Genomic DNA, 240007 nt, shown 5'->3' on the forward strand with positions numbered 1-240007 from the left:
CAGAATAAAAGATGAGGTTAGAGATGTGCACTCCTGCAGGTCTGTGATCTCACTGCCCTCACGCAGATGTGGTGGGATGGCTCCTGTGACTGGAGTGCTGGAATGAAAATATAAGGCTTTTGAGGAAGGACAGAGGAGAGGAGAAGGGGGTGTCACTCTCTATCAATTATCAGGTGTAGTAGTGCATGGAGCTCCACCTGGAGATGGATGAGGAGCTGACTGAGACCTTACAGGTCAGGATTAAAGGGAGGGACAAGGCACCAAATGAAGCTTGTTAAAATTCAAATATCACTTCCTCCAAGATCAGGAGTCATGCATCCCAGCAAAGAGGAAGTGAGGAAAAAATGCCAGGACACCCAATGGATGAGTAAGGAGCAAACAAAAAAGAAGTCTACAGAAGGTGGAAGCAAGGCTAGGTAGCCTGGGAGGAATACAGAGAAATTGTCTAAGCAGTCAGGGATCAGGTTGGGAAAGCTAAAGCAAGTCCTGATAGAAATAAATCTGGTCAGGAATGTCAAGGGTAACAAAAAAAAGCTTCTACTAGTATCACTGTGGGTGATAAGAGGAAGACCAGGGAAATGTGGGCCCTCTCTAGAAGGAAACAGAAGCTTTGGTTACCCAGAACATGAAGAAGACTGAGGTACTCCATGCCTTCTGCCTCAGTCTTCACTGCTAAATGCTCACCCACACCACCTAAGCTGCAGAGGCAGAGACTGGGAAGAAGAATTTATACAAAATCATGGATAAGAAAGGGAAAAGCTTGATTTAGGCTGGGCTTATTTTTTTCAAAAATGAAGCACACAAAATCTTTCTAATCATGTAAGGAATACAAACAAGCTTTTGACAGATGACTTCAGATGGAATACACTTCCTGCTCATTCTGGTAGGTGGGAAGTTTTAGGCAAGGCCCATCCAGCTTTTTGTCAACTGTGTATGTAAGCTACACGGAAAATCAGCCTCCAGCACACTATTTCTAGGGGGGGAAAAATTGTGCATAATGTGTAGAAACTAAGGTAAATACAGCATGTTGCTTTTGAAATAAATAACAGTCACTCCATCAGCAATTCATATAATCAGTGTGTCTGTAACAGGGCATTCTGTTTAGCATGCCAGAAATGCTCCATGGAAAAAGGAACAATTCCAAGACTTCCCCAATTGGTACTTCACCACTCTTGCCTATACAGATCTGTTTAAAAAAAATTACATGAAAGAGGAAGAGACAGTCTTTGAGGAACAAGATCCAGTAATTTGATCAGTGTTCAGGCAGCATGTGGGAAGAAGGCAGCAAAAGATGCTTGCTGGAGAGAAACTCAGGGACCTCGCCAGGCATCAGTGAGCAGATGGCTCCATCCTTGCAGTGAAGCTGAGCAGTCAGTCTCTTCCTCCTGCTGCTGCAACACCTCTCTGTGCACATCAAGAGAGATGCTGTACCTAAGGAACCCTTAAGCAGACTATGTCAAGCAGGCAGAAGGTCAAGACTTGCAAAGAACCAAAGGTGTGTCTTTATTTATATAGTGTCACGAGAGTTTTTGTTATATACAAAAATTTTAAAGAAAAAATATAAGAATAAATGAATTTTTTAGAGGGTCTTGGGACTGTACCAATCTCTTCTCACAGTTCTGTTGTTGTGGTTTAACCCCAGCCAGCAGCTCAGCCTCTCAGAGGTGCTCATTCACATCCCCATAGTGGGATGAGGGAGAGAATTTTAAGAATGAGAAAACTCATGGATTGAGATAAAGACAGTTTAATAGGTAAAGCAAAAGCCACACACCAAAAAAGGAATTAATTCACCATTTCCTATGTGCAGGCAGGTGTTCCACCACCCCAGGAAGCAGAGCTCCATCAGGCATAACAGCGATTTGGGAAGGCAAACGCCATCACTTTGAATGTCACCCCCCTTCCTTCTTCTTCCCCTAGTTTTATGTGCTGAGCACGGTGCCATAAGGTGTGGAATGCCCCTGTGCTCAGTAGGGGTCAGCTGGCCCAGCTGTGCCCCATTCCACCTTCTTGTGCAACACTGTGTGGCAGGTGAGGGCTTTGCAGGAGTGCAGGGCAGAGGGAATGTGAGGAGTGGAAGCTGCGGTTGTTTTGGCTGGGAAGATGCATGTGCAGTCACACAGCTTGAACAGATCCGTGGGGCTGCTGCAGATGGCAACCAGACAAGCTCCTTCCTGAGGGGGCGAGGCACTCAGGACATGACCTGCTCCAGTGTCACAGGAGCCTGCTGGGTCTGATGATCCTGGATCTCACTCCTCTGCCACCAGCTCTAGTGCACACATGCTCTTAATGTCCTTGATTCAAGCTAGACAGGGGTGGTGCCAAGTGGAATGTTTGGAAAGGCCTCCCCATGAAGCAGATGTGGTACCAACACCTTCTAATTACCTTTAAATTTTCCTTGATTCAAGCTAGACAGGGGCGGTGCCAGCTGCAATGTTTGGAAAGGAAAGGCCTCCCCATGAAGCAGATGTGGTACCAACACCTTCTAATTACCTTTAAATTTCCTTCAGTCCTCCTGCTTGCTTTAAATTCGTATCTTCTCTGTCTCCACCTTTCCAACAGCAGCTCAGCAGCCAGAAAAATAGCTGTCACCTCATTTCTTTGGTCTTAGCTGCTGGAACTTTACTGGTTCATTCTTCTTCTGTCATGTCGATGGAATGTGCCAAGTGCAAATTGTTAATCTAAGTGTATTTAAAATCACTTCAAAGCATGGAGGAGGTGCAACATCTCTAGCTTTACAGACACAGGTAGAGATCAAGCATTGTACAGGGGCCTCAGCTTTGATTGCTAGTGGAGTTCACGAAAAAATCCAATGCACTGCATCCCAGGTCTTCTGCTGTAACTGTGGTGCCTTTGGGGCTTTCTCTAGGGACTCACAAGTTCATGAGAAGGATGTGTCATACAATGAATTGAAATTAAAATCTACTGTAAATTGTGGAAACTGAGCATGAGGAAAGCATTCTCACAGATAGGTGAAAAGAAGTGGGATGAAGAAAAGCAAATGAAATTGGGATGCTTCTTTGTAGATACTCTTCACAGCAATTTGAAAATACCCAAAAAAGACTGTGGAGCCCATTTTAAAAAGTGACTGGAGGCTGTCCCACAGGAGAGCAGCAAGGAAGCACCTACTGACCATCAGTGGGACTTAGGCTCCTGTCTGTCCTTGGAGTTTTGAAAAATAATTATACCCAGTGACTCACTAACAAAGGCTTCAGGATGTACATTCCCTTTTAGCGAGATTCCAGCATGATGTAGACTCCATTTTTTGGTCCAAGTGTGGCTTTTGATTTGAGCTGCAAAGGAATCTGAAAGAGAAAAGAGCATCTTATGTGCAGCTGTATGTGTTTATCTATGTGTGTATGACACCCCCACATACAGACAGACATTTTTGCTGGAGGACCAGTTCATAGCAGGATCACTGTGGAAGCTGTAAAGTACTTGTTTTACAGTCAGCTGTGGTGGTAAAATATTAAATAGAATTTACAGCCAGAGGCTGAGGCAGTGGTTACCCAGGAATGCTGTAGATCTGAACAGAAAGAAATTAACTCTATAAGCTCTAGAGCTGTAGCAATAGGCATATACTAAAGTGCTGACTCTAGAGATGGGTGCACTGTCTGTAGCAATAGGCATATACTAAAGTGCTGAGATCCTGTGAAATATGTACACACATTCTCACCCTCTATGAATTATGACATTTTGCCTGTGGTCTTGCCATACTGCTCTCCACTAAGGCAGGGCTGTGTAACAGTCCTTTTGTTGGAAAAATTATATATCTGAAATCACATTTTGCTTAAAACATGCAGTCCATGCCTGGTCTCTCCTTATTATGGAAGTGTCTCTAACAGTTTTCTCAAATGAAGAGAAGTCACAAAGGCAAACCTGTTGTCCTGTCTAAGACACACTGTCAACTCCCTTAAGTTAACAAGTGATCTTTAAGCCTCTGCATGTACAAACCTCAGTCTCCGGGCAGGTCTTGAATTGAAACTTCTGCAAAATCCTCAGCAGAGTAATTTTTGTCTCCAACAAACCCATTTTCATGCCAATGCAGCCACGGGGTCCTGCCCCAAAGGGCAGGTATGCAAAGGGATGTCGTTCCTTCTTGGCCTCCTCTGTAAACCTAGAAGGTGCAGAGATGGAAACCAGTTCAATAAATGTTTTTAACTTAAATCTCAAAAGCTGGTTATTTCAATTGATCTTAATGGACAGGTCATGGGGACTATTGATAGATTATGTCCTGACATTCCAGTAAAAAGATAATTGACTTATGGCCATCAGGCTTTGTCAGCTGGTGACTTCAGGAGAGGACATGGAGACATGAGTTTTACTTCCAATCTATCTTTAATGAAAATCTCTCATCACTTTGGATTCAGTTTCCAAGAACTTTAGACTGCTAAGGTCCAGAGAACCCATGCAGGGTAGAAAGAGATGAGAGGTAATACAGGATAATTGGAACTTTGGAAAAAAAATAATATTGTGTATTTCCACTAATTCCATCCCCATGCTTCGAAAACCTAAATAAGATTGAGCCACTACTCCAAAAAGTACTGTAGAGGCCCCTAATTTGAGATTGAAGGAGGATTAATTAATGTACTAAGCACTGTTGCATAATCTGATAACTCTTGCCTTGCTCACCCCCATATATTGTCCTGGTAAGTTTGAAGTCTCCCTTGTTTTATTCCTACTGCCAATTTGAAACTGAAATATTGGCGGGGGGAGGCTGTAGCTGAATTATTTAATTTCATTTTATTTTTTTGTTATGCTCTTATTTTATAATTTTATAATTTTTGCTAACATTACCAGCTATACAATCTGAGCAGAGTGTTACTAATTATGGGTCATTCCTCAGGGAAGGTTCAAAAGGGAATTAATCTCAGATTCATACCAAACATCACTGTGTGAATCAAGGGGACTGCAGCCCCTACTAACCATTTTACCCTTTCATACTACTGTTAAAGTGGTGAATAAACAATTAAGAAAGCACTTCTAGATAAGCATTGCTAAAAATACCCACCCCAGACTTCCAGCTGCTGCTAAGATTTCTCTCCAGCAAAATCTCTGGTCTTCTCTAACCTGGTATTGCTCTTCTTTGTAGCCAAAAGATTCTAATGGAGCATATGCCTGGATTTGTTCCAGAAGGAGCATTAGGCAAACCAATCTACACCACACAAGTGTGTCTTACTGGTAAAGATGGTTCTGGGCTGCCAGTCTCACTCCCAGTTGTTTATGAAGCAGGCACTTCTTTTCTAAGTAAGCTTCTGAATGTAGTGGTAGCTTTAAATGCATCTGCCCACTAAACAGTTTAAAAATATAGCTGCCCACAAAACTAAATTGTGCTTCCACACAGCACCACATCATCTGAAACTCTCCCTGTAAGCTCAGACCAACACCTGTAACACAGGACAGGTACAAAATTACAGCTTGACAGGGTTCCCCCTACCCACTGAGGATATAAATGCTCCATGTGAAACTGTCTTGCCAAGCAAGAATCAAGGATCCTAAAATACAGACAGCAAATTCCCAGTGGGAGATGGGGTAGGTTCCCCAAGTTATAACATAACACTGTTATGTTTCAAGTGAAAAGAGTGCTCTAAGCCAGCAAGGAGCTGGATGAGTTTCCCAGGTACAGCCAAGGCAGTGAATATACTGTCCCACTTCAGAATTTTGGCACCCAGAAACAACCTTATTCACAGTATCTGATTTGGAAACAGGTCTGAAAACCTCTGCCACAGTTCAACCTTGACCAAACTTTGCACCTTCTGTGGAATACACCACTATCATAACCTGTCTGATGTAGTAGAAATAACATGTTTTTATGGTCTAAATAAAACTGTGCTCCTCTTGGTGGAAATGCTGCTTTGGATGAATAGTGGGTGACTGTGGCTGTGAAAGAGCAGCAGAATCTGGTGCCTGCACTGGACAGGTTGGAGTTCTGTGCCCAAGTAAGGACCTCAGCCTAAGGGTGAAAAGCACTACTCCACATACCTCTCAGGAATGAATTTTTCAGGTTCTGGCCAGAACTCAGGGTTGTGGTGAAGGTGTCCAACTGCAGTTTCAATGACAGCTCCAGCTGGAATATGCTGCCCCAGCACTACACAGTCTTTAGCTGCTTCCCTAGTGAATCTGCAACAACATCATGCACCCCAGATGATTAATAAAGGTTAAAAACACAGCAGGAGAGATCTATAAAAGTATCTGTGTTCATCTGACCAAACAATTTCTGGGGTAACACTTTCTCATAGATAAATACAACAACTGTTGCTGATGCCAGTGTCTTCTCAGGTTACAATTGTCTCCACTTAGAAGTCCATAGCTCCAGCTCAGGTGGTTGACTTCTGCCCTTTTCACAGGAAACCATTTCTGGTTGTTTACCGTTTTCAAAAGCATTAACTGCTAAACTGCAATTTTATTGTTGATGTTGGGTTTAGACTCATTTTTTTAATGAAAATTGCTGATGAAATGTGTCAGTCACCTCTAATAACAGGTAGAAAGAGTATGCTGGTTTGCCTCCAGGAAAAAAAAAAGATAGTAAATATAGCTTTGAGTTTGTTTATTTGAGAAGCTTCCCCCTGTTGGTGCAGCACCTGAAACTTAGCAAGGGATGGCTGTAATATTAGTGTTGGGTGTTCTGCTGCTGCTGCTACTCTGGAAATACAACTAATTCACAAGCTTTGGAAAACCACATTTCACATATATTCAGCAAAGACAGGCATGATGTTAACAGCAAAACTCTGCTGTTTTCTCCCACCCTGTGGTGACAGGTGACAGAGGTGTCCTTAGGAACCTCATCATGACAATACTGAGAAAAGTCACCAGCCAAAGCCCAGCTTGTGTCTTACAAAAGATTGTGTGTGGGTGTGCATGTGTGGTGGTGGGTTCTGATCCTGATCTTTTGGTGCTTGGGTGGTCACTACAGACCCCAAATCAGCCCAGACTCAGGTGAGTGCCCTGCTGTCTCAGTCTGGGACCATCTGCAAGCACAGGGCCGAGGCAATGTGCAGGAACTTCCTTTGCTGTTTCCCACACTCTGCCAAAAAGTTGAACAAAGATTTCAGCTTCAGGGCTGTCAGTCTGGTATCATTACAGAAACACATTCTTCCCTTGCTGTCACCGATCTCCCTTTCTCATAGACAAATAAATAAAAGAGGCTACAAACCTGCAACAAAACATTGGAATTAAAAAAAAAAAAAAAAAGCATTGACAAGCTATCCTTCTCATTCTTACATGAATTTGGTGATAATGGAAACATGAGTTCTGGGTGAGAAAGTTCTCTGGATAGTAAGTTCATTCAAAAAAAAATGAAACCAACTAATTTCATAACAAACTTGGCTGCTACTGTTTTTTCACTTAACTCAGCATTATCCTTGTCACAGGCAATTAACATCTTTCAGCAGCCCTGGGCTGTCCTATCCATTCCACATCCATCAGAGTAAAAGCCAGATCAATAAACAGCCCTGACAACACCAAACAAAACTTCAGAAGAACTTTGTTCTATTCTTGTTCTGTCTCCATCTGACAAACATGGATTGTTTCCCAGTGATAGAGCCCAAACTCAAAGACCCCTGTCACTTTAACCAGCAAAACAGTTTCCACTTGTACCCCAAGTATAACACAGCAAAACCCCATCATCTCATCCAGGAGCAGATATCTGATATTAACTCTCTAAAAAATCCTGCAGATGCCCATGAAAAAAATGTTGATTTCGAATCTTGGTGAACATAAAGAAGAGAATATGATCTTAAGCTTTTTCTGTTTTTGTTTTTAAGGTGCTTGCAGTCATGGGTTAAATTTTTCAAAAGCTCTCACAGCAAGCTCAGCTTTGGCTTCTTTCCAGTCATCTGAATTTTTCCCTGAGCTTCATGAGAAGCATTACAACTGGCTGATCCCTTTGAAAAAACTGTATTTCTTAATATTTGTATTTATGCTTGTGATAACTTGGACCTTTAACAATCAAACAGTTTTCTAATTTCTTTTTCCCTCGTTTTCAATTCATCAATATAGTAGAATAAGTCATGTGTGACTTGGGACAGAATTTTCAAGAGTTAATGGATGTTACCATTAGTTTAGCTCTATTAGTACAGGGCAGTGCTAAGGGTGAATGGGCCAAAGTTAAACACACAGGTAAAATACATGTTTGAAATACATCTGTAAAATACAGCTTCCAGACTGTGCAACCCTTCCACAGATCAGGGCTGTAATAACCAACAGGGCCCTGATGGGGATGGGTTTTGGTGCACATCCCCAAAGCCTGAGGCACATGGAAGCAGCAGCCTCTGGCTTTCTCTGACCAGACTTGCTCCAAAATGGCTCCATCCTCTAACCTTGGGGGCTGTGAGGAATGGTGAGGAAGCAACCTTGGCCAATTCACTGTAAAAATGTGCTTTAGAAATACCAGAATTATCCAGCTTTCCTTCAACAGGCCACATGATATCTTTCAAATGCACAAAGCAGTATTGATGTTGGCACAGAGACTGAGAGATCATTGGTCTTCCAACAGCAGATTTCCATTTTATAGAGCCAGGGAGCTATCCTGTCTAATCAGCAGGGGAAAAAAAAGATACCTGAATGCAGGTGGGTACATGCGCAACGTCTCTGCAATCACCATGTCCAGGTAAGGGAGTTCTTGTACATTTTGGTAATCAGGCACCATCTGAAAGGGCAGGACAAAAGGAACAATTACATTTTCTCACATGTAAGTGCCAAACTCATCCCAGATTAGCTTTTAAATCATCTATTTTTTACTGGGCATCTTTCCTGTAGAAGAACTCGATGTCTCATCTAAAACAGTAAACGATAAAATTATACAAAAATGTGGGCAGTAATTAAATGTGTGTGTAACATTCCTTTCATCATCAAAATGCTTTGGTGCACAGCCCAGCTGAAGGTATAATAATAAATCAACTTGCTAGGAAATATTAAAAGCAGGTTATTAGAGAGTGCATCAATAGCTGTAACGGAGCTCTTGTTTTACACATGTACCAAAATCTGCACAGGACCCTTGTTTCTTCCCAAGGGCAGGAGGCTCACACTTTGTTCACAAGAACAGCAAGTCCTTCAGTTACTCGTGTTAGTGTTGGAACAACCCCTCTGCACTTCCCCAGCTCTAGAAATAGAGCAGAGTGCTGCTGCTGTGATGCCTGTGGAGGGGTGGAGATGGCACAGGAAGATGCTGGAGCCCCCGACTGAGGAGTAACACAATTCACACAGTGGTAAATTGCTCTGCCAAGGAGCGAGGTGCTGAGGCACAGCTCAAATCCCACCTGGCAGGGCTGCAGTAGTGCCTGAGCAGAGAAGCCTGGTTCCTCCAGCCCTTGCTTAATGCTGCTTAATTTTTCACAATGCTCAATGCCTGAGCCCACATCTTCACAACCCCACAAAGCCATTCAGCCCTTGACAAGGAGTGGTGGGCACTAAAACCCCAACAGGGCTGTAGCTCAGAAGACTTTACCCTCTGACTGGCAACAAACAGACAGCGAGAGACACCAAACAGCAGCAGTGACAAGACTCAGCACACGGACAAACAGGGAATTTCCTCCTTGGAAAAAGGGCATCTTCCCTGTTTTATTCAGTGCTCTCAGCAGAGGGCAGCCAAAGTATATCAAATAACCTCATCGGGAAAGTAGAGTTTTGTTTTAAATTAGAGCATCTCCTAAAGACTGACACAGAGTAAATTGGAGAAAAGCACAGACGTCAGACTAGACTAAACCTTTTATGAAGATTTGGGGCCCCTGCCGTTCACAAAGGGGACTGGATTCCATCCTTCCTTTATTTACTACAGCACTTTTCATGTATAATGCATATTTTATTGAATTTTCATGCAAAAACATATGGTACATACTGAAAATACTAAGCAGAGAACAACTCCAGATGGTAGGCAGAAAAGGCATACAATAGAACAAGGATACCTTGCTGGATTAGGGTATCCCACTTATTCAGCACTAAGCCACCATGCACCATTTCACATTAACTGATCTTTTCTAGGGAGGAAATAGATACATTCTATTATCCCCATTTTCTGGCTCGGGAAAGAAAAGCAGAAGGAGAGAAAGTAATTTGCACAGGCTGAGTAGAACCAGTGTGTGTGTGCTCCTGTCTCAGGGGAAAAGAGGCAACTCAGCTTGTCAATAGATGAAGTATTCTGTCAGTATATGACAAATATTATCAATACAGGAAATATGGACTGCACTGACAGCCTTTCACTGTGGCTTTTATCTCGTGGTGGTGCCTGCTAACTCAAACCTTTGGCTTAGGTCAGTGGTTATCAGACAAAGGACTCAGAGCCTAAAAGCCACGTGAGAGTCGTGGCTGACATCTGCCTGAGGAGCAGTGCTCCAATAATTCCAATAGCCAAAAACAAAGCTGGGAGAATGATCTTAATCACCCTTGTTTTGCAGAAAGGGATCTGAGGGCTGCCTAATTTTGTGGGGGAAATCAGAAGCAGAGGCTGGAAATGCAGTCTCAAATTTCAGGTCTTCATGGCACAATTCCCCTTCTCCATGCCCACTGGAGATGCTCCACTCTTCAATGCAAATACATGCTGTGGTGTGCATTTTTTATTTTTCTGCCAGTTTTACAATTATCATTCAGAACTTTCCCCTGGCCTTTTTATACTGCTCTCCTACATCTCTTTGAATCCTGAGTCAGCATCTGAGTCCTATTCCTGTAATCCCTCATGATTTCATGGACAGGCTGGCTGAGAGAAGAATTCAGGCTCAGAGAAAATGAGTGGTGGAGCCAAGAGCAAACTGAGATGTGTTTGATTCTCTGAACCATGCTCTTTCCACTGGGCCTTCCTGTCTCTCTCATAATCCCCCTACTTACTTCTGGAGTCAATAATTAAGATAATTATATGGTAACCTGATATAATAAGTAGCCACTAAATCAAACCATACATCAACGAATAATGTAACACTAAATTATTGGAGCTTTGATTTGCTCTTTCAAATAGCTTCTATACCTTCAGGGGATTAGCAGTTCAGAAAACAAAATAAAAGGTGTAAAACCAGCTGATTTTCCTTAGAAGAAAATTCCTTTTGCTTACATAAAGAAGGAGGGGTCAGTCAAATGGCAGCAGAGTGAACTCTGCTATCATGAGAATGACAGACACATCAGTCATTTCCTACATCTGATGCAATTTAATTATTGGCACTTCCATGCTTTTAGCATCAAAGTAGCTGGACCTAATTTAGTGGTTGTTTGCAAGGTCTGACCTGCAGCTGCGTAAAGTACACACAAGCCAAGCATCTCTATTTAGGAAGGACAGTTTGTTGCTTTTTTTTCCCCTTTCAAAGAAAATATTTTCCATTTGTTTTTCCACTCCCTCTCTTAAAAATATGCCTTTAGCCAAGCACATTTCAAAGGAACATAAATATGCTTTTCTTCCTAAATGTCCCTATTTATATCTATCAACTGCTGGCAGGTTTGCTGGGGTGAGGGTGGTGTTGTGCAAACATGCCACTTTAACCCCCTGAAAAAAAATTGCTTAAATTGCCTTTTACTCAAGATGAGGCAGGCTTTTTTCACTAAGAAAGATTTCTGCCTTTAACAAGAAGAGATGGGGGGGTGTGAGGGAGGATTGCATATAATAAAACATCCTGTATTTTAATTTTGCAGCCACTGCTTTGCACAGCAGTTTTTCTTATGCTTTGCACAGCCTTGTAGTGTCTTTTCCTGTTGATGTGGAAGTGAAATGGCCATGTAACATCTTGTGGCATTTCTCTGCATGCATGTTTCCCCAGTTTGATTTCTGGAGGTGAGGTGGTACACCCTTACCAATCCCAGACTATTCAATCACTTCTGGCACTTAGTTTGGCCACAGAATCTCCTTTATGATTGACAGAAAATCACAAGCCTCCATTACCTAGAAAAAGATGGGAAATTAATTCTTCCTCCCACAGAGTACCCTGAGGTGAAATACCAGCAGTGATTATAAAATTGCCTATGTGCTACAAGGATGACGCTTGTTTTAATCCCCATATAAACTCCAAGAGAGATAACTACCTTCAGATCCACCTCTGCTTTTCAGTATTGGTTTTAGCATTTTCTAGGCAGGCAAAGCTATTTTTTACCACCGCCCTCAGTTAACTTTTAATTCCTCAATGAACAGCAAGGGAATCCAAGTGCTGACAGGAGCGGTCTGGCCAATCTCTGCTGCAGTTTGAGATGTTACTGCTCCCAGTTGCTGGCTCTTCTTTGCTGGCTGGGGTTGGTGTCACCACAGCCAAGTCAGCAGAAGGGAACATATGCCTGCACCTCAGTTGCTTCCATAGAACGTCCAGCATGAACCCATCTTCAGTGACAGCTCAAGACGAGACACTAACTTTTCCCCAAAGCAGCTGATGATCATCATCCTCCTCTACTGCCTCTGTTTTGAGCATGGTAATTCAAAGTAGACACCAGTGAATAAGAGATTCCCACTTATCCTGTTGGCCATGATATAGTGGTGGTCAGCATTCAGAAATGAAAAAAAAATCAGAGAAAATTTTGTGCAGCTGACAGTGTGATGTGCATCTGAAATCAATTTAGAAGCAGAAAAGCCTGTCGAGACCACATTCCTCACAAGGAGCACTGCTGAGTCATGGCCTGATACTGAACCAGCTGAGGTTTCTGAGAAATTGCAATCCAAATCCAATGTCTCATGGGCAGGTGGGCTGTGTCAAAGTCCAGGTCAGGGAGATGACATGCAGATCTGCTTAAGCACAGATGCAGATCTATGAGTTACCTGTGTATGCATAGCTGCACAGCCCACATGGGCTCTCCCCCAAAATGCAGACTTTGGATAGCAATAGGATAGGAGTAAAACAAAATAAGCCAGCATCACCCCCAGGTGCTCTCACCCAACTCCCTTTCAAATTGACAAAAGGGCTACTCAGACCACAGCCATTGACAAACAGCTCAATAATGTTTCTTGATCCAAGGTCTACAAAGCTGCTGATAGATCAAAGAATCTGCCTGTGGTTTTGACCTCTCTTGGTCACCTCTAGGAGCTCCTCATTGTCTAACAGAACTAGAGCCTGTGTGCCTCAGTGGGCCTCAGAGAGGGGGAAGAAATACAAGAATGTGAAGTACAACAAAGTCAAATTAGGGTGGCCCCACAGCACCTTTGGCATCAACCCTATCAGGAAAGGAAAGGTTAGAGACTGGACTGCACTCAAAATGCAGATCAATGATAAAAAGGGGTGGGATGGTTTAACAGATGTCTGTCTTTAACTTGCTTAAAGAAAGCTTGTCTGGTGTTTGACCACTTCCAGGACAACATGCTGGAATCCCTGTAAAGCACCAAACTAAAGCCCCCCTGAAATCTCAGGCAGCAGGACAGGGACAAAGTTGATGAAGTAAAATTTCTCAACTTCATCCCCAGAGCTTGTACCAAACACTTCAAAAATGCTTGAGGCATTCCTCATGCAATACTTACTGCAAATTCCCCCTCCCTGTTGTCTGCACCTGCCAGGTGACATGTGTCTCTGAGGCAGAACCAGCCCATGCTGCTCGGGAAACAGGACCCTGAACTCCAGAGTCCCACTCACTCTGAGAGACAGATCATGGCCTTAAGATAGAGAAAAGCCTGCCTAAAATCACCAAATGTCTGTTGGCCGCTTCCAGTGACAAAGGCCTAAAGAACCTTCTAGCAAAATATTAAGTTCTTGACTGCAGAATTAAAGGACAAGATTCAGGAATAAAAAATAGGACAGCAAGCCTGATTTCCAGATTTTCCAGACAAAGGGGCTTTCTGAGTTGCCTAGCACCTCTCAAATCCTTAGAGCACACCTTGGTAGCACTAGAGCCTCTGCCATTGGCATTGTGCTTTCTCACACACTCTCAGAAATCAACATTAAAGTTCTCAGCTCCATCCCTTCTTGCATCTTTCCCCAGAAGCAAGAAAAAGCTATCCAAACCTCGTGCTCCCAAGATTTCAATTTATTTCTTTGTTCCATGAGGATTACCTGCCACCTCTTTCATTTGCTTGGGTTGTTATTCAAATGGAATTTTGTCAGGCTCTGACCCCCACCCTTGGTGGCTGCTCACCGGGTTTGACAAAGTTACTTTGTTCACTGAGGCACATCTCAAGATGTGTCAACATTCAGTGCTTCAGACACCTCAAAACAAATTCCTCCCAGCTCCTCCTAAAGACTGTGAGTGCCAGTCTTTAGGAGGAGCTGGGAGGAATTTAGTAAATTTAGTCTTGCAGCTTTTTTGTTCAAAATACCTGCCAGTCACCCTCACCTCTTTAGACTCCACCTCTCTCTGGTTCTCTGCCATGCAAGTCAACTGGCCGGTGAGTGCCAGATAAATTTAGTCTTACAGCTTTTTTGTTCAAACTACCTGCCAGTCACCCTCACCTCTTAGACTCCACCTCTCTCTGGTTCTCTGCCATGCAAGTCAACTGGCCATTCACAGAGGAAGGTGCCAATTTGCAGGCTGAGCTCAGAGCTGGTGGGAAAGGCTGGCACACCAGTTTTGCACTGAAAACCACATTACACGCAGACCTTGCAGCCAAATTCTCTCCATTGCTTTGGTGCAAATCCACACAGCTCCCTAGGGCTGTATCGGTGTAAGGGAGAGGGAAATGTGGTTCTAAGGATGCACCAAATAGTGCTGGGGAAAGAGCCAGAAGGTATAAGGTTACACCAATGTCAACTCACTTTCATGTTAACTTTGCTTTTTGAATCAAAGAATTCAGCACCTGACAGAAGACAGACCTACACTACCTCCAGAAGCTTCCACGGTGCTGAAAGAAGGTCTTTGTAGCATCACTGCTCACAGGGAGACTTCTGCGAGATAAAAATACTTCCTGAAACTGAACAGTGTCCCAAAGCCAAACAGATAAACATAAAAGCTGAAACCAAAACAGTCAGAAATTCTCTTCCACCTACATTACTACTGACACATGGTGATCAGCAAGAACAGAATGCGTGCCATCAGGTAGAAGATCCAGAAAAAGGAAAGTCAGGAAAAAAGAAGAAAATCTCTAAGGAAATACATTATGAGGCAAACTACAAATGAAAAGAAAGGAGAAAACAATCTGTTTCTATTTAGATTTTGTAAATTTGTTAACTTCATCTAGTCCCAGATTGCCAAGAGAAGTGTGTGCCCTCAAATGAAAATTGATTAAATAAGTGAGACTGGGTGCCTGGAGTGCTCTGCTGTCACAAAGGAAGGTGCAATTTCCCAGTGTGCTGATACCAGGCCAGGCAGTGTTTTGTACTCTCACTATGCTAATTTTTATTATTTTACTTAGGCTATGTGGGGAAGAGTACCACCCCTCTAGAAGTGACTCCCTACCTGTATGCAATGTGTGCCTTGCTCCAGCTCTTTGTGATGTGGCATAATCCCTGCCCATGCATTGCAGCAGGCTAAGATCATCAGAGTCACAGAGACTGCCTCTTTCTTGCCTCCTTAAAAAACACTCAGCCCCAGGAAATCTGCCCCGGGTTCTCTGCACAGCCCACCGAGGCTCGAAAGTCTCTCTTTCTACACTTGTCTAACACAATCAAAATTTCTACTTGGGAGGCAGAAATGCTGAATGGTGAAGGATCCCAGTGGGAGGGAAGCAAGGAGGAAATTAAACAGGAGAAAGGACTGCCAGAGGCCCAAAAGGCTGAGAAAGAGAATTATAAAACTGGGGTAGGTCTGTCCGAAGGGCATGTCACCAGTCCAAAGCACATTAACCACTGAAGTTCGTGCAAGACTTAATCCTTCCTGCTACAGAAGTGTCCCTTGATGGTTGCTGCAGATCTACAGGAATAAAGAGGAGGGATTTTTTTTCCCCTCTCAGTAGACATTCATGGTATCACATAAGAGCCAGATGATTTAATTTAATCATTCTTGCTCCAGCTGGTATTTTTTGTATGGAGGTGACAGTGCTTTAAATTAGGGCCTTGCATAACAAAGGCCCGTGTATTTAGTTTAATCAAATGTTTATTTCCTCATGTTATGTTTATATTAAAAGACATCAGCATGAATTTTCGTGCTGCATAGAGTCTATCTTAAGGTCTACACACTGAGGTTGTCTTTGGTTGTTCTTCATCTCTATGGCAGCCGTATGGACTGAGAGGTGACTCAGCCCCAGGCATGCAGTTTGGGGAAATACGCTCTGGAGAGCACAGTCCAGCCTATGAAAAGATCAGAGCTTTACACAAAATAAATTATTTCTGTAATTCGCCCTTCTTGAGCCAGTGGCTGCTTAAGTCACTGGCTTCAGCAATTGCTGGATGAGACCTTTTCTGAATTAGTAAACAGGAAAACATTTGTAGCAGAGAAACGGCAAGATTCTCTCATCACTCAGCGTAATTATCATTTGTCCCGACAAGGGCAGGTCAGTTTTAATACCATACAACATTTATGTAGTGCCTGATGCCTTGGAAACACCTAACGTACATTAGGTGCAGTAGGACAATAATAAGACTTTGCTTTTCCATAGTTGTTTTTCCCCTGAGGCTTGCGAAGCGTTTAGCAAACATTAATTAGTTGGTCATCTTCCAAACGCGTGTGTGAGGTGCTCCTGGTAAATAATCCCTCCCCTACACACAAGGGGCCAGCAGAGGTGCTGAAAACTGAGACCATCAATTTACAACCTTAGGAGTTGAGCACCCACCAGCTTGAGTCTTCATAACTAGCCTGATTTTTATTTTTCGGCCACAGTGTGACTCCTGTTCATAAATTAGCAAATACTGCTCTGAATTCATAGACTTAAAGTGACCAAAAAAGAAAGAAATTCATTGCACAGCATTTAAATAGGACTTAAACAAAAAGAAGCCTTGTTTGCTTTCAGCTGCCAAAATCGTAACTCAAGGTTCAGCCTGTCCTTGAGAAACTGATGGTACTAAAAGCACAGAATGTAAAGAAGTGCTTCTGGTGCCAAAGCCCCAATTCCTTGCCACAGACTTCTGCACCTCCTGTCCTAATACAGGTAAAATTTGCTTGTAAAAGCCATGTCCAGTCCTAGCTCCAAATTTTAGCATGTGACCTTTCTACAAGGCACAAGGGCAAAGTTTGTTCCTGTTGAAACTTCTTGCAGTTTAACTGAAAATAGAAAAATGCACAAAGAAGTGCAAAAGAAGTATTTTCTAACCAAAGCTATTCAATGCCTTTTCCTCTTATTTCCCCTCTGGAAACCACTGACTGCCTTGGGTACAACAAAGCAATTTACAATTGGTACATGAAAAAAATTTGATAGCACTTGAAATGGCTTTCGTGTTTTCTTCCTCCAGTGCATGAAGATGATCTCTGAAAAAAACAACATGACTTGTCAGCCCAAAATGCACTACCCCAAGCTCAATGGGTCTGTGAGCAGGTGGATCTGCTACCCTGACACTAACATATGACAAACTTCTCTAGAAGTTCAGATAAAGCTGTCTGCAAAGAATCCTGGCAGAGACCTATTCAAGGATCTCTCTCCTTTTATATTCCCTGACTCTCCATCTGGGAACACAAAAATTTCCTTAAGCCTATTCATGCTTAGATTTAGTGAAGCCATCGTAATGTTGTGTTCTGGTGCTGTTTTGTGTCTTTGCTCTCTTCTATCCTTTGTAGATCAGCATGGAATCTGTCCATCTGTTTATGATTCACTTCTTGCAATGACTTGGTCCTGATTACACTGATAAGCACAGTAGGTTATTTGAGGGCCAACTGGACCTCTGCAATGACACTCAAACTGTACCCAAGTTGTGGGAATGTTTCCAATCAAAAAAAGGCCAGTGGAAAAACTCCACTGGATCCTCCCCAAGGACAGCCTTCCTGTCCTTACGCCCAGGAAATAAAATGCAAAAGTTAATTTTTTATCTGGAACTCTTTTGCAGTTATCAGTGTCCAAGTGATCCACAAAAACTGAAGAGAAGACGAGAAAAGAAACTGAAACTTGGGCTTTTCTGACATTTGAAGATGCATATTTGAGAAGAGATTATAAAGAACAGTATTCAGCTCAGGAGGCCACCTGTTTCATGGTCTCCCTTAGCACAGAGGTGAATCCCTGAGTTAGAGGACCTGCCCCCACGTGCCAGAGCTGGGGACAGAGCCTGGAGAGTGCAGCTGTTTTGGGGGGCACCAGGTGCTGCCAGGGGCAGTAGAGCCCTTCCTCGTGTGCTGACTCACCGGCCCTCGTGAGCGCATGGAAACGAGGGGCAGCAAAAGCACAACGCAAAGAGCTGCAGGATGAAGTCACAGGGTCAGCAGTGAGAAAATACAGAATGCATTTGTAGTCTGAACAGGGTCATTTCCAGCATGTTTTAGGATGATATAAGGCTTTACAGGGAAGGCAAATGGAAAGTATTGCTCACGATTCCTTCTGCTTTATGAGTAAGCTGCTTTGGCCTTTATTTATTTATTACCTCACAGTTCCACAATGGTCCTGGTGTGAAGACCAATTTGCTGGTTTTTCTCTCTTGCTTCTCAAATATACTTTTGCTTCTTAAACCTGACCCCTTCCTGTCTCAGTGCCTGGCCACATCGCTCATTTACCTCTGTATCTCCAAGAATACCCTTATTTTTAAAATTTGCAACACCTCACTTCTGTGCTGTCATTTCACTTGTGTCTATGTTACTTTAATGCCCAGTATTTTATCCTTTATTGTTATTTTCCAAAGCTCAAAAGCATCAAGTCTCAGAAGTTCTGGGGTACAGGGGAACCTGGCCAGCACAGTGTCACCCAGCTGGGTTTGAGCCAGCCCTGACAGGAAGGCCACTTGATCTGGACACCACTGAGCCACAAAGGTGGCACCCACAAATTGACACATTTGACAGAAACATTCAACACAAAAGAGTGCTTTTAAGCCAGAAAAGTGCATAAAACATTGTTCTGCAGGGGGTTCACCAGCAATTTTACCCATACAAAATACCTCATAAAGGATGGTATACTCTGCCTTTTTATAATGAATTGAGGCACAAAGAATTGTAGATATCTATAGATGGGCTAACTTGTGGGGAGGGATTTTCTGAGTACCAAGACAAAACACAGCTGTAGGCTTTTTCTGTAAAGGGCCTGTCACACACATGAGAGCAGCTAGCATATTACCAATCCTGATCGCTCAAACATTATGAGAAAGGCCCCAACATACTTTGAAATTGGCTGGAAAACACAGGAGATTTATGACAAATAACAGTATTTTGAAGTTCATTTGCCTTCTGGCTTCTTAACTGGGATTCATGTTTTCAGTCTTACCTCTTCAACTAGAAACCTTTTCTCCTTTTTTTTTTTTTTTTACTGGTTGTCTCTTTTTTTAATAATGAAATATGAGATTCTGGTTATACACCTGACTTCAGTGTTGAGTGATTTGAGAGAATACAAAACAAATAACAGAGACTCGCAGCCTGATGGCAGGATGCTGGTAATATTCCATTTACTGAGCACCATGAGCCATCCCTGCCTGCCCCTTGGCCATCTGCTGCTAGCACTCAGCTAGAATCATGCAGACTTTTTAAAAAGAAATAAAAAAATCTACAAGACCAGGAACTTCATGTGAATAAACATCAGACAAGCATGAGCTGCCCCTCAGAGTATCCACAATACAGTAGCAAACATTTTGGGGGTGTGTGAGGGGTGTTACTACAAGAGGAGCCTCAAGGATTAATCATCTAATTCTCTTTTGAAAATGCCAAACTTGGTACCTTGGCAAAGCTTGACACAGAAAGAAATTGAAACATGCAGACAAAGTAATTGGGGGGAAACTGTGCTGAGTTTATATATAGCATTTTGTTTCTGCTGAGTACTGGGGAGGGAGGTGGGGAAGGGAGGAAGTGAGGGGGAGAGAGGGAAAAGAAAGATAAATTTTGGTTGTTGCTGTCAGATGAAGATCCACTTATCTGTGGCAGAAGCCCAGACAGCTGCATGACTCTAAATGAAGAAATTTAATTAAACAGTAAAAAAAAAAATTAAAATTAGCAGGGAAAAAAAAAAGAAAAAAGAAAAAACCCAGGACTTCTTCCTTCTCACACCTACCCTGATGTATAAATAGAGACTATGTGATGGATGAAGGGTGCTTATTATTTCTTTGACTTCTGTGTGCATAAATAAATCTACAATTCTCTCTAGTGAACCAGTAGCATGATCAAAAAGCCAACGGCATGTTGCTGCTATTCCAACTTTGCTGCTGTGGTTTAAACCACATCGTGCAATATTTTGGCAGCCCAAGTCATAGTCCCAGTCATATAATACTTATTTCACACAAAAACAAACAAACAAACAAAAAAAATCCCCACCAAAAAATCATGGGGGAAAGTTGGCTCAATTATGAAAGAAAAGATTTTGGAAAGCAGATTATTTGGAATCATACTCTGCCAGAGCTACACCTCTCATAAGAAACGTGCTGATAAAAACTGTGAGTGGATGTGATCCCCTTTTGCTCCCCTTGCATCTTTTGACCTCACTTCTGCCAGCACAACTCAGAGCAACCTCACAGCTTTTCCTGCCTCAGCTCCCAAGGTATTTGCAACACAGCTCAGAAGAGCCAGAGCATCTTGCACTTCTGTCCATACCCACTGCTTTTGCTAACACATTCACTTCCTACTTCATATTAGGGCAGAATAAGAGAGATTGGTATTAATACTTTTGGCCTTTCTTCATGTGCACAGACATGTGTGCATGTGTACTTTCTGTAACATATCCACTTATTTGAAGCAGTATAAAAATGACTATATATATATATATATTCTTCAAGTCTCAGAAGATTCAAAGTGTCACTGCTGTGAAGTCAGAAAATTCATTCCAAGTCCTATTTATCTAGGTCAGGATGTGGGAAGACTTTTTTTGTGTTCTGCATATGCACGTCACTGCTTTTGCTCCTTGGTACGACACAGGCTGGGAGCTGCAGAGCCAGGGAAGATGACAGCTTGCTCCCTGCTTCCAGTGGACTTGATAGAAAATTCCTTTTTGTGTTCCTTGTAATGGAGTCTTGTCTCATTTTTGCCACTAGAGATGCTTTGGCCAGTGTCTTACAAACACCATGCTGACAGTGCCTATATGCAGCTCTGCCTCAGTGCCACATCACCCCTGGCTCTTCTTTAAAGCAAAGAGAAGAGCACCCCGCAAAGCAAGGAACAAGTTAACAAAAGGCTTCATTTATCTCCAGCTGATACCAACATGACAGTGGGAAATACGGGGTCAGATTCCAGGCACATTATTGCGACAGCAGGAGGAGTGTGGGGAGTAGCCCTTGTGTGGAAAACCACAGGGCCTGCTAGCAGAAGGTCAAGTCCTGACGCAGCTTTCCAAGCAAATTTGGGGAAGTCTTTTCCTCTTCTCCACCACTCTTAATAAATAAGACTGATAAACCCTAATTATGTGGCTACTTCTGGCATGCTCAGAGGACAGCAGCATATGATGCTCATGTTTAAAGCCTGATCATTACATGGTACTAACAACAAATCCTCTATTCTTTAAAAAAAACAGGTCATTAGTAAGGTAAGTCCCGGAAGGTAATACTGATATTATACAAAATAAAGGTAAATCCTGAATGGAAAACAAAATTGTGGACAGACTACTAGAACAGAAATTTTACACATTCTTTCTGTGTAAATAAAGAAGTGAACTTAACCTGCCATTAAAGTGTTGCTTTACGATGTGCAATTGCTGGGAAGAAATGGTTGTAATGTGTGTTGTACACTTACCCTCACACCAGCAGCAAACCAGCAAAGGAACACACTCTTTGCCTACCTTTCCATGGAAAAGATAGCTGCAATTTAAAGTTTAAGGGATCTGCACTGAAGATTTATCTAGCTATGATGTTCTTAGGGTCCAAATAGAGGCTGGGATCTATAGGAATTCTCCCTGCTCCCTGCACCTCTGCCCTCTCAAATGATGAATTGGGAACCATGCAGGGAAACTACTGCTGCTATTAGACTTGTGGAAGAGGAACTGCACCAAAACTGCTCCCAGAGCAGACACCAGGATGGGTTCCTGCAGCCAGTGTCAGGATGTAGAAGGCAGGCTCGTGCTGCTCTCATGCCCCCTGCTCCCCAAAACCCAGAGGGTCAGCTGCTGGGACTGCTGAGGCAGTGCCACTCCACCGTGTGTGGTGCTACCAGCACGTCTCTGCTCTGTCCTGGATGGTGCTTTCCTATTTTAATATTTTTTCCATCATGCATTTCTTACTTCATTTCAGGGAGTTATTAATCATGTGTCCTAGGAGTGGTGGGGCTTCCCTTTAGCCCAACATTACCATGGTGAGGGATAGAGCCAGTGTTTTGCTTGGGGTTGGAGCACTCCCTGCTCTCTCAAGCTGAAAGATGGCTTGTGTTCAGAGTGCTGTGCACAACCAGGCTCCACACAGGATGCAACAGGCTCATCTTGGTGGGGAATGAAAAGGACACAGACTCTTCTGTCAGCTTGACTTGGTCTTAATAATGTTTAAATATCTGAAGGTCACTAAATTAGAGTTCAGAAACTTGACACAAAGGCCACTCTCTAAGATTATCTAGGTTTGCTGAAGTAAGACAACAAAAGAGAATAAACCAAACTGAGCAAAACCAACAGCTGCTGCTGCTGAAATGTTATTCTTCTCATTAAGCCTATATGCTGAGCCTATAGAGGAGGCAGCACTTCCTGTCTCTCTTGCTGACAGTTCAGTATGAGGGCACAAAGGAGGTCACTGTCCTTGGCGATACGGTAAACAAAGATAAGAGCTGAAAGCAACAGAATATTTTTTTAACCCTGATAATTCACTCGGTATGAATTCCATTGTGGAGAGATTTATTGTTTACTTAGAACTCCTCAAAAGAGCTCCTTGAGAATGTGCTGGACACAAAACACACATTTCAGCTGAAAGCACTGGCCAGGCCTGCTCAGGGCATCTGCTACTTGTCCCCGGATTCATGTGTGTGAGACATTAGTGAACCTGCCAGGAAAATGCAGCCCCAAACCTCTGCCCAGATCTGCTGGCTACCCTGGGCTGGGAACGTAAACAGTTCTTCAATGGGCAGTCATTCTCATGAAAAGGCTTTGTCAAGATGCCAACAAAAAATGCATTGCTTTCCTTCTTCACTTGCAAAATATCTGCAGCAGAGCAGCACAAGAGTAAAAACCATTGGTGTATTATCTGACACTCTTAGAAGAAGAAGGATCAGTCCTCCCTCTGCCTGGCCCAGGTATAACTCCCCCTGCCTTCCCCTCCCAGCTGATTTCCCCAAATGCAGACACACCACACAGCTACAGGGGGAGGCAGGAGCAGACATCATCACTGCCAACAGCAGAGACTGCCTTATCTCCTCTGTGTAATGGCTCAGCAGCTTAAAGCAAAGGAAGAGTTTAAACATTTGCTGATTAGGAGAGTAGGGCATCAGATGAGAATTTGGGAGCTGTGAGTGCTGCCACAGATTAGGCCATTTAATCCTGCCATGGCTCCCCTTCCCACTTGGGAAGCAGAAGTAAAACCTCTCCTGCTACTTGCCTGGGACCTCTGAAAAACTGCATTTGGTAGTCTTATCCCAGGAATACCAGGCATAATTGTAAACTTAACCAGATTAGATTTAGGCAAACTGCCCTCCAGAAGAGTACAGTCAGGACTGGAGGAGCAACCAGGGATTTCTCATGTTGGTGCCATACATTTGACCTTCCCTACCTTTTCATAGGATCTCTGGGTTTCAACAGAAACAGCAATCTCTTTTCAAGGAGAGCACAAGAAGGTTTGTTGAAATGCTATTTTTCAACATGTGTTTACTGAGGACATCCTAGGATTGCTAGAGATGGATTACCTATAGCCTTGGGCTGAGCTATAAAGTGGATTGCGAGTTTAAAATGTTTCTTTTCCCTTTTTTGAAAGAGCTGTAAGCTTAGTTGTTGTTAAAGTTTCCAACAGTGTTCTTGGGCTTAGCTTTTGTAGCCTGATCTCACCTCCAAAGCCTACACTAGGTCTTGTCCATTCTGACTAGCCCCTCTATATTCCTCAGCAATTAATTACTCTCTTTGGCTCTTGCAGCACTGCAACACCCACAGGAGGTACCTGTCCATGCTCCTCTCATGTGTTTTCAGATCCCCACTACTCTTGCTCAGTGAGTACCAGTTGCTCTATTTCTTGCAGCAGGCATGTACTTGCTCTTTTTCAGCTGTTCTCAGAACCTCTTTTTAGCAGCTCTCTTGCCAGATAATCTGGCAACTCAAAGTACAGAAGCAAGTTCTGTTATCTGTTCCAAGGGAAGTTTTTCCAGGAGCACTAAAAGATGCCAAAATCATGGACAAGTTGTTTACAAAGGTCAGTACACACTGCACCAGCATGCCAACCAGCTTCTGATACTCAGGTCAGCCAGGGTTTTTCAATGTTTAGTGGATCTTGTTGGTTGCAGGAAACTCATTTCATTGAGCCCAGTCAGCCCACAGACAGAAGCGGAGTGGCTGTGGAGTCCTGAAGAAAAAAGCAGTAAAATTAAGCCATTCCAATGTGTCGTTGTGGTCTCATGGAAAAGGAGAGATATGCCATATGCCAACCTATGGTCATCACAGCCAAAACACAGTGGGGATCTTATCTGCTGTCTCCTACTCCTCATTCCATGTGCTTGAGATGAGACAGGGGCCCTGCACCCACACACCTCTACCCTGTGCTATCTGTACTGCCATTGATATTGATATGCCATCTGATATCTCTTAGAGCAATATGGATTGATTGTACCACAGGGCTGGGGCTACACCTCACTTTCAGAGTTGGAGGAAAATTCAAGCACAGTTCACTAAAAACCACTGGATAGCATAATAAATTAGGAAATTTCCATGTCAGCACAAGCACACTTTTATTGACCCCTTTCCCTGGACCCACTTATTCCAGTACAGTGAGGAGAATAAACAATATTACCTGGACACTTTGCTCTGGAACATCTCAATGCAGAAATACAATAACTAAAGCTGGTTCTGAGTGGAAGAACCAACCACACAGCAGATCTGTCCTTTGTTAATGTGAGGCTGCTGAAAGCAGCAAACAACTTCACATCCAGCTATGAATATGGAACACACACTACACAAATAAGTAGGAGCCCTCGTTATTACCGAGGGGGATTGCTCCACCAGTGTCTGCCTGTGCTCCTGGATCAGCATTGGAACATGTGCCCGTGCCTTGTCTGCCATTCCTCAAAAAGGGATTGTTTCTTTTTAAAAAATAAACAAAACTAAAAACTTCAGGGCAACACCTGAAAAAAAACATGGTAAATGGATTGATATAATTTCTTCAACTTAGGTAAGTTCTAAGTTTATCTCTGCATAGAAGAGAAATTAAATCAGCCCCCTTTGAAGCAGTGGTGACAGAAAAGAGCCACAAAGCACATTTCCTGATGGTAGACTTGGCTAATTTGGATAACACACTGTTTTTGAATTTGTGTAGCAGAGAAAAAAAAATTAAAATACAATTTAAAGGCATCAAACTAAAGACACTTGTACTGAAAAAAAAGAAACTATGTTGAAAGAAGCAGTTATATATTTGTATACTTCCACGTATGCTAAAACATTGCACAGCATTAACTGCATTGGTTTCTATGTTAATAAAGCTATCAGCTCTAGCTATATGATGTGTATAGATAAGTATAGCTATATACACATGTGTACACCCACCCACATCCTGTTCTCCCTTCAACACCATACACAGAAATTCACTGTTCTTTTCTGAAAGACCAGCCATTTCTGGAATATGGAATATGGAAAGGGCAATTTATACACAGTATTTTCCAACAAAGATCTAATTTAAAAACAAGACCAAAAAGAGCACAGATTATAATAAAGCACCCATCCACACAGTATTGACTAAAGTTTTCTATCACAAGGCACTTCAGAAATAAGCATCAGAGTCCCACACCATGACATACACTCACACAAACACATATGCGTGCACACATGCACACACAAAGGCAAGACTAACAGTTATTTGTATTTCCTACTTTGAGAGACAGGAAACCTCCCTTTGCATCTGCTTTTTTCTCACTAAGAAGAATAATTTTAATTACAGACGCTTGGCAGGAAGCCAAGTTTGATTTTTTTTTTTTAATGACATCTGTCTAAGCATTTTTAAACTTCCTGCTCAATGTAACTTCCTTCATTTTATAGACCAACACCCAGTTACAGCAAAAAAGAGAAGGGAGTAGCAAATGATTTATTCATTTTTCATGTTAACTCTTATCAGGTATATCAAGCAGTTCATTGTTCTGAGAACTGATGGTACAAAAAGCAGATTTACAGGGGGAATTTAGGACTCAAGCAGTCTGGGAAAGGAAAAAAAAAAAAAATCACGCATGGAAAAAACCAACACAGTTGTAACTTAACCCTAAAACAACTCAACGGTTCCTGTTTCACAGACTGATTTTCCTCAGTTTGGCTAGGCTCTTTTTTCAGGGGAAAAAAAGGGAGGGTTGAGAATGGGGTAAGAGTTAGGGCAACATTAAGCACTTAAAGTATGAGGCATCAGGCTATGTTTGCCAGCTAGGCTGGCTGGGCATCAGGCAAATTTCTACTTCATCAGTGAAGCTCCTCTGGGCTTGGGCAGTGCCACAGAGGTAGAGTCTGGACTCAAAGCTCACATCCCAAGCTGGCACAGCCTCCTGCCTCAGTCAGGCACTGGGACAGGAACAAGGAATCCTGAGCACCTCTAACAAAACTGACTGCAGAAGAAGCAGACATTTCATTTTCAGATGGAGAGCATTAAGGCTGCCTTCCCTCCTTTCCTTTCATTCTGTCATTACTCATGGCTCACAGGGCTGGATTGCATGGCTTGCTGTTTTTCTCCTGCTCACAGAGCATGGGGAGCTGAGAGGTGAAAAAGAGGGGGCAAAAACACTGCCAGAGAAGGAAAGCTGAATAATGCAGGAGCAAGGAAAGGAGAGAATGCAGCAGCAGAAAACAGGAGAGATGAATTCAAAGTGAGTGCTGTGGCATGGAGGGAAGGAAGCAAGGACAGAAGCAAAGGTGGACGAGGTGGCAGGGAAGCCACCCTGCCAGTATTCACAGCTTTTCAGGTACCTCAGCCTTCCCCTGAGATTTATCAGGGAACCACAGCTCCTGGGCTAGGAGAAGGCTGGAGTCCAGGCTGCACTGGAGCAGAGAGCAGGAGAGCTGGTGAGGAACGTGGAGGTCCTTCTGGACACTCACTGCCTGCTGTGCTGGTGCTCAAGCCACAGGCAGGTAGCCACAGCTGGCTAACAGAGGTCCCAGAGGGATGGGATTTATAACACACATCAGAAATGCAGCTGGTGTCAGCTGTAAGAGTATCTGTCTCATGCTGCCCCACTGCTGGGACACAGGTGAGCCTAATGAATTGTTAATGCCTTGACACCAAAGCTGCATTTCCATTCTTTGCTCCAGAAAACCTAGATTTTATTCTTTTGACTTGCATATTTTCTCGAGCAAGGTAAATCATCTTTCAGGATACATGAACAACATAAAACAAATGGCCTGGGAAAATTAAGTCTCCCTCCTTCACTTTTTGCTCTGTGGAGATGTAACCTACAGCCACCCTGAAAACACTGCAAAAGTTTCCATGTGATTTTTAATTTCCTGATCCTGGCTGGAACCAGAACAGTGAATGCTGCAAGCCTCTAGAGGAAAAATTGGTATTGTCAGATTCTGCCCTAATTTTCCAAGATCCAGGGATTTCAAAGAATATCTCAGCTCTTTAAGTGTTTGGAGACCTCAGTCTCACAAGTGGCTGACTGCCTTCTGACTTGAGTCAACACAGCTGGAAAATGGAGCAAAAAAAAAAAACCAACCCTGAAACCTCACTGAAAACCAGATGTTGCCATTGAGCAGAGCTACTGTGTTAATAAAACACTAGCACCCCTGCGCTCCCTGAAACAAAATTAATAACCCTAATAGATTTCCCAAACTGTGCTTTACGCCAGAAAGAAAGCAGAAAAAAAAATTTTTATGGTATGAAGGGAGTGTGGAGAGGTATGGTTTGGTGCTGGCACCAGGATTACAGTGCAGTGGGAAAGGTCTCTATTTTTAGGGAGGATGGGCTGTGCTTGCCATTTGGCAGGAAGAGATCAGGACCAGTGATTGCAACATTATTGCTGGACATGAATGATGTGTCACAACACAGGGCTTGGTACAGCACACAAACGTTGCTGATGTGTGCCCAGTGTTGTGTGCCACGCAGTTTAAGCAGGGTCAGGAGTTTATGCGTACTCCTGGGGCATACACTATTCTCCAAGTGGTACTCATATTGTAGCTGTAAAAAAAAAAATCTCCATGCTGTGGGCAGTAAAACAAAGTTTTTTGTGCTGTTTTGCTTAAAAAGTAGTGGAGTTGCTTTGCATACTCCCATCAAAGTTATTTTTCTATCAACTACGAACGCCTCACAGGATGTAGATGCGTGATGTGATATGGTGCATACATAGCTAAGCAGGAACGCAAGCAACAACTGAAAAGCAACAGTGGTTTGTTTAAATGCCCTGCTCCATCTCATCCAGCCACCATCCCCTTATGAGCCACAGGGGACCAGCTTTCTGAGGCCACCAAGATGTCAACAGTTGGAGAAAAGATTTGCTCAAATGCCCCTGGGTTTGCTCTGAAAGCAGTCACTGACATGACCTCCCAGCCCTCTGCAGCAGAAGCAGAAGTGCCGATTTGTTAGCATGAGACCTGGAGTTGCCACAAAGTAGAGAAAGCTCATGTCTTTGGAGGAAAAAGCTGACCTCTCTCCTTTCTGTTGTGCACAGCATCCCCATCTTTTCTTCTCCCTTGGCACAGCAGATAAAGGGTCGTTGGAGCTGATGAGGAGCAAAGACAAGACCCACACTCCAAATGGGCACAGCTCAAGAGCCTCAGGCCCTGCACGAGCAGACTCATGTTGGTTTGGTGTGGACCAGAAACCAAGACAAAAATGGATTTCACCCTCCACACTGCTCTGTTGTGATGGAGCCCCAAGACCACTGCAGTACTGACTGTTTTTAGCACTAATTTTAGTTTGAATGACTGATATGACTTAGACTGCAATGAACACCAGTGTCCTTAGTCTGTGTGGGTGGTTTGTTTAGCAACGATAGCAAAAGTAAAGCCAAATTAAGAATGTAAATATGATGAGGTGTTTCAAATGCAGGGATGTACATTATAAATAATGTGTTGAATGGATCCTGTGCTCTGGTGCTTAACAAAACAAAAATATGGCATCTTTCACCTATTAATCTCCAGCCATTAAAAAAAAAAACAGATGGGGAAGCTGACTCATGAAAAAGGTAAAATGTTTTGCCTAAGGTCACAGATCACAAATTCAGTGCTAGAAAAAACAGTTCCTTAAGCTAATTCCTTTGCTTTGTCACCAGATTATATTGGCTACAGTACACTTGGGCAATAAATTTGACTTAAAAAAACTCAAGGGCATTAGCAAATTATAATTAAGCACACGTTCTGCAATGAGATGAATGGTTTTTTTAATAAGAAGCAGCAAAAACTAGTGCTTATAAATTACACATTGCAGGAGAGCATTACTCCTTCTTAGAGACAACAACAAATACTTTTGGCAGATTTTGAAGATACAGATGTGTGTGTATGCCTGTGCGTGTTTAGAATACAGCAAAAGCAATAACAGCCTGGCTGCCCTCTCTGCTGTGCACCTTGATGGGGAAGATAAGTGATACTAGAATCAGAAAACACTTGAGGGCCTGGCTTAATTCAAAAATATGCAGGATTTTTTACATTAAGACTTCTAAACATGTGAATTGTATTTCTTGGAGTGGATGATATATGCAGAAGCCCCAAAGAGGCACCAACTGTCTTTGATAACTGCATAAACTGCATTGACACTCAGCTATTGTTTCTTTGCAGTTGGGTGCTGAATGCAAAATCAGCTATGACATACCATATTCAAACTTTGAATGAGATGCCAGACTGGGACAGCCATCATAATTTTTGTATGTGTGTGTGTGTGTGTTAAAGGCACTGAGCATGCAAAGCTCTCTTTCACATTGGTGGAGATTAGTGGTGGTTGGTCCCTTTAACAAACTTAAGCACCTATTTAGGTGCGTAAATATAAAGTTAGGGGACTAATTTTAGGCACCCATGACTGAAAATACCACTGATAAATACTATTTGTGTAGGCTGATGCTGAAACACTACCACGAACTTTCCATATTGTCACAAAAAAGTAGGTGATATACTAAAATTATAATATTATGTTTTCTTCCCTAATGCCCTTTACCTGAGAATCTCAAACACCCATTAAGATAAATATAAGCATGCTCCATTTACCACATGAATAGCCTGTGGTCTTAGAGCAAGTCAGAAGTTAAGAAAGAAACAAGGAGGTTAAGTAACATTAGCCAACTACCACTTCCCTTTTCCTCTCTGTTCAGAGGCAGAGGAACACCAAGACTCTCAGCATGCTTCCTATGGTCCTTCTGAGGAAACCAAGCATTGGAACAGGCTGCCCATGGAAGAGGTCAAGTCACCATCCACGGACATATTTAACAGACATGGCACTTAGGGACGTGGCTTAGTGGTACTTGGCAGTGTTAGGGTTATGGTTGGACTCAATAATCTTTAAAGGTCTTTTCCAAACTTAATTCTGTGATTCTATAATCATGGATACCATGGTCAGGCCTGAGGGCATGACAAAGTTGAATCAAAAGGTAACAGTATTTTCAGATTAGATTTTAGGAAAAAATAACACCCTCCTACAGACAAAGGAAATTACTCTGCTGCTCACTGTGCTCTTTCCTGATTCGTTCCCCTTAAACCAGCCCAAGGTACCACCTTCCCCTGGCAGGAGGGCTGGTCAAACATATGCTTCTGCAGTTGATCTGAGTGCCAGCTGGCACAGGGTAAGAGCGGCAGTCATGCACAAAAAGCCTGGCCCACATCTTCTCCTGACTATGAAGATGCTGCTATCTCTGTCACCTGCTCCAGCTCCTGCTTCCTCCAACTAAGCCGTGAAATGGTGGGTCTGTGTCCTGACTTGCCACTCTGCTGGGCAGCCATCTCTCTTTTTCAGGATTAATCACTTAGATGCCACCTGGGTGCAGCTACTGGGAAAAGCTTATTGCAGCTTCTGTTGATTAAGCAGTTAAAATACCCACTGCTATATCAATCTACCAAACAAAGCCCATGCTGTTCTTTGATACACTGACAACACCAAAGTGACATGCATCAGGGAGAGAAGAGAGCTAAGGGACGTCTCAGCAATCGTTAACTTTGCAGCTACATCACTTCTAACACACTCTAGAAACTCAAGACACAGGGGTTTACCCCTCCTGAAATCTTACTATCCTCCCACTGGAGCTGTACAGTCAGAGTTTGACTGCCAGGAGCTCACAGCAGAGCTGCGTGCAGGCTCCCACTCAAGGTCATTGCTAGCACCTTCCTCCTGCCAGGAGGAAGGGCTGGGTGTGATGGGCCTCCTGCCAGAGGTCTCTGGGACTCTCCCTAGGTCAGTGGAGGGACATTTGCTGTCCTGCCAGGCAGTCTTTTCCATCGCAAACCACCTGGGCTCTTTCTGTGGGAGCTTTGGCTCTGACTAGTTTCAGGGAGTGAGAAAGCAGATTTGTGCATTTAATTCAATAGTCTGAGTGGATACACATCCAGTGCTGGATGCAGAGGCACCCTCTGCACCTGGGGCAGGACAAACCCCTGCCACTACAGCAGCATGGCCCAGAGAATGCACTAAGTCCTCATTAACAGTGTGATAAGTCTCATCTGGAAAACAGCGTGATGGACACAAGAAGCTACTTCCTCCCAGCCCTGTCTTTTGCCAGTGCTTACACTGCTGCTGAGCCAGTTTGCTCTGATAGTTCAAACCCAAATTGTGAGTTTGAACTCCCCAAGTCCTGCAGGGGCTCTCAAACAGAGTGAAGAGTGTGCTGCACACCAGTCCTGCATGGCTTTTGGAAAGCACAGTGCTGCTCCACATGGCATCTGGCTATTTGTGCTTGAAGCAGGGCATTTTGGGGTAATGGGGATTGTGGATGGAAAAGGGTCAGCCCTCCCTTTCCTGCAAGCCTCTCTTCTGCTCTCTCAACCTTCTCCATGAGCAACACACACAGATCCTGCTCAGTGACCAAAACTGCTGCAGCAGAAAGACTGAATGAGACAGGGAAAAACTGCTTTTGTCAATTCAAAAACCTAATTTTAATAACATAAACAGCTTGCCTTGCTGAAGCAGCAAAGCCAGGCATTGATGGGTATGTCTACTTCCATTTCACAGAGGAATTGAAAGATAATTCACACCAGCCTTTGAACAGATGACGTTTGAGGCCTCTTTGTCTGTGCTGCTGGGGCTGCCACTGCAGGCACAGAACAGCTGGAATGGAGCTCTGGGGGTTCAGACCTGCCTGACCTGCAAGTTCCTCTCACCTGAATGAACCCCTGAGCCTGCAAATTATTAAATGCTGATAATCTTGCATGAATTCATCCTTTTTCTTACTCCCACCATGGAGTGGGCTCTTATCTCTAGCAAGGTGACGTCCAACCCCATCAGAACTTTGCAATCTTCTGTAAAATCTTTGTAAGCTGCATTTGTAAGCCCCATTTTCCCTATGAGGGGATACAGTGCCTCTGGCAGCACCCAACCTGGCCCCACAGCAGTGGCAAGGAGGTAGGACCAGCAGAGCAGCCCACAGCAAGGTTTTCTCTGGCCACTTCCAAACTCATAAAGACAACATATGGCACCATGGCCTGAGCATGAACAGGGCCCACTGCAAAACCTTACAAGGTCCTTTACAAAGTTTTCTTGTTGTTTTTTTTTCCTGTTTGCCATGATATCACAACAAATTCTCATCTTGTTTACAATATTTGAGTAATGAATAAGCAGCATGTTTTTGTTTTGCACAATAATTCTTTCTCAAACCTCCATTGCTTTATTTGTACTTGCATGCAAGCAGAAGACCTTGCCACAAAATTGCTGGTGAAATCTCCACCAGTTCCAAGTATTAGACCCATCTCTTGTACCACATGGAAATGTCATATGGGGTTGGCTCTCACAGCTAAGCTTTATTCCAGTGGTAAATAAAGTTATTAATACTTCAGACAGCATAAATAGCTGAGTATCTATTTTTAAACCTCTGTAATTATCAGTCTGCTAACTAATAGTTCACTCCTTTAGACTTTTCCAAACAGGCTTAACTAGGACACAGACAGTATTTATTTCTCTTTTAATCCCAGCAATTTCAATTGGAAAAAGGTGTCTGCAAAAGGTGACTTGTTTGCAATGCCACAGTATCTGTCAATATGACATTCTGATTTAATATAGAGCAGGTATGCTTTATTATGCTGTGGTCATTTCATGACACTTGCAATTATAAAAGTAATAGTGTTGATCTTATGAATTAGAAATAAATAATTGTTCATTTAATGATTGATATTCACTGAAAAGATTATATTTAATGTAATTGAATAATTAGTTACTGATGAATGGCTCATGATTAGTTACAATTTACCTGCCTTAGCAGGATTTTAAAGATCAAGTATTCATTGTTTTCAATGACAATGAAGAAAGAAAGACTATGACTGTTAAACTTCATGATTTCAACTATGATTTTAAAAAGTAGTTAAAAGATCTCAAAAACCTTCCTCATACATTAAAATCAAAGCCTGCTTCACCAAAGATGGTAGACCTCTGCCACATGTCCCCCTCCATTGTGAACTCCCAGCGCCTGAAACCCTCTGGAGCAGGGTTTCAACTGGTGCAAATCAGCATAGCTCCTTCAAAACCAGTGACACATACAGAAAAAATCAATTTAATTGGGCATTTGGAGATAATTTATACTTTGTAAGGAACTTGGATGCCGAAATCATGGCATCAATGGGAAAATACTAGCTAAATAGTTAACAGTTGTCATCTAATCAATCAACAATGGATGCACAAGGATTGATTTATTTGACATTTACCTCACAGTATCACATCTACGCTAATAGTATTCAGGAAGGCAAAAGGAAGTGACCATGTTTACACAGGTCAACATCTTATGAAGACAGATGTTGCTAAAAGTGTGGCTAGGTTTTACCCCTGTGCTAATAGTATCCAGGAAGGGAAAAAGGAAGTGATCGTGTTTACACATGTCAACATCTTATGAAGACAGATGTTGCTAAAAGTGTGGCTAGGTTTTACCCCTGTTGCTTTCATTTCTGCTTGCAAAAGGAAGTATGAAGGAGCTCTGATACTGGCTAAAGAAGCTGTTCAGAAATGTTTTCAGGCTTACAAATGCTACATGCATTATTTTTCTTAAGACATCCATTCCTTCATTTTGGCTTGCTAATCAGTGCCCTCATTCTTAGTAGTCCTTAAGCAGCGCAACAACCTCAGTGTGTTTTTGTAAGAGGGAAGAGGAATGTTAGGTTCATCACCACAGATCTCAACACTGGCAAAAAGCAGTTCATTCATTTAGCACGAAGCATCGCTGGCTTTTTGTCTATAGCTAAGAATGAAAAAAGTGATGGGATCCCTCCCAAGAATATAAGAAAGGATCAACTTCATGGAAAATAAACGTGTGAACACAACAGGTTTCCAAAATAGCACTTAATCTGGCTGAAAAAATAACCCTGATGCAGTTGACTCAAAGCCTCTCTTAAAATTCTTTTGTTCTGCAGGACAATTTCTCCTTATCAAACCTTCTCTATTCCCTATGTTTGGATTGAAAATATTTCACTATGCTCCTTTCTTCCCCACACCCCCTAAACAGCAATTCAGATGCACACCTTGTCCCTTCCCTCCCCTTCCCTCCCCAGAGCATAATTAAAGAAAAAAAAACGAGAAAAAAAAAAAAAGCAATTTACAAGGTGGAAGTAATATAACAAATGATGCCTTATGGGGAAACCCCACTGCTCTAATAAAGAACCAGTAGGATCTTGGGATCATTCCTTGTTGGGGAGGGTTAATGGAGGCCCTGCTCCTTTGCATCACTGTATTAAACTTGACATTTTTTAAAGGAGAAAACACTCCCCACCACAACATAAAAGGTTTTGCCCACAGCACTGCCTATATGTGCCACTGCTCTTACAGCACAAAGCTGAAGCATAGGAAGTTATAAACCACTCTGCAGTCACGGCCAGCAGACAAAGGACTTTCTTCAGAGAAAGCCAGAGATTGTGGTAAGAGTTAAAACAAACTGTTAAGATTGCACAGTTCACTTCATTTTCCCTTAGGAAACGGAAACTTCCCTTTCATTCTACTCCTGTTCTCCCTAAATTAAGTTCAACCCACTCATATAAAAGAGCCACAATATAATATCCTTAAGGAAAACATATTCCAACCGTGAGGTGCACTGCTCCTATCTGAAGACCTTGGAGGTCAAGGCTGTGTAAAAGAGCAACCAAAACACACATGAGCCTGGAGAGTTAAGCAAGAATCCTTTGCAGCAGCTGTCGATGGGAATCCAAAGGAAACCTTGCATAAACTGATGGCTTTGGGGAAGCCACTTTGGACTGTGTGATGGCAGATTCAACCACTGCCTAATGGGAGCATCCTGGAAAATAAATTTTCAGAAAAATTAGCACTCAGAAAAGGCCCTCTTTTTTATGACTTGCACTGATTTGGTAAGCTGTGAATATATAATTTCCCACTCTAGTTTAGAAAGATTTCACTCACTTTTTAAAGGTTAATGTGAAAATGAAAACCATTAAAAAGATATCTGCACTCACCAATGTACTAATAACAGCTTTGATCATTAAAGATGAGTTTTATTTAACAAATGCCCTGTTACTGCCAGGACTTGAGATCTTGATCTCTTTTTCTTTCTTCCTGTGATACATTATAATTGCAGCTAGTGATGTTTTAATAGAGGTTTAGTTGTTTACGAAGGCTTGGGACATCTTCTATGATCCACAATATGTTGGCACTGTGTGGAGAAGGAGCTCTGTGGATCTTTTCAAATGAGGTTCTGAATGTCTGCTTCCTCATGAAGGCACATGCTATGATGACCCATCTGCTCTTCCTGGGCTCTTAAGAAAGGGGTCTAAAAACCTAAGACTGCATTTTCCCTTCTTGCTACTTAAACTTTCTGAATCTGCTCAAGGCACACTGGAAATCCAAGTATTTGTTGAGGATCCTAATCAGTTCAGTGTTGTTTTACTGAAGAGCAATGGCCCACCCATCTTCTTTTCCTGTGTTAGGAAAAGAGTCAACATCCCTTACATCAATACACAATCTTAAATCCACATTGCTTTGTCAGTTTAAGTACACACTGTAAGCTTTTATGAATCTATGTCCTACCAGGTTTTTTGAACATCATACACTACAATAAAATCCAGATCTAGGGTGGAAATTCTCAGTGGTACTGTAGCAATAATCACAGGAATAAGGATTGCAGTGACATTCCCTCAGGAAGTCTGCTTTGCTCCCTGGTTCCCATGCAGCAGGGATGTGTAAATTATTAAAATGTACCATGCAGGAAAAGAAGGCTTGTGTGAAAATAAGTACAATTGTTATTTAAGAAGAGAAGGAAATAATGAAGAAGGGGCTTTTTAAAACACATCCGTAATTTTTCCACAAAGCAACAAGTGGAATTTTTACCCAGAACTATTTACTGGGAAAGTCTGTTTTGTTTGTTCTATAAAAATAGATATTTTTTAAAATCAGGAACACCAGAAACAGAAGTACAAAGCAAGTATGAGGGAATTACAAACGAAAGAGTAGATTTAAAATATGACAGTAGCTACAAACCTGTTCATTTATTTTACCAGCACAGAACTCTTTAAATTATCGAAGTTCATTTTACTTGAGCTTGCACCCATGATATACATTTCTTTGCTTGTTCTGGCACACAAGAGAAAAACAGGGAATTACAACTGACCTGGCACAAACCTCCAAACCAAGTCCATGACAGCATTTACAAAGCTAATGCTGTGTGACATGGTTAGCAGGTCAAATGAAAGCAAACCAGCAAGTGGAAGTAAATGATGTAAGAGAATTATTTAATTTGGGGAGGTAGAACAAGACTTCAATTGCTGTGTTGTTGCCTTAAAAAGAATGCTGAATGGATTCAGAACTCTAAATGGAAGAAACAAAACCTGCCAGCAGCAGCTGCACTTTACACTTGAGTAGCCACTGGGGAAACCAGGGGCAGGTCCTCAGCCAGGGTAAATTGCCCTGAGTCTGAATGGGACCTGAATTCAGTGGGAGTCTATCTGTTCACCGACTCCAATGAGCTGTGAATTGGACCCAGGAGTGCCAGGTTTCCACCATTTCAGAATGCTCTCTTCCTCATTAAAATGTACTTACTAGTGACAGCAGCCAATGTTAACCTAATGAACAAGGAAGTTCATTACTGACAAAAAGTGCTAATGCATTTTTATGTACCACTCATGGCAAAATCATCTTTGAAGAAAGCAGAGCAAGTTCCTCACCCCTGGCTGGCTTGGACAAATTCCTCATCCAAACATTATGGAAGATCTCCAACAACTGTCTTGCAAGCCTAAATGCAAGTACCACCTTGCTGGGGAAATTTGTAAATTATCAATGCTGTGAAGACTTTATCTGGCCTTTTCCTGAAGATCGTGTTTTCAGTCAGATTTCCAAAATCTCTGAATATTAAAGTAGGTGTAGCCCTTGCTCTGGGGAAGCTGAAATAAGGAACGGTGCTAAAAGGATGTTTTGGGGATTTTCTAGCATACAATTTTTAAAGTCTATTTGGTCCTACACCCTTTGTTCTGAAAACCACATCAAGTTTCTTAAAGTCTATACTGCAGTTAAGGCCACTACTGTTGTGGATGCACCAGATAAGGCAGCTGTGAGCCAGCTCAGAGTAATCAAACCACACCAGAAGCAGAAAGGTCAGTGAAAGTAAAAATTCACCTGAGTAACTAGAGTAGTGCTCAGGTAATTAACTCATCCTGTTGTCTGGACCATGGTTACTTAGCTAACCAAAAGCTAAACAAACCCTTTCTCTTGGTTATGCTACAGCCACTTCACCACACAGGGTGTGTAACTAGTGAGAGCTAGACCAGGACATTGTAGGGGGTTTTTCAGGGCAGGAATGCCTGTTTGTCTCCCCAGCTACCACTTCAGCTTTTAAGAAGTAGCTGGTAAAATGCCTGTCCTGAATCTTCTCTGTCCAGCACCCTGTCAAAATAGTCATACTTTTACAAGCTGAGCATAAAATGCACCCAGATGTGCTTACCTCGGAGCTGCATAAGAAGGAATTACACAAAAGACATACTCCAGGGCAGCAGGCTCACCAGCTCCTGAATGGAAGATGAGTGATAGCAGAAGTCTGTAAGTGAATCTTAAAAAGAACTTGAGTCACCTCAGGACAACTCAATTCAAACAGCCCCTGACAGACTGCAGAGTAAGAAAGGATTTCTGCATCCAGACACATCCTTCAGCTCTCCAGCATGCTTTCAGTATGGAGCACACTGCAGGCAAAAGGAACAATATTACTGTACCACACAGATCACACCCAGAAGATGGAGACACCTTGAAAGACCCCTGGTCTTATTTTTGGCTTGTGTACTAATAATAAGGAATGAAAGAGAGGACTCTTTTAAATACAAATCCAAACCTTAGCTCCACCCTCCAAACACCAAATCCTTAACCAGCATTGGAAGTATTAAGAGTGTTAATTGCTTTGCATCTGCAAGAGCTCAACCTCCTGAGAGCATTACATGAAATGATAATTCTGGCTACCATCTCACAGCACTGTGCTGAGCAAGAAACCTTCACAACCTGCCATAAATGGAGAGGAAATTCAGCATTGCTGTAAATACCATCATGTCTCTGAGCAAAATCATAATGACAGGCACTCTGGTCTGCTGCAGTTTACAATTGAATGAAATGGGGGTGTGGGTAGGGTTCTGTAAAAAATAACAGGTATACATTTCAAAACAGAGAAACCCATTATTTGCAAGAAAAATGCAGGCAAAAGAACTGAAAGGCAAAGTGTATTGATAGAATCTTAAGTCTCTGGGTGTTGATCTTATTATGCTAGATAATTACTTTATCCCCTTATCCACAATGCCATGTTTACTTAGCAGGCATTAAAAAAGGAGGAGAGGAAAAAGGGTAAAAGAACAAAACCTACAATAACAGAAGCTAAATTTATACACACAACAGAGACAGATAAAGCATCCCAGGGGACCTTATCAGTTTTACACAATAACCAACAGGCTGTTTCCTGTATATAGCAGCTTAAGGTCGGCGGATGTTTATTAGAGGCAGAGGGGAAAGGAAATGCAGTATCTTTGACTGACACAGCATGGATATATGAGAAGTGCTATTTATGCTTTTGACTTGAATGAGAACCACAGTGACTCATAGATGTCTTATACTTAATACTCCCATTAGTGCTCCAGGAACACTGAGCAACTCTGTACCAAAAATGGGGGACTTGTTTACTGTTCCTGACAAGACATACTAAAGGGTAGGAAGAATTTAGGCTTCTTCAATCCATTACCATTGTTCAGTTAATCGCTGGGATAGATCAACCTCTTTGATTTTTAAAAAGAGACATTAATTATTAAACATTTGTACGGTGTCCAGTGGGAATCCAGTCTAGGTTAAGGCCACACTAAATACAGCTCTGTGGTGTGCTAGGGAAATCAGCTGTCTGTGTGCTAATTCCTTTCATTCCTGGAAGCCTTGGGGAAACATGAGAAAAGAGGTAGGCAATTGGACCACTGTTTTTCTATGAATCAAGCTAATACATTATTGAAGTGGGAGTTTTGGAAACACAATGGGCATGGGGGCAGGGATATCTTGCCCAAAGCTCTCTCTCTGCTGTGTGGTTATGTTGAGAAGCTCAAACCAGAGGTGGGACAACAAGGTGGAGCAATGAGGAACATACTGAGGATTTAACCGAGACCCTTTCCCAGAGAAGCCAATAGACATTCCCTTGCTATCACTACACTGTGGTGAGCTCCAAGAGGAGGTCTGAGGAGCTCCACTGGCACCAGTTACCTCTGCACAAAGCCTGGAGGACAGCCAGGGGTGTCATACTTCAGACTCAGAGAGGTAACAGAGCACATGATGCTTCATATTTCATGAAGAAACAAAGCATATGGAAAACCACCCCAGCAAAATGCTGCAATTGGCTTCTTGGTTGGAAGAGGGGAGATAAGAAGCCAGTGTCTGCTGTAAATTTGAAACTAAAGGAACAATATTTCACTTTAGAGAACATGAACTACCCTGTTGTACCTAAAACAAAATGTTTCTTTTGCTTTCCCCTCCTCTCTAAGACAGTAGAGAACAATGGCACTTCTCTTACTTGTTTCTTAAACACCAACTGCTTCTCACAGTGCTGTACAGAAAAACAAACAGGGGTTACACTGCTCTTAGGGCTTTACCTGCCTTGGCAAAGGACATTACTCTTTTTTGTGATTCCAGACAGAACTGACATAGTCCCCGAGGCCAATGGCACAGGATTTTCCAATTCCCAAAAGCCTCCAGAAGGACACAATGGTGAAGGCAGGAACAAGGCTGAAATGGAACAACCAGTGTTTTCCCCCCACCTCCAGGACAACACAGGCTTGCAAATAAGAAAGGGTGTATGCCACAGTTCTAGAGGGGGTGTGTAACTGGACACATTGTACAACATCTGAAAAAAAATAGCTGATTATTATTATTATTCTCTGCAGAAAACAAAAAAAACCCCAAAACATTTCCTCCATTACACTGGACAAAAAGACAAATATTCACCCTTTGTCCCAATTACTTTCCACAAAAAGTTTATGTGTAGAACTGCACATAGTTTAACCTTATTCTAATATACATCAGTGCCAACCTAACTTCTGGATATGAATCATGCTTCCTCCATGGTGGAGGTGTATGGAGGGGAGGAAAGCTGCAGCTGAATATTTTTTAAAATATTTCAAGTAATATTCACAATAAATTGGATGAAAACTTACTCGCCTCACAGGAAGGACCTCTGCTGTAATTAGAAACACTGACTTCTAAACCTAGTTCCTCACTTTGGAGTTGCATGTTTGTACTACAATCCATGTTTGCCCTGGGTGCTCAGAGGGTTTGGTTTCTGCAGAAGGTTTCCAAAGAGAGCTCACCTCCCACCTAGAGGTCCTGCAAGGGGCAGCCAAAGGTGTGAGACTCAAAGGGCATACTGGTATCACACTGGTGTCACTGTGCTCGATGCACACAGCTCTCCTGAAAGCCTGAGTCTCATTCGAGTGCCTAAATAGGGAAAACTTTCAGAGAAATCAAGTACAGTTAGGCTCATACCTTTCTTGCTCTGCCCCACAAGCTGGACATCACCTGGGTAAAATGGCAGCAGAATGGAGCTTCAGGCCAGCTTGGAATTAGCAGCATGGTCCATAAATACTTGATCCAGAGACCAAGTACTCTGAGAGCCCCTGCCACCACCTATGCCTTGACAACCCCTTTAGATTCAAGACCCTTGTGGCTTAAGCCCATCTGGATGCCAGGTGTCAACCCAAGGTTTCTTAATCACTCCATTCTTCCACTAGATGGGGAGGGAAATATAAAGAAAGGCTTTTGGGTCAAGATAAGGACAGGGGAATCACTCAGCAATTACCATCACAGGCGAAACTGACTCAACTTGGGAAAATTAATTTAATTTAATACTAATCAAATCCAAGTAGGATAATGAGAAGTAAAACCAAATTTTAAAAACACTTTCCCCCATCCCTCCCTTCTTCCTGGGCTCAATACCCTAGAGCTCCCTACCTCCACCTCCTTCCCAGCTGTGCAGGGGGACGAGGAGGGAGGGTTACAGCTGATTCATCACGCGTTGTTCCTGCTGCTCCTTTCTCCTCAGGAGGAGGACTCTCACACTCTTCTCCTCCACCAGCATGGGGTCCCTCCCACGGGAGACAATTCTGTATGAAATTCTCCAATGTGAGTCCTTCCCACGGGCTCTGGTTCTTGCCAAAGTGCTCCAATGTAGGTTCCTTCCATGGGGTGCAGTCCTTCAGGAACAGATTGTTCCAGTGTGGGTCCCTTGCAGGGTCACAAATCCTGCCAGCAGACCTGCTCCAGCGTGAGGTCCTCTCTCCATGGATCCTGCCCAGGAGCCTGCTCCAGCTCAGACTCTCCACAGGGTCACAGCCTCCTTTGGGCACATCCACCCGCTCTGGCACAGGGTCTTCCACAGGCTGCATGTGGGCCTCTGCTCCCCCATGGACTTCCACAGGCTGCAGGGGCACAGCTGCCTCACCATCATCTTCACCACAGCCTGCAGGGGAGTCTCTGCTCTGCTGCCTGGACACCTCCTCTCTCTGATTCTTCATCGACCTGGCTGTCTGCAGAGCTGTTTCTCTCCATGTTCTCACTCCTTTTGTCTGACTACTGCTTCTATTGCACAGGCTTTTTTTGCCCCCCTTCTTAACTCTGTTATTCCAGAGGCACTACCATCATTGCTAATGGATTCAGAACTGGCCAGCACTGGATCCATCTTGGAGCCAGCTGACATTGGTTCTGTTGTACATGGGGGGAGCTTCCAGAACTTCTTCCAGAAGCCACCCCTGTAGTCCTCCCCACTACCAAAACCTTGTCACACAAACCCAATAAAAAGCCTCACCTCTGTTCTAGCATCCCGCAGGGACACTTCCCTAAAATTTATGCCAATATTTGTACCATGGAAACCCACCAAGCAAATGTTTGGAAAAAAATCTCTTGTCAGTTGCAGATGCCAAGCACTGAGTGGAAGCCAGCTCCTCTGACTGTTTTGGAAAGGGAAGGCAGGTGGACACCTTGACCAATGGAGCAGTTAGCTTTGGCTGCCCAACTCCAGCTTTTCCAACAAGGAGGAGCAATGTATGTCACTAGCAACGTGCAAGGGCTCAGCCTTGAGGAACACAAGCCAACCAGAAGCAACAGCACTTCTTGACCCTCACAGGTCTGCTTTGAATAAAAACAGGGATACACTGAATTGAAAGGATTGAGGTTGGAGATGGGAATGAGTTTGCTGTGAATCACATGGCTGCAAAAAGGGTATGATGTGCACAGCCTCCTGTATGGTACGAGGGAGGGAAGACAGGTATCTCATGAATTATGAGTAAAGTGGGATAATTTAGGGAAAGTTTTAACTTTAAAAAAAAAAAAAAAAAAAGAGGAGACCAAAAGCCATTAGATACATAACCTTGTAGTCTAATATGGCCATAAATTAACAGCTGCACTATATTATGTAAATTTATGTTAAATTATTCACTACCTGTCACCATATCTCCATAAAAAATCTACATACTGACATTTACGAAAAATGACATCTTCTGATAATAGTTTTGCTACGTATTTCAGTGGCTGCAATTGCCTTTTAACCATCTTGACTGCTGCTGAGGCAAACACTATTGAAACAGAGATGCTTTAGGAGGTCTAATGAATTCATTAGTATTCACAGATTCACCCTCCAGGAGGGCACTGTCCATGTAAGTCAGTGTCCTTAGGCATCACACTGCTTCCTTTAGCTTCAGAACTTGCTGGAGAGGAGCCAGGAAGGATCACACAGGTCCCTCCATCACTCCAGCTATGAGCTGGAATTGGATACCCTGTAAAGACCCTGGCTGCACCCACTCAGTGTGGAACGTGCTGGTCACTAAGCACAGCAGGGCCATGTTGGAGGGGCCTTCCTCACTCGCAGGAATCAAAGTGATCATCTAGTTGTGAAAACCTGAATCAGAGCTCTTCTTGAGAGAAGCTGCTTTATGAATCACACCTGGTTTGAGACAGACTTTCAACTGCCCAGCTGTGTGCTTCTGCTGACCGGAACTGCCACACACAAGTGGGGTGCCCCAGCAACCCTGACTGCAGTGGGGCACAGCACACAGGGACACATTATCCACGCTTATTCTAAATAGGAAATACAGAGAGTTTGGGAAGGTGTGTGTCTCATCCTCCACAGCTTCTGAAGCAGTGGTGTCCTTCCCCACCACTTTGTAATTCACCAATTAAAAGGCAGCTCATGATGTGGCTTCACATGAGCCTCACACAGATTTACTCACCCTACACCGCAGAGATGGTGAAGCCTGAACAGCAGGCTCTGGATGTTGCCCTCCTCCTGAAGGGTCTAGGCAAGGAGTTCTGGCTCAGCCCTCCAGTACAGGAGGGAATCTGACTGGTTTCACCATTCATTTGCTGGCTGACATCTAACATCCAGCTAAAGCACAAACAGACCTGCACCCACAGAGCACCTATTTGCTACAGGTGTCTCTGCTGTGGCTTAAGGTAACAGCAGCAACTGCAGTTCACTGAAAGACTTCCAGTGATTCACTTTGGAGCAAGCCAAGCATAAGGAAAAAAACTCTGTAGTTCACTACGAATGGGAAAGAAGGTCAACTTCTTCTGCTTCTTCCTGATAAATATTGAGTATAAGCTAAGAAAAGAAGCAGAGGGCAAAAGATAAAAGAAAATTCAAGCGCCCTCCTATTAAGCCAAAAATCATGCTATAAACTACTAATGTACTTCCAGGGCCACTGTCCCTAACTTGACCTTGTAGTTCTGCTCAGGAACATTAAGCCAACATTTCAGATGGGAGAAAGGAAAAGGGGATAGATGTCAAAGAAAGAAAGAAGGGAGGGAGGGAAGGGAGGGAAGGCAGAAGAATAAACAAGCTTTTGCAACAGCAGGAAGCTCTCTCTTAATTCTGAGATAATGAAACGCTTCTAACCAGGCCCAACTGCTGAATATTACAAGAGCCATCATCTCATGTGGATTGCATGCAGCTTTATTTTCTACTCCCCTGCATGGACTGAGTATGATTCACAGCACAGTCACAGGAAACAGTCATTACTATTTATTTGGAGTGAGATGAGTGACTGCTCTAAACAGCATCAACTGCACCTGCGATAGTGCAGAGAATCTTTTTTTATTAAGCACACCCATGCCCTCTTTTTTCCTTTCTGCTCTTCAATATTCTCTTCACAAAGAACATTTTATTTCAGTGCTGGCTGCATAGTTGAAAAAGGGAAGAGGCAAATTTACAGCAATCATTAGAGAAGATGCAGAAGCATGGCAGCAAACCCTGGCTTCACCTCTTCATATGCACAGAAACATCCCTGCACTGTGCACATGCCACAAAAACAGTCTGTACACAAAGAGAAAGAGACAATTCATGAAGTATAGCCACTCATAATAAAATTATAATAATAATTGCCTGGCTATGGATGAGCCTGCTCCTGCTTGCCCCCATTTTGTACATTTGCTGCAGCTGGAACATGTCAGAACACCCTGAACTCACTCTGCTCCAGACAGCCCTAAAAAACAGCTCATCTTCCTCAACCTCTGAGCAGCTCCTCTGTTTTCTTTACAAGACACTGCTCACAATTTTGCTGCAGCAATTTATCTCTGGCTACACAGCGAGGTGGGCAGCCGGCTCCCCGGCTTGCTGCTGCTCTTTCTCCTGCTGTACTTCAGCAGCTGATGCTGAAGCCTCCCCGGCCCCCACATACTGCAGCTAGGAGGTGACAGAGCCTCAGTCAATTCCCACAACACTTTATTCTCCCCTTTAGCAGTCTCTGCTGATGAAGGTACTCTTTAGACTGCTATTTTGAATTTAACACACAGTTATAGAGAATCCAGAGCACTCCAAGCACAGACCTCTCTCTCTTCTATAGCCTTTATTGCCCAAGTGCATGCACCTGATGTGCTTACAAAAAAATGTCCTTGCTGGCAAAATCCTCTTAAAATGGCTCAGCTCTGTTTTTGCTGGTTTCAGGCCAGCAGTAAGAAGAAGCTAAGGCCATTTCATCCCTCTGCTGTAGGTATCAGTATCTCAAGTACCTGCGTCCTGTGATGCCATTAAAAGCTTCAGGAAATTAAAAGTGTGGTTTTTCTTGTTTGTCTAACAAAGTAAGGCACTTCACGGTATAATGGATTGCTCTTGAAAACTAATACTCCTAATAGCAGCAAACAGATGCACATACTGGACAGTTTTATCCATATGGAAGTTCGGTACTTATTTTTTGTAAATTATGTGTGGTCTCTGGAGCAAGTGTGATTTCAGATCACAGCAATTAGAGGAACATTCTATTTTTTTTCTTATTCTCCTGTGTAATCATTCTGATGCCACGTGTGACTGACACAAAGCTTCCTCACCAAACTGGGAGAAGATCAGAGCCCAGAACCTTCATGGATGAAGGGTCGTGGTGAGATCAGAAATACCAAGGGGAGCATAAATGAGGTACAGAGCTTGGAAGTGAGGACAGATAACAGAGGGAAGAAGGGGCAGCAATGCTCCTGCTCTGTTTACAGTACAACAGTGTGGTAATCACCTGTATATCCACACCCAGATGCTAAAGCAATTGGTATAGATAAAAAAGATGGTGCAAAAAAAGCAGGTTGGGAGAGTTAATACCTAAACCACTAAAAATGCCTTTGACTCACTACTGTTCCTAGCCATTAGATCATATGCTGCATAATTTCCCCTAGCTGGTATTAAAAAATCTCTTGGTACTGCTTCTCTCACCACCACCTACCAAAGGATTACTAAAAGATAACTTACTTTCCACCTCAGGTCTCAGCAACTGCAGTCCCTGTCCTGTGAGGAGAGCAGCACAACATTCTTCTCTTCTACCAGGATGAGAGATCTGCTCCACCGTGCACATCAACATCCAAGCAGCAGGCATGGACAACCAAAAAGTAAGGACACTCATTTCATCGTTGCAAGAGTATATAGAGAGTGGAAGAAGTATTATATCAGACAGGTGAGAAATACACCCTGGGGCATTAGGTCTTTCCCTGATTCCAAAGAGAACATTTTGAATCTTAAGGCAGAAGGATCACCAAAGGCAGTCCAAGTTATGCCACAGTTCGTTTTGCAATATAGATATTAGCTCACTAGGCACTGATCCCAAACTCTTATCACTTCACTTTTGCCTTCAACAGCCATTAGTCAAGCATTACCTGGGGACAGATTCACCTCCTGGTTACAGCACAGTAAACCCCTGAGCTGACAAGGTTATTCCATATTTATACCCCCAGAACTGAGAAGTAGGTCTCATATTTTATTTCATTTTGGCAGCTGGAGGGAGCTGAGGTACAACATGGGAATAGCCTCGTAGACCTGAGCAGCACAAGGCTGTGCTCACACGCCTGCATGGAGGGGAACCAGCTCTGACCCAGCTGGGAAAGGAGCTGCTCCACATCCTCAGCCTGGGGAGCTTCCCAGGGGCCAGGTCACTGTCACACCAGCATGGTGAGGGCTCGAGCACCCATCCATTGCACTTGCCATTGCTCTCAGAGCTTCCATCCTCAACACTGTCAGGGTGCAGCCTTCCTTGTCAAATTATTTTAAGTAAAAGCCAGGATTTGAGACAGAAAGTGCTTCTTGACATGTGAACTCTCATCCCACAAGCAGAGTGAGAGCTACAAAAGATTCACAGGCTCTTCCCTCCCCCACAATGCTTAAATGATTAATTAATAATTTTTAGAAAGCAATTCATAAAAGGAAAAAGGGCAGATTTTCAAAACTATCAGCTTGTAAATTAAGTAGAGCCAATTCTCTGGCAAACCTTCTAACAAGGTTTCACATTATTTGTTTTATGCTTCCTAAAGATCTGTCCCCAGCCTAAATCCCAGCAGGAGGAGATGCCACTGGGGTTTAATTACATTCCACCTATGGGAAACATTCAAGACACAGGGATCTGAATAAAACCCCTACAATTTGGTTTCTTTTCTAAAAAGAAAAAGAAAAAAAAAAAAAAAACAACAAAAAAAAAAACCAAAACAAAACCAAAACCCAAAAACCAATAATCTGATTAAAGCAATGATATGAACATACTGTACCTCCCAAACACAAGTTTAAAACATTATCTTCTTACAAGTCTCAAGGCAAACAGCCAAATTGTCTTGTGAAGCAAATTGAATAGTTATACGATCAATTTACAACACACATTCAGCATTCAGGCCTATGGTTTAAGTAAATAGTTATGAGACATGGTATTTTAAAGGGTTTTGGTGCTTTGTTTTGATTTTTTTTTCTTTTATATGAACTAGACATGCCATGTGCTGTGCTGAAAATCCTTGATTCAGGACAGGTTTTATCTTAGAAATAAGCTATGGTTAGTGTTTCAAAGGATTAGCACACGGCCTGTGCTCTCCTGGCTGTGGTGTGTGTGTGTGCACATCCACCTCACAAACATCTCAGCAGAAGCTGAGGCACATCTCACCCTGGCCAGGAGGGTGGGCATGAGTCGAGGATGTGCACAGCAAAAAAGCAAAAGGGGCACGCACTAATCCACAGCCACAGCACAAGAACCTGCTGCCATCAGCACAAGTGTGAAGGAGATGGAAAGAAAACTGCAGGCAGCCTCCTCCAGGTATAATTCTTTAAACCTGGGAAACCCATCTAGCTGAAATATCTTTCTCTGCAGGAATAGGGCAAATGACTCCTGTGCGCTCAGCTGGGACAGCTGAATGGTGGACTAGGCAGTGGAGGAAAAATAACACATTCTGAGCTGAGAGGAAAAACTAGGCATTGCCACTGTTCCCCTTCTGGTGCCCCCAAATCACCCACCTCAGGGTTCTGTAACTGGCCACGATGAGACCCAACCTCAGCACACAGAGAGGAGCTGCCACAAGGGGCTGCAAAAGGAACAGTGAGCACCACTGAGTGTCTGGAGTCGGCACCATGTCCTGCCGTACACAACGGAGAGACTTGCCACTAAAGAAGCACTGAAATATTTAATCATTCGAAACATTCAAGTGCGACAAAATTATCAATGAAACTAATTAAGAATCTTGAGATAATAAGCACTGATGACAAAATGTTCCACTCTAGTGCCTGCCATCAGGCAGTCAGGATTTATAATATCAGTCATTTATAAAGTTTATACCCTGAAGGATCTCAGTGAACTTTCAAAACATGTGCCTCCACATCCCCATCGCTCTGCTCCCCAAGGTGACTCGAACTACTCATGCATACCCAGCAAAGGTTCCCAATTAGGGGTGAGGACTTCAGATGATGACAACAGAAATGTGACTATAAACGGCATGGCGAGCAGGGAAGCTGGGAAGGGCCAGCTGTGGTGTCTGCAGGGCCAGGTCCTGAGGTCGCAGCCAACCCAGCTCTATCACAGGCACCCAGAAGGGCAGGCCACAGGAAGGTAAGACAACTGTGCACAGAGCAGACTTGGGGAGGAAGAAGGTCACAGATTTGATAAAAAAACCAGGGCACCAGTGTTTTATGCACTGGGATTTTTCAGCAATTTAGGACAGGAAGTGAACCGGTGTCAGGCGCTCAACACTGCAGATGGGTCTTTAAGCAGCCAACATGTAAATGGGTTTTGGCAAAGATACCGCAACTAACAGTCTTTTTTTTTTTTTCTTTTTTGTGAGAAATGCCATTTTTAGGTACTCAGAGAAATGTTGCCTTCTGCCTGCTACGAGCAGGTGTACAGATGTCGACAGCGAGTTCAGGCGAGTGCCAGGTACTCAAGAATTGTCACTGGGTATGTGAGCTGCCTCACCCCATCCCCAAGTGTTTGCAGGAGGTTTTATTTTCCGCTGAGGTTTCCAAAGAGCCAGTTCTCCAGCAGCCCCTGTCTCTGGGCTGAACTGCCCAGCACAGCCCCATTTTTGTTTTGTCTTTGTTTCTAAGTGAAGCCATCTCCGGCAGGCCAGCTCCGGAGCGAGGGGAGCGGTGGGTCGCTGTGAGTCACCCGCGGAGCTGCCCACGAGACAGGCACAGCTAATCTGGAATGACACCTGGTAACTGCAACAGCTAATTTCAGACTCAAGGCACCAATTTCCCAGTCACTTTGTAGCTACATTCTGTTAACGTAACGGGTTCTTTGCACAATTATCGCAACACTTAGTAAGTTATTCATTTCCAAGAGAGCTAAGAAGCCTTGTAAATTATTTTCACTTTAAAGAAAGCAGACATAATCCCCTCAGGAGGAAGTAAACAGCAAAGTTTCTCACCCATATTTTGTTTATTATTAATACTTGAGAAATAATATTATCTCATCATTAGTTCAAAAAATACCTTTCCTTCAAAAGAAAAATGTAGTAAACAGGCAAGAATTTAAAACCCAGGTGCACGTGCCATTGTGGCAATGGCATGCATCAGGCACAGGCAGTTTGAATATTTTATGCTTCATAATTTTTTTCTTAAATAATTAACTACCTTTAACTAGTGATTGTCCAGTTCTACCACTGCTGTGGGTTTAACTGTGTATTAACAGCTCTGAGTGTTCCTTTGGTGGTTCTGCTCCTCCTTGCTCCGAATCCAGGTTATCTACAAGCCCTGCTTGACTTTTAGGTTAGAGATCTATTTCCTGCCTCACCTTGTAATGGATGTAAATCCATTTTCTACAGCTTTTCCCCCTGCAGTAGACTCAAAGAGCTCCAGTTAAGATCTCTAGTGCTCACTGGCTGGACCAGCATTCAGTCTAGTATCTCTTAGCACAGTGGAGAAACCTGCTCGCTCCAGCTGCTGATGTGGGCTTATTTGATTCTCTGTTTCCCTCATGCAGGGCAGAAATGAAGAGTTAAAATCCCATACCTTGGCTTGATTACTGCACTGCTGACAGACATGCAGATTTGGATGAGGAGACAAGATGTACTGAGCCACTAAAGAGTTGTACCTTTGGACAACTAATTGAAATTAAGCCTGTTCTCCCAAAAGCTTAAAAAAAATGTACTAGCAAAAATGACCTGGTCTATAATTATCATCTCATAGCGTAGACCAGTGTTGAAGGATTTACAAGTGTACATATATTTAGATGCATAAAGATGCACACAAGGGCTTGATATCATTTGCCAGTGCAAAGAATTGCTTAGAATGCTTAGAATTTGCATATCTGCATGTGCCCAGTAAGGGTCTCAAGGCTACCACATTTCTCTGCAAAGTCTAAGTGGGATTAAAATTATTACTTCCTTAACCTGAAATGCTAAAAATGCAAAGGACAGTATTCATATTTCTATTCAGATTCAAGCAACCACTATGGCAATTAGCTTTGACTTGATAAAAGATCTGGTAACAATGTTTTCCTACAAAACAAAATTTTAACCCCCAACTTGAGCGACACTTCCCATCCATTTTCTCTTTGAGTATTTATAGAACTATAGAAATAGAGGATAAATACATCGGCAAAAAGATCTAACAATGCTTAGAAACACTTAACTGCAATAACTACAACACTTGAAATCTGAAGGGCACACTGAGCAAAACCAGGTCTGTAAGATAAGCTCAGTAAGATTTCACACTGGTGGAAAATTGCTTTTAGAATGCTCTATGTAATACCCACATTTTTACAAAGGATGTTAAAAACCCACAGGAGAACTACTGAAAGCAGGCACACATCCTGTCCAACGTCTAAAAGAAATATATAAATAAATTTTTAAAAAATAAATAATTTTAGGAACACACAGTTTTAATACAAGAAAACACTAACAGGTGATCACTGTGGTTTACAGGTGACATTCTAATATTTATTTAGGAGAAGGATAATTAATTTAGGAGAAGAGATTAAACAAAACTGTGGCAAATTCACAATAAATTTTTGCCAGAAAGATATGAGTAAGAGGGCACGACATATTCCCAGCTATTTTTATGCAGGGTGTCAGGACTGGTGGTGAGATGAACCCATACAGCAGCAATGGGGATCAAAACAGAGCCTGATTCCAAAGGTCACCAAGCATTAAAAAAAGTTCACATCTGAATGTTTTGGCCTGGATCTATCTATGTTTTTTCTTGTAAAATCAGAGCTAGGAAAGAAAGCAGGACGCTCGCTTAGCACCAAGTCTCTGTGTCCTTGCATTGTTCTCTCATTTAAGTGCACTGCTAAGGCTCCACTGATAATAAAAGATTGATTTAAAAGTCCATTCCACAACCTAAGCAAACAGTGAGCCTGGCTAATGTTACATATCATATCCTCTTGTCATTTACTGCTACTCTGTGTGTTTACTGTGCCTCTCACTCCCCCTCAGTACCAGCCCGAATTTGCAGCAGAGCAGCTGGTCCTCCGGGGTTGATGGCACAGCTGCAACTCTGAGCCAGCAACAGCAGCCTCCCGATTGATTGTAAAAGCACAACCCTGCTCTCAGTTAGGCTCTGAACTAAAATAACCCCCTCCCAAGGCTTTGGGTCAAGTCTTTGCAGATTTCCTAAATGCCAGGCACCTCTATGTCACAAGCTGAACCTTACCTCTGGTAAGATCCAAAATTTAATCATATTATCTGCATTCTTCTGTCAAGGTTGCTACTTCGATCCAAAAGAGATTATGAAAGTAGGTGGTGTGAACAAAAAAAGAATAAAAAAATTGTATCCACTCCATCTTTAACTTCTATCAGAAAAGCTATTATTTTGCATGGATTACTTTTCTTATGGTAAATTCAGTACACAGCATGACAAAAACATCCATGCTCTTCCCATTAGTACAGGAGGAAAACTTAATGGAGTGTGCTATGTTTTGCTTTGTCTTTCTCTTACCATTTTTTGAATTACTGGTCTTGCTTCGTGCTCCGAGCCAACATGATGAGTATTGCTCCTTTCCTTCAAAATAACTGGACTGTGAGAACAAAGAAGTGTGTTTTTGGAGCCTGATTCTCAGTTTCACTAAGGTCCTACCAAGGCAGCAGAAACAGGCCTTAGCACAGTTGCAAGCCCTCTTTTGTAAAACGTAACAACAAATGAAGTGATATTAACCCTGCTGCAGGTGAAGGATGAGGCTGATGTTCACACACCTTGATGGTCCATTCCCATTACAAGAAACAGGAAAGAGAACATAAATGTAAACTGAGAATCTGGTTTTGTAGTTACCCTGGATACAGTTTGTAGGATTTATATGTTTAATTAGAGCAAAAGGTAGAAACCTCCAGAGTCATATGAAAACTCTATGTTAAACAAGGTTTTGCCCAACATTCTAGAACACCAGAACTTGCAACAATGGAACAAGAACAATTAAAAAGATTACTAAAGCATTTTGTTTTGCTTGTTCTTCTTGGGATCCTTCATTTTCAAGTTAGGAAAGACATTTTATGCCACCTAATTAAAACAACTGGCAGGGTTTTTTTTTTTGTTGTTTTTTTGTTTGTTTGTTTGTTTTTTAACAGATACACTAATTACCTTTAACAAATAAGTCCCATGTCTTTGGTTTAACACAAGATTAGACTGCACAATAACAAATTCCTAAACTTAATATGTATCATTTAATGAATTTATAGACAATGCCTCTTTTTCCCCCATTGCAGAGTGAAGAAGAATTTGCTTAGTAGGGAGTACTCAAAGCACTCTAAAACATTCTGTGTTTCTGTCCTTGCAGAGGGTAGTGCATGTACATCCTTCAATTTGTCCACATCAGTAGATCTGATGACTTTTGTGTTTTGGATCTCGGATGAAAATCACTGTATTTTCACTTATATCCATGGGGGAAACATCAGATGTTCTTGCAAAGGATTTCTTGTGGGATGTAAGTTAACCAGAAAATGTAAATACTATTCTAGAGTTCTCTATGTCCCATGCCAAAACTGTCAAATTGTCCATGCCTCCTGAAGAAACAGGACCATCAATATTACGGGACTTGTAGGTACTTTTAGAGGTTAATACCATTTGGATGTTAACAAATGAAAAGTGCTAAAACATCCTAGACTATTTAGAAAAGATTCGGTATCTTTGCTCCTGCTGTCACAAGTCTGCTCTACTAAAGTGGCACCAGCTTACCAAACCTAATGAAAAAAAATATCAGTGTGACAGTTACTTCTCAGGTTAAACATTGTTGAAACCTGTAGGTAAAGCAACCACTTGATTCTGTAATGGAGCTTATGTGCTTGTTATATTTATTCAGAGGGACTGGTCAGGAGGATTACAGCCCCTGTGCAAAATGACCGGCGAGGTTTTGTGCACAGCACCTGTGGGCAGAGTGGTTTGTCAAGGTAGCGCTCTGCACAGAGCTGTGTGTTCAGGGAAGAAGTAAAACAACCAGAAAAGGACAACAAAAGAGAAAAGAAGCACCAGGCATCATTCTCAGTGCAGCAAACACAGTTTGGTGAGGGACTGCTACAGTCTACGCTGCTCCACGGAGCTGTGAGCGCTGGAGCCACGTCCTGCTGCTCAGTTCCTGCTGGGATGGGCAAAAGGAGACTATGAACAGTCCTTGTAAATAAGTAGGGTCACTTCAAAGATATTTGGCTTTAATCCAAACACCCCAAAGGCCCTGAAATTTTAGCCAGCAGCTCAGCTCACCCCAGGTGAGCAATGTAAACAGGCAGCAAATTACGACATGGCACAAAATCTGAGAAATGTTGGCATCTTTCTCAGCTGACAACTTGGCCACATACACAGAGGTGCACCTTTCAGCAGGGGAGTTCAAACACTTCTTTGGCAAGGGAAAAAACACACCCAGTTTGCACCCAGATTGTGCATTTTATTTTGTCTCACATTGAGCTTGCTCAGGCAACAGGCAGTATTTTAGGTAACTATTACTTGTTTCTCCTCAAGTTTCCATAGAAAATTGTTGGTAGTCATGACTTTCTTATTGCAGAAGGCATCGAACACATACAAAAGTTTTAAATTAACGAGCTGTTGGGGAAAATACGCACAACACAACCTGTGACACTATCTGAAGACACCCATGCAACTGGTGTCAAGCTGTGCCACTTAAAGCATGTTTTCAACACCCACCTAAGACAGCCTGGCAGCATATATTTGCGAATTTATCACAGGCAGGGAGTAAAATGCTTTTAAACATCATCTTATTTCCCCAGTGAATGCTCCTCCCAGCAGGGAGCTCTGCTGGCTGGTTTCTACCAAGCACATTGAGCAAGATCACTTCTAAATAACAACTCCTTCCACAACTTGATTTCCTTGCCCTAAAGCCCGGTGACATGTCTGAACGCTGGGATGCCAGCACCACAAAGCACCCACAGCTTAAAGCAAGACATGCTGGAGCAGGATGTGACACCCTGGACTATCCCAGGGGTCTGGTAGAGAGCCAGCCTTGGGGTCAACACATTCAGAGACTTTGGTGGTGAAATCCAAGTAGTTTGAACATTTCTGGAACATACATCACAAGAAAAGCTGGTTGTGAAGATGTACTTTTCTAGAGTGGAAGGGAATAGCACAAAGCTGGGAGAGTGCTGTAATTCAACAAACTGCAAAAGAGTAGCTGTGCCCTCCTCCTCAGAAAAACAGTGGAAAAAATTCACCTTTGGGTGAAGGGGCATTCATACAGCCTGAAAATTGTGCAGTGAAATTCAAGTGACCCCTTGTGACTACTCCCCCGTCTTCTCTGATGCTGAAACAACATCAGAGCTATCTGCTGGTGGTGCTTAAATGCTCGTGTTTTTCACATTAGAGAGGCAGGAGTTTTGTACCCCCCGATTCCTATACTTACATACCTTTGGAAATTAGCATAAACATCTCAGCTGGCTACCGATGTGATTAAGATGTGCCTCCACTTTGCAATTTTTTCTTTGAAACAAAGCAAAGGCTTTCATTTGTTAAGTGAAAATTCCCCTGTGGAAACCCCTCTCTCTTTCCCTCCCATTTCTGACCCCATACTGGGCACTTTAATCTAATTTTGGTTTGAGGTTTTAGAAGCTGAAGGCTGCTTCTGAAGATCACTGAGGGAAAAGAAATCACTGGGAGGAACACCACACTTTGAACTGAACGTCCCTGGCACAATGCATATTGGAAAAAGAAAGTACTAAGAACATTTCCCAATCAATGTAACTGTATTTTTCACAACCAGTTAGAAGAAATGGAAACCTATGGTAAATAATGCTGCTTTGTACAAGTCCAATTACCCTGAATGATAAATTGCCTAATTATTTCAGCTCTAGAATCTTTCCCAAGTTCTTTATCCCTTTCTTTGTAGTCAGTGTCTGCAGAACAAGAGCGTTTGACTGTTACTAATTAACAAGAGAGAAAGATGCAGGACATTTAGTAAATTCACTTCTGTTTAAATCCATGTTACATTATTTTTCCCCACCAAAGGGGGAAAAAAAGTAATAATTTATTTAAAAGCTGCTCTGATGGAGAAAATTTTTCTCCATGACTACTCTGTGATATTAAAACAGTCAGCTTTTGTTTTTTATGCTCTCTAGAATGCCAAAAGATTAAAGGCACAGCAAGGTTAGATTAGTACCTCGAAATTATCTGTAAAGTTCTCTACTTATCAAGCTATTAAATCTAAATTCATGACTGCACAAAATCATCTTCTTATTGTATCCTGAGTGCAGATGAACTTGATGAAACAAGTTCCAAAAAGATAAAGCTTTAAAAAGTGCTTTGTTCCAGTTCACTATGCATTGACTTTCTGACATCTTGTTTCTTCCTTTTTCCTTCATTTAGATCAACAACAGTAGCAAGGGTTTCTGGACAATAGCTCCGTGTTCAGAACTTTTTGTCTTCTTGATTTTTTCCTTTAAATTTAAAGTGTAGCTAGGAGTACTGAAAAAGATATTAAAGTTTATTCAAAACCTCTACTGAAGATCAAAATCACTGTATTGTACTATATTTTTAAACCTAGTGGTATGTAAAGCATTATAAAACAAACAAAAAACTCCCCAAACCTTTTTTTCCCTCCTGCTTATTAACAGAGTCTTTTCTGAAATCCATTTTTTAAGATGTGTGTAAAAGCAGAATGTTTTACATACAAAATAATATGAATATTTGGTTGAATTCTGTAAGCACAGTTTCCATACAGGTGGAAAACATTGAGTCAATGGGGCCAAAGAGTGAATTGCTTGCACATCATCCCTTAATGTGCTATGCCTCAGCGACAGCCAGGGAGGATAATTCCTTGGACTGAGAAAGTAATGGAGCTCTCAGACTCGCCACATCTGAGACCTGGCTAAGGATAGTTAGCGTGCAAGCAACTATTTATCTACTCAGTCTTGGTTAAAAGCCCAACATTCCAGTCCATACAAGCAACTGGCATTTCTAGTGTAAAACAGTTTGAAGTCTCCCCTGACTGAGGCCCCAAATGCCTATTCCAGTGGCTACTGCAGCAGTGAAATTCCACTTCTGGCCATAGCTGCTTGCCCTTTGTGGGGTACTGACCAAAACATTCAAAACATGACCAGCTACACTGACGTACAGGTGGATTTTTTTGCTTTAAAGGATTTGATTTTGGAGAAGTCCCATAACCTGTCTTATGAAAACCAGACATCAAATTAGTTAGTAATAAGTGAGATTACAACCATGGACTTCAGGACAGTTAACTTCAGCCTCTTCAGGCATCTTCTTGGAAAGATCCCTTGGAAAATAGGCCCCATCGGGAAGAGAGGTTACAAATATCCCTTCCTCCAGAATGATCCATCTGAATGAAGAAGAAATTGTGCAAAGGGGGCAAGAGACCTGCATGGATGAATATAGAACTGTTTTCATTACTCAAGCACGAGCAGAAAATACACAGGAGATGCAGGGTCAGGCCACTTAGAATGAATATAAAGAGGTTATCAGAGTAACTAGAAATGAGACAAGGAAGGCCAAGGTCCATCTGGGGGCCAAAATTAAATCTGGCCAAGAATGTCAAGGACAAGAAAGGCTTTTTCAAATACATCAATAACAAAAGGAAAACAAAGGCAATGGGCAGAAATTGATGCACAGGAAATGCCACCTGAATTTGAAGAATTTCTTTACTGTGCAGGTGACCAGGTACTAGAACAGATTGCAGAGAGAGGGTGTGGAGTCTCCCTCACTGGAGATATTGAAAAACTATCTGGTCAAAATCCTGTGCCACTTGCTCTAGGATGGCCCTGCTTGAGCAGGGGGCTGGACCAGAGTCCACCCTATGGTCCCTTCCAGCCTGATCCATTCAATAAATATTAGTGAAAAATTGTTCTGTGACACAGTAAAATATATTAACAGATTTGAAATGGAGCAGTCTTCAGACAGGATGTGTTTCCTACATTCCTTTGTGTTTTCCTGACTACTCCCTTTGCACCAGTCTTTCCATCTGGTCAAGTAAGGAAATGTTCACTCATATCACTGGAAGACCACCATTTCTAGAGCAAGGGCACACCCAGAAACACCACCTTTCCTTTCCTTCCATGTTAAAAGAAAAGCATAAGATGAAGCAGGGCAAACAATACAAAAGCCATCTCATGCTGATTAAAAAGAGCAAAATCATATTGTAAGAAATGGAAATTATTTAAATACATATGTTCTGCCAGGGTGGTAAAGAAGGGGGAAAAAAGGCAGAGGAGGTCACAAGAAGTTCAGTCTACCAAAAGCTGCTTTACATAATCATGAAATGCAAACGAGTTTCCACTCCTTCTGGCACCAGCTCATTCAGCCTTCACTTCAAATGCTTATTGACAAATAAATGGACTAGTTGCTTCCTATTAATGCTTCCTAATTTATGTACATACCTGGAGGAAAAAATTCCATTTTGACCTCACATTCATATAAGCTAAGATCATTTTTAAGCTATGAATATGATGAATACAATTTTAATTTCTTCTTGGTTGCTGCTGGGGATTTGCTGTTTCTTAATAAATTAGGCATGTGTTCTCCTCAGCTCAACTTTTGCACCTTATGCATTTAATAAATGCAATTCAGGAATCTGTGTGAAACTTCTTGATGAAAGACCTTATTTTCTTCAGTCATCATTCACTCTCTCCCTCCTTCTCTCTCTCATGCAAGCACAGGTGCACAAACAGGATTTGTTTTATTTACTGCTCCCCAATACTTCTCCTCCTTTGCCCATAGGATCATACAATGGTTTGGCTTGGAAAGGACCTTAAAGCTGATCTAATTCAAACTCCTCTGCCATCAGCAGGGATATCTTCCATTAGACCAGGCTGCTCAGAACTCCATTCAGCCTGGTCTTGAACACTTTGAGGGATGAGACCTCCACAGCTCCTCTGGGCAACCTGTGCCAGTGCCTCTCCACCCTCACAGTAAATAATCTCACCCAAACCTACTCTCTTTTAGTTTAAAGCCATTACCACTTGTTCTGTCACTACAGACCCTTGTAGAAGGTCACATGGAAAATCCTTATCATGAAAGTGGCACTCGTTTTCAGATATCTCAAGAGTCACTACTGTCCTTACAATGTAAAATGCTGTTAAAGCAAGATTTTACCCCTTGGTCTTGAAAGCCTCTCAGAAGTTGACAGTTCAGTGGAGATTCCTGCAGCAGATGAGGATACCAGGGCTGGGCCAACACCTTCATGCTCTGAAGAATCTGCCTGTCAGTCTGGGGACACAGAGGAGTCTCATCCCAAATGAATATTAACTAATGCACAAGTTGAAAATGCTTTGCTGCTTAGCTTAGTATTTAATATTTCCCAGGAGACAAGTTCTTTCCTGATGAATGCGATTGACTGCTAATGCTGAGACACAGTGTGGGGTCCTGACACAGATGTCCAAAGCCACCCTCTCTCATTTGTAAGTTCTTTCAAGGGCCAGATGGTTTAGCTTTCTGATTTTTTTGCATTGAGGTTGTGCCTATTGCTAGCTGTTCTCTTTCTTTGCTAAGTATTTATGATACAGCAGCACGTAACTTATGGAAACTTTCAGTGCTTAACTTCCATGACAAAAAAAAAAAGTATAATATCTTTCTGGGCTTGACTCCTACTTCACATTGAAAAACTCCTGAGGGGTAGCCAGGCTGCCACTCAAAGAACAGGCACTCACACCTGTGAAGGCATCCTCATTCCTGAGAAGCATGTTCACCTCTTTTCCTACCATATGGCTAGCCTGGTGGGAGTATGTCCCTCCCAATGTCATGGAGAGGAGCAGTGTGATATTTACTGTGGTTTATGTTATCTCCTTGCTTCCTTCTACAAGGCTCAACTGCCCAGTGCAAAAATGTGATCTACCAATTCTACCTGGGACTATGTTCCACCCTGCACCCTATGATGTTCCCTACCTGCAGCTAAAAGGTTAACACTGATATGAGTAAAAAAATTTATTGGACATTGCTTTGATATTAATTTGGCTTACTTTTTCCCTGGAGGAAGCTTGTTAATCACCATATACAGGAGCAGTGGGGATACGAATCCTGAAGAAAATTGTAACAAGTTTCTTGCTCAGCCGTGGTATTTTTCCTTAAATTAAAAGCAAATATACCCTTTTCTCCATAAAACCCTGAAATGTAAGGAGGGAAAGGAGGGGGACAAATAATAGAAAGACATGGAAGATGCATCCTTCCCTTTCTTTTTAAACAAATCTGCCTAATCACATTTAAAGTGCTGCATTATTAACATCTTCACCATTAAATGTTCCATGTCACTAGAAAAATTTATTCTTTAACATGAACCCTGCAGCAGTGATAGTGGGTCAATTATTAGGAGGATGGCAAAATACCAAGAAAATTCAGGGGTGAAAATGAGTATCTGTCTAGCATACATTACCTGAGACTCAGTTTTGCTCAAGAATAGCAATAAGGCAGAGTCACTGAGCAACATGTGACATTGCAAGCAAAAGACAAATTAGTCTTCATGGACAAGAGACTGATAGGCCTGAAAAAATGGAAAAATAAAAGGGTTTTTTTCTCTTTCCTCTTTATTTCTTTTTCTTGAGTGAAAAGGGGTAAATGAACTCTGCGTGTCAACAACAAGAAGTTCCTTAAAATAAAGGTACATTTATCATCTCAACAGCACCTCATTCCAGGCCACATAGAACCACCTATTCTCAGCTGTGAAAAGGATTTTCCTAGGAAAGAAGTAAGGTTTGGAAAAGTCAAGGAAGTACAATGTCAAGATACAAGTGGGATTTAAACTGGAATTTGTTCCTATAAGCTAACAGTAGACATTCCAAAATAGCAAAGCCAAACCATTCCTAAAAGATACCCAGACTTACCAATTGATCAACTCAACTCTTTGCATATCATAAATAAGCTGACTCTCAATAAAGTCTTTACTGTCTTTGAAAATCTTTATCTCCTTTGGAGAGCAGGCATCTGTAGATATAGTGTAGGAGCTACAAACACAGGGCAAGCAAGAAGAATTGCTCTCATGCAGCTCCTGGCTGGTCATGCTCTCACTGCCTGCTCATGATTCAGACAAAGGGTGACTGTGGCTGCCCTGCAGAGCACAGGAACAAGCAACAGGGGTCTTCCAGACAGGCCTGCAGCTCAACTTCTCTGCCAAGTGCTGGGAGGGGTGCCTGGGATGGAAAGCAACCTGTGCAAAGAGATACCTTCTAAGGCTTGCACGATGAGAAAATTGAGCCCAAGCTTTTCCACTGTCAAATTCATATTTTTTGAAAAATCCCTTCGCCCAGGATTCCACCTCATTGCTTCCCCTTAGCATTTGAGCCTAGGAACAAGTTTGGGGCAAATTTGGATAAACACTTGGCAAGCTTGGACTCAAGACTTTTCTCATGATACCTCTCTTTATACAGCAGAGACTCAAGATGGTAGAGATAACAGAGCCCTGAGTCTCAAAGGTGTCTGATATTCCAGAAAAGTGGCTGACATTCCAGAAAAGTCAAAATAACCTCTGCCCAAGAGAAGTGACTTGGGGGGTCTGCATTTCAAATCAGTACATTCTAGACACATACAGCAGAGGATAAATTTGGGTCTTCTCCTAACTTAGCAACCTTTGACTGGTATGCACAGAAGCACCATGGGACTAAGATAAATAACTGATTTCAGACATTGAGCCACTGCATGAGGAACTGCAGAAATAGAACATAACAGTACTTGGTCTCTACATGTTTAAAAGCATCTCTCTATTTGTTTAAAAAAACCAAAGTGCTGACAGCTGACATTCATAAATGATGGGAGTCTCTGCAACACCTTCTTAAACAAATAGAGCAATCAAAGAGTGTCATTCCATTAAAGAGAATAAACAGCAACAACAACCAATATTGTTTGTGCTTCCTGGTTCTGTATGTTTTGTGTGTGTATGTGTATGCATGTGTAACAGAAACTCTCTTCTGTAGACTTTTTTTCTGAGCACTATTTACAATTCAGTCTCCCTTGATAAATGCAAGCCTTCACTGTCAGCAATATTTCCTTAGTGAAGCTCAGTCTCTGTAGTTGCCAGCTTCTGAGAGCACAAAGCCTTGAGATACTGCATGAAAGGCACCAAACTCATGCAAATTGTTGTAGTAATTCCCTGACAGTGACATCTCTCTGACTTTCACCCCTCATTTTCACCAATGCTCAAAGAAAACCACCTGTGCTACCAAGGAGACTCTCTGCATAGACTGCTTAAAAATCTAAAGTACTCAATCAGGCACAAGAGACACCATAAAAATGGTCCTGCCTCTCTCTGCTGTAGGAATTTTATGGGAAGGGAAAATTTTGAAATGACAAAATCCCTTTTCCATAAGACATCTCCATCAGACTGCAGAGGTATTAGTGAAGGAGCTTTGCAGTGTGAAGAACAGAATCATAAACCAGTGTAAAGTTCAGTACAATTCCACTCAAGTCAGTGAAGATGATTACTCCAGATGAGCAACTGCCACAGCCAGTATGTCTGATGAATTACAGCACCAAAATTATCAGTCATAAATGAGGAGTTTATGCATCAGTCCAGTTCAACTTGGGCTATTCACAACTCACTACACATAGCAATTAAAAAGGAATTAAACAGTATTGTTTCATAAACAAAACTATGGATTGCAATGACTTTGGAGTAGCATAATTCAATATTTTTGACATGAAAGAATATAGATGAAACAGTCTGGTCAACATTTTCAATAAAACATATTGAAAATATTCCTGGGTCCTAAAGCTATACAAAACCAAGTCTTTATAGGAAGAGGAAGATGTCTTTATATCAAAGAAAAATCTCCAAGTTTCCATTTAAATAGAGAAAGAGTATAACAGGACCTTCAAGTTTCTTTAAACTTTCAGTTTCTAGACAGAAGTGAAAATGTTGGTAAGTCACACCAGCACCGAATTGTTACAGCAGTACTTTGTGTGGATAGGAAATTTGATGGAGTAGAGACATGCTGTGTCTTATCCTGTTCTTCATTCCTCTCACACTGATGTTTCTAAATGTCATATCAAGCAGTGATAAGTAAGAGTAGTACAAAGCTTTTTTAAAATAGAATGGAAAACACAGTTAGTCTTGCAGCCCCCAATGAATGTTTTATGGTAATAGCTGCTCTTTCATGTATTCACTTTTATTTACTTCTCCTGGCTCCTGTGCTCTCCTTCACCTTTGTCAGGGCTCCTGAAAGTATTCCTGGGCATCAGCAGCAGTGAGCTGCTACTCTGTCCTTCACCAGACCTGAAGCCTCACATATCAGTGCAGCAACACATCTCTAGTTCTGTAATGCTCAGTGCAACTTTTTTCCTGTGCTTCTTTAAGTAACAACAAATTTGTAGAGAGATGAGTTAAAAATCCCCAAAATGTAGCACCAAGTCTAACCCATTAGTCAATGCGAGGCTTGGCTGTCTATTACTGAGAATATGCAGTAAATTATTCCTGAAGGTGAGATTAGAATTCAGGGAGCTCTTGCTCCAGGCTTTTATATGCTCTGCACCATCAAGTATGGATTTCTTTATTGCATGGAGACAGGGAAGATCATTCTCATACCTCTTTTGGCCTCCTTAGCTGCCCCTAGCATGCTTGCTTTTTCCCCTCAAGAAAATGAGCTAGTTTCACTGGTTTAACCTGATGTGTTTACTTTGCAACAGATCAGGACCACATACCTACACCCACTCACCACATTTCACCTCAGGGTAACAAATAACTTCTCATAAGAAGTTAGCTTGGTCTTCTCTGTTTTTGCACTCTGTTTTGTGCCACTACTCTTCCTGTCTAAAATTGTGCAGTCCAGTAAAACAACGACAAAAAAAAATTTATAATTGTGAATGATTCAGGCTTGAGAGCAGGGACAAGGATGGGAGAGAGATTTTAGCATTTTTAAATGCTAAAATTGGTATAGAGGAAAAAAGAGAGGCCCCACATTAAGGGAATCCCCAGCATGGAAGATGCAATTTTTCATGCCCTAAGCTCTGTGGCTCAGGACATAACACACAGAGCAGCTCAGAGCACACAGTGGCACTCAGAAGCAAGTGTTCATATGCTCAAAATGATTGTGTATGCTCCAGGCTTTCTATGACTTTGCGAAGCACACACACAAACAAAAATCAACTTGCTTTTACAATGAAATAATCAGTCACATGTGCAAAAATTGTTCCTAAACATGTCTTGTGAAGGGCTCTTTAAAAACTCCGCACAGGGATCATTTTTTGACTGAAACAGAGAGGTGAAGACCATGGGTACATTCTTTCTCACTTGGTGAATGTGGATAAAAAACATCTCTTTCACAACTGTATAGCCTCTAACAGTTCAGGGATGGTTAGCCACAAATGTTGTAAAAATAATCTGGTCTTGAAATAGCAACATTTCTCTTTTTTTCCCCTGTGCCCTCCTTTACTGGTAGATACCAGGCTTGCTTCTCAGCTGATGCCTATCACCATACCTGTACTAATACCAAACATGTACCAGTATAACCCATCTGAGGATCTGACCCCTCTCTGCTGTCCCAGATATGTGGTCTCTGCAGAAAGCAATATTATTTTATACAGACACAGAGGTAGGCGTCCTGCCCCCACTAGTTCATATTTAACTCTCTTTTCATCTTGTTTATTTTGCTTTCATGGTATCAAAGCAAGCTGCACACCCAGCAACAAGCTTGCAGCAAATAGGTGCATCTTATTTTTAGCAGATTGCCCTTCACAGGGCACACACTACACTCTCAAGGGATTTATGAAGAGGGTCAGGTCAGAGACTCTATAATTTGAATTTTATTTGTGTGTTAGAAGAATTATGCTTGTATTTTCCAGTACAGTTGGAGCACAGACAGGGATTCAAACTGCATGGGAAGTTAGAGTGTGTGGTGACAAGCAATCACCATTCAGTATTTTGTCTCTCTGCTTCCCCAGAGATGAAAAGCTCTGCATGTCCTTTCCCTACACCCTAAAGACCCAGACAGAGGTGAGGGGGCAATGTCCTGCCCTCTACAATAACTGAGGCTAGAGGCTTCTCCAGCCTGCCAAACTAAACTGGGCCAGGTGCCTCTTCTCACTTTGAGGCAAAGAGACACCATGAAACCTCGACACTGAGCTGTCAGTCAAGAAAAGACCCAAAATGTCCTTTAGCAAGCAGATGAGGATGGTTCTGGAGGTAAAAAGATGACAACCCATGACTCACTCGGAGACTGTTTTCTGAGGACACCTGCCTGGAAGTGCCATCTCCACAGTCTATTCAGGCTGTGTGGTAGAGATTGGCAGTGAGACCTCCCAAGACAGCTCTGAAACAAACTTGGACACAACAGAGCAGGATAACATGGTCCTGTCTCCTCTGGGTATCTGACTCCCAGCACTGAGACTAGACACTTCCAGCACCTAGCTTTGTATTTCTGCACCACACTGCAGCAGTCTGCACCCCCCCTGCCCAGAGATCTCTAACACAGCATTGACTCAGCTTTCTCCATCCCCTTTATGCTCTCCCAATGTACCCACTGTGCAAGACAGACAAATGAAGATCACAGCAAAGGCAGGGGTGTCCTCAAGAAGAACACCCTGAGCCACCAAAATACTGCTGTATGCTCAGATGGACCAGCCTTGCTCCATTACTGGCTATTACAAGGTCACCATGCCTTGTGTTTTTGACTGGTGTGCCAAAAAGCTGGAACTGTGCCTGTCATTTATAGCACCTTTTCTCAGATGGCTCTCACATGTCTTTATAAACTTTGGTAAATGAGTATATAAATCACTCTGTCCACCACCAAAGTACAATCATCTCTGGGATGATACACAGCAGCTGCTGTAAAATCAAACTGCAGCTCCACACCACAGATTAGGGCAATAAAACATGCTGCATCAGCCCACTGAAATGGATGGAGGACAGAAGAGGGACGTGGTGGAAGACATTTTGTAGTTATAATTACCTGAGTATAAATTGGGCAGAAGAGGGTATGGTGTTTAATACTTGCATATCTGCAAATCAAAACAGTTTTCCACCACATGTCAAAACAATCTGACTGTACCATTCCCCATGTTTTGGCCTTCTAAAGCCCTTCCTTTCTGAAAATTGCAGAGCACTTGATAAGAGCAAAAAGCTGATGTGCTGAGTACAAGCAATAGCCTAAATCAAATTTCTTAGCAACTGACTTGATAACTAACTGAGCCTGTAGCTTCTGTGTCCCTCCCTTCCTCTCTCTTGCATGACAACTGAACACAGCATCTATATATACCCAGTTCTAAAATAGCTTCTACTCCTGTAACTCACAAACCGTTCACATAGATCTCATTTTCTAGGCTAAAAGTAGTTAATTGCAGTCACTGAGGGGACTGAACTGCTGCACCCTTTCCCTTATTCTGGGATGGGCTCCTTGAGCAGTGTGTTTCCCCCTCCTGCCCCCCTGCCAAATCATGAACTGTTTATAAAAGGAAATCTTTTGAATGATGGGGCTGCATAGATCAGATCTACAATTTTCCTGTTATCAGGGACTGCAGATGAATCATTGTCCTTCTCTCCCTCTCTTCTCCTTGTCTATACAGACATATATGCACCATCTACAGCTAAACCTGACAAGAAAGTACAGGGAATTTATTTGAAAGGTATTTCCAATCAATATACGACATGGGACAGCGTGGTTTGGGATGAGGACACCAGTTTGAGTTAAGCCTCATACAGACTTTGTACAGAGCAGAAATTGAGTGCAAACTCTCTGCACTGACTAGGGACACTGCCACAAGTGTCCCTAGCTTCATAACCTCTCCTAGATAGTGCAAAAGCTGAAATGATTAGCTAAATATTCATAGAGAACCAAGAGAGTCAAGAATTAAGCATTTGAATTTGATTATTATTGAAACACTACTAATAGTGAATGGCAGCTCAGTCAGACCATACACAAGCCAGGGTCCATTTAGTTATCCAGCTTGTATCAGAATCACACCCACATGTGAACCTCTTGCACTCTTGCAGTCTCCAAGTGCACAGCGAGGGCTCCTTTACCTGGAACTGGACCAGACCAGCTGCTAAGGGAAATTTGGTACACAAAGAGCTAGTCTTTAACTACCCCAGAATAAACTCCTGAGGTGCTCAGAGGGTGTACCCAAGAGCCCCCACTACCAGTCTGTGCCTACAGGAGCACACTACTTGTCCATGGAGACATGGCCATATGCATGGACTTCCTGTGTGGAATATCCTTAAAGAACCAGCCAGCCAATGACTGATTGCACTCAGATTTCTACACATTTTCATGGAAATGTTTACCATTTCACATCCCCATCTACAGAAAGAAGTCATATGAATGACATCACACACCTATCCTGGAGGATAGCTCTCCCACCAATTCCCCTTTGGATTCCTAGGCCATCAGCTTTCAGGAACTGATGAGGAGATTAACCATACTTTCCTGGGGGCTGCATAGCAGGGGATTCTGTGTGCAAGTCTGCCCCTAGCATTACCCAGTAAACTGCCCACACTCCAGGCCAAGTTGCACCTTCACACCTTGGCAGGCCTTAAGGAAGGCAGCTGAACTCACCAGACAAGAGGGCACAATTAGGGCCTGCCATATATGAATGAAACAAGTAAATAACTCCAGCTTCTGGAAGCAAAAATGCCCTTGGCAAATACAGATAGCGGAGAAGTAATTTGAACACAGTATAAGAGAATTAGATACCATGATTTTTTTTTAAATATTATACATATATTCTGCTGCTAGAAAAAAAAAAAAAAAGATTATTTAAAACAAAACTTTGAAGTTTATGATTTGTAAGAACAAAATTTGTGCTCCTACAAAGACCAGTAAATAAAATTGACCAAGAAAACAATAGAAGCATTTGTACAAGAGGAAAAAAATAGAAATGCGTAGTTCTAAGCCTGACGACAGCTGTTTGATTTCAATAATGTAAAATATTCTTTTAAAGGTTAAGCATTCACTATGACACGAAGTTTCTAGGCATCTCTTGTGTTGATACATTGACATTCCCTGCACAAAGCCCCAGACCAGCACATCATACTCACGTGTTTTGCAGAGAACTCATCGACCTCCCGCAGCACCTTCTCCTGGCACTCCGGGTTGGTGGCCAGCAGGTAGGTGGCAAAGGACAGCGTGCTCGTGGTGGTCTCATAGCCAGCGATCAGGAACAGGAAAGCTTGGCCTGCTATCTCATCCTCTGTCAGCATCTTCTGAGCCTTCTCAGATGGGGCTGTGCCAGCCAGAGGCGCCTCATCCTGTCTGGGAGCAGCAGATGGGCCGAGCACACCCGAGCACCCGGCTGCCAGGGACTCGGCTGAGTCGCAGGCATCAAGCATCCACTGGAGAAAATCTCTGCGCCTCTGCAGAACAAGGAACATCAGGGATGGGTCACAAAGCAATGCCTTCCATGGGGGATGGAAGCAGAGAGCAACTTCCTATTTATAGTGCATGCTTGGCTCCTACAGAACGACCACCAGCCTTTCACTGAATAAGGAGGCTTCTATAAATCAGCTGGAAATGCCATAACAGCCTGTCATTGCTTTCTTCCCAGGGAGATGAGACTGATCTGCCCCAATCCACAAGAGGTATGTTAGGCATCCTTCACAGAGGATTGCTAACGGCCAGCTTTGCACAGAATTTCTTTTATTCTTAGGCTGAGTTCTTGGCACTTGCTGGGAATCAGGAGATTGACACGGACATTGTACATGCAGAATCCTTGTGCCCCTGCCAGATGGAGGCAGCACAAATCCTGCTTGGAGGAGCTGGTCCATCTGCTTGGATGCACCACCCTCACTTGTCTGTATGGTCCAAAGCATGGAACTCACCATCTAAGTTCAGGGTTGCATCTACATTACTTTCTATACTAGCTTAGTGTGACAGGGCTGAAATCTAATCTGAGTAAATTGGGATGTCTTTTTGATGAGAAAACACAGGAACACTTGTAACAAGATAGCCTTTCTTTAAACAATTCTTTAAGAATGTATTTGCAGAACCATATTAAAACAGTAAGCATTCCCCTACCACAAAACCTATTTGGGTGGTTTGTCTTTGCAAAATGCCCACTGAATGATCCTGCTGTTATGAGAACTGTTTCTTTCACACTTATTTCTGACACAAAAGCTCTAATAAACAGACCTATGGCCAAGAGTGAGCTGACTCCCAACCAGTGTGGACAGCAAGCTTGATTAGGCTTTGAAATACAACCCAAAAGGTTTGAATTGACTTTTGAGAGTGGGCATAATAGAATTGTGCTGAACCTAAGCCATAAGGCTGTGTGATTGATTTTCAATTCCTCAAATACCAACAGAATACATGATAGCTCAAGGACTTAGAAGTGACTGCAGTGCGAAAACATGACAGCTTGTGCAGTGGAATGGACAAAAGAAGGGACCAAGCTTTTCTTCAAAAGAAAAGAATATCCTGTAAACTGTACTTGTCTTTTAAAAATTAATAATTTGAATGATTTCTTGGATCTGATGCTTGAGAGATAAAGTAGAAAAAAGAAAGGCCAGAGAAAAGGACAGGCAAACAAGATAAGAGTAAGGAAGAAGTAATTAATTATAAATGTCAGACGACTTAATCAGATTATTTATTTTTCACACGACATGGGAAAAGAGAGCAATGAGACAAGAAAACAGGAGAAATACTCAGTGTCCTGTGCTTAGCTCTGCTGCCAACTGTTCTGATCGATCTACAGGCAGAGAGGAATGGTTATTTTGGGGTTTGAATAACACAAGGGATTGGCACAGTGCCTCTTCAACAGCTCCTTCCCTCCACCCCAGAGAACCTTTCCATGATGCATCTTGTACCCAATGAGAATCTTGCACCCTGGTACACCCAAAAATCAATGATTCGGATAGCAGCCAGTGCCTGCTGAAGGACTCTGCACATTCTCCAGTCAGGCTGAATCACCTCCAAGGCATGGGAGACGTGCTTTTCCACCAGCAGGTGAAGGCACACAAAGAAACGCTACAGACACTGTGCTCTGCAAATGAGCTGCAGCTCTGAAAACACCTCCTTGTGCCTAGACTTAGGCACAATTCCCACCAGCATGATAGGATACCTCTGCTCCATTATGTTCCTGTAGATTGGAGGAAGTGAGACTTCATGCAGACTTTGGCTGTGAATGGCTCAAAATCTTGTTTAATTTTTCTGGGGAGGAAAAGTTTGTTCATGTCCTGGGAGTTCATGTATTGCACGACTCAGAGTCCAACTCTTTTGCATAGGCTGTGCTTCAGGGATTTCCCTTGTACATATATTTGTATTAAGCCATTTTTAAAATTAAAAAAAACCAAGCAAACAAGAAAAAAAAAAAAGCCAACCAAATAAAAAAAATTCCAAAACCAAATAAATAAAGAAACAGCCCCAAAAAGAAACAACAACAACAGCAAAAAAAACAACAAGAACAAAAATAAAACCCAAAATACCAGGAGAGTCCAGTTCCAGTGTGTTCATTAGCGTGTGGATAAACCAATTCAAAGTAGTAATGAACCGCATCTGTAGAGGCAGTCTCTTTATCTGCAAGACTAGCCACCATCACCTAAATTACCTTCATAACATAAACATGTAGAATTACGTTCCTTTTCAGTGGAATTGTAGCACTGTAGCCTCCTGCAGCTCAAAAGGTGTAACATTTGCCATGGTTCTGCATCCATCCTTCTCTAGCTGTGAATTTTCTTATAAACAAACTCATTGCCCTCTAAGGGTTTGCTGCTCCTAGACATGAGCTGTTAGACGAGCCTGGTCTTATATTTAGACAATACACTCTCTGGAGACCTGTAAGATGTTTCTCCAGCCTTAAACAAAATCAGGTCCTGGCCTTATACAAAGCATCGGGTTATTGCTGTGATAGCAAAGTAATAATCATAATGACTACTGAATAAAATTTCATTCATGAGAATTTTTGCTGAAAGCAAACTTAATGAATACCAGCACAAGTGAATATTCCCAGGAATGTGCTCTGAAATGCCTCTGTGGCCATTTTGAGGAGCTCTTTTTATTACTCACATGATATATTTGGTTAGGAATTTAAAAGCTTGTCTTGTTGCAGAATCTGTTTTTAAGGTCATCCTATCCAGAAAAAACTGGATACCTGATCTGTGCCATGTAACTTGCTCACAGGTGAGCAGGGGTTGCTAAGAGCAATGGCTTCATAAACAAACCTTGCAAAAACAACATTAATTTGTTGAATGAACTTGAATAATAGTGGGGGGGGGGGGGGAAGTATAACATTAGAGAGAAGCAAGCTTTCTTCCAAGATAATTCTACACAGTGGAAGGTGCTATATTTCAGCAATGCTTCTCTTCCTTATGCTTCATTCTGCTTCACTTTAGGCATCAGTATAGAGTGCCACATAAAAAATTGTCCTCAACCCAAGCGAGAGAAAAGATTTCCAGGGTTATAACAAGGCATAATGAAACATATTTTTTTCCGCACCATCAGGATGGAAAAATTGCTCTGATTCCAAAACCTAACAATGACAATAGAGGCAAATACTAGCATAAACCCAAATATAATTGGATTATTAAGTGCTAGAAATAAGGAAAAAGCATCTCATGAAAATTCACGGGGAGGGGGGTTTCTCCACTTCAGCTGATAGCAGAAGGAAAAAAAAAATTAAAAAATTACATTATTTTTCTTAATTTAACAAGAGACCAGGTACTTGCAGTGCCACTGCACAAAAGCATTCTTTGGTCATCACATCCAGCTGCTGGCTTCCTTTCTCCATCAGGGACATTTGTTTGATTTTCCTCACAAAAAGCAGAAGCCCATAATAGCCTCCATCCTGTCCTCTGACACTTGCATAGTTATGTTACAATGGCCTCAGAAACAAATTCCTGCCACAAAAGAATGGCGTGCTAATGCAATGGACTCTTCATTTGCCCCTGTACAACACAGAGCCTGTCATTAACCCAATGATAATTGAACGGAAAGCCACGATTCAAACAAAACCCATATAATTTGAATGCAGCGTGGGACAGGGCGAATGTCTAACTCGGCGGTGACACAGACATCCCCTCTGAAATATGTAATAAGACAAGCTCTGCTTACAGCTTCCCCAAGACAGACACCTTGCAGTATATTTCCTGACACCGGCGTTCTGGGCCGTATCATTCCTCTCATTAGCCTCCTCAGGCATCACCTGGCCGTGCGGAGAAGCGGCTCTGCGCGGAGGCGGAACGAGCGCCGCGCTCCGCGCTGGAAGAACAGACAAGCACGGTGCCAGGGAAGGCCAGGCCGCCAGAATCCACCTCCCCTCCTCACACCACGGCTCTCCAGCCCCACAGCTGTCAGAAGGAGAGAGATGTACCGCTCACACGCGAGATGCAACATGACTTTTGTCACAGGAGGCAAGGGATGGCTCCAGCTTTCTCCCTCCTGAACAAGGAGTTGTAGTTTCCTATCTGGGGCTGGCATGCCAGCTGACCTTCTGGCAAATTCACCATGCTTTGGGGATCCAGGGAACTCTTGGGTCATGCTTTTGGTGGAGAGATTAAGCTGTTCAACTTCTCTGCAAGCTGAAGTAAAAAATTACTTAAGGAAAACTACCAAATATGTATCAGTTTGAATTGTAGTTCTCAATGTTTTTATTTCAATCGTGTTTTTTTGCAAATTATACTCAAATTTTGTACCGCTCTGATAGTTCAGATCTGCATTTTGAGTTCAAAAGAGCCCAGAAACACAAAAAAATCTACTTTATGATGAATCAAGGAATCAAAATAAATAACATAATTGGTCGATAGTCTGTAAAGCACTTGCTGTGGTGTAAAAGTGATGAAAATGTGATGCTGCAAACATAATACCAATCACAATAAACTGTACAGGCCTTCCCGGTCTTTCTCAAATGCTTTGATTCAAACTCAAAAATATAGATTTCAGAATCCTTATCTATCAGGGAGAAAGCTCACATCTCATATTATTTCAGCAAACTTGTACAAACACTGCTAAGTCAATGTATATCCAGGAAGCTTTTTATAAGCTTGATTTGGCAACCCTCTTTTTAGGTAAGACAAACCTGTGTCACAATGAAGTTATCAGTAAAGCACTGCAGTAGCTACCCAGATCCTTTTGAAAAAGAAGCACAAAATGCAGTCCCACTAAAACTACCATTTTGCCGAGTTTCTTTGAAAGGATCAAATTCAACCTCTAACACTTGCAGGCTTCATTTTGTTTCTCAATGAAATCACCAAAAAAAAGACAATTTCTCTGCCAATACATCCAATTCCAAAACATTCCAGAGAGACTGTCCTTTTGCCTTGTGCTTGAACACAGAAGCTCAAATCAAATGAGAAGCCCTCAAATTTGTATGTCTGAAGGTTGGGAACATGGTGCTCTCACAGGTGATACTCAGCTCTGGACTCTGTTGGACCCCAGGGTATGGCCTTTGCTCAAGAGAGGCTGGGAGACTTTTCAGCCTGGCAATTAAAGCTATTTTGTTTGCATTTGTTAACATCAGCAGAAGAAAACACCACAGTGTTTTTATTGTAAATGGGCTGAGGGTCTGAGGGCAGACAGGTTACAAAGCAATATAACTTGCACATAAAAAAATGACTAAATGTAAAGCAAAAAAGAAAAATTCACTGGGTGCTGATTGTGAAAGTGGAGCAGCGTTTTGCCAGTCTGATCTGATCTTAATACCTATAATAAAACCCCAAGGTGAGTAGATTTTGTATAACTTTGGACTTGCTGTTTTCTCATATTATCATCACTAATCTTGCATGCAATTTTTTGACAGCAGTTCACATCTATAAGAGAACTCTGTGAGCCTTTAATAACGCTGCATTTGATGTCAGAAGCCACAGCAATGCCTTTGCTTGCTACTTGAAAGGAATATGTCCCTACAAAAATGCTGCAAGAAAGCAAAATGAAAGCTGCCCCCAGGAGGGGCAGGCTTGTCAGCAAATAGATGAAGGCACCTGGACAGAAAGTGTCAAACATGGCAACAAAACAGACCTTCTCCTTGTGACTAATGTTCTTCTAAAAATTAAAAAAAAAATAAAAATAAATAAAGCCAAAAGTGAGCCTGAATTAGAATATGATAAGGATTTTATTGGCTGAGTTTGCCACTAAACCTGCAAAGTGGCCAACATGATTTACTGGTTAAAGCACTGCCCTTCCACAGAAGCTGAGACGCTTTAAGCTGCACTCCCTTTTTTGCCTGTAAAGCAGAGTTATAGCCGGTGCAGCTTCTCCATCTGTAAAATCGGTACAACAGACATCAAATCTTATAAAACACCGTGAAGAGAAGCTAATGATGATCTCAGAAAACCGTTTAAGACCCAGGATAAAAACAGATTTACACAGACTCAAAGAGTTTAAGGCAAAAGCATCATCATAGAGGAGAAGGAGCCCTGGAAGGAACTCAGCAAGTGATCTGCTTCATCCCCTTGCCATGAGGCAACATCAGCCAAACCAGCACTGACAGCTGTTTGTCTAACCTGTTCTTAAAAACCCAGCAAACCCTGACTTCCCACAGCATCCCCAGGCAGTCCACCCCAGCCCTGGACCTTTTCAGTCACTGCAGAGGTTTCCCCTCCTCCAGTGACTCACCACAGAGATGGTAAATCATAAAATTTCACCAGCTACATCCACAATGCCTGCGACTCCACAGCCTGTACCTGTTTATAATGTGTGTGTGTATATATATATATGTGTGTGTGTGTGTTTTAAATATATCTTTAATAAAGCATGCTGATAAGACAAAAATCAAACTGCTGAAAAATACAAAATTATTTTCACATAGTAGTGCCTCCATTCACAAGGGGGAAGTGTCCACAGGTACTGGTGATTTCCTTCTCAAAAATTTTGCACCTTTCTGACCTCCAAAATGCAAAAGTAAAAGCATTAGTAGCATACAGAGGGATTAAGCCTAATTCAACCTGAAAATAAAACTGGAGGGAATTCTTAAAACCAATATTTTGTTAGTGACCCATCTCCCCTCAGTTTATACTGCTGCAAGTGTTACTAGAGGGCTCACATCTTGCAAGACAGCAGCCTCCTTCTCCATATGGTCTCACACAGACCAGGGATGAAAATCAATTTGAATTTCAGATCTAACTGTTAGTGAATTAAGGGAAAGAACAGAACTGTTTGTAGTTGATATAATCTTAATACAGGTGTTACCAGCTCTTTCAGGAGCAGACTGGTTTTTAGATCCTAGCCAAAAGCCAGACTTGGCTGAAGTGCTATGTAAGATATAGAGATACCACAGTTATGGGTAGTAAAAAATCAGATACACTCCTATTTGGTTGTTTTATAAACTGTGTGCGCCCACAGAGAAACAGGCCCACAGAGAAACACACTGGAAACCCTTCCTGTAGCTGTTCAATTCAAAATCAAGGGATTGTCTGCAGCCAGGTCTATTTACACCTCCAATGAACTGGCCACTGCCTCTGACTCTGGGGAGTTTCCCCCTAGTACCAGGCTCAGGTATCTAAGACAAGCACTAAGTTTTTCACCATGAAATTCAGTCTAATGGTAAAGAAGTGTCAAGGGGTTTGTGGCAGCTGCTTGGCAGCTCTGCCACTCTGGGCTGGCAGTGTCAGCCCAGGTCACAGCACACCAGCACAACCAGCACAGCTCCCTCTATCACATGCACACTTGGGGAAGGATCAGAAAGCAGCCCAAAATTCAGTAGCTGGAGAGTCCCATTCGGCTTTCCCAGTTTCTGCATTGTGGTGAGAACAGACATTGGCAGCAAATATCAGTGGACAGCAACCTCCTCATGCTGTATTTGCAAAACATTTACGATAACACCAGTCTGATAATGACTCCTGGCATGATTGCAGTGCAAACAATAAATATTGGATTTGTGTGTGTGGTGGCTGAGCTTCTCCTGCCCCACACGTGTTTGGCTGCTTGAAGGGGAGGAGTGACATTATCAGAATACACAGTGTGGAAAGATAAGGAAAGAAATAAGTGGTGGGGGAAAGAATAGCCCAGGCCAGGCCCTGCCATGCATGCCAGCATGTGGGGCAGGCACCCATCCCCAAACCAGCAGCAAGCTGCCCACCCTACTGCACACTGCATGCATGCATCCTCTCCCAAAGCTCATCTGGCCTCCCACTGAACCATCTGACACTCCTCCCCTCTGTTATTTGCACGAGGAAGGGAGGATGCACGAAGGGAGTGTTTTAGGCTAAGTGTTTGACATCCAGAAGCTTGACCCTCTGCTGACTCAGATTGCTGACTAAAGGCTGCTGTTGCAGGCAGCCCTCTGTTCTTTTCCACTTGCCACAGATTACAATTTTATTTGCTTAAATTAAATTCCCAATTAATAATAATTTCTTGCTTTAGCAGTTGACTCACATTCAAAAAAATGCACAAAAAATCTCATTATTTCTTTCTTACTCTTTGTTCTTCCAGCCCCATATGCTCCTTTTAACATTCTTGCAAAGCTCCACCATTCACTTTGAAGAGCCATCAGGACATTTCAGGGCCATTCAAGGAATTTACTGCTCACATCCTGTTCTCCCTCATCTTTTCTCAGGGTTTGTTCAAGATCCTTTCTTTCTGCATCACACAACATATAGATTGCATACGTTTTGAGGGAAGGAACAGCTCACTATTTGGTTTTGTGATGCCCTTAAGTAATTTCAGGAAACCTAAAAAAAATTTTTCTTTTAACTAAACTGATCATGGTTTTGAGACTAACATAAATGGCATGTACTGCTAAGGAAAAAAAAAAAAGGTACAGCTAATGTTATTTATATTCTGTATTAACAATATGGGAAAAAATTGTCATTATCACTTCTTCAAGCAATTGCTCTCCACTGCTGGCAGGCTATCCTACTGCCAGCTTATCCATTCATGATCACACCTACACCCTACATTAGGATTTATCCCGGATTTTCAGCTATATTAAACTGGCTTTTACCTAAAGTACATAAATCACATCTATATCTGACTCTCGTGACTTGTGAGCATGAAGGGATACAGGCTTCTAACACAGTGGGTGAAAGCACTGGGAAGGAAAGGATTATTTTCAGCTAACCAGTGACCAATAACAAACTGTGTTATCCTCCACAGTTTCATGGGTGCTTGGTTCAGTTATGGGTTTTATCCAATAGATGGCTCCTCAGTAGCAGGAAGGATTCTCCCCCTGCTCTCCTTTCCTTCACAGAGTTTCAATATGACTTTCTAATATTTACACAGCTATTATCTTGCAAATATAGGCATTTTGTGCACACTGATAAACACACAGAAGCAGCATGTGTGCGTGAATTAAAGAACAAAAGAAAAATTAGATGACATTTTCTATTACTGCCTGCCACTTTGTCCTCTGCCAGTACAAGGATGCATGAAAAATGATAGCCTGGAATGCTTCCTAAAGTCAAACTAAAAAAAAAAAATTAAAAAATAAAAAATACAACTATAGAAACATTAACAGCATGCTAAATACAAGCTGTCTTTCTCCCCAAATATATGAGGACATCTCCCATATCTTACATATCCCTGACTGAGCAATACTTAAGGAACTTACAGACATCATTACTACTCTGTCAACAAAAGATTTTTCACAAGAAAAAATAAAATCCTGTGTGTAATTATCAATATAATGACCCAGGAGGATTCTGTATAATTGGCAGGGTGCAAGTTAACACCATCATGAGTAAGGTTAATATTTCTCAGACAGTGAAAGTGAATACATTTTTGTTGTTTTACAGAAAAACATAATTAGAATAATAACCCCCAAGATATTCAGAAAAATCATGTTTATCCCATATAGACAGTTCTGTGAATCAGAAGAGCAGTTCCCAGTCATTTCTGTTCTGAGATCTTTCCTGCATCTCAGTCAGATCTTGTCAGGATCCTGTCAAAACCTGGTGGTAACCCCACTTTGGGATTGTGACCTTCTGGTCCGGCCACATGATCAACAGAAACAGAACACCCAAAATAAATAATAAATTACATAGAAGCCAGATGATGGCTGTTTAAATTCCCATGATTTAACACTTCAATGGGGCACAAGTGCAAGCCCTCTATACCTGCTGTTAGCATCTAAATAATATAATTCCTAATAATAGCCTTTATCATTGAAATATTAAGCTGCTTTGAAAAGTGGGGGAAAGGTACCATTTTACTAAAAATACCCATATAAATATGTAGCATCATAACATTAGCACAATTACAGCCACAATAACTGTCAAGGAAAAAATAACTGTTTCATCCCTGTTCAAAGCTGAGCACAAGCCCTGGTCTCATTTCAGCATTCCAAAAGGACTTGCCTAATTCCATGCTTTTTGCTGGCTAAAACCTGGAAAATTCAAACCAGCTGGCACCTTGGTTGCTCCAAAATAAGCTGAGCAGCAGCGTGCCTGACCATGGGGCTGTGACACTGCTGCTCTCCTCCAGCCCTGAGCAGACACCCCACGCAGCCCTCTATCCCTGATGTGCCTTATGCAGAGAAACAGCACGTGTAAAGGCAGCCTTATCATCTGCTGATCCCTCCTTGGCTCTTTGCATGCTCAAAGACATTGCTCTTAAACTGCATGGAGCAGATTTAAACCCTGGCCAGTCCCAGCTGTGGTGAAACACCGGAGCTCCATCTTTCCACTTGGCTCTCTCTCCCAGGACACTGCAGCCAGCAGAACTCACCCAGCCCCAAAGCCAAGCCTGCAGACCTTCAGCCACCTTATCTCTCTTTAAGGGGCAAATATACAGGCATGTCAAAAAATCAAGAGTTCACAACTGAAATACTGACAATCATTTTCACCGTGGAGCAGTTTAAAAGAGGCAGCAGTGATATTCATTAAGCTGTTAATAATGGATTGTGGCACAAAGCAATTTATCAAGTTTCCACTGTAATTAAAATCACTGAATATTCGGGCACTTGCAATGCACCTAGCTCTTCCTGCTTCTGAAGCTTTACATTTTAATGTGAATTATAGCTCCCTCTCCCCAGAGAGCTACTAAAAAGCCCATTTTAATTGGTATGTTTTTAATTGAGATTACATTATTAAAAAGTGTAAATTTCTGTTGAAGAGAGAAAGGAGGTGCTCAGCTCCCCTTTAGTCTCTGTCTCCCTTAGATATAGCTTGCTTGTCCCAGCAGGAGGGAAAAATGAAGGGTAGATGCTGTGAAGGAAGAGGAGAAAGCCCTGAACACTCACAGGCTGTGAAGCCAGGGCAAGGCAGAATTGTCTGCCACAGATGCAGGATTTCCTAGGTGGGTTTTCGGGAGGGAGAGGAATCTCCACCACCATCCAGGCTGCTCTTAACAAAAGGCAGATGGAAAACACCACACAGGGATTCCTGCCTCGTAGCAGCTGACATTGAGGGCACACTTCAGCAAGCCTCTCCTCGAGGTTACCAGTGACAGACAATCTGTCCCTTTCCATAATAAGTTACTCTAATATTAAATTCTCCTCAAAATCCACATGAGTGGATGGGGTCTAGCAAAAGCCTCTGCTGGTTCCAGAAGGCTGGGGGCAGGCAGGGAGAGGCAGCCCCTGGGGCAGCCTGGACACGGTGGCAAGAAGAAAAGTGCCCCAAGCAAACAAAGCTGGTGCCTTCATGCATGGATATGGTCAGACTGACTCTTCACCACGTTAAAAAGACAAGTGACTTCATGCACTTGGCATCCAAATGCTGGCCACTTGAACGATTCTCCTGCTGACAAGATGGACTGTCAGTGCCTCTTATAAGTAGGAGTATGGATCTCCTAAGGTAAGTAGACATGAGAGAAAAGGGAGAAATATCAAAGGAGTGCAAAGTAGATAGCAACAGCTGAGACAGATCAAGAGAAAAACCTCCAGAGATCAAAACACACCAAAAGATGGACAAGATGGTTGAACAAGAATGAAATATCATGGAACAGCTTTTTCATAACTGCTTCAGAAAAGGTCATACTGTATTGCAAAAAGAAGGCAGTGCGTGGGGCTGAGAGAGGTCACTGTAGGCAAACAGAGACACAGAGAGACTAAGAGACAAATTTAAAGATCACCCACTAATACCACAAATGCTGCAACACCCCTTTGAGTTTTGGAAGTGACTCAGGACAGGAAACATGAAGAACCAACAGCATATAAAAGGGGAAAAAGAAAGGATGACATGTGAAAGGCAAAGCTAAAATTGTTAAAACTGACAGAGAAAGGGAAAGCTCTGTTAGTACAATTAGGTCAGTAAATCTGTGTTTTTTTCTCTCAAGAATTTAGTTGCTATGCTCTAGTTACATGTGTCAGAGGAAAGCCTGCTTGTAGTGGGAAAGTACCCGAACATGCTATTGCTCTGAACAGCAAGGTGAAATTAATATATGAAATTCCCAGCCCCAGTCAATAGGCCCCTTGCAGATTGAGATCAAGAGTAAGTAAAAACAACAACAAAATACCATGTAAACAAAGATTAGATCTTATATCCCACCTTAGCATTAAAGACCACTGCTCTGCTGTGCAGAAAGGTAATCTCCAGATTACTCAATTTAATGCAAGATCCCTTTTTCTTGTTGATTTGAAAACCCCACACCCAGATCACAAATGAAGCAGAAAAAGGAAGGGCTTTCAGAGACCTCAAGTAGAATCTTCTGAGAAACTTATGGGAGCACACTGTAAGGGTAACATAAAGAATAGACAAAGAACAGTAAGAGAGACAAGTTACAAAAGAAAGGGAATGTGCACAAACTCAGGGTAATCAGGGTAACAATTTTCCCTTTCAGCTGAAGGGGTGAATGCTGAGACCATACCATGGAGGAAAACAAATGACAGGAAGCAGGAAAAGATAGGCTGGGCAAGATTTGCTTTATGCCAACAGAAACACAAAGAGAAACTGTGCTTCCAAGCCTATAGAAAGATGACCCTGAAAGACAAATTTAACACTGCTTAGGCTGGCTATTTTGCACAGATGAAAACATGCAGCAGAAAGGCCAGATTACTTACTGATTTGGCATGTACCAACAGATATATGACCACATCAGATTCTACTCTGAGTGCTATAAAAGAAAGGCAGCTGGATGTGCTTTACTCCCTTTCCAGAAAACAGAGATCTTTTTCTGAGCCCTGGACACAACAAAGTCTCATTGCTTATGTGAAATTTCTGTGGCTTCAGCATCCAGGAACATTTCCCCAAATATATACAGTGACCCACCAGGTTGCAACAGCCCTGGTTCAATTATTTTCTCTGATAAGAGTATCAGGAAAGTTGCTAACTAACCAAGGGGACAAACTTTATGTCTAAGGTCATGAAAGAGCAGCATTGAGTACTAGGTATAAAAAGTATTAAAGCCAATGCCACATCCTCCTCAAACAGATGGCCTTTCAGAAAGATTTAATCAGACACTGAAATGCATGCTGCGAATACTCATTACTAGCACAGGATCAGGCTGGGACAAGTGGCCAGCGCTGACGTTATTGCCTACAGGGAATTACCACAGGCATAAACAGGATTTGCAATGTTTGAACCTCACTTTGGATAGCAAGCACGGGGTCCCTTCGTGATCATAAAGGAGAGCAAAGCAAAAAATTTATGATGAGGTGAGCCAAGTCTACATGGCAGATACCCAGGCCCTTATAAGAAGCAACCTCTTAATTTCTTTTGTTTTCTTATCCTCTGGTTTTTTGCGTGTGCTCATCACACCACCACAAAACTCAGTGGCAAAGGCCGGTTTTCTCTGGATGCCACCTTCAAAGCACAATGAGCTCTTGCTCACCTTATTTTACTGGACACATAAAATAGAGCTGTGACCAGTCTATGCCCTTCAGTATCAAGAAGAGGAAAAATAGGATATCATGACAACAACCAGCACCCAGAAGAAGGAAAAAAACCCAAATAAAACGACTTTTTATCTCTCCTTCAGTGATGGGGGTGGCTTCCTTTAAAAAGCAGGTTTGCTTTTCAATTCTTTCCTCTTCCAGTTTTCCAGAGAAATTTTTACTGCAAACGTTATTTGGAAGAGCCCTTAAGCTATCTTTTGATCTGGATTTTCAATAAACAGTATTTTAAGAAATTGATTTTACCATGCAAACACAATTCTTAAAAGTCATAAAAAACTTTGACATTACCAATGACTGAACATGTGAGTTTACTTATTTTGACTCTAGATGACAAAGCCTTTTTTCAGTGCTAAAGATCCAACCCTTCTCCAATAAAAGATATTTCTCATATGCTGTAGATTGGCAAAGCCAAATGTCCATCTTCACTTACAACAGCTGGTGAAAACAAGAGGAAAATACACACAAAACTTATTGACAGAAGCACTTAAGTCCTTCCTCCTTTTACCTTATGGGAAGGAAGACAAACCACAAGCAATGCTGAAGGCATCCTGTTGGTTTAGTGACTTCCTGTGGATTAATAGTGCTACAGAGAGCATCTGAACCTCCTCTGTTCTGCCCAGAAAGGCCCAAACTTACAGTTTTTTTGAAGGCCCTCTGGAGCTCCACCACACATCTCTTAGAAAGTGAAGTTGGATTTTCCTGTATAGGTACTCAGATGTTCCTGGTGCTATCCGCAAGATCATTCTTGGCAACTGTGGATATGCAAAGACTTAACCTGATTAAGCACCATGAAAACCCTGGTGCTTCAATTTTCTTTCTGTCCATTAGCACAAGTCCATGTTCTGGCAAACTGAAGCACGGTCATCACCTGTACTCAGCACTGCTGAGGCTGCACCTTGAGTGCTGTATTCAGTTTTGGGCACCTCACTACAGGAAAGACATTGAGGTGTTGGAGCCTGTCCAGAAAAGGGCACTGAAACTGGAAAAGGGTCTGGACCACCAGTCTGATGAGGAGCAGCTGAGGGAGCTGGGGTTATGCAGCCTGGAGAAAAAGAAGCTCGGGGGGGACCCTTATCACTCTCTACAACCACCTGAAAGGAGGTTGGAGTAAGGTGGGCGTTGTTCTTTTTTTCCCCAAGTAATACGATGAGAGGAAATGGCCTCAAATTGTGCCAAAGAAGGTTTTTGATTGGATATTAGGAAAAATCTCTTTGCCAAAAGGGTGGTCAGTTGTTGGAATATCTTGCCCAGGGAAGGGGTTCAATTACTAACCCTGCAGGTATGTAAAAGTCATGTAGATGTGGCACTTGGTGGACATGGTTTAGTGGTGGATTTGACAGTGCTGAGTTAATGGGTGGGACTTAACAAACTTAAAGGCCTTTTATAATCTAAATTATTCTGTGGTTCTGCGTGAGCAGTGTTCCAAGAAGTCATGGAGATGGCACTCTGAACCCCAGAATGTAGCTGAGGTGGCTGGCATGTGTGAATTATGGAACAGGGACATCACTCCTGTCACCTCCTGAAGAAGAAGTGGAGATACACTGCAGTGCTTGAGAAAGACCAAAAGGGAATGGAGAGAGGTGGAGGCACCAGAGAAAGAATCACAGATGCCAAGATAATGTTGTTAGGGCTGCTGCAGAGTTTGCTGGAGTGGGGCAGATAATATACACATGATACCTTCTGTCTATTCCTTGTCTAGAGTCCATGAAGCACTTTGAGCGACAACCAAGCAGACACTAAAACGCTGCCTTAGAGCAAAGGGTCAGCAACAGCAAGCAGAGCTGCTCGTGCCTGCTGGCAGCAGGTAACCAAGCAGACATTTGTTAACTTCTTGTGGCCACAGTGCCCATAAAGCCCTGGGCTCACAGGTGTTCTGAGCTGTAGAACTGGAACAGATGCAGCAGTAATGCAAAATTTTTCCAGCACACCTCAGGGAGGCAAGAAAGGCACCACTGTTGTTACTTGTTCTGTCCTTAATCTCTCTTGGGCAGAGAGACTGCATGGCTGCATTTCATGATGCAGGAACCTCAGCCAGACACTTCAGCCCAGGCCTGAAACCCAAATATTACATTTGGTAAGCCTGCAGTTCCTCCTTGGAAAGTTATCAACAGGGTGATCAAGAAATTTCAACAGGTGTACAAAATTAATAGGGATTTCAAGATCATTCCTATTCAAGGTTTTGTGGCTTTGTTGTGCTTGAATACCTGCTTCAGAAATCCTGAGAAAGTTATAAAACTCATTACATCATTAAGAAAAATTAAAAAATAACTTTTTAAAGTTTCTTCTAATATGGGAAGGAAGACAAACCACAAGCAAATGTCTTGACTTTTAAAAGAAGGTGAATAACTAAAATTCCTTTTAATATAATGCTACAAATTTTTCTCCTCAGAATCACTGCATGCTGCCCAAGCACAGTCACCAGATTTAATGTTCAAAAGTTTTTTAACATATTCTAGAGCAATTATACCCTTCTACTAAAAGCAGCAGAAATAGAGGTTTCAGAATTGTGTTCAACTCCATATTCAGCCCACATTTCCTCTATATCTTTAAAACACGCATTTACCTCTCTGGAAAGTCCACACTTCCACCTGACAAAGGCAGTGGATAATGGGATGATCAAACTGTGAGAACAGTCCAGTAGAACAGAATCACGGCATCCCTCCACAGACTTAGAAAAACAAAAGGACCAGACTGATCCTTTGTTTTACTGACTTTATTAATCAATAAAATTAGATTATTTAATATTGCCATATAGTGTGTATCCTTAAATGGACACCATCTTCTTCCTAACACAAATTTTGCTTGGTTTTCTACAAAGGCAAGAATATTGCACACTATTAGAAGGTGTTTAATCCTCCCATCTGCTGTTTCCGTAGAAAAATATTTACTTTTAAACATCTGTATTGCGTTTACACAGTTCAAACACACACACATAGCTCCTGGAATATACATAGTATTTAGCAAATTTTTAACTAACTTTTCTTTGTAATTGTATGGTTTTCCCTTGACAAGGAGAGGATCAGACTTTTTCAGGAGGATTACCTCTGCTCGACTCATTTCAAGCAGCTCTTGAATAAAATAGTTCATTAGTTCATGAAAAGGAAAGACTCCAGGGAACTACTGGGGGAGGAAGAGAAAAGAACAGAGTGCCACAGTAATTAGGTTTTCAGATTGTCGCTTATCCTCCAGAATGCAGGTACACACGCACACGTCCCTCTTCCCCTTAGGGGAGATCATTGCATGTTTATCCCTGGGAATCAGTGTACCAGAGATTAAAACTTTAACCTGGCCATAATTTCCCAGAAAGATACTAAAAGTTATTTTTCTTTATAGCACATTTCCTTTGCCAGACTGTAGAGCAAGAGAAGTCCACCCCCCTTTGCAAGTATTTAAATACCTTAGTTTCAGAGTTACTCAAAATGCAGTCTTCTGACCTTTTTAGGCTCCCATGGCTGATGCTGAAAAACCAAAGGACTTCCACTCACTAGGAATCCCTCATGCTTGCCCAGGTGTATGGGCAGCCTGGGAAAAGCAGAGCCACTGACTGTAGCTGCCAGGGAAAAGACTGGCCAGGAATGAGGATGGAAAGCAGGGAAAACTGGAGGAGGTTGCAATTGCTGACCAGAGGACAGCCTCTTTTGATCTATACTTATCACAGCAGACTACAGAGCATCCCAAAACCACACCAATTAAAAAGAGGCCAAATCATTACCAGGACTGACAGCACTGTATAGGTTCTGTCTGGCTTTACACCACAGGACTCAAAGAGAAGCATGGCTCTCATTCTTCTCATGTTGGTCTTCTGTCTGCTCTGCATTTGCATTAAAAGCATTCAAGTAGTCCGTAAGTCTCCAGCCAGACTGACTGAGCAGCAAAATGAGATGCCAGTGAATAGTTCTGGTGATACTCCCCTGTGCTTTGTCACCCTGTCATTCCAAATTGTCTTGAGAACACCAAGAAGCAGCTGATGGCCATCAGAAACATCATCAGATCACTACTGGCCTGGCATGGATTATGTGACCTCGGATTACACATTCACAGCGGACAGTATGACTGGAAAAATCAGGAAAATTCTCCTTGCTAAAGGATGCGTATTTTCAATTGTGGATTTTCTCACAGGTCTGTTGTGATTTTCCAAAAATAATCAATAACCTTAAATTGTTACAGTGCAGTTGTTATTACTATGGATTATAAATGAAGCTCTGGACTTTCACCTGCTGACAGGGGGCTTAGTTTCAGCCCACAGTTGTTGAAGGAGTCTCAGTTTTGAGCACTATGAAAGGCTCCTTCATCTAGACATCATAATTTAAAAGAAACCAGTTTGTAAAGAACTGAGCTACAATGGGATATCAAAACAGCTCTAACACAAAAACAATTTACATATCAGATTATTAAATTAAAATCTATCAAAGTATTATTTATTGAAGTAAACACATAGTCTATCTGCCCTGTCTTTGGAAATATTTTGCCTCAGGGAAAAATTTTACCCTGGGCAGATAATCAGGGTAAGGTATTTGAACATTTAAACCTTGCTGGATCCTTTAAAGTAGGTGTTAAGTGGTGCATTAAATTTGTGCTGTTTCTTCTGAGCTGGGTAAATTTGCTCTTCTGTAAATAGTGGGAAAAGCCTTTTACAATAATTTGAATCCATGAATAAATGTAATGTATTAAAATTTCTAAAGTACAGGCATTAAAATGTTTTTGTATATAAGCCAAATGAGTGGAATATCCAGGACTAGAATTATTCGAGTGACCACAGAAAGATAATATATAATTAAAATTACATCTGCACCACAAACCGGGGGGATGAGAGAAAGTGACATCACAGATCTCATATAAGCTGCAAGCGTATTATTAGATCTAAACCTGGCTGTAAAATTACTATCTACCCAAGGGATTATCTTTAGGCATTCAGAAGCATTGTTTCATTTACTGATAGAACAGGGATGATAACAGGCTGACTTTGCTTGTCACATTGTTTTTTGGCCTTCCTTTATTCTTTGTTCACATTAGCTGTAGATGAGAGGAAGACAAGTTTCAGCTAAATCAGTGTCGTGGAGCTTATCATTGTTTTACAGTTTGTTTCAAAGGCTTTTTTTATCCTTTCTAACCCCTCCCCTCAAGAAAAGAACCCCAAAGCATTTTTAATGGTGATAAAATCAATGGGGAGTAAAAGATGCACACAATGTAACATCTAGGAATGTGGCAAACTAAGGAATACCCATTGGCCTAATGCACCTCAGGGAGACCAGAAGACTTTGCTTATAGTTCTCATTATTGGCACAAAGAACCAGTGGCTGCTAGTTATATCTTGGCCTTATTAAAATTCAGTGCCAAAACTCCAGCTGGTTTCAGTGGGTACATTTCATCATTTGAGACCTAGGACAGAGGACATAATTCTCATTCACATGCAGGGCTATCTGGGACACCTCATCTCTACAGATTTAATTTCTGCATTAAATTGAAAAAAAGCTGCATTTTGTTCTGTTTTACACACCATTTTTATGTCTCTGGCAAATGTTAGTTGCCTATATTTGTAACAAGACTCATGTGACACCAACATAAAAAACATTCAAAATTCTAAAAGCATGTAACAAGACAGGCAGTGAAAAGGGAAAAAAAGAAAGCCCCGAACTTTACAGTCACTTTTGAACAATAATGATCCTGAACCACAAAGGAGATTTAATTTTCATTAAGAAATCTGTCCCTAATAGCCTAACTCCTAGCACTTGAAATAGCTCCCATATGCCAATTTTGCAAACTAAGCAGAATCCAGGAGCAGAGAGGTCTGCAGGCAGCCATGGAATTGTGCACACACTGCTAAGGCAAACACAGACCTTGCACTTTCCCCCACACTGTCCTGGTGTTGGGCAGCTACTGCCATGTGTTGTCTCTTACAGCATCTCCCAATAGCACTTCCAACAGAACCTTAAGCCTCTGGTCCATCAACCACTGTAGCCTGCAAAAAGGCTGTATTATGCAGGTTTCTGCCTCCTGATCTTGTCACTACAATCTTGGTTTTTTCTGTGCTGTCCCTTGACTGAGGGAGTGACCAGCTCTAGCAGAGCAAAGGGTTTAGCCTGTGATCCACCCCCTCAGTGCTGCGGCCACAGAAACACACTGCATTTCATTAATAGCAGTTAATACAGCAACCACTTTTAATCCACATTAGGTTGTTTCATGGTCCCTTTTATCCTTTCATAATTCACACACAGAACAGACTTCCCATGCAGACCCTGTTGGCATGAATCTTTGATTTAAAACTGTCCATACCTACAGCCACACCTGTAGGCCATCAAAAGTTCACACTGCACCTATGCAGTGGAAATGAGGTGCCTGCAAGCAGCTTATTCCCATCACCACTGCCAGAAGATGTTCCTGCAGCACTCAGCCTGGGCCAGGAACCATGTTTATGAATCACCAGTTGTTTGTGGCCAGTCAGTGGTGCTTACCATCCTTCGGATGAAAAGAAAAACAAAGACTGACAAAGGCGGGCTGAAGGAGCACCAAGCAGCATGTAGTGATAAACTGCAACAAATGTAGACGTGAGACATCACTGCAGAAAAAGTCAAAGGGCAGCAATATATTTGAATATAAATTTCATTTTTTAAATGTGTTCTGGAAGTAATGTAGGGTAAACCAAAATCCATTTTATCCTGAAAAGTGGCAGCTGTGGGGTGGAGCTGTGAGAATAAGTTGGGAGGATCCATTCTCACCTGTGCTGTTACTCCATCAGCATTGCTCTTCATCTCAGAGAGGCAAGAAACATCTCTTACACCTCAATATTAACAGCTTCCTTCATGTGGATGTTGTGAGTTTCATGCCAATTGTTATGCAAAAATTTGTTTCAGTTACCTCAAAAATGGAATTTTCACTGATATTCTTTTTTTCTCACTACACATCCCTATTCCTCCAGGAAGAGAAATTAAATGAAATTTCAGGCAATAAAAAGAAATTAAGTGGAATACAAAAAGTTAAATGAAAAAATATGAAAAGAAACTTCTTTGAACCTAAAGAAATGAAATCTTGAGATTTCATATCCTTTCATGAAGTGAAAATTCATTTTATGAAATAAAATGAAAAATCAAATAATAAAAATAGATTAAACAAAACATGGGAGAAAGGGAAATGAAATTTTATAAAATACAAAATAAAAAAGGAAAATAAATTAAATGAAACAAAGAAATTAAAAGAAATCTTGGGATTTCATGTCATGAATGCAAATGAAATGAAAAGTCAAGGAATGAAATTAAATTAAATTCAATGGAATTAATTGATTAGAAATGAAGTTAAATTTAAAGAAGTTAAAGGAAACATACCAAAATGGAATTAGATGAAATCTTGAGATTTCCTTTCCTTTCACAAAATGAGCTTTCATTTCATGAAAGGAAATGACATGCCAAATCAAAGAATGAAATGAAATGAAAAAAATGAAATTAAAAAATGAAATTATATGAAATGCAACAAAATTAAATTAAATGAAATCTTGGGATTTCATTTCATGAAAGGAATTAAATGACAAGTCAAGGAATGAAATTAAATTGAAACTTAATGGAAAAAAAGGAAAATCAAGGAAAAATAAATGAAATTAGAAGAAATCTTGGGATTTCATTTCATGAAAGGAATTAAATGACAAGTCAAGGAATGAAATTAAATTGAAACTTAATGGAAAAAAAGGAAAATCAAGGAAAAATAAATGAAATTAGAAGAAATCTTGGGATTTCATTTCATGAAAGGAATTAAATGACAAGTCAAGGAATGAAATTAAATTGAAACTTAATGGAAAAAAAGGAAAATCAAGGAAAAATAAATGAAATTAGAAGAAATCTTGCGATTTTATTTCCTTCCATGCTTGTTCTTCTTTTGTTCAAAACAAACTCTTGTATCATAGAACCAAAGCACAGGTCTACGTTCCAAATGCTTCATATATCAAAAATAGAGAGACTTTCATTAAAGTGTATGTGCCTTCACATACTTCATAAAACAAGAGTGACTAAAAACAAAAAACCTCCTCTGAGTGCCTTATGTCCAAAAAAAGATAACAAATGATTTGCTAACAATGGGCAGCCATTTGTTTGCACACTTCAGGAGTTATTTACTACCTCTCTTTTTAGCCATCTCAGCTCAAGTGACTGCTCTAACCAGACATCCAGATTCTTCCCATGTCCCAAAGCAGCAGGAACTGGCACAGGGCTCTGTGAAACCTGCTTCAGTTCTTAGGGAGAGACATTCATAAAACAAGAGTGACTAAAAAAAAACACAAAAAAAAACTTCTCAGAGTGCCTTATGTCCAAAAGAAGAGGTAACAAATGATTTGCTAACAATGGGCAGCCATTTGTTTGCACACTTCAGGAGTCATTTACTACCTCTCTTTTTAGCCATCTCAGCTCAAGTGACTGCTCTAACCAGACATCCAGATTCTTCCCATGTCCCAAAGCAGCAGGAACTGGCACAGGGCTCTGTGAAACCTGCTTCAATTCTTAGGGAGAAACTGGGTTGAAACACTCAGTGGGGGCTTTTTTTCCCTCGTTGAGGAAAAGTAGTGTAGACATGACACATGACTTTAGGACAAGAAAAAATTCCACAGTCTGAATCCTTCCTTCTGGGTCTAGAAACTGGGCTGAGCAGTCATCCTAGATGCAACTTTTCTTCATCCTTACTTGAAGAGAAACACTATGAGAAGCAATTTTGGAATGTGTTAACAATTCTGCCTGATGGTACATAAAGCCAAAAATTAATCAAATCTTCACTAAAACACTTTGAATGTTCAGAGAGATTGTGTTCGTTTTTCAAACGGAGGCTTATGCCACTTCCAGTTTTTCCTGAAAACATTTGCTTATCTATACATTTATCACTGAAATAGCCTTACCTGAGTTGCATCTTGCTGGTGTCTGTAGACAATTGCATTTTTTACGGTTTGGATAAAGAATTCATTAAGTTCCTTTTGTTTCTTGTTGGGAAAAATGCGTAGCAATGGGATCATTATGGATGGGAAAGAAACTGTGAGATTTTAAAGAAGAAAACATTGAATCAGACTGCGAGCATATATAATAGTCCCACTTACTCTTCCTTAATATTATAAAACTTATCAAGTGGGATGTGTTCCTTTGAAGAAAACTGATTTTTCCTCTCTTCCTCTCCCTTTAGCAACCTGTGAGGGTGGAAGAAAAAGAGGATTCCCTTTTGGAGATGTCCTGCTGGCCAGGATTCCCTTTCCAGACAGATGCCTTCCAAGCTTGTTTCCACAATGCCTCAGGACTGTGGTTCAGATTTTTGGTGTCACAAAGCCACTACAATAAAGGGGAGCATTATTCCCCTACCTGTCCAGACAATTACATAGGGAAAGCGGGGGATCTTGAACTGGCCTAGCAGCTCGTGGCACCAACATGTGAAATTGGGTATTTTTCATTCCTGTTTTCATTCCTGTTTACAGGCCCCATCCCTTAGGGACCTATACAAAGGATGGGGCTCTTTAGCAGGGCCTCTTGCAACAGGACAAAACTAAAAGAGAGCAAATTCAGATTAGATATAAGGAAGAAGTTATTTACAATTAAGCTTGTCAAACAGGGGCACAGGTTGCCCAGAGAGGTGGTGGATGCCCCATCCCTGGGAACGTTCAAGGTCAGGATGGACGGGGTTCTGAGCAAACTGACCTGCTTGAAGACATCCCTGCTCATTACAGGGTAATGGACTAGATGAATTTTTAAGGTCTCTTCCAACACAGACTATTGTGTGATTCTATTTATTTTGCTTCTCTAAACAGGCCACAGACTCAGGAAGTGGGATATTATCAAAAGGATGCTCTCCAGTCCATACTTTTATAGTCACAACCTAAAAAACTGAGTGAAGTCTTACATTCTAATAAACCCCTCATTAACTTATGAACAACTTAAGACTAACAAATCAATCATTGGAAAAAACCTGTCCTGCCAACAGGGCAACTACATTGTGGAAACTCTCACCACATTAATGAATGAGCAGAAAGAGATGAATCAAGGAATTCAACTCCAAACACTACAGAAACTTTTCTTTGATGAAGGACACACTGCTCTTAGATGTATAGGGGCACCTTTCTGTCCCTTAAGAAATTGGTGACAAATCACATTTTGCAATCAGGTTAAACACTAACCCCAGGGCAATTTGGATACACAACTCCAGAAGGAAACAGTTGTTTTGCTGAGAGTACAGGTGCAATCTGTAATGCCAGCAGGATCAGATGGGCACAGGAAACTTTGCCACAGTGCCACCTGATATTACTGTGTGCAGGTCTAGATACCAAGATGATAAAACCTCAAAAACCTTGATTATGCTGTGGCTTTCTCAGCTGTGATTCTTAGTGCTCTTGAATTATCAAGATCATCACCACCATGAAGCCCAAGCTTTCATGCCCTAGAACTACATGGTTTTATACCCCACTCTTGCATTGCCTAACTATTAATCTAAAGTAAATGCATTCTCTTCAGGACACTTGTGATTTTTATCCTTCAGAGCCATCAACCAGGCTGTGGACAGTGTTCAAAAAAGACTTGGCAGTACTTACACAATCTGTTTATACTCTTCCACCTCTTTTCTTCAGTGGGTTGTTAATGGGTGAGATTTCAATCTCTACTAAACAAATCAAGTGCACAAAAACTTTACACTTGGGTCCCAAAGGGCAATTACTCTGTTTCAGTGAGAAGTGTATAAAAACAAGTACTGTAGAAACTCAGGACCCAGAAACTTCTCTGTCAGATGAACCTGGAGCATTCACCCTGTCAGATGAACCAGGAGTGTTCCTGGACTCTCCGTTTCTGGAGTAAGTTTCATTAATGGTGACAAGACCTGTAGAGCATATGGTGGAAATTTCAAGGGTAGAAGTGGCCTGTGGGTTGCATTCTGAATCCCTCTGAAATAATGTGTCAGCTATAATACTTCCTACTCTGGCTTCAGCATGAAGCAATTTTGCAATTTTAGAATGACTTTTATGAAATTACCACAAGAAAGTAAGCAGATGTAGACTATACTCACGGATTAGAATGAGAAGAGGCTTAAACAAAGACATTTCAAAGAATGTTCTGCAATTCTTAACAAAGGGGTCATCAGGATTCTTCTGAGAATCCACCTCAGTTCCAAAAGCTACGCTACCAACGACATCCAAGGTAAAGCAGTTGTAACACCTGCATTTAATTGAAGAATGATCAATTATTATCTACAAATCAAATATCCATTAATATCCTGCTTCTATGAACATCACACAGCATTAATTTTTGCCACTGAGTTTCCTTTTGCTTTTAGATTTGAGCTTTGCCAACAAGAGATGTTTCCATCATTCTGACAAATGGTGATGCTTGGTAATGATCACTTTTTCCACACCTACAAAGTGAACATATTTTCATACAGCTCAGTAGTTCCACTAAAATTTTATTAAAAACAATTTAATTTGTTATGACCTAGAAATCAAATGTAACACATCAGAGATGCATAAACATTTTCTTAGTATGCACCTTAATAAATGCGATCATTCCTTTCTCATTTTTAACTGCAAAAACCACACTTATTTCCAGTCCAGTCTAAACTCTCAGAGACAAGAGGTTCTCAGATAAAATTAAGATCCTTAAGGATTTCCTTCTTCTTCTTCTTCATACCTCCTTTGTAATGTAACTCTGTGGACAAAACCAAGAGAAACTGACACCATGTGAAATCTGTATCTGTGCAGAGGAGCTGCCAGTGCTTTGAGAACTCCAAATGATCTGTGGACCATGATCTAGAAACATCAGCACTTACTAAATGCCTCCCTGCACATCTCACCATCTATCCAGTTGTCTTACCATCTTCATTTTCCTAGTAGGCTTTAGCAGCTCTATTAAGTTTTGAGATGGGTGGACTGAGAATGTGAAATATTCTTGGAATTTGAGTCTTCTAATCTGTGGTGAAGTAAGCAATGTCTATACTTCCATGCTTACAAAAGGCTAATATCAATCTCTGGTGTTTCAATCTGAGTGAGCATGTATGAAGGGAAGAACAGGAGCCAGGCCCATTATATCCTGCATATATTATGTGAATCAGTATTTCTAAATGACAATCTTCTCTGATCACACCAGAGAAGATTTGAAAGATAATGACAATAATGCAAAACTCACTTATTTTTGTCTTCAACTCTTATACATACATACACATAAAAAGCATTAGAAAGTTAAAATGTTAAAAGGAGGGGACATTGCTATAAAACAATAATTTCAGAAGGACTCAATCATCTACCTCTCCAAGGTACTGAAAAATAAAACAACCTTAAAAACTAAATTTTGATTTGTTGGCAAAACACAAAACAGCTAAAGACAACTAAGGTCATAGGAGGTTACAGATAGGTCTTTTAATCCAAAAAAACAGCTCCCAAGGCAATTCTGTAAAACTGCAGTGGAATGAGAATCACATTTATAAATACGTCAAACCTGCTGAAATGGTAGTATGGTAAAACAACTGGAAATATCATGTTCCGAGACAGTCAACATCATTCATTTATACTTTCAAAGGGTCTTTTCCAAAGTGTCTCTTGAGAGGTGAAACCCAATAATGGATCAATAGCTAAAAGACCACTCAAAGACAAAGGACAAATGGAAAAATGGAAAAGACTGGAAGGACTGAAAAGGTCAATTTTCATCACAGCACTAGGCTAAGTATAATATATTTTAAGGTTTCACAGCATCTCTTCAGCTGTTTATTAGAGAGATCTCTGTGCACACACACACACATACTTGCATGTGCACATGTACTTGAGAAAAGATAAATAAATTGTGGCTAAATATCCATTTCTTTTGATGAAACAATATTATTTGTGCTGCTTCAGTTTGGGAAAATCATTAAGAACTTCAGAGGGCACTGACCAACCCAGCAAATGAAGTGTAAGCAAAATGAAGCAAAAATAGTGCCTGTTAGAAAAAATGCAGTTGAACTACTACCCAGGATCTTAGAGAAAATGCATCTACTCAGAGAAGGAACTAGACAGTGTGGTGAAGAGTTCAGTGAAGGCCTCTGATGCAAGAGCAACAGAAAAGATAATCGGATATTAAATGCATAACAAATGAGAGAAAGTACAATACAGAAAATATTAAAATGTCATTTGATAAATCAATGGTGCATTTTTATCTGGAGTACTGATCCTGTTGCTTCCCCAAAAGCTAGCATGCAATGAGAGGGGGTTATGAAGAATGTGGTAAGAATAATTAAGTGCTCAAAAAAACCTCATTTAAAAAAAAAAAAGGCAAAAGAGTGATGGACTAGATATATTTTATACTAGACCAATTCCTATATTTGTACATTATTGGCAGCCTGCAGAGAACAGACTGGACAGGGACTGATACAGCCTTCCTTTGTCCTTCCAGCTGTTAAAACTTTATTAAATAACTGCCAGAAATACATTAGATGCTTTACCAAAATTACTTTTCAAGTATGCAATGGCTGTCCCAGGAAGAAAAGGCTTTTATCAGACACACCCTCCATTAAACTATGATCTCCATTTTTTAAAGTGAGGGAGGAAAAAAAAAATCTTTTCTACAGTAAGTGTGAATTTTGAATAACTGCTGCTATTGACCTTTTCTTCCCCCTTTTTAAAATAATCTGCTACTAATTTTTGGCATGTAGAACATACCTCTGGATATCAAAACCTTTCCCAGAATCTGCATAGACTTTCAAGTTACACAGCAGGATGTCACAGGTCTGGTTTATCAGTGGTGTCATCTGGAAAGGAACATATTGAATTGTGAAAAGGCATTAAAATGTTAAGAAAAAAACACCCCAAAAAATTTAGTTTTAATTATTTTTATCTGATATATGGGATAGAGCTCTCAGGTTCCTTTGCAGATGTTGCTAGGCACTTATGCATAGTTAAGATGAAATGTTGGCACTTTCTGCTCAAAATAAACCTACACATGACAGGGATGTCCTTCTCCAGCTCTGGGCCTAAATGCAAGAGGCTGTGTCACCTACCTGACCAATGGTCCTTGCCCCACTGTGGCTACATATCATACCCTTCTTCAGCTCTGGGCCTAAATGCTGTGTCACCTACCTGACCAATGGTCCTTGCCCCACTGTGGCTACATACACAGAGACCTATCAGGCAAAAATGTCCCCCTCGCTGTTTAATCATCCCAAACAATGATTTATCATGTTCTTTATTTGCACTGCATTGCATTTAGGTTACATATGCTCCAGGGCAGAAGGCATAATGCTTTCCAAAGTCCTGTAAAGGCACTGGCATCAGTTCTATCCTGCCATCTCTCAGTTTGAGGGACTTAACCTGTAACTAGAAAATTACTCTGGATACCACTACAAGCTGCTGAGGGCAAACTGCTATTGATACAGGAGGAAAGGTTTTTCTCAAGTGGTGATGCCATTAAATGGACATTTATGTGAATTTATTCATCTAAGGGTTCTTTCCAGTCACTGACACATGCTGGCCAGGTAGACTGAACCACATCTTGGCTGTAGCCAGCAGGGCAACACTCTCTTCTTTAGGTTCTCAGGGAAACCATAGCACAGGCAAATATCAGGGCCTCATTAAAGTCTCACTTTCTGTCTCTTTAGCTTCCTGCATATGAGGAATCAGACACTTTCCTGATTACACCAAATGGGGAGACAGAGGAAGGGGGTAGCAGCAATCCAGCCATGAAGCAAAAGGAATTATATCCTAAAGCTCTTTCCCATATAGACTACCAAGAGCAGCCTACAACTTAATACCAGAGTCTTGCCTCAACAACTATGTGTACAAGCATCAGCAATGTACACACAGAAACTTGTCTTTCCTTCCTGAACTACCTCCTTCAGCATACGGATATCAACAAACATGAGAACAGACTTATCCCACTCCTCTGACATTCTGGTTACAAAAAAAGACTTACTGCAGCCTCGCAGCACACTCTGAGAGCTATGCAGCCTGCCCAGCCAAGTCCATTTTGCTTGGCACTTCTACCTCTGTGAAACTGGCATAACACTTTGTGCACAGGCACTCTGCCATCTTAACACATGGGCAAGACTACACGCAGTCAAAAGGCCAGCGCGGGAGCATCCAATATGTTTTCCAGAGGCACAAGTCTGACTCAAGAATGTGTCTAGCTGCTCTCGAGGTCCCATGCCTATATGAGAGAAATTACATTGCAAAGCCATGTGGATTTGGGCTTTGCCACAGTCTCACAAGACAACTCTGGTGCCAGATTAGTGTTTGGTAAAAGCGGCTGTTAACTTTTGGGAGGTGCACACTGCAGTTATGTGGCAACCTTCTTCACCTTTTGGCTTTCCAAAGAAGGTCCCCTGCAGCATGATTCTTCTCAAAAGAAGCTTCAACCAAATTAATACATCTCTGTTCAACAGATTGAACCAAGGTGAAATACTTCATAACCTCTGGGTCTAGGCCCCCCCATTGAACTGAACCAGCCAAGGAGAACAAAATGAAAATCAGTTTTTTAACAGGTATGATGTTTCTGAAACAGATGGTGATCATTTCAGATTTTCCTTTTATTGCCTTATTTTCTCTCTTATTCTTCATCACATCACCAGATCTGTAACCAGCCAGCTGGTTCCTATCACTTTTCAACAGCTGGCAGAGACATCAGGGGCACGTACGTCTGGCCAGGGCATCCCACAGCACCTCTGCACTTTGCACATTCCACCAGCCTTTAGAAATACTGTTGCAATTCTTTCCTAGCCATGAGGTATTTTTATTAGTGAATCTAACCAGGAAAACAGGGAGGGGGTCACATGGATTTGATTTACTGTTAGCATGATAATAACAGATTCATGTCAATAAGACAATTATTTGTATATGAAAGCTACAGGGGATATCTACTCTGGAATCCTAGGCTGGGTTTGGGTTTTTTATTCCCCTGGGGGACATAAATTAGTGCAAGATTGCAAACTACAAAGACCACAGACTGAAACATTCTCAAGTCTCGTAACACCTCAAAATCTTTGTCCGATTGTCAAACAAAATAAAGTAGTGTCAGGGGAGAGGAACTATACCAAGCATAGAAACTTGACATGTTGATCTACACTGCCTTGGGTATCAGTTACTTCCTATACATTCTGATTTGCCAGTCAGAACACAAAACCTGCATAACCTGCCTGAGATTCAGTTCTTGGTGGGTAAATAAGCCCCAGCTGCTTTGTGTTCAGATTGGCTGAGAGTAACAGGATGAAGAAAAATCTAAACAATATGGTCCCTGTAAATATTTGATCTGACAGTTATCTAATAGCAAGAGTAGCCCAGAGTCCAAATTTCTTTCTTTCTGCCAAAGAAGAGCATTTGGGGTTAGGGTTTTCATGATGCCAGGGGCTTTGCTGTATAAATCCTGCCAATATGCTATTTGGCACATAACAACAATTAGCTTCTGATTCTGCATATGCACAGTGCACGTGGATCTTTGCACTATTCAAAGGCATCAGAGTCACATTCCTCTAGTTAGATGTGGCCCTCAGTATTCATCGGTATTATTATTCCCCTTATTATTAGCATCCAAACTAAAAGCTAGAAGGCTGGATCATATTCACTGTAGGCAGACACATTGGAGACTTTACTGTTCACAGACAGCAAGCAGAAGTCATGTTGGGCCTCTTGTCCCACAAATGTTATGAAACAGAAAGGAGGGAGAAGGGGAAAGAATACATCCCTAACACAAGAATTGCTTCTCTTCCAGATTTCAAGTCCCTGAATAAAACCAGAAAAAAGAGCAGAGTGTCAGAAAGATGTTTTGCGAGAGGATTTGTTTCCATCACTTGAGAGTGCAGCTGTGCTATTCCTGGGCACAACTTAACAAAATGAGCAGCTCAACAAGATACTGGCCTGTATCTCAAGTTTATGCACATTTCACGTACCAGTTTTTACATCAGTGATTTGTTTTGCCTTTTGTGAACACACTTGCTTGGTCCAGCAGTGACAGCAGTTTCCAGACACTCCCAAAATGCCTTTGACCAATGTGCACAGACTAACAGCAAAGGAAGCCTTAATGGTTGGACTGTCAGATCTTATGTCCTAGTGGGATATGAAAGATCTACACACCTGAGAGTGACTCTAGAGGATTTTTCTGCACTGTTCTGCCATGTTATTACAAGTTCTGCTTTATGTCTCCCTTTGTTTGAAAGAAATGCCTCAACACAAAGTCTACAGGTTATTTAGGACAATGCTACATTAAGCTGTGCTCTCTTCTTTAATTTTTGTATTCTGTTTTGTTTAAATGGTTTGTTAATGGAGGAAAGGATCCCTGGCATACTGATAGGAGATGACAAGACTACTGCAGCACCATCAAAATAAATAAAAATCAATAGGTTTTCTGCTGGTGTTGGCTGTAAAAGAGAGTAAAGCTATTTATCAAGTCGGACAAGTGGTCCAAAACTGCAGGATCATCATAGGCACCATAGCAAAAAGAAGAGGAACAAAATAAGAAATACTAAATAGGGAATCAAGGTTGGTACAGCAAGATCACTAACATGTCAGCTTGTTTCAATACATAACAGCTGAGGAGAGCATGACAAGAACACTGGGAAATGTTACTATTACTTAGAGACTCTAGATTTTATAATTCACCAATTCCAAATGAATTAGATCTTGGACCAACTTTCAGTGACTGGTGTTGCTCCCACTTAACAGACAGAAGTTGTTTCATGTGCAGAGAATTTAAGTAGCTTCTCTCAGATCACCCACAGGCAGTCAATGGCAGAGCTGGAACTGATTTCTTGGCTTTCCTGCCTCCTGTCTCTCATTTCTCATTCTTAGTGCTCCCAAAGCAATGGCATTATGGGGTTCATTCAGGGGTCTTACTGGAAAGAGCTTATCATTAGATCTGCTACCAACTCCAGTGGCATCTCACATGGGTGCTCCCCAATCTTACTGCAGGATCAAGCTTGTGAGTCTATTGCTTTATTCACCATAGTGAATATAGTATTTGTGTTCAATGCTATCCAGCCAAATCTTCCTTCAGCTGGCGTGGACTCCTTTAGTAATCCTTACATGCTTGATAGAAAAAGAGCATTAAAAAGGGAGAACACCCAACACATAGAAATCCATAAAAGCAACAGTGAAACGGTGCACAGCTTTTAAAGACAAATTGAGAAAAGAGAAAGCTGGAGAAGATGTCAGAAACTCTTGGAAAATGTTACTAAAACAACTCTCTGCAGACACACAGAAATCACTATATTGGCTACCCAGCAACTCTATAACCTCTGTTTCAGTTCATTTCCTGTAACTTTGAAAAAATTCAAAATTTCTGGAATCAACTCTTCATCATTTGCTGGCTGGCTGTTGGAGATATTTGCCATACTACAGGGAAATTCCTCAAGCTCAGTGAACTTCTCAGTGACATTACACTGCTTCTCTGATGTGACAAGGGCAAAGCTCGCCTCTGCCCGCAGCCCCAGGTGCCTCTGTGGAGCACTGCAGGTTAAATCTTAGCAACACACATTAGCTCTGTCTTGAGCCTTGTCCTCCAGCAGCCAGGCCAAAGTGGCTTCTCACTTCTCATTCGTGCTGAAACTTCTCATTGATAGCCCTGAAACAGTCCTTTCTTGAGTTTCTGAAACAGAGATACCAGGAACCTGTGTTTCTGAACCCTCTGTCCTTGTATGGGGAGCACAAGGAGTTGTTAACATTTGTTGCTCTGTCACAGGCTAACAGCTCCCAATTCTTTTAGATCATCCAAGACAGACAAGTCTATGTTTGGAGTGGCACTAGGGGCTGCAGCACTCAAGGGGAACCACTCTCCAAAGACACTCATGAGGTCTGCAGTCTCTGCAGTGTCACTGTGGAGTCTGCATAGAGGAACAAAGCTAAGGCAGTCATCCAGATTGAACAGAGTGGAAGACTTTGGTGTGGGATTTTGTCAAAGGAATTGATATCTTGGAAGGAGAAATAAGGAATGTCCTAGAAATATTTATAAATATGTATAAAATAGCATATCTAGTTTCTTATGTAATAAATTAGTACCAAATTTGTGTTTGTAATTCAAAGCAGAGAGGAAGGGTTTATTATAAACAGGATGTCATGCAGATAATGCTGGATACTCTGTAGTATGGCCAATACCAGAACATGGTATTTTTGTTTCCATGCTGCTGTAGAGGTTCTGAGAGAGTACCAAATATGGGAGAGTTAAAAAGTGAGATCATAATTAATGAGCATTGATTTCCTTTGTGAAGTGTCGGTATGGCTTCTAAATTAAGCAACAGCAGAAAAAGCACATGGGCAAGGACTTAAGTTGCATTAACCTCAAATCCTAGTATTGCTAACATATTTGGGTAGAAAATGAAATGCAAGCCTGAGGAGCACATCCGTTCAACAGAGGTTCCTAATCTCTCACAGGCTTACTGCAAGTGTCTGTCTGTGTAGGGATGGACAGACTTCTGGGGAAAGCGTGGGGGAGAAAAGCAAAGCTGAACCTTTCAGAGAGACCTGACCCACTCCTCTTTTTCCCACTTGCTGTTGAATGGGAGGAGAAAGTGACAATTTCCAGGTCACCCTAAGCCCATGCAGAGTCACATGCCTTCCCACAGAGCTTGGAAGAGGCAGCATGGGCAAAGCTGATTATCGGGCTAAAAATAAATATCTCAATCTTTGCATGCAAGACAGCTACCAGGCACTGGCCAGACCTCCATTTTACCTCCTACCATTATTCCTGCAGTCCACCTCCACCAAACGGAGCGCCACGACTTCTCCTCCCAGCCCAGTTGGATCAGCCAGACCCTGCAAAGCCGTGCATGCCCAGCCCCAAAGCAGGATCCCTGAGGCTCCACTCTCCTACCCTCACCGTGCTCCTCAGCCAAGCCTGCCTGGCAGGTGCCGGCAGAGGTTGCTCTCCACAAATTGAGGGGAGTGCAGTGTTATCTTTTGTTAGCCATTATTCCTGCAGTCCACCTCCACCAACAAGCCGTGCAAAGGGAGTGCCACGACTTCTCCTCCCAGCCCAGTTGGATCAGCCAGACCCTGCAAAGCCGTGCATGCCCAGCCCCAAAGCAGGATCCCTGAGGCTCCACTCTCCTGCCCTCACCGTGCTCCTCAGCCAAGCCTGCCTGGCAGGTGCCGGCAGAGGTTGCTCTCCACAAATTGAGGGGAGTGCAGCGTTATCTTTTGTTAGTCCACGAGCAAAGAGCCGATGACCCGCAGTAAGGCAGGATTAATTTCCGCCAGCAAAATGCAAAACTCTCCTCTCCCCACCACGCCATGTGCAACTAATCGCTTGCATATTTAAACACCCTTGCCTTGCTGAAATTTCGTGATGGAGTTGGTGACAGAGCAAATGTCAGGGCGCATAACCAATGGCATTGTCAGTCGTGATTAATCAGCATCTCCGCCAGGCTCGCGGCCAATTAGAATTTACCATAATAAGGAGGTGACAGCCGGCGTTGCTAGGCGACCGCTGTCTATGGAGCCGGGAGAGCCAGACACATTTAGATGTTACTGTGGATTTCGACAGCGGCATGTCAAAACAACACAAGCGTCTGCCCAGTGGAAAATTTTACAACCCAGGACTGGGCACCAGAGTGAGGCATGATTCCCTTTCAGAATAAAACATAAAAAGGAAGTGGTGATTTTTTTTTGTTTTTGTTTTTTTTGTTGGGGGGTTGTTTTTTGTAGTTCTCCTTGAAAGAAGACTTTAGCCAGTCAATCATCTATATACATTTAATTAAGAGATATCGTATCACTGGAACAGGACTTTGTTACTGGGTAATGGGTTCCCATGGCTGAGCAAATGCTGATACATTTATAGGAAATTAGCAGCAGGTCAGCACAGAGACATTTATTTTCAGTCAGAGGTATTTATCTGGCAATGACATTCTGTTCCAGTGACTTATTTTATTATATGAAAGGATTAAAGAATAAAAGGAGGGAAAGGGAAGGAGATGGAGAAATGAAAATAGACTGACAGCAGTTCCTGTGTTAACATGAGAGTTGCTGACTCTGCACATCAAGAAAAGCTTATGTTCCAACTGGGAGCAATAACCTTTCCCGGAGTTAAGCTTACTCCTAATAGGGCAAAGGAGAGGAAGGGGTCAGGGTCCTTCTTGAGTATGCTACACCTTCCTGGACAAACTGACTTAAACAGAAGAAGACAAAGAATCATATCCTCAGATGAGTTATTTGGATTTTCACTAGTCTATGATCTGAACCATGCCATATGGAAGCTCTGCAGCATGTGCTCTTCAGGTCTAAATAAAGTGGCACAAAGTAGCAGGTTTTACCTATCCTTAATATGGACCTACATAAAGCAGATGTCTGCACAAGTCTTCTAAATTATGAAAGCAGCAATGTCTACACCTTACCTCTTTCAGTTTGGTATCGCTGAAGGCTGGGGTCAGAAGGCTCCGCACGTACTTCCATCTGTCATCACGAAGACAAAGGATGCTATCAAGCATTGGCTTGGATATCAAGTTCGGCTTCTAAGTTGAAAGAAAACATAATTCAATTTTAACACAAATGAAACTATAGCTACTCAAGACTCTGGAACTTGGGAAGACTGCTCAGGAATGGCATTGCACTGCTGTCCCACGAAGAGAGGTTCAAATCAGTCCCAAACACCAAGCTAAACACGGATGAGGCTGGAGAAAATTTCTCTTTTGCTGCACTCATTTTTTCTTGAGCTTCAAAAGTCCTGGACCAACTCCTCTCTCAGACTGCTCTGGTTCTGATGTTCCTGGCGTTCTCCTGAGATCGCCTTCACTGAACCCTGGCTTCTTCCCTATCTTTCTAAGGTGACTGGCAAGAGGACTTGTCAACACTCCCTCTCCGTGTGACATGAGTGCCAACGCACAGCATGCTGGTGTTGGTGGGGGACACAATTTCTGGTGACAGCTGGTATGTCAGACTGTTACATGCATTTTAAAAGTCTTCAGAAAATATGTTGATTATAAAGCAAGTCCCAGTCCTTACTCTGTTTATAAGGAACACACTCACTAAGAAGTCATGGCCTGTGACTCCTACAGCTGCAGCAGTTAGTCAAATATAGTAGCTTAAAGCACTATTCCATGAAGTTCTGTACCAAAATGACTACTGTGAATGTACTAAATCTTCCCTGCCATCTAAGAAATTCTTGTCTAGAAAACAGTGGTATTCACCAAGGAGTAAAAGGATATAAAAGACAAAAGAGAAAGCACATCAGAAAACACACTTCTGACTGGAAGAAGAATCAGAAGATGTCCAGCCTTACAGCACAAAATACTGTATCTTATACTATGTCAGAAGATGTTTCCTAATTGTTCCTGAAGATCTCCAATAACAGAGATTCAATAACCTCCCCACTCAAACTCTTTGAGTGCTGCACTACTTTTACTGTGGTATCACAACCTCTCTCATTCTTGCTGAAACTTGGGTCTTTGTGCTGTCCAGGCATATTGCAGTCATCTACTCCACATAACACCATTTCACTCAATACACACTTATCAGTTATGCTACCTAGGACTGTCTTCTCAGTGTTGGTACTGTTCCTCTGCATAGTCTTGCTGATTTACTTCTTATGGTACAGTCCCTCTGACCCAACAAGGTACTCCAGGCAAGAAAGGATTCCCCCCTGCCCCAGGACATTCTGCAAGCTCTATTCACCCTGGAATATTACACTGTACTTATGAACTGGTTTGTGGTTCCCTTCAACTTTCAGACTTCTTTCTGAACAATCACTCCCTAGGAAATTATTCCCCGGCCTTTCTCCTTAAAGCTGGTTTCTCCCCAGAGCCATATGTAGAACCTGTCTCTTTGAACTATGACCATTCCCTTCAAGATTATTTGTGCAACTGAATAACACCACCTCGAGTTTTAGCCCTTTCTTTCATAGCCTTTTTCATCCTTACCAGCTTTCTACATAAATTGTTAGCATACTCAGTGCCAATAAATCCATAATTTTAAAAATTTCAGAACAATACTTCAAAGAAGACACCCTGTGCTCCTCCCTTCCTTTCCAACAGTGGATTGTTCCAAAACGCGTTTCAGGCATTGTACAGCAATGTCCTCCAGAAAAAACACTCTAAGATTGGTGGATGTGGGCAGAAGGTCTACACTTCTCTGGTTACCAGGAGGTACAGAGACATTAATTTGTGCTTGTGAGATCTTCTGGATACTGCAGCAGCAAACAGTTCCCCATGTTATCAGAAGAACTGTATCCATTTTACTGGCAGACACCCAAACACACCAATGATTTTGGCCATCCCAATGCCATCTGTTGATCCCTTTTATCCTCTGACCTTTCCTTTCAGTCCTTCTTTCATTACTACAGTGCATGTAGTATGAAAATGAATTCTTACAACCTTTTACACACCTGGATACTTCAGTATCATTTTGTGCCTCACTATTTCTGATTTTATTGCCGCTATATGCTATTTTTTTTATCCTTTTTCTTGGAAATCTGACCTACTTTCCAATCTGTAAAAAAACAACTTCTCTTCAGGAGCCATGAAGAACTGGCAGTTTAGCTATGCTGGTCTTCCACTGCACTGCCTTAACTTTCTTCCTTATTGGAAGAGTTTGCACTTAATATCATTTCTTTAAGGAGCTGCCAGCTCTCCTTAACACCTTTTTCCTTTACACTTGCCAAATTCTTACTACACTGCATAAGCTTGTAAAATGCAGAAGCCTATTTTATATTGCAAACAGGCTAATGGGATAGTTTTACATTCTCAGCAACACCGTCCAGTATAGTAAACTAACATCACTGGGACAACACTACAAACCAGTTTTGAGCAAAGATGAGCGGCTTTCAAGTAGAAAAGTACGTATTAAGCTGAAGGAAGATATTGACTTAGTTACTGTCATCAGATGACTACTGTAAAACAAAATAAGGGCACTTTTAAAATGCATGTATAGACTATTCTGTTTTGTACGATAACAAGGAAAACCTTGGATAGGCTGTCAGAGTTGGAACATCTTGGACTGTTTTCTCTCAATAGCCTCTTTAAATAAATAATCTGTTTTCTAACTTGTCAGGTATGTTTCCTGAAGATCACAAGGGCAGCTAGAAAGAACATCACTCAGTGGAGCACTCTGTCATTCGTTACAGATATTCAAAGGCACAGTAGAATCAGAAGAAAGAGCCTCTAGACAATTGGAAATGAGCATCATCCTGTCAGAAAGTCCTGTATGCTACCCTCTGCTTCACAGATCTTCTGTGCTGCTAGGACAGCCATTTACTAAATCTTGACTCAGCTGGGCACTAAATGAGTATTCCTTATATCTTCAGTCTTCATTTCAAACCCTGAGACCCAAATTGCAGTGCTCCTGAATGCTCACTGAAATCAACAACAGAGAAAGCTGAAAGCCTTGATCCTGTGAATGCATTAGTCCAAGAAATCAGGTCATTGAGTGCAGCCCCCAAATTAGCAAACACTCTCAGACCTGTGTTTCAACCACCAGCCTTCACTTCTGCTTTATAAAGTGGATATATCACATCACCTCCTCAGAAATGCTAACGATACATTAACATTTCTGAGGCACTTAGAAACTACAATGAAAGAGCAGAATAACAATTCCCACAAGGAAATTACCAATTTTGTCTTCCAAGCAAGGTTTAAATAGCATACAGAGAAAAAAAGAAAAAAAAAGAAAACCAGAAAAAAATTACAGGGCAACAATTGGAAAAGTATTTTGCATCCAGTCCTAAATTGAAGGCTGCCCAAACTGTGCACTCTGTAAGACAAATCTCCTTTGCAAGACAAAGCTCCACTTAGATAATAACAGATGTGATATAAATCTCACTGCATTTGTCTTGAAAGCAAATTCCCTTCCTAAAACCAAACATTCACCCTAAAAAGTGCTCCTAATTGCATAAAGACTGTATACAGCACATTCACAGAGGGACCCAGTTACTGAACAAAAAGCCTGTAAACTATAATATTATAACTACAACACTAACTATAACATTGCCTTTTTAGCACTCTACTTTATGACAGCAATGCTCCCTTAACATAATTTTGGTGTGCTCAGTATTATATATATATAAATGCCACAAGGAAGGAAAACCAGCTTTGGCCATAAATTATTTTACTCTTTATCTTTAAAACTGGGCACACAAAAATATGTTTGTGTTTATTGGAATACCATCAGCACGACTGTGTATAGTAGATTTCATTTATCAGGTTTTCCTTATTGTTTCTGCAAACACTTTCCTCCTAATTGCATAACCTATGTTACAGGTTCATATAGCAGGAAAGAAAATAGATTTGGTATGAGAATGAGCCTGAAGTATCTCAGTGAAAGATGAAGTGTCATCTCTTTTCAAATGGACAAAATACTAGATGCATCTAAAAAATCTTGGGCTTATAAAAATCACCAAAAAAATTACCATAGGAGGAAGCTGTAATATTTTCAGGGGCAGTATTTTGAGGCAATCAGGATTGTGTTCTGTCTAGCATTATCTAAACACTGAACAACTGCTCTGCACTTCTTTCTCCTGTGTAATCAACCATTTCTGGTACAGCAATGCTCCATGAAAACTACTGGCAGCATGGTAATCTCTTGCAGTGTACCTGCAAGTGCTGCTGAGTTCCCACAATCACAGACATGACATCAACCACAACAAGGAAAATTGGATTGATCTGCCTGCAAACAAATCCTTTAAAACATCACTGCTTTTAAAAGAGAAAATAAAATAATATTTGCAGATGAGTGGCATCTCTACAATTGATACAAGAATTACCTCCCCCATAAGGTGTTCCTCAGGATGACCCCTCAGACCCAGTTATTGGCTTGTTTGTCATGAGTCAATTTGGCTTCCTCTGTGTTACTAAATAATTCAGGCAAGTGAATCTTTGGCTCTAAGGCCAAGTGGAACAGAACACCCCCTGTCCCCAACGTTAAATCCCTTTCCCAAAAACAGTGGAAATATCCAAACTGCTTCTGGTCATGGTACATGTTCTTCTCCTGAACTGTGCCCAGACCATGCCTGGGAGAAAACTAATCAATACACAACAAAACTGTGCTAAGAAGCACATGTCAAATGGATATCTGTAGGACCTATTCATGCACCAATATCCTGTCACTGTTTTATCTTGGAGTAAAACTGTAGCCTTCTGTGATTCACACAGTATTTGTTCCTTTCCCAAGTTTGTCACTAGCAGGCTAGACTGAACCTCTGGCGGACAGCAACGACTGCCTAGAGCAGAAAGAAGGGTAACAGCACCATTATGTTCCCTTAGACACCTCTTCTAATTTCTTTGGCAGAAAAATGAGGGATAAAGTTTTCCCAGCAGAAGGCGGTTAATGCAGCCATGCACTCTTTAAGTATCCTGAGGAGATGAATCTTCAAAGAAGCTAAAGGGTACCTTTAAAGACCTTTAAACACCACTCACCTCCACAGAACCAGCTGCTAATCTTCTCCATGTGCTCTGACAACATAGTGAGAAACGAAACGATAAAAAACAATATCTCAGACACTTTGTTATCTTAAACTTGGACTTAATCATAGCCCACTCCTAACAAAACTAATCAAAAACAATTTACTTCTACAGGAGTCAAACGTCAACAGTCAGTCTGCTCAGATTCAAACAAGGAAATAAGCACTAGAGCACCCAAAATCCCAAATCCAAACAGTAACTCCAACACTAATTCTGGCATTAGTCATCCCTAGCAAACAGCATTTGCTTGCATGTAAGCTTTCTTCTAGTCCCACAGCTGTTGTGGGATCCAGCTTTAACTGGAATCCCATGCCCATGTTCCCCTGAATTTTAACCCTAAATCTCAACCCTACAACCCACACCAATGAAAGCCATTTGCTCCTCTCTCCTTCAGCCTTTCTTTGGTATCCATGGAGTATCCAGAGCTAAGTCTAACTCCGAGTTCCTCCCCTTTTCCCTTTTTAGGGAAGTTTCTAGGGTATATTCCCAGGGTGAGGGGTCATCTTTCTCCCGGCCTTCATGAATGCCATGCAGTTGTCTGTGTTAGCTCTAGTGGGGGGTGGCTCCCACCCCAAGGGAAGCTCCAGAAGCAATGAGCAGGCAGCAGTGCTTGCACATCACTGGGTTAACTTCTTCATCTTCTTATTTTCAAAAAGGTTTGATGTCCTTTTCTTGCTAAAAATTCCCTTGTGATTAGGCATTACCATCCTGTTTAAGAAATTGCATTTTTAAACTGAATTTAATGAAATGGAAGTTAATAAAAAATGAGATAGAAAGTTCGTAGCTTGAAGTCAAGACACTATCCCCATACCTCAGACAGGAATTATAATAAAATCTCTTCTTCAGATTACTCATTCAACTCCCCTTGACTGACAGGTCATCACCACCAGTTCAGCCAGCAGGTGGAACCAGCAAACCCATGAACTGCCCATATGGTATTTCATCCAGTCAGCGGCAGTGGCGTGACACTTAACAGATCAACATAACACTTGCTCTTAAAAAAAGCAACAGAAAAAAAATCCCCGAGATATCTCCAGGAATACATCTTACCAAGCTTGCAGTAAGTAGATCATGAAAGTGGGAAAGCAGGAGATGCCTCCATATCTAATATATTTAAAAATTCCCTGTTGGTAAACTGATACAGTATATTCCTTCCAACTTCCTTGGTGTTTTAAGTCATGCTCAGCTCTCCCTTTATTCATGACATTCAATGACACATTGTGTAGTGGCTTTTGACTGAGCCAGGAAAGTACTGCATTGCATGTTTTCAAAACCCAAAATAGAGCTCATTTATGTCATATACCCTGTAGTTCATTGCTGTTTCTATCTGGAAGGCCCTTGCATACACAGATGTTAAAGCCACATCTCTTCAAATCATGTAAAATTTTTCTCTTCACAAATCATCATCTCATAATGGAGCAAGACCAACTCCTTACTCCAAGACCCAAGCCTTTGCAGAGGACAAAGGGCTGGCATTGCCCACTGAGGGCTGTGTGCCAGTGTGGGAGACCACTGGGCCTCTCTCATCTCTCTGCTGTGACTGCGAGGGGCCTCCCATCCATGTTGAATCCAAGGGAATCACTACACACAGGAGTTGTCTCTCCCAAAGCAGGCTCACTCTTCCTTTGCCTTTCCAAAACTCTATTTCCAAATCCTCAGATGCCACACATCCCACACTGCTGCTCCCAGGTAGCTGAAATAAATTTTTCCTTGCCCATTAAAATTATGGGCACAGACACAACTTCACAAACACATTGCTCAAAACCCTCCCAGATTGCCAACTCTGCCAATAGTCGATGACACTTTTGTCCCCTCTTCTTTGTTAGTCTGAAAGAAGTTGGATTTTAGCATGTATGATTCAGAAGGTGATCTTACAACTTCAGAGGGGGAAAAAAAAATCATGAAACTTACTCCAAAACATTCATATTGCTTTACAATTTCATAAAAGCGTCCAGTAAAAGTTTTCAGCTTAATTTGAAATCAACATGCCTGCAGAGAAGAGGAGAAAATGTCCATGGATCATCTATTTCATTAAGCTTTTAGGTTCTCCTTGGTCATTAAGGTTCTTCAAAAAAGTGTGACAGGGTAGAATTGGTTTCAGTGATTACAGCAATTGTCTTTCATTCTACTCTATAGATCAGACTCTACAAAAAGGCATCTCCAAGCAGATTCTTTTGTTATCAAGTCAGGATCTTCAGCAACTAATAACTACTATTCCTAATTACTCATTGGAAAAATGGCACAGCCAACCCCAGCTTACAAGCAAACACTGGCTATTTTTCCCCTCTGTGGCAAGCAGCCTGGAAACATCTGTTCTTGTCTCTGCAAACATTCTCTTAGGTCATGGTTTTGTCAATAGAAACCAAAGCGAGTCATTGCAATGAGGTAAATATAACCATCTATAACTGCTAAAATAAACACATATGGCCTCCTGCAGTCTGACCCAAACTGATGCAAGTCACACGTTCCATTTGTTGGTGTAAGCAACACCAAAATTAAGTCCATGCATTCATGAGTTTGCATATGGTGGTCAGTTTGCACATTTGAGATCAAAACAATCAAAGCAAAGAAAAAAGTACTTGCTCTTAATTAATTAAAAATTTTGGTATTATAAACAAATTCAGGTTGTACTAGAGAACCCATACTCTATAGACAGTTTCTGCTGAGAAGCAGTTTTTAAACACGCTTAAATCCACTTTTCAGCTGACATTACAGGACTTTTTAATATTGGATAAAGTTATAAGACTATTAAAAGCCTCTCTGTTTATACACACTTCTCTTCAAGGAAAGGTTGAGGACCAGAAATTTCCTTTTACAGTACGTAAAGAGTATTTGGAAAAAAGCAGTCCCCACTGACTTTTGGTACACATACATTGCCATGTTTTCAGTCATTGGCATATGTAGGAATGACAGGCAATGCTCATAAGAACGTTGGCTAGGTCTTTTATTTATACAGGACCATTGTATTCCATGCTCTGCTCATCCAGGGACATACCTGCAGTAACCTTAAAGCTTCTGGAGAATACCAAGAGAGATTTTAAGTACCACTTTATGTAGGAATGACAGGCAATGCCCATAAGAACGTTGGCTAGGTCTTTTATACAGGACCATTGTATTCCATGCTCTACTCATCCAGGGACATACCTTAAAGCTTCTGGAGAATACCAAGAGAGATTTTAAGTACCAGTCACCATCCCACTGCCTGTCCTCTTGGCTGCTGACTCAAATGCCTTGGGTATGCAGCTAGATACCTCAGAAGAAGTTCACCAAAATGAGCACGGACTTATCCAAGCTGCCCTGACAGCAAGGTAGGAAGAGTTCTACACTTCCTTAAGGTCTCACCACCTTTCTTCTCATGGACATAATAACAAAACATATTCCAGAAGAGAGGTCACTACAGCTGTGATCAGGGATTACTCCCTTTCTTACAACTGCAGAGTGAAAGAAGTCATGGTAGTAACCTGCTTTCAATCACTGACAGAACAAAACTCACTGTGGGGGGGAAAAAAAGTTGTAACTCCTTCCTGTGGATAAGGATAGCAAGAAAAACAAATAAATAAGAATAATTAAGGAAAGAATTATTACAGCAGGAGTACAGGTTATGGTGAGGGATGGTGTGAGGTCTATTAGGCTGCAGAGATTCACTAACTTCTCTTTCATGAATGCCATGGACACATAGAATTTAGCATTGATTCAACAAATCAGGCTGCAAGTGCATTGTCTCAAAGAATCACCTATAAGTTTCTAGGCGGGGTACTAAACAGAGAGATGAGAGGAATGCCCTTGAATGATTTCCAGTAGGTAAATATGTGAAAGCCTTTCTCTTGCACTCTGGGAAATTTGTCATGGGGGACTGCACTGGCGCAGCCTGGCTCCACCACTCTGGATTCAAAGAACCATGTTTATTGCTGCTACATTTTCTGCACTGCCTGAGCCACCAGCCCATTTCAAAGGCACACGTGAGGGCCATCTCCTCTCAAAACATCATATTCATGGATCTCCTACCTTGGACAAGGTTCAAAACTGCTAAGCTTCTGTCTGGTGATTTCAGCTGCTGAAATCAGCAGGTCCAAGGGATTCGAGGCACCTCAGAACATTAGCTATGGCTGAGAAAGAGTTTTAAATCTGTATTGTCAAATTAAGCTCTTCAAATAGGGGTTAAATGCTTAGGACCTTCCTGGTCACCAGCAGAGGTAAGCAAGGCAGGTGAAGGGGAGGCTTACCAATGGCTCAGTTTAAAAATATCACTTGCATGCAATGTTTTTATTTGGAGAGAAGTATATATAAAATGTCAGTTCTTCATGTACTTCATATTTTAGTGACAATTTTATTTTGACCTCTTCCACTCAGGTGTTGCAATACAGAAATAAAATTATATTCAGGCCTGTGTAGCTTAAAATCTCAAAGCACCAAGAAACACTGAAAATAAACAAGCAGCTAAGTAGCTAACTATGACCTAAAGGTGAAAGACATTTTAAAGGGTTTCTATCAGTCTTCCAGGTTGCCATGTAGCACCTAAAACTTGTTGCCTAATACCCCATTTCCCATGCGACAACATCCTGATACAGAAAATATACTTCAAACTGTCATTTATCTAACTTGAAATAGAAAATTTGGGATTAATATGGCAAACTGATGATCTCCAATATGTGCAAAACAACCCAAGGAAAAAGTATTGCACCTTTTTTCCCCCAGTGCCAAGAAGAAAATTTCAAAACAATATCAAATGAAGCTGATAAAAGTTTTCTTGTGAGGTCTCCTAATGGTTTAAAAACAAAAATGGGTTCAAGATGATATTTAAATCAAACTACTGGAAGAAAAGGGCTATTAAAAATTAAAAACACTAATTCAGCTTAGGAAGTCAACCATGGGCAGTCAGATGTTAGGGGGACATTCTACAGGAAATACTGCTCTGCACTTGCTCTGCTCTTGTGCTCCTTCTCTAAGCATATGCTGCTAGTCCAAGTCAGAACACTCCCTAGCTAAATATTTTAATGTCACTTTTCCTTTGAGAAGTCATTCAGAAAGAAAACTGCAGGTCAGCTGTAATGGCAGAATGACAAGCTGTCAACAAATCATATTTGCAGTACCTGCTCAGCTGAAGAATTTGAATTCCCTGCCTGCTATTTCACAATTCTTTCTAATTACATTAAGTGGATATTTACACATCAGGGAAAAAAAATTCCAAATTTCATATAGTAAGATTTCCACATCTATCTGTCAAAACATTAATGTATTTTTCTGGTAGCAGTAGATGCTTTCATTCCTCATTTATTTGTCCCTCAATAAGAGCTAGGCTATAAAACTTTCTCAGGAGTTGCACAGCACACTTTCAGCATTTTATCTTCCAAGATTTCTTATTTGTTGTTATTGCTTAGTTTCAATCAAATTTAAAAAAAATCCTAATTTATGAAAACATGTTTTGACATGCTTATATGAAATAATGTTTGTGCATTTGCCTCTTACAAATTAATTTGAGCATATCCAGAATTAAATGTTTGTCATAAGATAATTTCAACAATAATAAAGTCCTATTGCGCACAGATAACATTACAGGACTTATCATGAGTTCCCTAGAGCTCACAATTTCTGTAAAACAGCTTTAATTCACAAACCACCTGTAAACAGACTGTTGCTTACTGATTTGTTCAAGGAGAGAAGTTGAAACACTCCTCTGAGTATCAGCTAGTACCTCATCCAAATAAATTAACAGTATCAGCTACTTTTGTTCTCTTAAACATTTAGACTTGCAATATGAAGCAGTGTGGATTATGAAACATAAAGCATGTCACCATATCTTGTTATCTTAAGATGAGTTAAGATAAAATGTCAAAAACAACAAAAACCCCAAAAAATGGAGTCCACACCCACAGCTCACAGAACCCTTTCTGGCCAAACAGGTGATGCAGCATTTAGGGGGCCTGTTCCACTACTCTTGCTTCAGTTTTAGTACAATGACATGAAAGCACAGGGATGGATCAGAGCCTGAATTCTCCCCACTCACGGCGCCCCAAAAGCCAGCACCAGAATTCCAGGCACAGACAGGCTGGATACTCAGCAAACACACACACGAGGACAGAGCAACATTTGGGATTGAGATTGTCTTGATTCGAGTGCCTGGGGAAGGAATGTGTGCCTAGGATAAGATAAAATGTTAAAAACAACAAAAACCCCAAAGATTGGAGTCCACACCCAGAGGTCACAGAACCCTTTCTGGCCGAACAGGTGATGCAGCATTTAGGGGGCCTGTTCCACTACTCTTGCTTCAGTTTTAGTACAATGACATGAAAGCACAGGGATGGATCAGAGCCTGAATTCTCCCCACTCACGGCGCCCCAAAAGCCAGCACCAGAATTCCAGGCACAGACAGGCTGGATACTCAGCAAACACACACACGAGGACAGAGCAACATTTGGGATTGAGATTGTCTTGATTCGAGTGCCTGGGGAAGGAATGTGTGCCAGCCATGAGAATGAGACACCTGCAGCCTTGCCCTGAGGATTAACCCCCAGCAGCCAGGCACACACAGAACAGCAACGAACAGCCTGGCTGGAGGTTCTGCCTGCTGGGATTTCTGTGTGAAAAAGGAAAGAGGCTTCACTCTCTGGAAGGACCCGACAGCAGTGAAATTGCCAGGCTGTGCCCATACTCAGCACACACATCACACTTGACTGCATGCACCCAGCATGTCATTTTTACTTGCAAGTTATTAGAATCTGCACTTCCAAGCCCAGCTTTATTGGTGGGTGGGAGTTGTAGTTCCCAGCCATCGGTGTTGGCCAGCACAGCACACACTCCCACATCACAAGAACTCGTTTTGCATCTGTACAGCTGCTTCCCTCACACTTGAGGCTCATGCTGAACACCCCCAGCATCCAGCAGCCTGAAAAATAAAAGGGATGTTGAAACTAAAAAAAAATAAAAAAATAACCCTCTGAGACATGTCTAAAAGCCTGATGATTTTTTAACTTAGAATAAATCTTAACCCAAGGACAAACCTAAGTTTTTATAACCAAAAGTGACTGTCACCGCCAATATAAGATAAATGTTACTACAAGCATAAAGTGAAGAGCTGAAAAAAGTGAAAATATGAGAGCTGCCCCACTTGACTGCAAGGAGGGTAAAACAAATGAGTGTCATCCAGCAGCCAGGGCATTTAAAGAACATGTAATGTGACACAGTGAAACACCAGCTAGGGAGAGTACATTCCTTTTAAAAATTCAAATCAAACATTAAACAGAAATAAAACTAGAGCTGGTTAGAGAAACTTAAATAAAGCCATAAGGTTTGCAAGAAACTGTCAATATTGCAAAATCAATTTCTTTCTCTAGGCTTTCTGGAAGAAAAGAAGAAAAAAAGTTCTAGAAACTACCTTTTTATAGATGTTTTTGAAACAAAATAACTTTACCTTGCAAATTGAAACTACTTTTTAATATTAAAAGCTGTAACTGAAACAAATTATTTCAACTTTTTATTTTTATTTTGGCTTTAAACTCTTCAAAATCAGATATGACATAAAAATTCTGTCTTCCATACATTTCCTAATCAAATCTCAGAAATCACTAGGACAAAGGTTTTTTTTTTTTAATTCTTACTGTTGACAATATAGTATGCCATCAACTCCTACTGTAGTCAATTACATTTATATTAGGAGCATATTAGAGAGCAAAATAAAGCATTAAGAGGTTTGAAAATCTTGGGCTTAGTGCAGCCTTCTTTCCTAAAGCATATGCAGAAATGGGTCCAAATGGATCCAATTCTTTAGTTATGTTATCATATACAATTTTTTCCCCCACAGGATCTCTATTTGATTTCTCATATTTAAGATTTCTAGAGGAAATAATATCCTGAAATGTTTTAACATTGCACATCAAAACCTTTCACGTGAAATTGATCAGTCACAAACTCAAGAATCTCCCCTTCAGACATAAAGCTCACATGATGACTTGTAGAAATTCTTTGTCATTTGTGGAGTTCTGTCAGCAGAGAGCGATAGCAGTAAGTCAGTCTCCTCTAATATTTTTTTGTTGAGTCTGTATTTACTCAGATTCTTCAGGGGCTTATAAACTTAAGCAGTTTGGTCAGATTTTCAAAGTGGTTTTTATATCCAGTCCTTAACACTAGAGGGAACAAAGCCAAAGCCAAAGAAATAGACTCTGGGTTTATTTTCCTCACAATCAATAAATAACCCTAACTTTTCCCTAGGCATCGTCTCCAAAATAGCAAGACCATTTTGACTGAAAAATTCTAAATGGAAAATACTAATTGAAGCAGTTAAACTATGATAATCTACAGAAAGGAAAACATTGTAATGGGAGACATTGGGCAACTTTAATTATAGATCTCACCATTGGCTCTGTGGCAGTACGGCTTCTTTGGAACTGATGAGAAATACCAATATAGGCCTGATGACATTTCAACTTGACTGAAGGTCAATGACTGGTTAAACTGGAATGTTTCTGAGCCACTGTTAAATTATTCAGAATTATTTTAGGAAAGCTGCATAAAAAGTGCAAGAGTGCAGTTTTAGCTTCATCTAAATGCACACACTGAGAATGGAAAAGGAAATGGGGAAACTGTCAGTTGCAATTGCCTTGAAAAGGGAAAAAATAATATCTTGTGTACCTTCAACTTAGAATTAATCTAGCAGAAGAGAAGACTGCAAGATAGTTCTTGTTTTTACTACTTATTTCCCCAAACCCTTTGCTCCAGGAGCAAGCATGAAAGGGAAAGAAGAGGAATGGAATATTAGTTCAGTAAATAATTTAATTATTTTTGTTTCTGTTGCTTAACACCAGCAAGAAGAGGTTGGCAGGAGTAAATAGTTAACAATAATAGACAAGGCCTTACTTTTGCTGCAGGACAGCTGTTTCCTCATCTCACTATATATGTTGCTGAATATGTGCCTGTGAGGCTAAATGGAGTCTCTTGGAGCCCCCACCGAGCCTTCAGAAACAGATGAAGGAACATGAAAATGCAGTGGCCAGGTGTGCTCAGAGTAAGCAGCACTCATTATACAGGAGAGCTGTGAGACGTGCAGTGTAAAAACTCTAATTTTACACCTCTCATCCTCTTCCCTTTCCCTTCTGAGTGCGGTGAATCAAATGCTGACAACACATGGGCAGCAGTGGCCAGTGTCCTGCAGCTTTCCTTGGTCATGGTCAGGAGCTGTGTGTTCACAGCACGGCACTCCCACAACCCACGGCAGCACCATCCCCTCCCAAGGCTCACATCAGCCAGCTATTTGCTATCAATTATTCACAACAAATGGTGCCAAGATACGTGGTTACTATATAAAGGAGAACTCTGGCTAGAGAGTACAACACTTGCCGACTCATTCTTCACTTGTGATCCTCCAGACTTGTAGCTGTTACACGCGGTCAGCGCTGAGGAGGGCACAGTCTCTGAACATCCTTTCCCATGGAGGTTTCATTCTTGCAGAATGAAACTTACATAGTGTAGGTCACAAGCAATAAAAAAAACAGGGTGGCAGAAATTTTCACTTAGCATAGAGTTACTTGCTAGGAAGAAGGGAACTTTCCAGGCTGTGGTCAGAGGACCACTGCAAACCACCTGCATCAATATAAGATGCTACAACCCCATCAGCTGTTCATCACTCTCTCTCTATTGGAGATAACCACCACTGAAATGGAGCTGGTGGAGAGCCCTTGTGAGCACTTGTCTGCTTCACTGCTAAGTCAGCCTGCATGGTTTTGAAAAAGTCCACACTGACACCTAAAGTAAGATGAATTGTCTTTGAGCTGAACCAGAGGAGGAATGCTCACGTGATCCATATTGTAGACCTTGCTGTGGAAATGGTGAGTCCAGTTAAGACATCTCAACAAAAGGTTGCAGACTGTGCTAGGTAAGAACATTATCATTATAGCAAAAAAGAAAAAATAAAAAGGACCTTTCATACTTTTAAGTTCAAATATAAATATTAAGGCAGGCAAATGGATTAAGATCTCTGAACGAATATCTAAAGAGAGAACTATTCCCACTGTTTTGAAGAATTAATGCTACCTTTAAAACACTTTAAATGAAAAGCAAAATCTTGCAAGGATTAGCATAATAATTGCCCACATGTATCACATTAACTCTCACTGAAGAGGAATGGACTTGTGCACACACAAGAGCCCCCAGACAACTATCACAGTCAAAACAAAAAGCTTATCAATGGGAAAAAAAATAACTAATAACCCAAACCAAAAACCCCCACCTGCTGGCATAAGCATTAATAGAAAGGATTCAAAATGGGATGGTGTGGGGTAGGAACAGATTTGTGGCCAATGGACTGAAAGGGAGAAATGATGCTCAGATGCAATCTCTGGCACTGGAAGTCACCACAGCACTGGGTGCCGGAGGCCTGGCAGATAAGCCAGAAGGAAGATTACTATCACTGTCTGTCCTGCTGTTCTGTTTTGGATTCTGCTGCTGGCCACCTTTGAAAGGAGACACTCAACCAGGCTAAACAGATCTCAGGCATGATACATGACAACTATTCAAATGTTACATACTGCTATATCACATCTATTCCAGTGCTGAACTACCAGACTTGTGGGTATGTTCATGCAAATCACTTCTCTGTGCTATGAAACGTCACTTCTGTAGACTTAAGAGGGTTCCTGTATCATCAGATGCTTCAAAAGGAGTTTTTGTACATGAGCAACTGAGTTAAGTCCAAATGTGGTTAAAGACACGAAAAGAAAGCAAAGTACTGGGTCTGAGCTGTGACTGCTCAAGCATGTAAAAAGGCCAACTCGGATGCTGTGATCTGAGCCTATGTCAATCCCGTAACAAGTGACAAACTAATTACTCTTCTAAACAAAAGCAGACTGGGAAAGGCAAGAATCAAAGGACATGACACTCTACTATATGTCAAAAATAGGGAAAATGGAGAAAATTGTAAACCAAACAACCAATCTACTACTGTCAAGTAACAGTTTCAGAAGTCAGAAACTAAGGACTGTTTAAAAACCTGTGATGTTAGACTTAATAATTTTCCAAAAAAAATATTCTCACAGGGAATGTCCAAAGAAGTAGGATAAGTTGAATTTCCCTTTAAAAAAAACAAAACCAACAAATCAACAGAAATCAAAGGTCAGGACAAGCAAAGACCAGCTAAAACTACATTTGCACTCCACCTACTCATAACACAGTCAGCTAAGGGAAGGATTAGATAAGGAAGCAATAATGTATTTAAACAAGAAAAATATTAATCAGACTTAAGATTTCACATATTTTATCCAACAGTAAAACATGTTCTCTAAACAAGGAACTGAGCCCTAGGAATAGATAGTCCTTTCCTGCCTGTAAATGCTGTCTCCCTTCAATGTTATTATTCAGTATTAAAAAAAAGTGCTGCAAACACAGTAAATAAATAGCCAATGTAGGCTTGATGAAAGATTGGCTCAGAAGACTGCTTTTGGCCTGAATAGAAAGATATGCTTTCATCCTGTTTTGACTATACTCATACATTTACCTAACATAATTGGATGTAGTTAATATTGCAGGAGCCTTCAAGCAGCGCACATTTCCCTCATTAGTGGGTTTAAAGCCTTAATGATATCTCCTGTGCTGCAGAAAAGCCCAATGTAGGCTTCAAAAGTGATTGGCAAGTTTCAACAGGAGAAAAAACTGGGGGAAGGGAAAGCAAAACCTAATAATACTATGATCTTGTCCTCTTCAGTTGTTTAGAAAAGGAGATATTGCAGAATGATTGAATAAAGAAGAAAACAGAGGTAAGGATAAACAAGCCAAAACAGATAATTTCAAAAGCTGACCTCAGAGTAACTCAAATATGTGAAAGGAATAGGGAGTGGGTAAAAAAGGGGAGTGACCCTTCACATTCCTGCAACACATAAAGACACACAAGTACTTAGTCTTACACAAACTCCTTGTGGCACAAACAAATGCATATGCACTGCATATTGTCAAATCAGCATCTTCATGCACCTGCAGCAAAATCACCTTTTCATGTTTCATTATGCAGTATTTCCCACTCCCCCACCTTCAAAGCTCAATAGTTTGGCAGGGAAGCCTTGCATTTAGGAAACAGAATGTCACAGTATACCATTAACAAAGCACATGCAAAGGGTTTGGGGTTTTGTTGTTTGTTTGTTTTGTTGGGTTTTTTATTGACTAATTTTGACCATTTTCCAGGAACAGAAATTTCACAGGCTGATTTAGCTTCAAAAGAAGCATAATTATGTACAGCTGTATTCAGTATTTCTTGACTGCCTTGAACAAGCAGTGAAAGGAAGATTTGCACACATTATCAGCCACTATCATTAGTGCTGTAAAGTACATAATCCATCTGGTGTTGTGGTGTCTACCTAGGAGCAGGTATTGAACCACTGATGGCTGCAGTACAGCAGCAGAAAAGGAGAGTGTTCAGAATTAACAAAACAACACAGCAACCCAAGTAGTTTCTTCATGCTGGATTGTCCTTGTGTTTCTGTTCTGCCATGGTTTTTCAATGCATTTTTATGTGTATGAGCATGGAGAGTGGAGAATTAAAAATGTAAATTTCATCATGTGGTTTTGTAGTCTTCACAGGGGAAGAGGTAGCAGGATACCATGGTGATGGCAGCACTGCAGCCCATTAATAAACCAGAGAAAGACTCAGGGATAGATTCAAATACTTAGACCCATGCTGAAAAATAACTCATTTCATAATAACTTCTGTGAAAAAAGAGAGGACTGTGCATCTCAGCATCAGCTGTGGTCTCAACATGCTGACTCATCATTTCTCATTGAGGGGGCAAGGAAAGGGGAAACTTGTTTTCAAGTCTTCTAGCCTCCTTACAGTCAACTGCATTGCTTTTATATTGCCAAGGTTTATGGCCCATTGCATTTGAAAACAGACAAAACATGCCTGGAAAAGAGAAAAAGTGGAAAGTTTTTATTTTGTATTTCATCTATGTGTAACCAATCCATTTCCACCCTAACTGCCAGCCCTTCACACAGGGAATCAGCTAGTTTTATTTGCAATCTTACCTGGAAATGTGAAAAATATTAGTGTTCATTTACTCTGTTAGAGGTTCATAACTCTCAAGAAAACAAATTCATATTACCTACCTACACAACAATAGGTTAGCCAGTTAAAATAGCAGCCTGGACGTGTGTCTTTCTCCAAACCCAGCTCCAGTCTGGCCCCCACTGCTGGGGAATATGCTGAGGGCTTCCTCCAGGCACAACAACACAGGAAACCTTCCTCAAACAGCAAACTGCCTAAGCCACCACTCAAAGGAAATGCATTGTCAATTAGAGGGTATCTTCAAGTCAGTCAACAGGACCATCCTCAAATTAATTAGACTTAACTACAGTCAGTATTTAAAGGCTGATTGCTTGTAAGCTGTGGCACTCCAGCCTACTGTTATTTATGTCTTCCCAAACTTTCACAAGTCTTTATTGAATAGTCAAATGTTTGAGGAGAGACTGTGTTCGCCCTCTTTTCTATGAGGGGCAAAGAGAAAACAAAGTCTCCTATTTAAGGGAATATCCCAATTCTGGACAGAATAAACATACTTGTGTAAATACACAGTCATGGCCCACTAAATTAAATGAGAAGTAAGAATGTGCATAGATGTAAGCAAATGCTGACATCTTTTTATGAATTGTGGAGCCGTGGTTTGGGAGTGGTACTCCCCCATTCTGTGCCCCCACTGAGATTCCCCAAACCATGCTGCCACCCTCTTGCTCCCTGCTTTCTCCTCTCCCTCTCATAGCAGCAGGATGGAGAGGGGAACTGGAAGCAGGAAAGGTAAAGATCATGGGTTGAGAGAGAGTAATTTACTGGAACCAGCAGTGAGATAAGAAAATGAACAGTAACAGCAACAATTCCAGTGAGAGGGTACAGGAAAAGAAAACATTCACATGGAAACATCCTGAAAATAAACAATACTGGATGCATCCTTCCACCTCTTCTCCCCAGAAGAGAGTCCCTTTCCCCCACCCCGGCAATAATGTGGCATAGAATAACCTCAGGGTCCTGGCTATGCCCCCTCCCAGCTACTCAAAAAATGTAACCCTGTCCTGGCCAGAACCAGGACAATAGGTAAGCAGAAGCAGGTGCCAGGTGTTCCAAAGATAAAGACAAATGAGCTCTCCCACTTCACAGGACACAGGTTTCACTTGGTTTCCTGTTCTGAATTAGAATCACAAATAAAAATTACAAATTCGAGATGATGATCCTCAAATGCACTCAAATCTGATAATGCTAACTTTTCTACTTTAGTTTTTTTATTACTTCAAAGAAGAAACTTACTTGGGGGGGTGGTGGGGAGAAGAGCTTTTCATTAAAACTTTTTAATCTGCATTTCTGAAGCTTCTTTTAATAACAACAAAAAAAAAACCCACCCACCACAACCATTTGAATTAACAGATAAACCAAATCCCAACCCATTGCCATCAGTCCTGAAGCACTCATATTCACTAGTAATCCTCTTCAGCTGGAAATTTCCAACATACTCTTTTACATTTATTAAGGTGACAAAGCACTTCCTAAATGCTTTGTCCTTGTGAACACAGGAATTCTGTAGCAAGGCCAAAAACTGAGCTCAGTGCTCCTGAATACTGACCTAGAGCCCAAATCACAAAACCAGACCTCTTCTCACTGGGATTCAGAGGATCAGGTGGCTCACACAACGTGGTCTATTAATACATCAGTCCTTTCTTTAAGGGTAACTGAAGCCAAAGTCTGATTAATTTTACAGCCAATAGCAGTGAACATTTGACAACATTAGTTTTGTGCTATTAGCTTCAGCATATGGGGAATAAGGGACAATTTGTTGTGCATGTATAAAAAGACTTACACAGTATGAAAGAAATGACCCTCTCAATATTTATTATTTTAATTTTCAAATGCCTACTGCTAGCATATGCACTTCTACTTCAAAACATTTAAACAAAACTGAATTTAATTGCTCAGAAAAATTAACCTGCAGGCTCTCAAAGCAAAAATGAGACAGAAAAAAGGAAATCCTGAATTAAAAGTGATTTTATGAGGTATAGAAGGCAGCAAAATAGTTACATATATATTGACCAAGGCAGAAAGGTATTCTAGTTTGTCTAGAAGACAGCCATGGAGACACACTTGGGAAAGAAAGCAGATGTTAGGGTTGTTTACCCTCACTGCTCCTGAGCCATCAGGTCAAAACAAGGATAAGAGCCCTTGCTCAGCTTCCTGTCACTGGAAAATCATTCAAGCATCTGGGCTCACATGGCTGTACAACAGCACCCACAAATATGCAGTCAAACAAATTAATGTTAAACAGAAAAGTGCCATGCAGCCCAATTCATTCCCTGCTAACATGATTCCCTTTCTACACTGATGCTGTACCAGACAAGCCTTCAAACCAGCTATGATCTAGAAGCTATATAAAACTGGTAGGCTAAGAAAGCAAATCTTAATAAATTCACTGCTTGGACACCTTTTCACTTTTCCTTCCAAGGCACAGAATGATTTTTGGAAGCACGGAATAGTCTCAGCTCAGTGAGACCAAGGCTTATTGTACATGTGGCAGGATTGATGCTTGGATTGTCCTACAAAGCCAGGGAGGGAGGGAAAAACATCTCAGCTCTGTACAACAAACAACTGGGTGTTCAAGGTACAACCTGCCATCAGGCATGATGGCTTCACTGCATCTGGAACTAAAATGCCAACAAGCCACGCACAAAGAGGCATATTTTGTGATGCTTCCATAATAAGATATGGCACAATTGATGGCTACAATGCTCTAGAGAATGGAATAGAGACTCAGACTCTCCTCAAATCACAAGGAGATCCCAAATCAATATATATGCATCCATAAATACATATAGATATATATTCAAGCTCGCATGTAGACGTAGCAACTAATCATGGGGCATGTTAGATCCAGAAGTGTTATGCCAGTCAGCTTCCATGTCCTATATTAACCAAACAAAAAACAAGATGAAACTGGATGAAGGAGTAGAAAAATGAAATAAAAAAAAATCTAAACAGAATGAAGCAGTGAAAAAATTTAAAGCACATTCCTTCTCTCTGCAGCCACGAAAGCCAGCATGTATTCAAAACCAAATATCACAATCAAACTAAATCAAAATATTCACACACACCAGATCATCACTTGTGTATGAAACCATCCCATTGAATGGTCATTTTAAAGCATGGAAAAAATGAAGGCCTCATTTATATATATATAAATGTGATGTTTTCTCATTTATTTGACTAATTTTCCAAGTACTGACTTGCCTGCTGTCACCCTGTGTCACTGGTGCTCCAAACTGTGTGCCCATGCAAAGGTAAGCTTCCAGCAAAGTTCATTCATCATCTGTTTACAAACTGAGTTCATTGAACTTTACAACAATAATTTCTAAGTAAACAAAGAAGTTCACATGAAAGGATGACGATGGCATTGACACAACCAGAAATAATCCTAGGAAGTTTAACTTGAAAAAAAGAAACATTTCTAAACCAAACAACCAAAGGGTACAGGGTCAAGGCAGCATGCATATGTGTCTTTTGGCAACACTGCAGAACTTTTCATCCCTTATGAGATGACATATGAGTATGTTGGTGGGTTCATTTTTCAAAATAAAACTGTATTTGTGAGAGAGACGGAACAAACAGCCCAGCCCATTAGCTGGATAAGACTCCAGGTTTGGATAGACAGCTGAATTACCACTTTTTACTGAAAGTCAGCACATCAGTGGGGCTGATGCCTGTTCTCTAAAAGTCAAGGCAGAAGGCAGCAAGAAAGATCTTGTACAGGACATGCATGTGATCCTTTACTCGCAAAAGGTGAAGAACACAGATGCACACCAGCCAGCTCCTGAGCTGAGCTGTTTGAAGCCAGTTGTAACATCCCAGTCCTGCTCTGGAGACACTTAATCATTATCAGTCAGTGCAGAGTCATCTAGAGTTAATATGTTGATTTCTGCTGACTGAGGTCCTGACCCAAAATTCACAGAATTAGAGGATGGCTGAGTTTAGAAGGGACCTCTGGAGGGCATCTTGTATCAAATTTAGATAGATCTTTTGATACAGTAATATACAGTTTTCTTTCCTCCAGCAAGAGACCAGGAAGAACAGCCAGTCCATGAATATGTCAGGCATCCTGAACCACAACTGAACAAAATGAAGAAAATAAGTTCCTTCCTACATGGTGGTTGCATTTTATTTGTTTAATGCTCTAGGTAAGCCTGAAGCTTAATAGATTTACCAAAATATAGATTATGATGATGAAACAGCTTAGTGTAACAGAAAAATTTTACATGTGAAAAGAATAATCAGATCTCATATGGATCAACTCAAAGATGAAGAGAAAGAATAGACAAGCAAAAAGACAGGAAGCTCAAACAACTCACTTTTCCTTCAAAGGGGATACAAGGATGTTGTATCACATTCTATTCCTGGTACTTTTTCATTATTTTTACCACTTCATTATTGTTTGCTGTTAATCCATTATTATTTTTACCACTGTAGCAGCAAAGCTTCTGATGAGAAAATGGTAATGTTTTCTTACAGAGACTGGAATTGGTGTAGATTTTTGAATTTAAAAATGTCACTCTCCTCCAGCTGGTTGGCAGGTAAATTTAAGGATTTGGTCTGAATCAACCACTAGTTTCCATTTGTGATAGACACATGAATCCTGGCAGAGCACCAACTCCTGGCAAACCTTGACTAGCCAGTACCTACCTTAGCCTCAGGGCTCACTGAATCCACATTTCTAGGAAATATTTTTACAGCCATCTGAATTACTTGAATTATGTACCAGGTAATATTTCTCTTCACTTTGTTCCATCTTAACATTCTGCTCCTACATTTTTAAAAGTACACTTTAATGATTCTCAAGTACTAATTGAAAAACAAATTTTCAATGCAGAATTAAAAACAATCTGAAAACTGATTATGTATCATTATCCCACCTGGAAGAATGCAACAAACATCATAATCCTATCTCACTTGCAACACAGTAATGAAGTTAAAAATGGTCTTAGTGCTCTTAAAAGGAAGCTTCTATTCAAGAGACAACACAGTTGTGAGAAAAAGGTATCATTTACTCCAGCACAGCCTTGCCTAAATGCTGGCTGAGGTTTCCATGGTTAACCTAAATTAAAATTAATCCCATATTTTTTGACAGAACGTATATAAAGTAATTTTCATATTTTGTTCTTCAACTATAATTAAAAACATGGGGAAAAAGCTTCATATGTTTCAAGTATGAAGGTATATTACAGCAGACATTTTTGGTTTTGAATGGCTCTAACGCTTATGTTAATTGAGACTAAATTAAATGGGAAAGCAGAGTGTCATTATTGTCTTCCTGTGATTATGCAGTTAACAATACATATACCCTGTGCCTACAAGGCAGTAACAGCCTGTGTGCTAGACTTGGTTGCTTACTGTAAAAGGAAGAGAACCTTAATGCAGATTTGATCTGCAGTCGCCAAACACTTCTTTTGCAGGAATTATTAACCAGTAATTCAGAAACAAGAGAAGATGGTGGGGGAATATAAAAGACTTTTTATAGCAATTTTCAAAAGATAGCCATAGTAAAGATGTGAAACACATAGTATCAAAGGGAAACATAAAATGAAGAGTAGTTTAGCTTGTGTTCACATGCAAGATCTACTTTGTCTGTATAATGAGTGAGCAGACAGGTTCAGTGTGTGAGAAGTGCACAAATGGTCTAGGTCTTTCAGGATGCAGATACAGGACACAAGATGCTTCCAAAAGAATCTTTTCAGCAGATTAAAACCACTCTCATTCCATAGAGGCCTTCTGATGACTTCCAAGAAGGGAGTTCACAAGTGCACAATCCCAGATTAAGGTCATCCTGCTTACAAGCACTCCAAGGCATGACATCACATCACAGAGAGCTTTAATAAAAGCTGTCATAGTTCACTGAATCTTGATCATGTTGCTGGCTGCTACCAATAAATCCACTGTTTTCAGCCCTTCACAAGTTTGATTTCTCATTGTTTCTTAATCAAATATGTATATATTTTAAAATAAATTGAAAAAGCAGCAAAATAAACAGGGAATAGAAGTTTTTTCTACACTTGGCTTTTAGAATTAGATCTGAACATCCTGAAAGTCAGTGACAATTTGTTAACATAAAGTTGCCACAACTGCTACAGAGAGAATAATCTTTCTTTGAGGCATTCTAGGTTAGATAACTCACATTTCACTCTGATGAATGAAGTAAAATCTTGATTTTTGAAAGGCACATGGATCGTCAGAAAAGCAAAGCAGAAGTGTGTTTTCCTAAGACCTGTTCAAACCCAGTAGTCTCACCTGCTTTCCCATTCTCTCAGCCTAAAAGGCTGATACTCTTAAACTAAAAAAAAAAAAGGCTTTGGGTTGAAATAATAACCATGTGCCATATCTGGACTGGAATATATTGGCCTAGCTTTGTGAACAGCACTGACTCCAAAGTCAGTTCTATAACCACTCTTCACTGGGGAAGGAGTTCATAAAATAAAGCAGAGGGATCTTTTTAGCATTTTGAATTCTCCACTAGCAAATAAAAACCTTCACTCGAAGTAGAGGAGCTTTCCTTGACTAATTTTAAAATATAAAAACAGAAGCAACCCTATTAAAAGTCTTAAAATGACATTTATTCAGTCAATGTGATAAGAAAGAATTCTATTACTTGGAAAGTGCTTTTCTCACTCTCACCTTTCAATCATTATTTGCATACAACCCAAATCACATCTGAATAAATTCCACTGGCCTTCCTTACATACCACCCAGCATTATTTATATTCATGTAGGATTACTAGTGTACAGGTAACCAAATACTTCCCCAAGAGACCTGACTGCAAATTAAAGAGGAAACAGCTTCCTGTGTGAAAACTCCAGAGGAGGAAATATCCCCAGGTTAGATATGGAAAGACCCAGAAACAGAAGGCTGCTTATCTTCAATAAGAGAAAAGCAATGGCTGGAAGAGGGGAGGACAAAGTGGAAAGTGAGAAACTATCAAAGATTGTGGCTATCTGAGAAGACCATAGAACAAGCAGGTGAGAGCATATAAGATGAAGGAGGTCATTTGATTTGGACTCATGGGCATTAAACAAGACAGAAATAGCAATCCTGCACGGGGGGTGGGGGGAACTGTTAATTTTGCTAAAGGGAAAGCTAGGAGTTAAATTTTCTCAGCTTTCTGGTTGGTGGCAGGGATGTCGCTCTGTCTATGTCTCAGTTCCTCATTAATAAAGCAGGACATTGCACAGAAAAGCCACAAATGATTCAGGGGACAGTCAAGCGATAAGGGCAAGATGTGAACCTGCAGAGACAGCTCTAGCTCACAGATCTAATGAAGAACAAGAAAAGGAGAAAGCGGGAAAGAGGACCTAGAGTGATATAACCTACCTGAATTTTAGAGAGGAACACAGATGTTACAGACAGACCATGACAGAGGGACACATAACCACAAGAAAGAGAGAGAAACCTCTGAACACAAAAGGCCTGGAGAGGAAGAAATATTTTACTAACTGAGAAGCATGAAAATACAGAGAAAGTTATATCCAAATGACCAGGCTGACTAAAGTTAAGAGCAGAACAAATTTCTGAGTGCCCCCTTAAAGGAAAGATTTCTAATTTCAGGGAAGTGTTACTTGATCATCAGCTATGGCTAGGTGTAATGGGTACATTTCTTCTACTACCAAATACGAAGAAGAAAGGCACGGGAAAGTTACAGAGAGGAAGAAACAGGGTTCCTGCTTGGGGTAGAAGAAGGCAAGGGACAGAAAATTTCTTCAAATATAGAGAAAAATGGGGGAAAGCCCCTTGTGACATGTAACAACTTCAGCCTAAGAAGTCTAAAAATACATTCATCCTTTCACATGTGAGCTATGGCCACAATGGGGGGCAGCTGGTAGCAGCAGTTATTAAGTAAGATATAGGCAGTCACAAGATGAAACTCACACACCAAAAGAAGCAAGCAAAGGCAACAGGCAGTTTGCAAACAGACTGACGTTGCAGAGAGGATCAGAGGGACAGAGGAGGCAGACAGCTGATCAGAGAAAAAATGTTCTCCAAGGGCACAAAAACCCCTCCTGAATACAGGTGAGATTGTTTGAGCAGGTTTGAGCATACAAAGGGCCCAGGGGGAAGCAGGGGATGGATGGGACCAAGGCAGCACACAGTGGCAGTATTTCCTTGTAAAATGCTGGGCAGCTGCTAGAACTCTGGCCATTCACCCTCACTATTTGTTCTAACCACCTCCTGAAAATGAGCTTTTCAAGTGTAACCAAGAACATATGCACAAATTCTTGCTAACTCCAACTTCCTTCTTTGCTATTTATTATTTTCAGGTATGACTAATACACAATAGCTGTGGGAGGCATGTCCTGGTCCCAGGCAGACTGCTCCTGCTCTGTGAAGTCTAAAAGCACAAAACAGATCATGTGTGGGAGAAAGCAAATAATACCATCTCCATGTTACAGATTGAGAACTGAGGAAGAGAAGTAGTAAGTGATTTTCCCAAGATTTCACAGGAAGTCAGTGGCAAAACTGGATATTGAAACCCTCTCTTCAACATCCATCTGGTGCTTCAGTCACAAGGACAGTGTGTCTCTTCCAAGGACATTCCCTTTCATCCTCAGTGTTTTGGTAACAAGAATCTTTGACTGAATGTATATATTGAGTGTATATATGTCTTATTGAACCATGAGGTAATTTTGCCTCTATTTCCAGCTTCCACGCAGCCACTTTTGGTCTGAGCTGGAATTAGCAGTGCTACCAACTCCATCCACAAAGCCAACTTTAATATGTACTTACAATTCTGTTGGTGAAGTTACTAAAATCTGCCACTAAGATTTGCTTGATCATCTCTGGTGAGGAGACCACCACAAACATCTGGCGACCAATATAATACCTAAAAAGAAATAAAGAGTCATTTTAGACTACAGAGAACTATCTCCTTCCCTAAAATATGTCTTTTTTGCTTGAATATACTTGCAGTGAACAAATATCACAGAAATGTATTTCCTTGGGTAAAGCAGTATCTTTCCAGCCCTCACAACTGTTAAATTAAAATACATGAACCTGGAATTTAAAGGAAACAGCTTAAAATCTTTTACTGATTAATCAATACTCAGCCAACATTTTTACATAAAGGTTTACGCACTCTTTGCTCACTCTGAAATCCGTGCAAAGTGATGTAGTATCACTAAACCAAAGGGTAGAGGAGCAAAACATTAGAAACCAACTGAAATAATCATTAAAGACCTACAAAATTGCATTTCCTGCCATCAGCCACATGAAATGTCTTTTCATGGCTAAGCCTTGCCTCTAATGAGTCTTTCCAGAAGTCCCCCCAGCATGACTGTAGTAAAGCACATTTCCACCACTTCTATTAGCACTGGAACTGAGTGCATCTCGGGCTCTGTGTTGCCATGGACAAACCTTGCATTACACTAATAGAGAGGGGGGAAAAAGTTTTACCAAGTCTAAGGGAATTAGTAAAACTTCAGAAGAAGAATAGGTGACAGGGGTGTCTCTGCCTGCACACCCTTTATCTCCCTGCTCCCATTGCAATATGACCTGGTGGAGCCAGGCTCTGCCCTTCTGGGTCTTCACACCGTTGTGGATGCTGCAGAGTCACTGGAACTGTCCCAACCCTACAACTTCTAGAGGTGCAGAGCTCCCAGCACCATTTCTCCCAAGGCCACAGGCACTCCATGGCTGGCTGCTCTGCTGGGGGAGGAAGAAGCACGACCAGCAAGCAGAGGTCACTTGCAGTCCCTACCTTGGCTGATCGCTGGACCAGAAAATCTACTCAGGCAGCACTGTCTTTTCTCCAGCAGGAGAGAGGAGGAAGAGGTTGGAGGCAGGCACAGGAGGGCCAGGCAGCTCATAGCAGAGCACAAGAGCAATACCACAGATGCTGCAATACAGCAGTAATATCCATGCCTAATCATTTAGGTATGATGCAGCTCAGTATCGATATATTGTTTATCACCTGTCTACACTGCAACAACTGAATAGACAAGCAAACCCTGGACTGAATTAAATATAGTAACTAGGGGTTCCCATGGCAATGAAGCTGCAGCAGCCTGATTTCTTCAAGGGCAAACAAATTAGATAAATATCTTGATTCCAAAGCAAGGTTTCACAGTGCAATTTGACCTCCCTACCACCCAAACTTGTAACAAAAAAATGGCAGAGAAGAACACAATCCTTTCTTCCTTCAGGAAGGAAGACATCATCTTTTCTTCTCTTGTGGGTTTCCAGAGGGGACTTTTATTTTCCAAATGCAACCCACAGGCTCTACTGGAGCATTAGATATGGGTGGTGTGTCTATGAGGGTAAACCTTTTTCACCCCTCCCAGTTTGCTCAATCACAGCAAAAGTAGCTGTCTGTAATGGTCAAACTTTTATTCAGAATCCTCATAGGTGCACAAAAAAGAGCTGATGCCTCAGATTAAAGAGGGTTTTGATCACAAACTTTAGCAGAAGAGGATAATGCCCTACATGCAACTTTTGTGTGTATTTTGTGCAGTTTTTTCTGGCATCAAGGAGGCAACACAAGCTCTCAAGGCAAAGACATGTGCTGCTCTGAACATACCCAGAATGACTAGCCACAAATACTGACCTCTCATGCTCTCACACCTGGCTTTTCTTTTTCTCCCTCCAAGTTTAGGAAGTTCCTTGTCACATTTATTGCTTAGTGACTGATGGTCCTGCAACAAACAGCTTTTCACAGGGACCAGCTTCCTGACATCAGATTCCAGATCTGAATCAGAAGCTGCTTATGTCTACCCAGACAGCTTAACTCTGACCAGCAAGGGTCACACATGAAACATCAGGCAAAGCATGTGTGTGTAAGAGAGACACACTTCTAGTTAATTTCAAACCTGGGAAATTGCAAAGCTCCATCTCCTGTCCACCAGGATAACAGGACGCTACTCACAGCAGGAGTCTTTATGTCACAGTGCACTTTGTGCTTGAAAGCATTCAGGACTAAAAATTTGGGACAGGAGCATCTCCTACTCAAGCTGTTTTTATGAGAAAGTGACTCACAAGCCAAGCTTATGCAAACAAAATCTATTCATCATCCTCCAACTCAGACCAGTCACCCGAACTCCCAGTTCTGTTTCCACAGCTAAGCTCTTTCTTTTTTATTCACTCTTCACTAACTTTCTAGCTATAGGCACCTGCTTCTTCTTTCTTTATGCTGTTATAAATTAGGGCAGAGAAGGAAAAGAAGGCGGAAAAAATCCCCTACACCTAATAAACTGAAAATGCTAGGAGAAAAAAAAAACAAACAACAAACTAATTAAATTGATTTTTAAGCTAAGTTCTGCCTTTTTTTCAGGAATGACTGCTATAAAGCACACACATTATTGGATCGCAAACAGCAAAAGCTCTCTTCCTGCCTTTTTTCTGTTCTCCTACTTTCTGTACACAATCTTTCCAATCTTTTCTGGGACACAAAAAGATGAGGCTGTCTATGACTATACTTTGGAAGTCAAAATCCATAAGCCAAAGGCATTATTTCCATGGTCTTTCCCTGAAGTTAAGGAAAAAGGACAAGTAGAACTAACTGTGAAACAAGATCACCTGAGCTATTTCATTCAGCAAACACAGGTTTGGAATCTGAAAAGTTGCCAGAAAGATGCTTAACTGAGTTTTAATATATTTTAAATCCTTTGCAGGATCAAGGCCTCAATCACAAAACAAGAGGCTATCTCCCAGCTAGGTGTTTTGGGTTTTTTTCACTTGTTTCAAAATAGCAAGTAAAAGATAAAATCCTCCTGAACAATAATCTATTCTTCCCAAGTAAATAACATATTCACCCCTGTCATGTAACTTCATTTTGATTCTGTATTACTGGATGAGGATATCACTAGTCCCACATAGACTTAGATTTATTATTGAACAAAACCTGATATTCTTGTCAGATTTTAATAAATAAGAGTTTGAGAAAAACAAAAGCCTCTGGGCAAGTACATTGCAAATGGATTCATGAATAATTTAGGGCAGCATTTTTTATTAACTTTTCCTAGGTTAATCTTTCCACAGGGCTCATTCACACACTGAAGTCCTACCTTTAGCTACAGTACCATTACACTGCTTGACCCAACACTTCATATTTCATCTAGGGCTTTTAGGGTGTAAAGCAAATACTTGGGAATACGTAGCCTGCTCCTGCAGAGAAGCAAGAATTCATGCATGTGGCATGACACACTTGGGGTGATGCGCCTCTGTCCTCATGGAAATCAGTTGTAACACTGCCACACCAGCAAAAATAAATTTCATCACCACACTTGGAAGCAAATTTTCCTGTGTAGATGAGGCATTGGCTAATTAAGTTATGCTGTTGGGGTAATTTCTATTATATTTCAGTTTAAACTGAAGAACAAAACAGAACAGGGAAAGAAATTTGCATTTTAGACCAGTAGCTTTAGCTCCATTGGAAGGTGAGGCAGGAAAGGCCTGATACCAGAACATGAACAGCACAAGTAGTGTGAGCTTCCTCCAGCAGATGAAAATGTGGCTGAGGAGCCATTGTCCCAGCAGGCTGCCAGTGCACAAGCCAGCAGCCCAGTGCCACATCATCCCCAGGATGGCACAGCAAAAGGGCTTCCACAAGAATTCAGCAGAGGGCATGGGTCTACTCCCAGAAGCTGTGAGAAAAGTAAAGATTGCCAAAGGGCTTGCAGGTCAAGGAGGTGGTTATGTCACAGGGTATTGAACAAAATAAGCCAAAATTCATCAGAAGTTTCAATAAGTGAAGAGGCTACAAACACCCAGCTGCAGCAGTTTCACTCCTCAGAGCAGACAAGCACCCCTCTTAAGGCAATTAATGGGACAGACAGACAGAGATGACTACCTTGTGTTCAGGGTTCACCCAGGATGTTGCAGTCCTCTTTCCAATGATTTAGTCATTCACTAAACACATCTTTTCTCTTATCCACAAGAATAAACAGCAATCCAGCAATGATATCTGCAGGTCTGTTCATACACCACCATTGCTTTCTGCAGAGGTGTGTCCTAGGTGTCTCAACCCAGTGCCTGCCATGGCCAGGGCCACAGAAGATAACCCATGGAGGTAAGAGGTGCCTGCCAAGCCCAGTTCTGAGCTGAAGTAGGAGCAATGAGACCAGGGGCACATTGGACTGCCCAGTCTCTTCTGAAACACTTCAGCGATCAACTTCCTTTCCAATGTTTGACAGAGACCCCCTAGAATGCAGATTTCTGTTCTCAGATCAGAATCAGCTACTTTTAATTGGAAAGACCAATTTAGCATCAGCCTTTCCGTGCTCCCAAGACCACTGTGGCCACACTGCATGGTCATCTGCAGCTCATGCATCTCCCAGCTCCTGAGCCGTGCCCTCTGAGCAAAGCTCACAGCAACGCTGCCTTGTTGCACAGGAGAAAGTGGAGAGCACACACAGTACCTTATGGCAAAGGGCCATATGTTTTTGTATAACATCCATGTGGGAAACACCTGCAACCCTTTCACCTTGTTTACAGTGCTGCTGTCAATTCACAGAAGACTTTGATCTTCCTATCTATTATCAGCCCCATGTGTTACAACCACATAAATCATAAAACATATATATGCTATTAGGCAATAAGCAAGGCTTTGTTTTCTGTGCTGTGGTCTGGTTAAGTACACAAAGATCACCTGTAGAGCCATATGAAAATAGAATATTTTATTATTGCTATTTTCTTCGGGGAAGAGCAAAGAACAAAGAAAGAAAAAAAAAATGCAGTGGGGGGAGAAGGAGAGGTGTACAAAGACAGAGATTCAGTGGGAAAAGGCTGATTTCCTTAGGCAATTTTTCCTTAAAAGAAGTTCCTCAATCACTCTGCCTCTTTTATTTAGAGACACCCTTTCATTGCAGGCAGAGAAATGTAAAAACAAATAGTACAATGCTTGTTTAAAATAGGCCTGAAGCCCTGCCTTACTTACTTAATTATTTCAGAGGCCAGCAAATTGATTTGTCATAGCGCTGTCCCCTTTCAGTGCTTGAAGGCAATTCAGATGTGGTAGGACTAAGCAATATATAATGAACAGTGGCAAAACCCAAACACAATCTGCACAGAAAGGGTTAATTTGGGCTGAGAGGAAAGGAAAGGAGTGGGACAAATTTGTCAAGTACCATGAGTACTATTTGTGTTATATTAGCAGCTAAGGGTCTCCAGGAGCCCCATATCCTAATTTGACAGGAGATATTCATACATAGAAATCTTATTCTTTGCTTGTAGAGCCTACAATTTAAATAACCTGAAGTGACAGTGGGGAAAACAAACAGCTTCCATTTTCCATCTGAGGGACTGCAGGACAGTCAGGTATAGAGGAGTTGGGAATTGCCAGCAACCACCTTTATTTTTTTCTGTTGACACCCTGTGGAAACAGAGCTTCTCAGCAGGTATGTACACCTGGAAATTGCATGCCAGATTTCTTTGGGAAGGCTGGGAACTAACTCCTGTGCCATTTGTTCTGCATCCTAGGCTGTGACTCTAGTCAGCAAGGTGCTTCCCTGGACTATTTTTATAAAGCACTCACAAGTTGAGTATCTCCAGATTAGAGAACCATGAAACACCTATTAACACTTAAGAGAAGAAAAACCAAAAAAATAAAAGCACCCCAAAACAGATGAAATTACGCACATGGAAATGAAGCCCCAGTAGCACTGAGAAGTCTCAGGCACAGAATAAAGTTTCAAATCACAACTCTACCAACACAGACACACAGCCCTCATCCAGAGACTAATCCAACCCATTGTGTAAATTCATGAAAAAAAGAAAAAAAGAGGCATGGCCACACTCATTTCTATTTAAGAATAAATTGTTCTTAATTTGCTTTTTCAATGAACTACATTTATTTCCATGTTGTGAAAGCTTTAAAAGAAGCTCACAGGACTATTAATTGAATTCCTAGAGGCATTAAAAACATCATGTAACATAAAATCCTTGCTCACACACACTTCCTGTGCTGCTCTGTATGGTTATTCATCTAACTCTTTGTCCACACACCTGGGATTAAAAATGCTATCTTCTACATACCAAGAACCTCTATAACTTCTCAAACTTGCACCTTGCCAAAAGGCCTCTGCTTTCTGACACACTTAAGGAAGTATCAAAAAGAAGGAAGAATATTCCAGGATTATTTATCTTCTCCCCACCACTAAAAACACAGCTATTTTTAAAGGAGTTCCTCACTCATCAGGTGTAGTAAGAGACCTGTGGTATGAAAGTATTATATTTAATGTTGACAACAAAGAGAAGGAGGGCTGATTGAGGTCATTATAATGTACAGAGTTGGTAGAATTTTGCAAGTAATTTATACCAGGGTGCAAATGAAATCTGTTTCTGAGCATCACTAACCCCAGGGTTTAGCAACTTGGGGGTGTCACACACATTTACTAATCCCTTCCCCCGACCAAGTGAGCAGTGCAGGAGACACAGGCTCTGTATGGCTGTGTTAATTCATTCATGAAATGAAGTAGATGACATTTACCCACAGATAAGAAATGACAGAGCTTAAATTAAGCTCACAAAGTGCCACGAAGAGGAAAAAAAAAAAACCCCACTTCTGAATTATACAAGCATATTCGGCAATCTATATCCATTTGGTTTTTGGAGGCAATCTGAGTCCAGACCTAAGCACAAATACAAAAACTCAAGCCCACATTCCGGGGCTGGGGAGAGAAGCAGCCAAAGGGATGGACAGGGACAGCAATTGTTTCTTTTCTCTGTTCAGGTGGGCTGCAGCAGAAGCTGGGTTCCAGGGCAGTGCAGAGCCACAGGGCTGTGGGCCCTGCTCCTCCACAGCCGGGGAGCTGCCACTTCCCAGTGCTGGCAGGGGTTATTTTTATCCTGCCAACTGGGCTAAGATGATTGCCACTGCCACCGCCGCTCCGCGTGCTCGCATCACACCGCTAGCGCTGATTAGCTACATCAGTATCCCACTTCATTAATGCCAAATAAAAGCTGCAAATAAGGCACTGCTTTCACAGGATGCTACTGAAAATGAGAAGCACTGTGATATTAATAAGAAACCAGTCACTGCTCCCGCGTGGGTGCATGCTATTGTGACTGGGTGACGCTGAAAGACCTCACAGCTCTTCACCTCAGCAAGAGTGCCAGCACAACGTTTCTAAACCTTTTCCCATGGTGCTTCCCATCAAGTTGGGCTGTATTAGTCTGTGTTTTGTTACTTCTGTTTAGACTGTGGTATTTTCAGCAGAGCTTGTTTTGTCTGCGCTCGCTAAAGCGCACTCTGCCTGGCTGGCCTCATGTGGCGGTGCAGCGGCGTTTCCTGCGGGTTTCAGCAGATTTCTGTGCCTGGCCCTTCTGGGGCTTTTCGAGGTGCAGCGTGAGAACAGCCTCATCTCTTGCTCTTTGCACCTAATTCACTACTAAACTACTCCTTTGCCATGCCTTGAGGGAAAAAACATTAGGTTACTTTTTCCAGAACACTGGATTATTATTTCTAGGGAAGGCTACCTCTGGAAGATAGCAAACTTTCTGTGTCTCCAAACTTTACTTGCTACTATGAACACAGTGTTCATCTGTATGGACTTGTATGAGCCTATTATTTATATTCAACAGTGCTACCTATTTTTACAGTGGAATGAAAAGAAAAAACAAGATGGCTGAGGAGGGTAAGCAGACAATGTTACTTAGTCCAAGCAAGGGTAACCATTTTCTTTTTTTTTTTTTCTTCTTTCCCCTCCCCATGTAAGGAAGGGATGGGGATCTGCTGAATGCTTATCCTGATTTCTAGTTAGGAGCTCTAAACAGCTTCCTCTGACAGACAAGTAAGCAATTTCTAGGAAACAACAGGCAGCATTACCCTGGCAGGGCTAAAGCCATTTCAGACAAGATAAATGGAGACAGAGCAGCACACTTGCAGAAGATGAGGGATACGGCTGTGATGCTACATTGAGTAACATGGCTGAGAGAACATGTGGAGGAGGGGAATGCAATGCAGGGCTGCTTTCTAGCAAAGTATGGGGGACCTATCTGAACTCACATCCGTGGAGCCAAGGAGGATCCTGTGTCCCAGAAAACAGGGGAGAATGTGTGTGTCGCAGGGCAGGATCCAAGAAAAATTTGGGGACAGGAGGCAAAAGGAGAGCATATGTGTGACCATACAGAGAAAATGAAATGGGAAGGCGGTCAAAAGATTTAAATATAGTTTGTGATACTACAACATCACAAGATACAGCAGGTGATAAAGCAGATTGACTATGATAAAAGCAGAAGTGTAATAAAGTTTATAATTACACACCCATCACTAAACTTCATATAAGCAAACATTCCAGGGTGACTAAAACAAAACCCTTGCAATCTGACTGCCGCCTCTCAAAGCCTTTCGGACCATGATAAAATTGAAGTTTGTGTTATTTTTCCTCCCTGAGACCTGACATCAGGGTACACAGAAAAGCCATCCATAACTATCCCTTTCTGCAAGCTTCATCTCATGTATGCTTTACTTATCATGATCAGAACTCAAGTGTGACTGGAGTTCTTCACTTCTCCAGTTTTGTGAGAAAACTTAGCCACTTCAGCCCTGGAGGAAAGAAAAGGCTCTCAGGAAAATACATGTCCTCATACATATCTTCAAAAGCAGCATTCAGAAGAGAGACATTCAAAATCAGTAGATTTTGAATCTACTGATAAAACAATCAGTTTCTGCTTGTTTTAATTCTGCACTTTATCTTTCATTTCTTTATAGGCAAGGCAGCTCATCTGCCTCCTGTAAATAGGATCAGCAGTGGTGGACAAAACAATATTTTATTTTTTAATGTATCTGAAATAAACATGTACATAATTTTAATTCTGTCTACTCCTTTTTAATGGCATTTTGATCTTAAATCAATGAGAGAGTTACATTATATAGTACACCCTCCCTCTTAATACCTTTGCTCTGCTTATGTCAATACAGATGCATGCATCTCTGAAATAATACTGTCTTGATATTAGAATATTTTAATTTTTCAGTAATAGATAGAACTCAATAGACTGGTTTGTTTTGGGGTTTTTTGCATCATGAACATAGCATGATGGAATGAGTATTGAAATTCATGCAACAGAGCACCTTGAAGAATAAGAAGTGACACTTTGACTTGATCATGGTTACTAGCCTGAAAATATCTGAAGTTTAAGCAAGTGAAATCGGGGTTTCATAAGTGGGAAGCCACGAGCCACTCATTCATTTGGATTGTGTGCAATAAAGACACAGATCTCAGCCAACAATGGACAGCCTCACTCAGGGAAGGAAAGGCTTGTCAGACAAGCCATGAGGGGGACAGTCACTGGACTTGCTTTTCTTGCACAATCTGCCTAAAAAAAAAATATGTCTAAACAAAGGAAAAAAAGATAGTAACCACCTACTGAGCTCTTGGGAATGTACTTTTTTATGCTACAGCATACAAAATGCACACAGGAAAGATTAATTTTTTTTACCTATAGCAGCCTGTACTTTTTCTATACATTCTCAAGATAAACACACACACAAACCCATTTATTTTGTTAATGCATTATTAAATGTACACTAATAAAAGTAATTTCCCAATGCTTGATGCATTTATCATGAAACCACTAGCAGAATTCTTTACAATAAAAATGCTAGCAGTACACACAGCCAACTTAAATTATCAAGGGAAATGGGTAATATCTGACCACGCAGAAACATTAGAAAGCAAGGTTTTGTTATAGGATAGAAGGAGAAAAATAGATATATTTTCTTACAGAAAAATTGCAATGATAAAATTATTTTTAATAGAACAATGCTACAGCTCCAGGAAATTTTCCTGAACCAATTCAATCTGTGTTCTGCAGGACTTTAAAAGCCCATTAAAAATAACCGTGATAAATTTCCTAACCTCTTTCAGTGCACCACACAGAAGACAAAGGAAACTGCAATTCAACAAAGATAGAAAAGAAAGAAAATAACAGAAAATCCTGATAGCTTGTGTATCAGCAGTAACATCCTCACTAACAACAATGAGCAAATCTGTACCACAAAGGACAAGAAGAGCAGGAATGATGTATACAGCTGACAATGGCACTCCAAAGTAACGACTTCCAGGAAAATCTGCTGTTACAAATGGACAATGTGCTGCTGAGAGGTAGTTGAGTCACGGCTTTCATAACATGGCAAATTATTTCAGCCTAAGAATGGATGTACCAAACCCCAGGGTGTATATGGCTCTGGCAAGCCAACTATGGGGATTACATCCTACAAACAGCTAATATGCTCACCTGGTTTAAATTATTAAACTCACTAAAATCCATGCAGGTTCAGGGATTTTTTTTCCCCATATTTAATGTGTAGTCACAAGATATAGATCATGTTTCAAACTGTAATACTAGTGAGAGCAGTGCCTAGTTGACCTATTTTCTATTTACCATGTTCTACATATCATCAGTTGTAACAAACACTTCCTTTTCTGCTCTCTTCTTTGTGGTGGGAGAAAGGGGTCAGTTGCATAACAAACAGCATATACATCACTTTAGAATGAAACAACCCAAATCCCTGGGGATGGAATAGTAGATGTAGCCCTCTCTCCCACAGCCATATCCTTTCACCTTCATTGGCAAGTCCTGTTCACCCACTCCTTCTGCTGACCCCCAGCAAATCACACTGACACTGCACTGCACATGTGTGAGCTCTCTTCACAGCTGCACCAAACAGCTGTTCCAGGCCCACATCTGGCTGCCTGGGGAAATGAATGAGAAGTAGACTCAAGAATTTCTCCTCTCTGCCTCAGTTAGAGCTGCTTGGCTAGAGACCACAGGATTCTCATAGACCTGCTTCATTTTTGAGTCCATGTCACCATTCTGCCTTGCTGTGCTACTCCCCAAACCCTCTGGATCTCTGGAGTCTGCTAGAGCAGTTTCCTAGAACCCCTGTCTCCAAACAGTACAAACAGTTCCATGTACATGAAACACCACTAGTCATGATTAAGATTTCTGAGAGCAGTTCTGAAAAAAAACAGCATTCCTAATTGCTCAAAATTTATTTAGAAAAGGGGTGGAAAACAGTAGATTTGAAGACAGACCAATGTAAACACCTCATGTTCCTTCTAAATATAAATGTATTGGGCCAATTTCAAGCAACTTGATCCTCATGCAATGACAGAGGTATAGCAGAGGTACAACCCCCTGAATCTATTCATAACCCCTATAAACAAAGCACAAAAAAAATGCAAGCACAATCCACAACTGTAGGATGAGCCATCATTGAAGTAAATATATTGATCTATCAAAAATGATTGAAGACTGACAATAAAAGGGTTGTAAATTCTTAGAAGAAAGAGAAAGCAAAAAGCACAAAACCAACCCACTAAAAAACTCCCACCTACATTCACAGGGAAAAATAGACTGGAACAATAAAACACAATGGCAGTGCCTGTACATCTTTGATAGCTGCCCCTCCCAAAAGCTGGAACAATCCTGCTATAAACCAAGCAAATGAAAATGTAAATGCATGAGCAATCGTCTGGGGGATCAGATGCTTCGTGTCCTGTAGGCAAAGAAGGAAGAGGGAAAAGGTAGGAAAGCATGAGAAGGCACCACTTTTAATATCTGCAATTATTGATTATGCTCTTCTCACCTGGAGCCTTTTATATCCAGCAGAAATATTCCAGTATTTAGGCAATGCTGCCTGCATGGCAGGGTCAGTACTGCCAGCAACACCCCTTGTCCTCTGACCTCAGTGTAATCTGCTGCTTCCACTCCTCTGGCAGCAGGGACAGCCTGTGGATTTCAGAGGTGCCAGTCTCTGGAACTGCAAGTACAGCTGCCTGCAGAAATCCAGTATCCAAAATGGTCAGCCCAGAAGAGGCAAAGACTGGGAAATACCCTGAGTGCAATGCCCAGAGCAGTCCCATGGGCAGGTATAAACACAGTGGTGTATCAAAGGGGTCTGCTTCAAGGCTTACAAATTGTGTAGTTGTTTAAATATTTTGCTAAGGAAATGAACAGAATGAAAATTACTGTATTTTCACAAACTTCTGTTCTTCACTGATGAGAATCCAAGGTATTAGTTACAAGACAAAAGCAAATAAAATGCCAGTGAGAGAGGAGAAAATATAGGTCTGTAGTAAGAATAAGTTTAAGTATTTCAAATATTAATCTTCCCATTTTGTAATATATATCTCTATTTCAAAAATAAAAATTTAAATTATTTTAATGGAATTTAATATTTAAAAACTAACGCCTTTCCATGTGATGTCACATTACCATCTGACCTACTTTAACATTTGTCTCTGTACTGCACTTGGAGACCTACTTTCTCTGTCTCCTGCCCCAAACATCGCTCATTTCCTACTGCCCTAAATGGACAGCTGGTGAACATATAAAATTGTTCGGCTGCTTTGGTAACATTTTACTTTGGCCCTTCACACAAAGTGTTTCATAAGATGTTCCATACAATAAAAGGTCCCAAAGAACCAAGATCCTCTCATAATGTCACTTTGAAAGACTCTGCAGCAAATCCCCAGTGTCCTTGCCAAGACCTTTTTTCAATAAAATAGATTCCAACATTGACAGAAAAGCTTGGATTATTGCTGAGTGATAAAACGTCTGCTGCTAGACCTTACAGAGTCAGAACATTGCTCCCAACTCACTCCTTTTTCTGTAAACTACTTTAAGAGGTCTGGGTATGTCTTCAGATTTGCTGTACAAAACCTGATTTTTTTTAGTAGGTACCATCATCCAGAAACTTAAGTTATATAACATGAGAAAGACCTAAGCATTGGGTCAAGATCTTCAAACAGTCATGACTCTATGCCTGAAATGAAGCTGTGCTGAAGTAAACAGCAGCTTGAAGGTCCAGACCACTATTTTCAGGCTTGTTTGCATGGGGCAGAGAAGAGATTCTGGGACAAGACAAGATTTTAATCTTAATAAAGTCAGACTAGAAAAAACTCCTATGGGAGTGTACCCCAGTAATTGCTGGAGGAATGGTCAGTCTTTTCCCTGATGCAGTGACTGTCTTTGCAGAGCTGATGTGTCTCTGCAAGGGCGGTTTCCTTGACATCACGACAGCTTTTTTAATTACCTGTAGAATTTTATTGGTATGACTAAAACAAATCCAAGACCAGCCTTCAGGTTTAGCCACTAAATTTACTGGAGGGAAAGAAGGATTCACAATCCCCAGATTAATGGTGGCTCAGCTCATCCCATGCTCCCCAAGATAGGAAAAAAAGAATGAACATAGTAACAGCTGAAAACAACTTCTTCCTCTGCAGTGGGGTATAGTTTTGCCTATTGCCTGATGAAATCATACCCAGTTCAGTGCCAGCAGGTCTGACATAAAGCAGACTCTCCAGGAAAAGAAAAGAGGTAGTCAAGAGAGAAAAAGGGTTATTTTAGGATGGTGCCAAACCAACAAAGAAAAAGGAGATATTTTGTTCCCCTTTCTACTAATAAAATGTAGTAGACTAAAATTGATCCCCAGACTAATAACGCAGAGGGAAAAACTAAAACCTATATATGACAAAACAATAAAAAAGAAATTAAGAGATTTATGGAATTACATAAAATTCTTGAAATGACGTTAAAATTGTCAGGTCATGTTACTGTTTTCAATTCAACATGGATAAGAAAAACAGGGAAGAAAAAAAATCAGAGCAGGGAGGAAAGACAGCATAGAGCTAAAGACAATGGAGAGAAGTAAGAGAAAGAAAAACCCAGAGCAAACATTTAGGGGATCAGGGAAGGAAGTATGAAAAACATAAACACAGAGCCTACAAGTCAAGGTCATGGATGGCAAAAACCAAACCCAGAACAAACCCCAACAAAGTGGAGGCACCAATTGAACAACATTGAAGGCAGCACTTGATAGGAAACACCTCTGTAGATACCTGGCAAAGTGTAGTCATCCTCACAAAGGAAAATACTACTTACTATTTTTAAGAAACTAAGTAACAGACATCCCAAATCCGTTCTTCTGGAATGCTTTGTTAGCCTAAGGGGCAGAGGTCTTGTCTAAGGGCTCCCCAGCATGGGCAGAGAGGGTCTAACCAGCACCTGCATCCTGGGGCTCCTAGCTGGTGGCATGAGTAAGGGACGGAGCCATGGGTGCTCTGGCCTGTGCTAGGCTTGCAGACAACAGGAACATCCAACAGCCTGCTGGTCTGCACTTTCTGCTCTGGGTCCTTCTCCAGACCCAGCATGGGATCTGTGGAAAAGGGAAATCCCTTTTGCCCAGTGCTTCTCACAGCACAGTCACAATACAGTAACAAGCTGCTTTTGGATTTCTTTGGGCTTTCTTTTCCCAGAAAAAAAGGAAAACTGGCTTTAGGGAGTGACCTGGAGAGGCAGTAATTTGACTCTCCTGTGAAGTGACCAAGGCAGGCAGGAGAAGTTAAAATTGATCTGCTTCAGAGGCTGCCAAGAAAGGGGACACACACACGTTGGGAGGCATAATGCATTTGCCTCCCCCTACATATAGTGAGGGGAAATTATTCAATAAATGCATTAAAAAATTACCATGCACGACACTGGGAACACCAGTTCATAATCAGATACATTGCGAGTGAAGTCACATTAATAGCTACTGAACATTGCATATTGCATGTATCTGCCTTAGGTTTGCATCAATACTTCTGGAGTGCTGTAGGAAATTCTAATGAAAGCATTTAATATGCACAACAAAATCTACAACGCTGCTGTTTTCCCATACTTTCTAGGACTGATATATTGAAATAATGCCTCAGATTTTTCAGTCTTTTAGAAGCTCTCCACCTGCTTATTTGCAAATAGTGGAAAAGGGTGGGGGGGAATTACAAGGTGGACTTTTCAGCTTGTTAAAACATTGAACAAATACAGGCTCCAGTAGATAATGAAGGTGGTAGAGCAATGTGAAATTGTGTCTAAGGAACTAGTTTTTGTAACTCAGAATATTTCCTCCCCCTTCCTTGAATGAGGATAACACATTGTGGTATGCAGGTGTAACATGGTAAGAAGAAGCAATCTGTTCAGCAGTTTCATTCCCTTTAAAACTATCATTTTAACCATTAATTAGCAAAGAAGCAGGCAGCAGAGATCAAAGATCACCTGTGCTGTATATTAGCTGTAAAACACTCCTCAGGCAGCACATTTTCAAAAGAAGCTTCACTTTTCAAATAATCTTAGGATGAAGCTCACCAGGACTATGTTTAAATAGCTAAATGCTGCACAGTACCATCATGCACGGAACCAAAAGGAAACACTTCTGCAGGAGGAAATGGAGGTGAAACCTTCTCCTAGCCAAGGCTATATGCACACACATAAAAGCAGACCAAGATTTAATCAGGTTCCTCAGATGCTTAGATATGGTACAAGGGCCTGCTCCTGCTCCCTCTGTCAGTCTTAGGAGCTAACAGAGTTTTGGACAATCTCTCAGAGCTGTTCCATGTCTGGCAAAATCTGTCAGTGAAGCCACACCAAGCAGGAGATGCTCCTCTACACAAACCTCCATTTGCTGGAGCTATGATCCCAGCAGTTTGCACACCCCATGAGCACAGAACAAGCATCAGGAACGTGGTGCAGGTGACAGGCAGTGCCCTTTGTTGCCTTGCCAAGAGCACATAAAATGCTGTCTGTCTCACATGGTTGGATTTCATACCCTTTTTCCAGAGGTGTAAAAGATTACATCAGGTCTTTGACTACACTGGCTTAAACAGCTGCAGTAGAGTCACAGAGGGATTGGATGGAGGAAACTTGGGGAGAAGCACAACAGTGAGCACATGCCTGCAGCTCAGCCACCCCAGGGCAGCATCTGCAGCCTCAGAGAGGAGTGGGAGAGCCTTGCACACAAAAGAGACTACCACTTCACCAAAGGTTTAGATCCCAATGGCTTTTCCTGCCCTGAGGGCTTGAACTGCAAAATTTTGATGGGCTTTTGAGTTCTGTCTGTGAATACACAGAACACAAACGTCCCTGGACCTTCCTGGGGCTATGGTACCAAATCAAGAACCATCACAGAGTACACAAGCTCAAGTTGCACAGTTCTCATGGGAGGTCACAGTCCACAGAGCAGATTTGTCCATGGCTGTGAGGTGCTCATTAAAAAATACCTTTGACATTACTAGTACACTAGGTATCAATTTGCAATGTTCCAGAGACCTAAGTACATTTGAAACATGCCAGAATTAAACTGGTCAACTAATTTACTGTAAATTTTGCCAGTAATCTGCAGCCCACAGATCTGTGTATACAGAACGTAAAATACTCCAATAGTGGTCAAGGAGCCACAAAAACAATTCCACCTGTAACAGTGACACAGATTCCAGCTCTCAGAACAGCATGGTGTGCCATCTTTTGGGCAAGTCTTCAGGCATCAGTCCCACAGAAGGCTATGTTTTCAGGACCAATTAACTTTAGAGACAAGAGGGGAAATTGGTGATGATATACCCAAAGGAAACTCACAAGACTTGTTCTGGCAGCTTGATTTAACCACTGGAGCCAACTATAACCAATACCTGATTACGTTTACTGTGGGAATTCAGATGGAGATGTAGCATTGTACCATGAATTCTGCCCTGGAGTTTCTGCCAGGAGTATTGTTGGGTTTCAGTTCTTTTTTGAAAAACAGTTTTCAAAAAATAGGTTACTATTTACAAATTCTCATTGTGATTAAATGAAAGACTCCTGAAAGTTTAACTTTAAAACATTAAGATTGTCCTATTGTTGTGCCCATTCATTTAATAATATTTTCCATTTCAGAGGGAATGGCTAACATATTTCATGAAGAGCAACTAAATTGTCTACATGCAAAGTGCTATGAAAATAGAGGGTGGAGACGGAGAGGAATATTTTTCTTCCCATTAACTTCTTCCAGGTACAATAGAACTAGGAGTTTATGTGTACCAACAGCACTAAAAATATTTTTAAGGCACAAATGCAATTGGTTTTTTATGGCCCTGATTCAGCAAGGTAGACAGACTTCTGGTTAACTGGAAGTATGTTGAGCAATACCATTGACTTTAATGTGATTACTCATGTACTCAAAGTTAGGGGTTCTGCTGTACTGTACAATTTACGGGTAGTTAATGGAAGAAAGAGATAACTCTAACCCACATCAGCAATTCTGGGGCTGGTCAACAATCTTATAGAGTCAAAGAACCTTATCATAACACATAAAGGAGAAAGCAGTGAGAAGAAAATAAATCTTGATGAAATATGAAAGACCTGACATCAGCCAAAAAATATACTGCTCTTTAAGAAAACAAAAATCCAGGCAAGTGAGGCTACCAAAATTCCCTGTCAGGTTACATGGGTAACAGAGATTATGAGGAGCTACAAAACAGCAACAGGAAGCTTGTTTTTCCCTATCGCTGTCCAGGTATGATTTCCTCTAGCTGAAATATAAAAAGTAAATTCTTTGAAATATCAAAATAAAGGAAGTACCCCAAGAGAGGTAGTAAGATACGACTTTTTCATAAAACTGAGTTATTTCTTTCCATGAGCCTTCAGAAACAAAGATGGGAATACTTTCCCTGGAATCACTTTTTCCACAGAAAGCAGAATGAGGCTAGAAATAGAGGGCTTAAAAAACTTTGTGACATTAAAATAGCAATAAAGACATTGTTTCTTCAGTTAAATTCAGCCCATGATGGACATCAGCTGCTCCCTGCAGGAGGAGATTAACCTACTGCCCACCCCCCCCCCCCCCCCAACCAGGGCAAAAGAGGAAATCAAACAGGATACGATTTTTTTATAAAACTGAGTTATTTCTTTCCATGAGCCTTCAGAAACAAAGATGGGAATACTTTCCCTGGAATCACTTTTTCCACAGAAAGCAGAATGAGGCTAGAAATAGAGGGCTTAAAAAACTTTGTGACATTAAAATAGCAATAAAGACATTGTTTCTTCAGTTAAATTCAGCCCATGATGGACATCAGCTGCTCCCTGCAGGAGGAGATCCTGCCCTATCTCCCTTAGGTTTGTCCCAAGGTATTTGATGACAGCAGAAGGAAGAAAAAGGCTTCAAGTAAAGTTCCACATGCCCAAATCCCAGAAATGCACATCCCCTATTCTAACCACAAAAAGGGAAAGCCCCAAGCCCCCCCAGTGACAAACCAGAGCTTCTACTACAGACATCTTGAGACTTCTCACAGCAGGCTGAAGTTGAATGTCCAAGTCAAGGCAGAGTAAGAATAGGGTTTAACCTGCTGCAAGCTATTTCAGATGCAAAACAACACGAAGAAAGAGTGTCACCCCACAAACGGCACTGAATTCTAACCTGTTCTCACTGTTTGGCTATACACAGTGAGGTCTGTGTTATGATCTCTTACATTCTTCCCCATGTCCAAATACATTGCTACAGTCGAAGACAGAGTAAGTTCCTTCATCCCAGAGCAATCAACTGACCACTTGGGGCTGAGTTATATTTTCTGCAATCACTGGTAGTATGTTGTTGGGCCAAGAATATATTACTTATTTTGGCAGATTTCTTTTACTCCAATTCTTTTCTGTAAAGCCATAATGACACAATTGCAGCAGAGCAGTCAAATGCATATTAAGTGCATATAGAAAGCAAAACTAACTTGCTCTCACATTGTAGAAGTTGCTTTTCTGATTCCATAAAATGTGTTGTCCCTCTTTATTTCTCTATCTACTTTTATCACCTATTTCCAATCAGTAGCTATCAACCTACCATTGAAATGGAACAATTGGTGGAGGTAAGAATAAAGTAACATACCATCAATAGTCATCCAAAAAATGAGTGGTGCAAATACTGATTTCCACAGCAAACAGGGTTACTCTCCTGCAGAACTCTTCTGTGAATAGGGGAATATTCAAGGCATATCTTATTAAGTATTGGTACACTGTTTTCCAAATAGTATTGTTTTCAACTTCATTTTTGTTATGGAGAAATAGCACACATATTTTAGACAAAGCATTTTTATAGAGGGTACTCCAAATTATAGCTAAATCAAAGATTTCCACTGATGCAGGACCTCTTCAAAAGTCATGTCAGTGGCTTAGATTACCCTGTGGAATAAAAATGCTCCATCTCTGCTTTTGCACCAAACCAGAGCTGTTTGTTTCTGCCTTGGCCTCCATCTTGGGCCACCTCTGTATGAAAACAAACAGTTTTCACAGCACAAACTCACAACTGATGACTATTTGCATTGTCTGTCTTTATAAAATATCAGTACCATCACCTTTCCTTTGGATATGCACACAGGAGCGAAGGGAAAAAAAAGCTTTTGTGACCTACAAAAGCCTTACTTGAAATAATTCTCTCCGACTTGAGGCCTTTTGGAATGGAAGGGATATATTGTTTTGACTTGATTAAAGCTGAAAAGTTGATTTGACATCCTGTTGTCAAGGAAACCAATTCACACACAAAAGAAAACAGTTGTGATGGTATCATTCAGACTATTCAAGTGACCTTAGGAAGAAAAAAAGGCTTCAGTTCCAAAGATTTGTATTCAACTCACTGCACCACTGTAGAAATAAAGATCATTGCTCTTTATGCTTATTGGAAAGCAGTTTTCAATCTGGGAAAAGAAAAATGGCACATCTTCTTCCATCTGCCAGATCCAATACTTTGCTGGGAATATACACATAAACACACCTACCATTTATTTGCCTGTTTCAAAGAACCACAGAAAGAATCACACTGAAGACTCACAGGGAAGGAGAATGAATTTCTTTAATTGACAGGACTGTGATAAATACCCCCTGACACATGCCCCACCTATTGAACAGCAGCTTGCAAGCCAGGTTTTAAAACATCCTACTTCAGCTGCAAATAGACCTTACCTCAAACACAGCATTGTTTGCATCCAGCTTTGTTTTCCTGGGAGATATGAAAAAACAGCAATTTTTCCTGCCAGCCTCCTAGATCCCTCACAAATTGAGTTTTCCATGCATGCATAAATTAAGTATACCTCTGCTCACTCTTCCTACCTAGAGAATCCCAGAGTCAGAACTATCCCTGGCTGACCACCACCACCATCATCCAGCTTTGCAGTCCATGCAAGTCTCACAGAGGTTTCATTCCCTAACAGCCTGTAAGTAGATTGCAGAAATGATACTTTCTATCTGCTCACACACTGTAATTATACATCTCTTTCTCCAATGACATAGCCTTGCCTGGCTGAGTGAGACAGATGACTAAATAGCAACTTGTTCCAAATTCAGCTTAGGAAAAAAAATAAGCATGATATTAATAAGGAGGGAAGTATACTGAGGAATAAATGCCAGTGTTCTTACATTATTGTCATTTAAGGGCATCACACCAAAGGTCACAGAGATAATAAGCCTCAGTCACTTTCCATTTGTTACACAACATACAAATTGCCACAGCATTAATGAATATCTTTTCCCATTCCTGGCCAGCCAAGACACTGCATTATTTCCTTCTAGACAAGTACCTAACCCTTGGAATTCATTATTTCCATCACTTCTTGCAGCATTTTGTCCTGAGGGCTGAGCATAAATGCCACAAGGTGGCTGTGACTGAAGCATCAAATGCCTGAGCTTCTTTCTGCTAGAGCTTTTTTACTGGGAGAGCATGAAGAGCTCATTGGTATCTTTTGTAATCAAAGATGTATACACACAGACATTCATATGTGCTCTCTTACAAGTATCTTAAACTCCTTGCAGACCATGGGAAAAAAAATTGACATTTTCATAATTTGTGGATATTGCCTGATACATATATATTGAAATAATAGTTATGCTACAAACACCAACTGACCACAACAATAGAAGATACCATGGGATAACTGCATTTCCACTTAAAATGATGACAACTGGAAAGTTAGTAGTTCTTGGAACAGAAATGACATTCATGGAAATGTGGAAGGGCTTCTATGAAGGGATATACTGCTTAAACCCTCTTTACTTCTAACAAACTGCTAAGATAGCACAGCTGAGCTATAGAGAGAGGAATGCCTCATTTCTAATCTGTACTTCATTGTATTTTAAGTTTAGGAATTTTGCATAAATATAGATAGCAACAGCTGAAGCAAATTCATACTATTTCATAAACTGAGGGGTTTTTAAGATGACAAATTATTATTTCCACTGTTCACTGTAAGCATAAAGAATATGCAGATGAAAAGAGAATATTGAAGGCTGGTAGCTTTGTACAGTTCTGAAAAGGACTGAACTTTATGTGCATAATTAAAATAAGAGAGAGAAAAATGAAGTCCAATCCCAAATGCTGAACTAAACTAAGCCAAGAGTATTTGCTGCATGTAATCAAACCACCTCCATCTCTGTCCCCCAAAGTGAAACACTGCACTCTGCATTTTGATCAATATCTTATCTCGGTATTTTCTCCTCTCCCACCCAACAAACTCAAAGAGCAAGAGCCAGAAAGAAGAAAGCTGACAGCACTTCTAAGCTTACCCACAAACAGGTCCATATTCTTTTATGAGTTTTGTGTGGTTTTCCCAAAAACCCTGTAAGAAACAAAAAAATAAAACAGTATTTTAGAGAAGTGCTTAGCAGAAGCTGTATTACACACTGTTTCTACCACTCACACAAAGCTTTGAACCTCAGCCAGGAGAACCATGGTATTAACTCATAAAACACCTTTCTAATATTGTCCTTATGTGACAAACAGAATCCAGAAAGGATGGCTGGAAAAACAAATCCCAAACCCAAAAAAGATCTGGACAGCTATGAAACATGTTTTCATCAAAGTTTTATTCTCCAAAATTTGTTACTATTTTGTGATTTATTATTTTTAAACTAACTTCATCATTTTGGTCCTGACTCAGTTTTTTTTCAGATATGCATATGGATGGAAAACTAAGAGAGAAATTAATAAGAGGATAAGTATATGACTTATTACACAAAAGGGAAGCACAGGTAATATGGCAAGGTCATCTTGCTTGGTTTTAGTCATGTTATTAAAAAAAACCCCAAACCTGCCAAGTCAGAGTTTAGCACAAGGCTGTCAGCTGGTACATTCTGCAGAATAGTAAGCAGATTTCTTTTTTAAATTTTAACTATTTTTACTGTCTTTCATTTTCATAATTGAAGAAAATTCATATCCATTTATCCAAATAAACCTGTCACTATACTCAATTGTTAGTGTCTTAAATGAATTCAAATTGATCAATCTAAAGAAGGTGTGCAAAGTATATCCCTGAAAATGCACGATAAAAAAATCTGTTTTAATGAAACTGCAATATTTGAGCACCGTGCTCCATTGTGTTTGCAACTTGTCTATGGAAAAAGTAACCCATTTGATTGCATTAATCTGCATTTATATTAACGGAAGACACTATCATGATCTATTTTCATTCTTAAGAGAAAATTCACTAAAAAAATAGAATACTTATGTCTCATATTGAATCTTTCTTGTTTTTTACAACATACCACAGAATATTGTCTAGAACCATACAACTGCTGTAAATACATCTACTGCTGACATGAATAAACAAGCCCATGTAATCTGTGTATGCTTTGAGAGTATTTTGCCACACTAAGCAAAAGAAAATCTGGTAACCAAAAGTAATTACCTGACTTAACACCCTTGGGTGCTAACTTATTGTCCAAATTAGCAAAGCACTTGCCACCACCTACAGTCCTCCTCTCATAGAGGAAAACTAATCTCCCTCAATTTTTTTTCTTATAGTACAGTTGTGATTATTTTTTTCTTTTTTCTTTTTTTTTTTTTTAAATCCTGGACTTGCAATACTTCCAATCTGCAGGACAATATGTCCCCAGTTTAAGGCAAGAACTCTAAGATCTCCTTTAGCTACAAAAACCACGGGATGATGTATAAGAAAACATGCTAAAATTATGAGAGAGGTGGATTAGATGACAGCCTGAGGAGAATGCATATTGCCTGAAAATAATATATATTCTCCCCTGAAAAATTCTTCACTACTAAGGTAAGCAGAAAAGCCTCACACATTAGCACAGGGAAGCTAAGGTGGACAAAGCCTTTGTAACACCACAAATAGAGACAGATAACTCAAAAAGGTTTTTGCCTGCAGACACCGTGGTAGGGGAAAAGGCACATACACACTCACACCGACCTGCATTTTTGCTACAGAGATACTGCAGCGTGCAATTGCTATGATTTCAGCGCTATAAAGGCTGATGCACGGGGGAATCCCGGGGTCAGGTTCTGCAGGGGGCAGTTTCAGGCTCAGCCCAGGGCAGACCCTGACCGCAGTGCCAGGAGAGCATCCCCAGGCTGCACAAACCCAGCTGACACCTCCAGCCACGCAGGGCACAGCCCCACCAGGGTGCAAAGTGCTGCTGTATCACTGCACTGCTTGGGCAGGGCTGAGGGATCTCTCCCTCAGTCCTGTGGGGCCAAATCAGGTCTGATCTCAAGCCTGCTTCCCTCCCAGGCTGAGCCTTCAGCAAGGACACCCACACTGCAGCCTGAGCCCTGCCTGCTCACTGTGCTTTGGATTGCAAGCACGCACATAGGTATTGCACTTGCTGTACCCACCAGCTGCATTCCAGTGAGCCAGCAGGATATTAACATTTTCAAGAAGCCTAGGCTTTAAATGATTCAGTGAAAAAGCCTTCCAGAAAGCCAGCTTCTTGGAAGAACTGCTTCTGGCTTGCTACATTAGGGGGGGTCAGGCAGAACACATTTCAAATCAGATCTGTTAACCAGTAACTGGTTTTCCACCTCTAGGACTCCTAAATAATTGCACTGGCTTAAAATTAACCACACTTAATTTTTTCTTTCCTGAAGTGAGAACTACTAGCCTGCAGGATGGGGGAAGAGATGGAGTTGAAAAGCACCTGGGAAAGACCATGAGAAAGCATCCTCAGGAGTAAAAGAAGCCTTAATTCTCTACACTCCAGGACACTCTCTCATGCCATGCAGCACTCCACAACACATATTCACCACTACCAGCCTGCACTGTTCACCCCTGGGACTCAGTGCTCTCCTGGCCTCCTTCAGGGCCTGGGAAGCCTGGTAGCAGGTCTTGTGGCAGCAGGACTGGGAAAGGGAAGCCAATCACATATTCACCACTACCAGCCTCCACTGTTCACCCCTGGGACTCAGTGCTGTCCTGGCCTCCTTCAGGGCCTGGTAAGCCTGGTATGGTAGCAGGTCTTGTGGCAGCAGGACTGGGAAAGGGAAGCCAACAGCACACACAGGACCCCATGGAGCTGTGGTGGCTGGACTGTAAACAGGGCAGAGAGCACGTGCATCTGTCCCTTACACACCACGGTGTGCCTTTCAGGTGCAGGAAGCTGGAACCATAAAAAGGCCCCTGTGTTTGCTCTTGATAGCCACAAGGAAAGCCAATGAACCTGCATGGCCTCAGAGTGAGGGGATATGCCACATCCACACAGCTCTGCCAGTTTTGCAGCACCATCCCCAAACACAGCCTGCAGTAGACAGGTACCCAGAAAACGTTCTCACCTTCTCCCAAGTCAAGCACAGCAAGCCTCATAAATGCTTTTGGTAACTTATTTACACTGGCTGAGTTTGGTTTGCTTCAACCAGTTGTTGCAGACTTGTCCATGTTTTATAATCGCACTTCTACTTAGTACCTATGACATAACCAAGCACCTGCTCACAATCAGCTGCTGTTTTACAAGAAAATGGGAGTAGAGACCACCTATCTTTGCTTTCTTTCCTCATATTTATCTACTGGGTGATCTGCAGTCAAACTCAGAAATGGTACCTGCTGACTTGTACCCAGCGGCTTTAACGTCCCTAAACCAGGAATTATAGCAAAGTATCATGGGGATTAGGAAAAGAATAATCAGGGGGAAATGGATATATATGTATTCTGGGTTTTTTTAAAAAACAGAAGGAAACAGAAAAGCAAAACCACTCAGTATTATAGTATGACACCATGTGCATCAGGAAGAACTGTTATGCATTAAACACTCAGTAGTAAAAATTAAAAGCATAGTTAGCAATGATGTTCCAATTTAAAAAAAAAAAAAAATCACTTAGGGTTTTCTTTGCTTGGTAGCTGCAGAAGACAAGCTATCATCATCAACTCAGAAAATGGTTAGGCCAGGGGGACCTGACACATGTGGTCCATACAGTGAGGTACCAGCCTGAGGACAGTCCATCATCAAACAGGATAATTCAGGAGTAGGAAAAGCTTCTTCCCCTGAAGAAAGCATATTTTACAGCATCTGGTATACCATGGAAACAGCAGTTCAAGTGGTCTGACTGCTGCACACCCAGAAGGTTCTTTGTGTACATATCTGGCGGTTGCCTCCCTGCAGGGAATTTGCATTCTCCCCTTCCTCTGAGTGTGTATCATCGGCTGCATCTGTGGATAGAACCACTCACAAGGCCAAATCCTGCTCTCAGGGATGCAGGCACAAATGCCACGGAAGAGAACAAGGTTTGGGTCTGCATCAGACAAAGCAAAGTCTGGGCACTGCCAACCATTTTTCTTGAGATACCGACTGTTGAAGATTCAGCTTGAGCTGCATACATGAAAGGGCTGAAATAACTCAAGTATCCCCTCTCCTTTTTTCCAATGGATTCTGCCACTCCAAGGCAGATACTTCAGCAATTTCCTCCTCATTGCATATTCACCTTGCTAGTTCTTCACAGCAAGGAAAAAATCTGCGGCAATGTCATCTTTCCTCCTGGCTGAAAATGGTTGTAGGCACCAAGCCAAAGTTTTCAGAAAGAGACAGTATTTCAGAGAGAAGCTATATATTTTGATTTTTGGGGTGTTTAACATGAGGCATATCCAACCTATTCCTTTAGTTGCTCAATACCTGCAGATCTCATGGCTACAAATGGAAAATGACTCAGATTGTATGGCAGATGCTTTGAACATTTCAGCTTACTGCAGGTGGAAAACAAATTATGTGGTTTATGAACTTCACTTTGCTCCTTCAGGGTCATGAGATAAAATGGTTTGAAGAGAGCCACAAAGCTGGGATCCAGCAGATGCCTGCTCCTGACAATAACTCAAAATCTGGACTCCAAAAGAGGTCCTGGAGAATGCAATGAGGGTAGCCCTTGAATTTTGCGGTGTACTGAATGCCACAAAAGCTACTGAGCTCTGAGGAGATGGATGTGATGAGCCCATCAAAATTCCCTGCAAGTGGGAAACATCGCCCATGCACAAACAGCCAAGGGAAAAAGGCTTCTTTTGTTGCTCCATTCTGAAAACTATCAGATATTATCTGATGTCAGTCACTTTACAAAGACACCCTGGATTAAAACTTGTGACTCAGAAGCCAAAGATGCCACATCCCATAACTAGTCCCATATATGCTCCACCTTTTATTACCCTATATCAGATGTGATATTAATAACCACAGCACCATTGTTCAAGTGCACAACTCATATCAAGAGATTAAAAAAATCTATACAGTTATTTATGGTACATAATGACAATAAATATTTTTGCATCAGATTTTTAACATTCAATGGGCTTTCACACATCTTTTTTCCTTAGACCACCTGAAAAAGAAAATTGCTAATAACCTAGTACCCAAAATGATTTTTTTAACACAAGCTAACATTTAATTAAAGTAACCTTGTATCAGTCTGCAGCCCTCTTTGAAGGAATGACCCCAGACTGTACATCAGCTCCAGTAATAATCCTAGTGAAATCACTAGGATGCCAGCAGACAAGAGGAGGAACACAGCATGAACTTCTAAGCAGCCTGATTCTGAGCTATGTACATAGTTTGTTTCCTTTGATCATTACTGTTAATGGTTGTCCTCTGTGTGTAATTTGGTTTAATTTATGTGTGTGTCATTTCAGATTTTAAAAAACACATATAGCCCTTCTAAATTTATTAAAGGCAGCCTTCGTACCCTTAATAGTTATTAAGAGAGGTTAGTGTTATGTAATTAAGTTAATCTCATCTGTAAAGGCTAATTAACTGAACACTAATTGAATCTGCATATGAAAATTTGGACAATGTGTTCTCATTACACAATTTTAAAAAAATTACCTGAGCTAAATACCAAACAAATTGTAAATTTCTTTCCTTCTACCTTTTCAGATCTTTAATAAAAATTAAATGGGCAGGTTATTTCTGTGTGCTGCATTAGTCCTTGTTGTCCTTAACAAAGAGCTGTTATTTCACTTCAGTGAAACAGCTTTAGTCTCTCCCTGAAACATGGCTATTTCCCCTCTTGCATGAGCTTTTCCTTTCCCCCTCTGCCCTTTCCCCATGCCTTTCATTGCCCTCTTCTTCTGTCACCTCTCCTCCTCAGAGAGGACAAAGGCTCTTAGGTTCAAGTCATATCACACAAAGGATAAGAAGGCATCCAGGAATCACCTTAACCATATCACAAAAAGGATCAGATGCATAATACAATTCAGCCATGTCCATTTAGCACCCCAGTTAAAGCCACCTTGGCAGCTTTGGCAGGGCACTATCTTTTTGCCCCCCAAAGACCACTCAATAGTGCAGCACTCATCTCATCCTTCTCCACCTTGGTCTGCCAGCATTACAAAAGCATGGCATGTTTTGGAGCCTTTTCTGAGGTTTGTCTTTTTTTGAGACATTTACTGTTTAAACCACTCAAGTTTCCAAATGGGAATTAAGAAAAGCACATCATCTTTTCTGGTGTTTGCCGTTTCTCCCCATTAACCAGGTTAATGGCTGATTCTAATAGGCTGGTAACTGAAGAGTTGGAAGGAGGGGGAGACAAGGAAGCAAACACACAGTGGAAAGCCTGACCTCAATAGCATGCAAGATTTCTCAGCGCGTGGGATCCTGAGTCCTCAGATTTTCCTCACAAAACCCACCATATATCTTTAACATCACAGCTAAAAGCACTGCCCAATGGATGGCTGGATGGAGCAGCTCCAGCCAGTTGACAGTCCCTCAGGCGCCCCATGGCAGCCCACTTCACAGCAAATACCTAATGGAAAGAGGGTCACATGAATGGAAAATGGGATATACTGCTTTTTATCTATCTTAGGAAAATAACATATTTTCTAGGTGAGGGAACAATGAAAGATGCACACAGATTTCAGTAATGCATTTGGTCTGGTGGCTGGGGAACTACTGTCACACCCAAAAGAATGAAAATCAGGATAAAAAAACCAAAAACTTAAACATCAAAGCTGTAGGGAACTCAATATGAATGGAGTATAAAGAGAAGGTACAGCCAGGAAAGGAGGAAATCCACAGTACTCTCAAGGGTCAATCCTAGGACAAACCTTGTTCAGTGTTTGGAGGACTGAGTTTGGCACAAAAGGGAGTCAGGCTTCAGTGAAGTACATGGTTCTGAATAGACAGATCCAGTTCTTCTGGTATGACAATCTCAGTCTCTCTGCTTGCTGAGAAAAGGGTGACCTGAAGAACCTGAACAACTGCAACAGAGAAGAGTCTTTAGTTGAAAGCAAAGCTTTATGCCCTTAGAGACTATCATAACTCCAAGAATTTCTGCAGTAGCAGGTGAATGCTTGAAAATAAGACAGAAGTGTAGAACCTGGATGGACACATTAACCATAAGATAAAGATGATGGAAAATGTATGATGGAAAAAAGTATGATGGAAACTGCAGATGTAGAGTATCTGGGATAGGCTTTCTCTGGAATGCTGCATGTAAATTTGATGAGCTGCCACATTCAAAAGGAATTAATTAAAAATGGAACAACTGGAGAAAAGGGTTACAAGGATCTTTGGGGAATAGAAGGCCTTTCTTACAAGTCATAATTAGGAGAGTCCATTTTAGCCAACCAAAGGTTCGTTTTAGAAGACCAAAGGGAGGAGACATGCTTGCTGTCTAGAACTGTACTGGGAGGAACCACCAGGGAGAGAAAAAAAATCTATTTAATGTAAAGGTCTACATTACTAAAAGATCAAAGTCTTATAAACTGGCTGTGGATAAATGTTGCTTGAAATTAGATAAAAATTATTGACTATTGAAGTTGAAAGATTTTAGAAGCCTTTTAGTCAGAACAGTGGGAACAGGAACCAAGATGTAAATACTTATAAAAATGAAGGGTAGGATGAATAACCCAGGTTCATCTACACCAGCCCCTCAAGGAGATCTACAGTCACTTTTAGAATAAGAGGGACTCTTCTCATGGAAAAGATATACTACACTTTCACATGTGCACACTGCATTCACACTTCTAGTTGACTCAACTTTCCAACTCATTCTCATATAGATATAGTCTCATACATTAATTTGGCATACTGCAATGAGATTCTCGCTTTCTTTTTGTCTCTTTTTTCAATCTCATTTCACTTTAGATACTTCATTTCCTCAACATCTCTGGGCTGTAAATGCCAATCTGTCACAGGTGGGGAGTTGGAAGTACACAAGATTAAGCAATTTTCTAAATGCCACACAAGAAGTCAATGGTAGAACCAGAGACAAGCAGAAGGTTTCACAATCCTCCTCCTTGGTAGCTTACAAAAACATTCCTTCTCCGCCACAGAAACACAGACAGCATATGAGAAAGGAATATCAACAAATTTGATATGTTTCTGAGCTTTCAGACATATCACATGCCTGAGGCTTTGAAGAAGGGCATGAGGAAAAGAAGCATATACGCACGGCTAACTCTAAAATGCTTTAAGTAGAAGGAGGTTTCTTCTTCACCCAACTATTATCTTAAGATTGAATTACTCTTATAGTATGCATAGCTACAAATGTAATTAGTCATAAAATGATCCAGACCCTCAAATTATTCCAGCTGCTGTATTTGATTGTCTGATTATTGCTATGATGAATTCTCCAGTCTGATTACACTGGCTAGAATAGTATTTCTTTTTATCTATTTGAAAGTTACCTGCTGTTAGCTTAGACCTTGTTTATATCCACTATAGAGATATAATTGCAAACTTACTATTTTTACTAGGACTATTGTCTAGATAACACTTACCCCTGCTAGGCCCTTATTTTACTTCATAGTAAATGTCACAGATGACACCTATTCAGGCTTCTAGGAACCTTTGTCCAAACCAGAAAACATGTCATTATGAAGACACATACAAAGAGAATTACAATTTATTCAATGTGTGCTCATGAAAGGCTCCATATGAGGTCTTACAGACTCACTGCAGCTTCTGATCCTTTGATAAACATATATTTATAATAAGTCAAGAAACTAGAAAAAAAATAGAAAGGAGCAATGGATTTATTTCTTTTTTACTAAAGTATGTAATTTCCACTAAATGTCTTCTAAGTTGTCTTCCTTCCAAACCGAGTGCAATTCTCTCCTACACAATCTCTATTTACATGTAATTCCACTGGATCGCTAACCACCTTTGCTGCCTTAACATTACTGCATCCTCAAATTACAACAGGAAAGCAGGGAATTACAGTGCTCTCTATAGGAGGGAGTTCATTGTACAATAGAGGACCACTGTAATGTGGATTTTCACTCTGAGCTCAATGTCTCAGATGGATTAGCATAAGCATTCAGCACATCTCACTAACGGTGAATGAACTTTATTAGCTTTATTTGCTGGCCTTCCTTAAGAGAAGTAAAACAGTCATTGCATAATTTGAAAAAATGGAAACAAGTTCTTGTAGGACTTACAGACATAATAGCTAAATCTAAGGAAAACAAAGATTTGGGGAGTACTCTGACAACACAGCAACACACAACACAGTTTCCGGGGGCAATAAAGTGGCATTCTAAGAAATGAGAGTTCATTTCTTTCCCAAGAAAGGAAAGCAGGGACTCCTTTCTCCAAGAAGCTATTCCCTTCAGAAGAGTGTCTCCCCTTCCTTCTCAGACCTATCAACAGCAGATTCCTTTAGACCATGAAAAAGTAATTTTAAAGGATAAAATATATTAACCAAACCCATTGTGGAAAAGTCTGTCTTGGGTGCCACAGAGTGCAAGCAGACTTTGAAATAAGCGTTGGAAAAATTACACATCCATGTGCAAATCTTGCACCTTCACCTACAGAATTAGGATGACAATGATTAAGCTTTCTTTTCTGATACAAACTCCGGGCCATCTCATACTGCTTACAAGAGCCTAGGTGGGCACTGTTTAGGTGGGTTTCAAGAAAACCTCATCTATGGGACATGAGATTACTCATTGAGTGAGCAATATCTTGGCCTCCTCAGAGACATTCCTCTCATATAGTACTAGGGGTCTCTGCCATTGTTTATGAACTGTTTATAAAAACCATGCCACCCAATTTTCTGTGACCACCAAACTTAAAACTATGAAACATACACTTAAAATAATCATAAATTCAGCTCTCAAATTTTGATCTTCTGTTGTGGTGGTGCTGACACAGAACAGTATCCAAACCAAAGCAAGACAGCATGCAGAGTCCTGCATCAAGGGAAGAGACCTGGAAAAATCACTACATGTGACAGACATTAATCATGCCACTTTATGCATTACTGAAAGATACCAGGACTATTTCTGTATTTTAACATGGCCAGACAAGCTCGGCTTCCTCTTGCCTAATTCCCACCGTGTATGGATGCAGCTCTCAAGCACGAAAAGAGAAAAACATCCCCACAGATTGTAGTGGCCTCTGATGGAGAGCAGAGCATGCTGCTATCTGCAGCAGGGACAGGCCAGGCATAGGCATGACAGGTCCCTTTTGCTCCCATCTATCACATGGCACCTCTGTAAAAGCCACAAGGTTAAGGACAGACATGTCAGCTTGACACACACAAGGCTTGAGGCATGCCCATACATTCAGCAGGGCAGGAGGGGGAATGTGTGTGCAGAGCAACATCTTCAGCCTAGCCATGGGAGCAAACACTCCCAGTGCTTCATGCTGCACCCAGAGCAACATCCACCAGGTAGGACAGACCTACCCCAAAGCCCAGAGATGGGCTGTAAGATCCTGAGCAGAATACTTTTATCCCTTTGGGAATACAACAAACTGTAGCCCCGATAGCCACATTACAGCAGGCAATTGACTCTTCACCTATTTTAAAGTAACTGTTCCAGCAAACTCTCCTTGTCTTCATAAGGCAAGTTACTCTTCACGTTCTGTCTTGAAGCCAAACACTGTTTAAGACCTAAGCCACCCGTGTGGTAGCTTGTAGGATCGGAGCACAAAAACCAGAAACACTAGGAAGCCGTATCAGGCCTCCCTGGAAAGGGATTAGGAAGAGGCAGACAGAAACACACAATGCCAATCAATCTCCCTGCTGGAGAGAGGATTGCAGAGAGCATCAGGAGCTGATATAGCACAAGGAAACTAAACAGGAGGCTGCAGTGGAATGAGAATTTGGGAGCTCTAGCAATCAGTAAGATCACTGGCTAGCACAGGATGTGTCAAGCACAGTCAGAGTTTCAACTGTGACAATTTCATAGGCAGAAGAACTCGGGTTTGGAGGTGGGATTCAGTTGGCTCCTGTCAGCCATTCATTTCTGTTTCTAGATCATCACTCAGGGCTGGATTCTGCAGCAGCACCAGAAAAAAAAGAAAAAAAAAAAAAAAAAAAAAAAAAAAAAAAAAAAAAACACCCCTCATCGAGCCATCTGGGCTTGCTTCTTTTTAATGAATGATGCTGCACACCTGCAAATACCAGATATTTTTCAGAGGAACCAATGCATTTAGCTGTCCTTTGATAACTGAATTCATCTGCACACAGGAAAGGAGAAAGGTGATTGGCACCCTCATTCAGTACAACACTTATGCAGGCCTAGATACTTTGGAATAAGGCATGAAGTCGAGCACAACAGCTCCTCCTCCACATCCCAGTGAATTAACCACATCCCTGAGTGACTGGGCCACTGGCAGAAAGTAACCACTGCCAGGGATACAAAACAACCTTTCCATCACATCCTCCCCATAAAGCGACTTGGAGGGACTGGAGAGGACAACAGTACAACCAAGATCCTGATGCTTTCATCATCTCAGATGGAAAACTGTCTGCATTCTTTCACTCTCCTGCTTTTCTTATGTACACAGTACACCTGTATAGAGCAGAGGGTCTGCACATTCCCAGGTCCAAGAGGGTCACTTATTTTAGGTAGTTCTTTCAAAGCAGGGGCTTTCTTCTGAAGGTCCTCAAAGAAAAGGGGGCACATGTTTGGTAAACAGTAAGAAGATAAACTATGGGACATTTGAATGACTAAGTCTCTCCAGAAGTAAGAATCAAAATAAAATTATGCAATTAGAACAGGTGCTCAAAGTTTAGTCTGACATCAGTGTTTGTCCCACAGAAGAAGGCACAGAGGAATGACCACTAAACAACGTGACATCCATTCATGTCCTTGGAAGTAAAGGGACATTCCCACCATACCACCGGGAATAGCATGGAGCACCCTACAAAAGCCATGGGGAAGCTCCTGCCAGTGCAACATTTAGCAGTAGTGCTAGCTGATCTCTAAACCCAGCTCTTGATCAACATGAAATACTGCTATGACAAAAAGGCGAATGGACTCCAGACCTACAGCCAGGACCCCAAGGACCTTTCATAGACAGAGGATGGGTTAGCTGCTTAACTTCATTGATTCAATTGGGAGGTTTTACCAATTGTGCTGGTTTTGGCTAGGGTAGAGTTATTTTTCTTCACAGTGGCTAGAACAGGGCTGTTTTGGATTTGTGCTGAACACAGGGTTGATAATATAGAGAGATATATATAATATAGAGATGTTTTTGTTATTGCTGAGCAGAGCTTACACAGAGCCACTCTAAAAACTTGGCTTCTTCATCATGGATTTGTGTTAATACCTCTTTTTAACTCAAGATATAAATTACAGGGTTGATGTGGAAGTAAAGAGCAAGACCCAGATGAAGAGTGTATATATCAGTCCTCTGACTCTCCTGCCAAAATTTCAGGCTAAAAATGTTATACCTACACCTCCTTACTTACATGCAGGAAAGTATCTCTATATATTCATAACAACCTCAGGTTATTATTTATATGACAATGTAGGATGCACAAGAGAGCCAGGTCCCCTAAAATACAGGCAAATAGCTCCTGCAGAACAAGTCATTCCTAGAGGATGATAGATTGAATTCAATTAAGGGAACAGATATGAAGCACTGTCTTTAGAGCAGAGTTCCTCTCTCCCACAAATCCTTAACAGAGTAGCTGGACATTCAGTTTCATTACATGCCAAAAATCTTCGTGCCTTGTAAAGAAAGAGGCAGGAAAAGGAATGTTAATGACCTCTTTTTACAGTAGCCAGTTGTCAGAGGGGGTGGGAGAAAACAAGCCACACGGAAAACAATTGCCAATTTGTGGTCTTGACCATTTAAAAATGGATCCCAAAATAGTCTGCTGAATTGTTTCACCCGGAGCAAAATTACCCATGAATACATATGCATGCACACAAAAACAACATCTCTTGACGCAGTGCTGATGGTGACTGCAGTCAAGGAAGAAGCGTTATTGCATTCCACATTGTGAAAAGACCACAATGCAGTAATTATTCTGAAAGGTTTTCACAAAGCACAATTATTAAGCTAACATTATCTTATTATTGTTTGTTGCTATGGAGATAATATAATCAATATATTTCCTGGATTGATATTTTTAATACTACTAGCACATTGCCCAATATAGCAAGATTTAACTCAATGCATTAACTGATTTGAGTTTATGATTGGCAAAGTCTTGAGGCAATAGATTGCAATCCATCTCATGCCTATTATTCTATCAAGACACTTAATGTCAAAATCTCTGCTGCAAAAGCAAGTTTACTTGTTGAAAATGAGGAAAAGGATAACAAATCTGTCTGAAGAGATGCAATCTTTTAAGGATGAATTTAACGCTTATTTCTATTTTTCCTAAGCCAAGTGAAAGTTACCAAACGAACTAAAAAAGTAGTAGAAAAGCAAGTTGGGTTTGAACTCTCACCTTAAGGTACTTATTTTTTCCAGTGGGGATGTTTTGAGGCATTATCCTCCTACATGTAACATAAGCTTTTCCTGCAGCAACAGGGACCCTGGGAAGGTGGCATTGATTGTGGCACTGTGCCAGAGGCCACTGGGTGCCCATGCAGTCCACAGCCCTTGTCACACCCTCTTCCAGCACAAGCTCAGGAACTACAGGCTACCTGTGCCCATGCCCAGTGAACACAGAGGGCACTTGGCTCTTGCTCTCAATGGGTGTTGAGGCAAAATTGTTACAGCCACAGCCCTCAGCTTTCTTGCCCATAAAACTGCAAGCACACTTCCTTTCTTTCAAGTCTCCTTCTCCAGATTATAAGCTTTCAGCACATCATAGGAATGCTCCTATGTTAGGACAGTGGTAAGTCCACACAAACCCAAGTCAGTAATATATTAAGAGGCTTCAATTCTGACACTGTTGTTCCAGTCTGTTACCTTGCCTGTCAAAAGATGGGCTCATCACTGTCAAACATCTTAAAGCCTTTTAACATATATTTGCTATAATTGTTCAGAAAAGGATTTTATCATGTTTTCCCCTCCCATATGGCCTTACTGTGATGAAATTGCCTTTTCATCTTTTAGGTCATAGAATAGCTTGGGTTGGAAGGAACCTTTAAAGGCCTTCTAGTCCAACCCCCCTTCAATCAGCAGGGACACCTTCAACAGGATCAGGTTGCTCAGAGACCTGTCCAAAGATTTCAGGGATGGGAAACCTCAGTTTCCAGAAATCCAAGTCCTAAAAGTGACTATATTTTTTCAGCATAGTATATGCTTAAGACAAAATTAAGTGCAGCAGGCTAGACTTTTATCTAATAAAAGACATTGTAGCAACATTTAGAAGTACCAACACCTATTAACTCCTGTGACAAATCCTATGGTGACATTTTTGAGTACCAAAACATGGCTTTAGCTGCCTTGGGTTAAACACCAGTATATAAGCATTTTGTCCATGGAGCATACAGACACTTGACAAAAATGTGAAATCACAGCAATTCCACCTTCTCCCTTCCCTAAAGGCACTGGATTGGGTGGTCTTGTCCTTCTATGTAAAATAGGCTGTGGCTCAGTAATGTAACTTTTTGGACTGTCTGGAGGGGATCCATCAGGAATGATCATTCACAGATTAAATATGTTGCCTATGCAATGCAACACATCTGGCCCTTCTGGCCCAGGGGATAAGTAATAGAGTTAGGAATGTACATTCCCAGCCCATCCCCTGCAAGTCTGCTGTGCTGACACTAATCCATGCAGATCTAGGGCTGGTTCGTGAGCCACCTCTGCCCTCCCTGCTCTGGCTGGCACAGGTCATTGTCTGCCATCACATTTCTCAGTGATGCCACTTGTATTCTAAATGATACCAAATTGCTATCTAGGCATGTGCCACAGTGTACAAAATAACCACTTTGGGTTGCTTGCCTTCCCACCTTGTTTACTTTTATGCTGATTTATAAATGTTTTTTCTGCTGGACAGGGCTTAGACAAGCACCCTAGAGGGTGTCCTAGGTACAGAAAGGGTGTAGAATTTCAGCACTGTGAGGGTGTGACTGTGCTGTTGTTCCATTGCTGTGAAGAGCTTTCAGCAGCAGAAGTCAGGCACCTTTTCTGTTCCCTCCCTTACCGGAAGGAGGGGGGCAAGGGAAGCAGCTTATTTGGACTTTAGTTTCCTCCTGGTGCTAAAACTAGCATGGATACTCATTCAAACAGGCTACTGTCACATGTTCAGCCTTAAAGGACACCATCTGCTAGTGCATCCGCGCAGTAAAGTACTGCTTAAGACACACCTCTCTGTCAAGTATAAAGAAAAACCTAATTTGTTTCAAACACCGACTGCCTGCTGTCCACCACAACGCCTTAGCACGCAACAGCCCAGAAACTGTGCAAAAATAAAAACTCATTTAGCTGGAGTCAGGCAGGGAATATCAATTTTGGTAACAGAAATGATACAATTACATTCCTTAGCAATTAGTCTCAATAAGAGACAAACTATCTCTACTAAATTGTCTGCAGGCCAGATTTTACCAGTCTCATTCATACTGAGCAGAACCTACTGGCAAGACCCCCTTCATCTCAGAGCTGGGGGAATAAGATACTGCTTTGAAAAGTAAAGCAATCATTGTCAAGCTGAAAATGTAGAGCTGCATCACACTTTGCTCTGTTAAACCCTGTAATTGCTGAGTACCTCTTTCTAGCCAAAGTTCATTTTTTTTTTAAATTTGATCAAATCATAAAAATTATTATTATTACTCCACAACACAGAGGTTGAACTTTGCTGTTGGAGGGTAACCTCATATACAGCAGAGTCATGCAGCAGCAAAAGACATGGCACTGAGACATCTGTTGGGGGGAAGCCTCTTCCCTGCACAGCAGGACTTCTCCTGGCGCTCAGATTTGCCAGCCTACCTGTCCTCAGACACCATATTGATCCAGGAAGATACTGGGATCCTCCAACCTTAACTCCACGACTTTTCCTTCCCACACTAGGAAAAATTTCTGCACCAAAAGGGCTGTCAAGCACTGAGCAGGCTGCCTAGGGAAGTAGTCAAGTCACCATCCCTGGTGGTATTTGAAAGACATGCAGATGAGACACTTAGAGACACGGTCTGGTGGTGGATTTGGCACTGCTGGGTTAGCGGCTGGACTCGAGAAACTTTTGCAACCTAAAAGACTCCATGCACAACACAACCTTAGCGGGAACAGAGGAAGGACAGCCTTACACAGGTCCGACCATGCTGCAAAAGGTTCTTGAAAACTGCCTTCTCTACTGCCTCCACAGCTAAATATAATTGAACCTGAAACACTTGGCCCATGCTTACACAAAAAGGGGGATTTGAGATGGGAGGTTGGAGGGGAAGCCTGCACCACACGTTGCAGAGCTCCCTTGCCGGCTCCAGAGCAATGCTGTGCTCTGGGAGACAGGAGCTGTTCAAATGTTTTGACAGAACACGCCGATTCCTCGGGAATGTTTTTATTCTAGTCGATGTGCCAATTCTGCACAGATTTCCAGCAGAAAGCAGGCAGACTGTCTGGGTCTGCTGAATTAAAACGACTTCACCCAGTAAGAAGAAAAAGTTGCATTTTTGAGACTATATTTACTCAATCCATCATTGTATTTGTTTTAGTCAGTTTGTTGGATTGTTTTCGATTTTACCTGCAAATGACATTTTTTAGCAGGATCAAAAGACAGGCCAAAAGGTATCAAAACACTGTAGAAAATTAAGCACAAGCAAAAGACATCTGAAGACTTTTGATATATAATTTTGTACGTAAACAATGCAAAGAGATAAACAGGAAAACCCAAAAATTAACCACGTTCTAACTAGAACTGCTTAGTCTGGTTCTGCGAGAGCCCAAAACCTCCATTTTTGCATTTGCAGTTGTCTTTCAAAGGCTTTCTTTTTTCCCTTTGCCTTAGGGAGTTATTTATAGGGCTATTATAATTTGAGGTCTGGTCTTCTTGTGGCAGGTCCTCCATCCAGGAAATGAAATAGCATTAGAAAATGAAATCTCACGTTTATGAGGTCTTAGAGATGGCTCCCTGGGGCACTAGAGAGGAAAAAAAGAGGTAGGGAAAAATATAAACACAAATATAACTACAAGATATTTACAAGGTCCCTAATTCTATCTGTGATGAACTTTATGAGACTCTTTATTAAAATAGAGACCTCTGATATAAGGTCACCAACAACTTTTTTTCCCGAAAGCTCTCCCATTTCCCCCTTCTCTGTGATCTCGCCTTTTCCACTCCACCTTGGCTGCAAGGTGCTTCTGCCCTGGACTGCCTTCAGAAGTGGAACAAAAATAAGGATAAATCAAGTGCTACCCTTCCTCCTTCTGCCTCATCACACACTTTTCACAACGTACCACATGTTGCAGCGCATTTACAGATCAAGGCAGATGTGTTCACATCTCTGCAAAAATCATGTATCAAACACCAATTTCTTAGTCATACTCCTTTGTGCTTCTTTCCTAAACTACTCTCTAGAGCGAGCCACAACATCTCTTATCCTATCTGGGGCTTATCACCCACTGCTTCCTCTCAATATGTAGAAATAAAAGTCAATAGGGGAAAATCAGGGACGACTTTGGGGCTCACCATCCCCTTTCTCTGTGTGTCCAAAGAGAGACTTCCCTCAACATCTTTTCAACATCTATACTTTTACCTCAATTTACCTCAACAATAGCCCTAAAACAAAGAAATTAAGGTACTAGTTAAGTAAGCAAACCAATACTACTTCACTTACATTAAGTAGTTTATTAACAGATATCAAAAATGTAAAACATAAAACTCTACAAACAGAACAACAATAAGGTTTCTTCTACTAGTACACAAACATCGGTGTGAAAATGGAATATATTACGTAAACCTATCTAATAATTCAAAATCCATTCATAAGAACATACAACAATTAAAGGAAAATATAAATAAAATCAAAATTGATGATAAAACATAATTAAATTATCCACTCAATAAATTAAACCTTACACCATAATAAAAAAATTAAAATAGGTGTGTATATATTAATTATCATCATAATTATAAAAACACCTTACCTACTCCAATACATACAAAAGATAATTAACAAAACCATCAAAGGAATATTCTAATACAAAAAAGAAGGGGGAGATGTTGGAATTCAAAATGCAGGGAATTCTCAGAACTTTGGGCCTGTTAAGCCAAAGCTTAGAATTAAAAACAGGCTTTGATCTGAAACCTTAGAAAAGGTTTCTAGACTTAGGTACTAGCAATGAGAATGTGGATTTATATCTTAAAGCAGAAACACATTAAGAAAGTTTAGAGTTTAAGACATAGAAAAAATAAAAGTAGTTACAAAGCTAAACAAGAAGTTTAGAATATGATTCTGTAGGTTTGTGTATCATAACATGATTAACTAAGAGAACTTACACTGTAGCATGTCTCCACAAGACAAAATATTTAAGGATTGGATCAAAAACATAAATATCCTTATTAACAGTGTTTTATTAGTCAATAAATCCTTAAAAAAGACTTATAACTAGGGGTCTTATGACCTCCTGAACCACACAGTAAAAATGTAAGCCGAACTCACCCTTCCTATCTGTAAAGGAAGATAAGAAAAATAAACCACATCATATAAAAACTCAGAGGTCCCATCTCTAACTCATTCAAAATTCCTTGAAAAATCCCCATATTTTCCCGTTTGAGTGGAACAGGAAAAGCACCATTCAGCAGAAAAATAATGCCTATGTTAGGTGTTATATATTATATATATTATTATAGGTATATAGAGGTTATATATTAGGTCCCACTCGACTTCATAGTTGAATATTTCAACTTATCATTGCATGTGACTTCTTATAGTTCCTCTACCCTAACTTACACTAATCCTACCTAAATCAACCCAGGCATCATCCTGCCTATGAAAGTTAAAAGTTTTCTACACTCACAGAATCAAAAAAATGCCATCAGATATAATACACAAAACTGATGGAAAGTCAGCAAACAGCAAAGATTATTTTGCAATTATTTTAATGTTTATTTCTTGCATACTTCATTATGAAAATACATGGTTAAGAATATTTTGAAACATATAGCTCAGTTTTTTTCTCTTGTTTATAATTTTCAATTTTCTTGTGGTAAGGTAAAATAAGTTACTAATGTTCAGCAAGTTGTTTTTGCTGCCTGAATATTTAAAACTGTCCCAGGGCAACTGTCCAAAGAACACTTTACTTTTTCCTCTGCCTTATTATAAATCTCCTAAAATTCATAGAATATTACAAAATTACAAAATCTAAGCAGGAAAAAAGGCTAATAGTTAATAAACAAAATGAAAAGTTAGAAAGTCCAAGACTATAATTAATTCACTCATCCATTCATCAGCGTTGTATGACAACAAAGACAGAAAGAAAATACAGCAATTTGAAATACATTTATTTTTAAAGCACACAGGTTTTTTTAAGCTTTCTGTTGATTTTTCTTTCTAAAAACCAACCAACCAAAAAACCACCTAACCACAATAAAAACCCAGTTAAGTCTCGAAAAAAAACCTGATTAGATTCCAACTCTAGTTGATTCTTGTTTCACATTACCATCTAAATTTAGACACGTACCAAGGCCTCTGAGGCTGTGGAGAAACAGATTAACTTTTGAACTTTCTACCTCTCCATTTAGATCAGTCCTTTCTTACTCTTCAGTGTCTTTCTAGGCAACTCGTGTTCCTGGATCAAGCTGCAGAAATGCTTATCAAAAAGAAAAAAAAAAATTCAAAATAAAAAGCTCTCCAGAAAATAGCTTTTCATTTATTTCTGAATTTTCCAATTTACACCCGTGCCACATTGCAGCTACTGAAGCCCTCACAGCCTTGCACAGTGCCCACCCTACAAACTCGCCCTGCCTTTCCATCACCACATCCATTTGACTACAGGCCACGAGTCTGACCTAATTTCACATTCGGTACCTCTTAGGAAAAGTTACATTTCAACTCTACATCCTGCCTGGAAAAGGGGAAAGTGGGAAGAACTCAGAAGGTCGTGAGTCTTATAAAGCTACCGGGTGGTGATGCCATCCAAAGTGCATCACAGGCAACCAGAAGGCAGGCACACAATGAATGCCAGGGATTTACCAGCACGTGTTTGAACAGGCAGTTCTCCAAAGCCTTCTATTATTCATTTTAATACAAAGCCTTGCAGAAGCCAAGCCTAGATAGATGCAGCAGCTCAGACCCACAGCAGCTATACCTGCCTATTCCCAGAAAGGACAGGGAAGTATCTTGCTTGTCAATCTTTCAGGATGACTTGCTGGACAGAAAGCCAGCTTCTTATCTGAAAAGACATGTTATGCTGTAAACATTTCTAGTGGAGCTTGGGTTAGTAGCACTTGTAAGAAAACCCTAATGAAAATAAATTGTTATGTATTTACCCATATGCTGAGGAGCATATGGCTAATGCGTTTAGACACTGCTAATGAAGTTAAGACTCTGCTAAATTTGTTGGCTCATGGATAACAACTGTTCACAATACCCAATCTGAGCTTGCTATAATTTTAGCATTACAACTGATACCTGGCCATTATTATACATACTGGTCTTGCTGACACAGAAGAACTGGACTTCTGGATGTGGCATTCTCCACACGCAATAAGAAGGTGAACAACACAGGATGCTTCCAAACTCCAAATTGACAGGTAATGAGAGCAAGTTACAATTTCATGTAAAGGAACAGAGTTGCTCTTATTCATTGTATCCCTGATGCTGTTGCTTTCTTTCCTAATTTCAAGATTTTATCTATTCCAACCCCTCTCCCTCCAGGCCAGTGCAACTACAGGCAAAACTGAAGAGAAGACAAAGAGAAGACAAGAAATAGTCCTGCTTTTTCACATTCATGTGTAAAAGCTCATTGAGTTTATACAATAGCTATTGGAATCCTCCTGTTCAAACATCCCTACTTTGCTGCTTTTCAAGATGAGGATCCCTACTTCTTCTGGAGCTCAAGGGAAAGACCAGCTTGTGACTACACTGGTTCTACCTGTATGCTACTACTTTTGCAACTACACATTATCCCATTCTCTCAGCCCAAACACTGTGTAGCTCAGCTGTTTGGGTTCATTGCTGCTGCATGTCAGGCCAGAGCTGGCTTTAATTTAGCAGTACACACTGCTTGAAGAGCAGGCTGCATAGCAAATTCCAGAGAGTTATGTGCAACCCTCTGGAACGTGCAAATGATGATGATGAACGTGCAAATATACTTTCTAAAAGACATAACATGTGGCAAACTTCCCTAGACCGTTCTCATGAGCCAGGCATCATTTTAATGATGCATACCTCTGCTCTCACTGATCTTGAGTAGTTATTTGGCAGCTGCCACCAAAAACCCATCAGAGGACAGTGGTCAAGGATGGCATAGAAGCAAAGAATCCTTCAGTGCTGTTATCTTGGGGACCACCTCACTCAGATACCTTCATTCATAGGCCAGAACTCAGGCCTGGCATTAATTCACAGCCCCAGTTGCTCTGTGAATATTGCAAAACAACATATGAACTCCCTCTGGCCTTGGAGCATCCCAGTCCATCCAAGACAGCAGTGATATCAGCTTCCCCAAGTCTAACAAGCCCCAGAGAACTTGTCCAAAATATTTCACCATAACCTGATCAAAAAGCAGACCTGTCTATTCCAGAGCATCATCTTTACCATTTTGCAGGTGGATAAAAGAGGCTCAAGGTAAAGCAAAAGAAAGAGATTTGCTTACCCAGAAAAGAAGAAAGGACAAATCTGACTGGGGCAAAGCTAACACTGAGTCTGAGGAAAGCCAGGAGCATGATCAGGGACTCTCTTCTCACTCACTGCACTGCCACAGATGACATAATCTCCTTTCCACTTAAGAGCTACCAGTTTCCTCAACCATTGCCTCTTCCCCCCTTGCAGCATTTAATAAGGCAAGCATGAAGTGTGTCAAAAAGAACAACCAAAGCATGGGTTAAGGGATACCAAAACCATGATGATGGCCATCAATGAGGTCTACATCTCCTTCTAGGGCAACTGCCAAGATCTATGGAAAGCATTCACACAGTCCTGCACAAAAATAAATGTTAGAGCTGCTCTAGAAAAAAGTCACACCATCAGCACACCATTCTTTGTAATACAAAAAGGAATTGCTTCTTCCCTCAAAGGAAGAATGGCATAATCCAGAAGAGCAAAGGCATCTGTCATGGCCCTGCTACCACCTTCATTGCATGGGTCACCATTATTCACCAGTAAGGCAGTGATGATTCATCCCCTTTTTCTACCACAAGAAACCTACCGGTTGCTTTGTGCACCCTAATACTGTCCCAGCATCCATAAATGTTATTTAAAGTTGATGCCACATTCATAGCAAACACAGTTATGGGAAATACTCCAAGTGCAAAGAAGCTGAGGACACGGTGTCTCTACAGAAGGGTCTCTGAGGTGCACACACTGCTCCTCATACACAGGCTCACCCTGCTGAGACAAGCTGGGGTGAGCTACAGCACAGCTCTACCCAATGCTCATCTCAGACACTGAGGTCCAGTCCTTGCTGAAGGCTGCAAACAGCATTTAGTCAAGTGGGAGACAGCCAATTGTCTCAATGTCTTGATTTCCTGCTCTAGGTTCCCACAAAGAGACACTGAACCAACTTTGTCAGGTTATCTGACAATGTTAACATCTGATCAAAGGTAACATAGACTATCAGATGAAACTAGGAAAATACACATCTTTAAAGGGGTGAAAGACTGGCTTTGTAGATGTAGAAATACACACATAAACCCACATCTAATTCCAGGTTTTCTGTCACGTTGCAGACAGTGAAATGGCTAGGTTTGGATCTGCACACATACATGTACATGCCTCCCAGTCTAGGCTGGTGGCATTCCCAGGATGTAAGAGAAGACCTGAATCACCCCAAGAGGTCTGTTCTGGCAGTCAGCAGCCCACAGCAGATGGGGGTAGGCATCTGGGGGAGAAAGGTTGGTTGGTGATGCCACAGCAAAACCTTTCTGGTTCCACACAAATAGCTATCAAGTTGCAAACACACACTCCCTATCTCATTCTTCTGCTGTTTATCTGCACAAAGAAACACAAAACCATATGCAGGCTTTCACTGTCAATATAAGTCATATTATTCTTGTAATTCAATCCAGGTCCAGAGCCTGAGAGCTCCTTTTCCTCCCTTTGCCCCCTTTTTGCTCCCCTCACCGTTTGCCTCTCTCCAACCTTGTTTAGGTTTGAATGCTGTGTCATTAAATTCCAGAGCAGTAAACACTGCAGTCTCTCTCTCTAAGCACCCATACAGTGCTTTTTAGCCTAAAAACTAAACATGGGGTAATTTCATTCCTGCGAGGACTCTGCCTTTTATTTTCCTTTACATCCAACTTGAAGGATGCTTTTGGCAGATGTGTAGTGAGGAAAAAAAAAAATGTTTACTCTCTGCTTCCTCCTTGCACTCCCCCCATTTCCACTCCCACCCATCAGCCAGAAAACAACACAGCCCAGCGAGATCCCAAACTGAAAGCAAGACAAAGCACCCACACAGCCCCCACTTCCATTCAGCAGAAATGGGCCGCTCCGGGGTAGCCCAGGATCTACAAGTAGGCCAGACTGGAATAAACACAGTAAACAAAGGGTATCCTGTCCAAGCTGAGAGGGGCTAAAGAGAGGGATGTCTTTCATTAACATGCCAGGCAGGGATGCAAGCACACAGACAGTCAAAAGCATCACTGGAGCTTGCTAGGAGTAATAGGAAGAAAGCAACACATGATCACACCACGGCAGGGACCCAAAGCACATCGCTCAGCTGCACATCCCACCTACCAAGGACCAAAACAAGGGAGCAACCCGCACACCCACCACCACCCCAGAACACCAGGGGCAGCCCCAAACTGCTGCAGCACAGTGTGGCTCTCCAGGAGGGAGCAGTGCACGCAGGTACAGTACCAGGCGACCAGGGCCCTGCAAATGTCAGGGCCGATGACATTTAAAACCAGCAGAGCTGTCATGTTAGGAAAGGAGTAGCAAAGCACAGCACAGCCATAGCAACAGGTCAAGTGTTTGCCAGAGAGAAAGGGTGATGCAGATATGTGGCTTCTCGGTTTTCAGAGCATTTGTCACATAATAAAATTATTAGTCTGGGAATTGATAAAAGAGTTTGGTTTAGTTTTTTCTGCAACCTGCTGCTATAAAGCCCATAGAGATCCACGTGTGAAAGTCCATGCTGTGTATACCCCTGTGTCAACCATTACACAGCTATCACAAACAACCCTCATGTTTTTCCAGACTCATAGGAAAAATGCAGCACATGGAGAGGTGAGCAAACAGTCAGGAATTTGTAGCAAAACAGCAGCCTGTCGGCTGCAAGTCTGCTCAGTTATTGGAAAAAAATTGAACATGCTGCTTTTTTAAAGCAGCCTAATCATATTTACTATTACATCAGACTTACCCACCACAAATTGTTCTCATGCAATGGAAGAATTTTTTAATCTAATATCTTGGACTCAGATAATTTCCCAGCTGCAGAACTGCAATAATTTCCTATCTTCCCGTTGTTGAGATAAGCTGATTAACTTGGATATGTTGTAGTTTCAGAGTGTGATTATCTCCCTTTATTTTACTTGAGAGAGAAGGGTGACTTACAGTAAAATAACTTTGTTTTCCCCAAGTCAGCTCTTAAACTCTCCTTTTCTGTGATGGAGATAGCTCTTTCCTATTGCATTTTCCTTAGCCCCTTTACTTTCCATACTTCCTCTCTCAGAGACACTACATTAACAGCTACTACTATTTTACTCAAAGAAAATACACTGTTCAAGACATCTCTGAAATAATTTTTAAAACAAATAAAAATCTCATTAACAAAATATTTTATTGCTTAGAATACCTTTGAAAGTTTATTAAATACCCCACAACCCAGCACTACTGGTAAAATCCTGCTTGCACTGTTCCTTTGTTTTCAGGCACATTTAAAGAAGAATTGCATAAAAAAGGATGAGGCCTGAAGCTCTGATTACATGCACAGTGCAGAAAAACAGGAAACTCCATTTATTTCAGTAGAAGTGATTTACACCCAAGTAAGGGAGAAGACAAGCAAACACTTGAATTTATACCATTACAAATTGTAAAATACTGCTTACACAACCTTGGTGGGATTTTTCGGCATTTAATGTTTTTCTTAAATTCCCAGGTCACAGATTTACTCTATTATGTCAAAGGGACTTCCTCTCCTGCTTTGTTTCTTTTCCTTGCATTTCTAGCAAACACATTCTAGGAGAAAACCCTGAATCCATAAGATGAGGACACTTTTTGGACTACAAGGCGGCATATGTTGAAGCCTCTTGATTTCCTTTTATCTTCCAGATCTCACTTGTGTTCAGGCTTTTCAGCCTGTGTTAATTTGCAGACCAAATTCAACACTGGAAATATATGAATTACACACATGCAGATTCCCATACGGCACGTATCAATTCATTCCTCTTAGTCACCATTCATTAATTCCTTTGAAATAAATGTTCATGGTTGAAAAGCACTAGTTTGACGATTTAATGGGTGTGTGGCTCATGTGTTTTCCCTGCACAAGATTAGCAATACTAAGAAAGAGCCAGCCTGTTTAAAACGGAGACTCTCCAAACAGCTATTTTGGTGGAAAGAGAATGGTTGCATAAACATGGAAGGGCAAGAACTTCTTAATATTATATACGGAGCAACATAAAAAAATCAACATTTTTTTACTTCCTATTAAAAAAAAAAAGTATATAAAATAAACCCAACCCCATCAAGCTTGTATTCATGCACAGCAGTGTCCCTCACAGCTAAGCCCCTAAAACCATCCCTATTTCCAGGAAGGTGATGGGCAAACCCTGGTTCTCACCTGGGGAAAAGAGAAAGTGGACAACATCCTCTACTGATTGCAGTGAGGGCACTCGTGTCCCTGAAAATGCTCTCACAGACAAGAGCCTGCAGTATAAAAGCAGAGCTCCCATTACTGGCTCCTTGCTATGGGCACTATTCTAGGAAAGCAGCCCCAGGAGAAGATCCAGAAAAAAATGGCAATACATATGAGAGGAGGAAGAAAAATTATCAAGAGCCTGGGCTCCTCCCTGCCCATTCCTACGGGCAGTGATAGCATGGTAGAGAAGATGGGTGATGAAATGCCAGAGTGCTGGACTTGCAGCCTGGCAGTGCTTATGGCTTTACACCACTCGACTCCATTTCAAAACAGTTGTTTCTTGGTACCCCAAGGTACAATTTCTCAGCTACCTTTAATTTCTTTTTCTTCCTAAAAAGCAGTAAAATCAAGGTTAACTTTTTTGCATTAGTCTGATTTAAGTTAATTTAATGAATGCTATTCTAGTCATGAAATTTGCCTAAGAGATCATTTGATCATTTTGGGTAATTTCCCAAAATCTTTACACTTCTATGCTGGTACAGGGCATGCCTATCTAAAATATACTAAAATAACTTGGTTTCTAGGTACCTTTACCTAACAGCAAGTGTTAGCAGGTAACTAATGATATCTGGATTTCACCACTAAGGAGCTACAGAATGAGTGGCTTTCTGCCACCCAGCTGAATTGAAACCCCAAGAGTGAAGGTGAACAGGTCAGCATCCCATACCAACAGAATCCCTTGTAAGTTAAAGTCACCCTGCCAATTCCAGTTCAAATTAATCTAGAGCAGATTAAGTCTACCTTTTACGCTATTTTCTAAATGAAATCAGATGTACATGTAAAACTGGTATTTAAAAGGGTTTTACCTAATAATGAGTCAGGTATCGACAAAACAATCACCATGAAGATCAAGGTAAGAGGCAATATATTCTCATTAATAATTCAAATCTCAGCATGGATATCGATGACCATGCACTTAACAGGGAAAACTGGGCAGCAGATGGAGCTGGCCCAGATTTCCTGAAAAGTTGTTGGGCTGCAACAGAGACACTCTGGAGAGATTTTACTGTAAGATCCAACCAGAGAAATGGCAGCTCCTCATTATTAAGGTAGCTTGGACCTTCAGCAATGCCACTGAAATAGAACAAGGAACAAAACACAGTATTATTGAAAGAGGATGGGTGAGAAAAATAAGGGAATAAAATCTAGAAGCAAAATGCCACCACTTCCTCTTCCTCACAGCCCTAGTATTTGCAGCACAGAGCAACAACATTCAGCAATACCTAATTCCAGTTACTGCTTGGGAGCAAGCAACATAAAAGGCTTTAAAATAAATGTGTACAATCGGCAAAAGTGCAAACAAACAAAGGTTGTAGGAGCCAAAACCACTCAGAACAAACCAGTTGGGGCTAGTTAACATAATCTGCTCTATTCACATAACTAGGTTTGTTTCACTGAGGGCATGAACTTTCTTGGAAAAGCTCAAGTAATTAACTGCAGGAGCTTACACATTTTCTTTCCCTCAAGTTTATGTTATCCTGGAATTAGAGCTGCTTACACACAACTGCTTCTACCAATTCATTGAAAAAGCTGAGTTTTGCTTGTCCTTTCCAGAGGGACATGGCTGAAGTGGCAGTACCAGTGAACTGAAGGATTCCCTTCAATTCCTCCTGCCTCCTATCCACTCTTCCCATCACTTTGATTGATACAAAGAAAAACGTATCCTACCTCACGGAAAAAGAGCAGGTTTCCAATGAAAGGAAGAGGTGGAGGATGTCGGATCCCTACTCTGCTTAGTTTGGAGAATGCAGATGTAGAGTACCTGGAAAAAGATAAGGTAGTAAGTCAGTCTTGGATCTTGATAGGGCTTGTTGACACAGTAACTAGCTCAGATGGCTTCCCTGGATTCAGAGAGGGAGAAGAAGCTTTCTGTGTTGGTCAGCCAGAACTGCCAATGTGATTACATTGCTTGGCAGCTCCTCAGGTCACAAAAGTAAATGCAATACACTGGTGCTTCAGAGAGGGCAAAAGGACCAAGTGACTCAAACACAAGCCTGCAAAATTGAGCAGTGGAATGAGAGAGCTGCTCCTCTTCCCACAGAAGCAGCTCGTCCTACTTCTTTTTAGTTAGAAGTGACTCTCCAAAGCTACATGAGGTTACAAATGAGATCAAAAGAAGCATTTGGGGCTTGACTTCTGTGGCACTGTTGGGAAAGGAACAAGACAGATTTTCAGATTGTTTTCTTCTTCCATCACCTCTACCTATACAGGTCACAGAACAAAAATTCAAACCAGTCTCAGTTGTCCATGAGCCAAGACACTGTCAGTATGTTCAAGTCAAGCCTAGTATTTGGGCCAGATATGCTGATTAAGTGATTTTTTTAGAGCTGCCAGTCAGCAAATTAAACAAATATTAAAAAAAATATGGGGAGACAAAACCCAGACTTAGAAAAGCTTCATGCATCCCTTGTTTCAGATGAAACTGTGGCATGTTGACAGGGACAATACTGGAAAAAAGGAAAAAGAAAGGCTCTGGGGTTGGGGTTTTCTTTTTCCTCCCCCTCCCCCTTCCTTAATACAAACAATGGATTTAAGTCAATGGACTTCAATTAGTGAAACCTGAAAGAGCAGGAGCTAGCAGCAGCAGCTTTGATTACCCAAAGACACAACTTTCATTGTGCAGTTCTGTTTGTTGAGATTTCCTGCAGCACAGTACCTATTTTCTTAATGGATTTTCTTTTGTGACGTTATTTTACAAAAAATCATAATCAGGAAATAGAGCTTTAATCATTTTTAAATAGCAACTGCTTTCTTTTTTTTAATGGGGCAGTACAAACCTTCCCAAACTCAAACCCTCTCACATACCCAATAGAAATTATGTGTATTCAGTCTATGCAAGGACACTGTGTCAAGTATGACAAGGTATCATGGAGTAAAGGCACAGAAGTCAACACTTATTACACATTTTATATGTATTATTGATTTCTTGGCTACTTAACAGCTTTAAAAAATATGAGATTTTCCTCAGCTAACACTCTTGGGAAAAGAAATGTTTTAACTTTAAAATGACAAAACAGCCTACATGATACATTTTCATCCCCAAAGAGAAGATTTTTTTTTGCTGCTGCTGCTGTTTGAAATCTTCCTGAAGTGTCTTTGTGTGAGGCAAAGTCCTCATCTTCAGTATGTAAACAGTGAAAAAGATTAAAATCCCTGTCATTGAAAACCTGTCAATTTTGCAGCATTCTGTCCTGATGTTTTCACTGTAAAATACATGGCAGATCACAAAACACCAGTCTGGGGTACAGTTAACTGCTCATTTCACTGCACACCAGACCGTCTGTAGACTCCTGGTTTTCATGTACAGCAAAGTGAAGAGTGACTGCAACAGAGGCTCACACTAGACAAAGTAAATGATGTGATCACCAAATATTTTAAAAAGGAAAAAAAAAAATAACGAGTACTGTTTCACAAGGCAAGAAACACAGAGACTGTGAAGACTATTTATACTTAGATGAACAGTTCATCATTGTCAGCTTCTGAACATTACTGTCAGCTTCCTGCAGCTGAGGATTTGCTTTCCTTTTTCCCCCTCCTAATGTGGTTTTCTCCACTGCTTTTTATTCAGTTACATTTGAAGTAGGTTTTCCAAAGGTAGGGAATGGCAGTTTACAATGAGATGGGAGAGAGCAGCAGTGTCATCAAGTTACAGACTGAAATGTAACGACAAAAGGGTGAAGCCAGCAGGAGAAAAAAAGAATCTCATCAATAAACATATCTAGCTCTACTCTATGATTTTACAGCATTTCTGGTGTTGTTGAAATACCTGATGTTTTACAGAAAAGAAAACAGTATGCAAGTGCCCAAAGACTGATGGGGCAGCACGCACAAAAGAAGGATCTAACACTGCACACGTAGCCTTAACTTTGACCATTTCTAATGCAACAGCTTACTTTCTGCAGCTTTAACTATTAAAAGCCTCCCCCCATCTCTGCAATATTTCCACTCATTCTCAGTATTTTGGGTGGGGGGGAGAGAGAGGGGAAAGAGTGGCTTATGGACTTTTTTAAAAAAAGGAAAAGAAAAATTGTCCTGTATAACACGCAGCGAACACCAGCAATACATGAATCTGACAGCTTTGTGGCACAAACCTCTGCCTTTTGAGCCAGAAGAGGCTGATAACTCTAAACAGGCCAATTTATGTGATTTGGTCACTCAGCACCTCCATGACATACCCTTGGCCAGTAACTCAGAGCTGCATCCTGAGGGCACTGGGAAAACAGTGCCCGGGTTTTGTTGCTGGGATGGGAAGGTGGGCTAGCAGGTGGGCAAGTGCAAACAGGCAGGGTGGCCTCGAAGGCAAAGACACTTGTCTGGAGAAGCTGTACATCTAAATGAAACAGCTCCAGGTCTGCCTCATCACCAGTGGGAAGTCTTATTTCTCACTCTGTCACTTAATACACTTCTACATTTCCACAAAAAATTATCTGGTACCAGGAAACCCCCTGCTGTTGCTGTGGCTACACACTGATGGCAGAAGATCAGCCAGTGGACTAGAAAGTATCTCTATTTCTAGATTTTGCATTTGATTTAACCTAAGAAGTGACCAAGATAACCAAAGATATGAAACCACTTCTGTACAAGAAATAAACTAACAGGCTAATCTTAATCATGGGGGGGAAAAAAGCAACTGATGCAGGTTATGACAAATATATTTAATATATCATGCACAGTTTAAAAAATAAATTAAGAGCTATTACTCAAAAATTTAAAATATGGTATGAGAATGCACAAATGAATATTTAGGTGGCAGGATCAAAAAATAAACACTTTTTCAATAAATAAATAAATATACCATCTATGGAACTCCTTACCACTGATGATTTTCTACTCCAGAAGTGTAAAAAGCTTCAAAAGGTGATAGACCTTTGAAATAAGGGGGGGTTGGAGGGAGGGAATTCACAGACACTTTAAGCTAGTATATTTAACAAATGTAAGAGAAATACATGGGAAACATTAAAGGAAAGGGAACAAAATTAATCAAATTTATTTTCTTAATCAGAGAACTAGTCTGTAAGCTTCTAATTGCATAATAAGAGATTAGACTTTTATAAAACCTAAAAGATAAAACCCCAGACACTTCAGCTTTCTTATGAGGAAGAGAGGAATGAATCTATGTGAAGTGAGGGGCATGAAAAGGATAAAACTCTGATGACAGCAACATTTACTGGACAATCTAGTACATTCTCACTCAAAAGAGAAACATACCCTAATATTTACACAAGTACAGCTTCCTGCACAACCCTTAATTTTAAAGCTTGGCATTACATTTTGAATTAAGTGACAAGACATCAAAAAGAACCAGAGGAACATCAGCAATGAAGTAGATCAATAAACAATTCAGAAATCCTTTGAAGACATTCGAATGACCTCTGAGAGCAAAATGCTCTCTGCATATATTAAACACAACTGTTAAAAAGAAGTTATGCCAAATTCATTCCTGCAGGCCAACATGGCAGATACAAACTCTCTGAAATACTAACTTCTCTTCACAAAACACCATTCAAAAAAATTTTTTAAAAAGAGAGAGAAACAGATAAACAATAGAAGTTGTGAAGGACATATAACCAACAGAACTAGCCCTCTGTCCAGCCAGGTCAGTACTGATAGAAAAGTATTATGCTGTCTACCATTAAGGGTGATCAATTTGTGTAGCAGACAAGATTACAGAGTTTCCAATTCTGCTTTGTGGAGTTCAACATCTTATTGAAATTACCCCAAATTTCTCCCAATACAGAAAGTGCATCATTCCTTCTACATCTAAGTAATACACAACCTAATAATATCTAAAAAGCTATAAACTGGGACACAGAGATGTTATTTAATCTCATTGTTGGGAATTGGGAGCTGCGTTATTTTGCAAGACTGACTGGGAAAACAAAGTATTTTGCTGAGATAATGGAAATCATTCCTGCCAAACAAGAGACAATTGCCATGCATTTTTACCTATTTGCCTCTATTTACGTATTCCCATACTAGATTCTGGTTAACACTGGGATGTATTTTGCTCACAAAGTAGTGATAATGCACAAAAGAAAGGTAGCCTCCACAGCATTACAATGATGGCTTGTGAAAAAATACACAAAATATACAAGCATCCTGGGGAGCCCAGTCTGACCAAAACATCATCCCAAAGCTGGCTACAGACTTTCAGGTCTCAGCCCTCTCTGGGAAATGTTGCATTATGAATACTGCAGCAGGGTCACTGGAGAGCTGCCATCACATAAGTCATTCCTCTTGTCTGCTCCTCAGAATATTTGAGGCAGAAAATCATTATTTGGTCCCATTCTGACAAAGGACCACACAGAAAACAGATCTTGCAAGTGGGTGAGTGTTGCAGTCAAAGTGATACCATCCCAGAAGGATATAGCCTGTGCTGATTATTACCTCAGAAAGTGTAGTAACTGAAAGAAAAAACAACAAAAAAACCCACAAAATTAAATTTGCTGTCCATCCCCAAAAGACAGTCTCTCAAAAACTGAAGAGAAAAAAATGGGGAAGGACCCTCTTCCTTGGTCAACACAGGCTACTAAATTGCCCTTTACTGGTACCCAGCAGTACCTCTGGTGGAAAAGGAGGGATTTGCTGAACAAAAATACACTTGGATGTGTAGAATATCAAGCTCAGAATTATTGGAATGGAGTGGAATTATGGAATTATTACTATACCTCCAAAAAGAGATACTGAATATCCACAAGTGTACCTCTAAGAGAGAACTGAAATTAATCTTCAAGAGACACTTTAGTCAGTTTGGGATAAGGAAATTTGAGTACTGCAATTTGATTTTCAAGCTCAACAAATCTGTACTTTTTAACCATGAATTTGTAGGGCCATGATAACAGTTTCAGGGATAATGAGAACTTCCATATAACACTTGCTCTCCTTAATCACTTGCACGCACTCACAGAGCCTTAATTTTGACATAATTGCACAAGAAAAAGAAAGACATTGCACACACTTTCACCATCTGCCTCCACATGGGCAGATGTTTTCCAGGTGCAAGACCTAAATGATCATAGGATATTATTTCACTGAAATATTTGCTAATACATCAGGAATAGTGTGCAGAAAAGGCAAGATTATATGCCCAATATTAAATTTATGCCTCATCTATCTGCTAACAGTCATCTTTTAATCCATACTGTTCTGGTCTGTCAAGCAATTACCTTCATGTCTCTTAAGAGAACTGATAGTCTCAAGGGATTGGTTGTAATAAGGCTTCAGGTTGTCACTGTGTATTTGAAGTTTTGGGCGTTGCTTTGATTTAAGGTCTAAAAAATTAGCAGTGAATCAAGGCCAATTAAATGAAAAAGCCCAGACAGAAAAAGCAACAGTCTTCACCATATTCCAGAGCAGGTCTGCGAGAGACAGATGGTCTGTACAGCAGGTCAATGACAATATTTCATCACCTCTCTCAGAGTGCAACCTCTTCACACTGGGCGGTGACTTTTCCAAAGAAAGAGCAAATGAACAAGAGTCATAAATCCACAGCTTCAGCCCTTCTTTGTTGGCTCAACACCTTTAAACAAAACCATGGAGGCCAACAGCAGCAGAGGCTGTTGGCTCCTTAGAGCAGTGTAAAACCTTGGGAAAGGAGGTGGGAGCTCCATCCCATGTGACCACAAAGAGGAGTCTCCTCAGCAGGAGGATTGTCCACAGCAGATCTGAGGTCTGGTGCATCCATGAGGCCATACCTGATGTCTGCAGGAACAGCTGGGTCAGAGCTGATAGCTAAGCACAGCTCACGTCCCAGCCCTGCTGCCTTAACCACACACAAAGCTATCCTGTCACTCCCTAGGACCACTGGCACCATACCTTTATTAAGGAGCGGTTTCTTCAAGTGCCTGTTTATTCAGACTGATATTGTGGAGCATACAGAAGAAAATGGTACCACCTCAAGGCCATAGATATTCTTGTTTCAGCCACGAAGACTGAGGTTTGCAAAAACAGGTGCATTGCTAGAAACACAGTGCTCAGAAAATAGTAAAATTTCATTACTTTTTTTTCTCTCCTCAACTAATTACATCTCTTAATTTTGCAAATGGACATATCAATGAAAAGGACATGACATTTTAAACTTATCAGCCTTCCTAAATGCTATGCAAGTTCATATCCTAGTGATGCAACTCCATTTGCAGAAAACACAGCATCAGTTTTTGTATGCAACTCAGCAGTTCCTACACACCAGGAAGAATTGTACAGATGCAGGAAGCAGTTTCACCTTTAAATTGAGAGAGAAAAGTCTGCTTGGGAGCCTGATCATTCTGGCTTTTCATTGACATAAAGAAGATACTAATGGGCCACTGGCCCATTATTTCATAGGGCCGAAAAGGGGTTGCAGTGTTGTGGTGGATGAAGTCCCAAAAAGTTATTTAGCAGCACATCAAGTAGTGGTGTAGGCACAGGCAAAGCCACATTGCATTCCCTCTAGAGCCTAGCAATCTCAGCTGCCTTTCATGTTTTATTCCATGGAATTGTGGTCTACCACACAACTTGCCTGGTGTCTGTTGCTGTCAGGGAACCGGTTTTAGAGTTCAGCTCTCGTACCACATTCAGCAACAGCACAGGCAGAGCCAGTCAGTGCCATCAGGAACCAGCTGGCACGAGGTTTGCATCACCTCACACCCTGCCAGGACAGCCCTGGGAAAAACAAAACTGCTTCAAGAGGCTCAGTGCCTCCCAGTTCTTCAGGGCCAGAGACATCTCCCTTAACTGAAGGTGAGGTGGGAACAGAGTCCTATCCCCTTTTTTGAGACCAGCCTGTCAGCATACATGTGGCAGGTACCAAAGCAGTGACAAAGAAACTGGAGCAAACTCCATGCATTTTCCCCCTTGCAATCTCAAATGAGCAGTGGTGACAGACTGCAGGGACAACTCATCTCCCTAGAGACAGTTCTGGATAAATGCTCATACCTCATGATTACACAGCACATGAACTAATTCTATTTATTTATTTTTCAGTTAACACCAAGGAGCCACCATCCATCTAGCGCACTGAAAGTGGCAGAGGTCCTATTGACCAGAGACATACACGATCAGAGCACCAGAGATCATTTAATGGTGCTCAGAGAGCCTGAATTAATGGTCCACAGCCCGACTTTGTTCTGGCATTTCCTAACTTGTGTGGGCTTGACTTCACAACCTCAATAATGTGTCTTTAATACAATTTTCTTTGAAAGTTTTCATTTAAAGAAAAAAAAAAAACCCTCATTAAAAATACATCACATTGCATCATTTTGCATCCACAGGGGTCATCAAAAGACCCTAGACTATGGCAGAGACCTTTGCCAAGTGAGCTAATGGAAGAGCTGACGGAAGAGGCAGGTTGTCTTTCACACAAGGGAGCTGTGAGGCACAGCCTGCCAGAGAGTCTCTCAATACTTCCTCAAAGGGAAAAACCAGCAAAATTGAAGAGTTCCCAAACTAAAATGCTAGGCTTCTTGCTGGGTGCTAACATCTTACAAGTGAGCCTTCACCTGCTCCTCTGGCAGTATTGCCACACCCTGTTCTTCCTCACCCATGGACCTGCCACCTGTTCCAGCCTCTGCTTCCCACTGGAACTGACGGCACTGACACCCTCACCCAGACCCTGCATGTCCTCCTATCATGAGCTCCCCAAATGATCCCTTCCCAACACAGTCCCACACTGGTTTGTATTGGCCATTCGCCCTCCTTCCAACAACAATTTATCCCAATTTCTCCTTGCCTAACCTCATTCCTACAGACTGTTTGCACAGGCTCCCCACTTGCAGCTTTTGTGCCCAAATCTCATTGCTGCTATGACACCCCAACAGCATCCATTACAGAAAGGCTTCTCTCAGTCCCTGCACTCACAGCAACCAACTGCACTCAGGGACCTGCTGCCTGGTCAGCCTCACACACACACAGGGTGGGACTATGCTTAGCAAAGACAGAATCAGAAACATTAGCTTTAAATTACATATCAACAGAAAAGATTCCAGTGAACGTGTGCTAACTGTAATTTTCCAAACACTTACAATTTGCCCAAATTTGCATGAGAAAAGCAAAAAGTACACCCAGTGACAAAAGCCCACCTGCTCTCAGGAAATATTGAAACCCTGCTTTAAAGCTAATATAAAAATCAGAATATCACTTCTTAAGAATAATAAGATAATGGAAAAAAAAACCTCAATCCCTAAGAGATTCCCAAAATAAAACCAAACATTTTTCTTTTGCATTTGTCTCAGAAATTATGGAGCTCATTTTAACTGAAAATTTTCAATAATTTCAACTAAGACAGACAGCAGCCCCGGAAAATTTCAATCCTAACTGCTTAGAGTTTGATAAAGCAATAAGCAATTTAAAATAGAGTTGTATAACAGGAGCATCACACAACCTTAATTTGTGGTGCTTGCAGACCTACCTATAATTAAGTAAGCCAGACTTAAAATAAAGGAAGTGCTGGCTCTCAGTCTGAGAGCACACATAAAATCTCAGCTCATAGCTAGTTCTTTTATGCAGGGTCTAATCCATTATAGCACAGGGGTGACAATGACAATGTTATCTGGCCCTTAATTACAGCAAAGATGTTTTAATGTCTGTACATACCAGACAGCGTATAATAAACTTGAAATTAGTAATTGAGACACTGCCCTGCTCCCCATGACTTGAAAACCAGGAGTAGTGTGATGCCATGAGGAGATAAGATCTTTATCTTTCTTGCTCAGATTTTCATTCCCCCCATTTCTCTCACCTTTCCATATAATGACAACTACAAAAAACCCCACTACCACAAACTATTAAATTGTACTTCACACAGACACATTTCATTTTCAAATCTTTAGAGTACTGAGGAAGCACAAGCACCTCTGTAGGAGTGATCCCATGTCCTGGCAGGTGGCTGACCCAGGCGCACGAAGCGGCATAGAAAGACCCACTGGAAGTGAGACTGCATCAAGGAACAAATAACAATCTGCTGCATCATGGAATAGCACTGGTGCTGCCTGCAAAGCCTCAGAATTGAACAAGAGTAGCTACCTCGCACGCATCTAAATAGTGCAAGTCCAGAGCTCTGCTTTGCTGCATGATTTAACTAGAATTAAAGTAAAGGGTGTATGCAGCTCCTTTCATGAAAAGCAAAGCACAGCACTGGAGTCACCAGGGAGAAATATCATCAGTTTCTGAAGGGAAGAAGAGAAAATCCTCCCAACCTCAGGGCTCATGCACACATGAACAGTGAGAGGAAGCACAGAAGTGGGGTTCAAAGCCGTGTGGCAATAAAAAAAATAAACTCAGCCTCCTTTTTTCCTTTGCATCTTATTCATGACTTCTTGAGTACCTGTGGACTGACAAGAGTTGAGCTCACAGAAAAGTCGAATAATTCTGTCCTTTCCATAATGTGAGTTCACCTTATAAAGACACAGCAGATAGAGCAAGGAATATGCATAGCCTACTCCCTACCCCAGGACAAGGAGAACTCTCTTTAACAACTACAGGCATGAGACAGGAGGAGCAGTGAAATTATTTCAATCACCTTTCAGTGTGCTTAAATAGTCTACCACCGTCACCAGCCCGAGTAAGCTATCGTGGGCCAGTAACAAAGGCAGAAAATCGTTCCTACAAAACAGAAGATAGTTGAATAGATGCCAAACAAAGCCAAAGGAAAAGCAGAATTTCAAACAGACTGGATGAAAGGATTGCAGGAAGCAAACTTCAAGGAGATCCTCTGAACTTGAAAACTGCCTAAAAAAAGCAGGCTCAAGTGTTACTCCCAAGTGCCATCCAGATTAAAAGCAAAACAAAGGCAATTGGGGTTTCCTGGAGCTCTGAATCACCCATTCAAGCCTAAGGAGACTGAGCAACTGATTACACACAGAAATGGCAACACTGGGTATGCATGAAATGCCAAACCCAGAGCAAAATTGACTGAGAGGTGTTTTACTTCTTTAATCACTGAAAAATGCAGTAACACCATGCATTACTTGTAAAACAGCAGGTTGGATGGTTCAGACAGAAATAAACTTTTTAAGCTGACATGCTCCTCTCTCTGGGCTGTTGGCTATTAAAAAAAAAAAAGTGCTTGTTTCACATTATCTCATCTTTTGACTGCACTTTGAAGTCCATTCTGGCCATTTCTCCATGACAGAGACAAATTCAAATACTTAGGAATAATTCTCTTAACTTCATAAAGAAACCCTTGTTCAAGTCAGATAATTTTCATGTAGAGGCTGACATGGAAATGGCTTTCCTGGAACAGAGTTGATTTGCATTACTCGGTGTCATAGCACATGACAGCTTACTCCACAGCCCACTCGTCTGGATCTTCCATAATCCAGACAGCCACAGTCCCCTCTCCGTGAAGCAGTTGTGCACATGACAGGAAGAACTAATTTTAATGAAGAGTCTTTGCTCTTCTATTGGTCGTGCTCTCTCTCAACCTGTGTATCTGGCAGGCTCCTGGACGCAATTTGTAGCTATTGCTCCCTGCTAACAATGGAAAAGTCTATTACTGTTGGCTGTCCCTTTGACTCCGGGGTTTTTAACATCTGACATACCGCCGCACGAGTAATGTAGCGTACTAATCCATTAAACACCCCCTTCCCAGCTTCTCTCAAAGGACCTGCTATTGCACCCTTGTCCCAGCTCACCCTCTCTCCTCCAGTCAAACAGCCTCAAACGCTCCTGGCACATGAAAGCAAAATGCCTCAACTGCAAATTCACCGAGACAGAGACCATCTTTCCATTACATCGCACACCCTTCATGTGCACAGCAGAGCCCTGATCTTTGACAGGGGTTCGCTGCTCCTGCTGAAACAAAAATGATAAATAAATCATTAGCACCAGGTCCCCTAAAGTGGAGGGAAGATTGCGCACTGTCATTCGATTACTTTTTAACTACCACAAGGAACTAAAATTCCACAGGGAAGTAACGATAGCGAGTCATTAGCATGAGCAATTCGCCTTCAAGAGAGGCAAGAGGAGAGCTGAAGCCCAGAGAAGCTGGTTTTCTTCATGCTCTCTGCAAGCACCTGGGTGCAGATCAGTGTTCTTTTCCAAGGCAGAACAAAGACAATAGATGATGATGCACAGGAGTTTTAAAAGAGATTAGAAAGTTTATAAAAAAATGAAAGGGCTGAAAACAGAACTAGGATTGAGAGCAGAAGAAAATGAGAGCAAGATGTGATACAAATGACAGAAATCCTGGGAGGAAGCAAGAGGCTTGTTGCGGGAAAGGAAAGGGCCTCTTAGGCAGATGAAGTCTCAGAGAAGTCACCTACCTACTGGAGAGGGGATACAAGATCTCAACATCAACTTCAGCAAGATATGAGGAAGAGACTCTGATATTATGAAATACATTAATTATTGCAGCTGAATTTGTGTATTTCTTTTCCTAGCTAAAACAATTACTTTTTTTTAAGGCTCATTACAGATCTGTACCATTATTTCCAGCTTTACTTTTTGTCTCCAAGGAGTTAACTGCAAGACATGAAGTTGGATGCCTGAAGAAAAATACTTTTACTTATCTCTGGGGAGTTGAAGTTTAGTGCCTGATGTAAAAGAGGCTAGATAGGAAGATCCAATCAGCCAAAAAAAAAAGGCAATGGATAGAAAACTTTAAATTGGAGGAATATGGAAAAAAAAGACACTTAGGAAAGCATTAGCAAAAGCTCCTCAAACCATGTAAAGCACAGTGGTGCACAGGTCTAGACCATGTGCAACCTGGAAGAAGGTAACCCTCCCTGGCCACTACCAGAGCTCCAAAGATAATCTTTACTTTTAATGTCTTCCCCAAGTGATAAGTGAAAACTGGAGTTGCAATGAAAAGGCCCACATAAGGTGGTGCAGTCCCATTCTGGCACACCACATTGCACAGTGGCTGCTTTATTTACTTGACACTACACTAGGAATAGCTAACTCAAGCTGAGATACTTTTGAATCCCTTAGGAAACTGTACTTCTATATTTATTTATATATCCATATATTTACATTCATGTGCATACATACACACACTCTAAATCTGTTCATTTTCCCACAGAGCAAAATTAACACTCAACCATTCTTAATGTTTTTTCCACAAGGGTTACTATACACCACTGATGGGTTTTTCACTCTGAACATCCATCTTTAACATTAATCTCGCCCTCATACATGCATCTGCATCAGAGGTGTGGATGATACCCTGCTATACATCATCCATACCATCCCCCTCCAGAATGGACTGATTTCCTCCTCCTTGGGGAGCTCCCTTACTGAACATTGTTCAAGGAAAGCTTAATGTGCAAGGCTGAAGAAATTCCATGTTATGGTCCCACCAGTTCCAGTTAGTTTTGTTCTATTCTATTATTTGGGCTGCCCACTGGAGAACCTAATCCTTCTCAATTCCTGATATTTCCAACCCGTGCAAAGGACCAGAACCCATCCATGACTACACATTAGCCTAGGAGCTGTAAGTTGCAGTAAAGGCCCCCAATCATGGCAACCTCCCTGTCCTTGAGATAAATAGAAAAAAAATCAAAACAAAACAAACAAAAACAAACAAAAAACCCACCAAAAAAAAACCACCACCCTTCATGATTCTCAGAAGTGAAAAGGGGAAAATGGAAGCTATGTGAGAAAGGAATTGGGTGAATGACTTAATGAACTGGTTTAGAAGATTGATTGATTTCTCTCTTTCATCTACAGGCATCAATATTCAGACAAAACTTCCAGAAATAAATTCTTGCACCTATGTAATAGAAAAAGTACAACTCATAACTGAAGAAAAAATGAGGTAGCAACCTGCTGAAGATGAACATTTTCAAAATTAAGTAGCATCACATAACATACACCTAACAAAATGGCTACAGACCTCTGCACCAACAATATTGATTTTTAACACTAGCAAAATTCAGAGCATTTGAAAGACAAGCAGCATAATGGCAAAATCTAAAGGGGCAAGAGGAAAACAGAGGTAACAATAAACCTAACATCATCCTTATGTGAAATAATGGAAGTATAATTTTAGAATGTTATTAACACAAAGTTTGAGAAGAAATAATTGAGAACGTAATTAAATGCCTTTCAATATTGTCAAATGAGCCTTTCATTTTGGGGTGGGGTGGTTTAGGGTTAGTTTTCTTGACAAGTTTATGGGTATGAATGATAACTACAACTCTCCCAACAGCATCTGCTTGAGCTAGTCCAATGTGCTAGAAAAACAAGATCACAAAAAGGCATTTTACACACTACACAGAGAACTAACATGACACCAACCTAGAAAAGTTAAAAGTAGCTCAATCCTTGTCCACAAAATGGGACCCCTAATCATGAGGTATTGATCCACAGGACTCTTACTAGGAAGATTTACGGACATAGCTTCTTACTTAAAAGTAAAAGAAATTAGTTACAGCTACTTAAATCCGACCCCAGATTTTCTGTGCTAAGGAATTTGTCCACAGCCTCTCTGTAGCATCCTGCTACCATAGAGCCATGGCCATAGGCATGGCCACAGGACTTCATTGTCAGAAATCTGTTCCAGCAGCTGTTTGATAGCTATTGGGCATAAACATTACCAGCAATGGTCCCACTCATCTGAACAGTGACCAATCCACCCTGGCCATGGCATTTCTAAGGGTACAATTCAGGCAGCAGGTCATCTATTACAGCAGGACTTCAGGAGGCAGCTGAGGCAATCAAAGAGCTGACTGCTGCTGAAAAAAGGTGCATTCTTCCTACAACCCACCTCTCCATATTCCCTCTTCCTGCCTTCTCAAGGTTCATCTGAACCCTGCTCAAGCTGACACAGCCACTAAGCCAGCAAACTGTACATCAACCCACCACCACCAATCTCACCCCCAACCACCCTGTCTATGCCTTTTAAATTCCTCCAGGGATGGTGGAATCCCCGGGCAGCCAGTTCTAGTGCTTGGCAATCCTTTCAATAAAGAAGTAGTTCCTAATACCCAACCTAAACCTCTGCTGGCACAACCTCAGGCCATTTCCTCTTGTCCTATCACTTGTTCCTTGAGAGAACAGACTGATCCCCACCCCACCACAGCATCTTCTCAAAAAGAGGCCACCAGCTGCAAGTGAGGAAACAACACGTGGGGCATTGGGGAAACAACTACTATACTGCTACACAAAGAACTGCTCAGGAAAGGCATGGGAGTAGTGGGGGGAGCTCAAAGGACATTTTGAAAGACATCTAAGGATGGGGAAGAGAAAATAAAGCAAGCTTTTACAGTATATTGAACAGAAAGTTGAGAAGTGCCTTGACTACTGCCTACAAATACACTGGAACAACCTCTAACAGCAAGCAGCTCCCCATCTTCCAGGACAAAGCCAAAATATTCACAGAGTTGGGTGTATACATTTCAGAAATGAAATCCTAAATTCAGATGTCATTTCCTGGAGCTAAGGGCATGTAAAAATTAAAACAGTCTACCAGGAAATCTAATGGACTCGCTGCAGCTTTCAGCTTTAAGAATCCTCTTAATTTCTTAAACAACGAAAAAAAAAAAAGCAAAACCAAAAAAAAAAAAATCCCACACCACACTTCCCCCTACAAAGTCAAAAGGAAAATACAGAGCCTTAAAAACCAGGAAGTCAAACTAGATAGAAGCATAGCTCATTCTGGTCTATACATAAACAAGTGATAAACTATTGCTCTAACTGTGGTTTGCTATGATGGAAGAAGGACTATTTTGCTCCTCTCCCATCAAGGAGGGATTTGTGCTACCAATACAAGTCAGTGACAAAGTCATGGCACTGGCCCCTTCCACAGCAATACAGTCACACAGCTAAAGGCAGCTACAAAAAGACTTTGCATAGAAATTGCCCACAGATTATCTGCAAAGACAAATACTTTGCCTCTTTGAATGGAAGCCTAAGCAAGGACACCAGGCCAGCCAACAATTAGCTAAGCTGTCCCAGACATGTTTAGGCTTTGCTGTATTGAAATGTTTATTAGAATCTAGCATTTGTTACCTGGTCCTACCACATTGTTTCCTCACATATATTTCAGGACAAGTAGCCTGCTATAAAAAAACAACACAAAAATCTCTAGGAGGAAAGACAAGTCTCTCTCTCTTCCTTATACATTGGGATACAAATTTGGGATACAAAACATTCCAAAATTCTTTCACTGTCTTAATAAAAAAATCAAAAATAATTATCAAATCTAAAAAAAATACAGGCAACAACTGGAAATAGTCATACGTTGAAGGAAAAAAAAAAAAAGAAATTTCTTAATGTTCACAGGGGGCACAGTTACAAAGATGCCAGACCACAATGTAGTCACCCATTTGACGTTTACAAATCCAGCACATCATCATTAGAGGATGCTGTACAACCCTCTAGATGTACAGAAAAAATAAGCATGTGTGGATGTATGAACAGCTGTAAAGAATCATTTCCAACTTACAATAACTTCCAGTAACCTAAAGCACCTTTTAAGGAAGGGGGAAAGAAGCAGAAAGAACTTTCCATTTCAAAGTTAGCCACCCAAGCACACTCTCCAGTACACAGAGCACTTTCTAAAAGACATATTGATACAGTGAATCTCTAACAAACTTTCCTCTCCAATATCAACTGAGAAACAGTTCATTTGCCTAACCTGGTCATAATACTAGACCTTAGTCTCACCTTCAAAACACAAGCATCCTGAGGAGACCACATATCCTTCAACACCCATGCCTGCACTGGTTTACTACTTCAGGAGACACAGGCAAGCAGGATTAATTATTCAATTAGCAGCATGTATTGCACCTGAGACTTGTTACTATGGCCAGGCCATCTGTGTGCTCAAACCTCCTGAAAATTAAAGTTGAGTTATTACTCTTCTCTCCTGACAGGTCAAAGGCAGAAGAAGAGTTGCTTTTTGATTCTGGAGCAAGTCTGTTTGAACAGAGCTGTATTTTATAGCAGAGCACAGCCCTTTTTTTTTTTTTCAGGTTTGCCTCTGGTTGCTTGAGCAGTGGCACAGGTTTTCAAATGCACCCAGCCTATCATAGCTTTTCTTGCTATGGAGCACAGCAGTAACAGACTGGCCTGTGATGTTAGAAACCAGCATCTGAAATGAAAAAAAAAAAAAAAAAAGGAAGAGTTTGATGGCAGTATATGGCATATGGGACAAAATTTGGGGGCTGGCTTATCTGAATTACTTGCAGCTCAGCTTACAAAAACGAGTTTTTTACAGTTACAGCTGTTGGCATGCTGGTCAGAGAGCATCTGGGACTTGCCTGCACCTGGTGGGTGAAACATTACAACAAATAGATGGGAGATGACTCAGAAGCCCTATGAAACATCCTCAGACCAGGCACCCCAGGCTGCTGTGCTTCCTATTGTTCCATTAGCAAGTTGTGGCTAGTGATAAAATAGGTTGCATCTCTCAAATGCTGCAAGTGCATGGCAGCTTTTCTTTGTTCTTAAAGATAATTTAGTGCTTATGGAAGATGGCATGGCAGCTCAGGAAGCCAAGGAACTCCAGGTATGCAGTAATTACAGCATCCATATTGGCTGCCCCAGCTTATCCACCTTGCCAGTGAACTGGATGTGGTCTTGTTTCTGCTCAGGCAGCAAGAGAGCAGTTCTGCACACAAATAGTATGCCACAACTCTCAGCTTACAAAGATCTTAAGCAAAACCAACTTTTCTGGCTTTAATTAAAAAAACAAAAAGAAATAACCCAGAGGCTGCATATTCCACATCACATTATCCCCACTTATTAGAAACGTATTTCAGTGTTTCCCTCATTATAAAGGAGAAAAATTGTATAGTTTGCATTGCTGCCTGCAGCCACATTTTTTAAAACTTGGGTGTCAAACGACAAAGCTCCTAAAGCAACACTCAGCTACCCAAATAAAGAGGCTCTCTCGTAATCAGATATTGAACAGAAATTCTCAAGAAACAAAGGGAAGTGGCAGGCACACAACTTTTTCTAAAGAAAAAAAGAAATCATCATGTTAGGTACATGTATATGTCCAAATACAGGTACCTGAAGGCAGCAGAGGAAGTAACTTTTGATCACACTGGCCAGAAGAGTTGACAGAAACACCCAGATGAAACCTCTGCTGTCTAGTAACACAAGGAAGAAATAACAATGTATAGAAAGAAGGGAACATGTACGAGAGGAAGCATGAGATGAACAATGAGGGATTTGTCTGCGTCTGAGAAAGGGGGACAGGGCTTTGAGAGAGCATCCCACCAGCTCACAGGCCTGTAGGTCACCCCTGAGAAACGCCGAGTCAGCAGGAAGCAGAACGCTGCCTGTCTGCCGAGCGTCTGCGAGGCAACAAGTGAGCTGCTGGGTCTGCCCTACCTGCTCTGTGTACAAAATTTCTTTAGCCCTCAAAAGCTGTAATTTGAAGAGTAGAGACACAATTTTCACACAGCTGAAACTCACAACTGTCTGTTCCATTCCACCAAGTGCGTGCCTACACAAACCCCTAATTATCTGCACTGTCATGTGTAATTAGTGAGTCTGAACATGTAGTATTCATCAATATGTGAATGTTAGGCGCACTTCATACATTCAATAGCACCCTGTGTTTGTACACAGGCAACTCCCAGTGAGTATAACTACGATCGTACGCTGAACGGGGCAAGCAAAATAAACAAAAGATTTAGTTGTCTGTCATTTATGCCAGGACCATACATGAAGAAAAAAAGAAAATTTCTTTCTAAAATATAAAATCAAATGTTTTCTGTGGGTTTTTTCTATCAAATAATTGGACATAGTGTTTCCATGGCCTGCACTGAAGAGAAAAATTGAAGCTCATTATTCAAGCCTGATGTGATCAATACAGAGAAACATGAGGACAGTCATGAGCAGCAGTCCTATCACATGATTTTTTTAGGTTACTGTAAGTTATTGTGCAATTATCTCAAAAAACAAACATCATGAGAGAAATATAAAGGTGGAAATGGAGGAAGGAAGTACACCTCAGCACACCTAAACAGTCTTTCATGTAGTTGAACCTCACATTTGCAAAAATCTGGAACTACTCAAACACAAAACTCAGCATATAAAACCAAGGCTAACTGAACTGAAGCATGAAAAGCTGACTAAATCTACAACAGCCAGATCTCATCCATCTCTTTCTCTTATTCTGGATATCAGAAAGATTGAAGTGTTAATAGCTGTCTTATTGACTCATTACCTTACAGGCTTTAAAAATCTGCATAAAAATAGATTTCAAAAAAAAAAATCTTATTCAAATCAAGCACATTTGACTGCAACTACATCAAACAGAGTCCCAGTTTCATCAGAGATGTGCTGCTTCATGTCAGTGAGTTGACACAACCACGCGTCTGCCTCTGCGCTAAATACAAGTGCGCGCAGGGAGGAGGGGGACAGGAGGGAGGGCAGCACGAGCACGCCTGCAAACTCGCTGCTATCTGCCTTTTCCCACTTGGGGAAAAACTCTTAGCACAGCTCAAACTTATTGAAAAGGGAGAGGGACTCACTCAACCACCCTATTTCAACAAGCTCTGTATCCTGGGCCTTCCAGCAAATGCTAAAGGCCATGGGGGTTCTGCCCTGACCTCAGTGGGGTTTGGATCAGACCCACTCTGCATGTAATCTCGTTTGATATGGTTGTGTTAACTGGCTGTACTTGTAGAATAAAAAAGTATCACAGAGCATTAGAAGGGCTGACAAAATCTGACTTCTGGGAAGCAGCAATAAGCTTTAGCATCAAAAAGGCAATATAAGGATTTTGCCCTTGGTATAGAGGTGGCAGAATGACTGAGGATGAAGCATGTGAATAATGTGGGCAACATGAATATCACTTATTAAATAAAAAATAAGTGATTTAACCCATTTCTTTAATTTACTGTGACAACACTGATCATGTTCCCAATACCTCCTACTTTATAAATGCTTTAAGCAGACGTAGAAATGGACAATGCCAGCACTCCACTTTCACCTCTGTGCTCAGCCATATCCCAAAACAGTTTGAAGAAGACCTTTTAGCACTGGCCTTCTCTCATGGATGAACATCCCTATGCAAGACTTTCAGAGAAGTAATGTCCACAGCACACTGTAGGTCTGCATTAAAAAATGCATTGTCCAGCTTGTCATACTGTATCTTACCAATTAGTTACTTTTCCTGTTTCTGAGTGGAACATTTTTGATCACATCCCCCCGACATATGGTATGTACATATTTATAAATTATATACATGTAGTACATAATTAACAAATTATGTACATTATAAAGCATATGCAAAAATGGAAATTAAGAAAGGGTGAGGTAAAGAAGCATTAATTTTTTTTATAATTAGAGGTATAAAAGTGGTTTTTTTGTGCATGTTAATGGATTATTTCGAACATCCTTTGGGGTGCATGCTCCCCACTTTGGAACCAATCTATAGAGGTGGCACAGAAGTCTCAGATATGTTCCGTTCCCCACTGAAATTTCAGTCTTACCATATAAATGCAGACCCTGCCCTGTTCTTCAGGCACAAAGCTGCTCATGGGTGCTGGGCAATACAACAGATGTTTGCTTTCTGCATCTGTTGGCTGTCACATATCACACAACTGCTCCACAGTGCTGGATTCTGCTCAGTGTTCAGCTTTCATGAGACTGTGCCTGGATTTCCAGCTATAATCAGTAAGTTAAAAACCCCCTCCCCTTCAACATGGTATTTATATTCTGCAAACAGAATTAAAAATTTAAGTCTTCTCATCTTTGTTTTTATGGACCGAAAAATCACACAACACTTTCTTACATCTTTCACTTACTCTCTTTTTGTGTCTTGTCTCTTTTCTACCAAAGGCATCAGTCTTCCCATCCTTTTTTTTTTCCTGTTTCCATAGATATGAGATCCACCCACTCTGCTGAATATTTTGGCCCTTTTACTTCTTACCTAACCATATTTCTTACTGGTCTCCTAAATAAATTGCCTCAAATTAATGAGGTTTGAGGCATGAAGACAAGGACGTGTTAACTGAGCTTATTTGCAAAGAGGAGCCAAATTCACCTAATAAGATGGAGCCTTAAAGTTTTATGAGTTTATGGAAAGACTTGGGTGCCTGCAGCCACTGGGGATTGAGCTCGGCATCTCAGGAGATTCCCAGACTTATCCTGACACTCTCTTTCCCATCCATACCTTTGACTTTCTTACTGTTTATTACTGCATTCTAAGCAGTGGAAAGCAGAAAACATGCCTTCATTTACATGCTCACAACCGTACCCATTCCTATATTTCACAAGCTATAAAAAAGCCATGTCAAATTTAGCCCACCACACTTATTACCATTTCCAGCTGAAGGCAGGGCCTCCACACTTGTCCTCATGCTGCCTGCTTTCCCTGTAAGCCATCCCCTTATTAACATCAACTGCAACTCCAACCTCAGAGGTGAAATTAATCCCTGTGCAAAGAGCCAGCAGGTATCCTACTTCAGCCCATCAAAACAGGGCTTACATTAAACTCCAAGTAGTGCTTAAGTCATGTATTAAGCCTTTGTAGAAGGTGTGCTGCACTTTTAATGAGTTACATTTCATGCACGCCATAACACCAGGAAAATGCACTTCAGCACTTAGGCACTATGCAAATATATATTACAAGGGAAAAAAGACTTTGACAGATAGGTTAAGGGGCACTATAATAGGAAACACTCAAATGGGTTTTTTCTATGCTGTTTTATTCTAAGAATTTGATCTTTTTTTGAGAAAGTTATAAGGGATGTGATCTGATAACCTGTGACAAACACAATATGTTCTCAAAAACAAACCTTATCCAGTGGAAAATACCTTCAAGGTTTCTTAAACTACATGAGATTCTAAATGCTCATCTCTTACTGATATACCAACAGGAACACAGTCTTAAGAAAGACCTGGAAAACCCCACTAATACCAGAAGCCAGAGTTCAAGTATGACCTTTGTTAATATGATTTTATAGCAAGAGAGCTCCACTGACTTCTGTTAAAAAAGAAATTTATCTGATAGGTTTTTAAAGGGAAAAAAGTACATAACAGCTTCTCAAAAAATTCTACAACCTCACATTATCTAACTCTCCATGCTGTTTTCTGTTGAGGATTTAACCCAGAACTACAGCTGGCCTGACCCTGGCGTGGGAGGGGAGTCAGCTACACTGTTTTCCTGATGTCCTGCATATAGCCATGGTAAAAATGTGACTGCAGGACAAAATCCATTCTGTTACAGCACTACCTGTATGCCAAATTGACCACACACCCTGCCCTGTGTGCCACTGCAGCACAGCAAACCCACCATGCCCAGGAGCAAGGGGAGGTCTGCTAAGGGAACCAGAGCACTCAAAGCTCTGACAGCAGAGCTGCATCCATCAAGGACCACACATCTTCATCCTCCTTGCACATTCTGTAGTACAGAATCATACACAGATTATTTCTCCCAGCACATGATAGGAACACTGATATGAAAAGGTGGGACACATCCTACCCTGGCCACATGGTGCTTCTCTTCTGGCAGAGGGGAAGAAAAATCCAGAGTCCTTTAATTACTTCCCATCAAATTAAAGTACTCCTCCTCCAAAGTCTGAACTCACTCTAGAGGGGTGACACAGCTCTGCAGAGTTTCAGACTCAGGCCCAGCTTCCCACTGGCAAATCCAGTGTCTGCCTCGGGCACTTCATTAACACAAACTCTTACTGCTCCTTGCAGAAATGGACTCTGTGCCCAAGAGGACCAGCACAGCCTCCCCTTGTGCAAGGAGAAATGCCCATGATGGTGCTTTTGTGGATGCACAGCCAGGCTGATGCATCTGGGCTGGTAACCCTGCACTGGTTACTGATTACAGAATTACTGCCCCTCAGTTAATTAATCATGTTCTCTGCAAGCAAGAGAAGGGTCACCTGCATGTAAACAAACAAATATTATGTCCTGTTGGACTGCTGACACACAAGAGTGACTGTGCACATGAAGTTAAACATTGTGTTCCACTGTCACCTCCCTCAAGCACAAGAGGCAGCAAGAGGACAGTCCCTGCCCAGCAGGCACAGGACAGAAGTCAGAGCTGACAGGACAAGAGGAGGCAATGATCTACAGACACAAATGTGCATGTATGTGGCAGAATTAAGAGTGGTGCCTTGGGTGAGCACTCTCCTTCAGGCTGTAGCAAACATGCAAAGAAGGCCTCAGCTCAAAAAAACCCTCATCCTTCCTCCTGTGCTGCTCATTTTCTCCCATAAGCACACCTTCAGTATTTCCTCCTGCTCTGTTTGCATGTATTCCTCCTCCCCATGCCCAGTGCTGCACAAGCCCATCAGATGAATGAGACCTTTATAAAGCTCACAGGTGCTGTTGTGCCTTGCTGTTCATGTAAAAAACAGGGCAGTAAGCCAGGAAAGCCAGATGATTATATATACCTTTAACGGGTTTAGGAAGGATGGAAGGGTGTGGGAGAAGGGGAAGGAAGGAGGGATATAAGTTTAACACTACAGCATTGTTTTCCTGGATAATTTTGTTGGGGGAAAAAACCCAAACCACTGATGTGTATGTGCAACAGGGCAAATGAAAACAAGGCAGGTTTCTGGATTTTTTCAGCATGTGATGAGCTAGGTGAGAGTTGACACTATGCACACAATGAAAGAAATGCACAAAAGGATTAATCGCACAGGCAATTGCAAACCAGAGCTCCCACAGCTGGATGAGAGTAAAGACTAAATTGAATTGTAGCAAAAATATGTTAAATCAATATTAACCACAGACGGCAGAAGCAAATCTTTATTTAGAGATCCTTTATTTAGATGGTTTACACAACCCTCCCCCCTCTCTCCCTCCACACCCCCCTGATCCCATACAGATGCTGTTTCTGAAAGGTTTCTCAGTACTGTGAGGCATGGCTGGAAGTGCACCAGCAGATCCTACTGAGGAAGGGACTGGTGAGGCAGGATTCATGCCCAGCTGGAAGTCACACCTCAGTGCTGCTATGCCAGAGTTGTGAGAGCCAGCAAGGACACAGACACAGCACAAGTGACACCTTGGAGGGTCTGTGGTGGCTCCTCTGGGCAACTCACATAGGTGAAGAAGCACAAAGCCTCCTCCTTTTCCCATCGTGGTTCCAGACCACCTCTTCTGGGTACCCGTCCCAGACTGCCAGGGCAAATGACTGTGTTAATCATTCAACACAGGGGCCCTCGTGGGGAAACAAGCTACACAGAGCAGCAGCAGATGAGCAGGTAGTGAAACACCGCAAAAATCTGGTTTCTCTAACAGCAGCCATTCAATGATGGCAATGCCTTTTTGAAAACAGCCCAGGATGGGCATGAAGTGTGGATGAGTACTGTGTATCCTTCCTTGCAGTTCACATCATTTACATGGAGACCAAACTCATTAGGAACTTGCCTGAGTCCTTATGATCCAGGGCAGGAAAGGCACAGACAAGCCAAGGCAGCTTTCAGACAGTGACAAGGCATTCATTGCTACCACAACTTTCTCCTCACTCTGTAATCACTACCTGCAGAACAACAGAAATAAGGTCCCTGGAATTTATTATAGAGGACTCACTTTGTTGTCAGTGTGCAGGAAGCACTGCAGCTACACTGGAGAGGAGAGATAGTTTCATGCTACTCCTTCTTCACACAAGCTCAATATAGTGCTTAAGGGCTAGCACACTGCCAAGAAAGCCTGAATTTTGGGTCCACTCTTAGCTCTGATGTGGACTTGTGCACCAGTGGCAAATAATTCTTCCAAACAAGAATTCCTGGTTTGTCTATTGAGCTTTAAAAGTCTTAAATCAAAGGGCACTGTACAATTCTGTGCTAAAGCTCCTTTAGAGTAGCTTCTCTTCCCTAAAGGACAAAAATTTCTCTCTTCTTTCTCAACCACCACACTCTCAAAGCTAAACACTTTTCAGTATTCAATTTAATTTTTAGGGTCAATAACTTGGAAATGTGGATGAAACTGGTCAAGCCTCTGCTATGCTTCATCCATGGCTTACAAGGAGTACCTTGTAAGCCCTTGCAATTTGTCGTAAGTATCCTTTTATCAAGTGTTATTAAAATATAATTTGGTTGGATGAGACAGACTGCAATCCAGAAACAAACCCAGGCAAATCCTATGCAAAATTTAACCTAGATAGAATGGCATGCTTATATTTGGACATGCTACAAGGTGGGGTTTTTGAACGGCAGGATTTTCTTGGAAGTGGAGGAAGAGGAAGCAGGGAAGGAGGTTAACAAAGGTATTTATAAACACGCTGGGTAGCCAGCTTCAACAGCTAAATTCAGGACTATACTGCAACCAACAAGACCAGATGACACACACCTGAGCTAATGGAAGGAGCTTTCCACATTGCTTTAGTGCCCTACCTTTTGAAAGCAAAGACCTGTGGGGGCTGGATTAGTTTGGCAAAATAAAAGTATACTGGGAATCTGATTTACTTTTTGGGAAACAGAATTAACTTAAAGATATCTCCTCATTTCCCAGTGCTTACTAGCAAGTGGTATGCCCCACCAACCCCACCAGTTCCCTTCCAGGCTGTGATTCAAGGAAAGTGTCACTGAAGAATGTGGAAGGTACAGATGGATTGCTTCCATGTTTATTCTTTTATTAGGAATTTGTTTCAGTGAGCACCTCTATCATAACACAGTCTGATTTATGCACACCTTGCAGCAGGGAAGACAAATTAACCAAATTTTCCACAGAATGAGATGACCTCATGCTTTTAAAAGAAATTTTATTTTAAGGATTTTCATAAGGGACAAGACTTTGCCCTTAACAGCAAGCTGCAACCCAGAACCTATGTCAGTCCAGATGACTAACTACATTACAATCTACTGACAATGTCTTATTTCAAAGCTCTTCATTTCAAGAACCACCTTTATGGTTTACATATTTCTTGGGAGCAAGCCAGTAACTTGGGGCACTGGCAATCTTCATTCCCGCAGGACCAAGGTCGCGATTGCACGTCATTAGGATGTGGGATAGTAAAAGAACACAAAGCCTTTTCATTCGCCTTTATGTGAGCACCAAGGAGAGGCTTCTCCACTTGCTTCACAGCAATGGAATTTTAGAGGAGAAACAAATGAGGGAAAGGAACCTATACAGTGCTGGTTGATCTACCATTTCGTGGCAGGGTCTGAGAACTGCTTTGGAGAAAAGACCCCTGTAGCAAGTAGGCTTGCAGTTAAAGCCTGCAATGGAAAATCTAGATCAGCTCCACTGACGCAGGGAATGAATTCTTCCCCACACCCCTCAGCACTACGTGCAGAGATAAAGGTTTGCCCCTTGATGCTTAGCAGAAGTCTGACTTTCAAATCAAAACAGTACTGTGTCATCTGGCTGTCTGGGCTACACTGTACATGTGGCGTCTGCTTGATCTTCTCAGACTGGAGAAATGCTGGAGATAAAGTGTGTGCAAATAAAAATAGTTTAAAGAAGAATGCTGGTGATAATGCCCAGTTGTACCTTGTTGCTTCATGCTTCCAAATGTTGTTTAAGAGCTGCTCGTGCCTTACGGGGAAAAGTGCTTTGTGCTTATAAAAATAACTGACTCTCCAAATTTATTCCTGCCTAATACAGAGGAGACACTGGCATATAAACAGGATGAATATGTTCAAGTGGCTTTTTGGATCAGTATCAGACCCTGACACCAGGGACACCAATAGCCCTCATGTTCCCTTTGTAGCACAGGGACTGAAGCAAAGGATCAAAATGGGGAAAAAGAACTGTAAGAATTATCTGTAACCAAGATGATTGTAAGGTCTCAGGGCTCATAGTTCAAGGAAAATGAGAAGTATGTGACCCACAAAACCCTCAACCAGTCCAATTTCTATTTTAAATAGCGAAGAAGAATGTAGACTGTGTAGAGACACCTAGAAAGTGAAAAGAGGTGTGGTCAGGCATACCTTTCAAGAAAAGCAAGATCTGTGTTGCATCATGTGCAAAATAATGCTTTACCTGTATAGCTACCAACACCATGAAGCAATAGAAAGATGAAAAGACAAATTATCCAGCTCTGTTAAGGGAAGAAAAATACTGAAGCAGCCCTTTCAAAGTCTCCAAACACCAAAATAATTCATGTAGGTGTGCTGGCTTTGACTGGGATAGAATTTATTTTCTTCACAGTAGCTGGCACAGGGCTCTGTTGTGAATTTGGGATGGAAACAGTGTTGATAACTCAGGGATGTTTTGGTTATTGCTGAGCAGTGCTTGCACAGAGTCAAGGCCTTTGCTGCCCTTCGCACCAGCCCAGCATCAAGGAGGTTGGAGGTGCACAAGAAGCTGGGAGGGCACACAGCCAGAACAGCTGAACCCAGCTGACCCAAGGAACACTCCGTGCCACAGGGTGCCATGCTCAGTGTATAGAGCTGGAGGAAGGAGGAGGAAGGGGAGAATGTTTGGAGTGATGATGTTTGTCTTCCCAAGTCACTGCTGTGTGTTCTGGGGCCCTGCTATCCTGGGGATGGCTGAACACTCACAGGCCCATGGGAAATGGTGAATTAATTCCCTGTTTTGCTTTGCTTGCATGCAGGGCTTTTACTTACCTATTAAACTGTCTTTATCTCAGCCCATGAGTTTTCTCACTTTTACTCTTCTGATTCTTACCCTGTCCCACCAGTGGGGGAAAGAGCAAGTGGCTGCTTGGGGCTTAGGTGCCAGCTGGGGTTAAACCACAACAATAGGTCAACAGCAATAAAAAATAAATACATGAGAGAATGAATCACATGAGCCCCTCTGATGACATGCTTTTCCAAAAATAAGCATGGGCACTTCTTTTGCCCCCGAACCCAAAGAGCTGAATAAGATTGTGTTACAGCTGCACAGTCACACTGCAAGATAATACAGGATGTGAGCCAGATTCTCACCTCACGTAAATCAGCAGAGCACTGCTGGAGTCACTGCAGTTATTTTGAACAGTCCCAGTGGAGGATCTTGCCGCACATTTTTGTGTGATATACACAGCTCACAAGCAGCGTGACCAGCTTTATTAAAGTTCGTATTTTTCCAATCGCAAGTGTCTCACATGCTTCATTATTCAAATTTTATATAAAGAAACCATTAAGATCTCAAGGTGCCCTGAGGACCAAAGACATTTTAAAGAAAAAGTCTTAGAAGCAAGGCAATGAGTATAAAAACTTGGGGTTTGTTGGTTTTTTTCCTGTTTGTTCTGGTTGGGTCAGGAGAGCTAGCAGATTAAGGAGAGGTTTACAAAAGGCCCACTGTAACCCTCTCCTCTCTTTCTTCTTGGGTAGATCAGAATGAATCTGGTTTGTTTATTTTTTCCTGTTATAACATGGGTCAAAGTATCAAAAAAGACTGAGAATCACTGACCTCTTGCTTAAAATCTTTGGGCTCACACATGTGATAAGACTGGGCAGAAAAGGTTAAGTTCAAATCAGCTTGAGCCTCTAGGGACACTTTGAAGTACTTTAGGATAATTGAAATTCATAAGGACCCCTTTAATGCCTAAGTAAACTAACAAATTCTTTTGGAACAGTATAGCATCCCCTAAGGAAAAAGAGCTGTGTAGTAATAATCACTGAAATACCCAAATAGTCTAAAAAATAGCCTGATAAAAAAATCCTAAAAGAGCTGCTCTCTTCCTTCAGTAAAGGTAATTGCCTTTTTTTCTTTTTTTTTTTTTTCTTTTTTTTTCTTTTTTTTTCTATAAACAGCAGCCACAATCTTCCTCCCAAAGAGAGTTAGTCTTCAAAAAGAAGTGCCATTCCTGGTAATTGGTGACAGACTATCCCAAGGAAGTCAACCATTTAGGGTTGGACTGTGTTCTTGCTGCCAGATCCAGTCAATGCCATGCTGCCCTGGTCCAGCCATTGGAGAACGCTGAGGAATTTAACTCCTCAAGCAGAGTTTATGAACAACATGCTGTATCCTGGCTTTGGACAAAAATGTACTTGAAAAGGAGTTGAATAAACAACTATTTTGGAAGGTGAGCTCCTTCAGAGCTCTACTGCTGTGTGTTTTGTATATGTACATTTCTAGAAGCAACAGAGGGAACTCTGTTGTATCTCCAGAAGAGAAACAACAGAATATTTTTATGACCAAGTGATCCATGATATGTTACAATTGGGAACCATGCTTTCTCCTCAAAACAAATTCTTCATGCTGTCCAAAGTTATGCATAGTTGCTAGAAAAAAATAGAATAGCTGCTCACAAACTTGAAATTGCATTTCTTAAGAGAAAAGATTACTTTGGGCAAGGAAGTGAAATTAGAGTATGTGATGCAACCACATCACATCACAGGAACATTATTTTACATCCTTAATTCTGTGTAATTTCAGAAGGGATCTACTGACCTGACAGCATGTGGTCAGGAAGGCAAATTCGCTCTCCTATTATGTGCAAGGAGACAGAATAGAAAGGCTTGGGTTTTTTCCATTTTCTACAGCAGTGTTAATTCATTTAGGACGAGGCAAGGAAGTTATACATCACACACTGTTCCTGGGAAATCAGCATGACATTTTCTCACTGCCTCTCTTGCTTAACCCAGCATTTACCCAAATTGGATGGATGTCAGTGCAGCAGGCAGAGCCTCATCCAGAACACTGGCAGCAGCTATTGGCTGATAGTGAATACAACAGCAGCAGCAGTCCTGTGCTCCAGAGCATAGGAGTGGCAGAGCAGGAAGGACTCACTGCTTCGTGCCTCACACGATCAGACACAGGGGCCTGACAGGATCCTTGTTACTTCCAGGGGGGACTGGAGACCTGTCTGGGACTAGTCCTGTCAGCAGGAGTTCTGACCCAGCCACCGAACACAGAGAGCCTTGAAGAGGAGGAAAACAGAACAAACACACTGCCTGTGACTAGGTCATTGCAGAGTGGTAACTAGGGGTGAATGAGGGGACTCATTCTCCCCTGTGAGGAGTCCAGCTGGGGAGTGGGGAAGAGCACATTACAGAGCAGAATCTTGAAGTGTGAGTGAAATAAACAAAGCAGTTTAGCTAATTTTTTCCCCAAGGTAACATCAAGGCTTCCACTCCTTCACCTGAAGGTGAAAGCAAAAGGGGTTGGTAATAATGGTCTGGATCAGATCCCCATTTAAAATGGCCTCTAGAGAAGTACAAGTGTTTCACATCAATGACCAAAGCAGCTGTGGAACTAATTGCAACACTTTGCCCAACAATTTATCAACTACAGTAAAGACCCTATATCCATATGCCATTAATAAAAGTCAAAAAGAGTGAACAATTAGTACTCGAGGGTGTTAATAACTGGAGTGGGGGAATTATCATTTTTGCTGGAGACAGGCTCCTGGTAAATTCAAGGGGTGGCTCATAACTATTTAAATTTTCTGGAGGAGAAGGATGTCTCCTTTGGCCAAAGACAGTGGGTAAATCAGTGGAAAGACTTCTAAGTGTGCTGGGTTTCATACTTGTACAGTAGCAGTTCCCTCTGCACACAAGCTGCTCAAAGCAGGGAGCACAAACCCTGCCAGATGTCCTGCCTGTCCCATGGCCTCACATGGAGCAGCAATGGCATGTACTCACAACAGTTGTGCAACTCACACACAGTATCAGTGCTGGAATTATGCCCAGATTCAGCCCTGGTCATTCATAAATATGGGCAGAGCACAAGTCCCTGATTATAAACACTCTTACATGCAGTTATGCAAGTGAGTGAATAATTCAGGCTTTCTTCCCAGATACAGCATTATACTGAGCTATGTAAGAACACAGCTCTGCTCTGGCACAGTCTGACATCTCTGTACATCAGCCCTTTTCTCCAGCACAGCTTGTAAACTGGGGAGGAACAAAGTGTACAGAAAAGCCTAAAGGAAATGTGACCTCTCATGGCATCACCCTCTCCCTCCTGAGCATCCTTCTCTCTCCTGCCTGGCTTCCACTGTGTGTTTACTTTTTGCCTAACACCAGGATCCCAAGAAAAGAGAGGTATACCAACATCCTGCTGGGCTGACGCATGCCCGCAGCTGGCAGTGCTATGCCAGCAAGACTGTGGCACTTTGAACTCCAGGGAGGGGCTCAGCAGAAGCATGCCCATAGCCAAGTACAGCTGTATGGGCTGCAAAAATGCAGCCCAGAGAGAGAGGATCATTGTGGGAAAGTGAACTCTAATCCCACAGGCTCCATCACAACCCATCGAATCCATTTCAATATCACATATGCACTTCACAGGGTTGCTATAAGAACCAGATAGCTGTAAGTTAGAGGAGTTTAAATTTAACAAAGTGTTTCCATCTTTAGTAGAGCAGAAAATACTACCAGCATTCCCCACAGTTACCCAACACCCTCTACCGAAACACCATTTTCTCAGTGACTTGCTCAGGCACCTCAGTATTGACTGATTTCCTTCCTTCCTTGATTATCCCAATTTTCCCTTGACTACACCATCTTTGAAATCCATTTCCTTGACTCATACTGTGTCATGATACTATATGTTACAGACAAAGAGCTCCACGAAAGCTCCCTCTGAGTCCAGTGAGAGGTCCCCTAGGCAGCCCAACCTCACCCCACACTGCTCCAGGACCCAGCTCCAATTTCCTGCCCTGCAGCCATTAAACTGTGCTGGCTGATTTAACACCTCAAGAGTCACATGTGAAAACACTCTGGCCAATCCTTTCCTGCCATATGTGTGTGTACTCCATTTGCATACAAGCAATAAAGCAAGTAAGCATAAAGTGCTCATTACTTTTCAAGGTGACTTTACAGTCCCAGTCAAATTCGGCCTTTTAAAAATTTCCTTGGAAAAGTACACTATTACCTACATGCGTCCTACCAGAAAACAGACAGCAGCTTTTTGCAGGTTTAGTTATTTGATCCCTGCAGCAACACACTCCTGACACAGTTTTATAGCACTCTGTGGAGTTTTCTAGCAATACTTCTTCCACCTCTCTAACAGACAGTGGAAGCGGAGCACGCCTCTCGTACGGGTGTAAGCATGTTTCCAGACCTGACAGCCAGCCCACAGCTGCATAACATTAAACACAAAAGTAAATTATCATTCCCTGTTGCATTATATGAAAGGGCAGAATACAGCTAACTGCTTAAGCCTCTACATAATTCTTTTAATCTAGAAGAGAGAAAGTGCATGCTTTGAAAGCTATTTTTCTTTGAAATGTTCAACTAGGTCTGCTGTTCTAGGTGAGTATTTCATACAGATAGGGCTAAGCAGAAGAAATAATTCCTTCCACACTTCATAGTACAAATTCTGATATAAAACCACATTAGAAGTCAGCCTGAGAAGAGCTCAGACAGGTACTTTACAAATGCTCAGCTGATTCCTCAGATATTCACAATAAAATAAAAAATTTTACTTGTTGCCTTGCTATCAATTTGGACTATGTTTGGCAGTTTTGCTTTGGTGTTGTACTATTTTTAGCAAATGTTTAGCAATTTGGTTTGGTGCTTGAAGGTAACCACAGCAAGAAACAAAAATACAAGGGAAAAAAACCCAGAGCATTTAAATTACCTAATTTTACCATAAAACATATACACACTCATGAAAAAATAAAAAGCTCCCACCTTAAAGTAATTTATTTTTCTGCAGCTAAGGGCCATTTTGTGGCCAGAGGAAAAGGTTCTCAAAAGTGCTTCTTCCAGAGCTTTGTGCACACTGTACTGCCAGTGCCTGCAGAGACTGTTTTCCTGATCACTTTTTATGCCTGCACTGTGCAAATGTTACATACAAAGTGGGTGAGAGTGTTTTTTAAAAACAAACAGAAAAATCATAAAAAGGAGATGATTCAAGTCTTTACTTCAATTTGGATGAAAGCTTGAGGTATTGTCTGTCTTCCTCAAAAAACAGAACCATTTCTCTACTAAACACAAAACATACTTTAAGGACCTGTAACTTGTTGCTTACTGTACACATGAAAGAGAGTATGTACACATGAAACAGAGTATGAACTAACCTTCAGTTCAATGTATTCAAGATTATTGGGCCAGCAACCATCTTTTCATCTTTAGTTTAGCACTCAGTACCATGGGGCCAGGTTTGCTTATCCCAAAGACAGTCTCCATGGAAGTGTTTGTTTATGGGGAGAGAAAGCGTCATGGGATTATTTTTGCTTGACTTTATAGGGAGTTGTGATGCCTCTCTAGATGCACTTTATATTTCTAATGCCAGTTCACACGTCTAATCAGCTTTAAACCTCCCTAGAATATACTCTCAGATCATGTTCAGAGGGACACAACACTGGCACTCCACACTGTCTTCCTCTTTATTTTTAAATGCTTCTACTCTTATGCCTGTGGGGAAAGGAGACAAGCCAGCATGCCTGCAGAGACAGTGCTGTGGGCTCCCAGCTCCTGCCAAGCTCTGCAGCAGCCTGGATTTTTTGCCTGGCTCCAACTGAGCTCTCACTACTCACCCCTTCTGAGCACTGCCTGCTACTGCTGAGTTCACAAAGATCTCCAAATGAAGAGTTAAAAGCTGCACAGGAAAGTTGGAGCAAGCCTGCAAAAACATTTTGATAATCTTGTGTGCAAGTAAAAAGGCAACAGTACACAATAGCCAGGAGCCCACGTGCTCTGCCCTGGGCTAGACATAAATTCTCTATCCCGCTCCTCTGCTCTAAGTGATTCCAGGTCACATCCATACATCATGGAGCTTTACTATTGTGCTCACGGTATTTAAACTTGGGGCAGGAAGCAGCTGGGCTCCAGTGTATGATCTCATATGGATCTGGGCACATATTTCCATGGGACCATGGTACAGCTTTAGCAGGCTTAATTTCTGCTCCATACCTATTTTTCTGCTGGGGAAGGAAATGCCATGTGGACTCTGGCACAGGCAGTGGAGAGCTGATGGCAGAGTATCTCCAGAGAGAACCACGGTGTTACAGAGATGTTGAAAACCAAACAGCTACCCAAAATTGAGAGAAATATAAATTTTGACAAAAAAATAGCAAAGCACAGGTTCATTTCTGAACACACCCAGACCACAGGCAGTTTTACACAGAAGTGGAACCCGGGGCAGACTCGGGTCCCACACTGGAGGCTTTGCTCTGTTTATTTGACACCAGTAACTTGGGCTGCACTGCACAGAGAGGTGCAGAAGAAAGCAGGCATTGAGGAATTGGCACTGAATATGGGAATTGGGCATCCCTCAGCCTCTGCATGCAGAGCCTGGGAGCCAGAGGGTCCTTTGCCAGTGCACACCACGAGTCACAGAACCCGAAGTCACCTATCTATTAGATGAGACTTTGATCCCCAGTTAGTCACAGAATATGCTGAGTTGGAAGGGACCTACAAGCATCATGGAGTGCAGCTCCTGGTCCTGCACAGCACCATCCCCAAGAGTCACACCATGTGCCTGAGAGTATTGTCCAAATGCTTCTTGAACTCTGTCAGGCTCAGTGCTGTGGCCCCTTCCCATTCCAGTGCCCAGCCAGTGGGAAATGCTCATTTTTACAAACTGACACCAGAATAATTAACAGAAGTGTCACGAGAAGTTCCCCTAATGCCTACATGCACACTAACATGCAATACCCTCTAAAAGCAGCTGTGTTTTCACACAGTTAGATCAAAGAGCCTGTGGATCAAGAAGGTCATGGTTTGGTTACAGTGTCTAAACAACTAAATCAGTGGGTACCATTGGGCCTGTCACCTGATCTCATTATCCTGATCTCACCAGCTCTGGAATTTAGTGACCTTCCCAGATCAATATTTCAGAAATGACTGAAGTTTTAGAGTATGCAGAGATTCTCTCATAGTTGGCTAAATAATTATATCAAAAGTCCAGGAAAGGAGAATACTTGTCCCAGAATACTTGTCCCCCCTTTCCTGTTAGCATACATTTTTCAATTGCTCTGGAATACAGCACACACACTGAGAGAGGGAGTAAGGATTTTCCTTTGCAATATGAATCAGAGTATTTTTTTCATTAGAACATTTTGGAGATTATTTTCTTTAATCAGATTGGTATTACAGGCTCTCTTGCATTTTTTTTTACCTCATGTTTTCCAGGACTGTGTAAAGACATATAGGAAACTTTACTCTCCAATTTTTTTTTCTCATTTTCCCCTCTGTAAACAGAAAGTCAGGTTCCTTGGCTGTCAGCATCTTATCACGTGCAATTGTATTTCCTTTTGCCAACTTTCATTGTAATATCGTGCAAGCAAGGAGGAGGAAGCCAAGATCAGTTCATAGCCAACATACTGATACTACTTTGTTTTCTATGCACCTGACACATGTTTGCCTGGTTCCAGCTCACCAAAAAGCCTACACTGGCCACACGAATTAAATTAACTTGAGTTTCAATTGCCAAGATTTGGATTTCTTTTTTTTGTTTTGTTTTTAATTTTTACACAGTAAAAAATAACCTACTTTTAAAAACTTGGCTAAGGCTTCTTCCTTAAAGTTTTATTAGTTCTGCTCCACAAGAATAAACCTGGCAACAAAATCTCACAGCTTTATCATGAATCCCTCATTATTTGGATTTTTCTGAAAACATCAATATTAAAATTGCATGATTGCATAAGGAAGTGAAGTTTGGGCAGGGATAAAGGGCCCCAACCAGAGTTTATTGTGGCTTGGTGTTGCTCGGTAAAATCAAAAGCAATTTCAAAGTCCTGAAACCTGTGAGCAAGTAAAGACATGCTTATGGCTTGAATAGCAAAAGTGGGAGTCACCAGGGTTAGGGTTACCCCCACTCCTTGCCAAAAAAAAAAAAAAAAAAAATCTGCAAAAAGATTGCACAATATTTTGGAGTTTGAGTAACGAATCTAAGCATTCAAAACCCTGCAGTTGTTCATTCTGCCGATGGCAATGGCATGCAAGCATGAGAGGCTTTCCTTGCCACCTGGAAAGATAACACCCACCCCCAGCAGCACTGCACCACAAACTGCCTTCCCTCTGAGATGGCCAGATGGCTGTCTCAGCAAAGAGACAGGTCTTGAAAAGCAAGGACTTGCGCCAGTGGAAAGTCTCCTGTTCTCCAAGAGACACGTTTCCTGACAGAGCTGCGAAAGATTCCCCCAACACTTCTGTTCCCAGCATTCACACACTGAACAGTAGGGATGATGATTATTTAGGAGGTTTGGCTGTTACCAGAGCATTCTGTGGAAGAGCAGTGACATTTCTACTGCTAACTAAGCTTCCCAAGCCTACCTACAATGCTGGGTTATACGAGCCCTGAAACTGATTGAATGCAGTTAATCCTGCTGGGACTGCCACACTGACTTGTCTTCTCCAAGTAAAAGTGTATAAATTGAATTTATTCTGCTCTGTATTTCAGAGTTCACACTTCAATTTAGAGCAACTCCATGGAGTTCAGCGGTGCTGCTCTTGCTTTACAGCAAGGTAATAAAGATCATAATCAAGCCTTCTATACTGCGAAGGTATTTCTTACTCGATCATGTTGGGAAAGGTATATTCCTCTCATTACAAAGGCATGCGTAGCTAGATACCACGTTGTGTAAAGATTATTTCTCCTGATGTGGCTGGCTCTGACTTTAACTGGGGCATTTGAGCACCCTTACAGACTAAGCATAAACAACAAAATTCTCTTCAGAGACAAAAACTAATTTAAAAAATCCATTTAACTTGTATTTGACAGCTAGAAGAATGCCGGTTGCTTGCTTGCTTTTAGATAGTGAGGTTAATGACCCTTCAAAAACAACTCCAAAATATGCTGTGGTGACATTCCTCGGTTGCTTGCTTGCTTTTAGGGTTTGAAGGGTTAATGACCCTTCAAAAACAACTCCAAAATATGCTGTGGTGACATTCCATGAATAGTGAGGGCTGGGAGCTCCCTTTTAATTTCTTTTTTGGTAGTCAATAGTAAGGGAAATTGTGGTTTCAGTAATTTATCTCCATCTTCTTATACGTGCATATCCAAATGCCAAACTTCATATACTAAAGCAAAGCTAGAGCTGTACCCATACTCACCTGTGCCATTGCTGAACTCCCTGTTCTACCCAGGGATTCCTCACATAAATCAATAATATCTTGGTGGTTAAAAAAAAAAAAAAATATGCTGGCACATGCAAGTTTATGAACTCAGAATTAGTCTGTAAATAATGTGTAAAAGTTGGAGGTAAAAGAAATGAAGCTATAAATGAAGAGCACAACAAATGAACTACTGAAAAGATACACTGTTGATGTCAGTGCTCCTTGTAATATTGAAAGAAAAAAAAAGAATTGGCACACACTTGTTAGAAATGTGTCTATTAAGAGTCATATTTACAAAAATCAGTGTTTTACACAACTTTCTTAAGCCAACATTCAATTTCAATTTAATTTCAATTTATATGGTACTTCACCAAGATAAGACTTCAACTAATCTTCTAAAACATAACTGAGTTTTCACCTTATTCTGAAACACAGTCAAGAGTAAACATATAATAAATTCAGGAACTGAAGAAACAAGACAAAAAAATTTATGTATCATCTGAGACTTCAGCTGAGGACAATCCCGATTTGTTTTTTGCTTCTGCAAATAGATTAACTCATTGGTAAAGGAATGACCCTAATTACTGCACCTCCACTTTGAATTTTTTTTCTATATACAGCATGCACAAAAATATTTTTAAGGGGGAGAGAGGGATGGAGGGAATGGGGGGAGGAGAGGGAGAGAGAGAGGGAAAGGGGAGTGGGAGAGAGAGAGAGAGAGAGAGACACTCATAGGAAATGTAAACAACAGCCAGCTAGTAATTGAAAGAAATAATTGTTTCCCATTATCTCTGACAGGCAAAGCCTAGATTTAAAGTGAAATTGCAAAAACACAAATTATGCAAGACGTGGTTTCCATCTAAGCAAAAGAAGTTTGTTTCTCTGAATGCTGCAGTTTCAGAGTTGAGTGCACTCATCTTGGGACAAGCTGCTAGCCAAGTTGGGCTGCATGTATTCCCACTAATTTTTTAACACTGCTAAAAATACTTTTGATTTTCACACAGCTAGTAGCCAAAGCTTTGTCTGAATAGACATTGTCCATGCAATGCACACATTTAATTTAGGATATATTAGTCAATTTGAAAGCTGCACTACTCACTGAGTTAATACCCTGTAGTTTCAACAGAATAAGGTTTCATAAGCAGTTCAAGGAGAGGAAGGCTAGTGGGACACTAGTTTAAATGAAATAAAGCCTGTGAAAACAATTGATTACACCATGTGCTACCAAACTCTCCTAATAAAAACAGAACAGTCAGAACATGTCTCAAGCAAAGTGGCCAGCAGATACTCCAGGGAAGGGATCTGGCCCCAGGACTGTGGCCTGGTTGGCCAGTAGGAAAGTGCTCTGGGCATGCTGGGAGCTGTGCAAGAGGACAGGCAGGCATGATCAGGCTTGGCAAGATTAGGTCAAGTGAAACATCGCATAAACACGATTGCAGAAATCACATCACTGACAATCTCCATCAGTGTATCAGCAGGCTGAGCATTCAGAGTTTTGCCATCCTTGTGCAGATCCTCAGCTGAATAAACAGGCATGACCTGCTGAGCTGTGGTCCTGTGGCTCCAGCAGTGCCTGTGCTACTTGCAGCCACTCCAGTGAGACACTATTCTTACATGAAGGGAACACAGCTGGCACCTACCTCAGGTCCTGACCAGATCAGCAGTGCAGGAGGTGTCTCCACAAGGAAGGAAAAGAGCCATTACCACCATCAGAGGGTTAACTTAGATGGGTTGAAGCCATGGCCTTATCTCTGCAGTTGGAAGCACTGAGCTCTTGGGCTATTTAAAAAAACTCCTGCTCAAGCAGAGATGAAAGTTCTCCCAATCTAATAGTGAACTGGAGTTCTTCCTGTTCCATAGTTTTAAAAGCTTGTACAAATAAAAATAGTAAAAAAAGCAGTGGTCTTGGCCCACCATTTAGTGCCTGGTTGCACTTCAGCTCAGTTCCAAGCAGAAAATGCTAGAGCCTAAGGGTCAAGACAGAGCATGGGGAAAGCTGTGATTGACTGAATGTTTAATTGGGTTATCATAGATCTTGTGATATCCAGCCCCCCAAAATTCTGCAGTACTCCAGAGTTGCTCTCCAGAATCAGTGTGACAGGACTCAGTGGTGTGCTGCTGTCAATAAGTACATACACTTCATGCTTACTTGCTTTGCCTAAAGTACAAATCATAAATAGTTGTATGTGACAAATTCCCCAGTATTGAACCTTCACGGCTGCCAAGCAGCATGCTGCAGAACAGAACAAGGAGGGCTATAATTTTCTTTTCTTCGTTTTGTTATTTGACCTTCAATTTTTCAGTTGTCCTTGGATCGGTCTGGAACTAAATATAGTCTTTTCAGCATTATTTATATGTTTAACCCAAAGCTCCCCACATGTGTCAAGGGACTATCACAACACTCTTCTAAATTGTTTTAACAGCTTATTTTAAATTGAAAAAATGTCATTTTTGAAAAACCATTGTCAATTAATTATGATTCCACAAACTCCTACCAGCTCTCTTGTGTTTTGTAACAATTTGCTCACAGCCTACAAGACAAAGCCTCCAACTTGCTCAGAGAAAGCTCTTGAAACTGCCCAGCCCTTGAAAATGCTGACTGATCTTTAAATTAACACAATGATAATGATTTTGGCCACCAGCTATTTACAAATGCAATGCAATTTAAAATTAAAACCCCCATAGATGGATCAGCTGCCTCCTTGGGGATCAACAGTCACAGGGGTTGAAACATCCCTTAGCTTGTGGAGATATTATTCATTATTTAGAATTGGAACCAAAACCCACCACATTCGAAGGAAGTCATTAGTGTTTGGTTACATACAGTAATTCCTCCTGAACTGAGCAATATATTTTTCAGTCAAAAGGTCTTTCCCAAGCAAGAAAAGATAAAACAGTCAGTGTAATGATCCTCTGTGAAACCTTGAGAAAGGACATTTTCTGCCTCGGGGGGTGGTTCTCTGGTGTCTATATCAGCTACAGAGCTAACCAAAACAACAAAGAGCTGGGTGGGGGGACAGGTACAGGGGCACACATGGACGCACACAATTTCTATCACGTAAGAGAAATTTCCCCTATATCATCACATTCTGCAAACAGCATCAATTTTCTTTTATTTACATAACCAGTGTGAGCAACTTCAGAGAAGGATTTATGGTGCAGCTTGGGTTTCTGTGTGGGTTGTTCTTTTACTGTATCAATATTATGTTTAACAACATTTTTTAGTTAGAAAAATGTCCATGTGAAAGTTGAAAGGTGGGAGAATCATGTTCTCAGGTAAGAAAGAAAAAACCCCACAATACTGTTTTATCACTGGCCTAAGCAATGTAAGCCAAATTCAGCCTATGAATTTAAAGGGCTTGCACTAGTAAATCAGCTTAGAGCTGTTATTTAAGAGTTCAGAATTCCTTGGATAATTAATGAGACAGGCTGTCCATGTGAACTTTACCAAAATGGTTTTACATCTTACAGTCAGCTCTATAACTCGACTCTAAATAGTGTCACCCAGAAAAACAATCAGACACTGCTACCAAAAATTGCTACAAGATTTCCCGTTGTTAACCACCTCCTTTAAATCCGGATTTTCAGAAGAACTAAGCACCTAAAATATTTCACTTCTGCAGGAAGAAAAAAAAAAAAGTCAGCTATGTTGCAACACAGCTTTCATTTCCTTAAAGCTCTGAGTTCAAGTTCCATAGATACTGCAAGCCTAAATGCTCAGACATAAGCAAATCACCTTGGGAAACACTTTCAGTAATACAAGTTTTTAAAAAACAAAATTATTCATGTGCACTTGTCAGTCAAGGAATATTCTATTGAACTTTTTTTGCTGCTTGCTAACTTTACTAGGGCAATTGAGCAAAGTAAACAGAACTCAGTTCTCACCCAAGTTTGAGACCCTGTTTTAATGATTCAGCAAACTCAGGTTTAGGGCGTCTGATCAAAACCCTCTCAGCCATACCACACAAAGAATTGATTTGGTAGAAAAAAGTTCTTTTAGTTGAAATTTGTTAATATGGAAAAGTGAACTTCAAACCAGGTACAGCCTTTGTTCTCCCAGTGGCATAGCAGAAATGGTATCAATTAATTGTGGTGCATCCCAGCTGAATAAATCAGAATTGTCTCCCGTGCCCAGCCCTGTCCCAATGAGCTCTGCCTCGGAGAATGATCTTGTGCTGATGAGTGTGAACCCACAGCCTGGTGCTGCAGTGACAGATCCTGGAGGGCTGGGCAGAGACTGCCGTTTTTCAAAAACACACAACAACACATCAACACCACAATGAAGATATACAAGGCAAAACCGAGGCTGTGTCATAAAATACACTCAGGGTCAATAGCTAACATCTCTGTTATACAAAAATTCTATTGGTTTTACCCAAGGTTATTTCCTTAGCTGCCAGGAGTCATTTGGCTAGAGATGGGATAAGGGGGATGCTTTGGGCACTGAACATGATCTTTCCAACAATCAGATCAGTTACATTTGGCTGTTTGTTCTGAATCACTTTCTATGTGTTTATATATAAGTGCAAATGTGTACATACATGGATACTTGCAAGGTGTTTACATGAAAGCTCTCAGGAATGTGAGCTTTTTGGATGTGAAACCACAATATTTTCCTTCAGTTCTAAACTGTGCTTTATCAAGACAACCAAAAGTAGTGTTGCCAAATTTTACTGCCCTCCTGTCCCCCGGCTAGTTTCAAGTTCTTTCATATCTCAGAGGCTACTCTTTATGACAAAAAGACAACCCATTAACCTAGCAATGTTCAAAGTTTTATCACCTTTCTCTGCCCCTGCAAGGATAGATACTACTCCCCCAGGCTCCAGCCTAGGAACATCTGGCTTGGCCACCCGCCTCCTGTACAGAAGCACGTCTCATCAGGGGGAGCTGAAAGGTTCTGCTGAGATAAGATATACCTGCATCTGCACCTCTGCCAAGGGCTGACCTGCAACTATTCCCGAGCTTCTGGAGATCTTGCCATACACTTTACCTACCAGCTCTGCATCCAGACAACCCTCTTCTCTTTCCCTTGCATGGCACTTTGGGGTCTCAACCCCCATCCCCTCTGCAACTTTTGGTCATCCAACTCAGCCTTTGAGCTGTTCACCATGGCCAAACTAAACAGGAAAGCAAAAGGTGCCATCAGCCAAGGGCTTAGAATAGGCTGAAGGGGCCTATTCCTATTATCTTCCACCAATCTCAGGCCTGCAACAAGCTTGTGACCAGCCACAAAGCTGCTGCAGCACTGGAGAGCATCTCCTCACTGACACAGGGACACATGCAAGCACACACAAGGCAGCAAACTCTGAATGAGATTTTTTTTTCTTGTATTCTCATCTCTGCCATGTTTATGAGGCACTCAGCCTCCCTCAGGTTATTTCTGTCCCTCATCCTCCCACGGACAATAGTCCAAATCCATTCAGAGGGAAGATGCAATGGCTGTGACTGCAGAGTTCCTCCAGCATATCCTCTAGCATTGCTACATTACATACTATTTAACAACCAAGCATCTCAATTTTATTAGTAGTCTTATTATTACAGCATTGTAAAAGAAAAACAAGGTGGGGGGGAGGGATGTGGTGGGGGTTTTTTTGTTTGTTTTTTTATTATGAAGCTGCCACTGTCTGGAGGAAACTTGTGCTTTGCACACACAGAAAGGCACACACGTATTTCATATGGTGCATTGCAAGCTGAATGGAATAGAAAGCAGCTGGAGGAAAATGGCTATAGAGAAATGGTTCTCCTGGGCATCATCTGTTGATTTGTTTTGTTTATAGAAGGAATGAGATTTTTATCTCTGCTCAAAATATAAAATGCTTCCATGGCACTGAGCTCACTGCTAGGCTATGCTCTCACTCAGAAACGTAAATAAAAAGGGGGAGAAGGAGGGGAAAAAAAGGTTTTACTGCCCAGAATCCTTAGCAATGTCAAAAATCAAATAGAAAATGTCCACCAGTGACACAGTTAAAGCCTGAAAGAGGAACTAAGTCACCAAGCTACCATGGAAATAAAGGTCTTCTTACCATGCTTGTTAACAGCAAGAGTCTCCTAAAGTGGGGGAGGCAGGTTAGGGATAAACTACCCAAATCCCAATTCTCAGATCCCAGACTGAGTCCTGGCAGGATGAACATACTTACATTGTAAATATGCCTTACAGTCCTTATGAGATTCCTGGCCTGAGAAGGCACAGGTTCCTACAGTGCTTCCACCATCTTGTGCCCACCGTTAAAATTCCAAGCTCCCTCTGCAGCCTTGCTGGGGGAGGTTCCTCACTCCTCTGTGCCTGACACCCAGGATCTGATGGCCTCTTTCAGTTAATACCAGACAACATCTCTGTGTCCTAGGAGAACACCAGATGGCCGCTTTTCCACTCAAATTGACAGCACTTCCATTCATATTAAACAAAAATTACAACTCAGGAAAGAAAATATATTGTGAAACCGCTGAATACATAACTACTGCTAAAAATTTAAACTTTTTAAAGTTTTAAGACACAACTACCAAGAGATACAACTACCAAGAGACACAACTACACAATCTATGAGAAATTACCTGAGGTGTAAAACTTTCTAGCAGACAAAAAAAAATTTAAATACTATTCTTCTGAAATAGGAAAGGCTCAAGGTTTGTTGCCATATCTAGGAATAGTTCTCATAAAACTGAGGATTCTTTATCTTTGTACCACCAATTCCTATCCCTGAAGAGGGGATGTGACTGAGCAAGGCAGATACATAGAAGTGAAGGCTGCTGAATGTTACTCCAGAACAACTCTGTTTCACGAGCTACAAGAGGGGATCTGAAGCCTTTCTGGAACCACCAAGAGGTGTTTGCTCTTCCTGAAGCTGTTGGCCAGAGCTCTGACCTGAATGGCTACTGAGCAGCTACTGGTCAACTCAGAGCCCCATACTGAGTACAGTTCATCACAGCATTCACAGACATCAATCAGTCCAGTACAACACTGTTACACTCACTGAAATCTATCCTAAAATAAATATGCAGCTTCTCAGTTTTGCTACTATCTAGCTTATACTGAGATCTCTGTTGGGAGAGATTGTTTCATCTCAAGCCATGATGAGTATTTCAGAAAATCTTAAAACAGAGATTTGTTAGTCTTTGGAGAACAAACAGATGATATCGATATTTTAAAGATGGAAAAGGGCCCTTGCAGTTTTTGACCACCATCACTCTCTGTCTGTCATGCTAGCATGCAACCCACTGAAGATCCTTTAGCTGCTCTTTCCTCTCCCAGGATGGCTTTATTTCATGTCTTTCCCACATTTCAAACCACATGCCTCGACGACCTCTTCAATTGTTATAGCTCTACTGAGAGGGTGTTTACATAAAAGCTCTTTGGAGCTTTTTGGATGAGAAACCACAAACATGCATGCACAGATTACATCAGATTTATTGCCACCGAGTAAACTAAAACAATACTGAGGGTTACAGGTTCAGAACTCTGCCAAGAGTTCTCATCCAAGAGCATTCATTCAGCAGGAGCTTGTGATCATGCAATTACCAATTACTCATCTCCTCTAAAGTCTACTGCCTTTTCATCCTTCCCATGCCCCTCAACTCATAAAGAGCATCACAAGGTTTTTAGTGGCTGAAAAGAACTATTCTTTCCAAGGAAGTAGACTTTGTCCATATAAGCAAGCACACAGACACTGCCCCATTTCCTACTCTCAATACATATCTCAGTTCAGCTCCTTTTTTCCAGCCTCAATTTGCCCAAATATACTTGACCTCAATCTCTAACAACCATTCACAAATTCATCTGGAGTCATATCTTGCTGTTCCCAGTCATTCTTTCCAGTCTTTTCCCAGCCATTGCTGGGCATCCAGCTTCTTTTCCTACCTGAGTAAAAAAAAAATATTACAAGTTTTGTCCTTTCCCTTGTTTGCTGCTTCCTTGCTCCCCCAACAACTTCACAGGTTCTGCAGAACCACAAAAGCAGCACCTAGCCAGGAAAGACACTACCAAAGGAATGGATATGAAGAATCTCCCTCATGCTAGGTGATCCCTTCATTAAAACTCTTATATTCTTATTGACCTGCACATTACTCTAATCATAGATAACACGTGTCAAATAAACAGTAAAGCTTAAAAGAAATAGTCACCAATGCAAGCAATGACATATAAAGCAAGGGAAGAAAGAGGCAGACATGGAACATCATTTTCTCAAGCTCCTCTGCTATTCCTGGGAAAGTGAAATAAATGCATACCCAAATCCAAACCAAAAAAAATTTTCAGCTCTGTCAGCTGCTTCAGAGCAGTTAGCACATACTGAGCTTATGGAACAGTAAACTTTGTTTTCAATAGGGGAAAAAAAAAAAAGAGAACTAGGGAGATAAGAAAGAAAAATCCATCTAAAGATTTTGGGTGTGTCAAGGAGAGTTGATAAAAAACAATCTCTCAATAATATGTCAATATTTTAAAACATTTTTTAGACAGCTCCATTAAATACTATATAAAACTCCCCTACAGAAGAGCAAGGCATGGCAATCAAAGGTATAAATTACCTATGAGCCAGCAGTGAGGACAAAACAAACATTGGTATGGATGAAATCTAATGCAAAGACAGAAAGGAGTGAAGAAGAATATGGGCAATTTTTTTAAATGATGGGAGCAATGTTAAAGGAGACAAGAAAAAAAGAGAACATAGATCTATATTTCAGCACTCTGAGGAGTTCTAACCTGTCAAAACTACAAACTGTTTTAACTTTTCATTTAAGAGGGAGCACAGGCAGGCTGGGAGGACAGCTTGTGTGCTATCTGCAAGTGGAGTGACAAAATTCCACACACCTTGGAGCACAGGAGGAACAACAAGTCCCCCCCAGTGCAGGGCAGTCACAGGAACTGCAGTATGCACCCCTGGGGTTCAGGAAAGAGCAGAGCTCATGGCAGTGCTTGAAGACTTTGCAGCAGACCTGAGAGACCCCTCCGAGCCTGGCAATTAAATGCACAGACACAGCAAGGGACAGCCCCAGTGCAATGGATGGAGCACTGCACAGCTTGCAGAGCCTTCTCTCTGAGGAAGTTGCTTACATTGCCTTCTCCCATCATCTAATTTCAATTCCATTTAAAGCACCAGCAGCAGGGTATTGAGCTCTTCGTGTTCCTAATACTGTCAGTAGATGGAGGCAGGAGCTCCTAGAAGATAATTTGCAGTACCCAAAATCAGTTTGAGAGGGGCCCAAATATCCCCTAGCAACCTAGCCGAAGGCAAAGACCAGATCAAAAGTTAAAACCAAACTGCAGAAGAGCTGAGTGAAGCTCCAGAGCAGAAGTTGTCTGATGGAGAACTCCAAGTAGTTCCTTCCCTTGCTGGTCTCTCCTGGCTGTGCAGCCCAGTCGAGACCAGATCCAGGCCATTCCAGGCCCCAGAGGAGCTGGAAGCAGAAACTGGATTGCTCAGGGGCTGAGTCCAGCTCCTGTTTGCTCTTGAGGTATTTGTGTGCATTATCCAGCTTTGCAGCTCACTCCATTGGACATGGATCTGGAGACCACAGCAGAACACAGATAAATATACCAGTTTCATGAAAGAAGCCATCCTGTCCCTGTAGGTCTGCCTTTACATGCTATTAAGGCTCCAATCTCCACTCACTAAAATCAAACTGTGCTTTAGTTTGGGATTTAATGGGAAAGGCATGAAAAACTTCAGGGAAAAACAAAAACCACAAGGAATTAATATGCTGGAGATTGATTTTTTTACACAGAGTTTTTTAGGATAAAGTGCACCTTCACAAAAGCAAAAAACTCAACAACCACTTGAGGGCCTCCAAATAAACACTGCTGGACATGTAATCTCTAAATTGAAAACAAAACAAAATGAGCAGAGACCGTTTCTGAGATTTGCAGTGCAAAACCAAAGCTGCACAGCATGAGATGCCCAACACTTGTCTGGATAACCAATGGGTTATTACAGCCTCTGAGGATACCCCAGAGAACCTAGGGATCTGAAGCTGCAATAGTAACAAGAGAAAACTGTTCTGCTTCTTCCCCCAAAAGTAAGATAACTTTGTTTACCTAAAAGCAGAATAATCAGGGCACTGAGTGAAGTTCATTCTGGATTATCAAATGTACACAAATCTACTTCGTTTTCAGAAAAATAAAGTATTTAGTCATATGTGGTATGGCACTTTTCCAAATTATAATTCAGTAATTTATTCTGTTCCTTCTCAAGTTTACCTAGAGATGCTTGATTTAGCTCAAAGACAAGGCCACATATTGCGCAGCTGTGGGATCAAATTATGTTTGACACATCAGTGGGAATTACAGATTTTCTTGATGGGAAACTGCATGACAAAGACAATTCAGAATCTTTTAGGTGTTCTGTCATCAACAGAAGTTTGCTGATGTTTCCTGTTTAGTCAGATCCTTCTAGCTTTTCTGATGGGACATTTGAATGAAGAGGAGGGAAGCAGAATGATTTCCACTGATAATGGCCATTTTAGGGGGAAAAATTAAAATTAAAAAAAAATTTAAATAAAAAAACCCCACCAGCTGGGGTTAACAGCATATTAAAAACCAAAAAAATAAAATTAAAAAAATTAAAATAAATTAACCCTACCAGCTGGGGTTAACAGCATATTAAAAACCCCAAAACTTCCCAGCTTTCTGACCTTGCAAACCTGATGCTTGGTTCACTGCAAATTGAGAAGCTACAAGGCTGTAATAGAGGAAGCCTCATTAGGGACCATAACCTGAGATCCAGCTCAGAGGTCAGGCTTTGCTGGTCAGAAGGATGTGGGAGACAGAGCCAAGTCCAGCAGCAGTACAGGAGCACCAGCCCCTGAGCACTCTCTGTCTACAGAGCTGTGCCCTCTGCCAGAAAGGGAAATGAGAGGCTCTGACACCTGAGCATGAGGATGCCTCTCTGAGCCTCTCACCTCGAAGAGCCTGAGAAAAGAGCAGAGCTGTATGTCCTTCTGAGTGGTTGTTGATGCTCCACACCCAGGCCTGTTTCTAGCCATAGTGGTCCTAGCAGCCCTGTGCCTTTGATGGCAGCAGTGGCAGGTGGAAAAGTTAGGGCCTACCTACTCAGAAAGGATGCAAGTTTTGTGGTGCCTCTCCCTGAATCTGTCCAGAAGTATTATCTGGATGTGTTAGGGAAAATAATCTACTTCCCTTATGCCTGCACTCAGAATATAAACCTAGAGCTCTAGCTATCAAATATCATTTGTAAATAGTGATCTTTCAAGGGGCAAAAGTTAGTCCAAGATCTAGTATTAGGTGGCATTTATTTTAGAAAAAAGAAAAGAAGTTTTAGCTAACTCAACCCCAAACAGTAAGGTTCTCAAAAACCAGAATGAAGTTTTTGGTGGAGAAAGATTACCTCTAAGCTTCCCTTTAGAGCCCCTTCCAAAACCACAGTTGCAAAGTAATGCCAAACAATGGTATTGAAGTCACCTGTATGGAATACCTTGTCCTGAGACCAACTTCTGATGTGGTTTAGTGCACATATGGCACCAACTGAAGAACTCTAACACATGTGCCCCATTGCCTAAGTTTGTCCCCCATCCAACTGTATGCAAATGACTTAAGGTCAGAGGAGGAAAAATATTGTTTTGTTTTCATTCTTTTTTATCAGACTGCAAATTCTTTGGGTCAGGATTGACTTGTTCTGCACTGGGTGGGTAGTACCTTGATCTAGGGAGATCCCAATCTCTTAGTCTCTATGCTTGTCTCTAGCACAAGTAATCATTAATATTACTTCAATGTAAAAATGACATCTTTTTGAATTACTTAGCTTTTCAGAAACAGACAGGAACACCACTAGTTTATGTTTTGCTATGTTTGAAAGCATGCAATTAGACACGGATCTTACAAACATAAACAAACACTCCCATCCAACCTCCATGTTTTTAAAAAACCCCAGGTTTGTTTAGACAAGGGGTTGATAATCCAGTTTGAACACAGGTATCTGAATGCTGTGACAGCTTCTTCATAATGCTCAGCTTATGGTACATTAAACTTTAAAGCAAGATAAACTCCTGCTTTCATTTTATCAAACATCTACCCAGACAGCAAAAAGAAAGACACAAAGCAATGTTTGCAGCTACAGCCAAGCATGGGATATCCAACTCAGCATATGTTTGAAATGAAAATGAACAATATGTTGCATAGATATACTACTGTATTTTTCAATAGAGAATATCACTGGGATTTGTAAATGTTAAACTCATTCTTCCCTTAAGAGTTTGGTTTTATTTCATGCCTAAAAAAACCCCCTGAGATTCACAGAGATTAGGCAAATAGAGACAGCAGTGCTTGCAATTGAGAAAGAAAGTGCTCTTAAAAGAAACTGCCCTGATAATCAGTTTGGGTGGAAGAAATCACAGGGGAGGACACAGACAAGACATTTTTTAAGAGCGCTAAGTGTTGTGCCACTGGTATTACTGAACTTTGGTAGTTAGCCATATTATGCTTTTTTTGTGGTCAGTAAAGCAGCAACCTGTCTATCACAATAATAGTGATGTAGCAACAGACATCCAAGAATCCATGATAAGAAATCTGCAAGAGACTTTCACCTACAGAGAACAAGGAGCAAGAATGGAGGGGGGGGAGCAGATGACTAAATCCTTCAGGAATGGGGGATAGCAAAGAGGCTTGAGCAGCCTCTTAATTTAACAGATTACCAAAAAAACAACTTCCCATTCAAATCCAAACAGGCTATGTACCCAAAAAGCTTCATAGGTCTTTCTACTCCCAACATTTAATTGACTACCTTACAAAGCCTCTCCTTAGAGGAGACTTCTTAGAGGAGACTTAAGGTCATGTAGAAGACAAATACTGAGAGGTTATAGTTGTTTCCACTGATTTAAAATTGACACATTACACTACAAGCATCACCTTCATATTACACTGAGGACAACGCGTGAGAAATCAGAGATGTGCTATTACATGATTTGTTATAAAGAGTTATTATGTTCATTGTACTATCAATAACAGCCTAAAAATTATCAAATCATCCAAGTTTCTTTCTCAGATTTGCATCTTCCCTATAAGTTAACTTTTATGCAGCTACAGCCTCTGCTCCCTTTCCCAATCAACCCTTTCTCCTCTCCCTCTTTCATATGACCTCACCATACCCAAAAATGTGAAGAGATTGGTCTTATCACAGTTCAGCAAGATACCACCTGCCAGCTGAACTGTGACAAATCCCAGCTGGCCTTACAATACACACACTCACAGGGACTGAGGCTGAGCTGATGGACAGCAGCTCCAGGCTGTCGTTTAAACCACTGAGTACCCCCATCCACGAAAACCGTGCTGAGGAAAGAGCTCAATAAAACGAATGTTGCCATGACCACATTCCCATTCCAGTGTGCATCAGATCTTTTTACTCTCTCCTCTACCTGCAACTGCCTTCTGCTGAGCCTTGCTAAGCCTTTTACAGACAACAAGGTGGACAAACTGCCTGTTCTTTGTACTCACACAACAGTTGACACAACATGACCCCAATCAATCATACCATAACAAAATTTAAAACAGCAAATATTCATTCCTCCCTTTCCCCAGGACTGCCCTTCTGAAAATACACAATCCTGGAAGAAAAAGCTTAAAAAAAAGAATAACTCAATAGTTATTAAAAAATTAGGATAAGGCTTATGAAGAAAACCTCAAAGGAACTTTAAGAGTTATTACTTTATTATTACTCCTGCCATACACAACACTCATGTTTTCTAACTCCTAGAAGAGCCAGGTAATCAGGTATGCAACATGATTGTAATAAAAACATTTTCTAGAATTAGAGACGTGCATTTCTATTAGCAACCATTTTACACACTGTTTAAATAATTCCTTGAACCCAAGGTTTCAGTCATGAATAAATGAAGATGTGAGCATAAATTGAGTTTTACTGATTTGTTTAAGCACTCAGGTAGTATAAAAAAATTCAACAAAATAGACTCAAATTAGAAAGTTGACAAGTTTGAACAACTACCACACTTGCAGATGTGCTTCAAGACTTTAACTTTACAGGCTCAGGCACTGCACTTTACTGAGATAAACAGATGTGAACAGCTCAGCCACCAGGCAAACCTACCAGCAGCCCATAGCTTATTTCATTGCAAGCTTAATAATCATCAGCTTCCCACTTGAAGAGTGATCTACAGGCAGATGTATTTAATAAGCTACTTAAAAATAAACTTGAATCTGTAGATCAACAAGATTGGTTAGTAGTAATCATTGGCAGTTACAAGTGTAAAACACTTTTCCCATGTAAAACTTCTGCTGCCTTTTCTTGACGCTTTCACAGAAGTCACCTTCAGCCAGGAAAGCAGACACTCTGAATGGGGCGTCTCTACTGTTAGACAATTTCCCACCTAAATGCTAAGTTGAACTTTTTGAAACTTTTATGGTAGGCCCTCAATTCAGCAGCAACTGACCACAGCCATGAGTCTGGTTTAACTCTGCAATTAGAGTTAGCTTTGTTAATGGCGAGACCAAATGTGCACTAAACCACCATGTCTTAACTTCAAGGGGAGGAACAGCCTTTCCTAAACTGAGCCAGAAAATGAGGCCCTGGGCAAACACACACCAGACAGTACCTAAGATTTACAAGGAGCAGTTCTGGGTCTTTGGAGACCTCGGCACATCCGGACATGAGCTATGTGAAAGTACCAGGCTATTTCAAATGATTCACAGGTGGCCAGATCTCACCAGCTGATCTGCTGCTTTTCTGAACTGTGGATGTGCCTCTGTCCTCCCTCTCTCCCCCTTAAGCTCCCAGAGATGCACAGGTCTACAGCTAAACAGCATGGTCTTAACACTCTAGAGCTGCTGGTCTTTTTCCCAATAAAATTCAGAGGAGGTAGGACTTGGATGTTTGTAATTATTTGGGCAGAGCTTGTTAAGAAAGCAGGCTCACACACCTATTTGACACAGCAACACATGTCAGATATAGGTTTGACTCTTTTTAGTCTCTCTAGGCCCTCCCTGAACACAGAGGAAGTTGAACAAAGCTCAACAGGGTGAAAGAATGACAAACTATATGGAAAGCTATCTGTCATTTACATTGCTACAAAAATTGTGCTAAACTCATGGTGCCATCACTACTCTCCTCCTGATTAGCTTTGGATTTTTGGTGGATTTGATTTTTTTCTGCAACAGTCCCTGGAACCTTTTGTTGAACACTCATACAACTGAGAAAAAACCCATTATTTTACTGGAAGGCAGGATTTGAAGATAAACGCAAGTGAAAAGTCAGAAAAACACTCCCAATTCAGCTAATATAATTTCTGAAAGAAATTGTCAGGACGGGGGGAGTTTTTTGGGATTTTTTTCCATTTCAGCACAGCACATTGCATTGCCTACTGTGCTAACCATTACAGCTGCTGTTATTCTGATTTGTGTCTACTAGTCAGTGTGGAAAGAACAGAGGAAATTCAAGCAGCAGTTTAAGTGTCTGTACACTTAAGCCAAAGAACAAGTGTGCAGCATAGTAGAGAGAAGAGATCTAACAAGTATTTGGTTTCTTTTTGACCTGGACCAATGTTCCTGCTGCCCAAAAAAATTAAAAAGAAACCAACAAATAAGTTCTTAACTTAGAAGATAATTTTTGTTAACAGTTGGTAAAGCACTTACAAGACAATATTGCAAGGAGAGAATTATCTAAAAGCATAGTGAGTTTTGTGAGTATTTATTGCACTCTCTGCTTCCAAACCAACTCCCCCTCTATTTCCCTCCTAGGAAATTACCTTCCAGTCCCCCCTCATGGATAAGACCCTACAGATGCTGGGTTTCAGCAGGGTTTGTGTCTGATGTGCAACCCATCTCACCACTCCCACTTACCAATACAGCAGGACCAGGAAGACTGCCAGCAAAGCCAGGGTGGCTGTGGTACTGTTCATTTCTAGGGAGGCAAGTGCCAGAAGATCTACAGGCTCCATTTTCCTCCACTACAGCTGCAGCCTTGAGTGCTGTGAGCAGGGGAAAGCCTCCGCAAGGGCTGATAAAGCCTTCCACAGCTAAAGCAATGACATCTGCAACAAAACAGGAACTGAGAGAGCAAAAACATGTCAAGCACACACTGCAAACCTTTCCTCTTCTCATGGACTGCACACTCTGAGACAGAACTCGAAGGTTCCCTGAATGGCAGAATGTAGCAATTTCCCCCCTCCCACTGTTGTTGTCTGTCATGCCAGTAAATATTTACATACCCACCGCTTGAGACATCAGCGCTGCTGAATGGGTTTTTAGACCATTATGGGAATCTAGGAAATCTGTAGGGACAATAAATGGGGAAGACAGCCTGGCCATGTTACAGATCATGGAAGAAAAATATAAAGGCAGTTCAGGGGTGTCCTGACATACAAACAGTGGAGTTCTCTAAAGTAACTAAAATAGAGCATTTTTGCAATATGAAATTCCATTAGCACTCAATTTCCAAGCTGGCTATACCTTGTAAGAATGGAACAAAGTATACTTTAAATTACCACAACTAAAAGAAGGAATTAGAGGAAAGCTGGTCTAATGTGACTTCTAGAATGCATATAAAGAAAGACCAAATGAGCAGAAAACCCCAATTTTTTGAGATAGCATCAGATCCATAAGTCAGCATCTGCCCCACTGGTGAGTCCACACAGACAGCACTGTTTGGCTGTATCATCTCCCCTCCACGAGGGCTACAGCAAATTTTCCTGCCTCAGTGCACTCTCCCCCTTGGAGGTATCCCTAACCAGTCTCTCCAGAGATACTTTGGCTGCCCCTACATTGTATTTCTACTACCAGGTTTAACACCAATATGGTCAAATCTACTACCTCTGCACTGTGGCACAGTCAGGCTGCCACAGTCCCATGAACAACCTGCACACAACAATCAAGTTTTGACTGCAGTTCTGGAAATGGTTTGTTCACTGTGTATGAATTCTTCAGCTTTCTTCCATATGTTCCTGCCTGCAAACCTCAAGCCTGTTTTAAGCATCCGCTCTAGTCCAATTAGAAAGGTAAACCAAAGAACACACCTTGAAGCACTTCTACAGGAGAAGTCCACCGACCTGTTATACACTAAAGTAACCAAATTCCATGAGCAAAAAAACCCTCAGGACAACAACATCAGAAGCAGCAGCTTGCATGTAAACACCTCTGCCTATGACAAAATTCTCTGAACTGTCCAGTATTTCTTGTTATTTAAGAAACTATAAATTCTCATATATGTGCTTCGGAGTTTCCACCCATCCTAAAACCTATTTGAAAGATAAGGAAATCAATGCTATACAAACATTTGGTTTGTGAATTATATAGTAACCTTGAGAGCCAGAAATTCTGTAAAATCTGATTCTCCTAACACACCTGATGAAGAGTGGTTTCTTCTCTGACTACCCCAAGACAATAGCTTACATTTAATGTGCAAGGCTTCTCCAGTATCACTGTATTACACTTCCTGCTTTTATCAGAGAAGTTAATAATATAGGTATCAAAAAAGTAAAGTCTTTAACACAATGGAGTTTAATTTTAAGAAGATTTGGCTCTACTCTAAGTGAATCACTGCTATTTTGGTTCTTCATGCTTCACAACTGCATTATTCCCTCCCAGGCTCAGATTCTTACAGAATAAGTAGAAGGTGTTAACCAGCTCATCAGCTCCACAGAATAGCAACAAAGCTCACAGAAAACCTTGCTTCAGGTATTAACAACTCCACTGCTATTCTAGGTCAATAACAGCTCTGCTGGTTTGATGCTGCTGCTGGAAAGTTCTGCAAGAACTCCAACAAGATTCAGCACCAGTGACACAAGGAATTAATCACTGGGCACAAGCTAATCCCAATAACAACCAATCCTGTGGGACTTTCAGAAAAAGAAAAAAAAATCAAACATTGATATGCATCAAAGTCTTTTCTAAAAGACTTTTCATCTTTTCTCTTCTTCTTTCTTTTCCAAAAGATTTGTCTTTTCTTCTTCTACCACAAAGGTAGAAGACAAGAAATAATATTCCAATTTCACTTTAATTTATTTGGCTTTTTAATAAAATACATTTTTCTGCACATAGAGGACAGATATTCTCTTATTAAAATCAACTGCACGACTCCTATCGGCACACACAGGTCAAGAAGAGACCTCACTTGTTTTTTAAGAAGCACTGGAGTCTTTTCCCAGTCACACTGAGAGACAGGAGGTAAGAATAGTTCTTAAACACATGCTTAAGAAAGAAAATAGGGTCTCACATCAGAATACAGTTTGGAAAATAACACATAATTAAGCTTTTTTTTGCTTATCATTTCATCCTTTTCTGCTGTTGATGGTGGGGTCTGTGCTGTTTTACTTTTTAAGCCTCATCATCTGATTCTTGCTGAAGGATTTTAACTTGGCACCTCTGACCATTAAGAAGGGTGGCAAGCATTGACTCTAAAACCTACCTGGAGCACTTCTCATCACAGACAGAGGCACTCACAGTTTTCACCTTGGAGTTAGGGACCTCAGCTCTGTGAAGAGTCACATAAATCCCCATGATACTTGTGGAGGGAAAAGGAGTCAAGGATGCAGAAAACAATGAAAACAAGCTATTTCTCAATCCTGAGAATATCCTTTACAAATTTTTTTTTACGTGAGAAATATCATCCTAATTAAGACTTAATAGCGCAGATATTTTCCACCAACCTCCAAGTTCCTTTTGCGGAGTCACGCTGGCCAGTATGGTAACAGTGTCAAAGAACTGTGCAGACAGATACAAAGTCCTCCTTAACCACAGGTTGGAGGAAGCCAGAGACAAGCAGAAGAGAGCCTTTTCCTGTCAGACTGCTGTGAGTCAGCAGCGGTGCCTGCATTGGCATCCACAAGGCTTCCCTCAAGATTGCATCTACCCAAGTTTGCAGCTCCTTCACTCGGTGCCATCCACGCTCTTCTCTTCCGTAGCAATTAAAATCCACAGATCAGCACCTCGTTCATCACAAACAGATGTTGACCAAAACCTACACTAAGGGACCCATCTCACCCTTCATTGCCCAGCACTGCCTGGGAGCTCCCCAGCAAATACCAGAGGGAGCTCAGGCTGAGCAGCCAGGGCTGCAGCCTGCACACGCCCGCAGCAGCAGCTATTAAACAGGGAAGTACACAATAGCATTCAAAGTCTGAGAGGCTGAACTGTTCCTCAACCGAAAAAGAACAAAAACCTGGCACCCAGACAACCCAGGTTTTACAGGAAGCCTTCATGCCTTACAGCCTTGTCTGAGTCCAGTAATATTTTCTGTAAATGCTCTTCCAAAATAATACATTTCAACTTCTAAAGGAATACAACCGTGACTGTGGCCTCAGCCATGCTTGACATACACAAGGATTGTTCCAACATGAAATACAGAGTTTATTAAAAAGCAGGATTATAGATCTTCCCAGTAAACCTAAATCACGTTAAGGATTTTGACCTGTCTTCAAAGCATATCAAATGGAAAGTGTAGTCTCATCTTTCAGGAGCTACTGACTACACCAGCTAGACCAACCACATACTCCTGCTAATGACCAAATTCAATTCCTCTTCTGCTATTCTACCTCATATATTTTAGGTCTATAATAATCTAATTAAGGCCGAGCCACACCAGCTTTATGATAGATGAAGGAAGTCCAGGAAGATGTTACGTTTTAATTTTATAGCAGTTTGTGTCTATAGAAATTTATAGCACAGTCTTCAGATCAACAAAATTCTGCTGCAGACAGCTTAGCCACAAAATACTGCAGATAAAATACCACAGAACAGCTTAAAAACGAGATTAATCAAGGACTAGTTTATGTATAAGCTTTAACCAAGCCCATGTAACAAAATATGTAAGTATATATGATGATAATTTATCTTAAAGCAAAAACCTTTCCAGAGCCAAAATGAATTCTCAACATCTTCAAGGCAGATAAAAAAAAAAAAAATACAGGCACATTTCACCTTTTTTTGGTTTTTTTTTTTATTTGTTTTGTTTTGTTTTCAAAAAAAAAATACAGAGGCACATTTCACCTTTTTTGGTTTTTTTTTTTTAATTTGTTTTGTTTTGTTTGGTGTTTTTTTTGTTTGTTTGGTGTTTTTTTTAATTCAAAACAACCTTAATATCCAAAGTACTGGGAATAATAATGCATTGGAATAGAGGGATTTACAATGGCCATCTGTGACTTAATTATTGCTATCCCTGTTCAAGGATTGATTAAGCAGTTTAATCAGATGATTCTGTACTTCTGCATGATAAACTATGACAAACTACACAACAGACAGACCACCAAGGCATCAGAGCCTACTGATAAACACCCTGCTCTACATTCAGAACAGACAGGAGCACCAAAAGGATACCATGAGCTCATGGGAGATTCTTGAGTCACCTTGAATAGAGTCACTCCAATAAAGTGGATCTCAAGAGGCAAACACAGGAGCTGTAAAACCACGCTGAGGAGGCCACTTTCATGACACTTCCGACTGAGAGGCAGAAAGACACACTTTTACACTTAAATTGTTTTGCCAAGTCAGAACCTGCTATATTAACCTAAATGCTTCTCAGGAAATAGGCATACAGTTTAAAATTCTAGGAAAGCTAAAATATTACGCAAACTTGTACTTCACTAACAAATTTACTCTTAGCTGCCTAAAAGTACTTCAAACACAGTCAGTATCTTAAAGTCTAAAACCCTCATTATGCTAACTAAATGTAGTGCCACTGTACTAAGTCCCCTCTAAAGCAACAAGCTGTGAGATATCCTAGTTATTTCAAAGAACTCCTCTTAGAAATAGCACAGATTTTGTGGTCAAAAGGAATGACAGTTTCTTCCTCTTGCTGTGACAGTTCGGAATGAGTTTCTAAAATAAAGTTACCTCTGCTAATAGTGGCATTAAGATCTTGCAGCCTCTGTGAAATTCCAGAGAAAGCAGAAATTAGTATAACATCTGCTGCCTGTCGCCAGGCATTTCTAAGCAAATTGACTTTATTAAATAATTGGTAACTTGTTTATATTTCTATAGCTTGCTTTAGAAACATTGATTGATTCAAGCAATCCTATCATTTCATTGTCCTATAAACTTGACTGGAGATAAATATGGATTTATGTTCACAGATCAATAGCTCCACATTCACAGCAAAAGCCAAAAAGCCCTGCCTTAATTAGTCTTGTAGTTGCAGAGAGACATATAAATGTTTGCAAAAATATTGTGGTAAGAGCTGTTAATGTATAATTATTTTTTCTGAAGTTAAGTTTTTAAACACCATGAAAAATGCCTAACCTTCTCTGTCTAATTGAAAAGCTACCCTAGATGACAAATTCCAGGCTTGAATTCTCCAAACTGTGTTTTGATGCTCAATTACAGGTCAGAAGAACTGTGAAAAACTTAACAGAAGTACCTTGTTCTACAACTTAATTAAACAAACTTATAGAATAATACAATGCATTTATCAGTACCATATAAAAATTCAAAATGAGAAATGAGAAATGCACCAAAAGTCTCAAAAACCTTGAATGTCAGACAAGGTAAAGAACTATTCTTTACCTGAGAACTACCACTGGTTTTTTTTCAAATATCTCATGCTCCCAGAAGAAACTCCACAGATTCAAATGGAGAATGTGCCCATGGGTTGTGGCCTTCAGCCTGACAAGAATGTTACAATTCTTCTCATCTGGGAGCTGTGGGCAGTATCAGCTGTCCCTTTATGCCTTATCAGAGGGTTTGGATGCAATTGTCCTCCTGAGATGAATAAGACAGCAAAAAGAGAGAGCAAATGAATGTTCAATGTACTAGATGATACAAACATGCCAAAACCAGAACAGGTACTACACTAGTCTCTGCACAGAAGAGGCAGTAAACTGGCAAAAAGGAAAAAGAAAGGTGGCAATGAAGCAAGTCAGGCTAATCCTATTGCCACAGCAATGGTTCTCATACCTCAAAAAGCCCAGAAACTCTTTGTTTGCATCCACATGTAGGAATGCAATCTGACTGCAAAGAAACACAAACTGGCAGCAAAAAGAATCACTGAGGACCAACTCTTCAGCAATGGCATCTACAGAACCACTTTTTAAGATGCAGAAACAGCCCTTCACAGGACACTCTCCTGGAGATCACCAGGTGCAGGGTTTGGTAATGCTGCTCTGACTCCTGCAGATATGGCAGGGAAAGCTTTTGCCCTGTTGCCTCTCTCACCTTTGAAATTGTTCCCCATGACAAGCATTTCCAAATGACAATAACTGCACTGTGAACAACCATGATGAATATTCTCAGATGGCAGTAAGAGCACAAAACCTGTGGGGCGCTGGAACACACAAAGCTGGGGCAGGAAGACACATCGAACCTTCACACCATGGGACGAACACAGGGACATTATAAAGTACCTTGAAATGCCTTATTTTCACTCATGCCCCTACACAGAGTGTATTTGCTGCCTAAATATATGCATCACATGATGAATAATTCTTGGTAGATCGTGCCAAATATTCCCAAAGGCCTTCTTACCCATCTGAAAGGGAGCACAGATTACGAATGTGCAAATTGCAGCCCCCTTGTACGTGGCCAAGAAGCACATGCAACATATGGGCAGTTTTACTCCGGTTCAGCCTTTTGTGCTTTCTCATTCATTGGGCTTTCTTACTGAAGACTTTTCTTCTGGCCACTTGTACACTAATTCACCAAACCAGAAATCCCTTCAGCTCCATTCTAAGCAGATATGCTGTAACACAGACATGCACAACGGGTGAGGGGAGAGATAAAAAAAGAAAAAGTGAAAAAAAAAATTATGCAATCACAAAACCAGCACTTCCAAACCTCAAGCTCTTTCTGAACTCTTGGTTTAGTTGAGTTTTTTACTACAGTGCTGGTTGTTCATTTGTGCAATTGTGATAAATACAGGTTTTACTGGGGGCAAGGACTGTCAAGCTCCAAGCAAAGAAAAAAGTGCTCAGAAGCTGTGAAACTCAAAGGATTGGGGCTAAAATACTAATTAAACTATTTTAATTGCTCAATTTAAAAAATTGCATGTTTTTCCTGCAGTCTCATGGATCTGAGAATAAATCTGTGATTTCAGAATGCTTGAGGCTAGCAATATTTACAAAAGGGCATGAACCCAATAAGCTGACCTATTAGCCAAAGGAAGAAAGGTTAAGTGGAAGACTAAATAACCTGATGTTATGATTTGAAACAGCAAGAAAAACTTAGTCTCAACAAGACTTCAACCCTGCTGACACTCCTTTTAACTTCATCTCTCAAAGTGTACTGTAGTTGGGATCTCATCCTAAAGTTCACAGTGTTCAGCCTCCTTCCCACCTTCTGATGCCTTCCACCAAGGGGCAGATAAGCCCAGCCTCACATTGTAGCTGGGCTAGTGCAAGAAGGAAATATGTTTCCTTCTCAGGGTATGGGGAACTTCCCTCTCAAGAGCCCCAGTTCTGTGTGTGGCAGCCCAAGCTAACTAGAAATTCCCAGGGACAAAGGGAGGTTATGATGAGCTGTAATTCAGAGGGGGCCCTGCAGATGCATGAGTCTTTTAAGGGTGTAGCAAAGAATTTTTGGAAGATTGGTGCAGGTAGATTCTCTCTGTCCTCGTGTGATGCACTCAGCTCTGTGGATGGAAAGCACCAACTCCAAACACAAAATATTGTTTTCCTCTCAGTGTGTAACTCCAATGAACCTTACTGGAGCACTGAGGGTACACGGAGAAGATTACACTCCTTAATGTGCAGTTACAGCTGTACTGTAAATGCAACATTACACGCTTTCTATTATGGTTCAAGACCACTCCGCTCTTCAAGACTGTTATAAACCTCAGAAAACAGGGGTTTATAATGGAAACGCTGAAACACACAACTCTAAAAACCCTGGCAGAGAGGAAATATAGCTATAAATTCAGCTTTTCTTTTCCAGCATACACATTGGCAAGTTATGAATAATGCGTATTTCTACACTTACAACAGACAGACGCACACACTGCTCAGGGTAACCTTTGCTGTAAAGGTGGAGGATGGAAAGAGCTCAGAGTGGAAAGAGCAACCTTTCATCTTGTGTTTTACAGAGTTACTGCAACTGCAATGATGACATAAACCCAGCAATTGAAATTTAGTGCCCTGTGCACCAGCGCTGAATTTCAAATGCTCTTGTTTTAGAAAGGGTGTGTTATGTTTCTATGGTCAGCAAGAAAAAGACATGAGTCCCTTCATACCCCCTCAGCCGTCTTTGTTTTTAAAAAAGACTTGGCTGTGAGGATGCTGTTTAAACGGCACTGCTAATCAGCTTGCTATCCATTCAAAAACAGATATTCTATATATATTCTCTTCTGTACATAGTCTGGTCCCTATCTTCTTAACACCACCAAGAAGCAAAATTTGCTTGTAATTACTGAATTTGTTACTGTAGAAAATCCTGCTTGGTTTGGGAAGAAAAAGATGGACACGCAACTGTACTACCACTGAGGCATTTGGGGATTTCTTCAGATATTAATAGCAGCTGCAGAGGTGGGTCAATATAATCCTATTAGCCATATCATGCTGTGTGATCTCTGATGTGCATGAGGAAAGGAAAACCAAACCAACACAACTGCCATTTGGGAGGAGTGGTGATGTTGGGTAAACAGGGAAATCCATGCCTGTTTTAAACCTTGCAGCCTGACTGTCAGATGGGGAAAGGTGGAGTATGGAGGTCCATCCATTCCAGGAGGGAAGGGGCAGAGGCCCCCACCACTGCTGCTGCCTGCACAGGGCTTGGTGCCAGCACCACCATCCTCCTCCTCAGTCACCTGCCCTGCCCTAGGGTTTCAGCAGCAATCCCAGCCATCACAGCTCTCTGGAGACATTCTTGCAGGAGTTCTGACACCTTGGCTTAAGCTGCCACATACACTGTCCATGTACAGAGAAACACTCAAAGCTCAGCATGGATGCGTGCAGGTATGATCCCTGGTTTTTGTATTAGTCCTGTTCACACTTCAGAGAGGTTTTTGAATGTGTAGGAAATGCTTTCAGATTGAGATGCCCCCATAAACAAATTTCTATTCCAATTCAGATGTGCCCGTAAGTTATTTTCTCTTACAAATAGGCCAATTAGTGACACTGCTGATATATGAGGGACATGAAAAACTTCACCTGGAAAGCAGCCCATGAGACCTCTCCACTACAGATGCTAGAATTCTTAAAGTAATGGATTAATTGGTAGAAGGTTTAGAACTTCTTACCAACACCTCTAACACTAGCTACATCACACTCATTTCAGACCTGAGGGCACTGCATTTAACCTTTCTGCATGTTTGATTGATGAAGGACACCAGCTCTTCAGCTTTCTGCATGACAGCAGCCCTGGTGCCATGGTGTGCAAACCCACACCCCCAAAACTATACCTCTCACTCACCCAGAGCTGCCAAGCCTCTCACAGGAAGGGAATTACCTCTTTGTCCAGACCTGCTCAGTTCAGCATTTGGCAACTTCTGCAGAGACCAACAGCAAAGCTACTTTACTGCCATTAAAAGGGCAATACAATTCCCAGCAGAGCTGAGAACGGCCTTTCACATCTTCTCTTGGGTGACACCTTTACTAGGGGTGTCTCCTGTCTTCACTTCC

General features: G+C 41.3%; 1 protein-coding gene across 4 annotated transcripts; it reads right to left on the bottom strand.

Annotated features, from left to right (window-relative positions):
* Positions 1-2396: 2396 nt before the first annotated feature.
* TBXAS1 (thromboxane A synthase 1) lies at positions 2397-233144 on the bottom strand. Of its 4 annotated transcripts, XM_039708347.1 has the most exons (14): positions 233114-233144; positions 230310-230500; positions 178446-178539; positions 150984-151036; positions 129441-129537; positions 102613-102729; positions 94961-95049; positions 92344-92492; positions 90206-90336; positions 67676-67990; positions 8556-8644; positions 5980-6117; positions 3952-4114; positions 2397-3302 (listed from the first exon to the last, which is right to left on the bottom strand). In XM_039708347.1, exons 2-14 carry the CDS (start codon positions 230405-230407, stop codon positions 3228-3230), a joined length of 1608 nt encoding a protein of 535 aa, XP_039564281.1. In that variant the 5' UTR covers positions 230408-230500; positions 233114-233144; the 3' UTR covers positions 2397-3227. The 4 variants fall into 4 exon arrangements, with proteins under 4 accessions (XP_039564281.1, XP_039564282.1, XP_039564283.1 ...); XM_039708348.1 differs by lacking the exons at positions 230310-230500; positions 233114-233144 and adding an exon at positions 194361-194415; XM_039708349.1 differs by lacking the exons at positions 150984-151036; positions 230310-230500; positions 233114-233144 and adding an exon at positions 194361-194415.
* Positions 233145-240007: the final 6863 nt, after the last annotated feature.

The sequence above is a fragment of the Passer montanus genome, unplaced genomic scaffold (assembly GCF_014805655.1).
Source record: "Passer montanus isolate IOZ18808 unplaced genomic scaffold, ASM1480565v1 scaffold20, whole genome shotgun sequence".
In the NCBI taxonomy this organism is placed as follows: domain Eukaryota; kingdom Metazoa; phylum Chordata; class Aves; order Passeriformes; family Passeridae; genus Passer; species Passer montanus.

Bases quoted from the DNA above. Each gene is read 5' to 3' on its own strand.
- TBXAS1 (XM_039708347.1), bottom strand. From the start codon at position 230,407: ATGGAGCCTGTAGATCTTCTGGCACTTGCCTCCCTAGAAATGAACAGT. The intron at 90,337-92,343 runs GTGAGTATAGTC...AAAATCTCACAG, and splicing joins GCCTCTTCTCATTCTAATCC to TTTCTTTCCCATCCATAATG. The intron at 67,991-90,205 runs GTAAGGCTATTT...CTTGTTCTGCAG, and splicing joins ACCAGCAAGATGCAACTCAG to AGGCGCAGAGATTTTCTCCA.